Raw genomic sequence first — 288,358 nt, 5'->3', positions numbered from 1 at the left:
AGAGAGAAAGACACAAAACATTTCTTCATTCATTTAGAGACACATTCAGCAATGAAACCCAAGAGTGTCAAACCAGAAACAATACGGAGAGAGAAAAGACAGAAGAGAGGAGGAGACCAAGGGAGCGTCTAGAGGGTGGTCATGTCGTTTAGAGCCAAATCCAGTTCCTCGCTGAGGGCTTTACCCTTCAGCTTCTGAGCATACACCTCATCTGAACATCATCCCAGAAGAACACAGACAACACATGAGATGGACAGAACAAAACAATGAGCAGAAAAGGACAAAAGAACACTATTAGATGGAGGACTTTGACTCGGTATGAAACAAACTACAAAGCAAATTCAACTAGAGAGTCGGTTAGATCACCTCTGTCATGAAACTCCATCCGTTGAAACCTCACGCTCCATGCTCTCACGTGTCCACTACACAAGCACTAAACATCTAAAGTGTCACCTCAGTAAAACATGACATGCGGTTTCACTCCGACACATCGCAGAAGACACACAATCCATCGGCTAAACACACGCACGCCACTAGCACAAACATCTGTTAGTATTATACACAACCGGCTGGATTCATGCTGAGCCATTTCAGCTCTTATTGTTCATTTTGCTTTCCAGGAATGAAAGGATAATAAAATGAGACACGATGAGGAGTGAGACTGCCACACTTGATGTAACTGGACCATTCTCCGTTGTTCTGTCATTAGTACATTATTGACACACAGCATCATAAATAACACACTGAGCGAGTACCTTCTAAATCATCAATGGTCTTCTCAAGCTTTGCCACGGACCGCTCGGCAAACTCGGCACGGGTCTCAGCCTGGACACAAGACACATTCTCATCAATAAATAAACACTCAAGCAATACTACAAGGCCAAGGTCACTGTTGCACACTCACCTCCTTGAGTTTTTCTGTAAGTACTCTGACCTCCTCCTCGTATTTGTCTTCTTTTGTCGAGTACTGGTGAATAAATCATACAAAAAAATATAAAAAATAATAATAATAATTACTGTTTGAACTTTTTGCAAACTTAATGATTATTAAGTGTATATAATGAAAACTTTCAGGGATGCAGACTCATTCATGGCAGATCTGTTAAAAACAGGCTTAGTTTACTAATCATTTCCAAGTTCACATTTCAAGTAATGTTTTCTAACAAAATGTACTTCACAACAAAATCAGTTTTTTTCAGTGTAGTTTGCATCTCTGAAACTACCCAGTAATACTAAAAGAGTAGCAAATATACTACTGGTTGTGAATTGAGTAGAAAAAGATTGCACTGTGTTGAACGAAAGACACGGAATAAGCGTGAGAAAGCTCTTTTTGTTGCATAAGAAAGGAATTCTGTACACATTTTTGATGAATAACTTTATAGTATCATTTGAGTGCTAAAGAACAGCATGTTCCTGTAGTTCCATGTCCCCTATATAGTGGAGAGACACTAAAATGACTGCAATATTTTAATTCTTTTTATTCTGATGTGCCCTGTCTGGTGTTTGGCTATTCAGTGGTGTAGCAGTAGTTTCAGGGTGTCTATAATAAGCACAAACACAGATAAACTGTGAAATCATGTAGTCTGGTTTACACATTTTCTAAAATCCTACAACTTCTCTCCATACCTTCTCTGCCTGTGCCTCCAAGGACTTCAAGTTGTTGGTAACATTTTTCAACTCTTCCTCAAGGTCGCCAGATTTGCTGTATCACAGCATGAGAGGTGAAAATAAAAGAGAAAAGGAGAGAGACAGCACTTTAAGAAGACAGGAAAGAAAACAGCTATAGCTACGGAGACCCCAACATGAACAATGAAAGGAGCTTTTAAATGATCAAGAAAAACTGAATCAGATAAAAGAAGCTGATAAAATAGAACACAATGGCACGTAACACAAGGTGTTAATCTCTCATACTGGTTGTACAGTTTGAATAATTTTTTTTTATTTTTTTTTAAGGTGTTTGCAGTAGTTAAATAGTGGAGTTCCACAAGGCTCTTGTCGAGGTCCCCTTTAACTTTACAGGATGAGTTTCAGGTGTACAGAGACAGAGCTGAGAAAAGAACCAGAGGTCAGAAAACTCAAGAGAGGAAACGAAGCCAGCATTAGTGGCGTGGGCACCAAAACTGGGTAATACCTCATCCTCTACAGCCACCATGGATTTAAAATTCTGGTCCATGAGTTTAAGTTCCTCCTCCAGCTGTCTGACTCGACTGGGTTAGTCCAAAACAGTTCAAGGGGTTAATGGGAGGATACCATAGGAATGACATATTCCAGGGTAAGTACAACGGAAAACAGCGACAGAGAGGACAACCTAAGAGTTCCTCTCTTACTAATTATAGAGCATTTACGGCAGCTACAACATCAACACCTTCAGGTTTGCATCATATAGTTTTATTCATGCAAATGTACTAAAACATCTACTTATTTACTCTTCAAATTTAGTCCAGACATATAAATTAGATGACAGCAAAATGGATAAAGTACACACAACAAATCTGTCATACTTACGCCTCAGCCACCTCAGCTCGCTCCTCAGAGCGCTCCAGTTCACCCTCAAGAATCACCAGCTTACGTGCCACCTGCAGTCAGACGTTACTTCAGCTGTTTAATACTAGCTCGACACTTCAAACTGTTTATATATAAAGATGTGTGACCATGCCCTGACTCCATTAATGAAACATTTGCTACTGCATTAAAAGAGGGGAGCTTTAATCTAAATCTAAATACACCCAAGATGCTGGTCAGTATTGAGAGAACCGGACAAGATTTAAAGAAGAGTTCTAATCGTTTAATAGTGAGAGAATTGAGATCCACACCTCCTCATATTTGCGGTCAGCCTCCTCAGCAATGTGCTTGGCCTCCTTCAGCTGCATCTCCTGGATCTCCATCTTCTCTTCATCTTTGGTTGCTCTGTTCTCAATCACCTTCATTCCTCTGTACAGAACAAACACGTTATCACACTGATGCCAGGAACCCTTCATCTGAGAGCCACAAAACATGCGTCCTGTCTGATACTTTCATATAATGTAATAGTTTGGCCCAAAATAACATTGGCTGGAGGCCTTCTGGTCTAAATCGCTGTGGTAAAATCATATTTCATGTGTTGTTGTGTCTGAAGGTGCGAGTAAAAGTGCAGAGATGATGAAGGTGACCGCTGACCTCTCGCTCTCATCTGCAGCTTTCTCCGCCTCCTCTAGTTTCTGAAGAGCAGTGGCGAGTCTCTCCTGAGCACGATCCAACTCCTCCTCAACCAGCTGAATACGTCTGTTTAGAGACGCCACCTCAGCCTCAGCCTACAATAACACAAAACAAACATCAGTTCATACAAACACACATAAAAAAACACCTCCAACAACCTCATTCTAGAGAATTTTCTGTAGGAGTGATTTCCACAAACATTTCTATGTATGTGTATGCCTCTTCAGTTTCCTTTTACATCCAACAACTTTCTCCAAAAATAGCTCATGTCATGCTATTTGTTATTTTATTGTTTTCTTTATGCTTCGTTTATAATTATTTTCTCAAAGTCATATTTTAGAGATACATGACCTTTTTCCATCTGCAAAAATAAAACGGTAGAAAAAGTCACTTTTTCTAACAGTCAGTTTAAGGAAGCTGATAACTTCATGTCTCAAGTTTCGTTCCAAATCTGTATTTCATTTCTTTGTTCTGATGAACACGGAGAAAGATATTTGGAAGAATGCTTATAACCAGACACATTTTTCACCCCATTGAGGTAGGAAAAATACAATGGTTGTCAAAAGTGCCCCAGAACAGGCTGCTGTCCTACATTGTTCAAAATGTCTTCTTTTGTGTTCAACAGAACATGAAACAGAAAAATGATAAAGGAATCCGTCAAACATTCTGTCAACACTATATCACATAAGTGATTTGCTCTAGTGACTCTTGTGGGTTTCTAAGACATTATATTAAAGTCCCCTTGTTGTCAATGATTTTATTCCTTAAAACTAAACTTTGAGCATCAATATGAAATATTTAAACTTGAAAATTAATTTTCCCGTCTTAAAATATCTTGATAGTAACTCTACCCATCAGCTTCAATAGTATATGCAGATACACGAATATATAAATCAGCCCCGTCTTCACTCAGTGAAGCTGAAACAGAGAGCTGACACAGCAATGCGGCGATCATTTTAGCTTGAATCTATGCATCATCTTTGCATATTTATGCCTCACACTGCTCATCCACAGAGAATAGATGAGTTGATGTGTTTGGTTACAGGTAGACATGTGCACGATTAATCGCGGTTACCGCTAAATCCTGCTGAAACTGAGCTGGCTGCGATAATGCAAGGTTTTTGATTATTTATTAATGTGTAAGCTTGTCCTCTGGGATCAGTAGGATATGCTGCTCGATCTAAAAGCAGTGCGAGTTTGAATCGCTTATAAAAAGCATTGTGATGTGTTTTATCTTTGTTTTTCGGTTTGCTCCTGTAAAGCTGCTTTGGAACAATGCACATTGTGAAAGCGCTTTATAAATAAACTTGAATTGAATTTAAAAAAGCAACACCCATCAAACATGATCATTATAAATATACTTCATTATCATGAAAATTCCTGAGGCGGCTTGAGGAACAGTGATAAAAACATGTCCTTTGGCATTTCCTAGAACTACGTGTGTTATGGTCGTCTTCTGCAGTGCGTATTTGGAGTTTCTGCACGCGAGCGCCCTCTGGCTTTCGGATGCAGCAGCATTTTTCCGTACTTCACTGACAAGTCGTGCATAAATCACGATATGTATTTTCGGTTAATCGGGCAGAGGTCTAGTTACAGGTTTATGATGTCATTAAACGCAATCAAACTGCAGTTTTATGAAGAAAATACTCACCGATGGTTTAGAATGATAAATTAGATTTGTCTTTAAGCACAATAAAACACCACATAAACAAATAAGCAACATTAAAAAGTTGATTTTCACCACAGGGGTTCTTTAATATTCCAGACAAAGAGATTAGAAAATACAAATAATACAAATAGACTTATTAAACGTTTATTCCCATATCACTGAATGTAAGCTTATCAGTGCTGTCCAGAACAAAGTACACTGAAATCCAGTTGTTTGTTTGAGTTGTGGAATGTAACCTTCCTTCATGCCAAATCTGCTGAATAGGACTTAGATGAATGTGCTTGTTCTCCACTTAACACTTCTGAGTAAACATCTAAAGAATCACCGTCATGCTGTTCAGTGTAAAGCGCAGTCCCAGAAAAACAAATGACTACTGATCCACAACCAAATAAATCCTTGCAACCTGATTCACATTCTGTTATCTTCAGAATGGAGGTAGCTGTGGAATGCGGCTGGCATTCAAACCATTCACAATACTTTAACTTAAAGTTAAACGTTAATGCATTCGTCGTTCAGTGTTATTTATGATTCGTTGACGTATGGCAGCACAAATAACTTGAACAAATGTATTTCCATTAGAACAACAACCACATCAGAACCAAGATCAAAAGAAATATTACAGAATCAAATTGATCTTGTATGCAAGCAAACCACAAACATAAGTAAATACAAAAACCAGATGAAATCTGAACATTCAACTTTAAATGCAGGTGGTATTTGACTGACAGCGGACAGATCTTACAGTAAACAGACAGCGAATGATTAACCTGTTCTGGGCTCAGAGCCAGACTGACTCAAGGTCCACCTTCATCCAGACTAAACCTGACTAATCCCGGTCTTCACCTGACCATTCCTTTACATTCACGATCCACCACACAGAAATATATCTGATGGTCAACTTCATAAGAGAGACAATTCAGCAGCCAGCTACTAACCACATTCATATCAAATGTTTTCACTGTCAGATTTGGTTGATCTGACTTATGTCTTGAAAACATTTCTGTGAAGTCAACTTGACAGTAGGATGACACTACAAAAGAGGAATCGCTACAAAACTAGTTAACGTTACACGAGACACATTCATTCGTGTAAAACGTCACAGTTGTTTACACACAGTGAGCCCAAAGTAAATGTGCTTTATTCTTTCTTTTATTCATGAACAAAAGGCTGTCTGGTTGTCTGGAATTACGCAAAAATGCAAGACCTCTCTTGGCGCTGCGCAGATCCTTTGCCGCATGACATTAGAGTATCGCGAGAGCGATACGAAACCTGAGCTCTCGCGATAACTCAATGTCAAAAGACGATCGGTCTGCACAGCGCCGTATTTAGTCAAACATACCAACCGTCTATAAAAACCTTTATATCAAGCTGGCTTTACTATAATAAAACATCATTTAATTCAGATAAAGTTTTTTGTTTTTGTTTACTAAACGCCTCTTACCAACAACATTACCCCATTTCCCACAAACACGTCCTAAATGTGACTCACTCTCTCTCTGGCTTGTCTCTCAGAGTCGAGCTCTCTCTGCAGGATTTCTGCTCGATCTTCGGCATCATCCGCCTGCTGCTGGAGGTTCTGGATCTTCCTCTTCACCGCATCAATGGATGTCATTCCCGACATTCCCAGTTAATCTAACGTCACGCGACGACAGAACAAGTATCGCTTTATCGCGGTGAATAACAGCCGATGTAAACCCGTGAGATGCGCGACTCCAGCGCTTCTCTTCATAACATTCCGTCCGGATTCCAGCAGTCTCGAGGAATTCCTCGTTTTTTTCACTAAAGTTCAGAGCAACTAGGGTTTCTGTGGCCACGCCCCCTCTCCTGGCGTTCCTTTGATGACGCCGTGGGTTACAGGACACGCCCTCTCCGGTGAGGAGCGTTTGGTGTCGGCATGATCTCCCTTTGGAAAGTGAACCCTAGTTGCTTTATGAAGTGTAGTATTTGTGTAATTACTAAAGTTAAACTATGTTTACCCTACCCACATGAACTAATACTGCAGTATACTATATTATTACATAGTCAAATTCCAAGATGTGTGTTTGAACATACACCACTGCCTGAAGCGTTTATAGTCGCTTTATCAATGTGGTTTGAAATTTTATTGGGAAAAATCTTTAACCTTGTTAAACTCGACCTACAGATTCAGTCCTTTATAACCTTTATAACAATTATAAACGCAGGTCATTGACCAACAATCACAGCCCACTGAACTACAGGTCTCCATCACCTAATCCTGTTCATAACATCTGGAGAATCAGAGAGATCAATGCAGCACTGTCCACTGTACAAAAATGTGTCTTTTTCAATCCTAAATGAAACTGCAGGTGAATGCAAGCATTGTTCAGTCTTATACGTCTTATTCTGAGACAAACTGTTGAACTGAGCAAAGTGGAATCAATTGAGACGCATTCATTTACTGATGTAAGCTAACTGGAAAACATGACCGCGCTTCCCTGTAAACAAATGACTGCATTCTTCTGATGTTTTCCCTTCTTTGGTCATGTGTAAATTATACACAGTGTCTCTACCACCACACAGTTTAAGATACACAAAACACTTCAGAAATTACACTTCTCTCATGAAATTACATTCAGTGTGTATATATATTTGATCACATCTGTTGAAATCGAGTGTTTTCTTCTAGACATATCTTCACTGGAGTTACAGTGACTTTCTTGGCTTGTCACGTGCACCATAATACAAGTTTTTACAGGTTGAAAAGTAATTCATAATACTAACTAAAAATCTTCAGAATGTAAGTAGATTCGTGTTTTTCTAAATCTTAAAAATCAACAAAACATTGTTCACAGAAGTGTTTTGAGAACTGATATTGTGTGATATGTGTTAAATATAAAGTGTTACTGCTGGTAAAGAGACCATACTGAGGTCATCTCATCTTAATGTCACTTTACAACCCGAAATATTTCATTTACTATTGTGAGTTTCTATGAAACACATACACACACACACACACACACACGCCACACACACACACACACACACACACACACACACACACACACACACACATACACAAGAGCACCCATCACTGACAGTGATCCAGTCACACACAGACGAACTGGCCACTGTGAGGTGTTGACAGTATTTATGAAGTGTTTACAGAATGTGATATAAGGGGTCAACAGTTGTCAGCATACCGCCATCAGGCTCAGTTACAGCTGACGCACGCACGCACGCTTCAGATGCTGTACTGACTTTAGCCACACGAGGTCGCGACTTACCACCTACAGCTCAAAAAATAAACACACTCACATTTAATGTAAAAGATTTCTAAGATTGAAAATGTCCAAAATGAATAGAAAAAATAAACGTATTTTTGCGTAAAGAAAGTTTATTTTTGATAAAATCCATTAAGATGTTTTGCATTGTTGCACCCCTTTTCAGCCTAGTGTAATAAACATTCAGTGTCATGTATAGAACCTGTATATTGAGTGTGTTATGTGTAGAGGTTCATGTGAGATATGTTGTGTTACTCACATCTGTGGCCTTCTTCTCAGCCTGCTCGAGTTTCTCCTGAGCGTCCTTCAGTGACTCAGAGTATTTATCCAACTCGTCCTCGACACCCTTCAGTTTCTTCTGCAGGCCAAGGAGCTCCTCTTCCAGCTACACACATTATATATATTTGAATTAAAATCAAATCAAATAGAGGTCTACATATTATGTGCAAAAACTAAACAACAACAATGTATCAACTGAAATAAGTCAGAAATTAAAACTAAACTAAAGCTTGACTAAAATATAAAAAAAGGATATATAGCAATTAAAATAATTACATAATTATAAAAAGACAAAAGGTCATAACAACATTTAAAAAAATAACAAAATGAGATACTAAAAGTTATAAAAATATAAAATATAAAAATATAAAATATTAAGCTAATTGAACATTTTAGCAAAACTACATTTTAAACTTATAGATTTAAAAAGAAGCATTGTTTATATGTTTAACCCATGAATACATCTGTTCTCTTATTGGTCTATTCAAGGGTGGCTATAGTAGGAATTAATATAGATAATATAAATAAATATTTGTCTTGTAAAGTATATGTTGTATTTCAACAAACACTTAAGAGGACCCTTCTGTTTTGTCATCATTTCTTTGTATCAATATTAGTTTTTGCTTAGTCTAATGTAACTTCATTACTTTGAGTTTGATGAACTTGAACCATTTAAGGCAATCGGTTTCCTCAAACCATTTAAGTAATCTTACAGTTGTTAAGACTTATTTAGATTTATTAACTGAATTCAAACTGACTGATTACTCTAATGATTTTCTAAACCAATACTTAAACATGTATGTCGATTTCAAATCAAAGTAATTATTAGTTTTAAAACTCAAATTTTTAAGGCAATTGGTTTTCTCAAACGGTTTGAGTTACCGTAATTTGTCAGATTTCACAGTGTGTGCTTCTACTCGTCTGTTACACGATGACATGTTAATCTAGTCAAATAAATGTGTGTGCATCAGGGATATGTTGAGGTCATGATGACATTATTATATTAGGCGATGGATCTGCCCGGCTTCAGCTGCCGGGAGTCACTCTCCTATTTTAACAGGCATCAAATAAACCCCCATAACAGCACACATAACTCTGTGTCTCTATTTATTGCGTTCTTTGTGCCCTGGAGACAGGCGGCTTCTGTATATGGAAGTGCACGCCATCATATCGTCTGTGAAAATAGACTACAAGGCTTTGTATAAGGAGACTCGACAGAACAAATGAGCAGCCTGGAAGCAATGCGCTCATGCTGGATGCCTGTCTGACGGAGCGGGTGGGACAGGCTTCAGTTATGGGTGGCATTGCGGCCTGGACCTTTTACTGGCTCCAAATGATACAAAGCCTTGACCCTATTGTGCGGAACAATTCCATGAAGGTAGAGTGGACAAAAAAAGATCCCAGGCACCATTTGAGCCTGTTAAAACAAAGACCTTGGAACGAAAATAGATCAAGTTGTCCTATCAGAACAAACAAGTCCCAGTTTTCGTTTAGTGAGACGCATGTCACAGTGATGATTCTGAAGCAGATCAATGAAGTAAAGATGATGTGAGGAAACTATATCATATTACAGGGCTACACCATCATGTCAAGCATGTTCAAGGTGCGTGTTTCTCTCATACAGAGACAGCTGGATGTCTGTTATGGAGAACACAGGCGCTCACGAAAAAGTGTTCCTTGTCTGTTCAACCTCCGCAGGAGTGAAGGCATCGCTAAGAAGAACCCTGTTAAGCATCTTTCCTTTGAAAACCATTACAGTCAGCATGTGTATAAATGCAAGTCTACATTTAAAATGATCACCCTCTGTTCTACTTCCCATTGAATGGAAGGAGAGAAAATGTGGAGCCTGTAAATCACGGGAGAGGAGTTGTAACGAGGATACTTTCTTGAATATACAAACATATTTACACCTCTATATTTGTCCGGAGTTATGCGGGATTGGCAGGCCTTTAGGAATAAGACTAAATAGATCTAATAATAGAGACGCTGCTTAAGACACATGAGAGATGCTGGAAGTCAAGTTCACCAACCTGATATTTAAGAAATGCTTTGGAAAACTTTAATAAGCCATTTTATATGAAGTAACATGAATTCTTTTCATACTTCAACGTAAAAGTTCACAAACTTTTTCTTCCTATTTGCATCAGACAGTTCTATGAACACATTAGAAACACAGAAAGTTTTATCACGTCGCACAATCTTACCAGTTTGCATTTGTCCTCTGCCCCTTTCTTGTCGATCTCCGACTGTTCTGCACGATCGATGGCGTTCTCCTTGTCCAGTTTCAGCATCTGCATTTTCTTCTTGATGGCCTCCATGGTTGATTTCTTTGGTTTGTGAAGACAGTCGAGCAGAAACAGGCACAGACGGCGAGGCTGACCGGACGGACAGAGAGACAGTTGGAATCCTCTCTAGAAGAACTCTGGTCTTTTTTGGAAACCTCTCTAAAGTCTGTGGGATAGTGACGTCCCCTTGCTGCGATTCGTCCGGCTGAATTGGCTCAGGGTTTGAGCCTGAGCTCATGTCCATGTTTGGGAGGCTGTGATTCCTCCTCATACTCCTGTCAGACATCACAGCATTGCTTCTCAAGCCCTCTCGTGTAGATCCTCAGCACATTTTGTATGTTTCTTTTAACACAAAGGTCAGTAAATCAGGTGTGTTAGAGATAGTTCATCTAATAATAAAAGTTCTGTCACTGTTTATGCACACTCATCCGGTTGACTGTATGTCTGCACTTCATTCAGTGGAACGCAAAAAAAGCCATTTTGAGTAATTTCTCAGAGGTTTGTGTTCGTACTATGAAAGTTACTGGAGGTCATTGTTGTTTGGTTTCTCAAAATATGTTCTTTTGTGTTTTGGAGAGGAAAGGAAATCATACAGGTTTGAAATGACATGAGGCGAGTAAATAACGAAATTTTTCATTTTTAGGTGAACGGTCTCTTTAAGGAGCAGTGCATTAGAGCTTTATGATTCAAAGACATCCACCTAAACAAGCTTGCAGTGTACAACATCAACAGTTTTGTTACAAAGGTGTAGTATACAATAGATCTTGAGCAATTTTAATCATATTACATATGCAATAAGGTACAAGAGGCTGTGCTTTATCGTGAATAAGTCACAGACATGGTTAGGCCAGCAACAATAGGTTTTGTTCACGTTGCTAAGGGTGCTAAACTAAAGCTAGTTTACTAAAAGAAAAAACTTTTCTGTTCATTGAAATTAAATAAGATATTGACCTTTAAATAAATAAACAAATAATTTATAAAATGACAAATGCATAAACTAACAATGCAAACTTTAAAATAAACTTAACGTTAAAGTAAAATTAACATACTATAAATCTAAAAACAAAAGCTAATTTTAAATATTAATAAAACTAAGATCAAAAATATAATAACTATGTAAGGGTGCTGTGCAGCGCTACACATAATTGTTAGGTGAAGCAGCCAATTGACCAATCACAATCAAGGACTGAAACTTACATAAAGTTTAATTTGGGTCCTAAATGTGTTTTTACTTTTCTGTTTACTTTATAAATATTATTCTCACAAAACATTCAAGTTTTAAAATCTTCTACTTGATCAAATTCAACCCCCACAGTACACTTAGTTTTGAATGCAGACATTTGAACTGCTACAGGCATCAGAAAAAGCTTTTACCTACCACGGGTCGAACAAAACGTCTTTTGAGACAAGTCCAATGCATGACACAAGGTCTTAAATGGATGGAAGGGCTAAACTGACCTTTAGGAAAGAGAATCTTACACAAATCATCAGTAGCTGAGCAAAGCAACAAGCAGTACAGACGAACTGGGAAATACTAAATACACACAAACGTTGTGATTTACACAATGACAGTCTGGTGACAGCACAAAGAGTCTACAGGGAAAATTAGAAAACTGCCAACGATTAACTTAACAATACTGTGTAAATACTGTTGCACAAGAATGCAGACAGTCCCAGAAAAAAAAACAATTATATGGGGACTTTCCATAGACGTTGTCATTTTTTTACTGTACAAACAATATGTTTGATATCCCTGAACACTTATGATGGGTAGGATGCATTTACTCATGAAAAAAGACCAGAATTCTTGCATTTTAGTCATTATGTCATACCGGTGTGGTGGAAAATATTATCATATCATGCAGACATTGTTTCGCAATGCACATTCTGTCAACTGTAAAGATAGTTGCCATTTTTATTTGCATTTATGACCTGTGTTCATTTGGATGGTCAAAGACAGGTAACTGAAATGATATACTGTAAAATGAGAAATATGATTTCTAAACACCTTCAAATTCAATCCAGCATAATGAGCACTATTGTCTTTTGTCAGAAAATGTCTTCATAGAATAACTTGCACACAAAATCTTTGGAAAACAGTGAATTTATGAGATTTGTTAAACATACCACAAAGTGTGCTTGCAAATTTAAGGTGAAAAAAAGTTTACAGTTAAATACACAACCATAAAATATAAAGGGACATTTTTAATAAAACCTCAAACTTGTTTCCGTTATAATCTCTAGAATCACTCAGATAATTCTTTAACAACTGTTTTCTTACTTACCAATTCTTCTGGTACAAATATCTTTGCTGATATCTAATATTGTCTACTTTTTAAAAGGTAATTTTGTTAACAATATAAAAAAAAAAGAAAAACAATATATTGAAATATGGCTTTTATGTTTTATAAAAGATACAACTTTGACAGAAATGCCAGTAGACCCAAATACTGTAATAACACATGGCACATGAAATACCATTTGTAACAATTCATAGCTTTAATATTCCTTTCTTTAAAAAATGATATGTTTTCTCTCAATGAATTGCTTCAACGCCAAAGTGAATTGTTGCACCGCTGGTCCAGAAACTGAATGTCTGTCAGAAGAGCAGAGCGATGGCCTTTAATCCTCACAACCATACAAAAATGCTTTGGAAAGCTTATCATTCATCAAAAACACTGTTTGGCCCCGGCTGTGAGCTTTCAAAATACATACGGCTTATCTAATCTAGTACAGAAAATACTAAGCATCTATCATAAGCGAGTCGCGTGTGCGGCATAAAGCTCAGTTAAAAGGTGGCAAGGCTACTAAAAGTGACAGAAATCAACAAAACACGTTTAAAATAGACATCCTGATAGAACTTTTTACTCATTGCATATCTTTGATTATTTCGCTCAAGCTAATCGTGTTGTCCATCGAGCATGTGTGAATGCGAGCAGATTTGATGGATTAGTCTGTGTCGCGTGTCACTGCTCCTGTCCGTCCTCTCGCAGCTCTGACGGCATGAATTTGTACTGCTGCTGTCGGATCATGGCCAGCCTCTTCCTGGCCTCCTCCAGCTCCTTCTCCTTCCTGAGCATCTCCTCCTGAGCCGCAATGATCTGAAAGCGCACAAAAATGTCAACGCGTAGGAGGATTTGATGTAGAAAACGATCACAAAAAATGACTTTGCATTTGTGTTAATGGGGAACGACGGATGTTGGTTGTTTACCTGAGCGATGCCGCCCACCATCTTGCTCTTCACAATCACGGCCTGATCGTCCTGAGCCTCAAACGCAGCCTTCTGTGCCGCCTTAACCAGGTTATCTGACGCCCTCTTGACGGCATTACCAGCAGCCTGCGGGACAAACAAACCAATGAGAAAACACCTTCTGCATAACAGCTCCATTTAGAGGAAGTGAAAAGACAGGAAGTTATACTGGTTTGGAATAACACGAGTGTGCTTTTTGGAAGAACTGCCCCTTTAAAAGTGATTATCTGGGCTTTCACTTGTAATCTAATGCCAGTTCTGGAAAACAACATCCTCAATATAACTGAAATCATAGGCTGAATGCTCCAAAACACCCTCATCTCATCGAGAGATGGATCGTGGCCACCGTGTGTGAATCACTGAAATCTCTAGGCAAGCGTTCGACTGTCATTGGCTGGAGAAAAGACAGCACTTGTGTCTGGATTCTGTGGATGTCTTTAAAAGGAAATGCAGCTGTGGAAGACAAACACATCCCCGGAGCTCCTCTGGCAGACGTTCCAGGAATATTTGCTCTTTTTATGCCTTTTGAGGCATTGGGCCTGGCTGAAGGTGTGATTTAGAGTGGAGTGCGTGACTTAATCTACTGCCCACACATTACGAAAGGGCTTCTGCACTGCTGCTGAAGAAGAAACCTAACACCTGCCGTGTGCTAAATGAACGTTTTGAACAAGAAGTGTCTGAAAACACTTCAATTTAAATTGTAACAAGATAACAGTCCTGAATGGCTGACCATTACAAGTTGGATGATTAAGAATAAAATAATCTGTAATAAAGCTGTGACCAAATTGTGCAAGAATCGACCATAAGGTGGTGCTATAAAAAGCAAATTTTGTCTTTCTGTCTTTTTCTTTTCAAATTTTCAAAAATGTCTTTCTTTGTGTGCAAGATGATTTTTATCATCTATCGATAAAATATAGAAATAATTTAACCCAGTAACAGAGCTAAATATTACCTGGGCCTATGTAGTCTGTATATTGTGATCAAGATTCGGAGTAAATATGGCCAATGTGATGGGCTTTTGAAACGATATACAGTACAAACACCCCAAACGTTCTTTATCTATTTGCAGACAATATTGATATTATCATAAGGGTCTGTTTGAACAAATTTGGCAATTTCGGTCATTTTCGCCGCTGCTTGAACCTGCTTTTTATGTGTAAAAACAGACCTGGAGTCTCTTCATGGTCTGCGAGTCCTGGTCAGCCTTGACCTTACAGGCCACCAGCAGCTGCGCGGTGGACGCCGCCACCTGTTTGGCGGAGGAAATGAGCTTCTCCTCGCTGGCGTGACCCTGAACAGCAGAGTTAGCGGCCTCACACAGGTTACTCGTCGCTGCAGCCACCATACGAGCCTGGAGCACAGCAGACATACAGTAAACTACTGTCCAATCACATTCACCACATCAGAAATCAGATCGACTGAGCTCCAGGTATCCATGGGCTTCAAAACTTCCTACAACGACGTAAAAGAGACTCACGGCTGAAATGAGACCCTGAGACCACTGTCCGTCATCCACCGCATTGGCTGGAATCGCCCCCACCTGACACAAAGAGAGAGAAAACCAAACAAGATGCTTTTTGCTATAAACTGGCCTTGGCAGTATTCCTTCATTTTCACAAAACAACAACCAGCAGTGCAAGTTTTGATGTTTAGATACCTTGCCCTGAGCCACGAGTTCTCTCTGAGCAGCAGATGCTGCTTTCACCAGAGCGCTGGTGGCGGCAGCGATGGATTTGGCCGCTTCCAGAATCTGTTCCTCAAAGTTGAGACTCTCATCTGCTTCCTGTGAAACACACAGAACACACACGTATTGTCATGTGTGAGTGAACAGTACTACTGTGTGTGTGTGTGTGTGTGTGTGTGTGTGTGAATGTTCATCTTCTGCATGCGGATGAGCACATGACTATGGTTTGTGATATAAGTGGAGATGATGATGATGGTCAGGTCAACAACTATCACTTGTTACCTTCAATCCAAATCCAAACTGAGCAATGCAAAAAAAGTCAGAAAAAAATCATTTAATGATGAGTATGAATCATTCGAATATTATATCGAATGCCAATGTCTTAAATGAGCTTGATCTTTCCCTGTGAATCACCCTTGATCACAAGTCCCTGTGAAATGAAAAATCACAATGTCTATTTTTCATGAATATTGTAAGTAGCTTATCATTGTGGGTCATTCTCTTTTTAAAAATTTTGCACTCTTGTTATCTTCTGGATAAAATCTGAAAATCCACCTAACTCTTTGCCCGCCAGCCTTTTAAAAAAAAGTTGACAGCCTACGCCAGCGGTTTTTAACATTTTCACCCAACTTTAATGGCTCACAGTACATTTTCTGTAAGGAATATATGGACAAACAATATGTCGAATGAAAGAACAGAGTCTCGAACAAAAGAAACCAAATTCTTCTATCGTCATTTGTTCGTTTTTTATCACTCCTTAGATGTGGGTAGGATTCTTCAATAATGCGTATTCAATAAACGTTTTTTTTCAAAGATTCCGCCCAGACTACATTCAGATCAATCTTTAAAAACCGCTAAAACATATACATTCTAGGCTCTGGGATTCTGTACTTTTTCCCAGTGGTGTCTAATAGCGGCACCTGCTGTAAAACAGTACAAACACTGATTGCCGTAATAACTCGTCTTTGGCGGGGAACCGTTTTTTTTTTAATGACGAGAACTCGTCAATGGCGGTGAAAGAGTTAAAGGGATAGTTCACCCAAAAAAAAAAATTCTGTCACCATTTATTCACCCTCAGGTTCTTCCAAACCTGTGTGATTTTCTTCATTCTACTAAACACAAAGGAAGATATTTGGAAGAATGTCAGTAATCAATCAGATCTCATCCCCCATTGACTGCCATAACAGGGAAAATAAATATCAATGGGGGTGAGATCTGTCTGGTTACTGAAATTCTTACAAATATCTTCATTTGTGTTCAAACCACCAAATACTGAAAAAGGTGTGGAACAAACAGAGGGTGAATAAATGCTGACAGAATTGTCCTTTTTAGATTAACTATCCCTTTAAATAAAGTATGTTAGACGACTTGGGCGGCACATCCGCTATCTCCTCCCCTTCAACTGTCAGTCAGCTGCCAATTCCATTTCAAAATGCAACGGCTGTTTTTGTACACCCAATTAAGGCTGGGTAAATGTCTCCTCACCTTAGGTTTGGCTCTGGGTTTGAGCTGCTCTAGTTTCTTGGCGGCAGCTTCAATGGCGGCTGCGGCTCCCAGCAGCTCATTCTCAGCGATGACAGTCGGGTCCTCAGGGTCCACCCACTCCGTACCTACACACACACAACAGAGTTATGACTGACAAAACTTACTGTTAAAGTTCTGCTTAACTGTACGGGTCAGAGAGATGGATGTTTTTGGTGGATAAAAAAAATGATACAAAAATGAAGAATATGCTCCTGAATTCAACCTGACTGTCTTTAAGATATTTGTGTTTACTACATATTTTGCAGGAAATGTTTTCTTTTCATTTTCTAAACATGCAGTAGCACATGTGCCACCCATCACATTTCTTTAAGATTCTCTCTCGGTCCGATTCCTCCTCAAGTGTCTCTCATCGTGTGTTAAATCAGGATCTGGGTATTATCACCCTCGACTTTCAGATCACTTTCAGTAATGGACGGCACTGATTATTCCACATAAATCCAGCTGGGAGCCAGGGTTCGCCTTGCAGGTCCAGACACAGACACCTGAGCTGAACCGATGGACAGATGAAGAGGTCAAGCAATATGAGAGAAGCCCTGGATCTACATATAAGAATCCTCAGAGGACTGGAGTGCATGTGACATCAGAGATGCTTTGGGTTGGAATCTTTTATAAAAACAGTCAGAGGTTTGAGATCACGGTGTAGAAAGAATATAAAATCTTTGTGTGTACCTTTCATGGCCTCAGCGGCCTGTATGAGCTCCGTCACCGAGCCGGCCACACGTTTGGAGTAGTTTGACAGCTGCTGTTTGAGGTCATGACTGGGTTTTTGAATGGTCTGTGGACAGAGATAACATGCGCACGTCACACACAGGCTTCTGAAAACGATCAAAACACAAATAAGAATGCAAGATCCAGAAAATGATCTGATCCGATTTGAGATGCTCGTTCAGAGAGAAGCTGCTGATCTGACAGAAGACACCGATCTATGGTGATTCTGAGCTATGACCTCGCAGTGTCCTTCACGCTAATGCCCCACACCTGTTCCACACAGTCATTGCTTTAGAATAGACGGCTAAGAAAAGACTCGGCCTGAGCAGGAATGCTGGGAATGACACACACACATGCTATCTGTGTATACAGTCTTGAAAGACGCAAACTGTTATGTGTATTCTATATGACAGGTTTTTATATCCCTCCTGGAGCACATACACCCCTATAGCCATACACTCATCGCCATGACAACATGGTCAACAGTACACATGTTAAATGTTTCTGCAAACCACAGAATATCAATCCATGCGGATCAGACACACACTGGGCCTTTAGTAAATGAACCTCAAATATAGCGTTTATTCAGACCCAAAACATGAGTGTTTGATTTTAGCGCGCAGAACAGTTCCACGAATGTAAACACACCCTCGCAAGACTGCAATTATGCTCCGCGAGCGTGCAGGAACAGTATCCGTGCACGGAAACGAATCCTTTCATTTAATACGCTAAATATTAGGTAAAACAGGTAGTAAAACAGGTAATCTGTAGGTGACTGCATGTAGGTGAATGCATGTTAAAAGTGATAAATCAAAGAAGTCTGCCATTGTTCCACCTCCAAAGTCTCAGAAGTCAACTCGACGAGCAAGTGTTGAACAGTTGCGTGAGCATAGAGAGAATACCGCTCACGCTTGTCAAAGCCTTTGCTCGCAGACTCCATTTTTGCATGCAGAGTTTTGGGTCTGAATAAACGGCACTCAAACAGAACATTCAGATTCATTCTCAGGTGTTAACGGCATGACAATGTCAGGATGTTTCTAATAAAAGAGATGTCACTCAACGCCAGTAACTGTCAGACACAAAACAGCACTTCAGTAAGATGCATTTTCACATGCGCAAGGATGTTTTACTCACCGGCTGTCACAGTAAACACACACAGACCATGAAGGATAAAAACAGAGATTAATTTCTCTCATGAGCGTGAACAAAATCTATCATGTGTTCTCTTACAGCCTTTTTCTGTCGGAATATATAAATATATTATCAACCAAATGAGACGTTCTAACCTACTGTTCTCACACATTGCTCTCTCAAGACACAGCAGAGACGTTCCTGAGGATTTAAAACCAAGGCGGAGTAGGACATTTTACTTTGGAATGATGCATTTGGAGCATTTGTGTGTGAAAAGCGACACATGAGCTTTAGATAAGTGTATGTGTGTTTACTATTGTAAACTCACCACTAACACATGCTCCAGCAGACCCAGGTAACCCGTGGCACACTCGGAGCCGAAGCGCAGAGCTCGATTCCGAACATCACGGTTCACCTCAGGGTGGAACGCCGCTTGCTGCGTGAGACATCAGAAAAATGTTACGCATCTTTTCATGTTTATCATCTTTGAACTATTAGCTAAACTGTAAAAGCAGAAATGAAATAGTATACGTCCGGTCTCACTTCGGGTACGTCAACGTGATCATCTCACCTTACAGGAGTGAAGCATATCCGCCACCGCTCGTCTGCTCAGGTTCGCCGTGGCGATCACGTCCTCCTGACGGCAGGAGTTCCCAGCAGCCACTGCTTTGGCTGTGGCCTGCGTGATGCCTTTGGTCGTGCGGATGAACTCCTCTGGAGTGGCCGTCTTTGCGGGAGGATCGGGACTGCTGAACACCTGACGGACAACACAAAACTCATAGATCACAAAAACGCTCTATTCATAACTTTCCTGCGCTGTGTTCAGTTCTCTTACAGTCAGTTCCTGTTTGATGTGCTCTATGGTGGCCTCCAGAGCTCGCGTTCCCTTAGTAGCCTCGTCCTCCACAGCCTTCACCGTCTTCAGCAGGGACGTCACGTTTGTCACCATCACCTGAAGAAACAATCAGCCGTAAAGCAGCATTTAAAATGAGTGTGTGAGTATGTGTTTGTGTGTCAGGGAGGCCAAGTGTTTCTGGACCTTAGCAGAGTTCTTGAGTTGTAACATGGCTGGATCATCGTGAGGTTTACCAGCGGCTGCTTTAGTGGCACTGATCAGATCACCCAGAGCCTTCGCCACATCCTTCACAGCGTTGATCAGAACCACCTGACAGAGACGACACACAACACAACACGGATAAAGCAACAGCAAGGCACCATCAAAACGAGACCCTTTTTTAGTCTGAAGATTACGTAGCTTCTTTTACATCCCTTTAACACTCGAGCCTGTGGAATATGAGATGAATTAATGAGTGTTGCCATAGAAACAGCTGAATGCAGAGGATTTGGTTGCCTTACACAAATATAAGCAGGACTGTGTGTTTTAAATGGCTGTACCTGCGTCTCAGGGTCTTCAGAACCCAGACTTGCTGCTCCCAGTTTGACCACATCAGCCAGTTTAGTGATGGTGTTGACAGAGGACTGAGCCGCTTGAGCCAGCTTCTCTTGACTCGCTCCCGCTCCAGACACTAAAAGCTTTGTGTCCTCCACCAGAACTTTAGCCGTCTTCAAGATGTGCTCCCTAAGACAACACAAAACACAGAAAACTATCAATGCATGTTCATTTTATTAAATAAACAATTTTTTGAAGGGGTCCAATACTTTGGTCCCATTTAAAGAAACCGTATGGTACATTGACATCTAGCGCTTGAGCTTGGAATCGCAGTATTAATTTAGCCAATTAATGCTTCTTTTGACTGTTATCAAAAATACTGATGATAACTAAAGTAATGAATAGGCTTCACCAAAAAACATGGTTACTACATGGAATTTCAGGCCAGGCTTTGTCAAGCCAACATACAGTTTGTCCTCAAACTTGACCAGTTTTATTATGGCCATTATAATGTCCACTAGACAATCTGAATGTTATAAATGAACTGAGGACAGGTATAGTCCAGCACCTGTGGTCTGCAAACGTCTCGGCGTTCTCTCGGTTGAGAGTTCCTGCCGTGGCGAACATGATGGTGGTGTCCAGATCGGCGATGATGCCTGACACGGCGCTGGCAGCAGTGATGCAGGCCTGAGTACCGCGATTACCCGCCTGAAGAGCGGCCAACACGTGAGACACCTGTGAGACAAGAACACAGACGTAAGATTAAAGTACAGCTACGTCTGCTGTTGAAGGAGAGATTTACGAACAGGATGTTGCATGTCACCTTCTCAGAGACTTTGCGTGCGCTGTCGATGAGCTCTTTCTTGGTGTAGGAGTCGTTGGGACTGCACTGCAGAGCACCAGCTTTACTCACCAGACCAGTACAGCTGTAGCCCAACTCTGTTACCTGCTTCCTGATGTGAGAGCCGATCTGGACAAATAAATAACACATTAGTAGTGATTTGACATACTAGAAGGGGTCATGATCAACTCATGTTTCTGACGGAAGAGAGGAATCTGTATGGTTACCTCATCACTCTCTGCAGTCATGGCAGCACATCTGGCCTCTGACGCCAGGTCACCAAACTCTGTGGTCAGCTGATTGGCCAGACCGCCCAGCTCATCAGGGTTGTTGTTGGATTTGGTCACCTGGTAACAGCAAATGTATATTGTAATATGACAAATCAACACAACAGTTTTCAAAAAACGAACATACTACAATTTAATCTCTTGTTTAAAATGACCTCCATAACAAAATAAGTGACACATTGATTCGTCATGTTAACAAATTCAATTTCAGAATAACCTAATGTTACTCTTTGACTCAAGGACACAGGTCAGCCAGATTAACAAAAAATAATGAAGCTCTACAGTGAAATCATCCTAAATCAACTTTTCCTATTTACAGCCCTGTAATTGAACAGTAATTTTGCCGTCTTTACCATTTCCTGAACAGTGACAGCGATGGCTTTGGCCGTCTTGACCATAGTGGTCTGATAATCCACAAACGTCCCTTCAGGTTCGAAAGCCGGACCGTCTTCCATTTTGTTAATGGCTTGAGTGATGGAGTTGACCATGCCACCCACGGCTCCTGCAGCGCTGGCCTCCTCCGCCAGAGTCGCGGCCAGATCATCCACAGCCTCCTTCATCATCTGAACAGACTCCTCCAGAGCCTCCTGTGTGTGGGCCGCCTGCAGACACAACACACACACACACCGTCCTCTGAGTTTTGAAGTCATCATGTGTGAGAACTGATGTAATTAACATCACATCCTGATCCATCTCAAAAACATCTTGATGTGGTCTCACCTTGGGGTTTCCTCCGGCCTCTTTGGCGGTATAGAGCATCTGTAGGGCGGACTCAGCCAAGGTCTTCGTCTGATCCAGGACGTTCATCTGCTGCTGGCTGTTCACAATCTTAGACGCTGTACCGATGGCAGCAATGATCAATGGCTCGAAGTAGCTGACCATCTGAGACACCTGTGAGAGAACAACACACGTTCATCCTCCGCTAGAGAAACCCTGCGAGATCTCTCAACTGAAGAGTGAGGGCTGCGCGGTGTTACCTTATGACCCAGCTGAGAGGCGTCTGCGTGGGCTGCAATGGCTACCGGTTCAATCAGGTTACTGATCTCATGCACGGATGCCGCCATCTGCTCATGCAGAGCCTACAATAACACAACATTAACAACAATTCACATTTAAGAGTTTTGTCATTTGTTATATTTGCAGATTTTAGGCTATTAAAGTTTCAACTTCGGGTCAACTCCGCCGCTGTACTCCTATTGGTAGTTGTTCCTGAAACTAGCACATGTTTTGCATAAGGTTGAGAAAATCACAACTAGACATGCCCACTTCCTGTTGCCTACAATCGCTGTTGCTCGTGTGAAATGAATGACATCGCGTCACTTGGTAGCTGGCGGTCTGAACGTGGCTGAAAATGTAAAGCGAGTAAAACGAGCGACTGTGACCGTTGGCGACAGGAAGTGGGCGTGTCTACCGTATCTACGAGGGTTGTGCTTTTCTCAACCTTATGCAAATGATGAGCAACTTTCAGGAGCGACAACCAATAGGAGTACAGCAGCTGAGCTCACGTCAGCCGTCTCTCGTCTGACACACAGCGACAGTCACAGTCACTGGCGGTCTGAACACATCTTAAGACGGTGGAAGTATTCTGATGATGCCGAACATCTATGCAGCAGCTTGTGAGTGTTGTGAAGCCTCACCTCATGCGAGATGTCATCTCTAGGCGTGAGCTGTTGGCTGATGGCTGCAAGCGAGGCCTTGTCCACCTCACGCATGCAGTTATTAAGAACCTCGATGGCGTCGTCACACTCCCTCTGTCCTGGAGCCTTTTCCCTGAGAACAGCACACATTTAAATTACATACATTTACGTTTAGGCATTTGGCAGACGCTTTTATCCAAAGCGACTTACATTGGTTTATCCTATACATTTTACATAGGTATTTGCAATCCCCTGGGATCGAACCCACAACCTTGCGTTGTTAACGCAGTGCTCTTACCACTGAGCTACAGGAAAGCTGGAAATCACACTTGATCACAAACTCAAATGTAAAACACCTCTGAAAACGTATATGTCTAACCGTGTGGAGCTAGTGCGTGATACCTCATGTTGGTGATAAGTTTCTTTATGGAGTCGGACACCGTTCTGGAGTGTCCGGCTAGCACAGACCATTTGGGCGGATCTTTGGGGTTGACTGCTAGCGAGCGGGCCGTCTGGATCAAACCTGTAGAACTCTCCAGCATGGTCTTAGCAGCTGCAACGATGGGCTCCATCGCTGCCAGACCCTACAATCACAGATCGCACAACTTTGTTAATAAGCTAAAAGTTAATCAGCACTGCTTAGCATCGAGTTGTGAGTGACGCACATCTGGGCTGATTTGAGCAGGCACGCTGGCAAACTCCGGGTTGGAAGCGAAGGCGGTTAGGTTATCCACGGCCTCGATGAGCGGCCCAGTGGCTTCCTTACACTTCAGTCTGTTCTCCTGGTTAAATGCTCCATCGAGCGCCTGACACCACAGCACAAACACATGGTTATATTCTCGCAAATCCACTAGACCAGAAACAGATGCTAGTTTTTCAACCCACTTTGATGGACTTGACGAGGTTGGCGGTGCTGTTTGCCACCTCTTTGGCACTCTGGACGAACTGTCTCTTAGCAACAGGGTTTGATGTTTTGGAGGAGGCCAGTCTGCAGGCATTGCACAGAGCCGAAGTGTGTTTGGCAACAATCGTGGCGGCAGAGAGGACCTTGGGAAATAAAGACGAATGAGAGTTGGTGAAGTTCTATTTGGATTTAAATGACTGGAAATTGTGATCTTGAAGGCAAGACTCTTTTACCTGGGACTGAGTGCACGCTGGATCCACGAGGTTCTGACAGGCCATCTGGATGGACTGTTTGGCTCTGGCGAACTGAGAAGGGTCCACAAGACCCTTCTGCCCAGCGTGACTGTTCGGGTCAGAAACAGCCACCAGATACGCCCCCTATTAGTGACAGATCCATTAGTCAGTCAACATGACAAATAAAGCGCATTTATATGATTCACTTTCAAACTCAATAAGAGTTTCTGCTTTATGCAGCCAAAGCTAAAAATAAAAGATGGAAAGAGTGTCTCGGTCTCTTTGTGTTGCTATGGTGTTAATAACTTTATAAAGACAAAACCTTAGAGAGTTTTCACCTGAGCGGCCGCCTCAGTGAGGCCACATAACGCTTTAGATGCTGAACTGACGGAGTCTCCAAACTCTGGTAAGTTACTATTCTTGGCATTATGGGAAATCCCAGCCATGGCTTCACCCAAAATCTGCACACAAACACACATAAACGTTAACACACAAGTCAAGTTTGTTTCTTGGCAGGAAGAATGAATGAATGCCGGTGGCACCTTTGAGTTCTCCATAACGCTGTCAATACAGTCAAAGTACCCCAGATCATTGACTGCTTCTGTTGGGTTCTCAAGCATTCCTCCAACCGTCTGCACACACAAAACGGATTGCGTTAAACCAGTTACAGAAGTTCACTACTCCAGAACAAATCTAAAAACAATGCCCTGCAGACACTGTCGCTGAAGCCCCTGTACTACCGTTGACATTCATAACAACACATAAATACAACAATATTGCCCAAATGATTCATATTCAAAGATGAACGAAAACATCCTCATAACGGAATAACTGAATAACTGATGAAATGAGAAAGTAAGAGAAGAACCTCGAGCTCGCGCAGAGCGTTGTCACACTCCTTCTGTCCCGGTGCCTGCTGGGTACACATGCTGATCAGCTGATTAATGCTGTCTGTCACCGCGCTACGGAGAAAGAGACATCATAGAGACATCAGAGAGAGAAACACATCCAAGAGATATGAAACATTGTACAAGAGAGATAGAGCTGTGAGTAATATCCCACCCACATGTGTTACCACGCACTGACACACACACACACGCACACAGATACGCTCTCTCTCTCTCTCTTCACCGCTTGGATGCTGTAAGGAATGAGAGTTTTCATAGTGTGAGCTGTGAAAAGCCATTAACAGCTGGGATTTCTCTCTCTCTCTCACACACACACACACACACACACACACACACACACACACACACAGCTGTGCTTCTATAGTTACCCATTACATAATTGTGCTCATTCTAACACAGATGTGTATAAAAGTGCTTATGTAACAAACATGAGTGTAGTGATGCATTAACCTGCCATCCCACTACCTGCCTGCCCACACAGCATCTCATGACAAACTCTTAGAACAAACACAGCTCACCACAGCAGCCAAGGTACTGATGGTACTCTGGCTTAGCCCTGTGGCTAAAGATCTTATAACAAGAACATTCATTTGAACTGGTTACGTTTCTATAAGTAAATGTTGCTGATATTAGAATAAATGTGTTTGGAAACTTATGAAGAAAGTGTGCAATAAAAGGAAACACAGGAGACAGATTTTCTAACCGAGCAGCAGCAGCGAGCTGGTTTTTCATGTTGGGTGAGTTGGGGTCGGTGGACAGAGCTTTAGCAGCCAGCAGGAGTTTACTGGAGGACATGGAGATGGTCTTGAGGTTGGTGACCACTTGACTCTGGTCCTCTTTAGACTACACCAAAGAACAAGAGAAGAAATCGCTCCACTGTCTATTTAAACATTCAATTGATTCCCAACACCAGTTTATATTAAATCAAAAAACATTCTTTGTCCATACCTGGGACTGTCCAGCCATGTCCGTTCCAGCCTGCAGGAAGTGATTGAAGTCCTGACCGAACTTTCCGGAGGCTTTGGCCAGGTCCTGGGTGGTGCCGCGCGATGCCTGCACAACCTCATTGGCTGACTGGTTCAGTCCGGCTGCCGCCTCGTTCAGATTGGCCTGAGCTTCCTGGAAGTTCTTCCCACTCGCCAGAAACTGAAAACACATCCGATGTGTGAATATAATCCAAAATCAAATGAAGATGTTTTTAAAATCTATTTGAATATTTTCCAACGACAATTGGTTGATGTTCACTAAATAATGTGTCAATTCGCAGCGCCTGACCCAAAAAAGACAAGGACACTGTCAATCTGAATGTCTAAATTGACTCACTTTATCAGATAGTAGTTTCTTGCTGGCTTCTCCTACAGTTCTGATGGCGTTATCCACGTCTCTCTGACCGGGCAGACAGTTGACAGAACGGTTCAGAGCCTGAGACACAGCTTTGGCGACCTGAGAAAACAAGCAAGCACCCATCATCAAGCAAAATTCCATTGATCCCTTTCATAAACACACAGCAGGCCATTATCTTCTCACTATAATGAACCGAATCTCCCATCCGTAATTACCAGGGAGGTTTCGTTACTGAATTTAGCTTTCATTATGAAGTACTGAAGTCGAGCTGAACCTGGGCCAGTCTCTGCTGACTGTCTGGGTCTCCCGGCTTGGCGACGGCTCTCTTGGTCTCCTCGATGAGGCTGGCAGACTTGTCCATGACATCTCCGGCGCAGTCCAGTATGGCGTTACGAGCTTGAGGGTCTTCTGTATTGGCGGCGACTCCGCGGGCAGCGGACGCCAGGGAACGCAGCGCTTGAGCCACGTCACGAGCAGCCATGCCTGCAAAACACACCCGACACATGCCGATCATCCGCAGCACGACGTGTCTGTTAGTTTTCACTGGATGGATAGAGTTACCTGTGTAGTTCTCATTGCCTTGTGTAGCTTCGCTGATCAGCTGAGCGATAGCCGAGCTTACAGCTTTAGTGCAGGAGCCCAAATCCTGCGAGCATTTCTCCAACTAAACACAGAAAACACACGTCAGGACCCTCTCATATGACGTAGCCCCTGTTTGTGTGCACAAATAATGTGCAACAATCTGCATGAAACTCACGGTTTCTCCGGGAAGAGGCTTGAGTTTGCCCTGGGCGGCTGAAGCTTTAGCCTCCTGCATGTCTTTCTCCAGCCCGCGGACCACTGTCAGAGCATTATCAATCTCCAGAGGACCGCACGTGTCCTGAGCCTGACGACACATTTTGAACTCGTTCAATGAAACAACGACTGGAAGAATTTGATGAGCACAATGACATTAAGATCTTTGGTTATAACATGCTGCCACAGTACCTTCTGGGCAGCGGTGCGGAGTTCAGCCAGAGCACTGGCCAGGTTTTTGGCACACTGACTGAGCTGCATGGCAGACGCCTGGTCGCTGATGGTGGGAACTGTGGCTTTGGTTGCGGTCACCATCTTGGCTCCGGGCTGTCAGTGAACACAACAGACGTGAGCACAAACCAAACACATTGGCTCGTCATTACAGGAAGTGAAGGTATAAAGAGAACCTGGAGGAAGTTCTGACTGGCTCCGATCAGAGCGAGCTGAGCGCTGGGGCTGTCGGGCTGAGCCTGACTGCCTCTCACACCCTGAACAAGCTGAGGGATCTGATCCGCCACCGCCTGTCCATCAAACCAACAAGACACATTTCAATTTTTCTTAATGCAAAATCATTATTCCAAAGAAAACGAAATGATGATAAATCATGATGTATTATTGTTATTAAATAACAAATTATTTGAATCAACCCTAGTAAATAAAGGATTTAAAAGTGGGTATGTTGTTATTGCAATGTAACCACATCAGATACAACTGCTCATGTGAACTTGATTTGATCCTACTGAAACAGGAAGTGGGCATCACTCACCTTGCAGCTCTGTACGAGCTGTTGCTGGGCTGCAGGGTTCTTATTGGAGGAAGCGGCATTCTGGGCTGCGGCTATAGTCTGAGTGGCGGCCGCGGCAGCTTGTTTCGCAGCATTCTGACAAAAACAAACAACACAAATATGTCAAAGCTCCATCTTTGAACGCACACTCCATGTGATTGGATACAGCATCACAATAGCAAGTGTGATATCTCCTCACCTCCAGTTTGTTGACCAGTCTCTTTTTAATGGCGTTCTGCGCGGCTGCATTGGTGGCCATGCGCAGACCCTCTGCAGCCTCACGCAGTTTCTGCTGCTGTTCCTCACTGTCTGGGTTCGCAGCGGCGCCCTGACGTCACACACACAACGGCAATCGTTAACACTCCACATTCAGACCCAGTCACGCTAACACACACTGATGGTTTCGCATCTTACCTTGGCAGCCTCCACCATTTTGGCGGTGGCGTCGGCGAGCAGTTTGGCTGCAGAGAGGAGTTTGCGCGAGTTCTCGAGGTCGGACTCGCCCTCCGCATCCGCCTTGATGGCGTTAACCAAATCAGAGGTGGCTTGAGCAAGTATCCGTGCCTGACGCACCATCTCACCTACAAAGTCAAAGTGTAATCAAAATGGTTTAATCAACATTTCTGTGTGCATTGTTTATCTGTACATGTTACTGTAAAGAAAATATGTGAACGTCGATACGGCCCCCAGCAACCTTCAAGTTATCAGTCCCTACATCAGCTCATGCACCGCCTCCCGTCATACCTGCATCTCCCATTGAGCTGAAGATGTTATCCGTCACATCCAGGATGCGGTCGGTAGCCTCACCGTGCCGTCCGATTGGCTGTCCTCCGCTGGCGTACTGTCTGATGTGCTGCAGGAGCTCATTGAGAGCATGGGTAACACCAGTGGCGGCCACGCCCACCTGTCTGAGCAGCTGCTCGTCATTGGTCGCCCCCTGTGACGCCTCAACGCAGCCCTCCACGGACTTCGCCACCAGCTTTCCAGCCTCGATGAGCTGTTCCTGACAGACAGGTGAGTTGATGGTGGGCGCCACCACCTGCACAACACAAAAACAAGCATCGGGTCAACTTGGAGTAACTCACACAAATATTTGTTAACTGCCGAAACATATTTAATTATTTTTTTGTTCATAGAACAAATGTGGTTCCTTCCAAAAACTGGAATTTACAGGTCTCATTATCCGTGTGGAGAGCAGAAATATGAAGAAATGCATTCATTTACTTACTCGAAGTAAAAAACACTACACAAACTGTCCTCAAATCGTAACTTTCAGTCCAGTTCTAAGGGCCAGTGAGAAATGAGTGTGGCGTCTCACCCGTGTGCAGGCCACTAGCTGTGATGTTGAGAGGGCACACTGGGTGGCAGCAGCGATCACTCGGTTCTGTTGGGTTGAGTCTTCAGTTTTCTGAGCAACGTTCTTAGCCTTTAACACCAGAGCGGCGGCCGCATTCGCCACGGCCTTCGCCAACTGCATCAACATATCCTACAAACAAACACCATCAACCTTTAGACTTACTCAACAATACACACTCACAAACTATATCAATACATCACTATTACGGCAATTAAACCTAGATTAAACATCAAATTACTTGTATATCTTCAATTAAAATGATGACATGTTGTGTCATCTTGTGTTTTTAATTAGTAGAATGATTGTTGAGTCTATCCACCAGTACTGTATTTTAGTTTATATATAGTAATGCTCATACTGTTCTTTATACAGACATATATATAAAACACATGGCGGTTACACATGTTTCCATTAAACTTCAACTGTGGTCACAAATGTGCTTTTTTTGATAAGCGTCTGGTCCATATGAGGCCATTAAATGTGCCCTTGAGCGTATCGCATCCCTTCCCCTTCCCCACATAGACTGTGTTAAGAGTGATAAGAGATAAAACTAGTGGTTCTGTTTAGAACAATGTGACTGGTGAAATTCTTGGGATTAACTTTCAGAATCCTTTTACTTGCTATTAGTACTTAGCTGACAAACAATGTAACAAGTCTGAAGATGAGTTTCTGAATCCAGTGTCTGGAGTCTGTCCACACGATAATTTCACCATTATGAGAGCAAATATGGATTCGATTGTGAAACATCTCTAAGGCAGGACTCCCATGCAGAGAAAAAATTGAATAAAATGATTGATTTTCAATGGAATAATGGAATGCGAGTACAGAACACTCCGCAGTAAGAGTCTAGTGACCCATCACCCTGTTATTCCTCATGTGTCATGCAGATATCCATTACAATCTCCATTAAAGTGTAATTATCAAATAATTCATTAAATAAAAATGACTATGATTGATTCCAGTCGCATGATTGGTTGTTGGAATATCAATTTCTTGTTCTATGTTTGTTACCAGTATATGACTATAAAGGAGTGTCCGTCTGGATTGTATGAATGCTGCTGTACCTACAGACTGATGAGAACACGCAGGTTAATGAATTACACTCATAGTATCAGTGTGTGTGTGTGTGTGTGTGTGCGCGAGTGTGAGACCTGGAAGTGCTGATCAGCATCGGACTCTCCAATATGCTGCAGGAGTTCACCGCTGGCCTGACCCACATTTCCTGCCGCCTGCAGGAGGTTCTGACGTGGCTGAAAACACACACACTCGCATCAACAAATGGATATTATAGTAAATATTACTAGTAGAATATTTGCTATCTCTTTGTTAAATTAAAATGCTTTTTAACACTGCGCTGACACCTAGTGCCCACCTATGGCACTGTGACTCATATTAACCAGAGTGCATTAATTCTACAAAACCGATTACAGCGATGTTCAGAGAGTCATTCCCCACAGGATTTTAGATTTTTTGTGATTTCTGCAGACAAAAAACATCTTGATTTAGGAGCGGCTTTGATTCTCGGATAAAGCAAAAAAAATCTAATTGAATTGGAAAGCAGGGCTCTTATTAAAGAGCAAATTCATAATGATGGTCTGGAAACCTTGGCCGCTTTAATTCTTCAATGCTCGCCCAACAGACCAATCTGACTGACAGGTCAAGCAACCAATCCCGTTTCATTTAAAGGCACGGTGTCCGATTTCTCTTAGTCGTTAGTGATGTGCAAATCCCCCAAAACTAACCCCATCTTTCGCTTTCGTCAGCGCTCGGCTAATGTCCGTTCTGTGCACTGTTCACCTAACTGCTGATTGGCTACAAGGGTTTTAGTACTCGGCCCGACTCAGTTGTCTTAAGCCTATTTCGGAAATCAGGTTACCCGTCTTTAATGCAGCTTCATGCTTATGGTTGTGGAAAAGTTTAAAACAATGTTGCTAAGTTTATGCCATGAACCTTTTAGGTATGCATAGCTTTGAGAAATCAACTTAGTGGATTGTGATGAATGTTCATTGTCACATTATAAACATGCTTTGGGTTGTTTCCAGGGGAAATGTTTAAGAACGTGACACACACGTCGGTAAGAGGGACTAGATGGAAAGCCTGCAACCTTTAGCCAAAAAAGCGTAGGAAAGTAGACCAGAGGCTAGTTTTATAATGGACGTCATGCGGAAAACCTGCTACAATCTCAAAATTGTGTTGCCGCAGATTTTGCGGGGTTTGTTTGATTATGTGTTCAATTCTGCCATCGCAAAATCCTGCAGGGTCAGAAGTCTTACAGAAATTAATAGCACCTCTGATTCATGGGTGTGGCTAAAGAATTTGGCAACTTCGTTACAAGAATAATCCTACAGTAATACCTCAGTATTTGTGGGCTGAGCAGGTCTTAAGCATATCGGACACAGCACACGCTAGGTTCTTAGCAGCTCCCAGCAGCTGTTGTCCGTTTCCTCCCTCGTCCTCCATCAGCGCCGCCAGAAGTCTGACACCCTTAGACATCTCCGTCAGGTTGGAGGAGATGGTGGTGACGGCACAGCCCACAGCCGTGTAATCAGTCTCCGCGGGGTCACCTGAGGAAGAAACTTATGTGAATGTGAACCGAGGACAAACAGCTGCTGCCTGTGGAGAGTTTGTGAGTCGTCACCTGCAGTCAAGTTGACCATAGAGGCCGTTCCTGCAGTGATGGCGTCCACCTGAGAGTGGATTTCATGTTTAGACTCATCCATTTTGTTCTTCCTCCAAGCTTGAGATGCCTAGATGACAGAAAGACAGCAAGATGTTAAGTGGTGTGGCATGCCATCGCAAAATATAACTCCTTTTTCATTTGCTACTTTTTCATCCCATTTGTGTTTTTTCTGCATTTGAACAAAATAATAATGTCTCTTACAGCATCAGTGCCCAGAGGGGGAAGCGAGTCTAACTCATCGAGGGAAGCCTGGACCGCCCGTACGGCCTGCATACTGGAGTTAATGGTGCCAGTTAAAGCCTGCTGAGCTGACGTCTGAAACACACACACACACATCACAGGACAGCCAAAGTGATTGTCTCGTTGTGTACTTTAAGGTTTCAGGTATAAGAGAAGTGTTTTGTATATGGCTGTAAATATATATCTGACCAGAGGGGGCATGTGTCCTCTGTGCATCTGGCCGCTGGTGACATGTTGTTTGGCCTGAGGCATAGAGCCCATGTGAAAGCTCTCTGGACCTCCTGCACCCGAGCGGATGATGGCTGGTAGAGCCACGGAGCCTGTTTCCACCTTCCCAACTTTATTAAACTGCTGCTGGAGTACGGTTGATCTGAAACACCATCACTCATGAAATCCCCAGCTGAGTCTTTGTGAGATGTCACAGTGAACAACACCACACTAGACTTCGTCACATCAGAACATTAAGGACTGTAAAAATGAGGCTCACTTTTTGGGAGAGACAGAGTCTTCCAACATGGTGGATTCCTCATCCCCCTCCAGGCCGAAGTGATCTTTGCTTTTTTTCTGCAGATAAAAGTGAGTTCAGTGAGACACTCGAGACAAGCATCTGGACTTTACTGGAAAGCAGATTGTATCGTTTTCTAGCAAAATCAGGCATCAAAGTTTGTTGAAAAATGAATATCCAACGATTTCAAATGTATTTGTTACATTGAAAATAAAACTAGTCCCTTTGCTTGATGGATCATCAGGAAGTGTTGCACATTACAAGACACGCAATAAAAATCCCTCCTACAAAAGATCAAGTCTCGTCTAGTCATAACCAGATTCTTGACTGTCTTACTTGCAAATATTCAAAGTGACAAAGCCAGCCAATCAGAGTGGAGTTATCAACATTATCCTAGTGATGGATTGTTTAGATTGGTGTGAATGCGCATGGCACATTGTAGTGATTTGTTTATGGCACTTTACCTTTTTGAGAATAATGTCAATGTAGCCGGCAATAAGTTGTGCGATCTGTTCTCCTTCAGTAGTCTGAACTGAATAATAACCATCCTGATAGTCTCCAAAGTCCTGAAACATCAGAATTTAAATGAATATTTGTAATGTTTCTTATTTCCTTCAAGATCTGTTCCCTCAAAAAATGTGTAAAAATGCTGTTGGTAGAACACAGAGGTGAGATGTGCATTTCACACAAGAAAAGACGTCTGGGTGTTTTTTTTTAAATTAAGGAACTGCAAATGTGCTATCTAGTGGCCAAATGTAGATGTATTCCTCATTTTGTCTGATATACTGTTTACCATTAGTATTTACTGCCACAGTTCAAACATACAGTAACAGGCATTCTAGTTGACTACCTATTGTGATGTTGACGTACCAGATATACACAAGGCAAAACGGAAACTCATGACAACTTGACCATGATACTAACCAAACAGGGAAATTTTGAGGGTTGAAAACTTTAACAATATCCACAGTGTTCATTCGTATAAAATAAATGTATTTTCTTAATGTAAATGTGAAACAACACAGCATACGTAACAATAATGAGTAAGTTTCGTTTAGTACCAGAGTGAAGCTCTTAGGGGAGGCCGCCCAGCGCTTGATGTTGGTCAGACTCCATTCCTGAATCACCTCTTTGGTTTTCTCATCCACTCTCATCGTACTCTCTTTAGTGATGCCCAACAAACGCGGCACAAGCTTGTTTTTGCCTTTCATTTTTTCCTGAAAGATATATTAACATTACTTTTATAGACGATTTCAAAGTGACAAACATAATCAAATGTTATTGTGCCTGTGGATTATTTCTGATAACAAGCAAAAGAAACTGAAAAGAAGCGTTACTTGGCTAAAATTGTCTCTCCAATATTTTCAATTTAGACTGCGATACCAAGCTCAACCGCTTGGTTGTACCATACGGTTTCTTTAAATGCGACCAAACTACAGGACACATTCAACAAATTGTTTATTTAATAAAATGAACATACAACAAAATACAACATATTGTTTATTTAATACAATTATTATACAGTAAAATAATAATACAAATTAATATTAACATAAATTAAATATAAATAGTTATATTATTAGACACTAGCCAAACACAAACTGGAAGTTCACTGTGGGTCAGACACAAGCATTCGATGAAACGGTCAATACCACAGTGCTGTTTCCTGATAACAGAGCTCATTTGTGACATGTTGACATTTACCTTGACTAAGAAGAAGGACACTCCGTAAGTCTTTAAAGACCTGGCGAGTTTGACGTAGCTGACTTTAGCCTCGATCTCAGTCATGTTTTGGCAGTTTTTATGTGCCTTAAAGGGACAAAAAGAAACGTGTTTAAAGCAATGTTTGTGAAGCATGGCTGTACTCATATTTCTCAAACATTCTGCAAAGAGAAGACATCTCTGTAGAACACTGTGCAATAAAAAAAAAATACAGACACAAAAGTATGTGAAAACTTCAGCCCCAGCATATTTTTCCCCCAGCTCATATTATTTACACACTAACAGAAATGTTATAGACCATTAAAGGCATAGTTCATCCAAAAAAGAGAAAATACTGTCATAAATGACTCGCTCTCTAGTTGTTCCAAATCCATATACATTTCTTAAAAATATTTGGACGAATGCTTTTAACCAAATGGTTTCTTGGACCCCATTGACTACCCTAGTAGGAAAAATGACAACGGTAGTCAAAAGTGTTTGCTAACAGAACAAAATGTTAAAGTAATTTTTATTACTATGGGAGTAAATGAGCGCTTTTCCACCATCGCGCCAAACTGTTCTAAGCACAGTCTGAAACGGTTACAGTTATGTTTCGACGTGAGCCTGGTTCGACACCACATGATTACAAACTGTTCTCGGCTCGGAATTTTCAGAACAGTTCTATAACCGTGCTGAATCGTGCTAATGAATGCGCGCAGAGCCGTTATAGCTCAGTCTCTTGTATAACCGAGGCAGCAAGTGTCGCGTTTGTGTTTACATTCTCAAAAATTCCGTTAACAGCCCTACGGTGGAAAATGAAACCATTTACGTACTGGGTGGCATAGACCGGCACGGAGTGGAACGATTAACTCTTTACCCGCCAGCCTTTAAAAAATGTGGCCAGCCAGCGTCAGCGTTTTTTAACATTTTCACTAAATTTTGATGGCTCACAGTACATTTTCTTTAATTAATTTATGGACAAACAATATATCAAATGAAAGAACAGAGTCTCTGCTTACAAAATAAAGAAACTGTATTCTTCTATCTTAATTTGTACCTTTTTTACCCGTTTCTTCAAAAATGCATTACTTTGATTAAACAGCTGAGATAATAAAAAATTTTGGTCAAAGACTCCACCCAGATTACACTCAGAACAATCATTAAAAACAAATCAAATATATACGTTCTAGGTTCAGAGATTCTATACTTCTTCCAAAGGTGTGTAATAGCGCCACCTACTGTACAACAGTAGAAACACTGATTGCTGTAATAACTCTTTGGCAGGGAAAGTTTTTTTTAAATGACGAAATAACCAGTCAATGGTGGGGAAAGAGTGAAGCAAGGAGAACGATTTGGCGCAATGAGATTTATGTATATTTGGAACAACTGGAAAGTGAGTAAATGACAACAGAATTTTTGTGGGAACTATCCCTTTAAAATAACACTAGGAGGAAAAAACAGTAAATGCTCAAAAAGCTTCATCTGTTTTTATAAATGGCTCTTCCTCCTGGATGCATCCTCTCAGTATGCTTGAACATCTCACCTGGAAGATTTTCCTCTCGCCCTTGTTCTTGATGTACTCCTTAGGCAGAAACTCTTTTAAACTGCATGAGACACAGCAAGCAGGAATAAACATTTCAAGCCATTTAAACTCATTTATATATTCGTGCTGGTAAGTGATGAACAAAGAAGTTTTGTAAGAGATTTAATAATGACGAGAGCTCACTCTAAAAATCCTGGTTTGTGTTTGGTCTCGTTGTGGTCTCCAAACTGGATCTGACACTGGTATCCAGCAAACTCACAGGCTTTATCAAAGGAAACGGGGTGAGAGCCGTTCAGAATGTCATCACGGGCCTGCAAGAACAATAACATTAGTACCATGCAACAACCCAAAGTGAATACAACCAACTGTCCAAGTATCCAAGCTGGGCCTGATGGTTAAAGCCACACTTCAAATGCCCATCCGGCATCACAAAATCACATCCAATAACACTTTTATGTTCATTATATGCCTTTGACGATGCCATAATGATCTTTACCTGCACATAAAGCAGATTGAGCTGAACAGGATCTCTAGAATCCACGTTCTGGTCGGAGTAGAAGAACTTTCTCCTGAGAAGAAGCATCTCAAACTCCTCCACGCCCTGCTCTCGCAGAGTCCGCCCGTGATCCAACCAATTCACTACCAATACACACAGTGAGTCAACTACACTAGATTCCAACAATTCATTTAAATCTTTGGCTGACTGTATGGTGTTTCATCAAACTTCCTAACACGTTGAGAAAGTACATAAAGAAAACGTAGCATACGCTCATCATCTGTATGAAGCTTCTGTTTGAGTTTCTCCATTTTTTTGTCGTCCCTCATGAGCGTCTTGTCTCTCTTCAGGGTTCCTGTGGTCTCTTCCTTCTTCTCCTCACCCACGTCACGCACCAGCGAGTACTCATCATAATTTGTGATGCCTGAGAAACACAATAGATAAAAATCCTCTGCTTACTTTGTGTTGGTTCAATGAAACATCGGAAGACGTGCTAAATATTCCAAATACACCAGATGTGGCGTATGCCAGATATTTACATATTCAAATGCTCTTGATAGTTTTTCTAAACCTCCAATAATGATCTGGGCCCGTATTCATGAAAAATCTTAGCGCAAAAAATTGCTCCTTGTGACAAAATTCTTAGAAAATTCTTAGAAACGCAGCCGTTTCCCCTTAGAATTACTGAAATGATCCTAGTAAAGAAAAGGTAATCCATAAAGCATCTTAACCCTTAAAAGAGCTCTTAAGTTCAAGCACTTAAGGAGTAGCGAGGAGGACTTTTAAGAGAGATGAGAGTTTCTTTAGCAGCAGAGAAAGATGGACGAATCACGAAAACTTGCAAAGCATGACAATTTAGATATATTTTTAAGGTTTATCATATTTTTTATTTTTATTGTTTTTTGTGTGCGTTCAACTTTAGATTTTTTTTGGTTTTGGTTTTCTTGTTCAGCTGCTTTGATGCGATGCCAAATGTTAAAGTGCTATGTTAAATTAACTTGAATGACAGTGAGTAAATATACCACAACACATTACATCGTGCAGGGTTCATGTTTGTGACCGATCCTATTAGAGACACGCTAACATCTCAAAGACAGCGCAGAAATGCCATAGCGTCAGAAATCATATTGGGCAACTGGAGAAATACTATGTACTATGCAGAAGAGATGATTTGGTTCACAACAGTCACAATCTGATCACAGAAACAATTTCAGAACTTACAGAAACCTACTGTGTCACTGTTCTTTTTCTATCAACTACTGTATGTTGATATTAACAGCATGAAAAAATATAAGTATATACATGGTAAAACTGAAAAAAGTTAGTTAAGCAATTTCAAACTAACGACCCCATACTTACCAGTGTTATGTCCTTAAACGTATTTTTAAACTTTGTTTCTCTCTTTTCGACTCTCCTACTCTCGCTCTTGCTCACAGGAGGCTCTGCCCTATTTGGAAGATTGTAGCGTGGCTCTGGATTGGCTGATGGGGATCTGGCATCTTTTCAAATTCGCCGGTTGCTGCAGAGTCTCAGGGGGGCAGATTGCATGCTGTTGTATTGTGTGCGTGTTGAGATATGCTGTGGGGTGATACGAATTTGTGTATACTTTTGTTTGATGGTTCTTATTCAGTTGTGATATCTAATGCTGTTATGTTTCTACCTTCCCTGTTAAGTTTTATAATTTAATGTTTTGATGTTTTTCCCCCACAGTGAATGTTTGATTGTTCTTCTATCTTACTCCAATGTTGACCAGAAGCGGTAGAGATTAAAGTTTAGGGCAGTAGTTTGTCTTTTGTTTTTTTTATGGTTATTCTGTAACCATGGGTTTAGTTAGCTGCCCCTCTTTGTTTATTATTTTGGCACTAACTAATCTCTCGAAGAGATAATTCTTTAAAAAAGGAGAGTAAGAGAAATAAATTTGTGCAAATGTATGTTTTTCCTCTGACCCAAGACCATAGGCATAACACCAGTAACATTTTTTCCTTCTTGGCCAATCAACCAATCACAGTCTTTAAAAGACTGTGTCACACATAGCAACGGGGTCAGCTCCGCCTCCTCACTGAGCTCCTTGCTTAAAGTTGCTCTCAAATAGGTCCAAAGTAATACGGGCCCTGATGTCTTCACATACAGTCTTTGAGATGTCACTCACCTATCCTGGCGCAGATGGTCATTAGCATATCACTGACGATTTTGGAGTCATCGACCATTACGGTTTTAACAGTGCCGTCCAACATCCGGATCTTCAGCGGTCTTTGTTTCTTCTTATACTCCAGAGTATCCTAATAAACATGTACAGAAGTTTTTATTGACTTTCTAACAAGCCCAAAATAGAATACATTTGGGAAATACTTTTTTGAGTAATAATGCAAATAAACTGACCCCGTTTCTAAGCATGTAGTAATCCAGGGCTTTGCCAGCCTCCAGCCAAATGCCTTTCTTCGGGTCCTCATCTGACAGGAACAGACCGTAGTCATTGGCTACAGAAGGACAGAGGAGTTAGACCAGGAGGGTAAAAGCATCTGATCCAGAGATAGCATTGACTGAAATGCTCTTACCAGAATTGAAAATCACTGAACAACCATTTGACACCTTCTATTACTTTGCCATAAAAAAAACGTAATTCATAACTAGTATATTAAGACATAGATGAAAAAATTATAATCCCAACCTCTATGCGATTTGCGATCTAAAGCCACGCCTCCTCCAAACACATGAACGTATTTCGTAAATCCACGTAACAATGTAAATCCATTAAATTAATAAAAAAGTTTTATTGTTCCAACTTGTCTGCCATTCTGCCTACATTGACACAGTGGACGTGAACGTGCTGCGGCGCTGATGATGTATGATCTCTAGGTAAACAGGGTGCGCAGTAGTATGTAAAATACGTTGGCTGAAAATGTACACATGACCAGTCACAGCGTTCGGCCAGAATGTTTTGATTGGGCGAACGTTTTTTGGTCCTACGCCTTTCACAGATGACATACAATTATAAAAATGTTATTTGACCACTATACTACAAGATTGATCAGGATGTAAAGAGATTTCCAAACAACATGACAAAAAAATGTTTCTGGACAGGATCACCCACCCTGCCTTTAAATTAGAGACATAAAAAACTGGCCAAAGTTTTATATTTAGCGCCATGTAGCTTAAAAACAGACTCGAATGCATGAAAAGATACAGTACATGACACTATGATAACTGTGGACAGTTTAACATTGCGGAAATTACTAAGCCATTTCATACAATGTTGGTATCTCATGAACATCACACGACTGAGCTTTTATTTCGGGCTACACAGGCGTTGTATTCAGAAGACGAGGAGCATCTAGTTTAAATGTTACCAAAAATAACACGCATAGCTAGTCATTTCTGTAAGAAGAAATATTCTCAGTTTTGCTTGAATGTTTAATGTTAAATGTTCACCCAAAATAAAAAAATTCTGTCATATTTTACATATTTTAGATTTTTTGCAGGGTTGCGAAGGAGGACATTTGTCAAACAAAAAAGAACATTATTTAAACATTATTTCCCTTGAAACTAACTAGTAACATGCCGTTTTTGAGCTTCTCAGACAGACTTTCTTAAACTTTGATTGTATGTGTATTGATCACAGAATGACTCAAAAGAATTCTATCAACCACATAGCAGGAATATTAGGCAGCTGTCACTAATTTATTGACATCCGTTTTCTTTCTCAACAAAAAAAAAGACAATGTTTCTGACTTAACTCTGTGGGATAGGTGATATAAGGTGTGAAAAAGTTTTATAAAGACGCTTTATAAATCGATCCTTGATATCTCAGTGTGTGTGACGCACAGAAGTGGAGGTCTGATCAGATGATTTGCCGAAACAACACAAAGTTATCAATCTTTATGTCACAGTCTCCAATTTGTGCGTGTCATATTTGTCATAATGGACTTAAAAGCTGCCCCCCGCTTAGACTTTATAAAGTTACTCTCAATCCTGCAGACTGTACTCTTGCTAACATACTCTCCAACGTGACATCTTTACTCCAGCAACCAAGACCCGCCCCATTTTAATTCTGATAGGTCAATAATGTTTGTTTGGTTGAGAATGATAGCTGTGTTCCTCTCATACCATTGGAAGCCGAACTTATAAACTTGAACTGAAATCAATACGCTTTTTTAATGTAATATTTTACTTATTTTATAAGTAAATATTTTTTTCCGCACTCAAACACCGCAAGCCGGAGATCTGAAACGGTGCCAGAAAACTTAAGGCCCTTTGTATAACGTTCTTTCTTGCGCAGGACACTAAATAAGATATTTTGAAGAATGTTGTTAACTGGACCCCATTCACTTGCATTGGTTTCGTGTCCATACAATATACGGTTTCGGTTACCAACATTCTTCAAACTATCTGCTTTTGTGTTCTGCGAAAGAAAGAAAGAAAGAAAGAAAGTCATACAGGTTTGAAATGATAACATTTTTGGGTGAACTATCACTTTTCCCCCACGGCAGCAAACACTTACTTGGGTTTAGGCTATTTGATGTACGTTTCAAATGAGATTATCATAGAGAGAAAGATTATCACTGAGCAAAAAATGCATTCAAAGTATTCGGGAATTGAACACACAACCTTTGTGCTCATCCAACGCTCTGCAACTGAGCTACAGGAAGACTATTCCTATCCAAACTTATGTCTGTCAATACATAAAGTGATTTTGAAAACAATGCTTGGGTTGATGGAATTTAATAGGTATATTAAGAGTCATTGACTCAAATTTGACCCAAAACCTGTCTCCGTTAACATCCACCTCATATCACAACAATCCACTGCACATGATTTTTCGTTCCTGGCTTCGTCTCTCAGGGGTTAGATAGAGGAAACATGCCAGCACTGACAGGCAAGCTGTAAGAGACTGCTGCACATTCCACATGAGCTGTTGGGTTTGGACGAGAGCATCGGTCAATGAGACGAATGACTCACAGGTTCGGACAAGTATGCAGAGGAGTCTGTCCAGCAGCGCTGTGATTACATAACATCTGGGGCTCAGCCGCACCCTCATACACACCCATTATAGTGCAGCAGCACAAACTAAACTTACACCGGACTGCTGGAGTATTTTGGCCTGACAGGTATTTATTTTTCTTCACTTTTTGGAGGGAAATGTTACAATGAGAAGCCAAAAACTGAGACATTAGGCTAGGATTATAGTTGCTGCCAGTGACATCAGAGTGTTTGTAAAACACTACAAATAGCATTTCATAACAGACGAGGCATATTATGAGGGAATATGACATCATATGCTTTTCTATTTGCGCTTCGAATCATAAACTATGCTTACACATGATTAGAAAACTGCAAAATCTGAGACTGTATATAATCTAAGCTTTCATGAATGGCAATAAAACCTGTCCAACTGTGGACTGGAGAGGTTACACTCGTAGGCCAATTTCAGACTTGACCTCTTTTTTGAAGCTTCTAGCATCTTGAGAGCATTTTTAAACGCCAGCACCTTTTTCTGCAGCTAAGAAGGTCTTTTGAGGTTGAAAAAAGTTCAACTTTTCAGCAATAAACGCCCGTGTCAAGTTCCTTTTTCAGAGCTAACCAATGACAGAGACCTGTCGTTTCCATAACAACATGCACAAAACATGATTGGTCGAGGAGGCTCAAGCTCAATATAATAAGATGACCGAAACGCCTGTTGGAGCAGAGTATGATTTCATTTTCATCAACTTCTGATTACATTTCTAGCGAGTATTGAAGTTTTTAAATATGCGATTAGTTATTGCAAAGACTGTTTCTCTGGGCTTCCTTCATGCACAGACGCTGCCTATGAAGTCATGCCGTTCTGCTGCTATTTGTAACCAAACGTAGCTTTCCTGTGGCTCAGTGGTTAGAGCAAGACGCTAGCTACGATCCCAAGGGATTGAACATAGTCAGAAACAAATGTACAGTACAATGCAATGCAAGTCGCTTTGGATAAAAGTGTCTGCCAAAGGGAGAAATGTAAATGTTCAGCATCTGAGTCAACTTTTTCGTGTCAAAAGTCAAGTCTGAACACGGCCATAGACTGTATAAAATATGCCGTGACGTCACCGGTAGATTTGTGAAGAGCAATTCTGATGCTGAAAGTGGGCGGAGCCGGCCATCGTCACTCCCGGTTTATTGAAAATTGGCCCTTACTCATGCAGAATTTTAAGGCTTAAAATAATTTGAACGGATGAGGTTTTAAAAATTCTCTGTTATGTTCTTCTCTGATATAAAGTTGGACATTTTAACTTGGGCTTCTTTTGAAACCTGTCTCTAGCGGCCAGACAATCAATTTAAGTCACTTCCGTGTTGATTTCACGAGATAGACCGGAAGGTTGCCTCTCAGTTACACTAGACTTACTGAGCTTCTTCAGATGTGGTAAGGAACAGGATATGACATCACACTCTAGGATTTCTGTTTTACATCAAACAAACAATGAAATAAAATCAAAAGAGTGACTCACGCTGGCCGAGCTGTGCCTCTGGTACTCTCTCCCTGATGATGCGACAGGCGTCATACACCATCGTGGAGGGCTCAAACTGCATCGTCTTCACCACATTCCCCACCCCGATCTTCAGCGACAGCGCCACCATGACTGACACTATGTGACTGTGCCGCTGCTACTCCTGCAAAACAAATATGACACAAAAACCATAAACATAAAGACAGAAATGGTAAATGTTTCCATGAGTTGTACATGAGCACCCACTGATTCAGCACATTCACATGTACTCCAGTATTGTTGTAATAGGGTACGTTTATAAAGCTACTAAAACATCCTTTGACCAATTTAACCAATGCCTACTCATGTCTTAATTTAACAGATGTCTGTGAAACCAGGTGTTATAGACAGTATAAAGACTGCTGTCTGTTATTTTTGTATTTCCATTGAATTTCCGTGTACGTTACAATGACAGTATAGAAATTCAAAGTTCTAACGTACAACATTCATTTTTGTTTAAAAAGTGCTGTGCAATTGTGGTTTTGGTAACAGTGGGGCTGAATCAGTGGTGATGTTCGTGTGTGTTCAGTTTGAGTCTTCAGACAGGCTGAATTGGGGGTTTCAGTCTGAGCTTTATTGGGAAACAAGGAACCAGGACAGAAGAAGTTCCTTTTTTCCTCCACTGTTATTTAAGATTGCTGAAGTAACAGCCATGTGCTGCTAGTGATAGAAATCACTTTCAAACACTAAAAACATGAAAAACATTGTCCCACTGACAAAAACACAATCCTAAGAAAAACCTCTCTGCTATGGGAAACACAAGAGCAGAGAATGCTGGGAAAAGAGAATACAGACTATACAGAACGAGATCTTTAATCAAAGGGTTTGAAATAGAGATAGGTTAGAAAATTATTTTAACCGAAAAAAGGTCATAGCACAATAGGCTACGAACAGTTAAGCAACAAGCATGTGATGTAACGTGAAGTGTGATTCTGTTCCTTTAAGGAATTTGATAATTTGGGTGAAAATATTTCAGACGCTTCTAACAGTAAACTCTTTCCACGAAACTAATAGGATACATGTCCTGTATGTGATTTGTCATGTGATCTCTTTGTACCGTACTTTTAAACACAGTTATTACATTTACCCTCATGAATGTATAAGATGCTTGAATCCACAGGGACCTCTAGTGCATTCAGGGAACACAGCAATCCTACATGTAAACATAGCTTTGTACACTACACTTATTGATAACCCTTCAGACAAAATGTTAAATGCTTTCTCATTTGTTAGATGATTTCGATAAAACCATCTGCGAAATACATGGATCCAAATGTAAAAACTTGGGATGCGCCGATACCACTTATTCCTTTGCCCATCCAATTCCAATGAATTCTGAGTATCGGCCAATACCGTTCCTGATCCGATACTAACACTGTTTTTCTTGATAAACGCAGAACTGCATATATCTTTTATTGCCAGAGGTGGATAGTACTTAAGCATTTTTACTTCCAAGTACATTTGAAAATACATATGAAAATATCATATATGAGAGTTTTTACTTCGGACAAAAAATACTTCCCTACATAATAAAGCACATCATACTTTTTACTCCATTACATTTCATAAATAAATGTTGTTTTTAACCTTTTGATCCTTGAGTACATTAAAATCTGCCACTTTCTTTTACTGAAGTATTTTTACTTTTAGCAGTAGACAGGTAGGATTTTTTAATGTAACTATGTACTGTATTAAAGGTAAAAAACATATTTATAAATTGTACTGGACTATGATATAATGCTTTACAATGTAGTCTCAAAATACAGGGCCCGTATTCACAAAATATCTTAAGGCTAAAAGTACTCTTATTATTAAATATTCATTAAAACTCTTAAGAATAATGGGCGTGTCGTCCTAATTTTAGGACTCCTACATTTTTGTGCTAAGAGTATTTCACAAAGCGTTTTAGCGCTAAAACTAGCTCCTAAACCTGTGAGACATTAGTAGTAGTGAAGAGGACTAAGACCAACTCACAACAATCCTAAAATGGCTGTAACACCGGCAGTCTAACATAAACATTTTAAAAAGATTTCATGACAATGAGCTTAACCATGAAGACTATGTGCTAACTGCGTTTATGAGACTGGCAAAATGCTTACAATTAGCTGAACATATACTTTACATATATGAACAGTTTTTTTATAGCACGTTTATTGTGTTATCATGTGTTTAATGTGTTTTATTGTATTTGTTAACTGAATTTAAGTTATTGTTACTTAAAAAAAAACTGTTTGATTTATGTTAATAAAACACTAATTTTGTAAATGAACGCTTCACTTGATTAATTAGTAACTTACTAATATTTACTTACTAACCAACTGTATATCTTATAATTTAAATTTGAGTATGGCAACAATTCAATTAAAAAATATTTTAATTGAATACAAGTACATTTTTATTTTTAGATCTTAATTTAAATATGTCACATGATACCTCATTCTATAATATTCCTATGAATAAATGAATGACAGAGACCCATCCTCTACCAGCCAATCACTGTGGTCATTGTCAACAAGCTTGCTGACATCATCCATATCAACGAGCTCAATGCCACCCTTTCTCTTAGCTTAAGATTCTTAGTGCTTCTTAGTCAAAGTTGCTCTCAGCAGCGTTGTGAATTGGTTTTAAGCGGAAACTCTTAGCTAAAAACTTTTTCAGCTGTATAGAAGAGTTCTTAGTGGTAAGATAAAATGTTTTGTGAATACAGGATACTTACAAAATGTACTTGAGTAAGATACTACTATCTCTGTTTATTGCACAAAACTATCACCGTATAAAAGTCTCCAATGCAGTGGAACAGACTCGCTCATGCGCATCCTGGACACAGAATAATGCGCTTAATGGATGCGCTTCTACGTTATTTACAGTCATTGCACATTGCGGATGCTGAATGATGCGCTTAATTAGGGATGCACCGATCCGATACTCTGGATCGGAGTTGGGGCCGATATGGGTCTTTTTTGCTGGATCGGGTGGATATTACTCTAAAGCTTCAAAAAGTACTAACTATCAGGAAATTACCATAAAAGTTGTCATACACTGTATTCGATGTCATGTATTTAGATAGCTTTATGCGAGGAATAAACCAATATCGTATAATTAAAAAACTCTGACCACCTCATCTAGTCAATCTTCATCCAGCATGCGTTTTCCGGGAACAGTCAGGATGTTACTCGTTCCAAAGTTTTCAATATTCTTCATAATCACTAGATAATAGACTGTGGTTTTGTTAAAAACACATTTTGTCGGAGACGGTACTCGCTGAGTGTAACGTTATTAGATTCAAGCACTGGAAGCGGTCTATGTTATGCGTCATTCATACACAATAACTCATTTTTTTTTAACTTTAGGATGGATGCAATGTACTATGATTTAAACACATAACATATCTCTTCTCTGTGTGTTATAACTGTTTTGAACTATCCGTTATGCTCAGGAGTGAACCGGGTGTGTTAAGCGCATCATTATGCGTCCAATGCGCATGACTTTAAATAACGTAGTAGCGAATGTATTAAGCGCATCATTTTGTGTCCAGGATGTGCATGAGCGAGTTTGGAGACATTTATACTGTGACAGTTTTGTGTAATAAACAGAGATTTATTTGTTAAACAGTAGATCTGTGCAAGTATCTGTGCTTTAAGAGACCACATTTTTGTTTTGTATGTTTTTTTATAGTTTAATACAGCACTTAATTAGATTTAAAAAAATCATACTTTTCTACTTTTAAAAGTAAAAATACTTAAGTAAAGGAAAGTGGTAGATTTAAATGTAGTCGTGGATTAAAAGTTTAAAAACAACATTTATTTATGGACTGTAGTGGAGTAAGTATGATGTGCTTCATTCTGTAGGGAAGTATTTTTTGTTCAAAGTACTCTGATAAAGTACAGATATTTTAAAATGTACGTAAAAGTAAACATGCTTAAGAACTATCCACCTCTGGCCATAAAAGTTAAAATATACAACTCTACTTAATCAATAAAAACAGTGCTAGTATCGAATCGGATCAGGATCGGCCGATACGCAGAATTCGATGTTATAACACAAAGATAAGATATACGTTATGCGTTTAACACATTGCATCCATCCAACAGTAAGATAGAGCTATTGTGTATGAATGACGCACAACACAGACCGCTTCCAGTGATTTAATCTAATACACTCCGTGAGCAATGTCTCTGGCAAAATGCATTTTAAACAAAACTATAGACTATTATCTAGTGATTATGAAGAATAATGAAAACATTGGAACGAGTAACGTCCTGATTATTACTGGACACACGCATACTGGAAGGAGATAGAAAGATGACAGCACCAGAGGAGGTCAAAGTTTCTTAATTATGCTAAATTGGATCATTCCTAGCATAAAGCTATCTAAATACATGACGTGGAACACAGTGCATGGTTTCCTGATAGTTAGTCCTTTATGAAGCTTAAGTGTAACATCCACAGTCAACATAACGGATGGGATGTGAATGGAACCCGTCAGTCAGATACCCGATCCAGCAAAAAAAAGACCCGTATCTGCCCCTTATCAGAGTATCGGATCGGTGCATCCCTAGTATAAAGTCTGCTAGAATGACTTCAGAAGATTAAAGATAAAAATTCAACAACAGACAATCTGTTACAATTTGATAAAATACAAGTTTATCAACTACTAAGGGGTCAATTAGATCTCACAAGCGTTTACATTAATTGGAGTAAATTCATGCGATTAAAAGACTTGCTGTGTGAAAAACGACCAACCAGATCCATTTCAGGAACAATGTCTGTGTCTGGACTAAAGGAAACGAAAGATCTGCAGATCTATAAATGAACAGAGTCTTTGTGAACTGTGTGTGTCTATTGTTCAGTCACAGCAATTGAGATTAATGAGTATTGAACTGTGTGCTCAGAACAAAGGCAGACGGTATAACTAAATTATATATGTCAAAACACATACTTAACTGAGGGACACAGACTTCTGAAGAACACATTAACTGCTCTGTTTACATGTTTCTACAGTGCCAAAAAAGAAAAGGTTAACTTTTGCATTAGCTCACAAAACCAAAACAAGGTGTAAAAACACAAGTCACTGCACTTCTGGCAGCATCCTGCAACCAAACCCTGCCTGTAAAAAGCTGAACTGAGTTGCAAGACTGAGTGCTGTACAGCTCTGGTATAAATAGTCTCTTTAATGGTTTTATGTGGGCCAGGAAAGAATCCCGATCCCAGGTCAGTGACCCTGATCCGGCATCAAGACCGCTACTGTCCCACACTCGCAACACCCACAAGAAAACAAGAGTAATAAACTGAGAACTAAAAGCTCTTTATGAGGCTTTCTAAAGACATTTCATACGTGTGTCAACATGCACATTTGTGGCTTGAGATGTGTGAAACGGCACACAACATAAAACACTGTAAGAGGAATGCAGGATATGTTAAAATGCAACAAAATAGCAGACAAACGTACAAGCTATGTGGCATTCTTATCAGACAAGGAACAAAATGCATTTTCTTTTTGCAAACATTGCATAAATTACAGCTGATCTGAAGGCAGTGTAAAGCCAAATCCAGAAAACCATCTCTTTTAATAGAATGCGAAGTACATGTCTAAAAAAACTGTTTCATGTGCACGAGTCTATATGCGACATTACATATGATTATTTTTTCTCATAGCAAATGAGAGTTGTGGTGATCCAGTAAAGCGTACAAAGAGTTCAGCAAATAACTTTGGCATCAGTTGTTTTTTAGCTCAGACAACACACTCAAAACTTTTCGCTGTAAGGCCCCTTTGTATAGAATGCAGCGCTTTGCAGCCCCTCCAAGTAAAGATTTTTAATCTTAAACTTGGAGTTTTAATTAAACCAAACCAATAATGAATTATAGATTGCCGGAACATCAATACGTTTGGTTGGCGGTCTTATTTTTCTAATGTTTGATTGCATAAAATCTATGACAAATTTCTAACAGTGCACATGCACACATAAACCAGAAGAACAGCGAGAGGAAACGCTGGTATTCAATATGCTTCGTTTAGCTGTAAGGGTGTGTTTGTTTGTACACTGCATCGGTGACGAATGTTACATAAAAGGTGGATATAATGTTGGATTTGCAGGTGGTTTGAAACTGATAGATGAAAAGAAAGATATATACTTTAAGACATAATTTAATCAATACAAACTTATAGTGAATCAATATTTATGCAGGGATAATTCAATGATGTATTGTGTGCTAGTGCTTAAGTTCCGCCTACTGCATGGCACCCCTCCAGGAGCTCGTCTGTTTTCGGAAATAATCATACAGCTGTATCCACTTTTTTTAAAATGTGATCAAACTAAAGGCTCTTCAGAGATATAAAGTATGCAATAAAACTCTATAGTTACTAAGATTAATATGAGATTGGCAGAAACTGTGTGTTATCTCCGCTTTAAATAATGCGAGCACACACTTTACAAAAATAAAGATCCGCCAAAATATAAGTCTGTAGTGCCCAAACAAATTTCACTATAATGAAATAATTATTACATACTATAGTTAACTACAGTTTTTTATGGACAAATGTATTTACTATTGTAAATGGGAAAAAACTAGTCTTGGGAAGAACTAAAAATGATATGGCCCTAATTTATTCATCTGTATGTTTCATTATTTTGTCATTTACCTGCCTATTTATGATGAACTGCACTTTTTATACTTGTGTTACAGCTACAACTATTTGGCCTGTGCTTCAAAACTTGACTCCTCTGTAGCACAGGTGCTATGTGCAAAAAATCTTAACGCACAGCCCTGATTGGTCATTTTCTAAGAATTAAAAATAAAAATACAGAGCTTGCACCTACCTCCACAATGCACATCCACGTCTTCCATATAATGCAATCACATTGGAAAGGCTACATGAAATGTGGATTTCAAAAGATTTAACTTCCCTGATATGCACACGACCTGACCATTTTTAGACAATAATCTTGCACAAAGACAAATAACGAGTCATTCAGCATCCAAGAACTTTTGAACGGTTTTCTTTCTCCACACTCGTAAGCACTGAGTCGGAAAAGTACAGAACAATAAGCTCACATAGAGGGACAAAAAAGTCTAATAAATCAGAGTCACCCAGTGAGCATACAGAAACACCTGAGTCAGCATATGTTTACAGTGGTAATATTGTCCCACACGCCACAGCACAACCCAATGCAATTAGTTATAACTGTGAACATGTGCATTCAATGCATTTACAGCAAACAAAGCGAAATTTAAAATTGACAGAAATTATTATGGATTGAATATTCGACTAGCCATTGTGCACACACCTACTGTTAACAAGAACCAGATGCTGGATTTGTGCCCACGACAGACCTTACACATAACAGGCACACGTTTCTTAAAGTTGAAGTTTATCAAAATGACATTTCCGCACTCTCTTGTCATTTCAAACCTGTATGTCTTTCTTCCGCATGACTCAAAAGAGGATATTTCGAAAAATGTTGTTAACAGGCCCCCCCCGAATCACTTGCATTGGTTACAATAGAGGTGAATGGGGGGCTGTGCTTTTCCATTACAAATATTTTTTCAAGACACATGGCTCACTTTTTGACAAAATATTCTTGTGACTCATCCTAGGTGATGATGTCTATCACCAGGCACAAAGAGATCTTTCAGTTGAATTTTTTTTAACAGTACGCATACCTATAGTGTACTTACCCAAGAAAGTAATGGGCAATTTAAAATAACTACATTGGATAAGGTTAGGTTTAGATTTAGTACATAGTTATTATTACCCAATTATAATATCTCCTATAATAAGTACACAGTATGTACATGGGAAACAGGACTGTAAAATAAAGTGCTACCGATCTTTCAATACTCATACCAGCTCTAGATTAACCAACAACGGAGCCAAAAAGCCATATAAAGGGAGTGAGGTTGAGGGAGTGATGTTGAGTCAAACCAATGATAAAGGCCACAGAGACTCAACATCCTAAACAGGAAATGTGTATTTCAGAAGGATGTGATACTCTTCCAGACAGTTTCGAAATAAAACCAAATATCCAATGCAAACAAAACGTTAAAGGGGTCTTGCAACAATGCAGTCTGACTTCTTTACAATGTTAAACGTGCTGTCGTCTCATGCTTAACTTGTCAAAAAATGTATTATTAGTATTTCTGTGCTCAATACACTCCCCCAGCGATTTTTTTTTGAACATATAAAACTGTTTTGTAACAATTTTTCTTAGTGCAGGAGACGGAGCATGCGCCGAGAGTTCAGGTGTTTGTTGTTCACTGCATTTGGGTGATGAACATTAAAAAACTGTGGATTTAACGCTGGATTTGGAGATCATTTGAAACTTATATATGGAGCCGTCCCAGCGCTAAAAGATGTCGGACATGAACCGCATGCGGTGAGTGAAACTGATGTCTCCGTTTTGTTGACAATGTGCTTCAGCCTACCAACAAATTTTTGACAACACTAATTCAAAGTACAAAGTAAACCATTTTTGTTTGTGGTGGTGTGTGGATTCATTTACAGCCGAATACATTTTCACGGGAATTTCCCACATTCTAGGAATAGTGATAAAAACTGTTTGCAACACCCAAGACAAATTTCAGGACTTGATAACAATCACTTCCGGTCCCAACTTCAAGTTTTAAGACAGGAAGATGTTAAGAAAGCAAAGAAAACTGCACTCATCAAGCCCTTTCATGAGGTCGCGGAGACGTTTGGTTATTAAAAAAAAAACTTTATTTGAGCGCGGAGCGAAGTAAACACACTCGGTCTCTCTCGCGCACTGATGCTAGCAGAGTTCGGCGCCTCATATACAGGGCGGAGCAAAAATAAAAAAAACGAGCGGAGGAAAGATACATGACGGAGGCAGAGAAATCAGCGCGACCCAAGTCATCATAGGTGCGGGAGCGTTTCACACTAAATAAACAGAAAAACTGTGTTAACTACAAAATATGCAAACGCGACATGGCGGGAGCAACGCGGCAATGATCCAGCACCTGAAACTCAAACATGTTGGAGTCTGTGATGAGGAGGAAGGGAGTTCAACAGCAGGTTAAGTCACTACAGAATCCTACTTTTGTTCCGTTTCGAAGTGAAGAACTAATGTCCCTGGTGCGGATGTTTACTCGTTATCCAGATTGACAAGCATCACAAGTTAGCATTAGCTCGTTAATAACAGTATAATCAGGGGTGGTGTAGTTACTTTGCGCTTTGCATTGTAAGACTAAAGACACGTTTTTATTCACTCGCCTTTTTTGGACCATTCATTTATAAATCTGTTGTCATGTATAGCTACACTGCAAAACTTCCTTAGTAATTTTGTCTAATTTCCAGTCCAAATATCTAAAAAATCTTAAATCAAGATTACTAGACAAGAAAATTAATTGATGCTTAAAACTTCTGTTTGAAATTATATCTCATTAAGATTATTTTTGTACCCCATTGGCAGATAATTTTTCTTGCTTTAAGCAAACAATCACTTAATTTGAGGTGTTTTTTCAGAAAACAAGACATAATTTCTTATGCTTTTTCATGTGTCTAGTACATGTTTCTTGATATAAGATTTTTTTTTTTAATTTGGACTGACAACAGGACAAAACTACTAAATTAGAAAAGCAATTTTTGCAGTGTATATTCTGTGCTTTCTTCCATATAGGTTATTATTGACAAATATATTTGTGTGTGTTGTACTTTTTTATTTAATTTTAAAGTTCTTTTATAGCTCTTGGTCATTTTAAGCTTTGTTAAAATGTGGTGTATAAATGAAGCTTGCACTTACTACAATGATGGTAGTAATTGAATGAATAAGCTTCAAGTGAATTTGAGAGAGAGTGTGTGTGTGTGTCACTGTTTGTCAGTGTGTGCGTCTGCAAAAGTGTGTGCGTCTGCGAGTGTGTGCATCTGCGAGTGTCTGTCTGCAGTGTAGTGTAGAGAACAAGTTCTTACATTCAAACAAATCCTGTTAAGTTTTCTGATTTGTATTGTTCTTTAGTTTTTATAAATTATTTATTGTTCTGGCAGCTCAGGTGGCACTTTTATTTAAAAAAAGTCTATATATTTGGCAGATGTAAAGCATACATGTGTATGTTTTTTGTGTTAGTCCATTTTTATTTGATTTTATTATTTTTATAACAGCTCAGGGCTGTTCAAGGAGCAACATGCTTGTGCACTTTCTAAAGATTTTAGTTCTGTTTTTGAATAAAGGGTTGGAAATGAATGCTTTTCTTGGTTTCTGTTTTTATCCGATTCATCGATTAATCGAAAAAATTATTTACAGATTAATCGATTATTAAAATAATCGTTAGTTGCAGCCCTAGAGGTCTTTACTATGATTCATTTGTAACATCTCACTTTATAAGCACAACAGAGCCGGACTGTGAGGAGCCCCATCCTCTGCTGACGTCTGGAACACAAAACACACACAAAACCCTCCTGAAGAATGACAAACATGCAGTGCTGTTGCATCCTGCCCTACCCCGACCACAGCTTCTGTAACCGCTCTCTACTCTCTCACACGTTTACTTGAGGCACCTTTCACAATTTACAACAGATCTCAATCAGATCACGATCTGGAGGCCTTTTAGAGAAGTTTGACAAACGTTTTTCTGTCCCACCGTGTGTGAAGCACAGGAGTAACAGCTCCCGCTCTGACTCGGCATGCAGTGATGTCATTTCCTGTTTGAAAAGCCCTTCACTGCCATAAAAGGGAATTTCAGCTATCTGCAGACGCAGAGGAGCACATGCTCGCTCAAACACACACACCCACACATGCACATACACATGAACACACACACTTTCTGGGAGTGTTGCATCCTGTGCAATTACAGCTGAGCTCGGGAAGGGAGGGATTGTTTAGCTCATGGAAGAGCAGAAGCAAATGGTTGAATTTTTTGACACACTGTGACAAAGAGAAAACAAATGTATGGATCAAGAAATCTTTAAATTTTAAACCCGAAATCAAAGTTTCTGAATTCATGTTTTTAAGCTTTAAGAACTTCTTTGTGGCAAGCTCTTTAATTCATTCAAACTCCAACTACAGGAGTTCCACAGAGGCCGAAGATACTTCTTTAATTAAATTCAAATGTTCTTATAATGTCCTTTCCTGTAACTATTCGGACTGGCCTTGATGAGGAAGTTCGAGACCACAGCTAAAATGATGACTTCTCTTCCGCTGCCCGGCAACTAAGACACAAAACACACACTGAAGACATAAATTTAACATTCTGAATAACATTCTTCATTTCGAAGAAAGCAAATAATTCCCAGAAATAGTGCTCCAGTAATCCAGCACATTTACTAGGCCGGGTATTCCGATTCACAAGCTCCAATTCGATTCGAGCCAATGATTATAGATTTAATACAAATCCTATAGATAACTTTAAAAAAGATCAGTAAACATCAGATTACAATGGTGAAGAAAAAAATGAAACGAAGAGCCACAAACCTCTATATTAAACTTTAAAAACACTTGAGTATATTGAACCAGAACAGGTTATTTTAGATTTAAGAAACAGTATAACAAGTATAACAAACAAAATGTCACAAAATTACATTCCCAGTTTTAAAATCCCCCCGTTGTAAAATGAAAAGTGACGTCTAGTTGATAGTTGTAGCAATTACATTAGCGTCAATGAATGTTAATGAATTTAATCACAGCTTCTGAGAATCGATATCGAATCGACCGCATTTAAAAAAAGTTTAATAGATTTTTCTGGCCAGCCCTAACATTTACAGCAGTTTATAGCCTAAATTCTGACTTTGATCAACTAAACACACTGCCACCTGTCTGACCACAAGAGCAGACCATCGAGAAGCCTGGCATAAATCAGATTAAACTGCTAGAAGGAGATCTTTTATAATCCCTGTAGAAACTGTTGATAGTCAAAAAAAAAGTGTCTTTAAGAGCTTTTGTTCCATATTAAAGTAATGCAAACATTTGTTTAATATATTGTACATGTGTCGCACAAGAGCGACTGGGGTAAATTTATTTTGCAAACTAGATTTTTTTTATCACAAGCAACATCACAAGTTACAAAACCATGACATGGTACATGAAGACCCTGAAACACAACTAAACACATGAAGACTGACTGATTCATGGGCGATTCCCATTTCTCAATGTCATGTGTTTTTCTTGTCAGAAACATTTCTTCACTATTACTTCCACACCCAGAATGGAGCATGATCAATGATGTCATAGACAAATGGATTCTGTTCTGATGTTCTATTTCCAGACATGAGGCCTCATGATCTGATGTTTATTAGCACTCAGTGATTTCATGTCATCAGATCATTGCATCAGTATTGTTATTAGGGCTGGGCCGATGGCGGATAGACATCAAGATGGTGAGCTGGCATTGTGATTCCAACAAATGTTTCACGTTTGTCACGTGACGCACGCTACTCTGTGCATCAGATCGCGTTGTAAACAAATATGAACGAAGCTAATGGGCATAAAACCTCAAACTGTACAGATTAGACTAGCCTCACTTTTGAACTGTGGAGCTCTCACTGTATGAAGAGGACGCGCAGTTTGCGAAGAATTAGCAGAATAAAGGAACTGGATTGTAACAACTGTGGTGTTTTATTTCCCTTATTGCAAGTCTACATGAACTGATCACACATTAGCAGCTGAAAGAAACGCTAAATTGAGAAAACAGCTCTATGCACTCTTGACCGCTGTCGTGCGAGTCATTTCCTGAGCTAGATATCTTTCGTTAAGGCTCCTGTACATACACATATGACATATCTTATTCACATAGTCATCCTGAATGACATGTGTATATATCACAGGACAGAGTTAGTGTCATGATAACTTCATGTATTAATATCTGTGGAGGTCAGAGACATGCAGGCACATTCGGCCGGATTAGATAGTGTCATACAGCGGTCACACAAATTCTGTGAAATCTGCTTGTATTTACACAGCACACAAACCTGGCGTCCACAATCGGTTTGGATTGTAACAACATACTGTAAAATGAAATGCCGGAGATATTTGCTGGTATTTTGTTTAAATGTAGTGATCACATGGACAAACCACAAGGGTTCATCAACTAGATCATCTGGCCGTGTCTGACCTCACAAGAAAAACTCCTGCAACAGGGATTGACAATTAAGCATTTCCCAATCAGTATTCTAAACCTGTTAAATAATTAAAATCTATTACTCACCATACTTAAATCCGTCTTATTCTCACATGTACATCAAATACAGTTTTACTTTTATATTATAGGAGTAATTTGCTATTTCTTCTTGTACACAGAAAAGTCTTAATAAAATTGCATTTCCAGTGCGTTACGTGTCTGACTTTATAAACTGATTATCAAGTCAAAATTGGAACCCCTAGAGGCACAAAATCAGTATAAGCAGTCACAAAAAAGACAAAAACTACTAGCAGTTATCAGTGTTATGGGCAGTGAAGAGCACAGCAGTCTCTCAGGATCCCATACAGTAACCTGCAGCAGAGTCAAACTGTGAACTCCAGCAGTGACGTGTGAGGTCTGGAGATCTAATGACGTTCACACGAGCACCACCACATCTGCAGCACAGAAAATCCTCATCCAACACCATCACACACTAGGGATGTCAAAATTCACAGTTACATCGAATGATTCCGTTGCGTGTTTAAAAGCCATACACATTGCTTTCTATAAGTGAACAGACAAATGTTTCACAGTGACATTTTAAGTTCTTCTTTTAAGTTTCCACAGATCCCTGAGCTCTCACTTAAAAATTATCGGTACTTAATAATGCCTTTATCTGCAGTTCGCGTCTTTCATTCTGGAGGATTTCCATTGAAAATTAAATTAAATAAGGAAGAGTGATCTGTGCTGGTCTGTGCAGCCAACAACAGAACAGTTAGCATGCTTTGCTCTGCTTTGGTTACTTTTGCCATAGTGTCGGAACTGATTCACGCATGTCGCTTACGTAAACAAAAAAATGGCAGCAGCACCATGGATAGACACGTTGAGATAAAGGGACGGTAATATTATAACAAGAACCCCTACCTGTATCAGAAGTGGAGCAAACTAATCAGATCGGCTCATTTTTTTTACAGACTAGCAGAGATAGGCAAACATAAACAAAGTCATTTTTTTCATGTTTTCTGAGTTGGCGATGCACCAGAGACCTGATTATAGCACATAAACATGATAAACAGTGTTTCTCCTAAAATTACCCCTTTAAGCTGGTTATCGCTGTGATATCTCAAGTTTAATTATTTGAGGAGTTAAGCAGTGAAGCAGTTCACAAAGATAAGCTTCTAATTTAAGCATAAAATGTTTACTTGAAATGTTACTCATGTTGGTACAGAATCAAATTCACAAAAATAAATATTAGCATCAGTACAAGGAATATCAACAGCAGGGTCATTTTTCTATAAAACAGCAAGTGAAGAAATTAAATAAAATCTACAATGTAGGTCATGAATATTATGTTTTGAAGCAATATGCACCAGATATCTAGCAAAACTTACAATTCTAGTGATCTACATTCACAGACTTGTATGTAGTGATGGGACTCATCTTGGAGAAGAGGAAAATATTCACAGTGACATGAAACCACATTCCTTTAGCTACGATCCCAAACAAACAGGAAGTGTTTGGTCACTCTTCCGTCACATGGTTGTCGTCCATGAAGCTATCAAAGTTATGCAGCTGTTATATCTTTCTAACCAAAAACATCTGCTTGCAGACAGACAGCCATGTTACAAAAGTGTCTCATTCCCACAGAGACATTGGGAACCACAATAAATAAGATGTACCGATGCAATTTACTTTTTAATATTTGTTGTTGCAAAATTACAAGTGTAGTGTTGCTTTATCTGGGGATAAAAGCAGGGTTTATGAAGAAAGATCTTACACATCTTATTTAGAGATGCACCGATTGCAATTTTCTTTGCCGATTCCGATTTCCGATTTTATTATAATTGAAACCTGCCGATTCTGATTTTATACCCACAAACTATAATTGACAGTATATAAAACAAACATTCACTTTTCTTCAATACACATTTTTTCATATTTTTTTATTATCATTACATAAATTATTGAACATTACAATTTCCCTAAATATAGTTCTACAACCTGCATTAAATTACAGAATCTTCTCTTGGCCAAATAACTCTTTGAATTGAAGAACTCTGTGACTTAAATAAGTATAAATAATAAAATATAACTAAATTCAATCACTTAATCGACCTTTTTCATTTTTGTACTCTCACAAAAGTCTAAGATAACAATAAAATACTTTAACTTTAATCTTGTCCGTTTCAGTTTATGAAACTATCATTGGTTTATCTATTTTTTCTGAAATGTAAAGTAACTTGTCTTTATTTTGGGTCTGTAGTACTAAAAGAAGTGGGTTGATTTTAGCTGCCACTTCAATAAAAAGTTAAAACTCTTATGACTGAATTCTACTCCAAATATGTATTTGCCCTTTTTTGTGTAACTAAAGAACTCAATCAGATATATATCACACATATTGGTTGATTTATTCAATTTTTATAGTTTGGATTTTTTTCAAGACGTGTTGAATGTCATTTTAACTCAGTGAAATAGTTTTAACGTAAGACAATTAATCGTGTTGAATGGAATTTACATTTTTTTTACACATAGTGAACGACTTCAACATAAGTTTAGCATGTGTTAGAGTTTAGCATCACAGTTGTACATACCTGAAGTAGACGGTGCAACGAAGGTGAACTACTGGACAGTAAAAAAATTGTAGTGCGCCCATGCGCACAGTTCGGTGGAACCACGCAGTCACAAGCATAAATAAGCCGTGAAGGACAGCCGTCTTGGATGGACGTTTACTTGCGTATTTGACTTTATTGCCCGCGTCGCTGGGAACATACGATCGGCCTCGAATCAGCATGACGTGAGACTGACCGGCCGGTCACGGCCGATCATGCGAAAACTGTCCGATTCCGGATTCTGACCGTTCAATCGGTGCACCTCTAATCTTATTACACGGCTCGTTGGAATGCTTGTTTCTGATTGGCCAGTCATGACATTTGCAGTATCGTTATTCCCAGATACAAACCTCTAAAACTAATGAGACAAGATAACCCGGATGCAGCCAATCATTTTGACAGGATTTTTTGACAAATTAAATATAAAACGTCTTTTAATAACATAAATGACATTATATTTACAAATGATTAAACCAAATTACTTGTTCATAAAATTGCCTGTTCTTCCCTTAAAACCGAAAGTAAACAACTTTTCCTTGCAAAAGGTCAGCTTTCTGTAACGTTGAGCCAATAGTATATTTCAAAATCACATTTTATGTCCAGTTCTATTCTCATGTGGCAAGGAGCTGTGTAATAAGCAGGATAATGTACAATTAATGTACACTTTACTATCAAGAATGTTTCTTATCTATAGCGGAGTATTGATGACATTTTAACTCAATTATCTATAAATGCATTAACACTATGGACCATATAACCATATGGACAGTACTTTACTACAACCAGCCTCCTTGCTGACAATAACTACTGACTCCTCTGATAGCGTAATAATTTAAAAAGACTATGACTGTTTTGGTGACTGAGGCAATAGGCCTCAGAATAATTTCTTATGCCTTGGGAATAGTGCTTTGACCAAATATGGCTGCTTCCAAATACTGGCAAGAGACCTGTGCTCGTAGAAACAAACCATCAGTCTAGAGCTCCTAAACTGGAGAAGACTGTAAACCACTACACATACATTCATGACATAAATCCAGCAACAGTCACCAGTTCACTTCACATGGCCAAATATACAACAGCATACTGGAGCAAAATGGAAGAATGATAAGCTGGCATTATTGATAAGAGCAAAAAAAGGATATGACTGTTTAAAAAAAGGTACAGCTGTACTGCTGCATATATGAATCACTACATGAGGAATCACTTCGTTTTGGACAATGAGCGAAACATTATCAAAGAGTATATAGTTTTTGCAGCTAGAAGGTCTATGCAGTCAGGGTTTTCCTGCATAGAGAAATCGGAGGCAGTCGCCTCTGTCAAATGTCGTGCCGCCTCAGACTTTTGCCAAAATTATGTCAGGTGTTTCCACAAGAAATGTCATTTGTAACTGCAGTTGCAACATAACGCCACAGTAGAGGCGCAGTTTCGTTATCAGCATGCTGAGGTGATAAAAAGAGTTGCAGAACAAGACCTTGCTTTGTTTCAAGGCTGTTTGTTTTATATCCAAGAACGTTTAATTCCTTGAAATTTCTTAAATTAACTTGACGTATATTATTATAATGTCTTTAGCAGTACAGTTGGATCTTTGGATCAGCGTATACTGAACACAGCGAGTTCGCCAGTATGAATACATTGAGACTTTTCAGTCACTAGCGGCAGGGGCACCGCCGGGAATTTTGGGCCCCATGACAAAAAATCAAATTGGGCCCCCTGCGCAGATGTTGTCACTACATCTCTAGGACCTAACTGTCTCGTCAAAAGCTTTACATTACTCTTATTAAAGGCTTGCTCCTGTCTTGCTTCTTGTAGTTCAATACTAGTACTTGAACAATATTTACTGATGGTGATTTGTACATGCATGCAAGTCTAGTATGCGGTTCACTATTTGATGCAAGATTAAAAGCAACCATAAAAAAATTGCTGAAGGCTATCTTTTACAGTCTCAATGTATTTTTATTGTAAATTTGACAAAATGGAAAATTCTCTGAACATAATAATTATTAATTATTATTATAATAATTATTAATGAAAGATAAAAAAAAGAAAAAATAACAAACTTAAAAATGTACATCATCCTCTCAAAACAATTAAAACGGCAGATTTTTTTACTTGGCCGCACATTTGTGCCAACAAGAAAATAAAGTGGACATGTAAATTGGAATTTCCATACCAGGGTTATTATAGTGCTAAACTTTTCCCTGCACGGATTAATTTGTGTTAATAAATGTAGGCTAACACTAGTCTGTTGCTAGCTAACTTATTTCACAATGGACATTAAGCTAACAGGTTAATACCGCTCACAGACTACAGGCCAGTGGTTCTCAACTCTGGCCTGCGAGATCCATTTTCCTGAAGAGTTCATCCCCAACTCTGATATCAAACACCTGAACAAGCTAATCAGCGTCTTTAGAATAGATTGACATTTAAGTACCACAAAAGAGATTCAAGTGTAGCTTGCGCGGTACGCTTTGAGTGGATGCAATATGTTAATGCAATATGCCAAACAATCTGCGCAGCCCAACAGTAAGTTGAACGCGTCTGTTCCTGAAGTCACTGACGCCTCGTCAGGTGTTTTATCAGAGTTGGTGCTAAACTCAGCAGGAAAGTGGATCTTGCGGGCCAGAGTTGAGAACCACTGCTATAGGCTACCCACCTTTCTTGGTGAAAAACTGGGTTACTGGGTTACCCCTTGTCCCGCACGTTGCATATTGAGAAAATGTCCCGCATTCATCTGTCTGTTGGTTTTTATTAAATTCAATTCAATTCAAGTTTATTTATATAGCGCTTTTTACAATGTGTATTGTCTCAATGCAGCTTTACAGGGGCAAACAGGAAAAACAGATAAGTTAGAACACAGCACAGTGCATGGTGTTTATACAACGAGTAAGATCATTCTAATAAATAATATCTAATTTATAAATAAATAAATGAATGAATGCAGTCTCCCGGTGAGCAGGCCAACACTGCCCTGCTGTGGCGAGGAACCCAAACTCCAATGATTGATTAATGGAGAAAAAAAACCTAGGGAGAAACCAGGCTCAACCGGGAGGGCCAGATCCCCTCTGACGTGTCATAGCTGCACTCAAACTGGTGACATATGATTTTAGTTTAGAATTTAAAACCAAATATTGTAACTTCAGCATTAATAAGACAAATAATCCGTCTTTGCTCTTGGTTGGGGATGTAGTGGTTTTTAGTTGTCACATTAAGAAACACGTTCTTTAACCCGAAACCCGTATGACACTCTTGTTTGCAGCATTGATTATTTAACAGCGCTGTGTCAAACCCAGTGACACTTCCCCCCCACATCCGAGGGTTGTCCCCTCCTCAAATCAATTGAACTTGTATTCTCTATTGTCATATACAGTTGTGTTCAAAATTATTCAACCCCCACTGAAATTGATTGTTTTGGTCGGTTTGACATTGATTATGATCATTCAGTCATCCTGCTTACAATTAAATCAAAGAGGCACGTGTTGGTCAGACAAATATAACATAACATTTATAATGAAATAACCACAAAAATGTCTTTTCTGAGCTCACATCATTATCAGTTTTATTCAACCCACAAGTGACATTCAATCTTAGTACTTAGTACAACATCCTTTTACAGTTATAAAAGCTTTTAAACGTGAAGCATAGCTTGACACAAGTGTCTTGCAGCGATCTATGGGTATCTTCGCACATTCATCATGGGCAAAAGCCTCCAGTTCATGTTCTTAGGCTTGCGCACTGCAACTGCTTTCTTTAAGTCCCACCAGAGGTTCTCAATCGGATTTAAGTCTGGTGACTGCGATGGCCACTTCAAAATGTTCCAGCCTTTAATCTGCAACCATGCTCTAGTGGACTTGGAGGTATGCTTGGGATCATTTTCCTGTTGAAAGGTCCAACGTCTTCCAAGCCTCAGGTTTGTGACGGACTGCATCACATTGTCATCCAATATCTCCTGGTACTGAAGAGAATTCATGGTACCTTGCACACGCTGAAGCTTCCCAGTACCTGCAGAAGCAAAACAGCCCCAAAGCATGATTGACCCCCCGCCATGCTTCACAGTAGGCAAGGTGTTCTTTTCTTCATAGGCCTTGTTCTTCCTCCTCCAAACATAGCGTTGATCCATGGGCCCAAACATTTCTAATTTTGTTTCATCAGTCCACAGAACACTATCCCAAAACTTCTGTGGTTTGTCCACATGACTTTTGGCATACTGCAGTCGACTCTTCTTATTCTTTGGGGACAGCAAGGGGGTGCGCCTGGGAGTTCTGGTATGGAGGCCTTCATTACGCAGGGTGCGCCGTATTGTCTGAGCAGAAACTTCAGTACCCACATCTGACAAATCTTTTCTCAGTTCCTCAGCAGTCACACAGGGACTTTTCTCCACTCTACGCTTCAGGTAGCGCACAGCAGTCGAAGTCAGCATCTTCTTTCTGCCACGACCAGGTAGCGTTTCAACAGTGCCCTTTGCCTTGAATTTGCTAATGATGCTTCCTATGGTGTCTCTTGGTATGTTTAACATCTTTGCAATCTTCTTATAGCCATTGCTCTTCCTGTGAAGAGTAATCACCTGTTCTCTTGTCTTCCTGGACCATTCTCTTGACCTGACCATGTTTGTTACCACACCAGTAAATGTCTAGAAGGAGCTGAGTATCACAGTCATTTTAAAGCTGCCTAATTGGTGCTTATTAGGCTTTATTGCTGCTCCCTGATATCCACAGGTGTTTTCAATACCTGATTGAAAACACTTCATTGAACCTCTGTTCTTCAGAGCGGTAGTCTTTAAGGGGTTGAATAATTATGTCAATGAAGAATTCACAAAAGAAACATTTACTACTGTATTACAAAACTAATTGATGTCATTTTAGTTGCATATGGTTCTTTAAGAAGTCCTTGTAGGATTTCATTCTGAATACAATTACAAATGTACACTAAATTCCCTAAAACCATTTACAGCATTGGGGGTTGAATAATTTTGAACACAACTGTATATGTTTATGCTTACCTAAACTAATTGTGCACTGCCTGATCTCAGCATTCATCTCACCTGCGCATTGAGCAACATATTTAGGTAAGGTATGCCATCACCTCTAGTAAGAAGTCTATTTTATTCACCTTAAATGAAGTGATTCTCTTTAATGTTGTTGATGCTGATTCATAAATAAATTAGTTGTTGCAAAAAGTGCTGATAACCGATGTATTTTACATGAATCTGCTAAGTAAGCGATTAAAACGTTACTTAGCTAGTAAACGTTAGCGAGTTAACGTTAGCTTGATACAAAGGACGTCACACACTGCAAATAACACGCCGAAGAAGTTTCCCATGCATTGTTTTATTTTTGGCGACCTGGCATGAAGTGAACATTAACGGCCACAATTAGCCACCGATCCTGCCATTCAGGTCCCGTGTCACACACAGCCGCGAACATAACTGCTACAGTTTTGTGACGTTGGCACTTTATCTAGCGTCCACAAAAGGTGCACAGCTTTCATTCAGTTGGAAAAGGTTGTTTTCTCAGCATCTATTTTGTGCAGTATTTGCACTTGTCACTTGTCACTTGAGCATTTGTCACTGTTACTGACTGTTTATTTGGGTACACGAACATGAACAAAGTTTGTTGGAGGAGGCAGTGCACTACATAACAACCACTCATTAATGTGGATGTACGGTGACTTTATCAGACGATGTTGCAGTATAAATCAGGATAACATGTGTTTAAAAAGTGACTAATTGTTAACATGTAGTATCATGGGTATAGCGATTTTATATTTGTTTCCTGTCTTCATAACAGAGACATAAAATATAAATGGTATGAAGCTTTTTTGTTCAATTGTATTACAGTATGTGAAAGTTAAGTTCAGTTATAATATGACTGCAAGTCTGCACGATAAATCTATGAACCTAATGCATATTGTCGCTTTGTGTCGTAGTTTGTACAATTTTGACTGTATTATTTGTGTCCCCTTCAAAAATTGCTCTTGAGAATTTTTATGTGTATTGTCCCCCCACTACAGATAAATGAGATTTACGCCCATGCGCAGAGGGTAATACCACAAATGCTTAAGCCCAGACTTCAAATTAGAGCAGGTAAAATTACAGTTTCAGTTAATACTGCCTGTATCTTTTGACAAACATGTGAACTAGTAAAATTGAAATTCGAGACGCCAATGCATCGTGATATCGAATTGAACCGAATCGATGACATGATAATCGTAATCGAACCGTGACACCAGTGTAGGTTCACACCTGTCCCACATTTGGTTTGTTTGGTGGTGGTATCCCTAGCTGAAATGTTAGTTGAAAATTATAAAAAAAGCTTTATTTTATTTAAAAAAAAAAAACATTTCTGCTTGGTCGAATAAAAGTCATGTTTTATATAACATAATAATAGTCATTTTCATCCAATTTTAAATTAGAACATTTGATATGTCAAAGTCACTTCGGTTAAGCCACTTTAGGGTACGGTAGGCCTTCGGGTGTGTGTGTATAAGATCAGGATGGCACCACCTCCGCCTTATTTTGAACCAGGAAAAACCCTGACAGTGAAACGTTGTGACGGACGATGACAAGCTGTTATGTTATAAAGCGAGATGCATCTAGGCGCGAGCTGGGCTGAGCAGTTATAAACAGACCTTCAAACTTGGAATAGGTAAAATAGTTGACACGTAAATATCAATCCCTGTCGTGGGTCTGGGGGCATCCCTCCCCCATAAGAACATTTGTGTGATTTTTACTTTTAATGTATGCATTCTGGTGCACCCTGACAAGAAAAAATACTTTATTTGCTTCAACTAAAAACAACTTTGTCACACCAGCCACAATTTGCTGGTCAAAATGCGTCGGCCTGCACCAGATTTTCAAGTGCACCAACATCATGACATCTACTGTAGCAGCAACTAATCCAATAATGTATGACAAAAGTGAAGCTCAAACGCATATAGTTAACACCCAGTAGTTATTTCGTGACTAAAGAAAAAAACGCTTTTCTACTATTGTATATCTAGCACACAACAATGATAATGTTAACAGGCAAGCATGATCAGCACAATCATTCCTTAAAACACAGTGGTCGTTTTATTATGCGCAGCATCATGTCTAGGACAACTCTGCTATGAATGTGGTAGAATCGAGAAGTATTTTCTATTAATGCGCTGTTTTTCTGTTATTCCCAAACAGATAATTACATCTTGCAGTTTATGGTGAAGTAAGTGTGTACATTAAAGATGATTTCATTCAAAGAACATTGACGAATGCAGTTGCTGCAGGACTCAGAACAGCATCCTGAGTTGTAGCATAGCGCCGCAGACAGGTGTGTGTACACTCATAGAAAAGAACATGTTCATTTTTACAAACAATAGAACTAGGCTGCGCAGCTCGGAGTGCAACTACCTTTAGTCACCAAGTCATTGAAAGTTGAGTGTCACGATACTGCAATTTCTGACTTCGATTCAATACCTAAAAAAATACTGATATTCGATACCATTTCCAATACCATGGGGAAAAACTGCCATAATAATAAGGCCCTACATTTTTTACTTTTATTTAAAGTTAAATTGAACAAGACTAGACAATGATGCATATATTTACATTATTTACCAATTGTTAATCAAATGTAAATTTTACTGATACATTTACTATTTAAAGTTGAATTTGTCAGTGTGAATGGACCGGAATTTACATAAATCGTTAAGGGATTAATAAAGAGATTAAGGGATTAATAAATACTTGAACAAATGTATTGCTCATTCATCGCTAATTAATGTTAAACGTATTGAATTTTTTGATAACACTAAGGCTTAGAATAGTGATGTCTGTCAGCCATCAGCGATGGCATTGTCTATTAGGGCTGGGTATCCATTCTGATGTTCCGATTAGATTAGATTCCGATTCAATTAGCTCTAAAGAGGGGCTGTAATAATACGAACCGCTGCCTTTTATGTGAAGGTGATATATTATTGTATACGATATGATATTGTACGATTCCTATGCTCTCAGTTTCTAAATGACTTACAGTTAAATGCCGCCATATCCTTAAGCCAGAGGGCGCTCTTATGCAGAAACTCAGAATATGGGAAACAGAAGAACAACAATTAGTTCCAGGAAATGCCTGTGGTCATATTCTATTGCTGTTCTTTAAACGTTTTCAAGTTTTTTCATGATAAAACAGTGGATGTATGGTAATGATGATGGATGACTGTTGCTTTTTCAAATACACGTTATAAACGACTTAATCTCGTTTTGATTTTAGATAGAGCAGTACTTTCTACTGTTCAAACTGTTGTAGTTCAGGGAAGAGCTGTCCATAAAACATCAAATCAATTTCAGAACCAATTTAGACCCCCAACCCTACAGTTAGGCCTACGTTAGAACAGAGTGCCGTGCGCATCTCATGACTCACTGGTTTTCCATGCGTAGATCGATTGCCATATATCACTAGAGTTTTACTCGACAGTACTGCTTACAAAGCACTCTCGTCTTACTTTGATATCATACTCCGATCGGCATGCACAGCCCCACAAGAAGTCAAACTAACATGATTATTAAATGCGGAAACTGAGGATAACCCTTTGAACAGGGGCTCACATTTGTTAACGAATATTTTCTTCAGATTCAATCATTGTTGAAAACCCGCACAAAGCTAAATATATATCACTGTCCCTCATGGGTTTTGGATCTTTTGATGCAAATATCTTACACAGTGTCACTTAAATAAAGGTGTGCAGTAATTTGAGCCATAAACAACCTTCAAAGTTTCTACCTAATCGGGTTAAGATATAAATATGAACGAGTTCTGATATGATGTCTCACACTGTAGGCTGATAAGAGTTCGCTGGAGGAACAGGCCATCATCCACTCCTAACTTCTTCTAGACCCTGAAAACAAAGGAACTATTCATGTTTCTGAAGCCCACCGCTATACTTCACCGTATGCCATCAATGGAAAGCTTGTTATATGGATGGGTAGGGTGCAGTGAGGCCTGCTGCTGACTGCACTGAAGAAGTCTGCACATTGACCTGCTGCGGGCAGTATAATTCACATTTACTCAACTGACGGGATTGTGTGTGAACATGCTGAACCTTAATAAAGCCCATAAATGTCCCATAAAACCCCAAATTAACATGTCTTAAAATATTTTGTATAATAACAAAAAACTAAATAACAAACAGATCCTTCTCTAAAAGAGTTCACTTTTTCAGACAAAATGTCCAATCAAATACAGACCGGTAATATTCAATCTAAATATCCACTGGTGTTGTCTAAAATATTGATATTTCGATACGTATTGATACTGTAAATATGAAACGGTTCCAATACGCATGCCCCACAGTATTGATACCAGCTGCTCGTTCTCGCTCTCTCTTTTTTCGGACAGTTATTGACACAGTGCACATGAACGAAGTGACAAAAGATACCCGCCTCCTATCCCAGACTTGACTCATTTGTAGTAGTTAAATAGTGTTCATGTAAAAAATATATCAGTAACACTGGCGCTTGGTCCATGCTCTTTTGTGCTTCCCATGTTTACCATACCGCTCTATGCATGTGCGCAGATCCACTTGATCCATTCACTTCGGTTAAATGCTCTGGCCATCTTTCTAAGAATGCTTTCACACCGGACTCATTTAGTACAGCTGAATCGCACCAGAGTTCGTTTTTCTTCTTGGTGCGGTTTATTTGGGCAGGTGTGAATGCAGCAATCGCATTCGAGTGCGCACCAAAAGGAGACCAAATAAGCATACAGAGACCTCCTTGAAGAGGTCTCAAACATTAACACTTTAACGCTTTCAAACATTTACATTTATTCATTTGGCAGATGAACACTTTTGGCCAACAAACCCTGGAGCAGTTCGTTTGTGGTGAAAACGTGATCCTACCTCGAACAGACTCAAGTGCAAAAGGTACTGCACTTTTTTGGACCAAACCAGCGTATTATGGAATGATGACAAGTGTTTGTTGACAGTTTGCACTAGCATGGCAGCTTGCGGACAAACTTGGGAGTTGTGAGGCGGTGCGGAGCCTCATAGAAATTTGGTCTGATGTAGAGGTCGACCGATATGCGTTTTTCAGGGCTGCTGTCAATATCGATTATTACAGGTCATGTAGGACGATAACCAATATTTTGAACCAATATATATGTCAGGTGTAAAAATGAAAAATATGTTCAAAATTAAGAATAACAAGAGCTCTGACAAAAACTTTGCCCAAAAACCATCAAAAGTGAATTTGATGTAAATGAAGAGTTTATTTACAAAAACTTTTTTTAATATATTTTTTTAATCATGTTTTTATCATGTTATCGTGTTTTATTGTGTTTGTTCGCTGTTTTTTATTATTATTATTATTATTATTATATAATCAATGCACAATAAAAAAACATTATGTTTGAGTTATCCATCCATCCATCCATCCATTTTCTACCGCTTATCCGAACTACCTCGGGTCACGGGGAGCCTGCGCCTATCTCAGGAGTCATCGGGCATCAAGGCAGGATACACCCTGGATGGAGTGCCAACCCATCGCAGGGCACACACACTCACTCATTCACTCACGCACTCACACCCTACGGACAATTTTTGTTTGAGTTATCCGTTTTGCAAATTAAGTCTTTAAAGTTTGCCTTTAAAATTCCTACAAATGAATCTTGTGTTATTTAAAGCGCTCCTTAAACAATCTTGTTATATTCCTAAACACATGATTCTGATAAAAATACTGTTCATTAATGATCTGTATGGACTGCTCTCATAGTCACCAATAAAAAATCATCAAAATAGCAATAATAGAAATAAGCATTTAGGAATGCATAAGGCACCCAGTTATTCCTTTAACCTAGTTAGCCCTTCACAAATGAATGAACTGCCTGAAATAAACTAACCTCCGAGATATTATTGAACTGAATGCAATGTCAAGAGCCTACCACATCAGCTCAAAGCAGCAGTTATAGACTCAACACCTCACATCACAGAGATACTACTCTCAATGTGGGTCATATTTCACAAGGTATGTCCAGACAATTGGGTTTAATAGTGAATCTACGGGATTAACTGAGTAACAACAGAATCTGATTCATTTGTTTCTAGCAGGTTTGCATATCACCACACCCGATATGAGCTCAGTTATTTTATCCCTGAGGGCGCATATTCCTCCAGCACAACGTCCCCCATGAAAACATACCTCGGATCTGATACTGACACGTCCTTCATGAAAACATGATGTCAACATTTAAGCACTAAAGGCATATATGTAAAGCAGTCATACCTTAAAACAGTGAATTATTAAAGATTACTGCCCAGCCACACATCGATTTCAGACGTTTAGATAATTCAATAAAACTGATTTGATATAGTCACACCTGATGTTTTTGGGCGTGTTTACAGATCATCAATACTTAAATATTTTGACCGGAATAATAAACTTTCTAAATCAAGGCGATTGTAGCGCAGAAGTGAGTGTAGGCCGCGTTTTACTCAAGTAACGTTACAGTATCTCAGACTGACGTGTAACGTTACGCGTTACATATCAAAGTTTAATAAACTGTACATACGATAAAGATTCGCTTAATAATAAATGAACGATAAAAACGATGTGCCCTAACTGGCCCGTGTAACGGGTAAAATGTCTCTCATCGTTTCTTCCGTTATAAACTGTACGTTACATTCTTGTCTGCGTCTCTAGAAGAAAAATATAAACTTTTTGGTGCACGAGTCACTTGACTTAATACTTTACCGTGTCCTTACCTCTCTACCTATCGAATAACGTCAAATTAGGGAGTTCTCTTTACATGTAAATGTGAAAGTTCATTTCAGCAAAGCTACGTCTTTAAAAGTTTCGCCTCAGAAGGAAACTTTCCCACCCGAGAAAAAGTTCAGCAGCTTTACTGAAATAAAACGTAGAGAGCGGAAGTAAGCGTTTCGCTCTTACCTCAGATTTCTTCGTTCTACAGTTGTCCACCTTCGGACACTTTTCGATATATTAACACTATTAGTCCCCCAGCAGAAAGTTCCTGTCGTGTTAACGCTGGTATGTAACGTCAGATGTGATTTCTGCCCCGTTGCTTTGAAGCGGTGTGTTAAACTCCACCCTGAGCTCGAGCAAACACGCGCGCGCTCGCGCAGCTGCCTCCCACATCATAACTTCTCCCAGAATTATTTCAGCCTTTTTTAAATAGTTTTATAGAGGTATGCTTACGTCGAAATAAACAATCCCGTTGTACACTATAGATTAGAGGCTTAAACATTTGATTATATCAGATAAGTACAGCTTTATTTCGCTTGTTAGATGTTGAGTGGAACAAATGTGGATTGCATGAGAATACAGCACCATCTGGTGTTCGGTGTATGTACACGTCACAGTTGTGCTAACTCCAAGTTGTCAAACAAGGAAAGTATTTACTATGACACCTGAGGCCTCTACTAGCCACAGTGAGTGCCACGTGGTGTTCTTGAAGAAGGGCTCATTGAAGGGCTGTCATGTCTTTGGGCTGATGAGCACATGTTATTTGCGTGTTTACGTTATCTGGAAAACACAAGCTTTGTTTAAATTCAGTAACCTGTCCCTGTGCTTTGCTATGATTGTGTGCTTAGCTTTCCAGTGTGTAAAAAGTGTCTGTCATTTCCCTGGATTCGTCAGCTTTTCTCCTCACCCTGTCTGATGCTCACATGCAGACCGCCACTGGCTCCCTGTTCAGCTGTGATGGTGTGTCTTTTTTTGTGTTTCCCGTTTCCTTTATCTCTCAACTTCCTCTTTCTCTTTGTCTATTATTGGACCTTTTATTCCCCTTTTGGTTTGTATTTGTTTCTTTTCCTTTTTCAAAAAAGTCCTTCTCTGTACTGCATTTGGTCAAAACACCTTCTAGTACCAACAATCACAAAGCGTCATCTCTCAGCCCGTGGATCATTCATCTCTCCACCAGAGAGAGACATCACCATATCTAGACTAACTTCCTGCTGTCGAAAACATTTCTTTTCACTTGCTCTGTGTCAAAAATTGCAAGTTTACTTACCTTTTTTACCATAGTCCAGTCCTATCAAGTTTTATGAAAAGTTTGGAGTTATGAGCCACTCACATTTGTAGCCACCTAATTCTCTATATGTTTTTCTTTTTACCTATTGTTTTTGATTCACCAACACAAGTAGAAATTATAAAGATAAGTAAATCTGAAAAAGTATATTTCAGGACTAGAAATGTTTTAAAATAAGACCTGGCTCAAAACACACGAACAGCAGTGCTGAATGTACATTCTGTAGGATTGCTTAACTTTCCCTGAGCGTGTATGTCAGGTTGTATGTGTAAAACTTTACTGAAATGTATTTTTCTTATTCTGCATCAATACCAACGTAGCACTAATTTGGCTATATTCAAGGGATTATATTAACCCTTTAAATCTCTATGACTTTATTTTTTTATAACATCCTTATTGAATATTATTTGTCTTTTATTTTAAATACTTATATTCAATCAATCAAAGGAGGGCACGGTGGCTTAGTGGTTAGCACGTTCGCCTCACACCTCCAGGGTTGGGGGTTTGATTCCCGCTTCCTACTTGTGTGTGTGGAGTTTGCATGTTCTCCCCGTGCCTCGGGGGTTTCCTCCAGGTACTCCGGTTTCCTCCCCTGGTCCAAAGACATGCATGGTAGGTTGATTGGCATCTCTGGAAAAATTGTCCGTAGGGTGTGAGTGCGTGAGTGAATGAATGAGTGTGTGTGCCCTGCGATGGGTTGGCACTCCATCCAGGGTGTATCCTGCCTTGATGCCCGATGACTCCTGAGATAGGCGCAGGCTCCCCGTGACCCGAGGTAGTTCGGATAAGCGGTAGAAAATGGAATGGAATATTCAATCAATAATTTCAACCAGTAAAAACATAAATATTAAAATGTAAACAACATCAACAAAAGCCATATTTAAACTGCCGCAGCATGACATGGTTTATTTATACCAATATTACATAATGATGTAAGATTAATGTCATTTTGAAAGCATAAGTGTATACATTAAATATAAATATAAAAAACAAAATAAAAGGCAGATGTCTTTGAGTTAACTCAGTTGATTCGGTTGAAACAAACCCCTTAAAAAACATTACTGTGCGTTCACACCGCCAGCGACACCTAGCGACAACGTGACTTGATGTCATTAATTTTAATGGAGAGCCGGCGACTTCCAGCGACATGAGCAACAGTGACAGTTGGCATCAGGAAGTGGGCGTGTCTAGTAACGTGTCTAATGTGCAGATGTGGCTAATCTCCTCTGTCTGCTTCTTCACCGTCGAGAACTGCTGAGCGAAGTCCTCGACGATGTCACCAAACAGCCCACCCTGCAAGATGGGTGCATCGAGAAAGCGGACTTTCTCGGTGTCACTCATCTACGCATGGTTCAGCCAGAGGTGTCTCTCCTGGACCACTAGCGTGGACATCGTCCGACCCAGGGCCTGCGCTGTCACCTTGGTCGCCTGTAGAGCGAGTTCAGTGGCGGCACGGAGATCCTGCATTATAACCGGGTCGGCCTTACCCTCGTCGAGCTCTCTTACTCCTTGGCCTGGTGGACCTGCAGGATGGCCATGGAGTGAAGAGAGGAAGTAGCTTGGCCCACAGCAACGTAAGCCTTTGACACCAGTGATGCCGAAGTCTCAAACACTTTCGACCGTAGGCGTGTCCGATTCCTCAAGGTGGCAGCCGTCTGCAGGCACAGGTGCACCGCCACCGCACGTTCCACCTGGGGGATATCGACGTAGCCTTTGGCTGCCCCACCATCGAGGGAAGTAAGGGAGCTAGAGCGTGTTTGACTTGAGCGAGCAGTGAGTGGAGCGCTCCAAGTCTTAAACAGCTCTTCATGCACTTCCGTGAAGAATGGCACCTGGGGTGGGTGCGGTTTAGCACCACGCTCCGACCCCAGGAACCACGTATCCAGCCGCGAGCGTTGGGGAGGAGGCAGTGGTGTGCACTGCAACCCATAACTCGCGGCTGCCCGGGTAAGCATGGCTGACATCTCCACGTCTGCTTCCTCCTGAACTCGAGCCCCCTTTGGGGGGAGCTCGGAGTCTTCAGCGTCGGATGCCAGCTTGCAGAAGTCCCCATATCACTAACGCTGCTAGCACTGGCGGACACCGGGGGTTTAGCTATCGATGTCACAGCCCGGGTAGCAGATGAAATGGTGGCTGGATGACCATCCAGCCCGCAGTGCGGGCAACTTCTGGATGACCGTCTGCCCACAGTGCGGTCAAGATGTGTCAACGAAAGTCGCTTCAGTGTGCTGGATGCCCAGACACTTGATGCAGCTATTGTGTCCGTCCCCCTCCTCTATGAGGGTGAAGCACCCTAGAGAACAGTGGGACATGCCGCGCTGGAGAATGCTCAGTCCTAAAAATGAGGTTTTTTTATTTATTTCTCTAACACCGCTGGAACTGTCGAGACGCCCAGGGGAAGGTCGCTGCAGGTAGGGACTATCTGCTGCTCTACATCGTAGATCCAGCAACGTAGTTGAAGAATTATTTGAATTCATGTTGTTCGTAGTCATGAGCGATGGCTCTGAAGAACAAAAGGTAAATGAATGCTGGACGCCGTCTTCCTTTTATACCGGATATCCGGGGGCAGAGACCGGCATGCAAATTTCATTAGCCAAATTTCATTGGCCTCTTCTATAGTAGTCAGAGTTTATAGGTTCTCAAGGGCGAACCCCATCTCAAGGCTCGACACAACGTCAAGAGACCAACAGAAAGGGAGCGGTTCAACTCCAGACAAAGTTGCCAGGAGAGTTAACCCCGTCACCAATCGTCTACACTTGCCTAGATCTTTCAAAATGAACCCCACTTTTCACGTGTCTTTGTTAAGACCGTTGTTTTTTCTCATCTTGTCCCGGCAGGAAGATCTCCCCCTCCACCCCGTGTCATCCAGCTTATACCGTCCACCGGATACTCGACTCCCGCCAATCAGCGGTCCTGGTGGTATCTGATTCGTCAGATCAGGGTCCTCGATTCCGAGAAAACTGGTGGGAACGTCAGGAACCGTTCCTAGATGGGGGATTCTGTCAACATTTGACTGGAGTTGTTCCGGTTGTTGGACATTAGGGGTCACTATTGCAATCTTTGTCTGTCCTTTGTTTTAGTTATTGTTTTCACCTGTGCCTCATTTGCCTTGTGTGTATTTAAACCCCCAGTTCTCTTTATTTCTTTGCTCTGTGTTTGAAGGTTAGTGCTCTATCATTGATAGTTGTAATATTTTGTGGTTGCGCTGATATTTATCTTTTGACGCCATTTTTGTTTGCACATTTGAGCTTGTTGTATATTTTGAGTCTTTTGTTGGATCCAGATTTTCCTGTGGATTTACCCTTTTTTTGGACTTTGTGGATTTACCCTTTTTGCTGTGTGGAATTATCTTAATTTCTTGGGATTATTTTGTCATTGTGGATTATAGTTTTTGTCTGGAGTATTTTTGCCTTTTATTATTTATCTCTGGTATTACGGTGTCTGCCTCATCTTCTGTTTTCTACCAACCCCTTGTGGCTCATTCAGTTAAGCAACGGTACCTCACACCGGTGACCCGAGTTCATAACTGGGTCCTGACACACTCACACAGCAGATGCTGTACATTGCGGTACACTGCACTGGTATAGAGAAGTGATATATAAATAAAGAATGCTAAATTTAACTTTAAATGGCAGTATGTATTGTGATCTCAGATCCGTACACAGGATTTACATCTACCGAGGTCCAAAATTTTATTTTCCTGGGGGGGTCGGGTACTGGGTATGCCCCAAAACCATTTCAGTGTGCTCGAAGTAATTATTTGATAAGCAATTTATAAAACATTAGAAACAAATTAAATGTGAAGAAAGATTCAGAATAGAAATAAAAATACAAATGAGTATAATTTGTTTATTGTTAACAAAACACAATCCACTCCAAACAGAAATGTTTCAATGATTATTCTCAGAGATGTTCTCAGAGAAGTGAATGAGTGAGTGTGTGTGCCCTGCGATGGGTTGGCACTCCATCCAGGGTGTATCCTGCCTTGATGCCCGATGACTCCTGAGATAGGCGCAGGCTTCCCGTGACCCGAGGTAGTTCGGATAAGCGGTAGAAAATGGAATGGAATGGAATGGAATGTTCTCAGAGAGTCTTCTGTGTCCAGAGGCATTACAGCGCCCGTGGACTTTTTCTGTCTCCACTGCTCTTTCTCTCTACCTCTCTTTCTGTATCGCTCCACTCTTCAGAACCTTCTCCTTCTCTCAAATCTCGTATTGACTCTTCAACATAACATTCTCTCTGTTCATTGCTCTTTTCATTTACATCTTCTCTTTGTTCTCTCTCTCCTTCTTTATTTACTGCCTGATCCTTTCTTTCTGACTCATCACTTGACTCACCGGCCAAAGTGTATGCAAATATGTATTGTGTTTGTATTATTGATACATACAGCCAAAGACCACACACACACCTTTGACACACACAACACCATTTTTTTTTTTAATTATCTTGGGGGATTTCAAACATTCTCATTTGTTTACGTAATAAAGATCTCACACTTGGACCAATCTGTTGTTGAGATCAGATGTATATTTATTTGGAGTGCACACAAGCTAAATTTCATAAGAGATATCTTGGTGTTGATATTTACATCATCTGAAAAACCAGCAGCCTTTATTTAATTTGACTTTACACTACAATATAGTAACATGTACAACAAAACAGGCAACTTCAAAATAATTTCGAGAACAGTTTTACAAAGACTGTGTCCAAATAGCGATTAACCACAGTCATACAGAACCAGAAAACAAGTAACAAGACTATGAAAAATAGAGTGATTTAATTTCGAATAAATGTTGACAAGCAAGTCGAACCGAACACACGGTAACATAACACACACACCCACATTGATGAATGATATCAGTTATGCTCAAACTGTAATACTTGTTGGAAGCAAAACTAATTTAGTGAGACTTATTAGTTAAATTCTTTTTTGTGTGTGTTTTATTTGATTCTCAATATTAATTATTCTTTATTTGTCCTCTCTTCCTCATTACATTGGTGATGATGATGGTTTGATGTGAATTGGGTCTTATACATGCCAATACAAAACTCATCCTTCTGCCTCTCATGTGTGAAAAGTGTTTAACTTTATTCTTTATAGTTGATGAGTGTTTAATTTTTCTTTTAATGCTGTAAATTCATGATTGGTGGTAATTTTGAGATATCCTAGGAAGTTAATTTAAAACATTGACAGGCTTTAACCTGTCTGGCACCTAAACTAATATTGAAATATTTTTACTAGTCTAAGGTGTACCACCGTCACAGTGCACATGAAATGCAGATGGAAGATTTTATTTCAAGCTGATTTTCAACTGAACTGTAAATCTCTGATAATATCATCTCTGGCACTTTTAATCTCATCTAGAGTCACCTGAAACTGATCAGCTGTTTTTTTAATTTCATTAATAAATTTTAAAGTTTCTGATTTGATTTCATCTACTTTTCTCTCTTTTTCGGGTTGATTTAATTCAGAGATCTCTACCGAATCACAATAAATACTGTAAACATCAAGAGCGAGAAAGAGAGTTGAGATTGTGCCGGTTATTTTCCCAACCACTTTAAGACTTCTGACAGCTTTTGCAGCTGTTCTCCCAAGTGTAGCAGTTAGTACAGTTAAAAATTTTCCGATGCTGGAAAAGGTTTTCACTGATCTCACACTGGTCATTATTGTTTTATTAAGCACAGAATACTTCTGCCCCTCCTGCTGAAGCTCTTCTATTTTGTTAGTAATTGTATTCAGATGCTGAATCATTGGATTGATTGTTTTCTGGAAATCTTTAATGATATTCTCAATAGTCTCACGTAGTTTTTTCTGTTTAAAGATGTTAATGATGTTACATGTTGCACCTGTAACTCCTCCAGCCATTCCAACAGCACCACCAATAGCAGAAACAGCTAAAGAAGCACCAAATGTGAAAAATGATAAACCCAGACCCACTAGTGCTATGGCTCCTCCAGTCACTCCAATTGATGATCCGACCAAACTGCCCACTGTAGTACTTTTGTGCATGTCTTCAAGTTTCTTGGAGACGTCTTTCAGCTCCTTTATTTTCCTCTTGAGAGTGTCATGGTTTTTGTTGAATTCTGAGTTCAGTCCCTTGATGCCTTGTTGAAGTTCATCATTAATCTCTTCCAGTTTCCTGAAACATCAAAATTTATTTTAGAAATAGACAGCACTGGTAATTTGGTGTTGTCTGTTTCATGATTTTACCATCCCTAACAAAAAGAACCCATTACCATTATACAATTTATAACGGTCATGTTTTACTTTTGCAATGACAACAATTTTCTCTGTTAACGTAAGTGAATGTTAACGGTGCTGCAGTTATTCTCTCACTAACTTCCCTCCCTTCCATTGACTCAAATTTACATCAAGTATGTTTGTATTTGTACATTTTATATAAATATATACTGAATATATTTTACATTTATTGTACAAACAAAATATTTATATATTTGCCGACAGTGTGATCAGCACCCGACCCAAAGTATTTTATCACAACAGTCGGCTGCTTATACATTATCCAACTTACTACACCGCTATGTGCCACATGAGAAAAAAACTGAACTTAAATGTGAATTCTTAATATTTTATTAGCTCATTTTTACAGAATGCCGATCTTCTGAAAGGAAAAGCCATAAACTTTCAGTTTTAAAGTTAGAAACAATGTTCAAACGTCACGAACAGGCAAATTGGTTCAAACATTTGTAAATATTATATCATATATGTTATTATAAGACATATTTATAAGTAATGTTTGTGTCATATTAAACTGCCCCTCTCAAAATGATTTGCAGCATCCGGGTTACAGGGTTTAGTTTTAGAGGTTTTTATTTGAATTTAATACCCTTGGAATCTTGCGACTGGCCAAACAGAATCAAGCATTCAAATGAGACGTGTAATAACTAATGATAACCAAAAGAAACATGGTAAATTTATTACTGTTACTAGTCCATTCATTTCCAAGTCAAAGCTTTGAACAAATGAATACTTACTGCAGCGACATCTCGTCTGGCTGATTCACTTCACCTGTGAACATGAAGCATTTTCAAAGTTTACTTTAATCATAATTTAATATACAGTGCTTCATTTAATATACAGTACAGTACATTATGACAGACATTTTACGCATGTCATTTGTAAAGTATTTTTCAAAACAAAACACATCAATTAAAACCTGCTTACACCTGCTTTTATTCATCAATAATACAATTTTAACAAATGTGTACAGTAAATCTCATCAATGTTGGAAAAGTATTAAAATGTTGTGATGTCCATTTGCCGTGTCTTGTGTTTTCTCTGTCTTTTTCTGTTTTACAAAAGCAATAACCCATAAGAGGCTGTGCTTTATCACAAATAAATCTGAGCTCAAGGGTGTTGTTAGGCTCGACCTATTCAGTCTGTTTTTTTCATGTAAAAACATCTCCCGGATTCCAAAAATTTGAGTTTTTAGTCATGTTTTATCTTTAACAAAAAGTTTGGAGTCCTCATACAGTATGCGTTTTGTAAATAATTAAAATGAAACTCACCTGAAATCTTTAAAAGCTGCTGGGCTGAATGTTTTAATCTCGCAAAAATATCTACACTTCCCTGCCTAAAAAAATTATTAAATTACTGTTTTGTCCAGAATAATCGGTAAAACAATGTAATATTTTTCTAAGAAAGAAAATATATAATATACAATCATTTGTATGTAGATATTATGGGATATTTTGTTTTCAGATCAACTGGATACACAAAATGAATAGAAATAAAATAATAATGTTCTTACCTAGAGCGAGTGAAGAGAAATAAATTCTCACTAAAATACTGCTCTATTTATATGTTGTATACTTAATCTCAGTATAAAGATGTGAGGCACTTTCCCATCGATATTGCAACAGTTTCAGAATCATCTGTTTAGGGAAGTTGTTTGGTTTCTCTTTCACTCAATGTAATATTTCCCAGAAAACGCTGCTTTTCCAGTTCATTCAGTGTACTAAAATATATGGGTGTTATCTCTCATTGCATTGATGCATTTCAGTGTGTCAGATCGGAAAGCCAAGCTTTTAATAATGCATTGTTAATGAACAGCAGCTACGTTAATTATTCTCTTTCTGCCTCTCCCTCGGGATGCCCATCCAGGTGAACGTCAATAGCCCATCCCCAATTAGAGATTACGCCAGCTATATTTGCAAATCCCGTGCCATCCTCCTGCCAGAGCCTGCGGAATGACAGACCATCCAAGCTCCATCTCAGACAATCAATCACCACCAAAGAGAAAGGTGACCATCTGACCATCTGACCATCCCAGCTCAGACAATTCCATCCCCAACCAAGAGCAAAGACGGACTATACTTGGTATTTAATGATAAATTTACATCACATGACAGAAGTTTGAAGTTATAGCTACATTCAGTGGCCCTGATTGTTCGTGGGGAGTGGGGGAGATTGTTGGTTGTGGTTGGGGGGATTTTCTTGTTGGGGCTGTGTGGGTCTGGTTTGGTATTGTTTTGTGGTCGATGTCGGACAGCAGAGGATTATAGCTTCATTATGCCATTACTATTTTTCCCTGGTTGTTCCTCTGTTTTCTGGTGTCGATCGTGGAGGGGGACTGGGTTGGACCTACACGGTTTCAACAAGTGGGACTTCCTGGGTTGCAAGTGGTGGGCTCTCCCTCTTCTTCGTGGATGTTTGCTCGGTGGCTTTTGGCAGCTATGACACGTCAGAGGGGATCCGGCCCTCCTAGAATTTGGGGTCTTTGCCACAGCTGGGCAGTGTTGGCATGCTCAGCAGACGACTGCATTTATTTTCAGCAATATTATTTATTAGAATGATCTTGCTTGTTCTATGAACATCATACACTGTGCTGTGTTTTACCTTACTGTGTTTTTTTTCGTGTTTGCTCGTGTAAAGCTGCTTTGGAACAATGCACTCTGTGAAAAGAACTATATAAATAAACTTGAATTGAATTTTGTTGCTTTCTCAAATCTTTTTTTCCAACTTTCCAGTTTATTTCTTTGACAAAAGGACTGACGCCAAACAATTGAATTCTCATCATTGTAATTTAATACAGTTTTACACAAGTTTTACACCCCATTTCACGCAGTAATCCTGGTAAATGACCATCAATACCTGTCACGTGTTGGCATGGCAAGAACCCAATTGCAGGCAGAGACAGATGGTAGGGGTAAACAAGGGTGTTTATTATAACAAAAAGGACAAAACAAAACCCACAAGGGGAAAAACAAGAAAGGATAACTTTAACAGAAATCAAAGACACGGACTCACTAAACTAAGAAAATAAACACTAGTACAAACACTGAGCTGACTTACTGACACGGGGTACAGGAACAAGGAGAGAGAAGGTCATAAAACATAGAGCAACTGGACACAAGACGGACACAGGAACAGCTACAATTTCACTTTCAACTGAACGCTTTCAAACTTAAAATCAACCCACTTCTTTTAGTAATACAGACCCAAGATAAAGACAAGTTCTTTTACATTTCAGAAACAAATAATATGCAATGATAGTTTCATAAACAAAAACAGATAAAAAAATTAAGTTGAATTATTTTATTGTTATTTTAGACTTTTGTGAGAGTACAAAAATGAAAAAGGTTGATTAAGTGATTAAGTTTAGTTATATTTTATAATTTATACTTATTTTCAGTAACAGAGTTCTTCAATTTAAGAGTTATTTGGGCAAGAGAAGATTCTGTAATTTAATGCAGGTTTTAGAACTGTATTTAAGGAAATTGTAATGTTCAATAATTTATGAAATTATTATAAAAATATGAAAAAATGTGTATTGAAGAAAAGTGAATATTTTTTATATCCTGTCAATTATTGTTTGTCAATTATAGTTATTATAGGTTGTAGATGTATAATCGGAATCTGCAAAAATCGGAATCGGAAGGTTTCACTTATAATAAAATCGGAAATCGGAATCGGCAAAGAAAATTGCAATCGATGTATCTCTACCGATAACCGATATTTTGAACCAATATATACACTCACCTAAAGGATTATTAGGAACACCAAACTAATACTGTGTTTGACCCCCTTTCGCCTTCAGAACTGCCTTAATTCTACGTGGCATTGATTCAACAAGGTACTGAAAGCATTCTTTAGAAATGTTGGTCCATATTGATAGGATAGCATCTTGCAGTTGATGGAGATTTGTGGGATGCACGAAGCTCCCGTTCCACCACATCCCAAAGATGCTCTATTGGGTTGAGATCTGGTGACTTTTGGGGCCATTTTAGTACAGTGAACTCATTGTCAAGTTTCTAGAAACCAATTTGAAATGATTCGAGCTTTGTGACATGGTGCATTATCCTGCTGGAAGTAGCCATCAGAGGATGGGTACATGATGGTCATAAAGGGATGGACATGGTCAGAAACAATGCTCAGGTAGGCCGTGTCATTTAAACGATGCCCAATTGGCACTAAGGGGCCTAAAGTGTGCCAAGAAAACATCCCCCACACCATTACACCACCACCATAACTGCATTAATGAGAACAGTTGTTCCTAATAATCCTTTAGGTGAGTGTATGTCATGTGTAAAAATGAAAAATATGTTCAAAATTAAGAATAACAAGGGCTCTGACAAGAACTTTGCCCAAAAACCATGGTTAATACACGTTTACTATAGTAACACCATGGTCAACAATTAATTTGATGTAAATGAAGAGTTTATTTACAAAAACAGTTTTTTTATATATATTTTTATAATCATTTTTTATCATCTTATTGTGTTCTGTTGTGTTAGTTCGCTGTATTTTTTATTATTATTATATAATCAATGCACAATAAAGAAAACATTATGTTTGAGTTCCGTTTCTGTAAATGAAGTCTTTAAAGTTTGCCTTTAAAATTCCTACAAATGAATCTTGTGTTATTTAAAGCGCTCCTTAATACATCTGTTATATACCTAAACACAGGATTCTGATAAAAAATACTGTTCATTGATGTTTTGTATGGACTTCTCTTATAGTCACTAAAAAAATAATCATCAAAATAATTGGTTGCAAAAAGGTACTTAAGTAATAATTAGCATTTTTTCAATTTGAGATATTTAAAGGGATAGTTTACCCCAAAATGAAAATTCTGTTGTCATTCATTCACCCTCTTGTCATTTCAAACCTGCATGAGGAATTCTTTTTTTCTTCAGATCACAAAATAATGGGATGTAGGTGACCAGATGGAGGAAAAGCAAAATATCCATGTTCTTAATGATGTCTCTGTGATCGCACAGGGACACATTAAATAAAAGGGTTCATAGAAAAACATGTCAGAGATTGTTGACATATCAAACAAGTTTAATTCCATTTATATTAAGTATTTTCCTTCCAAAGTGTTTGTGTTTTAGCTGCAAGCAAACTGATTTGTCGTCTACAACATCACTGAACGTCATTAAAAAAGTTACTTTAGAAAACCAATAGGGGCAACGCCAACTTGTATCTCAACCGCAGCCACTGGAAACAAGCAGCAAAACCGTCTAAATGGGGCTTTATGCCACCAGCGATTCGCAGCGAAAGAGCGACATCACATTTATTTAAATGGTAGCTTAGAGAAGTTGGCGACAGGAAAGGGTGTGTCTAGTGATGCAACAAGGTTGAGAATTGCTCAACTTTATGCAAATGATGATCGACTTTATGGAGCGACTAGCAATCGAAGTAGTTCACGTCAGCCGTCACTTGTCAGTTACTGCAGTGTTTGTTTATAACTACTAGAGCAACCAAAGTTAGGACACCTTCTAATCCACTTTAACAAGAGAAAGAACTCAAACAGATAATGCATTTGTTTGTTTTGCAAGTGTTTGGTTTCCCAAACCGTACTGTACTGTGCATCAGTGTCGGGTAAATTACTCTGAAAAAAGTATTTAATTACTTATTACTAATTACTTTCTATGTCATATGTCAACCTTGATTAGTTAAGTGGTTTGGTTTAACATTTATATTTAGATGTTTTATTTAATCTTAAACCTAAATATTATTAAGTCTAGTTTAAACTGTTCTCTGAGACAAACATTAGGCCTATTGGTGAAATTGTATTTCATAGTTTTTAGATGTTCACTGTTAAATGATTATTTTTAATAGTTGTATTCTTCTATACCTTAAGTGGTTTGCTTTCAGTATTAGGAGTCTTGCTACAACACAGCAGCCACAAATCACTACACAGATGGCTCAACAGATTATGGGATTTTCCAGATCAACAGTCGCTACTGGTTTGATGATGGCCTTAAACCTGGACGTACCAGCAATGGCTGTAAATTCAACTGCTCTCGTAAGAAATCCATTGACAATAAAATATTTAATATATATTTATATTTTTCCCAATTCTGATATCAAGTCAATTAGACTTAGTTTTTTCTGTGCTTAAATACTCTCACCTTACAGAGCTGCTAAACAATGACATTTATTTGTCTGTTAATTGTGCCAAGATCATAGCGAGACAGCAAGGGATTACCACATGGTAAGTTGGATGTAGTTATGAAATAACTGTTTGTGTGTTTATATCAATGAAAAATATACATTAAATCAGAAGAAATAAATCAATTTTTAGCTAAATGAAATTCACCTTTTTGTTTAGGTATGGCTGGCTTCTCCATGGTCCATACCTTTGCGTGGTGGGGGAGCTTGAGTATCTCAGTGACCCAGAGAGCTATGAAGGCTGGAGCTTATGCTCCTAGGTCCGCCCATGCTGGATAGGTCAAAGGATAGAGAACAAACCAAATTGGACCACCTAAATAGGCTAAATAGGTTGGCTCTATGGCTAACAAGCCCATCCTTAAAAAAATCCTGTTACAGAAACATTGACAACAATTTATCATATTCCGCTCCTGGAAGAGAAAGGGCTCTTGTCTCAAGAACGTATGACGCGTTGTGGTATAAGCTGAAAGGAAGCCACAATGCCGATCACTCTTCTATCAACCATCTAAAACTTCACCATTGGGTCATGGAACATCAGGACGATGTACTAGAAAGGAAAAGCAGCACAAGTAGCAGACAAGATGGACAGTTACAATTCTCAGAGAGACCAAATTGCTTCAAGCAGGAAAAAGAGACTGGCAACAGGGGAACTGGTGCTGTTTCCTGTTTAGGACATGAAGAAGACAATTCTGCACATACAGAAGGCGTTAGACAGCACTGTCCAGAGAGGCACAGAGGGCACTAATGGGCAGGGAAGCCCATGGACCAAGGATGATGATTGTTTAAAACCACAAAGAAAAAAACAAGCTTAGCGTTATCCAGAGCTACGCACCAACAAATGAAAGCAGCGTGGACAAGGAAGAACACTTCTAAGGTAGACTTCAAGCGGTATTGGTCAAAAGTAAGGTCAAGTATGTGAACATCTTGATGGGGGACTTTAATGCCCAAATAGGAGCAGACTAGACAGGCTATGAGGAAGTTATGGGCTCACATGTGTTTGGTGAAATGAACGAAAATGGAGAGAAGTTTGAGGACATCTGTGCACTGAACAACATGTTCGCACACAAAGGGATCCACATAGCCACATGGATGTCTCCGGACCACACCACAGAAAACCATATAGACCACCTGTGTATCTTGAAAAGGTTCAGAAGATCACCCCCAGATGTCTGCGTGAAGAGGGGTAAAGATGCAGTAACCAATCACCAATTATTAGTTGAACAACTAAAAATGAAGCTAAAAAAGAACTTCACAGACACACAAGACAAAAGACAGAAATTCAATTTTGGTCACCGGAAAGATCCAAAGATCCAAGTTCAAAGTTCTGCAAGAGCTGCATGATGAGAAAACAGACCTCAACACCATTTGGACAGGAGTGAAAAATGCCCTAACCTTAACCTGCCAGGCAGTAATAGGACCAAAGAAGCCTAAACGGAAAGATTGTATGACAGCAGGCACCATGTGCAAGATAAAGTGAGAAAACAGAAGAAAGAAACCCTCAACATTAGACACACAAGACCAACAAAGGTAACAGCACAAGCTACATACACAGAAGCCCACAAAGAGGTTAAGAAGAGTGTGAGGATCGATAAACAGTGTTATATTGACAGCCTAGCAGAGGTTGCAGAGCAAGCTTCAGCAACAGGCAACATGAAGAACTATACGACACTACCAGGAAACAAATAGGTAAATACAGCAGATAAGAAAGACCAGTGGAGGTTAAGGAGGGACAGTCCAACGTGGGGACAGAGCAGCAACTGAACAGGTGGACAGAACATTTTGAAGAGCTGCCGAACAGACCAGCACCGGCGAGCTCCCCCGATTCGCAGGCAACTGATGTTGACCCATCAATAAACTGAAGTAAACCAAACAGGGATGAAATCATGAAAGCCATATTGCGAACAAAGAGTGGTAAGGCTACGGGCCCTGATGAAATCCCGGCAAGAGCACGGAAGTCAGACAACAAAACGTCTTGGTTACGTATGTAACCTCAGTTCCCTGATGGAGGGAACGAGACGTTGTGTCGAGAACGACAGATGGGGTTCGCCCTTGAGAACCAATCAACTCTGACTACTATAGAAAAGGCCAATGAAATTTGGCGAATGCAATTTGCATGCCGGGCTCCGCCCCCGGAAATCCGGTATAAAAGGAGGCCGGCGTGCAGCATTCACTTACCTTTGTTCTGAAGAGCCTGAGACCTCTCAAACTGCAGCAGAATACTATACGTGTTCGTGGCATAAGGGACACAACGTCTCGTTCCCTCCATCAGGGAACTGAGGTTACATACGTAACCAAGACGTTCCCTTTCTGTCGGTCTCTCGACGTTGTGTCGAGAACGACAGATGGGGTTGCCTATGGAAAACGCCACAACGCTGTATCGCGTCACAATCTCTAGCGAAGCGACGGTAACAAGCCTGGGCGTGTCATCTCGAAGCTTTCGTGAGACTGTAACCTTCCAGTGTGGTGGTCGGGGGGTTCCAGAGCTTTCTTGGAGAAAGATGGGTACAGCCCTGACCGGTAACTTTCACGGACGGGGCCTTAGCTCTCTATAGGCGAGAGGCCGTCCAGATCAGTTTACACCGGGTAAGCGCGACTCTTAATCAGAGAAGCGCTACAGAGGCCACCTCCTACCCGTGGGGAGGAATATGGTGGATATAGGTATGGTCTCGTCCTTGGAGGAGAACGCATGGAACGTGCGGACTGAGTAGTTAACCGCGAGGTGGAGGCCCACCTGGGGAAGCTCATGGGTTACCAGGAGTGGGAACCATTCTCATGAGGATACATCAGACGGAACAGCCCACGGAGGGGGTGTTACAGACGTCCGGTAGCACTAGGTCCGGTTAGAGCTATCTGTGATAGCTCACATGGTATCCCGGCCTAAGGGGGAAGGCTGCTCTGCCCAGCCAGCCCCCAGGGGGTGCTTGTTTGGTGATGGATGGAATGCCTATTCTTAACCAGTGTCTGGGTAAGAAGGGAGGCTGGTGAGGTACCAGTTTCTTAGCGATGTGTTCGGGTAAGAAGAAAAGGTAAATAGCACACTGACCCAACCTGTTAGAGGGTGGAAAGGTGCTTTCGCAGGCATACGCCCCCCCGGATGCCAGTCCTACATGTCGCCACGCAGGACGTGGGCTGACACCGGGTTTACGCGAAGGTTGTTAACCCTTGCGAAGGTGTTTGGGCATAGCCCAACCCGCAGCTCTACAGATGTCTGCTAGAGAGGCGCTTCTGCCAGTGTCCAGGAGGTGGCTAAACTCCGTGTGGAGTGAGCCCTCACTGCCAATGGGCATGGGAGATTCTGAGATCGGAATGCCGTCGTAACGGCGTCCACGACCCAGTGCGCCAGCCTCTGTTTGGAGACAGCCTTCCCCTTCTGCTGTCCTCCAACAGACACGGAGCTGGTCAGAGCTTCAGAGCTCTGCGTGCGGTCCAGTACGTACTGGACACAACACTAATCGGGTTGGGTCTTCCTCCCCTATGGGGAGCGCCTGCAAGTTCACCACTTGGCCCCGGAGGGAGTAGTGGGAACTTCTTGGGCACGCATCCGGGCCTGGGTCTCAAGATAACGTGAGAGTTTCCAGGGCCGAGTTTAAGGCAATCCAGGGACACGGAGGATGCTTGGTGGTCCCCTACCCTCTTGAAGGAAGTGAGCGCCGTCAGGAGGGCCGTCTTACTCTATGAGGAAGATCGGAACCTCCGAGGGGCTCTTTGGGGGGCCCTGAGGCTCCCCAGGACCACTTAGGGTCCCAAGAGGGTATGGAGCGGAGATGAGGCGGATTCCGCCCTCTCGCTGCTTAGGAACCTGGTGACCAGGTCGTGTTGCCCTAGAAACTTTCCACCGACTGAGTCGTGATGAGTGGCAATAGCGACTACATACACTTTCAGTGTGGAAGGGAGATGTTAGTCTCCAGTCTCGTGAGGAGGGGAACACAATCCTGATCAAGCACCTCAGTGGGTCTTTCTCGTTGAGAAAGACACCAGGACGAGAAGAGGCACCGTCTAGAGGCGTGTAACCGCCTAGTAGATGGGGCCCTAGCCTGGGTGATGGTCTCAGCCGTATAGGGGGAGTAACCATCTTAGGATCTTCTCGTCCCGTCTAGAGACCAGACATGGGTGTTCCAGAGGTCTGATCTGGGATGCCAGAACGTGTCCTTCCCCTGAGAGAGCAGGTCCTCTGTCAGGGGAATGGTTCAGGGGGAGTCGCTGTCCAGAGCATCGGCTCTGAGGCCAAGTGCGGTTAGACCGGTGTGGTGTAACCAATAACACTTGGTGCTCCTGCTCCCTGACCTTGCACAGAGTCTGTACAAGAAGGCTCCTGGGGGGGGGAAGGTGTGCTTCGGCCCATCCCGCGGCCAGCTGTGCGCAAGGATATCCGTGCCGAGGGCAGGGACTATCAAGCGGGCAAATGGTGGTGTTACGGGAGGTGAACAGGTTTTACCTGGGCCTACCCGGACAGCCTCCAAATGAGCTGGACTGCACGGGGGTGGAGTCGCCACTCTCCACGAGGCATAAACTGGCGAGAAAGCACGTCGGCTGTCTAGTTCAGTTTGCCCGGGGTGTGTGGCCTGCAGGGAACGAGTCACCTGTTGACTCCACCGGAGGAGGCGTCGAGCAAGTTGTGTTTAGCTGCTGTGTGCGAACGCCACCCTGACGATCTGTATTCGCTACAGCTATAGTGCTGTCCTCGGAACAGCACGTGCATGTCTCGCACGAGAGGCCGTAGCCTGCTCAGTGCAAGTAGCATAGCCCACAACTCTTGGCAATTGATATGCCAGCGCAGGCGGGGGTTCGTCCAACACCCCACCTGCGTGCCCGTTGCACACTACACCGCACCCCTGCAGGGAGACTTCAGTCGTCACCACGACCTGCCTCATAACCTGCTCAGAGGGACCTGAGTCCGTCGAAAAAGTCATAAAGACTAGGGGTTATGGTGCGTCGGCAGCAGGGCGGCATCACCATGCGCCTGCTGCCGGTGTGCCACGCTCTCCTCGGAACTCGACTCTGAAACCAGTGTTGGAGCGGTGTCATGTGCATCAACTCGAGGGGTATTAACCCGCGAGGACGCCATGTGTCCCAGGAGCCTCTGAATTGTTTCAGGGGGACCGCTGTCTGCCTAAAATGTTCATTTCAGACAGTTCAACACTGGTTGGGCACAACTGCGGACAGGTGTGCCGACATGGTGACAGAGCTGAGTTCCATACCGAGAAAGAGGATGCTCTGCACTGGGGAGAGCTTGCCCCTCTCTTGGTTGACCTGGAGTCCCAATCGACCTAGGTGCCGGAGCACCAGGTCCCTTTGTGTACATAACAGATCTCGCGAGTGTGCCAAGATAGGCCAGTCGCTGAGATAGTTTAGTACCCGCTCGCCTTCCTCCTCTCAGGGAGAAAGGGCGGTCAGGGACAGACCGAAAGGGAGGACTCTGTACTGATATGCCCGCCTCTCGCACGCGAACCGTGGGAACGGCCGGTGTCGAGGAGGATCGAGACATGAAAGTAAGCGTCCTTCAGGTCGATTGCCACGAACCAATCCTGACACCTCATAGATGTCAGGACGCGCCTCTGTGTGAGCACCCTGAATGGCAGCTTGTGAAGGTGCTCTGTTCAGGGTACGCAGCCTTTGGGGGCAACCCGCCGTCTTTCTTGGGAACGATGAAGTGCGGGTGGTGACCCACTGAACATCTTGGTTTTGAGGGACGAACTCGATGCCTGTTTTGCCAGAAGGGTGGTGACCTCTACCCGAAGTACGGAGGCGTCCCTGCCTCTGACAGAGGGAGAGATGATGCCCCGAAACTTGGGTGAGTCTCTGGCGAACTGGATCGAGTAACCAAGACGGACCGCCCTCATTAGCCAGCGAGACAGTGTGGGCAGCTCTCGAGCTCCCAGGGACTGTGACAGGGTGACCAAGGGGACGGTCTGCTTCATCATTCCCACGGGGGGTGGTTCGTCGGCTGGCGGAGCTAACCATGTCGCGGGGAGTCCCCGGAGGGAAGGTTTTTGCTCCGCCTGCTTACCTGCCTGGCGGGACAACGGCCTCACTGTCGGTTTGAGAGTGGTGACGGCTGTCGTATGTGTACGACCTCACGCCTCGCCAGGGTGTGAGGTCGGTTCGCCGAGCACAGTCCAGTGGAGTGTGCGATCGGCTGCAAGTAAACCCGGGGAGAACAGAAAACTCAGTGAGTAAGTGGGCGCCAAGCCCTAACAAGGGCCCGGCTTTGGTGACGAGGCAGGAGTCGTCCCGTACCGACCGATCAGAGCCGTGGCTGTGAAGGTTCGGGCCCGATGTTGTTCTCCCTGGGGTCTTCCCGTCAGTGTCCCTTCTCGCGAGGAGGTTGCTGACGGGGTGGAGGTTTCCCCCTCGACCTCTGCTTCCGGGGTGCCGCCTGTGGGGGCACAGGAACCGGAGCCGATGTCGAAAGGGTCCTGGGTTGCAGGGAAGCAGACGTCACGTGAGATCTCGGAGGCCTGTAGGCGGCCGAGTCGCGGCGTGAAAAAAATGTGGTTAATTGCCACTGTCTGCTTCGCCATCAAAAAACTGCTGAGCGCAGTCCTCGACGGTGTTACCAACAACCCACCCTGCGAGATGAGTGCATCAAGAAAGCGGACTTCCTTGCTGTCACTCTTCTGCACAAGGTATAGCCGGGGGTGTCTCTCCTGGACCACTACCGTGGACATCGTCCGACCCAGGGCCCGTGCCGCCGCCTTAGTCGCCCGTAGAGCGCTGTCAGCGGTGGCACGGAGATCCTGCATTATACCCGGGTCGGCCTTACCCTCGTGGTGCCCTCTCAACGCCCTGGCCTGGCGGACCTGCAGGATGGCCAAGGCATAGAGAGAGGAGGCAGCCTGGCCCGCAACATCGCAAGCTTTCGACACCAGTGATGCCGAAGTCTTACGTGCTTTGGACGGTAGGAGTGGTCGATCCCCCCCCAGGTGGTAGCCGTCCGCGGCACAGGTGCACCGCAGGCGGACGTTCCACCCGGGGGATCTCGACGCAGTCCTTGGCTGCCTCACCATCGAGGGAAGTAAGGGAGCCGGAGCTGGTTTCACTGGAACGGTCCGTGAGTGGAGCGTTCCAAGTTTTACACAGCTCCTCATGCACCTCCGGGAAAAACATGGCACCCGGGGTGGGCGCGGTTTGCACCGCGCACCGACCTCGGGAACCACGTATCCCCGGGTTAGCACGGATGACATCACTTCTGCTTCCTCCTGAACTCGACCGCTGGGGGTGGAGTCTGGATTCGGCAGAGTCGGATGCCAGTCTCCCTCCGATGCTGCGAGCGACATCTCATCTACGTCACACATCGTTTCCGAGTGTGTGCGTGAGGATCCGGACGGTATGCCACCGCCGGTTGGGGAACGTTCAGAAGAGCGAATCGGGGTGCGATCGGCCCGTGAGCACTTGGCTGGCGGGTTTACGTTCGCAGAGTTCCCCGTATCACTAACGCTGCTAACGTGGGTGGTCATCGGGGCCGTAGCCACAGATGTCACAGCCCGGGTAGCAGACGAAATGGTGGCTGGTTCCCGTAGGAAGACAGCCACCCGTGACCGCAACTTCTGAATGACAATCTGCCCGCAGTGCAGGCAGATGTGTCAACGAACGCTGCTTCAGTGTGCTGGACGCCCAGACACCTAATGCAGCGATCGTGTCCATCCCCCTCCTCGATGAGGGTGCCGCACCCAAGAGAACAGCGGGACATGCCGCGCTGGAGAATGCTCAGTCAGTCCTGAAAAGGACTTTTAGAAAAAAAAATCTCTAACACCTCCGGAACCGCCGAGACGCCCAGGGGAAGGTCGCTGCAGGAAGGGACGATCCGCTGTAACACGTCGTAGCACCAGCGTGTAGTTGTAGAGGATTGAATCCTGAGTTGTACTCATGAGCGATGGCTCTGAAGAACAAAAGGTAAGTGAATGCTGCACGCCGGCCTCCTTTTATACCGGATTTCCGGGGGCGGAGCCCGGCATGCAAATTGCATTCGCCAAATTTCATTGGCCTTTTCTATAGTAGTCAGAGTTGATTGGTTCTCAAGGGCGAACCCCATCTGTCGTTCTCGACACAACGTCGAGAGACCGACAGAAAGGGAACTACTGTGGATATGCTGTTCCCTTTATTTGAAAAGACATGGGAGGAGGAGGACGTACGAGCAGATTTGAAAGAGGACTACCTCATTCAAATCTCAAAGAAGGGTGACTTGAGCAACTGTGCAAACTACAGAGGAATAACACTACAATCAGTCCCTGGCAAAATCTTCTCACGAGACACGAGGAAGCACATGGCAAGCCAATATACAAACCCCTATATACAAATCCCCAAGTCTATGCCATGACTCCGCTGCAAGACCAAGAATAAACATGACATGATAGCGGAATCATCACACTACCAGCACACAACTTTACAGAACTAGTAAAGCTTAGAGGAAAACCCCTAGAAGAAGTTGAGTCATTCACATACCTAGGGAGCATCTTCGACAAACAAGCAAGCACAACGCAGATGTCAAGGCAAGAATCGGGAAGGCGAGAGCAGCATTCCTCATTATGAAAAATGTGTGAAACTCTTGCCATCTTAGAACACACACCAAAATTCACCTCTGGCAATTAATTGTCAAGTCAGTTCTTTTTATGGAGCAGAAACCTGGAGATAAATTAAAACAACCATCAGGAAAGTCCAGACCTTTATCAATAGATCTCTACGCAGAATACTTCAGATCAGCTGGCCAGACATCATCAGAAATTGCTATTTATGGCGGAGGACAAACCAGATTCCTGTAGAACAAGAAATCAGGAAGAGAAAGTGGAGATGGATAGGGCACACTTTCCGAAAACCAAATAGAAGCATCACCAGTCATGTCCTAACGTGGAATCCACAAGACAAGAGAAAAAGTGGGAGACCTAAAAACACCTGGAGAAGAGACTTGGAGGCAGATACCAAAGGGATGGGGCACACCTGGAAAAAGGTGGAAGAAATGGCCCAGGACTGGAGAAAGGCGTTGTCGATAGCCTATGTTCTGAGAGGAGCGAAAAGGATTAAGAAGAAGTCGGCTGGCTTAATCACTGCAAGAACCAAAATGTGACTGAATATATTGCAGGATGTGAAGTTCAAAAACATGTCTACTGTCCAAATAATGTCAATAATGTACGTGTTTCATGTGATTCCCAAAAGATATTATTACTTAAGCATGCAATGTAATAAATAAAGCAGAAAAATACATTGCCCTGGTGTTTGGTTATTTCTTGTTTCTGAGTTTGGTGTGTTTTGTTGACTGTATCCTGGGGCAATGCACCAGATAGTTTAGCTATGCTATGTTTAGTATCATTCCTGGTTGAAAAGTCACCACTGCTTTTTAAAAAACATTCTATCATTTCATTCTACTTTACAAAGGTGACTCCTCATTATATCAGATTAAAGTAAACTCCAACATTAATGCACTAAAACAAGATCACATGATTGTTTCATCCAAGCGGTGTAAACTGCATTGTGCAATCTTTTGTTCTTGATTTTCTTTTATGATTACCAAAGATAATACTGTACATTTGACGCTACTATTGCTAAACACTTTAAAGTCAGTCCAGATTGTACTTCAGAGAACAAATTAAGAGAGTTTAAAGGGTCAACTTTTCGAGATTAAGATTTATACATCCTCTGACAGCAAAATAAATAAGAACAAACCACAACTAAAAGCCAGGCCTGGTCCTCTCTCATTGATGGTCCGGTCGCTCGTCCTCTTATGCTCTCCAAATCTCCTCCGTGATACGAGACCGGTGCGCATACATCTGACACTCATTATCACTCACTCACCGGCCTCGACTCACAATCTCGTCCCGCCTACTTCATTACAGTTCTTTATTGACTTTATTGAATTACCGTTTTTGCCTGGTTTGTTTTTGTTCCCCTTGCGGGAAGTATTTCAGTTTGAAGTCTTATATTATGTATCGTGCTTTTCCCCCCATCGAGGTTGTTTGTTTTTGTGTTTTATAATAAAGTATTTTGGTTAAACCTTCACATGCCTTGCATTTGGGCTCGGTCCACCTTTTCCTGAGAGTTACTTTTTGTTAGTAGAATTGATTCCAGTAATTTCAAGTAATTCTTGTGGCCTGTCTTACACCCTGTCTTAAACTTTTCAATTGTGTCGCTTCTCATAAGTGTGTCTGTGACGATCAAGGTGGGATGAGAGCCGTGAGGGAATGACGCAGGGCCGGAGACGCCATTGATAATGAGTGTCAGTTGTGCGTTGCAACGGCTCGGTAACTCACATGGTGGAGATCGGAAGCATAAAAAATATTCAATATGTTTATGTAGTACCTTCACCAGCCCCCAGGGGTCTTCTGACATTTCTGTTTCTCCCTTAATGTCTGTGCCCTCCTATTTTAAAAGTCCGTCAGAGGATCAAACAATAAAATACACAAATACATTTGCCATTTTTCCAGTCTCACATAAATATATAAATGCTTTTAAAGGTCAACTAAATATTACGTCTTATAAAAATATATTTTGTTAGAAATTATAAACATAATTGCTAAAAAAGGTCAAGGCAGGGAAAAGGGAAGGAAGGAGACGGGAACCGGAAGACATTTAAATAAAGTTTTGATGAAAAGAATAACAGCCAGCAGCCCCTCACGGCCGACCAAATTTTTTAGTAAAAATTACTAAAGTAAAATGTCGACAAGAACTTACAAAGGAACATACATACAAACATAAAACATGTTCGGGCCCGTTTCTCTCTCATCGATGGTCCGGTTCCGTTCTCTTATGCTCCCGATCTCCACCGTGATAAGAGGCCGCTGCGCGTACAGCTGGCGCTCATTAACACTCACTTAGCCGTCTCGAATCACGGTCTCGTCCCGCCTACTTCACTATAATAATCTAATAATTTATATTTCAAATAAATAAAAGCAAATTTTATCTAAGTTCAGTTGTGGCGAGAGATGCACGAGACGTACACAGATTTAAAGGCAACCACAGCCCCGGAGAGTGTTTTTTTTTAAGCAACAAACGTGAGTAAGGTGTAATCTCTCGTGGGGTGAATATCCAGACTTCCAGGTTCTGCTCTTCTGTGTACTCCCGTGGTGACAGTGGCGGAGCTAGAGTTTTTCACATGGGGTGTCCTGGGGGTGGCCAAGGCAACTTAGGGGGTCCATAGACCATGATAGAAAGTCAGTGTGTAAAAGTGATGCGCGGATTGCGGTTAAATCCATATACAATATTAACACAATTTCTCAAAAAATACGAATTTGTTATAATTGCATTTTAAAGCAGGCGCAAATTTGCAGTAATTTAAAATAAATGGTGGACGGTCTATTTCTTAAAGCAGATATGGGGGCAAAACAGATCCGAGACATTTAAAAAGGGAGAATTAAAAACAATACAAAAGGTAGGAAAGAAAAGTACAGTGTGGGAGCGCTTTAGCGAAGTGTTAACAAGTAGTTTTAGCGAAGTTAACAAGGATGAATCAAGTACTGGGTATGTAATATGCAACGGTTGTGAGGCACTGTGTGTATATGAAAGCCATAAGACTGGTTCCTCTTATATGGTACATCATGTGTGTGCTCAATCGAAAGATTAGATTTAAACATTTATGGACAAAGACAGTGCTAGAAAATTTACTGAGTAATTAAAGTGACGATCAGATTCGGGTCGGGTGCGGATATCTATATTAGAGAAAATTATACGTGCGGGCAGGTGGCGGGTGTTTAATTTATTTGAAACAGCGGATGCGGGTGACATTTTAGCTTATCTGCGCATCTCTAGGTGTAACCCTAACCTGGCATCAAAAGAGAAATAATAATTTACTTAACCTGGTGTTTGTAACGTGATTTGGCTTAAAAGAAAATATTCACATACCATGAATTGTCAGAGTCTCTATCTCGTAACACACAACTAGATTCGTTACAAGGTTGGCCGTACTATGGAGTGACTTAGCTGTATTTTATTAGCCCTTTATGATATGTAAACAGGCTATTTGCAATTGAGGTAATCTTTTGAGTATCACGACCAGATAAATAGCTTAAGAATTTCAAAGTTAGCTTAACATTTAAACACTGGTGGTGGCTGTAGCTGACGTTAGCCTACATTAAGTAAACAGGCAAATAGTGTAATGTATTGGCACTGCACTGTTTATGTGTATATAACTAGCACAAATGTAACGTTAAACACAATGTTTAGGCTAAACCGGGAACCGATCGCTCTTATCTGATTAACCCGTCTAGCGCCAAAACATACATGTTTACTCGTACAGCGACTTCACTTTCAAAATGATTTCTCAACTCAACTTTATTAATATAGCGCCTTTTACAATTTTCATTGTTACAAAGCAGCTGTACATGAGGCACATTGAATACAAGTAAAACAACTAAAGGCGTATACCTGTAAAAACAAGAAAAAGGTGAAAACAACAAAGACAGAAATACAAATGCTCCGCACACACAATATGCATACATACTTACACACATTGACATAGACACACACAAACACACTCGCGCACACACACAGTGAAAGCACACATTTGAGATTTGATTCCAAATTCTAAAGCAGCCCCCCCGGCCAGGCAAATAGTGCAAAACAATATGCAACGGTTGCGAGGAACCCAAAGCTCCAATCGAGAAAAAAAAACCTCTCTCGCTCAACAGTGCTTGCCATCAAGGCTAAATAAAAAATAAATAAACTTAATAAGGTAAATTATAGATTTAAGATTGTCATTAACAACTAATGATTTGAAATGTTGTAGGAAAATCGTGTCAAGTTGTCGCGTCCTTTATCCAGCTCTATAATCTCAGCTCTTGTCAGGTCACCGCTTCCCATTCTCAGCTCTGCCATCAGGTCTGGGCATGAACTGCATCCTGCGGTAACCTTGGAACAAAGAGACAAGACTGGCTGAGAGTAGAGTACTCTTCTGCACTCTTTGATGCAACAAGTACATCATTTGTTGTTGGATGTGTTCCTGGTTCAGGTTGATCTAAATAAGGCAGCCTAAACCCTCAGAGGATTTCTGCAAACAAAATCCTGATGCCTAGTCTTAAAACTAACCCTATATGCGAAATTTCATTATTCCTCTGTTACTCGCATCACTTTTGTCCGTGATTAATTTGAAAGCTGCGCGCGGCACCGGACGCTTTTTCAGCAAGTGGTGAAATGAGATGTCAATCATCATTTAACTACCCAATATACTTTGAGGTGGCACTCGGGGTGGCCAATCATGTCTGAGGGGTCCAGAGCCACCCAGGACACCCCTCTGGCTCCGCCTCAGCAAAGTGAGTGAGGTGTCCGTGGCGTGTGGTAACGGTGGACTGCCGGTCGTCAGGCGCTTGTGTCTGTGTGGTAGAGAAAACAGGGAACATTAGACTTCCTTTCTAAGAGACTGTCTCCTGATAGCTTCTCGCCTCAGCCTCTTGTAGCGAGTCTCATTATTGGCTGACGACCGGCAGGTGTGGGATCTCCTCTGTTCCCCGGGCGACGCTGATTGTGCCAGGGGCGACTCGCCACACAGTCTACAAACAGTATGATACGAGATCATGTGATCTGGTGTAAAGGATGAAAATAATAACTTTTCTTATGAAAACAACCAGATTTTAGTAGGATCTTATGATCTCACAAAAAGGAATTTCAGGTCTGAACAGCTATAAAATATTGACAGCTAGCACATTAAGGAAGCATAATCAATTTTCAATAACTACCTGAACCACTGCAACATCAATCTGTCCAGATTTTATGAGTAAAACTTTTAACACCTAAACATGAATTTGATTGAATAAGAACTTGTAATACATGCAAGTACAGAAATTCTAAATATGGCTATATCTCAGCTTTGCACTTTGCCATTACACTTAAGTTTCGTTACAATAAAATGATATATGGAAACTTTTGCCCACAGAGACCAAAGCAGCTCTAAAGTGTATTCTATTTTCAGAGCTAAAGGTTGACCGCAGCCTCAACGCTGTGCATCAAATTCATTGTGTTAAATGTGAATGTGCTCGGTAGCTGCACCTTGGAAAAGCATGTGTGCAAGTGCACATCTAAACAGCTTTTACAGTTATGCATTGAGAGAGATGAAACAACACGCTTTCAAAGGCCAAGAAGAAAGAGTGTTAAAATGAGATCTACTGTATGTGTCAGCGTTGCGCAATAATGAATTATTCATTGTGCTGCAGGAGAAATATTGTCACTCTGCCTTCTTTCTCAGTCTACTTTTTATTTTACTACATCTATGCATTTCGCAGACGCTTTTTATCCAAAGTGACTTAAATGGCATTATTCTATACATTTATACTTAGGTATGTGCAATCCCATGGGATTGAACCCACAACCTTGGGTAGTTAATACAATGCTGTTACCGTTGAGCTACAGGAAAGCTATATTATTTATGCTTATGTTTCACAACAGTTATGAGAAAGAAGACCTTAAGATATTTTATTATGGGTGTAGAGGGCAGGGATACAAACTTAATTTATTTATTTTTCTGTAAAATTATTATTTAAAATGTTGCATAGTAGGATTAGTTCTTAAAAATGTTTTGAACCAAAATTTGAAAAAATCATCTGTGGCATTTCTTTCTTTCTTTTGGCAGTCCCACAACAGCTTGACTGTTTTATTTAAGAATATTTCTGAATTTTATGAGCCTATTGAAATTTAACTTAATTCAGAATTAAATCCTCTATGCTGTTTTCATCAAGGGGATTTTGGTTGTGGTTATGGAAACACATTTATTGTAAATGATGTTTATGTGGTTTAGCTGCAGTGATAGGTGTGAATAATGTGCTGGGGCATGGGGGTGGTCAGTCTGATGTGTGGAAAACAGCTAGTGCGTGCAACAATTTAGGTTTACATTTTTATTTGCTCTACTGATGGTCACTTTTGTAGAATTTTCTCTACACTGAACAACTTTTTATTCTCATGTGTCATTTACAGTCTTTGAGTTACTCCAAGTTACTGTCTCATGATGGAGAAACTGAATTTGACATACTTTTAATTTGTGCAGTTTTATTTAAATCAAACATATTAAGCATCGGACCCATATATTTAAAAATATTCAAATCAATAATAATTATTTAATTCTAATACTTGCTCATAAACATAAAAATCTGTTGGTTTTAACCATCAATCATCTATTTGCAGAATACACAAAGCATCTATGTTTGAATGGGGTTCCTGCAAAGAATTATAGGTCCCTTTAAAAACAGATCCTTTTCAACAGGATGAGAATAAAACACTTACATTTGAATTACATGATGAAAATACATCTTGCCTCAAAATATTAAATTACTAAAAAAAAAAAAAAAAAAAAACATTGGGAAGTGCCGTTTACGATGAAACATACTGATCAAAGAATATTATGCGTGTGTGTCGGTAAGAGTTAATTCATGTGAATTGGTGGTGTTAATTTAGATGACGTTAGATTTAAATATAACAGTCTGATGTTTAAAAATTAGTGTGTTTGTATGTTAATTTTGGAGAGAATTGTAAATGCACACTGAAACTGTTTGGAATTAAATTGAATAGGTTGTTATTTCAATATTTTACTTTATTCAGTAATTCCATTGCTGAGTAACAATGTATTGTAAACCATGTAAATGATCACAACCAAAAGAATCAGTTAAAATGAGAAAGCATATTTAACCCCATCACTTCTTCTGTGGCTTTGGTTTGTATGAAACATTCAATTGTAAGTAAAAATGATATGATTCACAATTTAAACAATTTAGTTACATACACATAGTTAAAGTATTGAATATTGTAACAAATAAAATGATTCGTTAATTTGGCCTGTATAGGTATAGGTTTGACAGCTGGGGCAAGATGCCCTCGGCATATCCTTTATGAATACATGTCTTTAAAACAAGACAAACACAATATGGCTAACTTTTCTATTAAGATTTATCAATATACATTTGTTCTTATGGTAGTATCAGAATAATCAAAAGAGTTTCAAAAAAATAAACAAGTATAGCAAGATCTTGAATACGTGAGTTATGCTTCATGTGGCATGAGTATACACAAGAAATGGATCAGTATGTTCTTCTGCTGACTTGGATTTCTTTTTGGAGAAGTGTACAGCAGAATATTCTACTGACTCGAACTCCTGCTCCTATAAAAACAGAAATGTTCAAATATGTTGATATTTTAATCAGGACTTTTTTTCTGAGGCATTCGTGACCCTGCCTGTTAAACCCCAGCTGAACTCATAAATCAACAGTCATTTAGTGTTTCCTACATGATCAATGTTAAGAACATTCTGTGAAAATATAACATTAATATCTTTAATATTGACGGAGTTATGCAATGTCAATGATTGAAATCAAAGTGAAATTAATGGTGGAAATCACATTTGGATGCTTTATTTTCACACGCAGGGGCACATTTTTCAGAGACTAGAAAGTAGTGAATGCACATGTTTGCTAACTCAAAAGATGATATAAGGTAAAGTAAAAAATTTGAACAAAATGCTAGCATTTTTTAACATTTTAGTAATAGACAATTAGCTTATTTTTAAAAACATGTAAATATTTGAATACAGAATACATGTTTTTTTACGACATCAAAACAATTGAAAAATGTGGTTGCCATGTTTTGTTAGTTTTAGTGTTGAAGTGCAATTTAAACAAGAAAATCCCTTTAATCGCATAATGTCCTTTAATCGGCAAAAGAAACATATGCAACATGTCTCTTTATAGAAAAAGGATAAACTCCTAAAAATTGCAAGCACCCATCATTTTGGATCGACAAACAAGGCTCTGCCTTTCCCATGTAAAAATTGAGATGCAATTGTTTTAAATTTTTCATGTTTATTTATTTGTTTGTTTAGTTTGGTAAATAGACTAAATCTATGTCGTAGTTTACCTCATAATTATGTTGATGTGCTTGGCATTCTGCACCTGGTACGAAGCCGAGAAGGAGATAAGAAAATGTATTTATTCTTTATTTGAAGGGATTTATTCTACATTTGAAATTAGCTTAAGCTTGTGGAAAGAATTTACCTTGTCTCTGTTGTTTGTGATGTCTGATAATAGCTAAAATGAGCAGAATACTTAAGGTACAAATAATAATTCCACCAAATAGGAGAGTCAGGCTGAAAAAGATGCTTCCAAAAACGTTCTCACTAGGCGTAGGACATTCCATCTGATCTATGAAATGTAAATATAATATTACTCATACATAAAAGTCAGAAGTTTTACATAATTATATTGCATATAGGAATATATATTCTGTTAAATATTTGACCTGTGGTTCTCTCTCCATTATCCTAAATGTGTGTTTTCACTATGCGTGTGTGCGAGTTTGTTTGTGTGTGTGTGCGTCTATGTGAATGTGTGTAAGTATGTATGCATATTGTGTGTGTTGAGCATTTCTATGTCTGTCTTTTGTTGTTTTCACCTTTTTCTTGTTTTTACAGGTATATGTCTTTAGTTGTTTTACTTGTAGTCAATGTGTCTCATGTACAGCTGCTTTGTAACAATGAAAATTGTAGAAAGCGCTATATAAATAAAGTGGAGTTAAGTAGAGAATAAAAGATGAAATTATACTGTATATATTTATCTTATTATTATAATTTGAGAGTCATTAACATTAACATCTATACACTCAGTTTAGAAAGTAAAATATCATACATACCCATTTTCAAGTTCTCTGTTGCATTTTTTCTTGACATATCATGATTTTCTGAATGGGTAAAAAGTTTTACTGTCATGAGTTATATGTTATATTGACGGTTGTTTTGTCAGAGATACAGGCTGACTTTGAATTATAGACGAATAAGAGAAAATAATATATATTATGTTGCTATGACAACATGAATTATTGCTTGAAATTACCTTTTACTTCAAGCCTGATTCCATTGAAAAATTGTATGTTATATTCCATAGCTCCACAAAAGTAGAAGCCAGAATCAGAAATATTCAAATCCATTATTGTTAAAGTAGTCTTTTTTCCACACATTTGCATGATCAGATGATTCTTTGTGAAATTGTTTGAATATCGCGGCTCTACACTTTGAAGACTTTCCGTGTATAGCATGCAGACAACCAGAATGGGCACAGCATCAGATGTCTGCTTAAACCAGCACAGATTTCCAGTTACATGAATAGTATGTTCACACCAAATAGTAACTTTATTATTTCCAGTGGAAACCTTCATAGTGACTGCTGGACACATAACAGTGAGTACACCTGAAACACATTCAAGAAGAAAAATAAAACTGACCATACATAAAAAAATCTAATTTGTGCAATATAAAAGCATGCAAAGTCCAATATATCTAACATTTGATGAAATGCATCTCATCATAGAACTCAAAGTTACAATAAGTATTATTTGTCTTACCTGTACCAAAAAGCAAAAAAGTTGTACTTGATATGTGTAGCATTTCTTCTCTTGGTCAAACTACAGCTGAAGAGGACATTAGGTAGGTGATATGTTCTTTATATAAAAGAAGGAGTGGCTTTTGTTGATGTGGCACTTCCAATGACAAGGCCAGAGCCCAGAGACCACCAGCAGCACAGAACAATTGACAAAATATGTACTGCATCTGTTTCTTCTAAAGGAAGAAAGATTTTACTCATAAGGCCAGTAGAAAGCCTTTATTAGATAAAAATAAAACAACTATTTTGACTCAAATTTAAATATTTGTCAGACATATGTGAAGAGTTTGGTTCCAAAATGAGACAACTCTGCTAAGAAAAAAATAAAATAATCATGTTTTTTATGATGTTATCATGTTTTCATTGTGTTTTATTGTGTTAGTAAGCTTTACTTTTTGAGATATTATGTGTTAAATTAAAACAAAAGATCTGCAGTTTGATTGGTATTAATCAAATTTTTGTTTATAAATATATATATGTTTATTTATGAATATAATATTTTCTTTAACAAAACCTGAGAAGACTGTTTCAATAGGTTGAGAAGCAGTAGTGGTAGCATGTTATACATAAACCGTTTCAAGAACTTAATGTGGTCCATGCACATGACTTGTGAATCGCATGGAACTGATTTGCATCGGGATTAGAGGCGAAAACAACAACACTTTTTATTTTTACACTCCTTCAGAGTGTCACCAATCTCTGCTGTGTTATTGTTTTGCGGCCTCTAGTGTTGAAAATTCCACATTACATAGAAACCTTTTTACTCATATAAACCTAAACTTTTCAGAAGTTTTCAAAACCTTTCAAACGTTTTAAAACATGTGTATTCAGCTGATCTTTGACACGACCTCGGACAGCAGCTCAACATTTATTGGACGCTAGTATGATCTAATATTTGAAGTTTTTTAAATGTTGTAGATTTAAGCAGGTAAATGAGAATCGCTAAAATGTCTCAATATATTTCGAGATAAAGGTCATGTTAATGATTTTCAGGTCTGCAAGTTAATTTAAGCACCACTTTTTCAATAACAGAGGAATATGTGAAAGAATGGTACTTGGGGTAAAAAGCACCCCTGCTGATGGGGATAGAGGAGCACTAAATTAACATGATAATAAACATCTGGCGAACCTATCCATTTGTTGACATGACATGGTTAGATTAAAATAATGCAGTTGGGTGTCCCCCTAAGAGATAATAACCAAATTTATAATGAAACAATTACATAAAAATATTGAATTAATCATATAATATCATACAATCTAAATTATTGTTCTTACTTTAAATCAATATTAAATTATTATGATATCTACACAATAATGTCTGCTTTATATATATTGTGATATAATTTTTTTGCTAAAGTTATTGTTATGAACAAGTATTTACTTAAACCATTACTATTTTAGTATTAGTATCAAAACTGTGTACCCCTGCCGGTGAGCTTTTTACCACAAATATGGGGTGAAAGTCCCCCCCTGCTACCTCATACATTTATGGGTTTTTTAAACAAAATTAACCACTTATGATTTAGTTTTACAAAAAATCTGTTTGTTTAATACAAATATATATATTGGGTGTAGCGAAAAGCATATTTTTTCTTGAGGTGTGCATTTAGCCCCTTTGTACATTTACAGATACACTTACAACTTTAATGCTGTTGCTACAGTACTGCTATTGTCTATTAGAAGACTGATTTATCAAGAATTTGCAAATAAACAAGTTTCAACTTTAAATGGCATTCACCTCAACAAATTTGAATCCCAACACAAAGCAATAACAGAGCTCTTAAAAAGCCACATTTGTTTACATCCTGCATGTGGCTCTGATATGCATGTGTAATGTGATAGAAATGACTCAAATATTTTGAATGATGTTTAAATACTGCATTCTATATACGTTTTTGCTTATCTTCCATTGTTATGCAACAAATGTCATTTGTAAACCATCAATAATTTTGTGTGTTTTTAGTTTCCAGTAAGGATCAGATGACAGGAGAGATCAGCAACAGTGGTGGAGCCAGAGGGGGTCCAAGGTGACCCTGAAAACCCCTGACATCCAATTGGCCAACCTGGGTGCCATCCCAAAATTTGTTTCACTACGTATGTTGACTAACATCTGATTTCACCTCTCGTTGATGCTTTTATTTTGACGTTCGGCGGCAGTGCTTGATTTGAAGTCATGTTTTAAATAAGTTTCAATCTTTAGCCTTGGTTTAAGGATTCCTCAACAACTTTTCATTGTCTAAGTTAATGTTATGCTCAATTAACAGATAGAATCGGTTCCAAACATTCATTGTTTACATCATGGTCGAAAATGAACAGAGTTTTTGGAAAAAAAATGACAACAGATGAACAAAACCGCACTCCAAATTCAAGATTAAAGAGGAAAATCTGTCCGTGCATAATAAAAAACCAGCTACGACAATCTAAAAATCTAGCAATCTAAAAAAGATTTGGTGAAAATGAACGAATGAGGATGAAAGCATTTTTACAGTGCTCCTACAGCTTTGAGCATTACAGCCAATCAAGTTCATGGTATGAAGATACTGGCCTATCAGAGACATTCACCGTTGAAGAAGAGCTGAAGTGCTCCATGCTCAAAAAGTTGATCATTAACAGAATAAAGAATAGATACGATGTATGAAAGAGATTTATAAGAGTAGTCAGACTCTCTACTCTATAACCTGAGTGTTTTAGTGATGTTGGGTGATCTTAGTTTGTTTCTATACATTTCCCGTTTAAATAACTGATTTTATGTTCCTTAGAGAATCAAAACCACAATAAAATAGTTAATAAACGCATTTAAGCTTGTTTTGTAGAAAGTAATAATCAAGATGACAACATCAAGGGCAATAATCAGCATAATGATTATTTTTATCTTGCAGTCCTATGGAATGAGTATATGTTTTATCACACCAGTTTAAAGACACCTCTGGTGCTGCTTTGATTCTGTTTAAATTTATCAGGGTTAAATTATGTTCCCCTTCAGTCGGTCTCTCGACGTTGTGTTGAGAGACGACTGGGGTTTGATCTTGAGAACCTATCATCTCCGAGAGGAATTTCTAAACGCCAATAGGATTGGCGAATGGCCCGCCCACGCCAGTCTCCGCCCCGTACATACGGGTATAAAAGGAAGATGGTGGCGGTCATTCATTCACCTTTTGTTCTTCGGAACTGTTTTGCACTATATGTCTCAAATGTATTTTTTCTTCGAGAGAGTCTTTCTTCTCCTGCCGGCGCGACGTGGAAGCAGCGGATCCCCTGGTGTGACGACGGTCTTCCCTTCGACTTCCCGGCAAATTCCCACAGAGCCTTAATTCTAAAAGAGCAAATTTCCCAGCTGCTGAGCATGTCTCGCAGCTGTGTCCTTGGGTGCGGCAGACTCATTCCCGAGTCAGGCGGCCATGAAACCTGCGTCACATGTTTGGGCGTAAAGCATGCTGAAGCAGGTTTCAGTGATACGACATGTCCTGTCTGCGAGGACATGGCTATCAAGGTGTTGCGGTCACGGCTGGCGACGTTCTTCGGAACTGTTGCCGCCAACCCGCTCGCTTCTCAGGCGAGTTCGGCTGCCGCTTCGGCGAAGTCGACCGCCTCGACGAGCAGCGGGGGTGATATGGGGACTGCTATGGATGTCGCTTCGCCAGCTCCGGCTCGGCGAACCGCCCATACCCCAGTTCGCTCACCTGGTGCGTCCCCGATGGACGGCGGTAGACCGTTCCATAGCGGGCAGACTCGCAAGAGGGATGATGACGAAATCTCTGTCGCGGCATCGGACAGCTGCCTACTGGCATCAGACGGGGACGATCTCTCCGAGCTCCTGTCCACGGGCGGTAGAGCTCGTGATGGGACCGACCCGGAGATGTCGGCAATGCTTGCCCGGGCAGCCGTGAGCATCGGGTTGCAGTGCGTTAATCCGCCCTCCCCGAAACACTCGCGGCTTGATGAATGGTACCTGGGTACGGGTCGCGGCCAAAAACCGCGAACCACCCCGGTGCCGTTCTTCCCGGAAGTGCATGAGGAGCTCACGAGGTCGTGGAATGCACCTTTCTCGGCGTGTTCTACACTCGTGGGCTCGGCGGCTGTGACTTCCCTGGATGGCGGGGCGGCCCGAGGCTACGTCGACATCCCCCAGGTGGAGCGTGCTGTAGCGGTGCACCTCTGCCCGCAGACGGCTGCCACCTGGAGGGGTCGACCTAGACTCCCGTCTAGGGCGTGTAAGCTCTCTTCGACCCTGGTGTCGAAAGCTTACAACGCAGCTGGACAGGCCGCCTCTGCCCTCCACGCCATGGCGATTCTCCAGGTCTTTCAGGCTAAAGTCCTGAAGGATTTGGATGAAGGGAAGCCCGACCCCACTCGCATGAGTGAGTTGCGTACTGCCACCGACCTCGTGCTGCGAGCGACGAAGGCCACGGCAGGCGCATTAGGTCGGTCGATGTCCTCTATGGGGGCCCAAGAGAGGCATCTGTGGTTGAACCTTGTGCAGATGGGTGAGGCACAGAAGGCCCGCCTTCTGGATGCCCCCATCTCGCAAGCAGGGCTGTTCGGTGACACCGTGGAGAACGTGGCACAACAGTTCTCCGCGGTACAGAAGCAGACGGAGGCAATTCAACAGATTTTGCCCCGCCGCGGCATGACCACCCATCGGTCGTCACGTCCCCGAGCGCAGCCTGCTTCCCAACAGCCCCGCCCCTCTGCTGTGGCCCCTCCGGTTCCGGTGCCCTCCCCCAGGACGGCCCACCCGAGACGCAGACCCACGCGGAGGAGAGCGAAACCCCGCCAGCGACCCGCAAAGGACTCCCAGCGGCCCTGACGGGATGAACCCAGGGGAAACATCGGGCCCGACGTCGGCCATACCATCGCCGAGTCGGTACGAGGCGCTGCCTGACGCGTCTCCACACTGCCTCGTTAAGAGAGTTGTTCTCCCTGGGTTTTTCTCTCCCACAGCACCCTTCGCCGCGCAGTGGCGAGGGTGGACGGCGCGGACGACTTCAACCTCCACGCGACGTTGCGTCGACCAGCGCCATCAGACAGGTAAGTCCGCAGAGCCATCAACCTCCCAGGGATCCGTCCCGGTGCGAGGTGACCGCTCTGCCACCCACCGAACCACCTCTTCCAGGGACGGTGAAGGAGATCGTTCCTCTAACACCGTTGGCAAGGTCGTTGGCTGCGTGGCAAACGCATACCAGCCCTTCACGGTGGTTGGACCGAATGATCCGTCTCGGTTATGCGATCCAGTTCGCCAAGTGCCCCCCGAATTTCCGGGGCATTCTGTTCTCCTCAGTACGAGGAGAGAATGCCCCCGTGCCTCGGAGAGAGGTCGCCGCCCTGCTGGCGAAACGCGCGATCGAGCCCGTCCCCATAACCGAGATGTCCTCTGGGTTCTACAGCCCGTACTTCATCGTCCCCAAAAAAGGAGGAGGGCTGCGCCGTATTCTGGATCTACGCGTCCTGAACAGGTACCTGCACAAGCTACCGTTCCGGATGCTGACTCAGAAGCGCATCTTGGAGTCAGTTCGACACCAAGATTGGTTCGTGGCAATCGACCTGAAGGACGCGTACTTTCACGTCTCCATTCTTCCTCGACACCGACCGTTTCTACGGTTCGCGTTCGAGGGGAAGGTGTATCAGTACAGGGTCCTGCCCTTCGGTCTGGCCCTGTCTCCGCGGGTTTTTTCGAAACTCGCCGAGGCCGCCCTAGCTCCCCTCAGGGAACAGGGCGTGCGTATACTCAACTATCTCGACGACTGGCTTATTTTGGCACACTCGCGAGATGTGTTGAGTACGCAAAGGGATCTTGTGGTCAGGCACCTAGACCGTTTGGGCCTCCAGGTCAACCGAGAGAAGAGCAAGCTCTCCCCAGCGCAGAGCATCTCGTATCTCGGGATGGAACTTGACTCTGTCCGCATGTCGGCGCAGCTCACTACCGAGCGTGCACAGTCGGTGCTACGCTGCCTGACACAGGTCAGGCAGGCCACAGCGGTCCCACTGAAACTATTTCAGAGGCTCCTGGGGCACATGGCATCCTCAGCCGGGGTAATCCCGCTTGGGTTGATGCACATGCGACCGCTACAGCACTGGCTTCAGAGTCGGGTTCCGAGGACGGCGTGGCACCGCGGCACCAGGCGGATTACGATCATGCCCCAGTGCCGTCGTACCCTCATCCCTTGGGCAAAGTTGTCCTTCTTGCGAGCGGGGGTTCCGCTCGGACAGGTTTCGAGGCGCGTCGTAGTTACGACAGACACTTCCTTGCAGGGATGGGGGGCAGTGTGCAACGGGCACGCAGTAGCAGGGCGGTGGACGGGCCCCCGACTGCGATGGCACATAAATTGCCTAGAGTTGCTGGCAGTTCATCTAGCACTGAGGAGGCTACGGCCCCTAGTGCAAGACAGACACGTGCTAGTCCGGTCGGACAGCACGTCTGCCGTGGCGTACATCAACCATCAGGGCGGCATACGCTCACGGCAGATGTCGCAACTAGCCCGACGCCTTCTCCAATGGAGTCAGCAGGTGACCAAATCCCTGCGAGCCACGTACATCCCGGGGAACCTGAATCAGACAGCCGATGCGCTCTCTCGTCAGGGGACTCCCCGTGGAGAATGGCGACTCCATCCCCGCGTAGTCCAGCTCTTATGGGAGCGGTTCGGGCAGGCTCAGGTAGACCTGTTTGCCTCCCCGGACTCCACCCATTGCCCGCTTTGGTTCTCCCTGAACGAGGGCACCCTCGGCACGGACGCCTTAGCGCTGGCCGCGAGACAAGAGGAAGTACGCCTTGGTAGGGTAGAGGAGCACCAAGTCCTGTTAGTTGCGCCGTACTGGCCCAACCAGCCTTGGTTCCCAGACCTCATATCTCTGATGATAGCTCGCCCCTGGCCGATTCCCCTCTCGAAGGACCTTCTTTCGCAGGGGAAGGGCACGGTTTGGCACCCCATTCCGGGCCTCAGGAATCTCAATGCCTGGTCCCTGGACGGGACGAGGAGAGTTTAAGTGGCTTGCCTCTGGCAGTCCAAGAGACGGTCATGCAGGCTAGAGCCCCCGCCACGCGGCGTTTGTACGCCTACAAGTGGCGTCTCTTCTCGTCTTGGTGTTCCTTCCTTGGAGAGAACCCGCGGAATTGCCCGGGGTCAGTGCTGGCCTTTTTACAGCAGAGGCTAGAGAGTAACCTCTCCCCATCCACCTTGAAAGTGTATGTAGCCGCTATTGCCGCTCATCACGATCTCGTGGAGGGTAAGTCTCTTGGTCGGCACGACCTGATCATCAGGTTCCTTAAGGGTGCGAGGAGGGTGAATCCACCTCGACCGCGCCCTGTACCCTCTTGGGATCTTAATGTGGTCCTACAGGGCCTGGCTATGGCCCCGTTTGAGCCCCTCGGAGATGCCTCTCTTCCTCATCTTACGATGAAGACAGCACTCCTGACAGCGCTCGCATCTATCAAGAGGGTCGGGGACCTACAGGGCCTTTCCGTGTCCCCGGGATGCCTAGAATTTGGAACTGGTAACTCTCACGTTGTCCTGAGACCCAGACCAGGTTACGTGCCCAAGGTCCCCACCACTCCCTTCCGTGATCAGGTGGTGACCTTGCAGGCGCTCCCCTCTGGGGAGGAAGACCCAACCTCTCATGTGTTGTGTCCTGTACGCGCTCTGCGCCTCTACATTGACCGCACACAGAACTTTAGGAGTTCTGAGCAGCTCTTTGTCTGTTTTGGAAGGCAGCTTCATGGGAGAGCTGTCTCCAAACAGCGGCTGGCACACTGGATTGTGGATGCCATCTCCTTGGCGTACCAGTCCATGGGCCAACCATGCCCGCTTGCAGTGAGAGCTCACTCCACTCCGAGTATGGCCTCCTCGTGGGCGTTGGCCCAGGGTGCCACCCTGGCAGACATCTGTAGGGCTGCGGGTTGGGCTACGTCCAGTACCTTCCAGAGGTTCTACGACCTCCGAGTGGAACAGGTGTCAGCCCGTGTCCTGCTGGGAAAGGGGCCCGGCATCTGGCCTGGACGTACGCCTGCGAAAGCGCCTTCTCCCCTCTTCAGGTGAGTAACGTGCGCTAACTGCCTCCCTGCAATTCCCCCATTAGGGTGAAGCATAGGCATTCCATCCATCACTAAGCACAGCATTGGTAATAGATCGGGCGGAGCGATCTGTTGGAACCAGGTCCAGTACTGGTAGAGTTACCCCTATTCAGGTGAACCCCTATACTTGGACTAGTGCCCCATACGTAGTGACTCCCTTATAGGTAGTCCCGTATGAAGATTTTCACGTATTCACCTCTGGCGAATTGGTGACCTCCCCACCGGTGGCTCTCCACCGAGTTTACTGTCCCCAGAATCGGGTTGACACTTCCGGCATGCGCTCTCCCTGTGGGTAGACCATGCCTTATACCTCCACATGTACCTCCCCACGTGGCAGGATGTGGGCTCCGCAACACACTCTTCAAGAGAAGAGTAGTGTTTTTTCCCAGTGCGGCCCGGAAGGGACCTCGTTACAGGGGTAACGCCACCTTCCGTGATGACCGTCAGTAGAAGCTTCTTCGTATGTCTGATACTGAATCCACTGGAAGATTACATCTCGCGGTAGCACTCAGTCTTGACTCGCAGGGCCAGTCACTGTCGCCCCGCTAGAGGTCGTAATGAACCTAGATGGCGGTCGTAATGAACCTAGATGACCAAGATGGCGGCGCGTGAACATCGCGAGGCTCAGCGTCTCTCCAGTTTTAGCAATTATATAGTGTTTTTCTTGCTCATCTCGGGCCTGTTCGTTCAGAACAGTTGTGCATTCACAACGTACACCCGGCATGAGCTTTTGGATATCGGTTTGCGCATTCCCGGAAGTTATATCAGCAACATTCAACTCGTCCCTGAGATCGTCAAAACCTCCGATGCTACGCACCCGACACGGCCGGGCGGAAGTGCTCGCCGGCGGCGTCGAGATCGTAAACAGAGGCGGGGAAAACGCGGAGGGCTAAGAGCTAAGCTAACGCTAACACCACACCGGCTCTCTTTACCCAGCATTTTCCTTGCTAATGTACGATCATTAGTGAACAAAATGGATGAGATTCGACTCCGCATCATCAACAACAAAAGACTTTTGAACTGCAATGTCATAATCTTCACGGAAACATGGCTACACAGCGGCATATCGGACAACGCTATTGAGTTAGCGGGCTACAACACACACCGCGCGGATAGAACGGCAGAGGAATCCGGTAAGACAAGAGGAGGTGGACTGTGCATTTATGTCAATAAAGCTTGGTGCACGAACTCTGTTATTGTCGGGAGACACTGTTCGGCTAACCTTGAGTTTCTCATGGTTAAATGTAGACCGTTTTATCTGCCACGGGAATTCACTTCCACCATTATAACGGCAGCTTATATTCCACCGGATGCTGATGCCAAGCTTGCTATGAAAGAACTTCATGCAGCCATCAGTAAACAACAGACTGCTCACCCGGAGGCTGTATTTATTGTTGCGGGAGATTTTAATCACTCTAACTTAAAGACAGTGCTCCCTAAATTTCATCAGCATGTTTCCTGCCACACAAGAGGAAACAAAACTTTAGACCATGTCTATACAAACATGGCTGAAGCTTACACCGCAACCCCCCTCCCCCACCTTGGTCAATCTGATCACCTTTCTTTGTTGCTCACCCCCAAGTATTCACCTCTCATTAATCGTGTGAAGCCATCAGTGAAGACCATCAAGGTGTGGCCTGCGGGGGCAGACTTAACACTCCAGGAAAGGTTTCTACACACAGACTGGAGTATGTTTGCTTCTCAGGCCACCAGTGGCTCTCACACGGACATTGACAGCTACACCTCCTCTGTATTGGACTACATCAATACCACCATTGATAGTGTCACAACTCAAAAGCAGATCACCATATACCCTAATCAGAAGCCATGGATGAACAAGGAAGTGCGCCTCCTGTTGAAAGCACGCAACACCGCCTTCAGATCAGGTGATGCACAGGCCTATAGTACTTCCAGGGCAAATCTGAAGAGGGGCATCAAAAAGGCCAAGCACTGCTACAAGTTGAAGCTAGAGGAGCATTTTACCAATTCTGACCCTCGACGCATGTGGCAGGGCATCCAGGCCATTAGTGACTACAAACCCAACCACTCCATCCCCATAACCACAGATGCTGCCTTTCTGAACGAGCTTAATGACTTTTATGCACGCTTTGAGAGAGACAATAAGGAACCCGCCACCAGGCTCACACCTTCCACTGACCACCCAATCATCACAGTAAATTCCACAGATGTTTTCACTGCACTAAGCCGGATAAACGCGCGCAAGGCTGCTGGCCCTGATGGCATCCCTGGTCGCGTACTCAGGGCATGTGCGGAGCAGCTCGCTGGGGTCTTCACGGACATCTTCAACCTGTCCCTCGCCCAAGCAGTGGTTCCAGCATGTTTCAAATCCACCTCCATTGTGCCCATTCCAAAACATTCCAGCCCGACATGCCTGAACGACTACCGCCCTGTAGCACTCACACCCATTGTTATGAAGTGCTTTGAGCGGCTGGTCCTGTCACAACTAAAAGACTCTTTACCATCCACACTGGACCCATACCAATTTGCCTACCGTAGCAATAGGAGCACAGATGATGCAGTGTCCATGGCGCTGCACTCCGTGCTCACACATCTAGACAAGAAGGACACTTATGCACGCATGCTGTTTGTAGACTTCAGCTCTGCATTCAATACCGTAATCCCTTCCAAGCTAATCATCAAACTTGGAAACCTAGGCATTAACAATTCAACCTGCAACTGGATTATGGATTTCCTGACGAACAGGCCTCAGCTTGTTAGGTTAGGCAACATCTGCTCCACCACAACCACCCTCAACACTGGTGTACCACAGGGCTGCGTACTGAGCCCCTTTCTCTACTCCCTTTTCACACTCGACTGCAGGCCTGTGAATGGATCTAACTCCCTCATCAAGTTTGCAGACGATACAACAGTGATTGGTCTCATCAGCAACAACGATGAGACTGCTTACAGGGAGGAGGTACGGCACCTGGCCACATGGTGCTCAAACAACAACCTGCTCCTTAACACTTCAAAGACAAAGGAGATCATCGTGGACTTCAGGAAGGCGAAAGGAGGCACACACGACCCCATCCAGATTAACGGGACGGCTGTTGAACGTGTTTCCGGTTTTAAGTTCCTGGGGACCCACATTTCGGAGGACCTGTCCTGGACCACCAACACCTCATGCCTGGTCAAGAAGGCTCACCAGCGTCTCTTCTTTCTGAGGACACTGAAGAAGAACCAACTGTCTTCAACTATCCTGGTGAACTTCTATCGCTGCACGATAGAGAGCATCCTGACCAACTGTGTCACAGTCTGGTACGGGAACTGTTCTGTTGCTGAGCGCAAGGCACTGCAGCGGGTGGTGAAAACAGCCCAGCGCATCACAGGAACTACACTCCCTTCCATTGAGGACATCCAGAAGAAACGCTGTCAGCGTCGAGCTCGCAGCATTCTCAAGGACTCCTCTCACCCCGCTCATAGACTGTTTACTCTCCTGCCTTCCGGTAGGCGCTTCAGGTGCCTCCGGGCAAGAACCAGCAGACTAGGAAACAGCTTTTTTCCCAGAGCTGTTTCATTATTGAACTCTGCTCCCCACTGATTCCACTACCTCTCATAACTTTAACTTATTGCTGCTATTATAATGTTTACATTGCACTACAGGGCTGCCATACATGACGGAACTGTACACACCAGTACTTCATGTATCTGCTCTACCGGACTGTTTACACGCATCATTTGCACTCTATACTGCTCACTTCCACACCAGGAACATTACACTGAATGCTCATTTGCACTAATGGACTACTTTCATAACTGCATTAACTCATCTACTGCACTGTAACTTTAATAACTGCACTAACTCACCTACTGCACTGAAACTCATCTATTGCATTATTGCATCTATCGCATAACTAACTGCATCTACTCATCTATTGCACTATAACTTCAATAACTGCATTAACTCATCTACTGCACTGTGACTGTATATCTGCATCTACTCATGTATTGCACCGTACCTTTAATAACCACATTAACTCATCTGCTGCACTGTAACTTTAATAACTGCATTAACTCATCTACTGCACTGTAAATGTATAACTGCATCTACTCATGTATTGCACTATAACTTCAATAACTCATGTACTGCACTGTACCTTTAATAACCGCATCAACTCATCTACTGCACTGTAACTTTAATAGCTAATGTCTGTAACTAATGCACACTCAAGTCACTTGCACTATTGCACTATTGTATAGTCTATATTGTTATCTGTTCATAACCTCCTGTACATTAATGTTCACAGTATATAGCCTTCTGTATATATTGTTCATAGTACATACCGATTGTCATATTTTCATAGTACATGCCCATCGTAAATTATTTTCCTAATATTGTATTCTGTATTTATTCACACTGTATATCTGCACTTGCTAATTGCACTTCTGGTTAGACCTAAACTACATTTCGTTACACTGTACTTGTATATGTGTAATGACAATAAAGTTGAATCTAATCTAATCTAATCTAATGCGGCGTAGTGCCGTGGCGTGTGTAGATACTTCCCCAGTCGTCTCTCAACACAACGTCGAGAGACCGACTGAAGGGGAACGTCTCGGTTACGTATGTAACCTCGGTTCCCTGATGGAGGGAACGAGACGTTGTGTCTTCATGCCACACCACTGCGCCGACCCGCTGCAGTGACGAGAGACACTCTCTCAGGTTCCTCAGCACAAAGGTGAATGAATGACCGCCGCCATCTTCCTTTTACACCCGTATGTACGGGGCGGAGACTGGCGTGGGCGGGCCATTCGCCAATCCTATTGGCGTTTAGAAATTCCTCTCGGAGATGATAGGTTCTCAAGATCAAACCCCAGTCGTCTCTCAACACAACGTCTCGTTCCCTCCATCAGGGAACCGAGGTTACATACGTAACCGAGACCTTTTCCACATTTTGATTATTTATATTTTATCATTTATTTCATCTTCATACATTTAGAAGTAAATTATCACTTGTACCTCTTATTAGCAATGCTAAGATTTATTTATTTATATTTCGATTCAAGGTTACACAGATCTGTTCTGGTCTGTGGACCCCCTGAGGTAGCCTTAACACCCTGGCTTCGCCGCTGATCAGCAAGAGAACGACTGGTTTCAGAATTATGATGGAATCAGAGAAGCCACAAAGTTTAAGATCAGGGAACACCAAAACATAGCTGTGACCTTAAGTTTGAATTCATGTTTACATTTTATATACTAGTTTTACAGGGATCAAGATCACATGCATGGTGAAGCTGTACTGTAAATAGCAAGAATGTTCATACATAGTCTTTGTTGTAAAATATAAAAACGGAGGACAGCTAGGCATATAGAGAGGGGGTTACCACTGTTGCCAGACGAGGAAGGACAGGAAACACAGTGACAACCTCCATGCAGCTGCCTTTCAGTCTGGGACCACCTGAGATGGGACCACCAGGGCTCAGAACATGTGTTGATATCTTTTTCCCCTTCTTGTAAAGATAATTGATCAAGATAACCTACTCCAAGTGTCTATACTGCTCAGATTTACATTGATGTATTTTGCTTAAGTTTATTACCTTTAATATTACCTTTAATGTATAGTATATGTTGCAATATAACATTAGAAGGACATATATAATGAAACAATCACTATGGAAACAGTGTCTTTTTTTGTTAAATTGTCTGAGACTGTTTTTGACTACACCCCTACATTTTTAGAAAGAGAGTGTCCCTTCTTCTCATAGTTACATAGTGACAATATAGGTCCCATCACTTTGAAGTAAATGTGTTCAGAATCTGTAAATCTGTGTGTAATGTTAAAGAACGCCATTGCCAACTACATTCATTATTTTAGATCCTTTGGGGGATGTGGCTAGGTGTTTTATCAGACATTAACTGTCAGATGTATATATTGTGGTCACTACCAAAACATTACTGTAACTTCAAAAAATGTGCAGTCACCACCGAACCATGGGATTTTATTTCAAAAGTATATTGAATTAAACTTTTCCCCTTATGGGTATCTGCTAGTTTGAGATTTTTCATGTCACATTGAGCCGGAAGCCTTGACAAGCATTGTCTACTGCCTTCAATAAAAATCAGGTCACAATTATGATTACAGCAAACTTTTGTTCACCATGTATGCATGTGGTCTGGAAAATTTACTTCGAACTGAAAAGGTCAAGTTACCACATTGCAAGCTAAAAAAACCACAACCAGCCCATGGCCGTAATGTTTGCCAGGCTTTATTTTAAAATGACTTTGGTCTAAACATAGTTCTTTTTACTTCATTAATGTAAGCAAAGATGTGTGATATAGAGTCATCCATCATTGTGGCTTTCAGCCCAACTGTAAGTCACTGACATTTTTAACTTTATGGGACAAACTTTATGGTACAATCATCTTAAAAGGAAACTGATATTGGAAAGCGGAAACAAATCAGGTGCACACCTTTTTGTTAAAGACATCAACAAACAGATTCTATCGTCTGTTCCCATTGTTCATTCTGTTGTCTGCTCTCATTGGGCACTGGTGTTTATTTTTATACTTTCTTCATTTTACTTGATAAATCAATCTGGAGATGTTATACTTTGGAATTTACTTTATTTGGAGAATTTTGCTTCTCTTTCCAGTCAGTGAGTTGAAGTCTTCTTTTCATTATATTGAATGAGTATTGTTCCAAAATGAGAAACTCCTTTTACATTTTTTTTTCAAAATTATGTTTTTTTATTGTGCATTCCAATTAATATCAATCAAACTGCAGTTGTTTTTTTAGCCATAATAGTTTATAGCAAAATAATGTATTGATTTAAGCCATAATAACAAAAAACACAGTTAATTAACACAATAAAACACAACAAAAACATGATAAACATAATTTTTTATCTCATTTTGGAACCCAACTCTTCATTTACTACTAATCATTTTGGTTCCAAAATGAGATAAAAAATTCTAAAATTATTGTGTTTATTGTGTTAACAGGTTTTATTGTATTTTTTTTGTTCTTATGGGTGAAATAAAAACAAATCAACTGCAGTTTGATTGATATTAATTGGAATGAACAAAAAAAACATGATTTTTATATTTATCTAATTTTGAAACCAAACTCTTTTTTCCAAACGTTTTTCCCTTAACATTTTCTTGTGAAATGTTTTACATTACTTTTGTTCTGTTTGTAGGCCTGACTGCAATGAACCTAAGTAACACAACTGTGTTTGCTAAATTGGGAGAATCAATTCACATGCCTTGCGTTTACTACAGCCAAATGGCCATGCACTTCTCCTGGTACAAGCATGAACTTGGGTTAAATCCCAGGCTTATTGCTACTACTTACAAGTATGATAAAAAAGCTACTTTTTACCATGATTTTAAGGATACTTCACGCTTTTCTGTGCTGAATGATAAAGGTGTGAATCAGTTGGTGATAAAGAACCTTCAGTTCTCAGACTCAGCAACATACTTCTGTGGAAGTGCATATTCCAACGTATTGGAATTTATCCAGGGGACAGAGTTGATAGTTCAAGGTATGATTTCAAATTTGCATTTTGTGTAGCCAATGTTCATCTATTGTGTTGTTTATGCATTTGTAAGCCTAATTTCAGCACTGTTTCTTTTTGCAATATAAGACTTTTGACTTCACTTTATAGTACTGCATTACATGAGCAAACCATCTTTAAACTGAGAGGGGTAACTTTATTAAGAGACAACAATCATTGTTTTTACACAGGTTTACAAAATCCTTTACATCCATTTCAGCCGGGAGAGTCAGTGAATGTGCGGTGTACTGTTCTCAATCAGACCTGTGTGGGAAATCATAGTGTCTACTGGCTCATCCACACATCTCAACCATCTATTCCAAGAATCATTAAAGTTCACGGGATGAGTAACACTGGATGTGAGTGGAGCTCTGATGCTGGTCACAGAGAACGTAAATGTGTCTACAGCGTCTCGAAAAAAGTCCTCACCATTTCTCTAGCTGAGACTCACTACTGTGCTGTTGTTGCGTGTGGGGACATGTTATTTGGTAATGAAACCAGACTGTAGATAACAGGAAAAAAAAATCTGATTGTGAATTTATTGTAAATATAGTACTATTTTGTGAAATATGCTGACCCATTTTTTTCATGTTTCAGGTGATGATTCCACAGAACAGATTTTTACAATTGTTCTTTTTTCCATTGTAAGAACATTACTTTTTTTAATCATTATCGCCACAATTACATTTTGGTACTGCATACGTTCCAGAAGAATGGAAAGGACTGATTTTTCCCCACCTGGCCAGACGTTTTAGAAAGTGACCTGAAAGATTAGAAATGTTTGCCTAAAACGACACATTTTATTAGACAATCCTTGTCTTACTTTATTACTATTACTTTCATGGAGAAGAAAGAAAGTGGGCTTATGTCTTTAAAGTAGAATATCATTGGAAGAGAGTACATTTAGATTGACAGTTCTTTAAATATTATTGGAGAAACTATATACAAGGCCATGTTTGCAAATCTCCCCATGTCATGTTCAATCGGAGCTCTTATATAATGGAAATATAACAACTGTGAAATTGACTAAAACAAGCACTGTAAAATATGTGTATTTCTTACTTATGTCTTGTCTTCCATTACAAATTTCTAAACATTCTTAAATCAATATACAGTGTTTATTAAAGGGATACTTCACCCAAAAAGAAAATGCTGTCATCATTTACTCACCTTCGAGTTGTTCCAAATCCGTCTTGTCACGGTTTCAAATGGTTCAAATGCCGCAGCCAGATTTTTAACAAGGTTTGTAAACGAGAACACGTTAATCCGATTTTAATGTCTCTGAACTGGTTGCCAGTGCAATATAGAGTTTAATTTATTTTTTTCTGTTTGTTTTTAATTCAATAAAAGGTCTGTCACCTTTCTATTTGTCTGAGCTTGTAAATGTGAACAGGGAGGCTAGATGTCTGCAATCCTCAGATAGTATTACTTTGTCATATCCAAGATCAAGATTGAAGTTGAAAGGTGACCATGTGGAACCATATTTCTCTATCTGTGAGATCCACATCCTGTCATGATTCCGCTATCATGTCATGTTTATTCTTATTCTTGCAGCGGAGTCATGACTAAGTCTAGGGTTTTGTGTGAGAAGGACATGGCATGGCTTAGATTTTGGCTGTCATGCGCCTTCTCGTGTCTCGTCTATGGCCCCGCCCCTCTCGTCTCCTCGTTAGCTTCCCTTGAGTGTTTCATTACCCACACCTGCCTATTGTTAATTATCCTTTGTTCGTCTCCCTGTTTAATGCCCTTGTATTCTCTGTCCTGTGCTCGTTTGTTCTTGTACATACTTGTAAACTTTGATGTCCGTTTGCCTGTCTGAACTCTTGTTCCAAGGAGTTATCCATACGCTGTGTCCCAGCGTTCATTTCCAGTGCTCTGTTCCTGTTTTTGGATCCTTTTGATTTTTGTTACAGTTCGTTACCCTACGTGAGTTTTTTCGTTCCTGTTTGGCTGTCTTTGTTTATCCACTGTATTTTACCCCATTGTGGGTTTTTGTTTTGTGTTTATTAAAATCTTTTGTTACCCCGTACCGCTGCCTGCATTTGGGTTCTATCACCACACGTTCCGTGACAGAACAAACGAGCCATTACTGAACCCAGCAAGCAGCCATGAACACTGGCCGTTGTGGTGTTGCCCGTCGCCTCTGCAGCCTTCGCCAGGGGAGGGAGACGGTGCATGAGTTTGGGGAGAGGTTCCTCGACATCGCCGGGCAAGGCGTCTTCGGGGAGGAGGAGCTGGCGGTGCGGTTCAACACCGGTCTCAGAGACCCACTCTCCCGATCAGAGATGAGAGCGATGAGGCCGTTGGACTTCGAAGCCGTGTGGCTAGCCGCCGCGGCTCGTGCGGAGTCCACGAACACATCCCTGTCAGACTCCTCCTGCACGGAGCTAGCCGTGCCTCCCACCGCCTCTCTTCTGTCGACCGCAGTCCCTGTGGGCCGCTCCCGGAAGAGGAAGCCCAAGAGGGGAGATCGTTTCAGTACTGCCCAGCATCCGGTGTTCCCGAGGCTGGCTTTCAAGCCGGTCCAGCAGCCGGCACCAAGCGCTGCCCAGCCACCGGAGAGCGCTGCCCAGCCGCCATTCCAGCCGGTCCCGTCCGGCACTCCCGGGCCTCTCCAGCCGGTCCCGTCCGGCACTCCCGGGCCTCTCCAGCCGGTCCCGTCCGGCACTCCCGGGCCTCTCCAGCCGGTCCCGTCCGGCACTCCCGGGCCTCTCCAGCCGGTCCCGTCCGGCACTCCCGGGCCTCTCCAGCCGGTCCCGTCCGGCACTCCCGGGCCTCTCCAGCCGGTCCCGTCCGGCACTCCCGGGCCTCTCCAGCCGGTCCCGTCCGGCACTCCCGGGCCTCTCCAGCCGGTCCCGTCCGGCACTCCCGGGCCTCTCCAGCCGGTCCCGTCCGGCACTCCCGGGCCTCTCCAGCCGGTCCCGTCCGGCACTCCCGGGCCTCTCCAGCCGGTCCCGTCCGGCACTCCCGGGCCTCTCCAGCCGGTCCCGTCCGGCACTCCCGGGCCTCTCCAGCCGGTCCCGTCCGGCACTCCCGGGCCTCTCCAGCCGGTCCCGTCCGGCACTCCCGGGCCTCTCCAGCCGGTCCCGTCCGGCACTCCCGGGCCTCTCCAGCCGGTCCCGTCCGGCACTCCCGGGCCTCTCCAGCCGGTCCCGTCCGGCACTCCCGTCAATCCCCCTGGGGCTTCACGCTCCAGAGCGCCACCCCGGACCGTGACTCCCCCTAAGACTGTCCCAGGCTACCCATACCCTGTTGGACTGCCCCCTGGGAACTCTTGTTTTGCCCCACCACCCCTCCCATGTCTGTTATTTTTATTATGCCATCCTAACCCAAGTGTCATATTTGCCTGTCTGCCCTTAATCATGTTTACAATGTTCTGTTGGTTTTTGTCTGTTACCCAGTCTGTCTTGTCTTGTTAGTTACCCGTTGGTGAACACCTGGAGGTGTTCATTTGAGGGGGGGCTTATGTCATGATTCTGCTATCATGTCATGTTTATTCTTATTCTTGCAGCGGAGTCATGACTAAGTCTAGGGTTTTGTGTGAGAAGGACATGGCATGGCTTAGATTTTGGCTGTCATGCGCCTTCTCGTGTCTCGTCTATGGCCCCGCCCCTCTCGTCTCCTCGTTAGCTTCCCTTGAGTGTTTCATTACCCACACCTGCCTATTGTTAATTATCCTTTGTTCGTCTCCCTATTTAATGCCCTTGTATTCTCTGTCCTGTGCTCGTTTGTTCTTGTACATACTTGTAAACTTTGTCCGTTTGCCTGTCTGAACTCTTGTTCCAAGGAGTTATCCATACGCTGTGTCCCAGCGTTCATTTCCAGTGCTCTGTTCCTGTTTTTTGGATCCTTTTGATTTTTGTTACAGTTCGTTACCCTACGTGAGTTTTTCGTTCCTGTTTGGCTGTCTTTGTTTATCCACTGTATTTTACCCCATTGTGGGTTTTTGTATTGTTTATTAAAATCTTTTGTTACCCCGTACCGCTGCCTGCATTTGGGTTCTATCACCACACGTTTCGTGACACATCTTCTGTATATGATTTTAAATCTAAGTTACAGTCACATCGACTTATCATGCATAAAATTCATTATAATTCTAGGTCTTATTTTAACTTTGCTGTAGTGTATTTATTTTGTATAATGCTTATTATATAATTTTTTTAAATTACTTTTTAATTCATGTTCTGCATTTGGATACAGATTTCTAAATTATCACATTTTGGAGAAAAAAATTAAGTCAATGCAAAACGAAATTATGTTTGTGCAGATTAGAGAGTACATGTGTTCACAGGTGGCAGTTACAGTATCTTTTATTGGTTGACCAAAAGTATTGTTTGAAATTTCTCAGTTTTTTTCTTGCACTGTGAGTTTATTGTCAGTTAATGTATTTTGAACTTAAGTTCTTTTCTCAATGTGATTCAAAATTGTTTTACACGAATCATCTGAAGGACTGTAAACATGTACAGTACAGTATGATTGAATGCAAGGGCAAAACAAACTACCTGAAAAATGACAACCAAGATGGCATGTTATCATTGATTTTACCCAAAAAATTCGTGGCCGCTTGCTTTTTCCTTTAAAGTTAATATTCCACAGCAAATAACGCAAGCTTAAAAAAGAGGTCACCAAACAACAACGTTCCATCCTGGTTCTTAAAGAACATGACATTTTCATCTGACCCCATTACAAGACAAAAGAACAAACAAGAAGTACAGTACCAGAACTGTTGTCGTATTTTTTTCAATTCAATTCAAAAGCAGCATTGTTGTGTGGTGATGCGATCAACCAGGTTAGTTATTGGAGAGGATATGGTACATTCCATGGGCATAAAAGATGGAAGTGACATCTAACTAAGCGCATCACACGCGCCTTGGAAGTGATGTGATGTCAGTGTGGCTGAGGAGTAAATGCAGACAAGTTGAAAGACTGTTTACATTTGTGGGACTTTAACTTATACACATCGAGCATGTTGGGTGGTGTGAGTCATTAACCGCAGTGACTCGGAAGGGGACGGGGGGTGTTGCAGCAGGCTTTAAAGGCGCTATTTGGGTGCTTGATCTCTCCTTTGAGCAATATAAGCTGCTATTACCTGCATGTGATAATAGATGACTGAACCGGAGTGCTTCTGGACGGGTCGGATGCTTTTGTTTATTTTCACGATGATCTGTTCCACCACTCTTCTGCCGTATACTAGATGGCATATTTGTTCCAGCTTCGTGTGTAACACCAATGGTCAATTGACCATTTCATTTCAGTGAACAAGGACCCTCTTGATGATCGGAACAGTAGCTTGTTTCCGCCCGATGGTGACCCATTTAACACTAGTGTCGGACGTCTGTTGAACTGAGGACTTGAAGTAGGGTAATTACCATGTCAAAGAGATATACGTTTATCACTGCTACTGTATGTTATCCTACCTGTTTTTGTTATTTAGTTTTATTTTGTATACATTTTTTTGAACAGGTTGAATTTATTAGACTCCTTGATTCTCCCTGAAAGGGTGATTCGGTTATGTCAATAGTCTATGGGCACCGCCTAGTGCGGGTTGCCATCAAGGGACGATAAATTATCTTCCACCACAATTGGAAAGCTGCTTTATAGAAATTATTTTGCCATAGAGGAATCTGGAAAAAGGAACAAGAACAAGAAAACAGAAAAGTAAATAAAAAGCATTAAAATGCAAAAAATATATAAATATCTTCCTGTCAAAGAAATTATGTTATTTTCGTGGTCAGAAGGGTAACGGTCGTCCACAAACAGCCGTTTTTTAGGACCACAAAGATGCGACGTGAACTACAGCCCATGCGCAAGAAAAGTGCACTAGTCCATTGGGGTCAATGCACACACAAAAAGTGTGCAGTGTGCCGTTGTCGAAGAAGAATGATACATAACCAACAAGCTGAAATGAAGAAAAGTAAGCTAAGAAGCATATCCTTTTCTATAATGTTTGGTTGTTGTTTTGCGGTTTGCTCGCGATTGTTTGCAACTGCGAATTACTTCCTCTATCATTAATTTGCAGTGGGTCTGTGAATGATGCGACTCAGCGCTGCCTTCTGACGGTCTGGTAGAGCACTCACACTCATTTGAATTGTGCATGTGTTGAACTCGGATGCTGAAAACAAATCTAGAAATTCCATGACATCGGCTTACAGTTCAGCCTCGTAAAAGTTCTCGTCCAATCAAGTCCGCCCCCTTCACTATGAGAGCCACCTGTTCTACATTTATTATGTCCTACATGGTTAATGACGCATAGTGCACTAGATGGGAGATAGGGGATGATCCTGAGGATGATACCACTATGGCTTTCACACTTTTAAAAGCAGCTGTGCCAGACTGACTGTTCCATAAACGAATACTATTGGTTATTTTAAAAAAGAGACCCAACCACGCTGCCCGAGCCAGCAGAGCTCGCTTCCAAGGCCCCAGAGCCTTCTTCCAAGTCGTCAGATCCTTCTTCCAAGTCGTCAGATCCTGGTTTTGAAGCCCCCAAAAACTGCTTCCGAATCCCCAGAGACTGCTTCCAATTCCCCGCATGTCCCGTTCGGACCTTCCAAGTTCCCGCCGGTCCCGTCCAATCCCCGGTGCCGGGACAAACCTCACCTTCCAGTCATCAGGCCTATCATCAGAACTGTATATATTCACTGTGTTCCCTGTATCTTTGTCTAGTCTTAAATGTTAAGTTTAATGTCCACCTCTTTATATAGTTATATTCACCCGGTCTTGTTTCCCTTGTTAAAGTGTTTTTTGTTACATACACACTTTTGTCAATATTTCCTGGACATTCATGACACCATCTCCAATCTAGTGGAAAATTAAACACAAATTTGGCTATGTACCCTAATTTAGCTGTCACTATCATGACCACATTCAAATGAAGGTGTTACCTACTATGCTTGCAGAGGCTTCACAGGATTTACCTGGAAAAAAGATTTTCTAATTTTATTGGTCTGTTCGCCAGCGCCATCCTGAGGGATCCCCCTTGGTCTGTTCTGTTTGTGATTGCGGACTAGTTTATTGTGACAGGACTGTTTTGTGTTTGGAAGCACATGGCCATTGCCTGTTTCTTTGTGCCACGTGCCATGACACCCCAGTTTCCTTGTTAATCTTCCCACAATTGTTTCATACCCTGTCAGGGATCTGACCATGCCCTCAGCACCAGACCTCACCTGACAGTTCACCCGCACTCAACTTTAGTCCTCAGAATCCTTCAAACCTGATCACCATTACCCCATATATACTGTCCTCTTCTATTTGTTCATTGTCAGGTCTAGTTGTTATACCAACCACTGCATGAACCTTGTTTGACATACTTAGATGTTGTTTACCTACCTGTGTTTTGAAAGAGTTACCTATTATGTAACTCTTGCCTGTATATGGAATACTTACCTGTTTCTCTATTAATTTCATGAAATAGTTTCCCTCCTTGAGTGCCTCGTCGTGGGTATTTTATGTTAGAAATAAAGTTTTGAGTTAAAAGTGCTATCTGCAATGGGTTCTGTTATTGAGAAGCCCTGGCAGGTCCGATGGTGCCACAGGTGCTGAGAAACGATTAAATTCAAAAGTTGATCAAATAAAAATTGCGGACAACTTGGTGGCTGCCTGTTTTCCAAATGCACAGTGAGTACCCATAAAATAATTTCTCATGACTAAATACGCCAGCATACAGTTTGTTTTTAATACGTCATAGGTCAAAGAGTATACTGGTCAATAAGTCATGGCAGAAAAAGTTTGTCCAAAATGTTTTCATTCTACTCCCACTCATACTATATAAAACATGCTGTTTGCTGAAAGCTAAAATATATTAAATAAATTGTAAAATATAAATTAATGTATGTCATATATTACATTGTTCAATATACAGGAGAATGGTCTAACTAACTTCACAAAACTAAACTAAATAATAAGTTTTATACTTAGAATTTATTGTCACTGAAACAAAGTTCCAAAAAAAGTCACATATATACATTCAACCCTTCATACACATAATATATAAATACATACACATTAAAAGGTAAAAGTAAGTGTGGCAAGGGGGCGTGGTCTACAGGAGTATAGAGAGAGAGAGACAGGAAATCGTCGGGAAATAAGTCGGTCAAAGACCGATTGTAAACACATATCTGTAATTACAGTGATTGGCGAGAAGAGGATAAAAGCCAGCCCGAGTCGAGAATCGAGACAGAGAGTTTGGCTGCGTACGAGACGGCGTCTAATGGAGAAGGACCGAAACGAGGAAACTATGCATGTGTCAGGAGGACACACTTAACTATTATGTACTTTTGCTTTATGTTTTGCACTTTATCAAATAAAGAAACGTACCACCCACGCAGACCCTGGGTGCTTCTCAATATCCATCCTTGTCTCCTCGCTCCTCTATCCTCCATCCTATGACCCGGAAACCGATCGAGCTCAGCCATATTGAAGGACATCTCAATTCTCTGATTGCACCGGGAGGAGTCGAGGATCGATGAGGGAGGAGTCTTCCTGAGGAGTCATGAGCGAGCATACACAGGTGTATCCTATGCGGAAGTAGTTTATTGCCTAAACGTGTCGCACGTATAAATTCTCCTCCCACTACACATCTGCTCCAAGTGCTTACCATGGCAGAACATTCAAACACACATAAATGTGAGTATTAAGCATAAAGTTATTGTAAATGTGTGTTCTTTTTTTGACGGTGCCTTTAATTTCGATGTATAAAGTGTACTTTTCAGCACAGTTTTAATGATTTTTATTGCTATTAAATGTGATAAATAGGGAATAGAGAATGATCTTGACTTAGGCCTGTAGTTAATTTGCTTTAATGTGTTGATAACACTGTATATTTGTTTATGCCGGTTAATATGCAACACATTATTATTTCGAACTGCTTCACTGTGGTGTAAAATTCTTTCTTACAGGGACTGATGAGGAGACTGAACTGTTAATTAAATTGAGGATGGAGCTGGATTCCGACTTCACTGGGAAGAGGAACAGTGCCAAAAAAGCCTGGATTTGAGTTCTGTTCCACCAGACTGCATGGAAAAACATTTTGTTTTCACTTTGTTTGATTAACGCAGTGAGGTTTTAGATAATATTTATCATAATATTGTTACACTATCTTTGTCTTTGTTTGAGTAAAGAATTTTTTGTTTTTTATTGTGTAGTAAAGTTCTTCAGAGGATTGGTTCGGATGGAATTATAACACCAAACCTAATTTTCTTAAAAAATGGGACAATTTAAAAAGAAAATATAAGGTACAAACTAAATGCATGTATTTATTTCATTTTGTGTGAATTTTATAACTGCTAGTTTAATAAACAATATATTTATTTTATTTTAGGAGATCCGCTGTCCTCCTACGGGAACGGGAACAGATAGTGGGGAGGCCACAGCAGCCACATGGCCGTGGTTTTCTGCGAAGCATGAGGCTATTGGGAGGAGGCCGTCTATTGAGCCTCCCATTCTGATAGACTCATGCGACGCAGAAGTCACTGGCAGTTCTGCTGTGTCCAATGAGCCTGGCTTGTCACCATCTGCATCTGTGGAGGAAAGAGAGGAGGACTCCACAACCTCTGCACCGTCTGGCACAGGCAACTTTAACAAGGAAAGACCCTGTACTTCTTCGGGTCCCCCGCCACCCAAAAAGAAAAGAACCAACAGAGTGCTAGATTTTCTAGAAACGGAGACAGAAAAAGAGGAGGAACGTTTTCAAGCCACGCACGAATTAATCTACTTCAAATAGGCTCCTTGACCTTTTTGAACAATTGATTAAAAAAAGTTGAACACAATCTCTGTTTGTTTGTTTGTTTGTTTGTTTGTTTGTTTGTTTTTGCTTTGATCATTTGTGTTCCATTATGTGCCTTAATAGACAATTTATGGTAAACACAGTTGCCACATGAGTAAAAAAAACAAAATTACTGGTGTAATTGGTAAACATGTTTATTTACATTAAACTATTGTATCTATTGGTGATGTGCGTATTGCAAAAAATGTAATGCATGAGGCTAGAGACACAGGGATTTTTTTTCCTCCATACACAATCTGAACCTTAACCTTGTGTGGAGCAAAATTTGTCTTTATGTGTCTACAAACAATCATGTTCATTTAACTCTACCGGATGCACCTGAGGAGCTGAGAGTTTTGCTGCCAGATTATCACGCCAGACATTCCCACTACAGACCCCTCTCACTGGACAGGGTGGAGGTAAACCAACATCATCCACCACTTCAGGGGCTTCAATCATGTCTCCTGTTGTCAGACAAATGTTATGCAGAACTGCACACGCCATGATAACTGTTGGGGTAAAGGTGTTGTCCACCTCAAGAGACTTGAAAAGCAGGGACCTCCAGCGTGTTTTCATCATTCCAAACACCCGCTCAATTATGGAGCGAGCCATGGCATGGTAGTGATTGAAGCGGGCCTACACTCTCCCTTGCACTGGCTCCCGGTATGGAGTAATAATGGCCACAGGACGAATGATGCAGGGGTAGCCTCCATCCCCCAAAAGGAAGTATCCTTGTGGAGGATACAATGCATCTTTATACATCTTGCTGTTTCACAGGACTCTAGTGTCGTGGACAGAACCAGGATATCCCACAAAAACATTAAGGAACCGGCCCTTCCCATCACAAACTGCCTGCATCTGAATGGATGGGAAGAGTTTTCTATTGATGTAGTCCTGGCCAGTGGGTCCAGCGAGGGTTTTTATGCGGACATGACATCCATCTATAGCACCCACACACTTGGAGAAGATAGGGCTGTTAGCCAAATTTTCAAAACCAAGGACAACCTCATCAAGGTCTTGTGCATCTGGGAACTGAATGACCTGCTGGCGCAAGGCTGCAATCTTTATGGTTCCTGTGTGAACCAGCCTACAAACAGACGATACCGGCACCTGAAAGGCCCGGGACACCACACTGTATGACAGACCATGTGCTAGCCAGTACAGAGTTATAAGTGTGGTTATGAGATGTCCCCATCCATGTGCTCATCAATGCTTCCATAGAGTCCCGGTTGAGTCGAAAGTCCACCTTGAGGTTCTTCCTACCATCCAAGTATAATTTTAGCTGTGGGACGGTGGCATTTATTTCAGTATAAATCGGAGTAGCTGTTATTTTAACCAGTAATTAAGAACAACGTAGAATGCTGTGAATCTGAATTAAAAAAATAAAACCAAAACATACAGTATGAGCTCATAGTATTTTTAACAATACCTTAGCTAGGAGTAGGACACAATGACGGAATCGTGCTTTCCATCTGCTCGAACGACGCTGTCCATTTTGTGCAATTTGATGAAGAATGTGGTGTAATGATAGGGCACAGGATATACCTACTATCGTTTTCATCGTAATTGTAGATGGAAATGTTTAACCCAAATTGATTTATATACAGAATACACACCTGACTCTTATTAAAGTCCAATGATGATGTAATGGAATTAACAAGAATCACTAGGATAACAAGTAGCGTTGTAAACAATTTATCCATGTATGTTTGCAGAAGCATAAATTTTTTTAAAGTAGGCTATGAATTGTGCATTAATTAATAATTAAATAACCCAAACTTTTGCCAACTTTTTTGGGTATTTTGCTTTAGTAAAACTGGTGTTCTTCCCCCTGTTTATTAATTATTATTAGTATAATCATTATCATAATTGTTTACATGTACAAAACACAATGTATGTGAAATCACAACAACAATAATCCATTCATAATAACTGGTAAAAAAATAAGAACAAATGTGGTATTTTGTGGAGGTTGAAACGGTTACAATATAAATAATTATATCTTATGTTCAAGAATCCCGATGTTCAAGCTAAATCCAGCGGTGTAGAGTCATCATTAGTTGACGACGCGTTGAAGTGACGCTAAAGAGCGAGGATATATCAATTTACTTGCTTCGATTTCTCCGTCCTTGCGTCTTTTCCTTGCTTCCTTCTCTCGCATCCTGAAGAGGTGGAGCTAAGACACGAGGAAAGGAAGCGAGGAAAGGAAACGAGGACGCAAAAATAAGAAATGAGAAGCCCCCCCTGTCTCCTTCCTTCCGTGACAAAGAACCCCGTTACAGTAAGTTATTCATTAAGACTAACCAACCAATCAATCAATAAAAATGTAACCCTTACTATATACACTACAATTTTTAATAGAAGATAATTTACTGGAGAACTCACGAGAAAATTATATTTCTCCAGGACTTGGGAGGACGGGGGCCCCTAGGCTTGATTTGTTTTCGGGGTCCCCTACTTTTTAAAATCATGTGTTTGTAAGCATTAGTAAATGTTTTGACTAATAATGACACTTGTTCATTGGTTTACACGTTTATAATGCTTGTTTTGACAGTGGAAGCCATAATTGGTGCATTTCTACTGTCTAGGAAGTTTCAAACATCCTGAAATTTAAAATACAATCAACATTAATAATCAACATTACAATTTCAAGCGGACTAATATAGTTTTTTGACACAATCATACCATTATGTATTTTAGGATAACAGTTTAACTTATTGATTCATAATGAGAAAACTACTAAAAAGGAACAAATGTGTGTTTTCTCTATTTCTGGAGGATCTTGAGAGATTATACATCTCGGATCTAAATTTGGGAACCACTGCATTAACATAAAACCAACAATGAGCTATACAGTTGTCAGCATTTATTAATCTTGTTTATTGTTGGTAAATGCCAAATACAATTGTTCATGTTAGTTTGAGGTTTATATTCAATGTTTAAAAAAATATAAATTAATGCTGAAAATGAAGATTAACAAATGCAGACATGTAATCCAATGCTTAACTAATGGTAACAAATGCAAAGGTGTAAAGTGGAATTGCAATTCCATCAGTAAATCATATGAGTTTCAAATGCACTTTAAAATTATATTTAAAATCTTATGCCTTAAAAAGTTTCGGAATAATGAGATGGGTCCATAGTTTTGTAAGGTCTAGTTAACTGAGGTTGTGCAGGGCAAATAGAGCACCCCTCTGTTATACATCGTTTGAATTACTTTATACCTTTACTTTATACCTACTGCCAAATGCATAAATGTAAATTTAATAACTAACATAACAATTTTATGTCAAATTCTTAAATGTAAATCTAAGAGACTGTTAAATGTAGCTCACAATCCATGAATGGTATATAAAGTATGTTAATTTAGCAGTGGAGTCACAGTTTCCAGCACTAGAAGCTACTGCTCTTGGAAAGAAACTATTTCTCGACCTCTTTGTATGAGTTTGTAATGTAATGTATCGTGTCCTGGATGGAAGGAGTTCAAACAGGAGGTGATCTGGATGGGTTGAATCAGTAGCAAAATTTCTCGTTCTCCTTTGTAATCGACTAGCAAACCTAAAAAAGTCAAATTTGGAAGCTAAACAATAATGATTCTTTGTGCTGTCTTAACCACTCATTGAAGTTTTTAAGTCAGAGACAATGCAGCTGGCATACTGTCATGCAATAGGAGAATAAACTACATTTTTTAAACTACAAAACCCTGCTTTTCTCCCCTCATAACAGAGGCTGTTTCATTCACATGAATGTTAATTTGAAAGGGAACAACAACCACAACTTTTAATACCGACTTAAAACTTTTGTTCATGATCCGAGTCCTTGGACACATGTGAAGGTGTTTTCCAAACAGTCACTCACTTGCAAATTCTTCATGTGGTTTCAGCCTAAAGAGGAAGAATTAGGATAGATACTGTAACTTAAGGAAGTTGCCAATGGTGAAATATTACTTCTTGTAATGAAAATAACATTGGTGTTAAGTAAAGCAATGTGTGTGTCACGGGTTTGTGCAGGGAACACTCCAAACCAGCAGATTACAAAACAGGTTTTCTTTACAGTTTTTGCCCATTGCTTACACACTTTTTGCAGAAATTGTCTCATTATGTCAAAACTCTACACCCAATCAAATTAGACATAGCACATCGAGATTAACAACTCACATCTATGCCAAAATAAAACACTGCAATCAAAACTTAACACTCCTTTCTGAAAATTATATTCTTGAAAAAAAAAACATACACAAGAACCATTTGAATTTTTCTTTCATATCACCAGCAACACACTGATGGGCTTTATTTAAACACAGTCTTTGGGTCTCTAATATTTAATTTTCAGATGTTTTAACAAAAACCAAACATTCTTACAAAAAAATAATCAAAAATGTAATTTAGTAACAAAACCAAAGTAAAAAACAAAAAAACAGAATAAATTGCTATTGGGGAAAAAGCAACTAATTTGTATGTTTTGGATCCCGCCTTCTGTTCGGCTCTGGCCACAAGACCTCATCCACATCACAGGCAATGTCCTCACGTGCTAGGCATTGTTGAACCACTCTTGGACCAGAGCAGCCCTGTGGAAACTTACATTATCCCAGATGATAACAAACCTAGGCTGCTGTGGTCTATCCTGCACAACTACATGTAGTGCATATAGAAATTCAAGGATCTGTCCTGTATTGTAGGGACCTACAGTGGCATGATGATGCAAGACTCCTTGGACACTTATTGCGGCACACAAAGTGATATTTCCCCCACGCTGCCAAGGGACATTTACAATTGCCCTTTGTCCAATTACGTAACGGCCCCGACGCCTGGTTTTGGCCAGATTGAAGCCTGCCTCAGCCATGTAGATGAACTCACGCCCAGTTCAGCGCCATCAAAATCCCTAATTGTCTGTAACAGAAAAAGATTGAATAGTGTTCAGAAAACACATACAGTAACTACAATGGCTATATTGTCACAGGCCGGGTATGTAGGGGTTGGATTGGGTCAGTATAGACAAAAACTACAAGCTATAGGCAGGTCAGGTGGCAACATAAATCCTTATTCCCAAATCACAAAATATAGTATGTAAAGTAAAGTGAAACACCTGCACATAATCACGACGAATATCCTTGACCCTGTCACTGTTTCTCTCAAATGGGACTCTGTACAGCTGCTTCATTCTGAAGTTATGTTTCTGTAGGATGCGACTTAGTGTAGAAATGCTGACCCTGTTGATATTGTTGAATACTTCTCCATTTGCAATTATGCATTGTTGCAACTCACAAAGTCGTATTGCATAATTTTCTTGCACCATTTCAATGATTGCAAAATCTTGTTGTTCAGTGAAGAGCCGTGCCCTTCCACCTTGAGGAGGTCGTCCAACCATTCTGTAGAAAATGCCACCACAATGCATTTTTAACAGAGTGTTTTCCCAATGAAAACAGTTGATTTCGTTTTTGAACAAAGTGTCTAATCTAAGAAACCGTGTGAAGTGTTCCGCAGTAAGTGTGTTACAGAATTGCAATGACAATGTGTTTAAGCTATGGTTACACTGTGTTTAAGTTATGCTACAAGAAGTTAGGGTTTTGAGGCTTTGGTGTAAGCATTTGGTTTTAGTGTGTAAGCAATGGGAAAAAACAGTGGGCAAAAAATCCAATAAGGTAAAGCTGGAAACACACGATACCGAACATTCACAATACTGGCCAAGGAATACAATCAAGGGGAGAACTTAAATACATCAGATTAAATACAATAAATAAAGTTGAGAGATTACGAGGGCTAAACAGATGCAAGGGATGAACTAAATGAGACACAGGTGAAAACAGGCAAGCTACAAATTAACTAATAAGAACATCAGAAACAGAAGACAAAAACAAAACAGAGAAGAAACGTGACAGTGTGATTGCACAGGTGAGGACTTGGTGTGAGGCACTGATTAATTAATGTGGCATTTGATTGGTTGTGTTTGAAAAAGGAAATCAATATACTTCCTGTAAGATTTGTGTGTGTTACATAGAGAATTGTGTGTTGTGTTTTGCAAAAAGGGTTTTATGACACTGAAAACTGAGTCAAAGGTTGAGAATAAGTGTATGGTTTTGCCGATTTGGTGTGTGGTTCTGGTGTTTGAGTGTCAGGTTTCAGAAAACGTGTGACAAGTAAACATTTTGTGTTTCAGCAGTTGAAAAAACTGTAATGCCCAATGGACAAAAAAGCTTAGATGATGTTCAAAATTCTTAAAGGGGTGCTGCAACGATATGTCATACATTCTGACTTCTTCACAATGTTAAACGGGCTGTCTTTTTATTGCTAACATGGTCAAATTATCAAAGAAAAGAGTTGGGCGTATTACGTAGTATTTCTGTGCTCCATACACTCCCCCGGCGATCGTACAGTTTTTGGAAAGTTTTTTCAAACATGTAAAACTGTTTTGTACCAATTTTCCTTGAGCCTCATTGGACAATTCTCCAGGAAAAACCTGCGGCAGCAAGGAGAGCAGGAGAAGGGGCATGCGTATGGAACCCACCTAACACCGTATGACAACTCACCAGTAGTCAGGATCAGACCACAGTCATAAAGAGAAAATCGCATTAGGCCAAATCAGAAGTCTAAATTCTCAACTTTGCAGCAAGATGAGGTAAATAAACACTCAAGGCAAGATCGTAAATGGAAATGAAGTGCACTTTATGTTCAGCTATGATAGCTTGACATGGAAAATGAATGGTAACAATACACAACAAAATAAACAAAATAAAATAATGAATTTCAGGTACATTCACAATTATACCCAATGTATCCTCCTGAATTAACTAGTCAGGCAATGAAATAACGTTTCACAGTCAGTGTCCGTGTGAGTGAATGCGTTGTAGGAAATGCAGCCGCACTCCTAAGATTCTGAAATAAGCCGTCTCTGCCCTACCACTTCGTTGTTTTGTAGACAGTGCTCGATCAATTTGTAAAACCAAGGTGGCTCGCCAGTTTCACCAATAAAATTAACTCCTCAGAGGCGAAACAATTCGATTCTGGAACCTCCGTATGGAAAAGAAACTCCTTACTCCTTCAGAACAGGAACCATTCGCAGGAGGCGATGGGAGAACAGGAAAACCCACCGGAGACAACCGGAAAGAGACAAAAGGGAAATCCAAGGACAAAAAAAAACCCAACCAAGAAAATTAAAACAACAATTGAAACAGTTCTTTAGCAAAGAAATACGGTTCTATGATACTAAAGAGATTTATTAGCCTTTCCGACCTGCGTCAGCAAACAAATGGCAAACTAACCATCTATTAACTAATCGAAAAAACGTTCCGTACTGCTATCACTACAACAACTTTTAATTTCTGATTCAAATTTCGTTCTCTTTGCTTACTATTCTAGCGATTAAACACTGATGCTCTGTAAATCCGTCACTTAGTTCCACACACTACACGTGAGATTCTTCTCTAACACGTGCGAGAAATGACGCAAAAAAAAATAGGCGGAGCTAATAATACACACCATATACTCTTTACGCTACCTGCTTACTCAATTTGCGGACTAGGGACCTGGGTTACACCCTCCCCTCTTAAAATAAATGCACGTCCCTGGGCATTTACAAATGGATTATAGGAGATGGGACTGATCTCTCTAAAGAAGTAGTGAAAGCTGAATTTAACCCTTGCAACAAAGACTGTACAACTAAAGTAAGTGGGTTCCCTAACTGAGGGTATTCAAACTTCTTGGGGGGGTGTCGCTCCCTCTGTGAGCGTCTAGGTACCACATCATCTTTAAGCTTATCAGAGCCCTCTCCTTCCTCGTTTCCTGATGCAGAAGTATTTGGCATTATATCTGTTGATTGAGTAGGTAACTCAATAGATTGACCAGGCTCCGTCATTTGCTCTACTGGCTCAGAACAATCCAATGCAAGTTCCTCACTACAGGTTTCCACCACTATAGATGTATCCAGTCTCTTCTTCCTCTGTAGTCCACTCAGGCATATGTTGCTCTGCCAATCCGCCTCGATCACACCCTACAGACTCACGAGAGGGCAAATCCTCTTCAGGGAAACTGGAGATTGGTAAAGCAGATTCAGCTTCCCTGACACACGTAAGGTCGACAAGCCCTGTAATAATTTGGGTTTCAAGATCAAATGTTCCTGGAGGTATACGGAGGGAAATTTGCTCATCCTCAGCCTCCGAGCTTTCTGTACCAGACTTGGGCTCCTGTACATCATTTGAGAGAAAGGCTCTAGTCCTTGGCCTTCAACAGCTTCCGGTTTTGGTCGTTCAGACTTGCCCGACTGCAGAAACCCACAAGGCAACAGTAGATCACGATGCAGAGTCCTAAGAGAACCATTTTTCCCTTCCAGCTTAACTGCATACACTGGCAAGTTGCGAATCCTTTTGACAACTGTGTACACATCTTGTTCCAACTTGTCAGCTAACTTGTGCTTTCCTCTCAACCGCACATTCCTCACTAGAACTCGATCACCTTCTTCCAACGCTGAAGCAACCACCCTATAGTCATATCTCCTTTTATTACGATCGGCAACCTTCCTAGCGCTTCTTCCAGCTAATTCATAGCTTTCCTTCAACCGAGTTTTGAGGTTCTCCACCTATTGAGAGTGAGACGTGAAAGCAACATCTACTGGTAATCCAAAAGCCAAATCGACCGGGAGACGGGGCTGCCTCCCAAACATGAGCTCATAGGGAGTATATCCAGTGGTGTCGTTGCGGGTACAGTTGTAGGCATGCACCAAGGGCTTCACAAAATCTTTCCACCGGGACTTCTTTTCATCTTCCAGTGTTCCTAACATCTGAAGCAGCGTAGGGTTAAACCGCTCCACCGGGTTACCCCTTGGGTGATACGGAGTAGTTCTCACCTTCCGGATTCCTGCCACCTTACACAACTCCTTAACTGTGCGTGACTCGAAGTCTGCCCCTTGGTCAATGAGCAACCTCTCTGGAAAACCATAGTGCATCAGGAAGTTGTCCCACAGACTTTTAGCAACAGTTTGAGCAGTTTGGTTCCGGGTAGGTATTGCCATGGCATACTTCGTGAAATGGTCTGTGATGACTAATATGTTCTTGACATTACTTCTGTCCGGTTCCAAGGACAGAAAGTCGATACACACCAACTCTAAAGGTCTGCTGGTTTGGATGTTCACCAATGGGGCTGCTCGTTCAGGGAGCGCTTTCCGACGTACACATCGCTCACATGTTTTGACCCTTTTCTCCACTGCCTGGGACATCTTCGGCCAAAAGAATCTGGTCCTGACAAGATCTGTAGTTCTCTCTATACCAAGATGACCCATATCATCGTGAAGGCTCTGGAACACAGTGTTTCTTAAGGAATTAGGCAATGCCAGCTGGTAAGAGATATTCCCGCGGTCTTCTCTCCTCCTATACAGCACTGTGCCTTTCAGCTCGAGTCGATTCCATTCCTTTAACCACAATCCTATAGCCGGTGACAAGCCCTTAAGATTGCAGGGTTTCACTCCACTTTCTACTCTTTCGACAATTACACGTAGTTCTGGGTCCTTCCTCTGTAATTCGGCAATGGCAGCTTCGGAGAGATGCGGAAGGTCAGGAAGACCGTGGTATTCCTCACGTTGAAACTCCTCTGGTAGAGCATCCTCGGAGTGAGTAAGGGATTCCATCAAAGCAATTGAAGGGAGTTCATGATCGGAGGATGAGGATCCTACCACTTGATGCCTTTCACAGATAGCCTCTATCACATCCGGTGTGAGAGTGGATGATTCATCTTCTGGCCCCACGAGATGGTACAGTGTGAATTGCTCAATCCTTTCCCTTTCCTTTCTTGATACTAAATCATCCAAAAACTCACCATGCGGCCGTCGTGAGAGTCCATCAGCATCTTGGTTTTGGCTACCTGATCTGTACTGCAATCTAAAATTGTATGTGGATAAGCTGGATAGCCAACGGTAGCTGGTGGCATCAAGTTTGGCTGATGAAAGAATGTACGTCAAGGGATTGCTATCCGTTACAACAGTGAACTCCGTGCCATACAGATAGTCACTAAATTTCGAAGTGACTGCCCATTTTAGCGCCAGAAACTCAAATTTATGCGCAGGATAACAAGCTTCACTCTTGGTCAAACCCCTGCTGGCAAAGGCTATAACTCGCATTTGTCCCTCTTGTTCCTGGTATAGCGCTGCGCCAAGCCCTGTAGTGCTGGCGTCAGTGTGAAGTACATAGGGAAGCTTGGGGTTAGCAAAACCTAAGACAGGAGCAGAATTAAGCATGTCAATTATGGAATCGAAAGCATTCTGGCAATCCGTTGTCCATCGTTCGCCAAATTCCACTTTGGGATTATGGTATTCGCCAGTCTTACTTTGTTTGTTACGGCCCTTTTGTAGTGGAGGATACCCGGCTGTAAGGTTTGAGAGGGGTTTGATGATTTTAGAGAAATCGCGCACGAACCTTCTGTAATATCCAGCAAACCCTAAGAAGGACTTCAGTTCCTTTAGATTGGTCGGCTCCGGCCAGCTTTTTAAGGCTTCACACTTGGCTGGATCGGTTCTCACTCCATCTCGGGAAACTATATGGCCGAGGTATTTAACTGATGTCTGGAAGAACCGGCACTTTTCTGGTGATAACTTTAGGCCATACTCCTTGAGACGACCAAGGACCTGCAGCAACATCGACTCATGTTCCTCCAGGGTCTTTGAAAAGACAATAAGGTCATCGATGAAAACGAGCACCTGTTTCCTGTTCAAATCTCCCATGCACCTCTCCATTAACCGTTGAAATGTACTCGGGGCATTGGTAATGCCTTGAGGCATCCGATTGAATTCCCAGAATCCAAGTGGGTAGACAAATGCTGTCTTACTCTTGTCAGCCTCTTCCATCTCGATCTGGTAAAACCCAGACTTCAGGTCAAGAACAGAGAACCATTCAGAGCCTGTTAGCGTCGAGAAGACTTCTTCCAGATTTGGTAAGGCGTATGCATCCTTTATCGTCTGAGCGTTGAGTTTCCGAAAGTCAATACACAACCTCACAGTATTGTCCTTCTTCCGGACCACAACGATAGGGGATGCGAAGGAAGATTCGGACTCACGAATGACACCTGCTGTAAGTAGCTCCTGAATGTGTTTCCTTACAGCATCAATGTCCTGGGGATGGATGGGCCGAGCCCTTTGCTTAAATGGCGTCTCATCTTTCAACTTGATGTGATGCTTGACTCTTGCAGCATGTCCATAATCAAGATCATGAAGGGAAAACGCATCAGGCATTGAGTTTAACAACTTCACTATCCTTTCTTTCCATTCTGCAGATAGGGGGGAGTTGCCAAAGTCGAAGGTAAGATTAGCACACCTGGAAGTTGCCACGTTGTTTCCATCATACGAACACTGGGCAGGCTGATCCATGACCCTCTGGACTGCATGGATTTCTGCCAGCACAGCTTTTCGTGGAAGCACAATGTCAGCTTGAGTTTCATTCCGAAGTAGAACTGAGAGTTTAGACGAACATTTACGAGGTAGGTTGTGCAAACAGTTAGCAATTAATAGACCACTGGGCAAGGGCAGAGATGGTGGTTCCAGCGTAACCCACTTTTCTGTGTGGGGACCGCGTAAGTGAACATATCCATCCAAGACTGCTATTCCTCCCGCAGGCACGACTTCAAGAGAGTTACCTCTCAATTTCACATTTCCCAGGGTTCCGTTGCTGGCTTGTCTCCACCTTGCTTCCAGTACCTTAAGTACTGCTCTATAACCATGGAAGTTTGACTGCAGATTAGTTGCACTCCCTCCGACAAATTCGCTATAAAGCACATCAAGAGAGTTGGTTCCTACCAGGATTTGGCATGAATTTGTCAGATCAGGGACCACCAAAGCTAATGTGGAAATTTCGACCTCAAAACCCAGGAACGCTTTAGGGAACTTCAAGGTAGTTTCGACATAGCCCAGGTATGGCACAGCTTGTCCGTTGGCTCCTTCTACTGCTAGTAAGCCTTCCAAGGGTTCCAAAGGACACTCAGGCAAATTCGCATCATAGAACGACTGAGGTATTGTATTAACTTGAGACCCTGTGTCAAGGAGACAATTCACTTCCTTCTGTCCAATCACGATCTGAGTTGTACATTTTGTCCCTACAAGCCCCTTGGGTAAGTGTTTCACAGGCGTTGCGCTGTTCTTGTGCACATCTGAAATTTGCTTGTAGCATTTAGGGCGATGATCTGAGCAGCTGGTCTCCATATGCCCTGCTATGGAGGCCTTTCTTAGTTTAAAGACTGGTCGGGCCTCCCGTGCAGAGAGTCCCACTGGCTTCGATGCTCTCTCAATTCCTGTCGCTTTTCTTCTACTCTGGAAGGGTTGGCAGCATTTTCGCACTTTATAGCTAGATGTCCATCTTCCCCGCACCTAAAGCAGTAGCCAGGCCGCGGCCTGTTAACTCTCACTTGACCCCTGGTTTCTGAATCCTGTGGTCTTCTCTGATGAGCTTGGTTCATCCTCCGAGATGTTTGAGACTGTAGCTCGGTGACTTGTCGTTGCAGCCTAGCAATTTCGGATTCCTCAGAACTGCTCCGTCTTAGTCCCTGGCTAACTGATGCTTTTACAGCAGCTACTTGGGTGCACAACTCTTCCACCATCCCTTTCAAAGCAGCCAGCTCGTTTTTTTCAGAAGGGGTTTCCGGCCTTTTCTGATCAGGGGGGCGCTTGAGGGCAATTACTTGGGCTCGGATTTCAGCCATTTGCTTCCTTAAGTGGCTGGTGGCAGAGTCGTCAGGGGCAGATACTTCACATGAACAAGCTGATGTTTGATTGAGGACTGCCCGTGTCTTTGGGAGAGCATTGAAAGATTTCGCTACACCAAGATGCTTCCGCATTCGTTCCTCTTTAGAGGAATGTTTGTCTTCCTGAGTTCGGATTAGTATCGCTAGCTCCGCAAAGGTAGGAGGTTGAACTTCAGTCTTTTCGAGCTGGAGGTCAGCTATTAGCCGATTGTTCCAACATCCTCTGCAAAATTGCTTCAACAGGTAGCGGTTGCGTTCGTGTTCGGCTATTCCCCCTCGTCTGATCGCTGCACTCAGCATAACTTGCAGGCGGTGCAGGTAATCCGATGGCTTCTCATTCTGGTTTTGAAAAGTGCTCATAAGCTTAGCCAACAACTCGTCTCCGTCCTCAACAGAACCGTACACAGACTCAAGCAGCTGAAGGTACACAGCAGGGAGAGCTGGGGGACGTACGTGTTTTACGAGGTCAGCTGCTGGAGGTAAGAGACTGTCCAGGACTCTACGCGTCCTATGCAGGTCAGAGATGGAGGGGTCGTTTAGTAAGAAATCAACACTCGCTCTCCAGGTATCGAAATCAGGTTCGTTTGGGGGGCGCAGACTCCTCCCAGAGAAGACCCTACGGCGAATGGATGCCTGCTGCGACAGTGAGGTTTCGCTTGCTTTCACTATGTGTTCAACCACCATTCTCTGGACATTGGGTGGGTCCACCACGATTGAGGGGAAAACCGGAGGCGTGGTCACATGAACATCATCTGTGGTAGTCTCTGGGGAAGGAGGAGATAACAAAGCATTTCTATTCTTGGTCAGGTTTTTTTTTGGGTGTGCTTACTCACGTCTACATCCACTTGAAATGGTTGGGGGGTTAGAGAGCTGTCCAGTGGCTGTGACGCTGCAGCCTCTGGTTCAGGGGAATCTCCTCCTTGAACATGACGTGTTCCAGTTTGGAATTCAGCTCGTGGTTGAGCCACCGTATGAGATCCTTTGAGCTTCTCTAGCTCCTCTTGAAGCACGACTTGGAAAGACCTTCCACTGTCTTTAGCTATGGCCTTTAACTCCTGCAGGTACCCCTCAGTAGCAGTCTGGACATATACCGTGGGTAAAGCACGTACCCTATAAGTAACACTGGGGTCAGAGGAACTCTCTAGGGTTAAGGGTAATACTGGGCGTATGTGCTCTATTGCTGACCCGTGACAATACTCTATTATAGCACACCCGTGGAGGACTGAACCTGGTTCATCAATTGTTATGTTACGGCTAATTGACCCGAACTCCTGCAAGTGCACTTCAAGTTCGTTGTCCGTTTCAGTCAACGTAAGACCCTCAACTAAGAGCGCGTTTGCTACGTTGACGTTTTCGCGTTTTATAACTTCCATCAGAACGATTCGGGGTTTCAAAAATTTAACAAATATTATTTCCCTTCTCTGTTTTGTTAACAGTTACTCTTGCTGCAATACAACTGGCTCCTGGCTGGCTCGCCAAGTTTTCTGTAACCCACCTAACACCGTATGACAACTCACCAGTAGTCAGGATCAGACCACAGTCATAAAGAGAAAATCGCATTAGGCCAAATCAGAAGTCTAAATTCTCTCGGGAGCCAACTTTGCAGCAAGATGAGGTAAATAAACACTCAAGGCAAGATCGTAAATGGAAATGAAGTGCACTTTATGTTCAGCTATGATAGCTTGACATGGAAAATGAATGGTAACAATACACAACAAAATAAACAAAATAAAATAATGAATTTCAGGTACATTCACAATTATACCCAATGTATCCTCCTGAATTAACTAGTCAGGCAATGAAATAAAGTTTCACAGTCAGTGTCCGTGTGAGTGAATGCGTTGTAGGAAATGCAGCCGCACTCCTAAGATTCTGAAATAAGCCGTCTCTGCCCTACCACTTCGTTGTTTTGTAGACAGTGCTCGATCAATTTGTAAAACCAAGGTGGCTCGCCAGTTTCACCAATAAAATTAACTCCTCAGAGGCGAAACAATTCGATTCTGGAACCTCCGTATGGAAAAGAAACTCCTTACTCCTTCAGAACAGGAACCATTCGCAGGAGGCGATGGGAGAACAGGAAAACCCACCGGAGACAACCGGAAAGAGACAAAAGGGAAATCCAAGGACAAAAAAAAACCCAACCAAGAAAATTAAAACAACAATTGAAACAGTTCTTTAGCAAAGAAATCCGGTTCTATGATACTAAAGAGATTTATTAGCCTTTCCGACCTGCGTCAGCAAACAAACGGCAAACTAACCATCTATTAACTAATCGAAAAAAAACGTTCCGTACTGCTATCACTACAACAACTTTTAATTTCTGATTCAAATTTCTTTCTCTTTGCTTACTATTCTAGCGATTAAACACTGATGCTCTATAAATCCGTCACTTAGTTCCACACACTACACGTGAGATTCTTCTCTAACACGTGCGAGCAATGACGCAAAAAAAAATAGGCGGAGCTAATAATACGCACCATATACGCTTTACGCTACCTGCTTACTCAATTTGCGGACTAGGGACCTTGGTTACACGTAGAAGTCACTTTCACTTATGTTCAGGGGAGAGAGAGAGCATTCGTTTGGGAAGTTCAGGTTTTTTTTTTGTTCACTGCATTTTGGTGATGAATGTTATATAAACGGTGTATTTAACGCTGGATTTGGAGATCATTTGAAACTGATATATGGAGCCGCCCCAGCGCTTAAAGATGCCGGACATGAACCACATGCGGTGAGTGAAACTGATGTCTGTGTTTTGTTAACAATGTGCTTAAATTCAGCCTACCCCTCCCCCCCGTATCCGCCATATGATTCCGGAAATAATCGTAAAGCAATGTGAGATTGGCAGAAACCCTGAATGTTAAGGCCGCTTTAAATATTCTTACTAAAGTTTTGCATCACTAATCACGACAGATTTTCTTTTCTGTAGCATTTTCTAAAAATGTGCAACATAGCAAGTCAGATTTTTACAAATAGCATTTTTTTAATATATATTTTTCATTGGGACAATTTAAGACGACTGGGGAAGAAAATAAAAATTATGTTTTTGAATATTCACTTTGGCAAAAATTCATTTCTCTGCATGTCTCCATTTAAACGGCACACTTAGAATGTCAAGAAATCAGGTTTTCTATCATGTAATTTAAATCACCTAATGCCAATATATAACCTTAAAATGTACACAATGATGCCCAACCCAAAGCATACTAAAATTACATACTTGAATGACTGGCGCCCTGTAGCTTTAACACCTATCTCAGCAAGTGTTTTGAGAAGCTGATCAGAGACTTCATCTGCTCTGTGCTGCCTGCCTCATTAGACCCTCTACAGTTGGCATATAGCAGCAACTGCTCTACCGATGATGCCATCGCCTTCAGAGAGTCGGCCTACAGAGAGGAGGTACGCAGACTGAAACACTGGTGCGAGGAAAACCATCTCTTGCTCAACACCAACGAATCCACGAGCTGCTGATGGATTTCAGGAGGCAGGACAATGAACACAGCCACATCACCATCGACGGGACACCTGTGGAGCGGGAAAACAGCTTCAAGTTCTGTGGGGTTAACATCACTGACGATCTCACATGGACTGTCACTCTGATGCAATGCTAAAGAAGGCACACCAGCTCCTCTTTTGCTGAAGGACCGCTTTTTTCCTCAGGCTATTAGACCGCTCAATATAAAAAACTGATACACTCCACAAGCTCACAATCCTTTTTACCATGGACTACAGTTTGTTTGTCATACAGCTGTCTGTCCAACTGCATTCTACTTTGTAGGGTTGTCACCGTACCATAAACATGTCTTACGATACTATACCAGCTGAAGTATCTCGATACCAGGTAGTATCACAATGCTGTGCCATTTACATTATTGAAATCTATACAAAAAACACAAATTTAGACAAAACATTTTGTATTTACTATAGTAAACTGTATTATACTTTGCACTATAATAAATTGTTGTATTAACTGTAGTAATTGGATGAATTGTACCAAATACTGTAGGCCTTGTATACTTAAATATTTCCTATGGCAGGCTCAAAACACTAGTGTCTATGAGATTTAGTAGTTTACTGTAGTATTTTGAAGCTTTAGCATTGCGATGCTACCGTAGCACCGGTACGTCTCGGGTTACTTCTCAACTCAACTCCACTTTATTTATATAGCGCTTTTTACAATTTTCATTGTTACAAAGAAGCTGTACATGAGACACATTGAATTCAAGTGAAACAACTAAAGGCATATACCTGTAAAAACAAGAAAAAGGTGAAAACAACAAAAGACAGACATACAAATGCTCCACACACGCAATATGCATGTATACTTACACACATTGACATAGACGCACACACGCACAATGAAAGCACACATTTGAGATAAAGGAGAGAGAACCACAGGTCAAATATTAAACAGACTATAAATTCTTAAATGCAATATTAATTATGTCTAACTTCTGAATTCTAAAGCAGCCCCCCCGGCGAGGCAAATAGTGCAAAATAATATGCAACGGTGGCGGGGAACCCAAATCTCCAATCGAGAAAAATATCTCAAGAGATCCCAGGCCCAACCAGGGGATTCCAGTTCCCCTCTGGCAAAAGCTGCTGCCTCTGCACAAGCTCAACAGTGCTTGCACACAAGGCTAACTAAAAAATAAATAAACTTAATAAAGTAGATTATAGATTTAAGATTATCATTAACAATCTAATAGCATTTGAAATGTTGTAGGAAAATCGTGTCAAGTTGCCGCGTACTTTATACAGCTCTATCATCTAAGCTCTTGTCAGGTCACCACTTCCCATTCTCAGCTCTGCCATCAGGTCTGGGCATGAACTGCATCCTGCGGTAACCTTGGAACAAAGAGACAAGACTGGCTGAGAGTAGAGTACTGTTCTGCACTCTTTGATACAACAAGTACATCATTTGTTGTTGGATGTGTTCCTGGTTCCGGTTGATCTAAATTATTCAGCCTAGATCCTCTGAGGATTAATATTATGGAGGTATAGTGTATGCGAGATTAAAAAGATGCGTCTTTAGTCTAGATTTAAACTGACAGAGTGTGTCTGCATCCCGGACAGTGCAGGGAAGAATATTCCAAAGTTTTGGCGCTAGATAAGAAAAGGATCTACCACCTGCACTTGATTTTGAAATTACCAACTGACAGGACGCCTGAGAGGGTAATGCACTTGGAGGACTGTAATACAATAGAAGTTCATTCAAATACTGCGGCGCTAGACCATGTAGGGCTGACGACTATTGCGGTTTTTGGTCCAGTAAGTAACACTTCTGTTTTGTCCGAGGTCAGTAGTAAAAAATTGTTACTCATCCAGTTTTTTAAATCGACAATGCATTCCTTTATTCGATGGAACTGCTGGGTTTCATGAGGCTTCGAGGAAATATAAAGTTGAGTATCATCAGCATAACAGTGAAAGCTAATTCTGTGTCGCTTTATTATATCTCCTAGAGGTAGCATGTATAATGCAAAGAGCAGAGGCCCCAAGACTGAGCCCTGTGGTACACCATACTGGACTTGCGATTTGCGGGACACCTCATTGTTTATTGCTACAAATTGAAAACGTTCAGATAAATAAGACTTAAACCATTTCAATGCTATTCCGTTAATGCCGACGTAATGTAGAGTCTATGTAGGAGTATGCTGTGGTCAATGGTGTCAAGGTCTAGGAGCACTAATAACGAAATACAACCTAGGTCAGACGCTAAGAGCAGATCATTTGTAACTCTGATCAAAGCAGTCTCTGTACTGTGACATGCTCGAAATCCAGACTGGAATTCATCATTAATGTCATTCCTTTGGAGGAAGGAGCATAGTTGAGTTGAAACTACTTTCTCAAGAACTTTAGATATAAAAGGTATATTAGATATAGGCCTGTAATTCCCTAGTTCTCTTGGGTCGAGTTTTTTTTTTTTTGACAAGGGGCATTATAACAGCTACCTTTAATGCTTTAGGCACATGTCCTAATGTCAGAGATGAGTTTATAATACTAAGAAGAGGACCTATAATTTCTGGGAGCATTTCTTTCAGTAGTTTTGTAGGTATAGGGTCTAGCAGACATGCTGATTTAGATGATTCTAATGATTTTAGACAGTTCATCTACTGTAGAAAATAATTAGGGGTGCTAAGACTATTAATTTGTTTTTGCTGACTCAAATTTCCACCTTGGAATCCGTTTACGATGTGGCTCATTCGTTTGAATTCCTTTTCCGAAGATATCATCAGCATGTTTTGACTTTTCCCCTGTGACGTTATGTCTAAAAAGGTAAATATCTACCAAGTGGAAAAATAATCAGTTTACCTTTTAATCTTCAAGGTTTTGAATCATTTCTTCAACAATGTTACGCTTCAATAAGAAGTCTCTCAGTCGAGCATCCATGTCACGTGACTCCTAAAATAAGGGGCAAATAACGACCAGTTGCATCACCTCAATACAATGCGTCTGGAATATTGTGTTTCTGTGTATATGTTTTACATCTAGGTTTACTTTAGGAAGAGATTTAGAATTATGTTATACAAATTACAAACCCACGAATACACTAATCTGTATTCACATATGCATATAATCTGTATTACATATATGTATGAATGTAATATGTGTTATACTTTGTGTTATAAAGATACTGATTCTCAAAATTATATTGCGTAATCTGATAAGAATGTTTATTTTTATTAATTTACAAATCGTGATCATGCAGTTATGGCAGGGCTGTTACAAAGAAAAGGAAACACATGGGTAATTCAACGTGACCATGATTAACGTAAAGCGAGGGAACGAATTAATAAAACGTAGACACGATTTATCTTAATCGAGGTAATGAATAAGAAAAACGTTCACACGTATTAATAATTTGTGGGAACGAAATCTTAATTTGTGGCCACGATATAAAAAAAATGTTGTGTGACAGGTTACAGGCTCCGTATGTTTTGAATCCTCCTGGGATATAGATTTTCTGTGCCTCCCCTTTAACCGCCCACATCTATGATTGACACCTGCTGCCGAAAAAAAATTCAGACAGCTTTTTTAAGCATATTAATTGTTTTTCTGTCAGAACCAGAGGTGTAGGCCTATATATAATCTACCTTTTATATCTAAAGTTCTGGAGAAAGTAGTTTCAACTCAATTATGCTCCTTCCTCCAAAGGAATGACATCGATGAAGAACTCCAGTCTGGATTAAGAGCATGTCACAGTACAGAGACTGCTTCGATCAGAGTTACAAATGATCTACTTTTTGCGTCTGACCGAGGTTGTATTTGGTGCTGCTAGACCTTAGTGCTGCATTCAACACCATCAACCACAGCACGCTCCTGTTTTTGGCGAAACCCATGCTATACTGACAGACCACCGGGTTCCGGAGTTTAGATTTTTTCAATCTTTCTGGCTATAAGGACATTTTTGTCGCTGACTAGTGGCCAATTCTGCTCTTGCCTAAAAATGGCTGATAGCGTGTCTCTGGCTGAAGTTGGAACTATCAAACTATGAAGTCTGTGAACTGTCATGGGCGGGTGTAAATCAATGTGTCATCAGATTGTTAGGGGATCGCCAACAGCCTGTTTTGAGTCACTGTTGTGGATTAAAGGAGATTACAAAAAGAAGAATGGATGGATTTGTATAATTAGAGGGTGTTTCTGCACACACACTGGCGACTTAATTTCTGGCAGATAAACATTTAAAAGTGCTTTTCCTGGGATTGCGCCCCTTTAAAGCAAAAATATGTCAAATAATTGTAAAATACAATTTAATTAATGTCATATTTTACATTTGCAATATACAGGAGAATGGTAAACTTCACAAAACTAGACAGCTAAATAATACGTTTTAAACGTTTTTGTCATTGTAACAAAGTTACAATGTTTGTCTAACACAATGGGAGTCAAGCTTTAATGCAACAGCCACAAATCATAACACAGATGGCTCAACAGACTACATGATTTTCCAGATCAACAGTCGCTACTGGTGTCATGATGATCACACACCCGGCCGTACCAGCAATGGCTGTGACATCAACTGTTATTCTGTTTTGTGATGGGCATATTGTAAGATATTATTTTATAATGATGCTTTCAAAATGATGTGTCCGCTCATCTGCCTGCCTGTTACACTCTTAAAAAAAGAATGTGTTAATTATCACACAGTATTTGTGTTATGTTATATAACACATATTTCCCCTGTTTCACAGACAAGGCTTCAGACTAATTTGAGGCTAAAATTAATTTTGAGGCGTCTGAACTGAAAATCACTTACCATTACACATCTTAAATTATGTCAGTGCCAATGATTTGTCTCAAAATGCACACCAGGCATTGAAATGTGTAACCTCTTCCTCTTCCAGAGCTGCTGAGCAAAGACATTTCTTTGTCTGTTAACTGTGCCAAGATCATAGCGAGACAGGAAGGCATTTCTGCATGGTAAGTTAGATTGACTTTAAGCATTTGTTTTTGTCTGCGGGTCTTTAAAATCTCCATTAAAACTTTTTTAAACCAAATAAATCACCTTTTGTGTTTAGGTACGGCTGGAAGAACCACTGCAGGAACCAAGATGTGAGCCGATATATCGCAGGATGTGGACTTTGAAGATTTTTTCCAATATCCACTAACCAAATAGAGCAAAAATATTATTTTCCTTCAAAGACACACGATTAATGTGATTCCCCAAAGATTGTATTTTCTGAGCATGAATATATAGTAACTTTACTTACAGTACATAATATTGAAGAAAAATACTATTATGTATGTATATTGTATACGCAGTATAAAGAATTGTCTCATTTTTGTGATCTTTGGCAGATGCTTTTATTGTAAAAATTGATCCAAATCACTTTATTACATGCATACCCTGGTAATAAAACTCTCCACACCACCTTTGCAATAATTATACTCAACGAATTGAGCAATTATCTACAGTAGTTACACAGGTACAATGTACAATAAAAATCATGTTATTTGTTGAAATAGATATTTTCTGAAGAGTACAAAATGATGAGAATTGTTTGGAATGTGTCCACTAATGGAGTTTGATTATCACATATGTTTAGTCTTTATATTAACTTGGTAAAGAGGCTTAAACTGTAAGAATGTTTTATTGCCCAGAAGGGTATCCAAAGTCAAATGTGAAAAAAGCTGCTATTCAAAATTTCTAAATATTCTCACTGAATAAATACAAAAATCTGTAGCATTTTCTTGAAATATGCAACATAAAAAATCTTATTTTTAAATTACGTTTGTAAAGCAGTGGAGTTTGTAGCTGGCTTGCCTTTTCTTGCTAATGCAGTTGTTACTACAGTCAAGGTTTGCAGTGGGTGGGGAATGACGTCATCCAGTGGCGAATGTTGAGAGTTGACGTGGCTAAAGGAAAGTGTCAAGTGAGTGTAAAAACAGAGCGAAGGCAGTAGAGCAACAAAGAAACATCATGAAGGTTATTGTGTTTCTTCTGGTCATTTTGGCTGCAGATGCAAAGAAATATGAGAGATGTGAACTAGCTAAAGCTCTAAATGCTCGTGGCATGAGTGGCTATGCGGATGGTAGTCTGGGAGATTGTAAGTCATTCACAATTTTTACTTCACTAGCCTAATAGTTTTTAACTTTTAGGGATTTGTGTACAGACAATACACTGTTAGTAAAATTGTAATTTGTAGTTTTATACGGATGTTCAGAATATTCTTCAAAATGTTTCTATTTTATTATATACTTCTTCTTCTATACCTTAAGGGGTTTGCTTAATACGCTCGGAGTCAAGCTACAACACTGCAGCCAAAAACCATAACAAGAATGGCTCAAAAGACTACGGGATTTTCCAGATCAACAGTAACTACTGGTGTCATGATGATGATAAACCCGGTAGAAGCAATGACTGTAACATCAACTGCTCACGTAAGAAAGGTCAAATATTATGTTTAGCATGCATTGAAATGGTGGAAGCTGTTTCGAGATTGCGATGTAAGAGAAGCCAAGAGGCAGCTAGTCTAATGGGGAGGGAAAACAAACAAAACTAAGCAGCAAAACCATACTGGCAAGACAAGACGCCTGGGTGTGACAGCTATGTAATACACTCACCATTGTAGTTCATCTCTGCTGAAATGAATCATCTCTTACTCTTCCAGAGCTCCTGAACGATGACATTTCTTTGTCTGTTAAATGTGCCAAGATCATAGCGAAAAGGCATGGCCTAAATGCATGGTACGTAACAGCAGCACTATCATTTTTATGTGTTGGTCTCTAAAAACATATATTCGAATAGAGAAGGAACATCAACTGTTATTTTTTACATAAATAATCCACCATTTATTGGTTTAGGTACGGCTGGAAGAACCACTGCAAGGACAAAGATGTGAGGCAATATATCAAAGGATGTGGACTTTAACTTTCACACTTTACTTCTTTGGGTCAAATAATGTTACTTTAGGTGTGATTCACCATATTTTCTATTTCTTCACCATGCATCATTTCAATTTACTACGCTAACCTATAATAAACTTTACTAGCTTGAAATGATCCAATTAAAAAAAAACTTACTATTATTAGTATTATCTATTATGAACAATTACATTTCATCTTAGATTATGTTTAATATAGATAGTATTATGATCTGCTAAAGACCAGATTACGTATCATGATCTAACACTTAAAACCTTTCAAAGAATCAAACAGCGTAGAAATCAAAAACTGTACTTTCTTTTTCACAGAACTATAAATTTACTTAAAATGCACAATAAAACTGTATAAAAAAATTCCAATCCCATGTTATATGTTCGAGTTGTCTTGTTTTACTTTAATATTATTTCAAACCTGTTTAAATGTTTCAGAATTAATCAAAATTACAAGTAGACCATGTTTGGTACTGGGTATGAATCAGGTAGTACTCTGAGAACTAGGCAGACATTTTTATCTGTTTGCATTTGCACTGATGAGAAGCCTGATGTGTCATTCAAACACATGAACACCTGTGTTTTATTGTTGTGTATTTTGTAATAACAGAGATAGAAAATATATTTTATATAATGTTTGATTATAAAAGTACAGGTTACTTCACAGCTTATAAATCACTATTACCATTTTACCATTTTTATTCTTCTAAAAGATAAAATAAATGTATAGCCTGCATGTATTCCAGATGGCCTTCTCTTCAGTTTAAATTGAAGTCATCCTCAAATATTTAATAATAAAAGGCTGATGGAGGCTTTAGGATAATGCCTGTTGTTTATTTGAATGATACCCTAATGAAATACAGTAGCTTGTTGAATCAGTCAGTGTACCTATAGGCACTATGTGTGTATGTGTGATACAAAGTACGACTGAGAAACAGTGACTTCAGCTAAAATTATTTGAGCTTTTTACCCTAAAAACTTAAATTAAATTGGATAACAGCTTCGTTTACATGATCACACATTAATATTCCTTAATGTTTGTGAAACAATATTTTTCCGTCTAGTATGACTGGAATATATTTTAAACATTGTATAAAGACAAGAGAGATACAGTATAGCTTGATTTCACATTCACATCATGTTAAAACAGTGAATATTTAATGCTGTGAGGATTAATGATAAATAGTGTTTCAGAAGTGTAATATCACATTTAACAGTAGTTCAACAGATTCATAGCAAATCTCATTAAAATCAAAACCATGACATCAGCAAAAACATTTAGACAATCTAATACAATAAAGTTAATTCGGCTTAATAACACATTAAAAGGTAAAACATATTGTTAGAAGTGAAATTGTTATGATTACAGATATACATACAGTGAACTTTTTAGAAAATTCTAAATCAAACTTTAAAGGTAGCAAACAAAACAGAAATAAAACGTAATGGTAGTAGTACATAAAAAACATAGCATTTTGGGTCAATCTGAGAGGAATCTGAAAAGAATCCTTAAAGGTAAATAAAACAGATCTGCCATACTTATAAAAGTCTTAAGAAAGAAAGTAATATGGATCCAGACAGTATTATTTTAATGTTTGGAATTGAAGTTCCATGATGATGAAGAGATAAAATTAAAAACATGATGAAAATCACATAAACCAAAGATGTAAATGATTGTCTGCTGTTCAAATATTACATTATCTATCAAGTTATTTAATGTATATTATTCAGTGTACAAACCTTGACTTAAAATGATTCTCTACTGTAATATATAGAGTAAAGACAATGTTAGTGCGAATGAGTCCTGAACACTACTTATTGCTTGTCTCAGAAAAACTTCATCATTACACTCAATCTATCCCCTCGCTTTTTGTTCACAGGTTGCAAAAACACTGGCCACCCTGTGCTGTTGTGTTAGGGTTAAGAGTGTTTTGGGACTACAAACAAAATGAAAGATCTTTGTTTTATGGAGACTATCTCTAATAAAAAAAATAATGCCCTTAATAGCTCAGCTAGACTGCTGGCCTTCTACAACCATATAGTTTGAATTGATGTGAAGGATTTGGTATCCTGAGACAGTAGTTTTAATGGGGGAGCAGGGAGTGCTGGAGCAGCGGGGCTTGTCGGCCTCAGGTTTTAAGGTGGTTTTGATCTCAGCAGCAGGTAGAAATTATGTTTTATTAACAAAGTTCGGGAGGAGCATGTGCAAATAATTACGCAGCTGCACGGCATCAGAGATCACGCAGCCGCCTGGCTGCACGGCTTAAGAAATCACGCAGCTGTCCGGCATTAGCAATCACACCACCTATCCTACAAAACCAGAGCGAGCTCTATAAATTGTGAAACCGCCTTACCTCCTCCACTCAACATTTTCGCAGCATATAGCAACATGTCTGAGAACGATTCTTACGAAATGGACAACGACGACTCCTCTGCCGCACAGGATCCCTCAGAAAACCTGGCCGCTAAACAAAGCACCAGTGCCAAGAAGCCGTCACGACTAAGATGGCAGAGACTCCAAGAGGCCGCCAGCCCTCCCGCACCGTCCGTCGCACCCCAAAACGACGAAGCAATGTGACGTCATCTCCTCCACCATCCAGGGTTTCGGCGACTTCCTCTGCTTCCTCCTACACCTCAGCTCAACGCTCGATCCCAGATTTAAAAAAATGGAGATGTCCTAGCCTTAAGGCTGGCCTTAGACAACGGCAACGTCCCTTTTTCCAGGAAGGCAACAAAAGCGGAGTTGTATAATTTGTATACTTCCAGCCAGCTCGGAGTTCCAATAACCGCTCCCACCACGAAGCCTAAAGCTGCCGATAAGACCCGCAGCACCCCAGTTCCACAACCTAAGGAAACGACCATCCCAACCACTGCGAGGTAGAGGCGTCGTTCACAAAGTCAGAGAAGACGGCCCTTGGCCAGTCTAGGCCGCGCCCCGGACCATGCGGACCATGCAGGCATCCAGCCGTCTTTAGGATCACCAGAGTCCAACACCTCTGCCGGCTCCACGCCGGTCCATCACCGCCATGGCAGCGCGAGCCCGCCAGCGGTAACACTGCCTACCCTATCCTCTGACTATCAACTTCCTCACTTTCCCTCCGGTTATTGGCCTGCAGCCCCACTGCCAACTGATAATGAACGGCTGCCTCCGTTACAGGCACAGGCGCAGGCCCAAGTTTTTTCCCAATTTCCTATTGCCACAGGGTCACAGAAGCAGCCGCCCCTTTCTTCCCACACACCCTATCCAGCTCCCGTGCCGCTTTCACCCTTCACTCTGCAAAACCAATGGCCATTCCCCCAATCGCTCTAGCCCTGGAACCTCCTCCAGTAGCCAGCAACATCAGGGATCAGATCCTAGCAGCTGCGGTTCACCCTCCTGTCCCCCATCCCTCCGCCCCCCACCGACTGCCAAATTAATTGCGGCGACTTCTCCGTCACCTTAAAAAACACCACACAGAACCACTCACGTCTATTATCATTCACCGAGTTCACAATCGCATTCACACAATATACAGATATAATATGCACTGCTTTCCCACATAGGAGACGCGAACTTAGCGACTACCTTGCAATAGTCGCTGAGCTCGCGTTGTCATATGGAGACACCCACTTTTACACATACCACAAACTATTTTCAGCCAAATGCGCAATCAGGGTCGCCCAATGTAACCAATGCCCCTACTGGGGGGCCCTAGACAGAGAACTCCACAACAGAATTTTCCTCGGATGCTACAACAACTCCTGCGTCGTCTAAAGATCCCTTACCAATTCAACCACAGCATGCCCCACAATTAACCCCTCCATTCCTCCCTGTCCAGAACCGCAGCAGGAAAAATCCACCAGCTACGTCCCTCGCACGAGCACCCATTCCGCACCTCAAGCCAACTACCACACCGCACCAGGAATCAAGTTTGCCTGAATTTCAACCACAGCACGTGCACCAGGCATCGTTGCAAATTCATGCACATTTGCGACTTTTGCGGCGGCGCTCACGCCCGCTTCATATGCCCTGTAAAAAAGTCTTCAAATAAAAATTGTAGAAATTACCCTTTGAGTCCAGTGAACGTTTCTTACCTGTCTCTAGAATTGTCACAACACCCCGACACTAACTTCACAGAGTTCCTACTGTCCGGCCTCAAACACGGCTTTAACCCCGGCGTTGAAAGTCAATGAATCAACAAAAGCCGTTCCCATTCCCCCGCACTAACGCCTTTGATAAGAAGACTAATTTGGATGTCAGCGTGCGACCAGTTTATTTTAACCGCAAAACACAATCCCGGGTCAAAAAACCAAATAGCTGATTTTCTCTCCCGCTTTGCTTTTCAGAAGTTCAGGCAGCTGGCACCAGAAGCGGATCAACACCCCACCCCAGTACCTCCCTTTTCGGAACTAATATTCCCCTAGACCACCCATTGAAGCCCCTCCTCGACGCCCCTCTCAGCCACATCATCCTCTCAGTCTCCCCCAGGTCCCTACAATCCTACCTCACAGCTTGGAAGTGCTTCAAATCGTTCCACGCAAGATACATCCTAACATTCCCAGACTTCTCATTGCTAGCCATCACTTCATTCATCTCCCACCTAAACACCTCAAAAAACCTCCAAGCCAGTTCCATCAAAGGATACTTAAGCGGATTACAATTTTTTCACAAACACCTATTCGGATCACCTTTACCCCAAATAGCCAGCTCTCAGACTTCAATGCTAATCAAAGGAATCCAAAGAGCCCACCCCTGACCCCAGAAAACCCCTAACACTAAAAATACTAACTAAGTGCCTAAACACTCTCCGCAAAGGCTATCACTCCACCTACACCACCCGCACACTAGACGCCATGTTCATATTAGCCTTTTTCGGTTTCCTCAGATGCTCAGAACTCACTACCACTTCCAAATTCAATCCAGATATCCACCCCACCATCTCAGATCTCTCCGTAATGGACCAAGACACAATATCCTACTTCATCAAACAGAGTAAGACAGACCAAACAAAGAGAGGCCATCTAATATACATCTTTAATCTACCATCTGCTCTCCAACCATACCAAACCCTCCAATCCTACCTCCAGCTCAGAAGCACACAAACCCTAATCCCCTCAGACCCTCTCTTCGTTGACGACTCCAACCACCCCATCACGCGTTTCTGGTTCCAGAAACACCTCAAGATAGTCCTGATCCAATCAGGACTATATCCCAGCCGATAACTTTTCCAGCCACTTGTTCAGAATCGGAGCAGCCACAACAACGGCCCAAAAAGGACTCTCCCAGCACCAAATACAAACACTCGGCCGCTGGTCCTCAGAAGGCTTCACAAGCTACATTCATTCCGATCGTTCACACATTAAAGAAGCACACTGAACCCTCATCAACCAAAACCGTTAATTCCAGCCCGCTCCCAATCCCCCACACAAATCAGCAGCTCACAGCCGCAGCAGCTTCAACCCAGCAGAGGCCTTTACCCATATTTTCCACTACCGCAGCAGCGCCACCCCAGCAGGGGCCTTTTCCCATATTTTACAGTAACACAGCAGTACCACCCCAGCAGGGGCCTTTATTCCGTATTGCACATTGCAGCAGCAGGGCTACCCCAGCAGGGGCCTTTATCTGTATTGCACACCGCAGCAGCAGTGCCGCCCCAGCAGGGGCCTTTACCACTGCAGGAGCAGTGCCGCTCCAGCAGGGGCCTTTATCTGTATTTCACACTGCAGCAGCAGTGCCACCCCAGCAGGGGCCTTTATCCGTATTGCACACTGCAGCAGCGGTGCCACCCCAGCAGGGGCCTTTATTTTTATTCCACACTGCAGCAGCAGTGCCACCCCAGCAGGGGCCTTTATCTGTATTTCACACTGCAGCAGCATTGCTGCCCCTGCAGGGGCCTTTATCTGTATTTCACACTGCACCAGCAGTGCCAACTCAGCAGGGGCCTTTATCTGTATTCCACACTACTGCAGCAGCGCCGCCCCAGCAGGGGCCTTCATCCGTATTTCAAATAGCTGTAGCTGTACCACCTCAGCAAGAGCCTTCATCTGAATTCCAACAGCAGCAGATTTTTAAACCGCCGCAGCAGCATCTCGTGAACAGGGGCCTCCATCCGCATTTCCCACGACCACACCAGTATCCATACCGCACAGAAGCCTACAGGACCCCTTACACTGTAAGATAAGGAAGACATACAAAATGTGCAGTACTTGAGGTCCTTCAGGAGAGTTCCAGGAAGTTTTGCAATATGTTAGACACTGGACTCCCACGGTGACACACAGTTTTGCCGGATCACGCACCTGGTCAGATGCATCTTGAGGCTCCGGGGTGATGACAGGGTCAGTCACAAGCTGGCGTTTGTGTCGCGACAGGCTGAGGTTCTACGTCTGCGGTGGGCTGTTGCAGACACCCTGTGTACCGGGTGATGAATGACTGGCCTCTGGTTTGGGAGTGGGGCTGGCGATGTCCTCGTGGGAAGACTGTGAATGGTGAGACGTTATTTACCAGCACCTACTCCATGAAAGCGCCGAAATTCTCTTGATGACTGTCCGTTAGTAGGTGTGGCTCACACCATTCGCTCAGGCAGACGAATTAAAAAACACAGAGCGACTGGTGGGGGTAGTGCGTGAGGCTATTGCTTGGCTCTATATCGGTTAGGGTGTATTTTTGTACTGATATGAAATCTTAATATACCGCATTACCGGTGTATGTTGCGTAAACAACGTGTGGAACGCGACGCAGTGCGACACTGTTTCAGTGGGGTCTCTTTTCACTGTTGCACTTTGACCGGCCATTCACACAGAATGCGTCTTTCTATGCCGCGGCACTACATAATTTTTCGATATAAACATGCGCTATACTGAGGCGCGGTAACATACATACTTCTTTCCCGTCGCAATGGGAGTTCACACCTCGCGGCCGAACAGCTGCACAAGTATAGTAATGGCAAGTTACGTTATAGCAAACATACTCACGAACAAACATTTTCAAAAAACAATTGTGTTCCCCTTATATCTGCTCAATATAACTATATAATATGATGTGTTTTTAGTGTGAACTTTTCTCTATATGCTATGATGAGAAATTCAAACCGAACCCTGATATTAAATTGTAATGGCTATGGCACTTTTTTACTCAAAATGCCCCTGAAGATGAATAATTATCTATTTTAGTCAATCAATGTGATGTCAAAATCTCTACTGATTAATAAACTGACCAACGGAGAACACTCTAAAACAGTAACAACCCTGGCAACACTGCTATTTACCTAGTACTGTTGTGTGCCAAATTTCTTCTTGATTGCTTTACATTGGGTCACTGTGCACTTAAATTTTGGGGTTTAAATAATATCCATGACCCACATGGAGCTTTTTGAATTCACTGCGGAGATCTGGATAACTGTGATAGCCTACTGGCAACTTAAAAAAACATCCGCATGTGTGTGTTTGTGGTCGGCGAAGAAAATCACTGGTTTTAATGAATGCTATTGTTTTAGACATTTCATCATCCATCTGAGAGCACTCAATATCAGTTGTATAGAGTGAAAGTTTGTTTTGTTTCTATGAATAACCATTTGGGAAAAAAAGACTTTCAGCTTCATTTTTCAAATCTTTCACTGTTTTGTTTTTGTCAACACAGAGTTGTCTTGTTCCTCCACCATTTACTGCCTTCAATTGTTTGTACCGCTAATCTTTCTCCATCCGCTAATCCATCCATCCTAGCTCAATGCGTCTCTGTTTCTTTTAAGCACTTGAGTTTCCTAAACATGAAGCACTCCTCTTCGCAGGAATACTGTCATCCCCACAAGACAGTCTATGTCACAATCTAGAAAGTATTGAATCTTTCCTGGACGACTGTGCCTGATGTGATGTACTAGTTTGTCTGCAGAAAGCCACGGTAGAGATTCTATCTCCAGCTCTGGGGATGTACTTTGTCAGGTCACTGTCCGTCATCATGAGGATCACAGATCCATCAATCTATATTTATATTTATATTAATATATTTATATTTATATATTTAGTGATCATGAGGATCACAGTTTCATCAATCTAAAGAAAAAAATATAAACTACAGAAATTACAAAGTTATCATCTTTAATATTGTTAAGGTCAGTAAGTACACTGGTTAAGTACACTCCTTTGCTATAATGCACTGTTCCTGATAGCATCTACTTTAAACCTTGATCACTGTAAAATCCATGAATTAGTATGTTAGACCATATTAATCTTTAAAATAGTAAACTACACTACCTATTTGTATTTTAAAGTGGCACATTTTTTTACCTCCATTTCTTAATGATAAAATATGACGAAGGAATGAAAATGTGGCAGATTTATTAATCATTTTTAGCTGGCTGGCAGGAGTTGGCAGCAATTAGTATAGTGACTGATTTACCAGTTTGGAAGTGATATTCTTCCACATGTGGACATTAAATTCTGTTTCTGTAACCAACTTTTAAAAAGTGTACTTTGAATGAATCAAGTTTTTACACGTTTTTATTATAGTGATAAAGCTCCTCTCTTTTAATTTTTTCTTTAATGAACTACATTTGTTTTCATGGAAATAGGATGAATTCTTATGCTTGATGAACTTTTTGTGCAGATCTGCAACTCAAAATAATGGCAGGTGCCTGTGTATAGGCAGCTACACACAAGCATTCACGTGCCTTTCTTGACACACCCCTAGTCCATGTATAAAGAAATTATGACCATTTTGTATACTACTTGTGTTTATATGATGTCTTATTATGCATTGGAAAAAATTGGTCAATTTTTTTTTGTGTAAAGGGCTGGCACCCTTGGTAAAAATGAGCAAAGAAGGCTGTGAAAAGGGATCAGCATTGTTTCTCCTCTTGATCTTTTACTCAAATAATATACAAAAGTGGTTTCGGTTCATTATAAAGAATTCTCTAATAACTGGATACGGTCACAATTATTGGTACCCCTATAAATTCTTATGACTAAAATATTTTTCCAGTATATTAGCACTGTTTTTAGTCACACCAAGGTGACTAACAAGACGTTGTCCAGTCATAACTTCTTGTTGCACAGGAGAATAAATATTAAGTAACATATAGCCCAAATCCCCATAATCATTCATCACAATAGGTTATGCCAAAGAATATTGTTCTGATGTGCAGCAAGATATTGTTATGCTACTCAAAATAGAAAGTGGCTTTGAGGGATTAGTTAAAACAATAAAAATTCAAATTTCCAACATCATAGCAATAATTCAAAAGTTTGAATCGACTGAAGATGTTGCAAATCAGCTTGAAACAGGATTTGTGTCTATATTGTCTTAATGCACAGCAAGGAGAATCATTTAAAGGACCATAGACTCCAGTTTAATGTCAGTGTCAGAAAAAATAAAGGAAATTTGCACCTCCATTACCACAACTGTTTGGGACACTGTTCAAGAGAAAATCTTCTATCCATCCATCCATTTTCTACCGCTTATCCGAACAACCTCGGGTCACGGGGAGCCTGCGCCTATCTCAGGAGTCATCGGGCATCAAGGCAGGATACACCCTGGATGGAGTGCCAACCCATCGCAGGGCACACACACACACTCACTCACGCACTCACACCCTACGGACAATTTTTCCAGAGATGCCAATCAACCTACCATGCATGTCTTTGGACCAGGGGAGGAAACCGGAGTACCCGGAGGAAACCCCCGAGGCACGGGGAGAACATGCAAACTCCACACACACAAGTCGGAAGCGGGAATCGAACCCCCAACCCTGGAGGTGTGAGGCGAACGTGCTAACCACTAAGCCACCGTGCCCCCCGAGAAAATCTTCTATTCTCATGCAAATACAAACTCCACCATATTCATTTGCCATACTGGAACTTCAACCAGGACTGGGTTTTATGGCCATGTGAAATGAAAAATATTTATATTTGACCCACAAGATGGGTTTGGTGCACACGGGGATAAAAAGTTCCCCATGTCAAAACATTTGTTTCACAATGTGATTGTTCCTCTTCTAATTGTTTCAATTATGAAATGTTGGAAGTTCATAGATTTTTTAAATGAAAGATCAAAATGAGAAACAATGCAGATATATTTTCACAGCCTTCTTTGCTCATTTGTCCACGTTTGTATATAAATGGAATTTGGAAATATAGAAAAAAAACAAAGAATTATAAAAAGAGTTTTACATGTTTTCTGAGATACTTAATATTTCAACACAGTCTCATGGGAATTCGGAAAATTGTCACAAACTATAATCTATTAATTCGTGTTTGCTGACAAGAATTTCCACCTTTGAATCCATTTACGATGTGGCTCATTCGTTTGAATTCCTATTTCCTAAGATCTCATCAGTATGTTTTGACTTTTCCCCTGTGACGTTTTTATCTAAAAAGGTAAATTTCTACCAAGTGAAAAAATAATCAGTTTACCTTTTAATGTTCAAGGATTTGAATCATTTCTTCAGCAATGTCACGCTTCAATAAGAAGTCTCTCAGTCGAGCATCCATGTCACGTGACTCCTAAAATAAGGGGCAAATAACCACCAGTTGCATCACCTCAATACAATGCGTCTGGAATATTGTGTTTCTGTGTATATGTTTTACATCTAGGTTTACTTTAGGAAGAGATTTAGAATTATGTTATACAAATTACAAACCCACGAATTCACTAAACTGTATTCACATATGCACTTTGAATATAATATGTGTTATACTTCGTGTTATAAAGATATTGCTTCTCAAAATTATATTGCGTAAACTGATAAGAATGTTTATTTTATTAATTTACAAATCGTGATCATGCAGTTAAGGCTGGGCTGTAACGAACAACCTGTCCACAGACAGGGAAACAAAAGGAAACACGTGGGTAATTCAACGTGAGCATGACTAACGTAAATTTTTGTGTGTGTCTCTTTAAATGCAACTGAGCTTCTGCTCCCTCCTCCCCATGTGCTAAATATGACGTAGAGCGCTTACACATGTGCTTTGGATGAAAACAAAAAAAGAAATGTGGCGGAAAGCGCAATTACGTCTGTAATGCCCTATCCAACCAAAACGATACACTAACTGCATTAAAAATCACCTTAACACCTTGTTCATAAATACGAATTAAATGGAGAAGACAAAAACATAGATAGAACAACATATGCTGAATGAAATGTTGGCCATTGATGATTTATCATGTGCATGCACATTTCTAACAGACATAAATACGGACATAAGCAGAAACATGCATTCAGAGAACTTGTATATGAGCAACCAGGTTGTCTTACAAATGTGAACTCTTTTTCTATTCGCTCTAAGTATTGTCGCACTTAGGACTGCAGAACAGTACTCTACTCTCAGCCAGTCTTGTCTCTTTGTTCCAAGGTTACCGCAGGATGCAGTTCATGCCCAGACCTGATGGCAGAGCTGAGAATGGGAAGCGGTGACCTGACAAGAGCTGAGATGATAGAGCTGTATAAAGGACGCGGCAACTTGAAAAGATTTTTCTACAACACTTCAAATGCTATTAGATTGTTAATGATAATCTTAAATCTATAATTTACCTTATTAGTAAGTTTATTTATTTTTTATTTAGCCTTGTTGTGCAAGCACTGTTGAGCTTGTGCAGAGGCAGCAGCTTTTGCCAGAGGGGAACTGGAATCCCCTGGTTGGGCCTGGGTTCTCCTGAGTTTTCTTTCTAGATTGGAGTTTTGGGTTCCTCGCCACCGTTTGCATATTGTTTTGCACTATTTGCCTCGCCGGGGGGGCTGCTTTAGAATTTAGAAGTTAGACATAATTAATATTGCATATAAGAATTTATAGTCTGTTTAATATTTGACCTGTGGTTCTCTCTCCTTTATCTCAAATGTGTGCTTTCATTGTGCGTGTGTGCGTCTATGTCAATGTGTGTAAGTATATATGCATATTGCGTGTGTGGAGCATTTGTATGTCTGTCTTCTGTTGTTTTCACCTTTTTCTTGTTTTTACAGGTATATGCCTTTAGTTGTTTTACTTGAATTCAATGTGTCTCATGTACAGCTTCTTTGTAACAATGAAAATTGTAAAAAGCACTATATAAATAAAGTGGAGTTGAGGAAATACGAGAAAACACCGAGAAAGACACTGCTATAACTTTCTTTCGTTGTACAAGCTTTACAGAAATGATGTCGGTCACAAGTCTTCTGAACCGATGGGAGTGATGCGTTTTACCACTAACACTACAACATAAGACCTGTTTTTGGACCAATGTAAAGTCTCAGGTTCAACCGCGAACATGTAAACACCAGGAGCTCTAGATCCCGACCTAGGGGTTGCATAAACTTTTAAATGCCCCGGCAGAGACATTTCCAACGAGTCCTGGCTCGTTTTCTTTCCGGACCGGAAATACGGACCTGTGAATGTTGGTTTGTCGATCCGAAAAATGTAAATACTTCCCGAAGTAAAGTCATCATCGTCCTGCCCGGGACTTTGGATGGTTATATCTCAGGCCCGCGAGGTCGCAGCGGGACAATCCCCGGGGTCGTCGGAAAGTTCTCCTCCCGGCCTACGTTTATGTTCCCTTTTACCTTCAAATTCAGCACGTATTTGTTGTTCCTTAGACATTTTTGATACACACATAAAAAGGTAAATGTGAGTTATTCATTAAAACGTATCAATAAAAGTCACTTAAGTCCATAGTTTATACTGTATAATTACAATAGAAGATGATTTACTGGGGAACTTAAGATAGAATTATATATTTCCATCAGTGGAGACCCAGTTTCCAGCACTAGAAGGCTGGACCGCTCATGGAAAGAAACTATTTCCCAACCTCTTTGTATGAGTTTGTAATGTAAGTTCAGAGGCTTCTGAGCACAAGTGTCATGTGGATCCCCCCCTTCACAAACATGCGCACTATAAAGTTTTAAATTAGCCTATAGGGTACTAAGTGTATGAATACAGGATACAGTAATACTGTACAGGATTACATTGGCAAGTTAAAAACTATGATCACAACCTGACAATACCAACACCTGTGCACATGTTCAATCATACAGGATTTACACCACACAATTGCAACAATTTCCTGGAAAAGCAGTAACACTATTAAAACATCTCCCAGCATACTGTAACAGTAACTCATGCAAGCAGCACACACTACTACACCTCTGTCAATTCAGTTCTATCAGATTCTTCTAATATTCTCACACAAACACGTTGGATTCACAAAACTGTTCTTTATAGAATATATAAGAACTTTCTGAAGATAAATTACAGAAAGTCCTTAAGAATATTCTTAAGTACAATTTCAATCAAATATTTTCATCTCAATTTTTCTAAAAATAAACAGGCAGCCATTGTCAATGACTATACTACAAGAGTAATTTGTCCATTTGTTAAACTTTAATTGTGTAACAAGCACCTCGCGACTCCCGTTCTTATGTAACGTGTAATGTTTTAGAGTAAACGCCATTAACAAATAGGCTTCTATGTGTAAGTATACTTTTTTAGCCTATATATTACGACATCATCTTATTTGTGTGTACGTAAACATTTTGCAATGTAGGCTGTGCACTGTGGAGTGACGTCAAGAGAAGGGATGCCTGCGCCGGGAAAGAGAGACCTCACGCTCGAGGGGCAGAACTGCCGACATTTCCCACTGACTGAAAGCTAAAGTTTATCCAAGAAGTCTCTAGATGTGTCGCTATGTGCTTCTTCTGAACAAAAGCCGCTAGAGGGCTAGTAAAAGTGACTTAATCAAAAGACAGACTCACTTAATTAGAAACAATGTTTTGTGTGCGCACCTCCACACTCTCAGAAAAAAAAGTACAAAACGGTACCTTTAAGGAACAAAAGCTTGTCACTGGGGTGGTACCCTCAAAGGTACATTATTGTACCTTGAGTCAGGGGAGCAAATTTGTACCTTACTTGTTTGTACCTTCTAAGGGCCAATACTGTACCTTTGAGGATCAATAATGTACCCTAGACAAAGGTACAATAAAGTACCTCTGGAAAAAGGTACAATTTTGTCCCATTAAGGTACCGCCCCAGTGACAAAGCCATTTTGTACCTTTAGGTGGCAAAAAAGTTCATTTTTATTCCTTAAGGAGTGAAAGAAAATGTAGGCAAACAACAACTAACTGAATTTTAGACATTTATTTTAGTCCATATATGGAAAACAGTTTAATTCACAGATTCAATAATAATTCATCTCACAACCATACAATGTAACATCCCAAAATAAAATGCCACAATGTTTAGGATGTCATGTCTGATATAAAAAAAACATTTAAAAAAAATTAAATACATTTTTAAGAAGCATTTCATTGACCAACTGACAACTTCATACTGCCACTCCAAAAACAAAACAGCGATATAAGAGAATAGATACAGGGAATAAAATAACCATTTCCTTCTTTGTCCTTTAAGAAAGGGTATTTCAAAATCAGGGCCTTACACACTTTCACGTAGTCATCATTGGTCAGAAACCTGAAACAGCGATGCAAAAGAAGGTGAGGAATGTAACAACAGACAAAGTATTAATAACTAAAATGCCGTGATCCAGTTAGGTTGCAAAACTTACATTTTGATCAGGGCCATGGTTTCATATAATGTTCTTATGATTTTGTTGTGATCGGATCTCTCCATTTTGCATGGCGGTTTTTGGTCCAACTTTGTCTGAACATCTCTGGGAAATTTAGGAATGATGAAAGCTGCTGGGAAGGCTGATGATGGGATTGCATGACTATGATGAAATAAAACAATTTCATCTTAAAATGTTGGCAAATTAACCACACAGTAACAATACAAGTTAAAGTCCTGCAGAGTAAACGTTACTTCATTAAAAGTGTGCAAGTATCATCAGGAAAATGTAGTTAAACATTAAACTACCAGAGTAGGGTGAATTCAGATCCAGATAAAAAACTTATTTAGTGGTAACCTTAAAGCTATATTATATTGCTATGATATATAGAGTTATTTTCCATGGTTCTACTTAGGCCTAACGTTATAACAATGACATAACATTACTGTTACCGGTACCTTGATTCCGGTGTAGCCTTCTCTGAATGTACCGGGACAGGCTCGAGGGTTAGTGTCACGGTTTCTTTCCACTGCTGAACAAATCGGTTGAATTTTGCTTGCTTCTTAAACGATCCTTCAAAGAGGTATGAAACCATTCTCTCAGTCAATCCATAGTCCACTGCTTCTCCATCAACTGCATTATCTAGACAATAGAGAAAAGAAAAACAGCAATGTTAACAACCATAGTGGTAACAGCATACAACAATTTAAAAAGGCACATTATGTCATAATGTAACGTTAATGTAAGTCAATGGGGGAAAAAATAGTTTTGATCGTTTGATTCATTGGGTATTTTCCCTAATTTCTAGAGGTACGGGCTTGCCGTTTGGTCCGGACTTTGAGAAGCCCTAATATCCATATAAAAACACATTGAAAGTATTTAGGCGTAGCTAACGTTACCTCATTAGAGACGATAGAAATGCGTCTCTCTCTCACACACACAGCCCTGAATATTAATATAATGTAACGTTAGGCCTATCTTATTATTTTTTCCAGGACAGCGGGGAAAGTATTGAAATAAGTTAAACCCATTAATGATAGTAATCGGTTTATTTTAATAACAGCAGCTAACGTGAGTAATGTTAACGTTATTGCTACTCGAAAGGGAGGTTAACCGTTGGTCGGTTCTGTCAGTTAACCTGATGTTGTAATTTAACGTTAGTCTTACATGGTTTTACGAAGATGGTCTAAAGACAGTTTGTCGAGAAAATAAAGAATTTCAGAACAAAACTGTTGGGCGGCAAAAACGTTTTTTTAATCCATCGTTCTCCTCTGACGCAGTCCAGCTAGCTAACGTTAAGTCAGAACTAAATACTTTTCGGCGGCAAAAACGCTTCACATCCAACTCTGACGCGGTCGTATTATAGCTAACGTTGACGTTAGCTCGATGGTGAACTGTAGCTAAGATAGTACTTATAATAATAGTATGTGGAATGGCAATATGAGACATAATACTGCTAATGTTTTAACTAACTAGTTAACGTTAATAATGGCAATCGTCAATGTCGAGTCTAGCAAGCTAATGTTGACAGAGTATGAACTTGGGTAGCGTTAACATTAACAGTAAAAGTTAACTTCCAACTTTGAATTAAACCCAACAAACACTTATTATAAATTCAAATACTTTACCTTTGAATTTACTTCTCTCCTCTTCAGTGACCTCTATCCCAAAATGAAATAATTACTCCGTGATTAAATCCTCCGTGGATAAATGTCGCAGCGCCATCCTCCCGAATTTGTTCGACACTGACAGAGACTGACAGTTGGAATCACTGTCGATTCACTCATGTATCCTTCCGCGCTGCTATATTTATGCTTCCGCCGAGTCGAGCTCTGGCCTATAGCTAGATCCTTTCAATAGAACAATTATTTGTCTGTTTCATTCTAATATAAATAGGGTAAAGGGTTTGAAAATCAAATTCTTCAATACTGTTTGTGAATATAAATAATTACATAATCCTCATTAACATGATTAAAAATGATTCAAAGGGACACTACACACACACACACACACACACATACACAAAAGAAAAAAACATTCTGATTTATTTTGCCCATATCTCAAAACTTTTGGTTTAACAATTATTGAGTTATTGAGTTTGATAGTATAGGTAAACTTGTGTTTCTATATTGAGAGATGACATTTTCAGCATCCACTAATTCCTGCCATTTTACATTTAAAAATTAAGGTACAAATATGTAAGGGACAAATATGTACCTTACACCACGGAAAGCACACAATGTACAATGGAAGGTGCACAATTGTACCTTAAAGGTGCACAATTGTACCTTAAAGATACATTTTTGTACCTTTAAGGGTACATATGCAAAGTTTGTACCTTAGGGAACAAAAATGGACCTGTATTGTACCTCTTTTTCTAACAGTGCAGCGTTTGTTACACTAATCTGATTTTCATCCAACATTTTCTGTAAAATAGGCTGCCTCCAGATATCAAACTGTGACTTAAATCATCTGATTCTAATGCTAAGTCTGAAAAGCAACTTGATATCTCTGCAACTGTGAATTGATTGCACATTACATCAACATGAAAGTGCAGTGTACATGTTAGCTATGCAAATTTACTCTGTAAATGGATAAATGGATTGTGTGAAGCACATACACATCTACATTTAAAGGGATATTTCATCCCAAAATGAAAATTCTGTCATAACTTACTCACCCTTTTGTCATTTAAATACTGTATAACTTTCTTTCTTCTGCAGAACACAAAAGAAGATCATTTGAAGGATAGACTTGTTTGGGTTCTCATATGGCATGTGCATTTACACTCCAAACTACAAGTAAGTATCTGTTTCTGCTTACGGGTTAAACTAGAAAATGTTTTTTATTTGAACTGAGCCTTTTAGGTTAAACAACTCAACAGAGGCTAATTTATAACCCGATATCTGTGTTTATCTATTTTGGACCCAGCGCTGGGTCTGGGCCTTGCACTTTACTAATACTCAAACCAGGCTTCCAACTTCCAACAAAACAATCAACCCCCCCCAAAAAGATTCAAGCAAAACCTCACTTTTTTCCTCATTACAGAAGCTGTTTCAGTCCGATGTATGTTAATATATGTTAACCGCAACTTTTTAAGCATAATTCAAAACTTTTGTTCATGATCCAAGTCCTTGGACAGTTCATGTGAAGGTGTTTTCCTAACAGTCACTCACTTGCAAAATCTGGCATGTGGTTTCAGCCTAAAGAGGAAGAATTAGGATAGATACTGTATTTTAAGGAAGTTGTCAACGTGTTAAATATTACTTCTTGTAATGAGAAAACATTTCCCAAAAACTATATTGCAGTGAAAATAGGCAGAAGACAGAAATCCACCGTCAGCATGAAGGTTTTTTTGTTTCTTCTGGTCATTTTGGCCGCACATGCCAAGGTATTTGAGAGATGTGAACTAGCGAGAGCTCTAAATGCTCGTGGCATGAGTGGCTATGTTGCCAGTCTGGGTGATTGTAAGTAATCCTTTTTAGTGAACAGACAAATGAACTCTTGAAACATGTGGAATATGAATGCATTTGTATAATTTTGTCATATGTATTGCTGTATTCATCTCAAATTTTACATTTCTTTAGACAAGTAGGCTTGTATTTTATCATTTTATTTCGAATTTTATGAATAAATATGTTTTTCTTTACCTTAAGGGGTTTGTCTAACACGATGGGAGTCAAGCTACAATACTGCAGCCACAAATCATAACACAGATGGCTCAACAGACTACGGGATTTTCCAGATCAACAGTCGCTACTGGTGTCATGATGATCACACCCCTGGCCGTACCAGCAATGGCTGTGACATCAACTGCTCACGTAAGAAATTCATTGACAAAAGTAAAAGACAACGATTTTGTGATTTTATATTGTTTTATATTCTCATCTGCCTGCCTGTTACACTCTTAAAAAAAGAATGTGTTAATTATCACACAGTATTTGTGTTATGTTATATAACACATATTTCCCCTGTTTCACAGACAAGGCTTAAGACTAATTTGAGGCTAAAATTAATTTTGAGGCGTCTGAACTTACCAGTAATCTTTTTATTTCTAAGGTATTTTAATAAAAGCGACCTTAATAGCCTGAATTAACTAAGGCATAGTCCTGGTTTAGGCATAGTCCTGGTTTAGGCATACTCCTGGTTTAGGCTAAGCCTTGTCCATGAAACCAGGCCTTTGTGTTATTTTTGTTGATTTTGTTTGAAATAATTAAAATGGGCATAACAAGTTGTGCAAAAGAAGAAATTCTAAAGCCTTTGATAGGCTTGTTTAAGTGTGTTTCAGATCAATTCTGCAGGACACTGGACACCTCAGGAGATAATCTGAGTAGCTCTTTTGTAGTCTGCTCCATTCCGGTTGTTTATTTACTTGCGTTTTTCCCAGTTCTCGTTTTGGTTTAGTTAGACTCTCTTCTTTCTCTTACTCTTCCTCTTCCTCTTCATTAAACAATCCCTGATTATGACCTGTACCTCCTTCTGGTTGTGACAGCCTTTGTGTCATGTATTTACCATTGTTGTTCTTCTTTGCTATAATGTGTAACCTCACCTCTTCCTCTTCCAGAGCTGCTGAGCAATGACATTTCTTTGTCTATTAACTGTGCCAAGATCATAGCGAGACAGCAAGGCATTTCTGCATGGTAAGTTAGATTGACTTTAAGCATTTGTTTTTGTCTGCGGGTCTTTTAAAATATCCATTGAAACTTTTTTAAACCAAATAAATCACCTTTTGTGTTTAGGTACGGCTGGAAGAACCACTGCAAGAACCAAGATGTGAGCCGATATATCGCAGGATGTGGACTTTAACTTTCACACTTTACTTCTTTGGGTCAAATAATGTTACTTTATTTGCAAAGGTGTGATTCACCATATTTTCTATTTCTTCACCATGCATCATTTCAATTTACTACGCTAACCTATAATAAACTTTACTAGCTTGAAATGATACAGTAAAAAAACTTACTATTATTAGTATTATCTATTATGAACAATTACATTTCATCTTAGATTATGTTTAATATAGATAGTATTATGGTCTTACATTTAAAACCTTTCAAAGAATCAAACAGTGTAGAAATCAAAAACTGTACTTTCCTCTTCACAGAACTGTATATTTACTTTAAATGCACAATAAAACTGTATAAACAAATCTCCAATCCCATGTTATATGTTCGAGTTGTCTTGTCTGGTTTTAGTTTTATATTATTTCAAACCTGTTTAAATGTTTCAGAATTAATCAAAATTACAAGTAGACCATGTTTGGTACTGGGTATGAATCAGGTAGTACTCTGAGAACTAGGCAGACATTTTTATCTGTTTGCATTTGCACTGGTCAGAAGCTAGATGTGTCATTCAAACACATGAACACCTGTGTTTTATCGTTGTGTAATTTGTAATAACAGAGATAGAACATATAGTATATTATGTTTGAATATAAAAGTACAGGTTACTTCACAGCTTATAAATCATTATTACCGTCTCACCATTTTTATTTTTCTAAAAGATAAAATAAATGTATAGCCTGCATGTATTCCAGATGGCCTTCTCTGAGTCATCCTCAAATATTTAATAATAAAAGGCTGATGGAGGCTTTAGGATAATGCCTGTTGTTTATTTGAATGATACCCTAATGCAATACAGTAGCTTGTTGAATCAGTCAGTGTACCTATAGGCACTATGTGTGTATGTGTGATACAAAGTACGACTGAGAAACAGTGACTTCAGCTAAAATTATTTGAGCTTTTTTCCCTAAAAACTTAAAAATATATGAAAAAATTGGATAACAGCTTCGTTTACACGATCACACATTAATATTCCTTAATGTTTGTGAAACAATATTTTTCTGTCTAGTATGACTGGAATATTTTCTAAACATTGTATAAAGACAAGAGAGATACAGTATAGCTTGATTTCACATTCACATCATGTTAAAACAGTGAATATTTAATGCTGTGAGGATTAATGATAAATAGTGTTTCAGAAGTGTAATATCACATTTAACAGTAGTTCAACAGATTCATAGCAAATCTCATTAAAATCAAAACCATGACATCAGCAAAAACATTTAGACAATCTAATACAATAAAGTTAATTCGGCTTAATAACACATTAAAAGGTAAAACATATTGTTAGAACTGAAATTGTTATGATTACAGATATACATAGAGTGAACATCATTAAACCACGGTGCTTTTTAGAAAATTCTAAATCAAACTTTAAAGGTAGCAAACAAAACAGAAATAAAACGTAATGGTAGTATTACATAAAAAACATAGCATTTTGGGTCAATCTGAGAGGAATCTGAAAAGAATCCTTAAAAGTAAATAAAACAGATCTGCCATACTTATAAAAGTCTTAAGAAAGAAAGTAATCTGGATCCAGACAGTATTATTGTAATGTTTGGAATTAAACGTCCATGATGATGAAGAGATAAAATTAAAAACATGATGAAAATCACATAAAACAAAGCTGTAAATGATTGTCTGCTGTTCAAATATTACATTATCTATCAAGTTTCCCCCAGGACACAAAAAGACTTTGGATTTTATAGCAATCTTACCTACTATATGCACCATGGGTGGGTAGTTATATACTGAACACAATATACAAATATATAAAACAAAACAGAAACCATGTAAAACAATAAATATATAAATGAAAAAGTATTTTTCCACAAAATGTATATTATTCAGTGTACAAACCTTGACTTAAAATGATTCTCTACTGTAGAGTATTAAGTAAAGACAATGTTAGTGCCGACGAGTCCTGAACAAATCCAATCAGAGTGTGTTTAATAAAAAACATCAAGACTCTGTAACAGTCTGTGTTTTAGGTAAATAAAGATCCTCATCTGACAGTTAACTTGCCTACCTCGACAAGTATAAAGGTGCTGAGAGGATAATCCACATAACTAATATCAGCAGAATAACTGCTATGAAGTCTGTGCTGATGGTGAGGATTGAAATTGTTTTGAATTGTATGACCAAACGTAGACATGTTTGCAGTATTTCCATGTTTTACAGAAAATATCCAAAGATTTTAGTTCTCTGCACCCGCAGGCAGACACAAACAGCAGCAATCCTCCACACTACTTATTGCTAGTCTCAGAAAAACTTCATCACGACACTCAATGTACCCCCTAGCTTTTTGTTCACGGGTTAAAAAAACACTGCCACCTGCATTCTGTTTCAAATCTGTGTGCTGTTGTGTTGGGCATAAGAGTGTTTTTTGGATTAACAAACAAAATGAATGATCTATGTTCTATGGAGTCTGTCTCTAATCAAACTGGATAATTAAGGCCCTAAATTCATAGCCGGACTGCAGGCCTTCCCGCCAAGTGTTTTGAAGGAACAATCCAATCGTTCATGTCTTATTGCGAGTGAACATGCGCTCGCCCCTCAGGGTGAGATGCTGAAGCTGGTACTGCAGCACCTCCGTGTCCGCTGGCTCCCTGAGACTCATCTTGTCCAGGTTGAGGTAGTCCAGAGACTTTGAATGCATCCGCTTGCTCTTCAAAAGGCAGACTGGAAGGGGACCACGTAAAGCATTGCTGGACTCCCCTGCCACCATGGATTTCAAGCAACTTTCACCCGAACTCGGCATGCGTCGTCTCCTGCGCCCGTTGATTGCTGGGATGTCATACGGTTGGTAGTAGCGGCTTTTGGTTTTGTAAATCCGAGAGGTCCTGTGGAGACCTAAATCCACAGGCTTTTTCACGGGGCTGGACGAGTCCTCTGTGTGGCTTTTCTCTGGACTGGACCACTTGTTGGCTAATTTAAGAAGCTCCTCACCAGTAGTGAAACCCACCATATAATTTGAATTGATGTGAAGGATTTGGTATCCTGAGACAGTACTTTTAATGGGGGAGCAGGGAGTGCTGGAGCAGCGGGGCTTGTCGGCCTCAGGTTTTAAGGTGGTTTTGACGTCAGCAGCAGGTAGAATGGATACGGGTGTCCTGGACACTCCACTGACATCCATCTCCATCTTTAATGACATGACCTGGCTGAAACAATGAGAAAGCGGGACAGGATAAAAATAACTGTATATGTTATATTTGCTAACTTGCTAACCATGCTCAAATGTGTCCTGGTTGGAGGACCCCTTACACTGTAAGGGAGACATTAATAATGTGTAGTACTTGGGGTCCTACAGGACAGGTCCAGGAGTCAAGGACATACTGCAATATGTGATACAATTCTTAAATGTTGCAATATAATGTCACGAGATGTGACGAGATTTCCAGTTTGGGTTTGTGAATCCTGTGTGCAGATATTCTGTGTTTACAGTAAAGCTAGTGATTAACTATGTTTACAGCCAACCAAAATAAACTGAAAATATGAATAGCTTTTCTTACTCAATCTACTCGATTTTGGTTTTGTGGTTCTGTATTGTAAATGATAGTCTCGCTAAATGGTATAAATTAAACTTTAAGATCCTATTTAGATTATGATCATTTTTGTCATTATTCTGTCTCACATTGGATTGAAATGTTGGCAAGTACTTTTTTACTGTTGCTTTTTATTACATGAATGAAATGAGATTGACATTTTGTTTGGGGTGAGAAAGAATGTCAACCGTTGGCCCACCTAAGATACACATCGACACAAAATGTACTGATGTTAAAATGTATAAGGCCGCATGTTTACACGATGCTTTACTCGCATGACCGTTTTTATAAATAGGGGGAAATCAAGAAATATCCACCTGTATTCTTTCATTAACATCTGTCGTTTTATTTGTACAGTACATAACAGTGGCACTTTAACACAGTGAAGAGCTTTACTTTGCCGACGCAAAATGAATGTCGATTCGTACCAGAGGGTTTAGTAGGACCTCTGTGAAGGATGAGCAGGTTTGATCCTCTTTCTCCTCCTGCGGATGATGCTCAACGCGAGAGACTCAAACACTGCGCTTTACGCAAATAAAGATGCTTCAACAGACAGCATCAATCGTCATGTATAAAGTAAAAGAAACAACACCATCATTTGGATACACAACCATCATTCTGTCCACTATCATCTTTCTTTGGGTCTGTGTCAGATCCACTGCCACCATTTCGCGATTTACAGCAACACGGAATTTAAACATCACAACCCCGCCGTAAACACACTCGCGCGCTCTATTCACTGATTCTGCGGGTATGTGAATGATCTGACGGTGAATGAAATGAAGCAAATCGTGTAAATTCAAACCTGTTCATCAAAAGCTCACACCTGGGCTTGACTGAACCACACCAGAGATTCCTGACAGCGCTCAGCGTCAATGGCGTCACCGATCACGTGCCACGAACTGCTTGACGCTAGTCACGTGATTTGCGCCGCATGAAAGTGATTTTGTTATTACTGATTTAATTTTATATCATTTTTTTATGACAACTAATAATACAAATGTATGGTCTAATACTTATTATGCTTAAATACACATTATATATTAATAATAGGTGTACATCACTGTAAAAAAATGGCCTCAATTTAAAGGGCCGGTGTCCCAGACAGGGATTAGGTTAAACCAGAGCTGTGTCTGAAATCGCTCCCTATCTCCTGTATAGTAGTGTTGTCCGAAACCTGAGTGAACTACTTCATTCCCTAAATTCGTTCCCTACATTTTTTATGTACACTCGCTCATTCACTGCCTGTGGCCGAAATAGCCCTCTACACCCTAGTGCACTATTTGAGGGCACATCTATTTTTATTGGTGTCCGAATTCATAGTGGACATTATTAAGGGCACTAATTCAATCCCACAATGCATCATAACAACGAGTGTACAACCGATTTACACTCACGGCTATCTTGCCATATGTGATAATCGTGCTGATATCTGGAATGGGAATTTGGACTATTCAAAACTAACTTATAACTAGTGCCGTGAGGTTTTTTATACTTAAACGGCTTGCTGCCATAACTCTCGTCTTCCTTTCAGCCGAGGCAAAACGCATCTCAAACAAGCCCAAAGTTAATGAGAACGTGACGTATTTTGACACGAGCGTGACACTTTGACGTCACACTCGGATGTGGGCGGGGTAGATTTCCACCGCACGCTGCTGCGCTGTTTCTCAAACAGGAAGACGCTCCAGAAAAATGTGAATATGTTGTTTATGACAAGACTGCAATGAATATGTTATACATTAACTGGAATAAATTCTGTTTCTTATCATTTGTTGTTGCACTCGCCGCTGTCCTTTATAATCTGGAACATTCAGATACAGACGAAGTCTTCCCAAGGTAACAAAATAGGTTTAAGTTTCTTCTACTGACAATATTGCTGTAAATCTTTGTTTGTAACCGGCTGAGGCTCGTCTGGCTCTTGATCACATGCAGGACATGCTGGTAGAAATTGCGTAGAGCTACTGCTGGTGTATCTAACATCTGCATCGATCCTTTAAGAACAGTTACAGCTGTTTAAAACTGCAGTGTCATGCTGACTCTCGTTTGACATCTCTCTCCTTTAACAGAATGGATCTGAATGCGAAGGCAGAGATTTACCGTCAGAAAAACAAAACGTGTTTTATTCTCGGCGCTTCTGGGGAAAGTGGAAAGGTGCTACTGAACGAAATCAAGAAGAGCAACATATTCTCCAAGATCACTCTCATTGGACGAAGGGAGTTACAATTTGACAACGACACCTATGAAAATCTGGTAATGTCTCAAGTCTTTGTTAAGTTAACCTATATGACCCTCTTAAACTATTCAGCCAGAAGCCACACTTAAAAAAAATAGTAGTATTTACAAACATGCCTTACAATAAAACGTTACTTGTGTCCATTTTGCGACAAAATAAAGATTTTTTTTTAAAGATATGTCACTTATAAGTGTTTTCAGTTAAGCTCTTACATTTATTTGAGTCTAGGACCAGTCTTAAGCCCTAAACGGGAAACCATCCCATAACAGTTTTTTAGATAATTTCATTGTTGTAGAAAATAAGTGGTTGTGCAAAGAAACTAACATCATTGAGTCACACTTGATTCAGATAAATAAAACATAATCTCCCCATCATGTTTTTTTTCTGTAACTCTGGCTACATGAGCAGAAAAAATGGAGAAACAATATTTCAAAATCTTTAATATTGCCAAAGAAGCAGGTAACAGCAGTGACAAACATTGTGCATGTGTTCTTTAAATAAATGCAAAAAAAAAGATGAAAATATATTAAATCATGTATGTGTATTTATAAAGTCAATGGGTAACCTAATAACGTGGTCGAAGTGTAAATGACACGAAAAAAAGAAATACATATAAAGATGTCCGACCATAACATAAGTGGACATTTCTGTTGAATGAGTGCAGTGCAAAGAAAGAGAGAGAGAGAGAAAATCACTTTTAAAAATGTTCCATTTCCGAGTCCTTTAATCAGCATCCTTATTTGCTGTAGTTTTTAGAGAGGCGCTAATTTTTATAGACTGAAAATATACACCGTAGACTCAATTATCCTCCAATTCATTTATTTACAATATTTACTATACTGTATAAGCACAACTCTCTAAAATGTGTTAAAATGAAAATCTTTCGTCTGTTCATTTGCTTTATGTTCTTTAGGTGCAGAAAGTAGTTGATTTTGAAAAGCTGGATGAGTATGCTGAAGCGTTTCAGGACCATGATGTTGGATACTGCTGTCTAGGAACAACCAAAGCCAAAGCAGGAGCTGTATGTTTACATGGCATGCTTAAATGAATAATTAACCCAAATAATACTTTTAATCACTTTGATGTCATTCAAAAGATAAATAAACATTTCAGTTACAATGCAAGTTAATAAATTCTTAAACTTTGTTGAGTATGTTAAAAGAAATCCTATAAAGTTGTACACAAATCTGATACCCTTTTTAAAACCCTAACAACCTAATTTCCTTTCAATGATAAAAGCGAGTGAATTTTTGCTACAGGAAGGGTTTGTGCGTGTGGATCATGACTACGTACTCAAAGCAGCTGAACTTGCTAAAGCAGGAGGTTGCTCTCACTTTCATCTAGAATCCTCCAAAGGAGCAGACAAAACCAGCAGCTTTCTCTACCTGAAAACTAAGGTACAACAGAGGCTTCCATATTGTAGAAATATCACTGGATATTTGATGGAGCTTTGTATGACGGAACCTGCTGTTTTCAGGGACAGGTTGAAGCAGACATTGAGGTTGTAGGTTTTGAGTGTCTCTCCATCTATCGACCAGCGTGAGTTACTCAACTTCTTTTTTCCTGAAATGACTGCAACAAATTTCCCATGTAGCTCTGAAACTGAGTTTATACATTTTGTATGTTTTGCATGTGCGTTTGTAGTTTTTAAAATCATCAAATACCCTGTCATTACTTTTTTATGTCTATTTAGGGTGTTATTGGTGGACAGACAGGAGAGCAGGCCTGCTGAGTGGATGGCCAGGAAATTTCTTGGTCCTCTTTCCTCTTTATTTCCTACTGCACTGTCAATCCCCATCACGTCATTGGCAAGAGCTATGGTAGTCAACACACTAAAAGAGGGAGAACAGAAAGTAGAAATTCTTGAAAACAAGGCCATATACGATCTTGGGAAAACCTAAAGGAAGAATATTTTTTTTCTAAAGTGCAATTCTACCGTGGTGTAATTTAGAATAACAAGCCATAGATTGTTTAAAGCTGTTTTAAATGGAATTTGAAACATTTTAACATAAAAAAGAAAGATACATACTGTTTTTGTACTACACATGGGTTTATGTTTTGTTTTTATGTCTTCTACTCGGATGCGTTGTTATATAAATGCACAATTATACAATTAATATAGCTGTAAACAGTGATTATGGGTTCAAGGCAAATAAGGGCACAAGGGGAAATACTACATATGTGGACATCCCTTTTGATAATCTTTCGAAAAGCAGTTTCCAAAGCAGGCAAAAGTACTTGAATAATAATAAAATTATTTATGCATGTCTAATTGGGATGATTACTGTTGTATTTATTGATGCGGCATAGAGGAATGATTTGGTCAACTAACACAAAAAAATTCTGTTACATCATTCATTACACATAGATATAGCCAAACATCACTTGACACTTGGATTATAGAAGTTCTACCTTAATCCTTTTTACATTTGCAGATACTGATGATAACGTTCACTCATTAGCATGTAAATTACAAACCCAAAAGCATTAACAGAGTTAGTTGTAACACAGACTGCAAAAAGATGGATGGCGTGACGCCGCTTCCTTCCATTGTAATGAAATGAGTGTAAAACACAGAAGAAATCGTCAGTGGAGCTAGGAGGCGGAGCTGCGGTATCAAACTTCTGCCCAAAACTCTCACACGCCCAATCAACCACGCCCCCTCAACTTCTCATTTGTCTGCCCGAAGCTTGCTTCAAAAAGATAAATACAACAACTAACGACTTAATCGTTAGAATTAAATAAAGCAAAGGTTGGTTATATCTTCAATCTCCTCTCAAACCACCAACAGTCGCTCAGAGAAGCTGTCAATTACAACTGTCAATCATAATAACACGCCCCGTTTTTATAGCATCAAGCTACTAGCTAAAATCAAACTTATCATAAAATTAACAATTTAACATAAATCAGCGTGATGATAACTACCTTAAATGATCAAAACCATCTTTCAGAAAAATTTCCTTTGTCCCATTTGTTTAAAAGGAGAGGGCTGACATCAGTGCTTATACAGACCGTTTAAAGACTTGTCTGCTCTTTCAGCTCATTCTTCATTCCACTGGCTGCCGTTACCGTGTCTCCCAAAGTAAGATCACACATTATCTGATGCATGGACTTTAACTTGGCAACTCTGATGTTCCTTTCAACTATAGTGATGTGGCAGTTTTCCTAAAATCTCCCGATCCCAGACTGCAACATTTTCTTTGGTTTTTACGAAGACATAATTGGGGCCAATCCCATTTCTACCCATTCGTTATGCAAGTTCACGTGAAGAAGTTTGTGTAACCGATTCTGTTTTAGTTGCAGGGGTAGGGCCAGATAGTCTTCAAACCAAGATTTTTCAGGGCCTCGCTTCAAACAAAGGTTTGAAGTGATTGGTCAACACTAGACATTTAACATAATCAATGCCAACTGTACTGCCATAGCGAGGAAATACATGTATGGAGTAATTTTGATCCAAATTGAGATGTATGTTTGGTCATGAGGTCTGATCACATCGCCGTAGATACTGTGAGTCACAGTCATAGCAATACGACCAGAAGAATAAAAAGTATTCTCAATATACAGAAAGTTTTTGTGAAAATACAGTACGTGTGAAAGTGAGTTTTTCTTCATTTTGTACACATGGTTACTGAAATGACTTCAGTGACAGTGAAGGGAAAGTGCAAATTCTGTTTAATGGGGCCCCAGAAAATGCTGCAGTTATTCAATATTCAGAAAAGCATTCAAATTAATGTCATGATCATTCCAGATTAATCCACTTTTAAATGTAACAATCTTCAGTCAGATTAAGTGGAATGGAAATTCTAAATGTAAAATTAGATTGTAATAAAAATATAAATATTTTTGGTGTCTCCTGTTTTTTAAAAGATGATCCTTTTAATATTGAAGGAGATTGTAGATGATTGTTTTCAGTTAAAGCAATGACAACATAGTTTAAAACATATGAAACTACATTATGTCATTAAGTAAAACCCAATAATTGTGGTTCATTGGTTCTTTATTAATATATATATTTATATACATACATATAGGAATTGTCCATGACCTTGGGAATGTTGAGCAGAACTTAACAAGTCATGTGTTTGTTAGCCTCTTCTTTCGGTGTCCGCTTACTTTTCAATCCGCTTTGTTGGGTGAAGGTTTGTAGATGTTACCGTTCTGAGATGGTGTGGTCTTATTTTCCACAGTAAGGGGTTGATATGCCGGTGGATTGTGGTTGTTTTTTTATAGTGCAGTCGTAACATTCAGCTGCTGAAGGAATGGAGAAGCCAACAGCAGTTTTGGGCTGCTCATTCTCATAGTCTTGATGTACATTTTTGCTGTCGCTTTTATTACGGTCTGAAACTTCTTTCAGTTTTCTAGCTGGACAAGAATCTTGAACTGAAGATAAAAACACAATAAACATTTTAGTTTTGTAGGATTGACTGGATTCCCACATTTTTTTGACCAATTACTTTTTAAGTCTACTGATGCGTTTATTGTTAGATCCACTTGTTCTACATGTTTTTTCCACATATGAACATACCTGAAGCACTCTTCTCCGGTGAGGATGTTGGTGTCCTCTTGCCAAGAGACTGGGTGAATGGACAGGGCAAAACCTTTGCTGGAGTATATGTGTTCAAAGGAACTTTCTTTGTTTGTACAGCTGGATGTTACATGAATGAATAAAATCAGTTTCATATATAATACTATTGTATTTAATAAGTTGAATACATTGTGAGGCAGTTGGTGAGCATTTGTGTCATCAGTACCTGGAGAGGATGCAGATATGTCCAGTACTTGATCATGAAACATGGCGATGGAGGATAGGAAGTCATCCACTTGTTTGAGAGACAGGGAATTATGGAGGGTCTCCAATGGGCAGATTGAAGGAACCATGGAGTACAGCTCGAAGCCTTTAATAAAACAGACAGCGTGAGCAGAGAAAAATAAATCATCTGGCCTTGAATAATAATTTGGGTCCATCTGATGGACGGAATCATGACAAATATATAAGTGTCTGCTGACTAAGAAAATTACACCAAGAAATTGCAAATTCTGTACGCTATCAAACATGAGTCTGAGGTCTAGAGGCAGACAAGTCATTAAAACCTTGAAGTAAAATGATAATCTGTCTGTTTTTTACAAATTTGACTCATCGACTTGTTAGTGTTTCCTTGCAGCACATGAAAGACAAAGCTTGATGAATTATTCTAATTAATAACAAGAATAATAATAAAACTGTATTAGTTTAACTGTAATCTCACGTAGCCAGACCTTCAAACAGAAGATCTGGAACTTATCGCCTCTTTCTTTGGCCAGGGTGCGCCCAATAGGCCATATGACTGACAGGTAAAAGCAACCAATCACGTTTCGTCTTGAGCCATGTTAATGTTTAGAGGCATGGAAATGTCCCGCAGTAACAGACAGGTGTAAATTCACGAACATGTCAAAACTTAACGGCAACAAATTATTATAAGTTCATGCCGTGAATGATTGTCGATGAATTCTTTTAGCAACCGTTGTAAACACGACCGCTTACTTCTAGATCAGAAGTGTTGTGTTTTTCCAAGGGCTTGTTAAAGAACGCAAAACTCATGTCTACTGGAAAGTAGATTAGTGAAATTCAACTAATCAGATGACGACTTCGAACGTGCTGAAGTGTTTCCAGAAAAGTGTGCCATATGCATCAGACGTTCAGCCAACGGATCGTGGGCGTGACGTCCGAGACTAGTATAACTGTAGACTCTTAGTTGCTGACACAATGTTAAAATGTACTGCATTATCACAGATGTGTGAAATATCACATGATAACAATAACAATGCAAAATCAAGGTCTGTTTTTTTATTTGTTTAATGAATATTTTTGGAAACTAGTATGTAATGCAAAATAATTGTTTGCAACTGTAAGTAATAAAATGCCTTATTGCTCTTTATTACTACAAGTAGAGAACCATGTGGAACTAAAACGAGGCAAAAGCCTAAAGACTCAATACAAATTTGATCTGGAATCTACACAAGTGTTGGGGCCGAGGCCAAAATGAAATCAACAGTAATAGAAAAATATATTGTGTAAATTATGTGCACTTACCACTGAACATATTCACTGACCCGTTTAGAAAAGCGTTTTAAAAGAAAAAAAGAAACAATAAAAATGATCCGGCAAAAGTTTACACTTGACACGCCAATTATAATTTAAATGAGAAGACAGAAACAGTACAATGGCACTATAACACAATACTTTTTAAAGTATGTAGTCTTGCTGCTTTTAAAGCATTCTATGTTTTTCATAACATATACATGAATTAACCAGCAGATGTCCTCAGTCTGCAATGTTTCATTTTACAATTTGATTCAAAGTTTGAAAACTGCTGTTTTCTTATACTCTCTATCACTAAATCACTTAAGATGCACAATTTTGCAACTTGAGTAAAGTCAAAAACCAGCACATGAATAACCACAGTCACTGTGTACATCTGAGATTTTTGACTTCTTATTTGAATAATATAGCTAGAATTGATAAATCTAGTATAATAATGACATACTTTGAACAATATTTATGTTGTGTATTTTATTTAATGTTTTTTTAGTGTTTTCAACTCATACAGTGTGTAGTTATTTGTGTTTAACAAAATACTGGAAATCTGTTACAGTTCTGAGCAGAGGTTGAGCAAATATTGTTATAATATTCCTATTGATGAATTCACAACATTCAGTAACTTCCAAAAAGTAGCCGCTACTAAAACAATCAATACTATGATTTCTAGAAGATTTCACAAGGGAAGCTTGACAACACTAATGTGACCAAACACAAGGGTATGCACTGACATCACTTTCCCACATGAACACGCCCCCTTGAGTGGCAAAGCACTCAACAAAATGGCTGCTTTCAATAGGAGAAAGAAATAAATCGTCACTAAAACACACAATTATTTGCTGAAAATAAAAGCAGTTGGACTTGATGGTGATTCTTGTATAGGGATCAAGTATCCATGTTCACTGAAATGTTTTTCCGGAATTGCGCTTAATGATATTTATTATGCAACCGATTTCAAAGCAATGCCTGAAGTAAAAATGTTCTACTCGAGCAAAACACGTTAAGTGGTTTAATAAACCGAAACTTACACAATTTAAATAGCCCTTCTAAATGTTTATCTTAAGTTTGTATGAAATGATCTGCTTAGAATGCTAAAAGAAATACATTTAAGCAACATAAAAAGGTGGATGGAGTAGATAGGTAACACTTTTAAGGTATGGTTCAACAAAAACAACTTACATGACCTGCGTCTGATATAAAATGGCTAGCAAACATCCACGCTTCAGTATTCCATTTGTTTTAGCAAATTGCAGCAATACATTTGCTATTTTTCTACCCTTCGACGTCTTAAGGATAACATGCCGTTTCATCCATTCTGACATCTTTACAGTCTTAAATGTGCTGGCTTCTCAAGCTTAACATTTTGTTTTGTTGTCAATCGGCATGAACTTGCATAATGTGAACAACACAAAGGGATTAATGTGATGATGTGTTGTGTGCTCTGGCTGTAGTTCCAGCCCCCCTGCACGCCTCCAGGCGCTCGTCTTTTTCCGGAAATATATATATATATTCCTTTTATATATTTATCTCTTCGAAGCGTATTTGGTTTGATCAAAGTATGCAATACTACTGTATAGGTGCTCAAGATAAAGTGCAAGTGTGAGGGTACAAACTAGCCGCCGGTAGCTACTGTTCATCAACATGCCAGTAAAATAAGCTTCTTATTGACATGGATTCTGAAACTGTATTTTATTGTGTGACCGCCTTATTCCTGTGTACTGAGGGGAGGGAGGGGGGCGTGGGGACTAGATCCAAACAAAACCCTAAAAAATCATATAAATAATGAATGTGAGTGCAAAACCTGCAATGGGAATTGAACAAAAGCAAACATACCATTGGTTGGGTGGCGCGCAAATGAGATAGAAAATCTTTTTACAGCAGAACCACGTGTAGCCTCTGAGAAAAAGAAAAACAGGCATCTGAAATGGCTAACAGAGAGGAAATAAAGAAGGGCAAACAAGAAAGCAGGTGTTCGTGCTCATGCAGGAGAGATGTTTAGGAAAAAAACAGAAGACAGCTTGTGGTTAGTGGGTTAAAGTGTTGACGGCTACAGAAGAGATCGATGAGAAACCTTTCTGCTCGTGAAAACAAACCAACTGATATCAGGTGTTCTAGTAACTTTCTAGCACGTTGACGTATAATGCCATTTCAACTGCCACACCACAAGAAAACATATAAAAAGGAAACACATTCTACCCTAAATATAAGAGCCAGATGCACCTAAACATTTTCATATCTATGATCAAACACAAAGACACCACAAACTAACACTGCACTGAAGATTCAGAGGTTTTGATCCAAAGAGACAAGAACAAACAAAGAAAAGATTCAATTACAGCCACTAGTGTCTATTCATTTAAATACAGTACAGTACACCCTGAATGGTAAAAAGGCTCAAGCAGACCTGCCAACCTCAGAAAACCTTTAGGAAGCGTTTGAGCACCTGTGTGAAGCATCTGACTTCAGTTGAGATGTCATTTGTTCCATCATTCATCACTTCTTCTTGCAGTGGCACTTAATCTTGACTGATTTGCCTCATAGCTTGCCGACTTGGCCTTTCTGAGCTCAACTTCACTATAGTTTCATCTGATAGAGTATTTTATAACAAATCGAACCAAAAGTAAGACAAAACCAGTGTTTCCCCACAGGATTTTGCGAGACTATGGCGCTGGATGATGTCATATCCTAATTAACATAAGGCACAATATCATTGGTATTTTGCCTTCATACTTGTGTCAGCACTTCAGATCTGTAAACTGTCACCGTAATACAACTAAATACCCAATAAAAACATATTTTCTGTTTGTCACAGCGTGTTACATATCTTAACACGACCCATTCGTACGTACAAAGACAGAGCACAAAGCCTCTGTCTGTGAGTAACAAACCACGTGCATATTAACACACAAACTGTGTTCATTCATGTTCAAATATCCAAACAGTCAGCTGCGGTATGGTCAACAGAATGTGCCGCTCCTTTCTATTATGGGCACAGAACAGATACGATCCTGGGCTCCTGGGAGAAAGTGAGACATTGTGGTTGCGGGGCAGTTGTGGTGACATTTTCCTACTAAATGAACGCTCATGTTTCTCCAAAAACTTGGTAGATTTGATGCAGAAGGGGTCGCTAAATTGGCAACGCTGGATTAAGATGACTCAATTCAATGTTACAACTTTCCATGTCCACCCAGCTTCACACTAATTGTACACAATGACAAAGAAAAACCTTTTTTGACTAAATGGATCCATAAAGAACCTTGAGCATCTGTAGAACCTTTCAGCTTCAAAAAGGGTTCTTTGGTTTGAAGGGGGATCAAGCGCCCCTTTCAGATTTTGTGTTACTGTTCAGACTCTTTTAGTAATAGGCCTTACCCACTTGTCGATCATCCTCGCTTGCTATTGGTGAATGAACCCAGCTCTATGATTTGTCAATCTCTGCTTTGCTGTTGCTTGATTTGACTATTGCGCATTCACAGGAACATCTTCAGGTTTTTGCGTACTGAAAATGACGAATCAGCGTACTTTGAGGTCAAAATACGTACCCGCTACGCAAAAGCGTTCAGGATTACAGGTCTGCTAAAGTTTGTTTTCATAACAAATCTCAACAATCCGCAGACACTGACATCTAAGCATGTCACAAGGACAAACACACATTTCATTTGCTTTTACATTTCTCAACTATCAGTAAAATAAAAAAAACTCACAACTGTACTGTGTTGAATTATTATAATACACTTACACATGTCAATCAAATCCATTATTCACCCAACACAGATTTCCTTCTTTTACTGAAAAATATAAAAAGTGGGACAAAATGTTGGCAAAATGATATCATTGCACTGGTCTTAGTGGACAAAGGCATTTTATCTCAGTTTTCTCTAAATTGAACATGACTGTAGCTAAATAAAAGCTGAAGTGATCTCGCCACTCTAGTCTTCATCTACAAGCTTAAATCACAATCAAAAATCTGTTGTTTACATTGCAGGTGTCCGAGAAACAGGATGACATGTGTTATTTATTTAGCACGAGCTGTCAAAATACTGAATTCGGATTGGCTCGAAGGTGTGCACCAAAACACTAAATGCACAGATAGTTCAGTCAATTTGATCATCGTTCTAAATGAATGCACAAGGCCTATAAACCAAAACATGTTGTCAACGTTGCCCCTCAAATGTCATCCAACAAAAGTGAAAATGTGCAGTAACGTTTCTTTATGTTGTTGAGATGAAACCATCTATAAATTCTAATTTCAATAATTAATTTCTATAAATCTAATGTACGAAATTTTAAAATATATTTTTTTATAAATGATCTGTAATCTGCAAAAAAACCTGTAATACGGAGAGGCTTCTGTATATCTGTAATACTAGGTCCTCAAGATTATTCCCATGCCAAAAAGGTCACGTGTCTGAAACCCATGAATAAAGAGGCACCTCTTCTCCATTTGTTGGGTATAATTGATTTAGGTTTGTGAATTTTAATTCACAGAAATCCTACAAAGGTTGTCGTCACCCAAAAACAATGTTCCAATTTTTGTCACATCCATAATGCAGTTTTACCTTCCTTTTTTAAGATAGAACATTTGTTCATAGACAATTCATGACATTTTCTGATGTTAAGAGTCAAGTAAAATATTGGTTCAATATTTTCGTCACAATTTCATTTTCTGAGCATTTTAAAGTCACATCCATAACACTGGAATCGCCCGAATGTGAAAATTTAACCAACTATTGATTTATAATTATTTCATGTTTTTATCCATTTCACAGAGTCATCCCCATATGAATCAGCAAAATTAAAGTTAAAATTAAAGTAAAATCTTTTGCTGAAGCAGTTCTTTAGAAATCCCGTACTGACTAGAACTAGTAAGATCGGACTGCCATAGTAATATTAGGTTCTATTTTTGAAATGAATCAGTCCACAGAAGGCCATGTGTACAGTCCACCACTTAATAAATGAAACCATAACATAACAAGAATGAACAACTTGATCCAAGTCATTTCAGCACAAGCACGATGAAGATGACACAAACTCCGGCAGTTTTCGAACTGAATGAAAGCGAAACTGAAAGCAATGATGGGGTTCACCTTCAGAAGGTGTGCGTGCGTGTCTGCACATACCCTCCAAGAAGCCAGCCGAGGTCAGCTTTTTACGGTGCGCGCGAGCGTAATCTTGTAGGTTAGGTGCACTGGAGGAGCAGCCCAGCACCATGGTGCTAAACAGTCCAGCACAATGAGATCCTGATGAGAGTTAGAGAAGACACATACAGCAATCGTGCCTTCAGCGCACACATACAGCGCACTGCATGCAGCATGCATTTCTACAAGATTCTTGCCACAGAGTCGTGCAGCCTTACTCACACATCCCATAGTGACAGTAATGTCTCTTGCCATGGCAAATGGTAATGCCATGTTTTAAAAAAATAGGTAACAAGATTTGTAGTCACACAACGTGTGAATCTTCACCACAATTGGACTGAGTATTGCAAATATGTGCTTTTTTATTTTGGAAAATCAACAAACTCTTGATTTATTTATTTAAGAAATTATAGCCAGTTATAGGTCTGAGACAGTATTCCGTACTTCAAGCTAGTCCCCTATAAGACAGGTGACACAAATAACATGATGGCCACAAAACACTGCTTTATGCTTTATATTGTGCCGTATTTCTGAATCAAGTAAGGATTTAGATTTTCAAGGTTATTATTAATTGATTATTATTACAATTATCAATCTGATCGAATTTATAATCAACAAGCTTCAATCAATTCAACTATGAGAACTGACATATCGATCATCAATCAATCATGCCAACGCATCACAATAAAGTCCTAATTTTCACATTTCAGAGGTGGATTGCATTTTGCATGAAAGGAAATTAACATGTTTCTGTATTGTAAGAAATGTGATTTTTCACCCAAAGGACCCAAAATGTTTTTCTTCTTGTTCGTTTTTTTTACACACTTAATGACAATTATTAACATAGAGAAAGCAGTGTGTAAATCTTTGAAGCAAATTTATCCAACAAAAACCTTTGTGGCTTTATCGCTCAGTGTGAGCAGTACAATGTGAAAACTATCTCACGGTCAGTAATGTTTCACATCTCAAAGTAAAAACTAAGAAGATTTTTTCCTACAAACACACTTGCTGCTATACTACACTTCAGAATCCAGGTGTTTACTTATCTTTCATTTCTGTAACTACATTAATCAATTGTACAAAAGAAAAAAAACAGCTGTGTGTAACAAATCAGATGATTAAAAAGATTAAATAACTGATATTTATCAATATGACAAATATGCATTTCTTCATATTTATATCACAAATTTTAAATCAGGATTAAGATTTTAGTGTCCGGTACACATAATCTATCAATTAATATGAGTTCAAGATGTGTGTATAATACTTGTCGAATAATTTAAGACATTTGAATGGACAGTTTGCCTCAAAATGAAAATTTGAATATTACTCAGCCTCAGTTCTATTATTTACTCACCTGTATACATTTCTCTGTTCTGCTAAACACAAAGGAAGATATTTGAAAGAATGTCAGTAACCAAACAGATCGCATCCCCCATTTACCCCATAGCAGGGAAAATAAATACTTTTGAAGTCAATGGGGGATGAGATCTGTTTTGTCACAAACATACTTTTAATAACTCCCTTCATGTTTATTAGACAAAGACATTTATACAGGTTTGGAATAATCTGAGAATTTTCATTTTTGGGTGAATTATCTCTTTAAGAGACATACACTGTCACTCCCACAGATGTATTCCTACACACTGAACATATGCTTCACAACATGAACGTTTGTGAGTACACAACATACAGATACACAAAGGACATGACAAGCATATATGAGAGACCAAGTCAGTACTGTATAAATTGGCTGTGTGGCAAAAATCTTCAGAGTACAGTGTGTTTACAGTGAGTACAGCGCATCGAGCGGATTACACTCAAACCAATCCATCATTAGACCACACACATCAGAGCGAGAACAGCCAATCATCTTTCAGACATTATAAACCAGGACGAGTACTGTATGTCAGACAGTAATGACCTGATCTGGAATCCAAATATTCAGGATGTTCTGTCAAAGAGGAACTTACCCATTGCAGAAGAGAGCTTGTGTTCAGCATGTAGTCTGCTGGGTCTGGTGTGACTGTTGTTCTCCGACAGAACCTAAAAGAACCAAGCAAGCCATAGAACTTCTTAAAAAAAACGTTTATCCAGTTATAAAATGTGTTAAAGAAAACCGGTCTTTTTCAGAAAGACGGATGTTAATAAGCAGCACAGAAAATATGTGAGTTCACCGAAAAAAAATGGATCATGCATGGACCCACTGCCACACAGACTTCATTCCATGTCAAACAGAAAATGAGATCGGGGATGAGGAGGGATATGAGAACAAACATGGCAACAGCTGCAGAGAATAAACTGACAAAAGAAGGACCATCTGAAATGAATATACATGTGCACCCACATCATGTTAAAACCATAAACACAGCATAAAAGGAAAGGCAAAGATCGCAGCCCTTGATCTTCTCAGTTAACACATTCATTTCGTGCAAATACCCAAACAAACCTAGAAATGAAGGAATCTTTTGTTCTCTGGGGAAAGGGAGGAGAGACTTGACATACGAGGGGAGCGGAGCAAGTACTAAACAAGGATTAGAAACAGGAGAGATCCCTTTGGCCACCCTCACTACACAGGCTTTACCTGAGGACTGCAGACATCTAGACATCTCATCCTAATACTAATAAACTTAAAGACTGTAGTTTCTCAGACCTTTCATTTAAATACAGAGTGAATGCTTTAGAAGTCCTTAAAGGAGTAGTTCACCTTCAAAATGAATAATCTGTCATCCTTTACTCACCCTCTTGTCATGACTTCCTTTCTTCTGCAGAACACAAAAGAAGTTATTTTGAAAAATGATGTTAACAGAACAGCACTGGACCCCATTCACTTCTATTATAACCAATGCACGTAAATGGGGGACTGTTAACAACATTCTTCAAAATATCTTCTTCTGTGTTCTGCAGAAGAAAGAAAGTCATGCAGGTTTGAAATGAGTAATTGATGACAGAATATTCATTTTGAAGGTGAACTACTCCTTTAAATATTAAGTATTTTCAATAGAAACTGTAATAATAAGTGACACCGAAGTATTTGACAACTTAGGCACATTTTAATATGCGTAAACGTCTCATTATATATTATTATGCATTATACAATAACATGTTAAACCTTATGGTGTAGAAATATAGCAAACAAATATCTCAAGCAGAATATTTCACATTGAGGTTTGTTAGCTTGATAAAATATATCTGGACTTCAAACATAATTAATATTCCGAATGACACACCAGAGTGACCAAATGGTGTGTTTTATGGAAGTAGGAGAAATGCTCCAGCATGAATGTTTGCAGATGAAATTTAAGCATCTGTGAGTGTCAGAATACTTTTGGAGCCACTTTGGTTAAGTAGACCACTGAGGTTCAAACTTTGACATAATGTTAAAATAAAAACTGTTATTACTCAGTATTACTAACGACTCATAAACATGAACAAAAAACATGAATGTAATTATAACACTTGGGTTATAATTATGCGACAACATTTGCGATTTTAAAAACCACAAACACCCGTAAGGCTGGAATGTGAATCCAATGGAATTACAACTGAAAAAAATATGATGTTAAATTATTGGTGAACAACAAAACAAATCCACTCTGGTTGATGTAAACACTTTCTGCTAAGGAACTGTAAATGATCAAGATTTGATCTGATCTGACGGTGACCAATGAGTGTGACAAGCTGTCAAAGCAGAGATGATCCTTACTTCTGGAAGAGGCAAGTTCCAGCCAACATCTACCCAAACCAAACATCTGAAGTGAATGCCACGTGTTTGGAGGGCAATTGATTATTGGACCCTGAAATGGAGCATGTTGCAAAGGACAGCTAATGGAGGTCAGCGGATGAATGAAAAGAGATGAGAGTTCTCAGAACAAGTATGAATAATGACGTCGATTAGTGAAGAGTGAAACACAACAAATCATCTCAGGGACTAAATTAAACCGTTATCATATAAGATCTTACATTGATGGCTGAAAGCAGTTAAAACCTTTCTCGCAAACATAAGGCACATTACAAACCCAATTTTCCCCATAAATAGTGCAACATAAAGTTAGATTTTAGTTTTAAGCGCATTGTAAAAGAGCTGCTTAGATTATTACAGAATAACACTACTCGTGAATTTCAAAGTAATATAAAACAGACTTTACAACCATTTCAACTGAAATGAGATTTATCAAGAAAGAAAATGACTATGTGAGTTTATTTATTGGGAATTGAATCATGAAAACCATGCATACTATAGCTAAATGAAACCTAAATAATAGGGATGTAACGAGCCGGTTGAAAATTGAAATATGTGACGATTCAACTCGGTTGATATGTTAAAGGACTCGCAATACATGTTTTGAACAGCAGGGGCTGCTGTGTTTACTGCAAACTTGGTACATTTGGATATGCTTATATTTCTTTGAATAAAAAATTCAAGAACGGAAAAGCGCAGACAAACTCTTAGTTTGTTTATATGAAAGAGACTTTGCTTATTTATTTGGAATTTGTTTTAAACTTGCAGTTTAGTTTTGTAATCTGACATAAAATATATTTTTATTAGAGAAAGAATAGCATTTGAGAAATAATAAAAAGGGCAGTTGCTCATTTCTATTGTCTCGACTTATTTTGTTAAAAATTACAAATCGTGAAAAATCGTATCGTGAGATCAGAATTGTGACTGCATCGCGAGCTGAATGAATTGTTACATCCCCACTAACTAGTGTGCTACAGAGGACTAGTCTATTGTCCTCTCATAAAAAAAATAGATACGTCAGGTTAATGTAAACCTAAAAAGGAGAGGGAAAAAATACATACAGCGAGTTTGAATGTTAATTGACTAGACAAAACAAAACCCGTTCTCTCTTCACATCTTAATATGGGTGCATGAAATGGTAACAGAAAGGCTACGGTGAATAGAGTAAAGACACTCTCTTTTGATTCATCTGCTCATTAGATGTCCTTGCTGGCTGCCGCCAAGTTCTTGAGTGTGTATTGACAAGAAGTTAGCGGGTTGGTGTGAAGAATGAATTAAATTGGTAAAAACCTGTTGCCATGAGCCAAATATACTGGATGTGAAAGCCAGTGATTTGGGTGAGACTGGGGAGGAAGTTATTTGGTCCCCTGATCTGCGTCTTCGACGCCCAGTACCAACACCACAGGTGTAATGTATCCAGGTACCTATAGAGTCAGGGCTAGACACACTCAGGGGGCTGTCTTCCTGGAAGTGAGATAGGGGGCAGAAACAGCACAAGCATGCAACAACGTTAACAACAGTCCAGCTACTGTATGTGTCCATCAACATTCAGTACGACACCTTTGCTCAACAGGTAATGTGTGCTCATACTTTGCCAGCAGGGGTCTTGAAAAAGTTTTGCAGCAATGGCGACTAAAAAAAAGAAAAATACAAGACGGTGCCGATATAAGGACAATTTGAAGAATAATGTACATTTTCTGGTTAGTAAGGCTTTGATTGAACAATTTCATTGTTGTGAGTTGTTATCAATTATCGGTGCACTTAATAAAACAACACTTCAAACACTCAAAAACATTTGTGTCATGTGGAGGGCAATGTCTGTATTAAAGGGGTCATATGGCGCGAACACATGTTATGTGTCTTTGGTGTGTTATAAGTTATAAGCACATGCAGGTATTAGACATGTCAAATTGCTAAAATTAAAGTGTCGAAACAAAAGATGCATTCTATCTAAAAGCAAATGCTCATCTAGACCTGTCTGACACGTCTCCTGTAACCACACCCCCACAAATGACTAAGCCCGCCCAAATGTATATGCAAGTAAGGTTGGCGTACCTGTCAGCACAACTGCTTTGGAACCTGATGTTTGAAATACGTTAAGCAGCGTTACATTTCTGTAACACACTTGCAGTATTCAACCAAACACAACACACTAGTGAACTGTCCAATCATAGCACACCTTGCTTTTCAGAGCGATGAGTTTTGTAAAAAATGTGCATGTTTCAGAGAGGCAATACAAACATGCACGGTGTGTGCAAAATAAAAGTTTTTTTTAACCTTGAATCGTGTATACACATCGCATTCCATCTAAAACCAACCATTATATTAATTTTAGCCGTGTCATATGACCCCTTTAATGTTTGAAACAATATTATGCTGAGGCAGTAGTCGAGTACTGTAAATAACAACAATCTTAACCAGACCGCCACAGAATATCACTAATAATCACACAACATACATCTTTTGGAAAAACTATTTAGCCTCCAACGCTGTTTGCACATTTATCAGGTCAGTTTCATAATTCAGAATATATTAACCAATGATTTGTTCCCAAGTTAGCACTTGGAATCATGATAATATGCATAAAAGTCCTATAAACTTTTAAAACATTTGAAAACACTTAAGAGCTATAAACACAACATTCATACTCTTGGAAATAATACCTAACATAACAGCAATCAAAACAACACATAACTGTGAAGTAACACAAACAAGCTGGAGAAGAACATGAGTTGATTTCAAATACAGTAAACATACCTGAGAGCTCAGTGCAGTCCATCATACAGAAGAGACACTACATCCTGTCCTCCTAAACTTTATCTCATCAACACACGTCAACTCCTTCCCAACATTTACATTACACATGACTGTCTCTGGATCATTGTTTGTTCTTTCTGAGCTGTTATTTCTGGACCTACTCTCTCTTTCAGCCACATTGATCAAACAATATTTGTCATTTCTTTATTTAATGGTCATTCTACAGGGACTGAATGTGACGCTTTACAACTCTGTGACAAACTGACTTTTCTTGATATTTCATAACAGTCAAAATGTAAAATCTTATCTTCTTTATTCCCTTACACACACGCATGGGCTGCAGTATTTAACTGTTTAGTGTATTATTGTGATATGAGATGGACATTTGAAAGGTAAAATGTAGGTTTAGAAAGAAAAAAAAATCTAATAAGACAAAAGTATTTTTTTTTACAACTTATTCAATAAAAACTGCGATTTCTATACCTCTGATAAGTTCAATAATCTGCAGAGTCAGAAATTGGATTTCTTTCATCGCCGGACTATTATCAGTGAAATATCATCTTCTAGCAAACATTACACATACAACTCCGAGATTCACCTGACTATTCTCAAACAGCACAAAAATGTTTAGACTCTTCCTGAAAACAGAAAGATGTGTCAGTAATGAAAACTCACAAACACTTACTTCCACAGAGCCAATCTTTTTGGAGCGTGGAAGAGGAGACTTCCTGTGGATGTAGATGGGATCTGATACCATAGGGCGAAACATCATGAGGGTCCGATCCGGCTCGTCCCGTTTAGCTCCGCCAGACTCCTCATCACTGTCGTTCTGGGACTTTTTCTTGGAGTCCTCATTTTGAGACACAGTCAACATTAAACACATCAAACTATCAATCTACAAAAGTTCAGTTAAAATCAAAGAGTTCTCTTTAACCTCTCTGGATGCTGGTCTATAACCAAATCCAGACGGCAGGTTTTTATCCTCCTCACAGCCTTTAGCTCCTGGACTGAAGTGAAGTTCCACATGGAAACGTTCCTCAGATGAAGGATCCTGCGATTCAAAACGCAAGAAGAACACAGAATCTTCAATATATTCAATAAAACCTTATGGTACGCCTAATTATTTATGCGGTTATCTAACCAATCGTGTGACAGCAGCACTTTGAATAGAACTGAAGTCATGAGCTGTATTTTTTGTCAGATAGCTGATGGCATTAACAGAAGATAAACAAAAGCTGTTTCCTAGATGAACTTCGAAACTTTGCGTTTACAGGTTTCTAAAAGGCTATTTTCAAGTTTCTGAAAACACTCCCATTATTGTCTCAGTGTAAATGATCTAAATACAAATTTGTGCACACTGTGATGTCAAACTAATGCGCATTATGCCGCGGTCAGACTTGACTTTGTTCGGAAGGTGGTATGAAAATGGGCGGGAGCGATTCCTCCATTTTTTACATTTCTGTACTGAAAGGTTACGCTGTGAGGTTTTGACCTTCTATTGGTCTCACGCACTCACATGACGCGATTTTTTAGGTCAGAGTTCACCAAACTTGAACTTTGCAACGCAGCGAAATATCTTCGAATAGGCTTGCATTTCAAGTCTATCACTTTCGCATGCGTATGAATGGAAGTCAATGGAGTGAAAAGTCAAGTGTGACCGCAGCCTTACATTTTAAGTCTACAGGCATGTATGAGTACTTGGACTGCACACAATTTTGGGGGCCTTTACATAAAACATTTTAAAAATGCAGTCGAAACGGATCCGTTTTTAGTACATTAAACCATGTACCTGGTTTGGGTCTTCATAGAGCATAATGACGATCTGGGTCATGTAGTTTAGCTCACTGACTATTTTGAGGTAGTCCATGGCTCTCTTCCACTGCTCATCTTGGGCTTCCTGGAATACAGTGAACCATATGAATGACTCATTTCTGCTGGCCATGGCAACACACTACGAGAGCGACAAGATGCTTTTTACACTCACATCACAGAGAGCTCCATAACGCAAGATTGACAGAAGCGAGTGTACGTGACTCTCACTGGTGAAGTAAAGTCTGGTCCTCACATGTCGTTCTGGAGACATAACCCCACTGGAATATCTGTGGACCAAAAAATCTACATAAGCTTATCAAAGCCATTGAGTAAAGTAAAGCTGCATACATTCAACAGTGTGTATCAAGGTTCTTTTAGTTTACTAAAATTTTAACTTTGAAAACATTCCTGTTTATTGAAATAAAATAAAATATTGAGCAAAAATTATTGGAAAAATTGAAATGTTGCCTCAAAAATAAAGCAGTTAAATTATAATAATAAAGAAAACCTAAACTAAAATAAAAATAAATGTATCTTATATAGAAACATTAAAAATAAACCAATACATTATAAAATGACAAATGCATACACCAAAATTGCAAAAACTTTAACTAAAATTAAAACAAAAACAAAAGTTAATTTAAAGGTGTCATGAACTGGCCTTTTTTATTATTTTATTCAGTTGTATGAGGTCTACTGTTGTGGTTTTTAATTTCAAAAACATCATAAAGAATAAGTAATTGGCTATTTTCTGCCCGTGTTTTGAGGCGGACTCGCCAAAACGCCGGGTTTATCGGCAATACAAAATAGTCCCATCCCATCACTGAACTAGATTATATAGAATTTTAGCTAGTCGTCATGTAAACGTTAGATTTTGGCGGCCGCAGTACATTAGGAAAGTAGCCCAAAACCTGCTTATGCCTTACACTACTGCGTTACTACAAAAAGTAATATGTTACTGTAATATATTACTTGTAAAGCTTTACTCCCAACACTGTATGTTTTACACACATTAGAATGCTGAGCAATTCCAATCGGATCCAATATTGACTGAACAGCACTGCTTTTTAATTTAAGTCTTTCCGCAAAACCATCGTAGACCTGTGCCTTGTTCACAAAGGAATCCGCGGTGAAATGAATCAAATTCTCAAAGTTTTACCCACGTGAGATGGAACGTCTTTAAAAAATAAACTTCAACCACGCATTACTAATGTCGGAATCCGAAGGTAGGTTATGCAGCGACAGGCTGGCACTGCTCTATATTTAGCTATCTAAAAGGCATGTTTGTATAATGCTTGCTCATACTATCTGCTTCCGCTCAACTTGTGCGAAAAACCAGTTGGCGGGGCTAGAGAAGTAGTCGTTGATATTCTTCTGTGGAGGTGGTGTTCAACCTATCAATGACATCACAGATAGGTGCATTCTAGAACCTGGCGTTCGCTGGGCCTGGTGTCAATAACAGATGTCATCTCAGTAACCAGGGAATTTTCAGTTCTGACCCTTACAGGATTTTTGCTTGAATACGAATCCTCTTATATAGCAAAAGCTTGGGTTAAAATTGATGTCTTAATTCATTACACCTTTAAATGATTAATAATAGGAAATAAAACTCAAATCAAAACTAAACTATAACTCTGGGGTCTACTGGTCAGTGACACACATATATCGTTTAGTTTGAGTCTAAAGCTCTGGAGTAGATTGTCTCACAGAGGGTGAAGTTTATTAACTGTGTCGTCATCTTGCGTCCTCTGGAGATCAGAGCGAATCTTGCGAATCAGAGGGGTGCAGTATCCTTTTGCAATGTCCAGTTTCTCAGCCTGAGAGATACCATATTCCTGACAAAAGAAAATAAAAACTATAACTTCTGTCAGAGTGGTTCATTCTACAACATCCTAAAGCTTGCGTTTAGTGCAAGGAAATCTAAAAAACAGCTGCATTAAATCAACACACACTCCGAAGTGTTACAATAATACATCTGAACTGAATCACAGGCAAATATTGGCATACCAATCAAAATTTTGGAGTAATTCACTTATATTTTGCATACAGGGCTTGAACGGTGATGGGAGATTTTTTCAAATCTCTCAGTTCTGGTTGAACAGAATAAAAAGAGAACATATCAAATATTGTTCAAAAGCAGCACCTGTGGTATGACAATGTCCGCCAGTGCTTTGGACAGCCGGTAGATTTCCATGGTGTCGTCGAGTTTCAATGAGCTGTTGTGCTGCACATCATATTTGATGCAGTCATAGATGTCAGGAATCTTGCTGATGTTGTACCGGCCGTTCTTCATCTTGAAATCTTTCTCCAGTTTAGACCATCGCCGCAACATCAGGTCCAGAATCTCACTGTGGTACAGCTGGATATCTGCGAGAGACAGAGCACACATGAAAGTGCCTGAAGATAAACAGTTTCTAAAATACTCATTTTACGATTTAAGTGCAATTTAAAGCGCAAGAAAGTCTTATGATTTTTTATTTTTAAATGTTAAAGTACTTCACCTTCAAAATGAAAATTTGGTCATCATACTTCAAACCTGTATGTCTTTCTTCTGCAGAACACAAAAGAAGATATTTTGAAGAATGTTGTTAACAGACCCCCATTTGGTTGCAATAGAAGTGAATTTGGGGGCTGTGCTGTTCTGTAACCAACATTTTTCAAAATATCTGCTTTTGTGTTCTACAGAAGAAAGAAAGTCATGCAGGTTTGAAATGACAAGAGGATGAATAAATGATGGCAGAATACTCATTTTGAAGGTGAACTACTAGTTTCTTGGAAAAGGATTCCAAAGATCAATCATTTATCATTTACAAGTGTTACATTCATCTTACATACCTGTAACTAGCATTCATATATGTACTGTATGTATGTATGTACAGTACAGCCAAGGAAATCATTAAAACCGTTTCACTTTTGTTTCATTCTGTGAACTTCTAACAATATTTGGATTGAGTTTAAAATTAAAAAGGTATATATTTTATGCATTTATTTGCAGAAAGTGAATACTGGAGAAACAGGTGAAAATAACAGAAAAGAAGCTCTGTATTTCAGTTCAGATTAATTTAAATCAATACAATACATTTTTAGGAAAAGTTCAAAACTATTTGTTTTATGTGATAGCATACATTTTTGGGGGGTTTAATGTGTCTTGCTTTGCTGTCGGCCTTTCACATTGCTGTTGGATGACTTTATGTCACCCCTGAAGTTTGATTTTGTTGAAATTCAAAAGACACTGGACTGGAATGTCCACAATACATCTAGAAATTTTGTAATGGTCTCTTAATTATTTAAGCGGTTGCATTGACACATATAAATAACAAACAGTATATACTGCAAATAACTGCAGTGAATTTCATTCTGTTACCTGCATACTTGGGATCTTCCATCCTCTGGCGGATCTGCAGCGTGAGGTTTTGAATGAGGGAGTAAACCTTGTCACACGTCTGCACAGGGTTTTTGATCATCTGCATGGACTTCACTAAAGATGTGCTGGAGGTGGGTGCCAGCTGCCATAAACCAACATAAAGACGAGATAGCGCAGAAAGGTTCATAGAAAGAAATTTCATGGTTATATCATGATTAGAGCAACAGATAACATACTCAGAGCGGTTGTTTGTTTTTGGAGGATCAGTCATATATACGAGGGGAGGCACACCAGACAAGACTTGGCAATAAAACAGCCGACCATACTGAAACTAGCAAAATATGACAATTTGTCATATAAATATTGTGTAGCTGTACACTTTCTTATTGAGACTGTTGTTTAATTTTAAAAGACTTGATTTAGCTGAACATGATAAAATAATCAAAAACTGGCAAATCTTAATTTTTTATCAACTTTTTATTGTGAGATTTTTTCCCCTCATGTTGATGCTTGTTGTTAGGTAAAATGTGTGCAAGTATCTGAGTTTTTTTGGTGGGGACCAAAATTGAGATCCCCACGGGCACAAAAGCTTATTATTGAACTGAACTATCATTTTAGAAAATCTAAAAATGCAAAAAGTTTTCACAGGCCAATGTTGTGTTGCAGTAAATTTCCACTGTCTTTGCTTAATATAATACCAACACCTGCTCACACTATATGAAGTCAGGCCGAGCACCGCCACACAACTTAGAGTATTTCATCAACTCTTCTCATTGTTTTCGGTCATCACTTCATCTTCTGCCTGCCGTTCCTCCCCACCATCTCTATATCTCACCCTTTACATTATACGGTTGAAATCATTATACGGAGGATAAATGTTAAGATGAACATGCAGAGACCTTCTCAAAGTCGTCTGGAAGGAAGTCTCTGTCTTTCTGAAGAATCTCGTGAAGTCGTGCTTTGACTTTCTGCTGGCAGCTGCTTAAGGAGTCGCTGTCACTGTCCAGCAGGCCGTTCATATTCGCACTCTTCACCATCTGTACGAGGATTGGCGTCAGCTCTCCCTCCAATGCCAACAGACCCTGAGGACACCAGGCGTCTCGTAAATATAAATAATCTGACCCACCGTTCTACTTAGCACAATTGTGAAACAGAATGGTAAAAATAAACGGTTGTGCTACTTTTGCGAAGGCCGCAGCCGTCATCTGTACACGGCCTTCATCAGAGGCATATATCTTCAGATCGTGTCTGTACGTGCTGTGCAGACGCAGAAGACCACAACCAGGAAAACCAGCATAATCGCCTACGACAGACAACATCAAAATGTCATGAACTCATTTTTCACTGCGTGCAGCCCTGACTACATATTAATAAAATGATGCATTTTCAAAATAATTATTTAACATGTTGTTTTATATATAATACATTAATACATATAAAGTATAAAACTCTTGAAAGTAAGAATGTGTTATAGTGTAAGAGGAAAGAAATAGTAATTGTACCTTGTCCTCCAGGGTACATGCACCTGAAGGCCCGCCCGAGTTCTTCGGCCTGTACCCTGCCAGCTGGTGTCAACTCTCCACCCCACTTCAAAACCAGCAATAGAGACGGGTCATTCCTTTGCACATCTAAAAACAAACACAGGGGTCATCAAGAACACATTTAAAATACACTCGGCCTCACATCCTCCAGATAAAAGAGCAAGAGCGGTCGAAATGCTCCTAGGAAGAAAGTTAGTGAAAGCTTTTCATTCTCTTAACTGTGTATATACACCGAAGAAACAGTTTGCCAAGTACTGTAAATGACATGAACACTTTACAGCAAGAATCTGCTTGTTAATATTGGTTAACTACATCATTAAATGTGAGCTGACAATACATAACTCTCCTTCAACATTTATAAAAATTTATTAAAATCAAAAAATGGTTATTTGCTAAAGATGGTTATTTGTTTTTTGCTGGTCTCATAACAATAGTCACAAGACACGTGAGAACCAGAGATGTTCAAAGTCATTGAATTAAAATAAACAACATTTGTGCATCCTATAAAAGGCTTTAGAATCAGGGTGGAAACACCAGCGTCTCTAAAACAAGCCAAAAACATTTTTGCAAAAGCCATTGGTCAAAATGATTTATAACATGCTCTGTTTAAATACTCGATTCTAATTGGCTGGAAGGTGTGCTTTAAAATCGTTTAATCCACAGGTAGTTCAAGTCAGTTTGATCAATGTTTGGTATAAACTGACGGAAATAAATGGAATTTTCACCTCTCGGATCAAAAAGTGGAACTGTAAACATCAATAACAGCTTTAATTTGCCATGTGGACCATGGTAAACGCGGGATAATTTACAAAAAACATTAATTATCTCTAGCTGTTATAATCAAAGTGATGCAGTTTTGAAGAAACCCACATCTACGGAGTGATAAAAAACGAACAAATGTAGATAGAAGAATACAGTTTCTTTTGTTTGATAGCTTTCATTTGACATATTGTTTGTCCATATATTCTTTACAGAAAATTTACTGTGAGCCATTAAAGTTGGGTGAAAATGTTAAAAAACGCTGGAGTAGGCTGGGAACAACAAGAGGCTGGCGGCGAATGAGTTAAAGGGCCACAATCCCAGAAAATGCAATTTTAAAAGATTATCCACCAGAAATTGATTGTGTGCAAAAACACCCTGTAATTATACAAATCTATACAAATTATTATACAAATTATACAAATCCATCTATTCTTCTTTTTGTTGGATGTGAAATTGACCATAAAAGTAGGCCGGGAGGAGAACATTCGGACAAGCCCGGGTTTATCCCGCTGTGACCTCGCTGGCCTGAAATATAACAATCGAAAAGTCCCGGGCAGGAAGATGATGACTTAGCGTTCGGGGAGAATTTATTTTTTTGGATCGACAAAGAAACATTCACCGGTCCGTGTCTCTGGTCTGAAAAAACTAAAGAGAAACGAGCCAGGACTCGTTGGAAATGTCTCCGGTGGTGCATTCAACCACGAGTCGATGCGACCCCTACGTCGTGAGCTAGAGCTCCCCGTAGCTGGAAAGTTTGAAAAATCAAAGCTTCGGGACCCTGTGGTCTGTGAGTATATCATGGATTTAGCCCAAACAATTGATTCTCAAGCGTGGATCAGTACAAGCTGATCGTGATCAAGCTTCATCTCCGGAAGAAGTAAGTTTTACACATATATTTTAAATCAACTTTTTTTTATGTACACTGTAGCGAGGAAGGCGTGGCGAGAGCCGTCAGACAAAGGGGCGGGGCCGGTGTGCGCACATCTGATAGCCATTATCACTCACGCCACCGGCCCCGCCCCTTTGTCTGACGGCTCTCGCCACGCCTTCCTCGCTACATACACATAGTCGCGGCTTAACCTGAGACATGGTCCAAAGACAGGTGTTTAGTGGCAACGTTAGGGGTAAAACGCATTGCGTTTCAGAAGACTTGTGACAAACACAAATTCTGTAAAGCTTATTCATTACAACGAAAGAAAGTTATAGCAGTGTCTTTCTCGGTTAGTTCAGTGTTTTCTTTTATGTCATAAGCGCGACAATAATTAAAGCGAATAGAAACAGTTCACATTTGTAAGACAATGAGGTTACGCAGAAATTGCTACTCACAACATAATATCACCTGGTTGCTGATCTTTACATAACTGTCTGTCATATACAAGTACTCTGAATGCATGTTTATGCCTATATCTGTGTTTATGTCTGATAGTAATATGAATGCACATGATTAATCATCAATGGCCAATATTTCATACAGCGAATGGTCAGCATATGTTGTTCTATGTTTTTCTCTTTTACATTTGATTCGTATTCATGAACAAGGCATTAATGTGATTTTTATTGCAGTTAGTGTATCGTTTTGGTTGAGGAAGGCATACCAGACGTTATTGCACTTTCCGCTATATTGCTTGTCTTGATCGTGATCTTCGTCATATTTTGCATATGGGGAGGGGGGAGCAGAAGCTCATTTGTATTTAAAGAGACACACACAAAAAAGGCGCCTCTTCCATTGCAGCCACAAATGGCCATGTTCAACATATTCAACATCTTGTAATGAAAGATATGTGGTGTATTTTGAGCTGAAACTTTACAGAGACATTCTGGGGATAACACTGACTATTTTTACATTACAGAAAACCTCTGGATTTGTGGCCCTTTAATGAGAGATATTATGACATTTGACTTTATACAAGAAGAGTGTCTTAGTCCCACAACCTGTTTTTTGTAGTTTTCTATTTTAAATGATTTTGATGCACTTCGCTTTGCGTCGGGTGGTTCTTGCATTAAAATCCTTATTATCCCTGACTTAACATACGGGACCTTCCGTCAGCATTACAGTTCAATAATGCAACTGATCTTAAGAACAAATGTTTGCTTGAAAACCATAGCAAAAGTTGAATAACATAAAAGGTAAAAATAACTAAATAGAAAATAATAATAATGATAAAATAATAAAAAAATGTAAAGGGACAAAAACATTTTTTCTGATGATTAACGTAGGCTTGACTTATGACAGAATTTTCTTTTTTTCGGCAGCACATTTTTACCTTCTTCTTCGCTGGAAGTTTTAGGGCAGCCGTGGGGCAGATATGTTAACTGGACCTTACGGTTAATGCCAGAGAAGTGACCATACCTAAACAAACACGAGAAACGATAAGAGAATAAAACTCTTTAAGAGAAAAAACCAGGGGCCGGATTCACGAAACATTTTTAAGAAAATTCTTCTTAACTGCCATATTTTTTCTTAAATTTGAATTTAGAAAAGTGTAAAGAATGTTCTGCATTTCAGAAAGAACTTCTTAATCTAACATTTTTTCTCAAGATTGATTTACAAAGTACGACGGCGTTTTAGTGCCACGTTAAAAATAAAAAAAATAACTTTATTCTCGTAACATTTCGACTTTATTCTCGTAACATTTCGACTTTATTCTCGTAACATTTCGACTTTATTCTCGTAACATTTCGACTTTATTCTCGAAGTCTTTTTTTTTTTTACGTGGCACTAAAACGCCGTCGTCACAAAGCATATGCAGTTTTATTTCAATGAAGAATTTTTTTTTTTGAGAACTTCTTAAGAAGGGACCTTCTTATGAACTTCCTTTAATTGATCCTAAGAACCTTCTTATAATTTTTCTTTAGAGTAGTTTCGTGACTCTGGCCTCAGTAGTGGATAATAGGAAACACTCACATTTCAAGGACAGTTTTTAGTTGTTCAAGCTTTGCTTTACTCTCCTCGATCTCGGAATCATTATTTTGCTCAACCAACAGCTGCCTCGCAATGTCCAACACTTCCTGTCACGTGCAACAAACATCATAAACAATTCATTTCACCTCATTGAAAATTCCTCAGATTATATTTGGCTGTGTATAGTTGTTTTTCAACATAAGATTGGTCCTCTGGGCATCTCTGTCGATGGGATTTTTATGAACTTTTTTACGCCAGACACAGTAGATCATGAAAAACATTATTACTGAAATACAAGTGTAAATGTTCTTACTTGGAGTTGCTTTGGTTTTTTCAGTTTCAGTTTTCCAGTTTTGTAACCTTCAAATTTTTCAAAGAGATCAAAAAATCTGAAAGAGATGACAGGAGAAATAAGAAAAAGAGGAATCGCATGAACTTGAGAATTTCATATTATATTCATATTATTTCAGAGACAGTTTTTTTTTAAGTCTGTACCTTTGGTGTCGAACTTCCATTTTCATCTTCTGTTTTGGTGTTCTGTCACCATGTCGAATAACAGCAATTACACACCTCAACTCCATCCTACAAGTCACAAGACAGCACTTAAAATCACATTTAATCTCAGTTTCTATAGAATTTATTACCAATATATACAGTATATAAAAACGTCTTGGTTACGTATGTAACCTCAGTTCCCTGATGGAGGGAACGAGACGTTGTGTCGAGAACGACAGATGGGGTTCGCCCTTGAGAACCAATCAACTCTGACTACTATAGAAAAGGCCAATGAAATTTGGCGAATGCAATTTGCATGCCGGGCTCCGCCCCCGGAAATCCGGTATAAAAGGAGGCCGGCGTGCAGCATTCACTTACCTTTGTTCTGAAGAGCCTGAGACCTCTCAAACTGCAGCAGAATACGATACGTGTTCGTGGCATAAGGGACACAACGTCTCGTTCCCTCCATCAGGGAACTGAGGTTACATACGTAACCAAGACGTTCCCTTTCTGTCGGTCTCTCGACGTTGTGTCGAGAACGACAGATGGGGTTGCCTATGGAAAACGCCACAACGCTGTATCGCGTCACAATCTCTAACGAAGCGACGGTAACAAGCCTGGGCGTGTCATCTCGAAGCTTTCGTGAGACTGTAACCTTCCAGTGTGGTGGTCGGGGGGTTCCAGAGCTTTCTTGGAGAAAGATGGGTACAGCCCTGACCGGTAACTTTCACGGACGGGGCCTTAGCTCTCTATAGGCGAGAGGCCGTCCAGATCAGTTTACACCGGGTAAGCGCGATTCTTAATCAGGGAAGCGCTACAGAGGCCACCTCCTACCCGTGGGGAGGAATATGGTGGATATAGGTATGGTCTCGTCCTTGGAGGAGAACGCATGGAACGTGCGGACTGAGTAGTTAACCGCGAGGTGGAGGCCCACCTGGGGAAGCTCATGGGTTACCAGGAGTGGGAACCATTCTCATGAGGATACATCAGACGGAACAGCCCACGGAGGGGGTGTTACAGACGTCCGGTAGCACTAGGTCCGGTTAGAGCTATCTGTGATAGCTCACATGGTATCCCGGCCTAAGGGGGAAGGCTGCTCTGCCCAGCCAGCCCCCAGGGGGTGCTTGTTTGGTGATGGATGGAATGCCTATTCTTAACCAGTGTCTGGGTAAGAAGGGAGGATGGTGAGGTACCAGTTTCTTAGCGATGTGTTCGGGTAAGAAGAAAAGGTAAATAGCACACTGACCCAACCTGTTAGAGGGTGGAAAGGTGCTTTCGCAGGCATACGCCCCCCCGGATGCCAGTCCTACATGTCGCCACGCAGGACGTGGGCTGACACCAGGTTTACGCGAAGGTTGTTAACCCTTGCGAAGGTGTTTGGGCATAGCCCAACCCGCGGCTCTACAGATGTCTGCTAGAGAGGCGCTTCTACCAGTGTCCAGGAGGTGGCTAAACTCCGTGTGGAGTGAGCCCTCACTGCCAATGGGCATGGGAGATTCTGAGATCGGAATGCCGTCGTAACGGCGTCCACGACCCAGTGCGCCAGCCTCTGTTTGGAGACAGCCTTCCCCTTCTGCTGTCCTCCAACAGACACGGAGCTGGTCAGAGCTTCAGAGCTCTGCGTGCGGTCCAGTACGTACTGGACACAACACTAGTCGGGTTGGGTCTTCCTCCCCTATGGGGAGCGCCTGCAAGTTCACCACTTGGCCCCGGAGGGAGTAGTGGGAACTTCTTGGGCACGCATCCGGGCCTGGGTCTCAAGATAACGTGAGAGTTTCCAGGGCCGAGTTTAAGGCAATCCAGGGACACGGAGGATGCTCGGTGGTCCCCTACCCTCTTGAAGGAAGTGAGCGCCGTCAGGAGGGCCGTCTTACTCTATGAGGAAGATCGGAACCTCCGAGGGGCTCTTTGGGGGGCCCTGAGGCTCCCCAGAACCACTTAGGGTCCCAAGAGGGTATGGAGCGGAGATGAGGCGGATTCCGCCCTCTCGCTGCTTAGGAACCTGGTGACCAGGTCGTGTTGCCCTAGAAACTTTCCACCGACTGAGTCGTGATGAGTGGCAATAGCGACTACATACACTTTCAGTGTGGAAGGGAGATGTTAGTCTCCAGTCTCGTGAGAAGGGGAACACAATCCTGATCAAGCACCTCAGTGGGTCTTTCTCGTTGAGAAAGACACCAGGACGAGAAGAGGCACCGTCTAGAGGCGTGTAACTGCCTAGTAGATGGGGCCCTAGCCTGGGTGATGGTCTCAGCCGCATAGGGGGAGTAGCCATCTTAGGATCTTCTCGTCCCGTCTAGAGACCAGACATGGGTGTTCCAGAGGTCTGATCTGGGATGCCAGAACGTGTCCTTCCCCTGAGAGAGCAGGTCCTCTGTCAGGGGAATGGTTCAGGGGGAGTCGCTGTCCAGAGCATCGGCTCTGAGGCCAAGTGCGGTTAGACCGGTGTGGTGTAACCAATAACACTTGGTGCTCCTGCTCCCTGACCTTGCACAGAGTCTGTACAAGAAGGCTCCTGGGGGGGGGAAGGTGTGCTTCCGCCCATCCCGCGGCCAGCTGTGCGCAAGGATATCCGTGCCGAGGGCAGGGACTATCAAGCAGGCAAATGGTGGTGTTACGGGAGGTGAACAGGTTTTACCTGGGCCTACCCGAACAGCCTCCAAATGAGCTGGACTGCACGGGGGTGGAGTCGCCACTATCCACGAGGCATAACTGGCGAGAAAGCACGTCGGCTGTCTAGTTCAGTTTGCCCGGGGTGTGTGGCCTGCAGGGAACGAGTCACCTGTTGACTCCACCGGAGGAGGCGTCGAGCAAGTTGTGTTTAGCTGCTGTGTGCGAACGCCACCCTGACGATCTGTATTCGCTACAGCTATACTGCTGTCCTCGGAACAGCACGTGCATGTCTCGCACGAGAGGCCGTAGCCTGCTCAGTGCAAGTAACATAGCCCACAACTCTTGGCAATTGATATGCCAGCGCAGGCGGGGGTTCGTCCAACACCCCACCTGCGTGCCCGTTGCACACTACACCGCACCCCTGCAGGGAGACTTCAGTCGTCACCACGACCTGCCTCATAACCTGCTCAGAGGGACCTGAGTCCGTCGAAAAAGTCATAAAGACTAGGGGTTATGGTGCGTCGGCAGCAGGGCGGCATCACCATGCGCCTGCTGCCGGTGTGCCACGCTCTCCTCGGAACTCGACTCTGAAACCAGTGTTGGAGCGGTGTCATGTGCATCAACTCGAGGGGTATTAACCCGCGAGGACGCTATGTGTCCCAGGAGCCTCTGAATTGTTTCAGGGGGACCGCTGTCTGCCTAAAATGTTCATTTCAGACAGTTCAACACTGGTTGGGCACAACTGCGGACAGGTGTGCCGACATGGTGACAGAGTTGAGTTCCATACCGAGAAAGAGGATGCTCTGCACTGGGGAGAGCTTGCCCCTCTCTTGGTTGACCTGGAGTCCCAATCGACCTAGGTGCCGGAGCACCAGGTCCCTTTGTGTACATAACAGATCTCGCGAGTGTGCCAAGATAGGCCAGTCGCTGAGATAGTTTAGTACCCGCTCGCCTTCCTCCTCTCAGGGAGAAAGGGCAGTCAGGGACAGACCGAAAGGGAGGACTCTGTACTGATATGCCCGCCTCTCGGACGCGAACCGTGGGAACGGCCGGTGTCGAGGAGGATCGAGACATGAAAGTAAGCGTCCTTCAGGTCGATTGCCACGAACCAATCCTGACACCTCATAGATGTCAGGACGCGCCTCTGTGTGAGCACCCTGAATGGCAGCTTGTGAAGGTGCTCTGTTCAGGGTACGCAGCCTTTGGGGGCAACCCGCCGTCTTTCTTGGGAACGATGAAGTGCGGGTGGTGACCCACTGAACATCTTGGTTTTGAGGGACGAACTCGATGCCTGTTTTGCCAGAAGGGTGGTGACCTCTACCCGAAGTACGGATGCGTCCCTGCCTCTGACAGAGGGAGAGATGATGTCCCGAAACTTGGGTGAGTCTCTGGCGAACTGGATCGAGTAACCAAGACGGACCTCCCTCATTAGCCAGCGAGACAGTGTGGGCAGCTCTCGAGCTCCCAGGGACTGTGACAGGGTGACCAAGGGGACGGTCTGCTTCATCATTCCCACGGGGGGTGGTTCGTCGGCTGGCGGAGCTAACCATGTCGTGGGGAGTCCCCGGAGGGAAGGTTTGCTCCGCCTACTTACCTGCCTGGCGGGACAACGGCACGCACTGTCGGTTTGAGAGTGGTGACGGCTGTCGTATGTGTACGACCTCATGCCTCGCCAGGGTGTGAGGTCGGTTCGCCGAGCACAGTCCAGTGGAGTGTGCGATCGGCTGCAAGTAAACCCGGGGAGAACAGAAAACTCAGTGAGTAAGTGGGCGCCAAGCCCTAACAAGGGCCCGGCTTTGGTGACGAGGCAGGAGTCGTCCCGTACCGACCGATCAGAGCCGTGGCTGTGAAGGTTCGGGCCCGATGTTGTTCTCCCTGGGGTCTTCCCGTCAGTGTCCCTTCTCGCGAGGAGGTTGCTGACGGGGTGGAGGTTTCCCCCTCGACCTCTGCTTCCGGGGTGCCGCCTGTGGGGGCACAGGAACCGGAGCCGATGTCGAAAGGGTCCTGGGTTGCAGGGAAGCAGACGTCACGTGAGATCTCGGAGGCCTGTAGGCGGCCGAGTCGCGGCGTGAAAAAAAATGTGGTTAATTGCCACTGTCTGCTTCGCCGTCAAAAAACTGCTGAGCGCAGTCCTCGACGGTGTTACCAACAACCCACCCTGCGAGATGAGTGCATCAAGAAAGCGGACTTCCTTGCTGTCACTCTTCTGCACAAGGTATAGCCGGGGGTGTCTCTCCTGGACCACTACCGTGGACATCGTCCGACCCAGGGCCCGTGCCGCCGCCTTAGTCGCCCGTAGAGCGCTGTCAGCCGTGGCACGGAGATCCTGCATTATACCCGGGTCGGCCTTACCCTCGTGGAGCCCTCTCAACGCCCTGGCCTGGCGGACCTGCAGGATGGCCAAGGCATAGAGAGAGGAGGCAGCCTGGCCCGCAACATCGCAAGCTTTCGACACCAGTGATGCCGAAGTCTTACGTGCTTTGGACGGTAGGAGTGGTCGATCCCCCCCCAGGCGGTAGCCGTCCGCGGCACAGGTGCACCGCGGGCGGACGTTCCACCCGGGGATCTCGACGCAGTCCTTGGCTGCCTCACCATCGAGGGAAGTAAGGGAGCCAGAGCTGGTTTCACTGGAACGGTCCGTGAGTGGAGCGTTCCAAGTTTTACACAGCTCCTCATGCACCTCCGGGAAAAACATGGCACCCGGGGTGGGCGCGGTTTGCACCGCGCACCGACCTCGGGAACCACGTATCCCCGGGTTAGCACGGATGACATCACTTCTGCTTCCTCCTGAACTCGACCGCTGGGGGTGGAGTTTGGATTCGGCAGAGTCGGATGCCAGTCTCCCTCCGATGCTGCGAGCGACATCTCATCTACGTCACACATCGTTTCCGAGTGTGTGTGTGAGGATCCGGACGGTATGCCACCGCCGGTTGGGGAACGTTCAGAAGAGCGAATCGGGGTGCGATCGGCCCGTGAGCACTTGGCTGGCGGGTTTACGTTCGCAGAGTTCCCCATATCACTAACGCTGCTAACGTGGGTGGTCATCGGGGCCGTAGCCACAGATGTCACAGCCCGGGTAGCAGACGAAATGGTGGCTGGTTCCCGTAGGAAGACAGCCACCCGTGACCGCAACTTCTGAATGACAATCTGCCCGCAGTGCAGGCAGATGTGTCAACGAACGCTGCTTCAGTGTGCTGGACGCCCAGACACCTAATGCAGCGATCGTGTCCATCCCCCTCCTCGATGAGGGTGCCGCACCCAAGAGAACAGCGGGACATGCCGCGCTGGAGAATGCTCAGTCAGTCCTGAAAAGGACTTTTAGAAAAAATCTCTAACACCTCCGGAACCGCCGAGACGCCCAGGGGAAGGTCGCTGCAGGAAGGGACGATCCGCTGTAACACGTCGTAGCACCAGCGTGTAGTTGTAGAGGATTGAATCCTGAGTTGTACTCATGAGCGATGGCTCTGAAGAACAAAAGGTAAGTGAATGCTGCACGCTGGCCTCCTTTTATACCGGATTTCCGGGGGCGGAGCCCGGCATGCAAATTGCATTCGCCAAATTTCATTGGCCTTTTCTATAGTAGTCAGAGTTGATTGGTTCTCAAGGGCGAACCCCATCTGTCGTTCTCGACACAACGTCGAGAGACCGACAGAAAGGGAACTATATGTTAGTTAACAAACAAACGTTGGACAACTTCTGTATCATGTAAAATGATCAAAGATAAATAATACTGTGTAAATATACTGCTTCATGCATTCCTCTGGTGCACAATACTGAATTAAATGTTTTTACACAAACAACTCAATGCTATTTAAAATGTTCAATGTCGCAACAAATGAAGAAGGTTTTTTCCTTGTTATTAAAGGAATAGTTCATCCAAAAATGAAAAATATGTCATCATTTAATTGTGTTTACTGTTTCAAACTAGGGATGTGCGAGACTAATCGTCTACTCGATTAAACAGTAAACTCCTACTAGTTGACATTGTAATTGACTGTTGTTTTCACAAACAAATTACACAAAATGTTATAATTTAAATGATTTTCATTTTAATGTTTTGTTTAAAAACCCTTTAAATCACATACTTAACAATATGTTGGATTTTTTTTATTAAAAGTCTCCGTTTGTACCAATTGTACAAGGAACAAAATGTTTTAAATTTAGGTCAGATCTAGCATGCGATTCCTTTTTGCCAATTGCAGCATGCTCAGAAATGACCACGCAGATTCCTCAGACGGAATTATTGTTTACAAACATTGAGCTGACTTTCATCCAAGCATAATGCTTGAATTGTACATTAATATTTACATCATAATCACATGCGGACTCAAGTGTTTAGCCTATGTTCAATAAATGAGCTAATATGGGCAGTCTGCTTTATTAGCGGCTTTTCATTCGCTCTGTAGTTTGTTCTGTTCATTTCCGTTTCTTTTGCTTTTTTCTTAACACACATTGCTTTGCTTTATAAATTATAAAAACATGATATATGTAGCTATCTTGTTTGTTGACCGGCTATTGGACTACAGTAAGTATAACTTGGAGGCTACTGAAATTGCCACAATTTAGAAAATGCATTTTTTACATTCAACATCATTTAAATTAGTAAACAATTAAACATTTCTTTTAAAGCTTTGAATTAATTGTTAAATAATCCAAGTTTCATGATTTCAGTGTATTAGACACACTTTTAATAAAATTGTATTTAATTTGATTACTTTTTAGTAATAACTTTTAGTTTAACTTTTAGAGTCCGAAATAAAAGACATAAAGGAGAAAATTTAATGGACTTTGTATGGGCTACATATTTAAGGCCCAAGCACAGACCAGCCAAAGCAAACAAATGCTCATTGATTCACTTCTTGCAGCCGCTATAATGATCCAGTCATGGTTGATGCATCAGCAAAGGCAGAAATATTTATGATCATAACGTAAGGAAAGTGAAACACATATGTCTGATTTAGCTACATTAAATATTGAATTTAAAATGTCTTACATAGGCCGCACAGTACACCTAGTTTTTGGACCGCAATTCTTAGTTTTAAACTAGTGGACTGCATGGTTACAAAACTTTTGTTTAATCAAATTAGTCGTAACGCACATCCCTATTTCAAACCTGTACCACTTTCTTTGTTACAAATGAACACAGAGAAAGATATTTGGAAGAATGTCAGCAATTTTCAATTGAGGGACATCATCCACTATCTTTGCAGGAAAAAAAATATTTTTTGTTCTGTTGAACACATAATGAGATCTGAAGAAATTAGGAAAACAAAGAGTTCATCGGGCACTTTTGACTACCACTAACATTCTTCCAAATATCTTTCTTTGTGTTCATCGGAATCATTTATACAGGTATGAAATAACCTGAGTTCAAGTAAATGTTTATCGAGTAAATCAATTTTTGGATGAACAATCCATTTAAGTTTTTGTCCACACCAGCTGTTGCATCACATCTGGCTGTGGACACAAAGTTCTGGGTGAACATTCTAAACACGTACAACTTTGGTTACCATTTTTTTACTTATTTATATCAATCAGTTTTTAACCAGATTGCATAAAATCATCATTAAAATTGTTTAGCTTTATGCCAATGGTGTGCTTGGACCCCGATGACCCTAAACCTCGTCTGTGAAAGCAGGCAGTGATGTGTGTTTCAGTTGTTAAGGACATACATGGTTCCTGAGGTTGTGGGAACTATGGGAATGTCTTCAGCTTCCAAAGGTATAGACCATGGGATCTGAAACTGTGGGGCCAATTCTCTCATGATGATATTCCTGTTGAACAAAAGACAAAATCATGTTGATTTTAGCTTAAACAAATGTGTGTTGCATATCATGATTTTCATGTTTAATTTAATCCAATAAAGAAACTGATGATCATAAATATTAGTTAGCAAGCCTCATGTGTAAAATGAAATCAAATAAAGGGATGAAATACAAAAAAAAACTAACAGAGATGTTTTTTTCCACTAACCCCAGGATTTTTGCGCAGTCGTCGTAGTATTTCATGGAGTTCTTTACAAAACTGAAGCCATTGACGTCACAGACGTATGACTGACCGTTGGCACGGAGCAGGTCGAACCCACACACTGTTTGCTGTCAACAGAAATGCTAACACCTCAGTTTGTGAATATTGCATAATGAATGAAACAACTATAGAGAAACTTATTTGATTCATAACTTGTAGCCCCATCAATAACTGTCACAAACATATTAGAACACATGTGTGTATGTTGATATTAAAAAAGCTTCAGGCATAGCTCAATCATATATAACAGTGGTTCATTATGTGTGTGGTTAGTCTGAGGTGAGTGAAGCTGTTCACACCTTTATTGAGGATTTACCTTAAAAGCCAAACAGACTTTCCAGGCGATGAGTTTCTCCCTGGCATTAAGGATGACTGGATAACGGACCTCCTTCCCCTCACTGTCTCGCTCCACCTTCCCATCCAGAGCGGGAGATTTACGGGCCTCAGCGTGAGCATAGTCAGGACCAACAGTATACACCTGACGGAGACATAAAGATCCAAAAAAGACTTTTTTGTTTATTTTACCTTAATATAGCAACCTTGTTAAAAGCAAGCTGGTCACATGCTTAAAGGAACAGTATTCAGTCATTAAATACAGCCAGGCTGAAAACTGCCCCTGACATAGTACTAAAGCTGTATGATCTTCTTTTTAAAAAAACTTTTTAAAAATCAAACCTTTATAGTTCATGTTGTTGAAATGTTATTGTTATTAGTCACGTAAGACCTCAATATTTTTTTTATAAAGCATTAGAGTAAAAATACCTTCACATCAGTCCCATCTGTAGGCATGAATTCCTCGTAGATGTATGATCCAGTCTTTCTGACATTACTTTCAGGGGAATAAACACTACTTCTGCTTCCAATCTAAAGGAGATACGGTGATCAAAAGTAAATCAAAAGACATACAAAACTTTGCACACCATATATATGTACATCTTTGTGAACCTTTCAATACAGACTTAAGACATTGGCAGTGTTATTTCCACTTGATTTAAAGGGATACTTCACCCAAAAATGTACATTCTGTCATCATTTACTCACCTTCAAATTGTTCCAAATCTGTATCAATTTCTTTCTTCTGATGAACACAGAGAAAGATATTTGGAAGAATGCTTGTACAGTTCTGGGACCCCATTGACTCCCATAGTAGGAAAAAATACTTTTTTGTATATACTGAAAAATACTGAAAAATGTAGGACAGCAAACAGTTCTCGGGCACTTTTGACTACCATGGTCAAGTATCCTAGTATGGTGGTCAATGGAGTGCAAGAACTGTTGGGTTATATGCATCCGCCCAAAATATCTTTCTCTGTGTTCATCAGAACAAAGAAATTGATACAGATTTGGAACAACTAGAGAGGGAGTAGCTGATGACAAAATGTTCATTTTTGGGTGAAGTATCCCTTAAAAAAAGGCTTAATAACAACAATCTTCAAAGTGAATTGAACTAATCGGTCAAGATCAAATTGAAATACACTTAAGCATGGTTGTTTGTGTGGGCCAAACCTTGCGGAATAGCCGCTGACTGCCCCCTCCTGCTGATGTTGGGTAGTAGATGTAGACGTTGTGGTCTTCAGCGCTCACTGGCTTCTCAACGAAAGGCTTTTGAAAAATCTCTCCATTTACCTCCACATGGTCCTCTCCTTCCACCAGATTACATTCTACAAACACAATACACAAGCTAATTTGAAAGACCACAACACAAATTTGGTTTAAGATAACATAGCGAAACTGAAAATTGTAACATACAGTATATAGAATATATATTTTTTCAAATCTGATTTATGGATACATTTCTGCCTCTGAACATGAAACATAATAAATGACCATCCCAGAAGAGTTTGAACACATTATCTGTCTCTTTCATAAGTACTCCAAACTAGGTCACTGTGAGCTTAATACCTTCTGGACTGTCAGGGTCTCGATTCAGAACCGCATAGCGTGGGAGCTGTATGCCTTCTGCCTTCAGGATCCCATACACCTCTCTCCTAAATACGCAACACAAAAAAGTCATAACAATACAGACGTAAAGAGTTGCTGTTTTAATCTGTTACCATCTGGGTTATGTGACTGATGATGTCACTTAAAAGAGGAGATTCTGAACACAATATCATTACATCATCATGTTTATGGAGTCTCCCCCTCACAGAACACGGGCCTTCAAAGTGAGTTTTAATGCCATCACACAGCCGCAGTGCAGGCAGAATTAAATTACAAATGAAGTTCATGATGTGAAATGCATTAAAAACTGGAACACTAAAGAGTAAATGGCTGGAGTGCTGGAGTCAAGTAACAAACAATTCTTTTATACACAACTTCCTGCATGCCTCAGTTTTTGAGCTCACCTGTCCTGAATCCTGTACTGCATGTCCAGATTATTGATGACAAACGGATTCCTCAGCTTCTCATAAGCCACGGCTTTATCCAGTGGGAATCCTGTAAGAGCAAACAGTATGGAATAAACATGCGTGAACGTCAAATAAAATTAAAGGGATTGTTAGCCAAAAAGGAAAATTCTGGCATCATTTACTCAACTTGCTCTGTTGAACACAAAATAAGATATTTTGAAGAATGTAGGGAAGTGAGCTGTTCTTGGGCACTTTTGACTACTGTAGTGGAGTAGGCGGGGCGAGACCGTGGTTCGAGACCGGTGAGTAATTGTTAATGAGCGTCAATTTGGGCGCACCAGTCTCGTATCACGTAGAAGATCGGGAGCATATGAGAGAACGAGCGACCGGACCGCCGATGAGAGAGGACCGGGCCGGAACATGTGTATGTTTGTATTTATGTTTTATTCACTGGCAGTCATTCGTGAGGGGCTGCCGGCTGTCTTTTTACTCTGTTATTATTTTGATTAAATGTTTAAATGTTTGCAGGTTCCCGTCTCCTTCCTTCCTTTTATTGAACCTTGCTACAACTACCATTGTCTTTTTCACTAATATGGGAGTCAATGGGGTCCAAGAACTGTTTGGTTACAAGCATTCTTTCAGATATCTTTCTCTGTGTTCAACCAAACCATGAAATGAATACAGATTTGGAACAACTAATTCATCACAGAATCTTTTTTAATAAAGCCATGACCAGACTTTACAGAGGCGTGGTGAGAATAAATCGGTTTGAACAGCTTCTACAGTACATGTGCTTGTTCACAGAAACACAATGAGTCAGTCCATAAATAATGCTCAAAATGAGGAATCTGAAATGCAACTTCCCCACAAGGTGACCTGCACCCACACCATAAATCAGTCACATGTTTACATTTCATCTCGGTGTTTACTGTCCATGAACACGTCTCCTGTGAGGTTCCTGTGGTGCGGGCATGTGTTGAAATAACATAAGGTCACAAAGCATTTGAACGAGTCACTTCATTCAATCCTTGTGAGAACACGGCCCATTCAGCACACACTTTTTCAGTATTATAGTCATTTCATAAACATCTGAGCTCCAAACCAAGCAGCACACACATAACCCACGACATTATAAAACTTTAAATGGGTGATTCTCACAAAACCATCATGGCAGTAAAGATTTGAATCATAAAACATACAATTCGGGAACACAAAAAATTATCATAATAAAGATCATTGTGTTCTCTACCTTTGACAAAACATAATTTTGTCACCGGAATGAATTATTTACTTTATTGCTATTTTTGCTGAAATTCTCATAACACGTGTAACACGTGTCGATTTCGAATGATCAAATTACATTAAATGACAAAAAAATTATTGACAGAATATTCATGTATAATAAAAATGAAGAACTAGGGGAAGGACGAAGTGTCCAGGACTGCTATTCTCATCCTCTGTAAACGTAAACATGTCATATCTTGTTTTATAAAATGGTCAATTCTGGTTCTATATTCTGATTGGCTGAGCCAAGTTCTAAACTGTTATAAAATAGCCTAAACATCATTTTATTTACTTTATTTTATGAAACCTTTTTTAACCTAACCCTGTCAAGCAGTGGTTTACAGTCCATATTATAACAGCTAATGGGGTTTTAGGGACAACGCGAACGGGGGTGGGCGGGGCTTTGTGTAGCGTGCCGTACAAAGAACTTCTAGAGTGTGATTGTAGCCGCTATGAGGCTGCTCAGGTAGCAGCGGCAGTAGAATTCTTCGGGTTAATAGTTGTTCTACCATCAAAATCATTTTCAAGATATTATTTTAAGTGTGAAAAACTACTTTAAGTACTACTGCTATAAAACCAAGATTTTCGGAGAATAACCCCAATAGACATGAAACCCAACTGGTGCTGTCAATTTAAAGAACGATTGAAATGACAAGTTACACAAATCCCTATAATTCTAAAACAATATACATTATAGAAATGATATATATTATGGCAAGCATGCCACTAACCTTTGGAGTGGAAAGAAATGAGACAATCACAGAGCGGCCAGTTGCCCACAGGTTCATTGAGAATGACTTCCTCCTCAAGCGTGACCACTGTGATGTATTTGAACAGACACAGTCGCTCCAGAATCTCCTTCATAGGTTTAGACTTAGACTTCTTAGACATGGCACAGATACCCACCACGATCTGTCTCTCTGGAGGCTGAAGGGACCACAATACAGGCAGCTCAAATATTTTATTTCTGGATATACTCATCTGATTAAAATTTACCTTTCCTTAATATTCTTAAAGGAAGTGTAAACTAAAAAATAAACATTCACTTTTGTGTCTGTTCACGTCGGTTTTATTGAATATAAAAGATTCTAAATCTTTCCTATAAAAACAGTTAAAATGCTGTTGGAAGTTTAACACATACGGGATGACAAATAACAAATTTCTATTTCTGGAATTTTTATTTAAGAGAGGAGAGAGAGAGAGAGAGAGAGAGAGAGAGAGAGTCGAGAGAGAGAGAGAGTCGAGAGAGAGAGAGAGTCGAGAGAGAGAGAGAGTCGAGAGAGAGAGAGAGTCGAGAGAGAGAGAGTCGAGAGAGAGAGAGAGAGAGTCGATCGAGAGAGATGAAAAGCAAAAACATAACTATATTATTATCATCAGATTAAACAAGATGCTGCTGCGGATCTCCATCTAACGACATACCGAATCATATTCTTCATCATCCTCGTCCTCTTCTTCTACGTTCTCATAGAGGCAGTCATAGCCAAGCACTCTGCCCGGGTCAAGAAGTTCATCCGCCTCTCCATCCTCACCGCCCACAAAGAAGCGTGGATGGTCGGTGTCTTCATTCACAGACATGTTCATTAATGTCAATCGCTCAGCGAGTCCCAGCAGAGGTCAGAACTGAAGGTTAGAGCTGGTATGATCCAGCTTTAAACCCGTCCTCCTGCTCCTCACAACCATTCATCTTTAATGCTTCCCTATAAAACAAACCACACCAACATAACGCATCATATTAGTATTTCTCAATAGGGGGTCTCAATTATTAAAGGAATCATCAGATGAAAATCCAAAATTTCGTGTTAAGTGCTACAATCGGGTTCCCGGTGAATCAAGCAACCCAGTTTACGTGAAGAACAAGATGCCAGTAAGTTTGTTTTGATCAGCATTTCCCTGCAAGCATGTGAGAAATCGAGCTCTTCAGATTTCGCTCCATTTGTGAAAGCAGGATCTTATTATAATATTACCGCCCCTTAGTCCTCACAATTCCACCCATGGCGCTGCCGCCATTCTTGTTTTCACAAGTGTACGTGACGCCATGGCTAAAGTTGATGGGCAACATGCAATGTAGTCGCTGCACAGAGTCCTAACCTTGGAAGAGACAGGGGTGGATTTATTTTATGTTTAGTTGAAATCCCTCAGAAACCATAAGTAAAAACCTGCTTGTTTGCGCAAATCACTTTAAGCTGGAGTGCTTTATCAACCTGGGACAATTCAAGCAGGATTAGTTTAAAAATTCTTCAAAGGGGCCGAGACCAACTGAACGAGAAAAAGGCTGTCGATGTTAGTAATATTTATCAACAGTCTGAATTGACGTAAATGTACCATATATATATGAGGATAACGTCAGCATATGATGGTGAAGGGAGCTAAGACAGCCACGGGCTAAATAGAACATCCAAAGCCAGTGTTAAAGAGTAAGTAGCATTAGATCATGAAAATTACATTTCATCCAGTGTGTTATGTTGCCGAGTTTGAAAAGTAAGCAGTCTGCCAAGTTGTAAGCCCGAAGGTGAATAAATAACAAAGTTATTGGCTTGAAAAAAAGGGAGTCGACTCTGAATCATGCAAACGAGACGTGAACTAGTACCGTCGTGTATCTACGTCACTAGACATAGTCCCCGCATACTTTTTGCTGGGACAGCCGCGAAAACTTCACTCTCCTCCCCCAAAACACTGTTGCTTGGTCATGATGCGTGTGCAGTCTAAAACCTGTGTTCTACGTTGTGAAACTAAGTGCGTCTTATTTAAACTACCAGAGGAAGAACTTCTGAGGAAACAATGGTTACAATTCATTTTCAAATGACACCAAAGGAGTATAAACCCCAGGGTTTAACTGTGCCCGCGTCATTTCACTGAAGAATCCTTCAATAATCTTGGCACGTTCACTGAAGGATATGTTAAAAGACTATCCTTGAAAGGGGGGGAAATATCAACCTTATTTGGACCTGTTAGCTCGACCAAAGCCCAACCTGTAGGTGTGAATATTTATTTTGTCTGAACTTCCAGAAATATTTGTGTACCTTGTGTCTGTGTTTAGCTAATGCATTTAATGCTTACGTTAACATGTACCGTTATTTCTAGGGTATTACAGTTTGTTTATCTAGCTATGAACTCTGCTAATTTAAGTGTTCAATCTATTATCATCTATCTATTACCTACTATTGTCTTTGGATGTTTCTTCGTCAGACTAGGGCGCAAACTGGTAAGGTTAAATCCCGACATCCCTATCTATACACTGTATATAATATATAACCTGAAAACCGTAATCCAGCAATGATGGTAGGCGTTCCATTTGCAACACATGATGAACGCTGTGACAAGTTCAATGGGAATGGGAAGAAGGAGGCGGTCACCGGTGATTGTCAACAACTTTTAATAAAAAATAAACAAACCACAAAACGAAAAGTAAAATGCCGATAGCTACTGCACGGTTGACTGCCGGCCACACAAAAATAATAAACCATAACATAAAATCTAGGCCTGCTCCTCTCTCGTCGTACACTCCGGTCGCTCATCCTCTTGTGCTTTCGATATCCTCCAAAGAGATGTGATGCCCGTGCAACACAGCTGACGTATTATCATCACTCGCATCATTCCCTCATGGCTCTCGTCCCACCTTGCTTGCTACAAACGCGTTTGACCACAGCAGACTACATCATCTGACTAATCACATGACACTAGGCTAGTGGATAGGAGGGGATTAGACGGATGAATCGCAGAATGAATCATTTGAGAGTCAGTCAAGAAGAAAAGTTAGAATAATTACCTATTATTATGACATAATAGTGCTTTTACACCTTCTATGAACATAAACTTGTTGTTGGACACTCCATAAACCAAAGTAGGACCCTAAAAATCATGTGCTACTTACTCTTTAAACTTTCTCTATATTTATATGTTATTTGGCAAATTGGCACTTGGAGTTTAGCTGTATGTACGTTAATACATTATTTGTGTAATTAGTTCAGCTGCAGCAAACTATTTGTTTTGCTAATGAACAGGGGCGAACACTTTTGTTTTAAACGTCTCGATTCATTCGTCCTGTGCTGTGCCTTTTGTTCTCCACACATAGCGTTGTGTGTTCTTTCCAAACAACTCAATTTTGGTTTCATCTGTCCACAGAATGTTTTTCCAGTAGTGCTGTGGAACATCCAGGTGCTCTTTTGCAAACTTCAAACGAGCTGCAATGTTTTTTTTGGACAGCAGTGGCTTCCTCCGTGGTGTCCTCCCATGAAGTCCATTCTTGTTTAATGTTTTCCTTATTGTAGATTTGTCAACAAAAATGTTAGCATGTGTCAGAGATTTCTGTAAGTGTTTAGCTGACACTCTAGGATTCTTCTTCACCTCATTGAGCATTCTGCGCTGTGCTCTTGCAGTCATCTTTACAGGAAGACCACGCCTAGGGAGTGTAGCAACAGTGGTGAACTTTCTCCATTTGTAGACAATCTGTCTTACCGTGGACACATGGACATCAAGGCTTTTAGATATACTTTTGTAGCCCTTTCCAGCTTTATGCAAGTCAACAATTCTTGATCGTAGGTCTTCTGAGAGCTCTTTTGTGCGAGGCATGGTTCACATCAGACAATGCTTCTTCAGAACAGCAAACTCAAAACTGGTGTGTGTTTTTTATTGGACAGGCCAGCTTTAATCAACACATCCAATCTCATCACATTGATTGGACCCCAGGTTGGCTGACTCCTGGCTCCAATTAGCTCTTGGAGAAGTCATTAGCCTAGGGTTTCACATACTTTTTCCACCCTGCACTATGAATGTTTACATGTTGTGTTCAATAAAAACATGAAAACGTATAATGTTTGTGCGGTATTAGTTTAAGCAGACTGTGTTTCTCTATGTTGTGACTTAGATGAAGATCAGAACACATTTTATGACCAATTTAAGAAGAAATCCAAGTAAGCCCAAAGGGTTCACATACTTTTTCTTTCAACTGTAAATAATAACAAAATGAGGCGAAGCCTATTTAGTTAATAAGTTAGTTAATTTAGTTAGAATAATATTCTAGGCTTTCCTTGTGTTTTTTCTCTTCCTTGGTTTTCTTTCTTTATCTTTTCTCTGCACCAGAAGAATAAGTTCTTTTTTTGTGACAATATTGAGTTGAAATTCTTACATCAACTTCAATAACGCTAATCAGTAATACTCTAGCTTTGCATGTATCCTGCTGCAGCAGCCCGTTAATATATTACGGTGTTGTTTTTTTCATTGAATAATGCAATTTAAATTAAATTAAAAAATGTATTTGAATCCTATCACAAAGGAAAAATACCTAAGTTTTGTGTTGTTTTTTTATTGATTAAAACATGAATACAAAAGGTGTATTTGTGTAGCAAAAGTTGATGTTCTTGAAGGGGGAAAATGCAAGTACTGACTGAGAAATGAAGGAAAACATTTGTAACCTGAATCTGCGGTTCGAATGAGACGAGCCAGATGACTTTCTAAAATCCTTACCAAGCTTTAAAGGGGTCATTTCATGAAAACAGACTTTTTCACCTGTTTAAATGCTGACATCGGGTCTCTATTGCACCTGCAAACTCAGAAAACGTGAAAAAAGACAAATCATTAACTTTTTTTATGTGAGCCTATCTCTGCAAGCCTTTGAGAAAACGAGCGCTTCAGAAATCGCTTTCTTAATGACGTAAGTAGTCGTTCTTATTATAATATTTCCGCCCCTTGTTCTGAATGTGTCCACCCATGATTTCCGTGCAATAGACACACTTTTACCAAAGAAAAATTAATTTGATTACTAACATTTAGTTTAACTTTTAGAGTCCGAAAAAACAGACTGAAGGGAGAAAATCTACTGGATTTTGTATGGGCTACATATTTTAAACCCAGACACAGACCAGCCAAAGCAAACAAATGCTCATCGCTTCACTTCTTCCAGCTGCTAAAACGATTCACTCCGGGTTGGCGCATCAGCAAAGGCAGAACTATTTATGATCATAACGTAAGGAAAGTGGAACACATATGCCTGTTTTAGCAACATTAAATATTGGATATGAAAAGTTTGATTAATAAATTACAGTCTTTAGTCTGTAAAATGTCTTGCATACACAAATTCTTTGGACCGCCTTCTGGGCCATTCTTAGTTTTAGACTAGTCGACTACACTGTAATTTAACGACTGTCAATTTAGTTGTAGCGCACATCCCTAGTTAACATGAATATCTAAACAATTTCATAAAAATGCAGGCTTTAAGCAAACTGTTTAATTAAAACTGTTCAAGAGTTTAAAATATGACCTTTTCATGACATAGTTCTTTGATATACATTTATCTCTGTGACTGTGTGTCAGAAAAAAAGGGTTACAACAACCAGTGCAAAAACAGAAGTTCTTGAAAGCAAGCAACTCAACTATGTGATGTCAGACACATCGATACAGAAACCACTGCCTTAAAAGCAACATATCCTCATGACCACTTTAACATGCATGCGTACACACTTGGGTTAAATAGACATAAGATTATATCTAACTCATAATGTTCATCTGGATTGCTTTATTACTCTGACTATTTCCATGTAAATAAGGTTTGTTTTGTTTGTATCTTGCTAGCCCACAAAGCATTTTCACAGATGTTTACAGAACATATCCAAAATACACACAAATTACTACATTTACAAAACAATCCAGTAGCATGTTTTTGCATCTCTTTGCATAGCTACGCTGATAAAACTCGAGTTTACATCAGGAATCTTCTCATCTTTAAAGGTTCAGTAATTTAAATGCAAGTTGCAGAGTATTTTCCACCTGAAAAATCCCAGCACATGCCATCTGTTTAAGCAAGTTAATTCCTTAAGAATAGATTCATTAAATGAAGTTGTCCTCAATGTCTTAGCAACCCAAAGCACTGTACGGTTTGTATCTCTCTCTTTTCACAGTTCAGTTCATGGATCCCTTCTCTGATGATTTCAATCCGGAAGAACTTCAAGGGTGCAACTGCAACATATGCCATTTTTACTTTAAAATTGTATTTAAATTTGAATAATGAAAAGTTCAAAATGAATGAACACAACACAAAGTCACACTGTTGTTGGCAGTGTAATGATTGATGTATTCAGGAATCTGCTGACTTTGGTGTATCATTGATATTTCATGCACTGTTGTGTGTAAACAAGCCGTTGTGCTGTTTGTGGCTGTAGAACTGATTTGGGATTCGTCTCTATCTTAAACATAAAGGGCTGTATTCTTGTTCTAAATGTTGATATTATTTCCAATGAAAATGTGTAAGCCAATCATAACTGTGGGTGTTTACACTGAGGTCGCAAAGGACACGCAGCTGCTGAACCGAGTATTCAGACGGTCAGAAAGAATTTGGAAATATCTTTAATGTGTTTTTCTTCAGAAAACTTTGCTTCATTATACATTACATAAAATAATGGCATCAGAAAGTAGCATATATTGTATATACGCCACGGCACCCCTTAAGCTTAAACATTAGCTTAGCTTAGGGTTCTGTACATTCAGAAAACATTGCTTTTATTCGTCCCCCTGCATTTTTAACAACTTGAACATTTCAAACCTTTTCAGTATTTGCTGCTTAGACACATTTAATGCTTTTAATGCAAATTCTCTTTGCGTGTTAGTTCTTATATAATTCTCTCTCCTGCCTAAGGGCAATTTCCATGTAAGCTGTCGGTAATAAAATATACCTGTTATTTATTTTATCCCCTGACTCCACTGTCGTCTCAGGAAAAAGCTTCACATTTTTTGCAATGATACCATGTATTTTTCTCTGTATGCATTATCTCTCTCGCTCTCTCCATTCTATATATATAAATATAAATATATATATATATTATATATATATATATATATTTTTCATATTGGTATGTATGCATGTATGTACATGTACATGTACATAATACATATGATAGATAGATAGATAGATAGATAGATAGATAGATAGATAGATAGATAGATAGATAGATAGATAGATAGATAGGTTGACATTAAGTTTTTGTCATATGCTAAACATGTATTTTACGTGTTTTGAAGTTGACACCACTTGTCCAACACAACACCATGTGAACATCGCATAACAAAACACAACTGAAACAAGCATTGCTACAACCATTAGTGTAAATTTTCACAAAATTCACATCGATACAGCATATTCCGACTTTAAACGCTGACACTGTAACAGAAGCAAGGCTGTTGCTTACTATTATTAATTGCGAAAGCTGCTGAAAATGGCATGTTTCAATATGTTAATTTACACATCATTTAAAGCACAACCCTAGTGTCAATCATTACCAGCAACTATTTGTGAAAAAACTTTTAAGCAATGAATTACCGGTTAATACTGCGGAAGAAGTAAATGCAGAAGGTCGATGATATGATGTCTAGTGTCGCTCTTTTGGCAATAAATGACACTTCCTGCACAATATTTGCGGGCAGACACGTGCTTGAGGTCAGAGGTGTTTTACGACATTCACATAAAAAACTTGATGTTCTTACCTGCTGCAGGTCAGATCGCGTGCGTTTCGGCTGAAGTTAATGTTTGTTTGAAGTCTGGGAGCTGTTGTCTTTGCTCTTCACCCTCAGTCACTGTGTGAAATGAGTTAGCTTTAGCACAAGGGCTAAAAGCAGTCAAAACATCAGCAGCATCCTCCCTCAGCTAACGGACTTTCACACATCATCTCATTCTTATATTCTGCACGATTATTTTAATGCTCATGTCGCTGACAGACTGCTGCACATGAATAATATACTCGTGTGTGCATGTGATTTCTGCTCGACTTTTGCACAGCTTAAGCTTTAAAATAAAAACAACAGATGAAGGGGCGTGGCGTCTCGGATTACGTAATTGGGAAAGTGGACCAATGACGAACACCAAGCAGACGTTCAGCATCATGTTTCCTTGAGTGGGTCTGTTGTCTATTCACGTTGTCTTTAATATTTTTAATGAAATATTTTATCAACATGTAAAAATATTAGGATAAATTGAACCTTTTAAGCCTAAAGTGTGTCAGGAATTCTGCTTAATTGTTATTCTCTTTATTTATAGTTATTGGCTCAAATATTTGTAGGATGTCCTCTGGGTTTTTACCCTCAGTTCTCAGTCCTTGTTTTTACTGTTGTAATGATCTCATTGATTAATGATCTGTCATTATTCAGATCATACATAAAAAGAGCTGAATAATTTACTTCAAAACACTAAAGGTGACGTTTATTTAAACATTAAAAAATAGATAAACAGCGGCCTCTATTGTAAACTATTCGAAATCTTTTCAGCCGTATTTTGCTAAATTGAAAAAAATGAAGAAATAATTATGTAAAAACACCTTTCCATATCTTCATATGCTTATGGTTCCTATATTACGTTTTGTAAAGGGATTTACTGGCTGCATTAAAAAAAGTTCGCCCAGAAATGAAAATTCTGTGATCATTTACTCACCCTTATATAATTTCACACCTGTATAAATTACTTTGTTCTGATGTACACAGAGAAAGATATTTTAAAGAATGTTGGCTATTTTTAGTTCTCGGACATCATTGACTACCATATTAGGATAATTAAATGGTAGTCAAATGCCCTCCAGAACTGTTTGTTTTTCTAAATTCTTCAAAGTATCAGATTTTGAGTTCAACACTCTCCAGTGTTTTCCCTTTTGTGTGTTTAATTCAAAATTCTTTAATCTTAAAAAATAGTGAGATGCTTGTTACATGTCCATTTATTCCATAACAATAAAATAAACTGCAAAATTTAATCAAAATAACATATTTGTAGATTTATTTGTCTTTTTGATGTTTTACAGTTCACAAATAGTAAATTATATTGTTTTGGCTTTGGCAAGCACCAATTTATTCTGGGCCTCAATGAAGCCTGTTGATTTAAAATGATTAAAAAAAAATGAACTGATTAAAGTAAGCTAAAACAGCCAAAAAATCTAAATTGCAAACAAATTCTTAGTGTTTGTTTATTTTTATAGCACACTTACATCTTTCTAGTTCTGCCAAACTATTTTATTGGGTAGAAATTCTGAGTGGGGGGGAGGCTGTACATATAGAAGTCAAAAAGGTAAAGATTCACTAGACTAGATTCTGAGATTAGAATTGATGTTTCCCAAATCTATAGACCGACTGATAATCGGTTTAAACAATTTGCATGACTGAAATTGGAGAGCCTTGAATGAATGCATGTTGTGTAACAGTGAGATGTGTGTCATTTGCTGCAGATGTACAGTCATGCGCTCTTTCAGCAGGTGTTCCATTTCTCAGCTATTGTAATCTATTAGACTGGCAAACACATCATTCTGATTACGTCTCTTTAAGTGGACTTTGTAAGTGACATTTCTATTTTTTCAGCGGAACCAGAGAGCTGGTCTAATATTTCAACCCAAAATGTATATTTTCCATTAGTTTATTTATTTCCTAAGTTCACAGTTTATGTAATTCACAAGATACTGTGACGTAAAATGATAAAATAACAGTACTGTTTGATTTTGAGGACCCCACCAGCAGATGGAGACATCACCTGAATATTTGCGAATTTCCTGTGTTTCACATGTCATTTCCTGTCAACAGTATATATAAGCACACAGTATGTTCATTGTTCACCATTTACAATGTGCAAAGTAAGTAATGCTAGTCTCTCTGCAAACCATTGCGGAGATGAATAATTTCCTACTTATTTTTCATTTAAAACAGCATTTTTTATAGATTTGATATTGTTTATGATACAAACGACTACCAGCCCTGTGGAGAAGCAATATATTCTGATCAAAACGGAATACACTAACTAATGTAATGTATATAATTACAGTAAAGAATACAGTATAAGAGAGGTAAAGTTGTTCATCAGGTTTACTATGATATCCAGTACTCAGAAACAACTGGACGAATGAAGTGATGCTTTGCAAACACTTTATTACACAAATAACATTGTTACTGAAAATAGTTATCTTGCAATAAAACCTCAGTATGTCACAACAAATATCAGACACCTCACATTAGCTCTGAAAACGTAGTAAATACAGCCTTAAATAAGTCGTCTTTTTCTCTTTTTAATCGAATGCAGCGAAACAGAACTTAAATCACAGGTGACAATAGCAGCTCGTAAATATGTGGCACATTTGTAGTAATATATAGGTGCTGCGGAAGGCGAAATACATAGTCCAAAAAGGCACAACCGTACAGAAAAACGAACTGTTATGAAACAAATGCCTGAATCGGTTATACACCGTAATGCTGTTATTATGCTGAACGATCTGATAAGATCAACTAACCGTTCATTATTAAAATAAAATAAATAATCTACCTTTAACGCTCTATTAAAAATGAACGTCTTTATACTCAAAATGACCAGTGCTTCGCGTTTCTACATGGTGTCTAAAAAAATCATAAATTAAAGTGGCAGTCGTAGGGCTCAGGGGACATTTTCGCACAATGAAATGTATCGGCAGCTGATACAAACTATTACATAAAGGATTAAAGTACAACCTGACAGCCCCAGCGGGGACACCTGTCAGCTTTCACTGAAAGATGCTTGTTAGGGCAGCGACACGGGTGGAGGCGGAGCCGAGTACTCTTCGTTCTCAGAGTCCGTAGCATCCTCGTCGTCTTTCTCCAGGTCGCTACCTTCGGTGCTGAGCCTGTCGAAGCCGTGTCTAGTGTAGCCTTTGTGGGTGGCGAAGAAGTTGCCCAGATTCAAGGTACCTGCCGCCTTACCTGTGTGAGAGAGACAGCTTACAGAAAAACCCTACATCAAGCAAACTCTCAGCATTGTTACAAGAAAAAAAATCATTGAGAGTAAGAATCTGTTTAGCAGTAGTTTTCTCCTTCAAATCATACATTTTCATGGCTGGTTACTGGGATGTTTCATGTAGTTGGTAGCCGTTGTCAGCTTCTGTAATCTGTTTGCCATGTGGTGCTGAGGTGTTCTAGCGGGTTAATAGAGGGTTTTATCAAGTTTCTAGGTGTTGTTGGTTTATAGGGTGCTCTATCTGGGTGCTACTCCCTTGTTACGTTCTACAACCTGTCAGGTGTTGCTGAGATCTTCTAGCTGTTTACTAGGCTGTTTTAAAGTTTTTACTGGTTACTAGTTGTTGTTCTATATGGTTACTTTGCTGCTCTAGCTGGTTTCAAGGTGTAGTTAGGATTCATAATCTGTTAAGAATAGCCCAACATAAAAAAATATTTATCTTTTTTAAGGTTATTTTGATATTTTTACTTGAAATCATGTCAAAAATACAGATGAAGAAAAAACATACCTCTTAGTTTGCCCAAGATTCCTCCCGTTGATCCTGACGGTTCCAACTTCACATCACAATCATCTTAACAAAAAGAAAGAAATCAATCAGAGCAATCCCACTATACAACAGTACACTCCACCATACAAAACATGAACTGTTACCTCTGTACATGTGGCTCTTTCTCCAGCGGATAAAGACGGCAACAGCGATAACAGCAGCCAATGGGACGAGCAGTAGAGTGGTGATGACAGCGGGGGACATGCCCTGAGCACCCTGTTTGGTCAGCGTCTGCGGTTTCTCCTCCTCTTTGGGAGATTCCAGTGACTGGTGATGCTGTTTAGGTGGCACCTCCTGGATTTTCTGGACATTTACCTCTGAAGACTGCACAGGAGACTTCCGTAATGGCTTGATATTGGCCTGCACAAATGTTTCGGTTTCTAAAATAAAAGAAGGGGGGAGAATAATCTGAGAAACTCTGAGAAACGTGAACGTACCTAAACAACAACCAGGGAAGCCCACGTTTCTGTCAAGTCTTGTCATAAACTCTAACTGCTGTTAAAAGAGTCCTTATTAAATGAAAAAAAGTTAAAAATCAGGCGTTGCGCATTTCTTCCCCATAGAAGTCCATTATAAGGAAACAGCTTTACATTGCTTACCGAACAACGACCATGTAAAAACTAATTTCTATTAAATTCAAATGAAAACCACGTGATTGAAAACAATCTTTCAGCGATCTTTTTTTAGAGTGTGCACGTGATGCACACATCGACCTGCTCGGTCCTAGTACTTCTCCGTGGCGATGACGGTGTACGGTTAAAAAAAATCATTACAAACATATTTGAAAGTGAGTGGGGCACTAACAGGATTTTGAAAAGTGGGGGGAACATGTCTTCCTTGTCCCCAGTGGAAATTATGCCCCTGTGTGTGGGTAAAAATGAAGACAATCCAATGAGCTTACCTTCAATTTCCTGGACCTCAATTCCACCTTTTTTAACAGAGCGGTGTTCTGATTCTGAAATCAAACATAAATTCTCTCATTACATTTTCATATTAAACTTCAAATAAACTATTAGTTAACTATTAATTAAACTATTCAAATAAAACACCCTTCATGTAAAATAGAACTATCTTAAAGGGGTCATATGGCGCTAACACGTGTTTTTCTGTGTCTTTGGTGTGTTATAAGTTGACCATGCATGTATTAGACACGTACAACTAAAAAAAGATGTATTCTATCTAAAAGCGAATGCTCACCCACACCCTCACAAATCCACGTCAGTTGGCGGTCTGATTTGACCAAGTCCGCCCAAATCTATATGCAAGTAAGGTTGGCGTACCTATCAGTACAATTATTTTGGAACACCAATCACTACACACTGGTTAACTGTCCAATCATAACACACCTTGCTTTTCAGAGCGATGAGCTTTTTAAAACGTTTTTTCACGTTTCAGAGAGGAGGGGCAAAGACGAGATACAAACATGCACAGTGTGTGGAAAATACAGCGTTTCTGAACCTTAAATCATGTATACACTATACATACATCTAAAACAAACCATAATATTCGTTTTAGCCGTGTCATATGACCTCTTTAAATTATAGCAGATGTTAAATACTGTAGGTCGAGGATTCAAGAATGTATTTTATGCAGATGATTAACATCAGAATAAAAAGCATTGTGCAAATCTGAGAAGTGACATACAAGCCACATTTGGTGTTTGGTATTTATTGGCTGAAGTTTAATACATTAATGGATTTCTTTACAATTCCCAATGAATATTATGGAGTGAAAACCTTCTAATACAACAATTACTTTATAAGACTAACAGCAAACAGATATAGGTTTTGTTTTTGCACTTTGTGACCACTGTATTTTGTTATATTAACTTTATTTAAAATGGATTTGAATGACAGTTATATCATGTTTATATCAACAACACTTGAAAAGACATCCATCTTTACTGAAATGGGACACAAGCTTGATGTTGCTTTTTATATTTATATAAAAAAACTAATTTCAAAAACAAAGTAATAAAAAGAACATATTACCAAAATCAGTATTAATCTTTTTTTTTTACGTAAGATCCTTCTTGGCAAATATGTCCAAATTGTTGGACCCTTAAATGACCCTTAAAAAGTCTGTGCAAAACTGTTAAACTAATGTCATGTTTTGACACTTTTGACATTTACTGTACTTCTGAATTAAACCTCAACTTACTCTCAGACTGAACAAACTTCATCACAGAATCAGAGCCTGCATCCCCAACGAAGCAACTCCCATCCGATGTCACAACAATATCATGCGGTAATTTAAATTCCTAAGGGAGATCAGAAAAAAACATATTTTCTATTATGGTCTATTTACAACTATCACAGTGTCTGCTGAATATTACTGTTGTTTGAATTGTTACGATTCACCTTTGCTCCATAAGTGTTCAATGCTGACACATACAAATAGTGTTTTGATGGACTGGGTGAGTGTGTAAATATTTGTGCAAGTTATAATAAGTACCTGTGTGTCTGGACTGAATGAATCCAGGATTTCCTTAGTTGAATAACTGATCACAAAGCCTCGGAGGGGAGCAGCCTGTCCATATGGAGTCTCTCCGTTCACCGCGTAGATGAGACCACCTAAAACAACAGATTAGCATTAATACTGCAGTCCACATTAATATTGATTTGCGTTTTGCATCAGTCATCAAGGGGTCCGTATGCTTTTGAACATCTCTTCTCAACCAAGATCAAAGGTCTTGTTTGAATCAGAGTTATTCATTACACCAGGAGGTTCATCATATGAATTTAATGGATCAGGTTAAAGGAATAGCTCATCCAAAAATTCCTGTGTTTTCTGTTTGAGCATTAATCTAAGAACAGATCAAGTCCTTTCATGCCAACCTTGCAAAGGCGAGTATGCGATGGCAAACACTTCTCCTCCAAACTCGTCTTTTTTGATCTCCTTCACAAACTCGCCGGTCTCTGCCATGAAGCACTGAATCCGTCCATTGTCCCGGTCGGCCACACACAGCTCCCTTTTATCCGGCAGGAAAGTCAGGCTGTGTGGGATCCAGAATGGCACGCGGCGTCTTCTATCGGAGAAGCCTTGGACATCAGAAAAAAAAAAAAAAAGAACTTTAACGTTCTGCTTTACTTATATCAGCGGTATGATGTGATATTGTATTACTATGACTGTAGGGGTCTGAATGAGAAAGCATTGTTCACCTGCCCCCCAGTGTGTAATATATCTGCCCTCAGGTGAGAATTTGAGGATCCTGGAATTGCAGTAGCCATCTGAGATGAAAATGTTTCCAGTTTCGGGGTCCACGGCCACGTCTGTAGGTTGGCAGAAATGGCTTTTGTCACTTCCCGGTTTGAAAGCTTCCCCGAGGACCACAAGCTGTTGATCTTTTCCATCACTGCTGAGCTTGAAAACCTGAACATGGACAAAGATCACATCATTCACATTTGACTATAAATATACTCACCACCGGTTAATTTAGATTTTTAGATTCTGAGTCTTTTGACTTAGAAGTTTCGTTCGATACATCTAATGACTTTTCAGTCGCTTGGGATTACTGAACCATGTTCTCAGAGGTCTCCATTTTTATGGCCATGGAATTAAGTTTAACAACTCTTTTGCACAAATGTTATAAAACAAAAACACGTAAACAGTGAGTATCATGATCATGTACCATAAAACTTAAAATAGAGAGAGTTCATTTTGATCAAATAAAACATCTATGACACATCACCGTTTCATTTTATTTGAAGGTACAGACAAATAAATCAAAGATTTGAGATTATAATTTGGATGTTTTTACCTGATGCAGCGCTACATCCGTCACCCAGTAATTATCATCCTTGTCTGTAGTTATTCCGTGTGGCATATAAAACCTGTTCAAACAAACACATCAATGAATAAAAGGAAAAAAAAGTGTGCAACACAACACGCCTAAGCAGCGCACTGCACATTTGAACAAAACACAGAGGATGTGGTGTGAAGTCTTACGTGTTTCTTCCTGAAGCTCTGAGCACTCGTCCTTTTACTGGATCCAACAACACGATAGTGGACTGTTGTATGGGGCCCAGAGACTTCTGCTGGTAGATGCCTTTACTGTCGAAAGAACTGACGGGCGAAATTATTTTTGATTTTAGAGTCAGACCTATAATTCTTTGTTTAGAAATGACTGTAAAAATGTTGTGTTGAGTCATACATCATGAAATCCCACACAATCATGATTTAATGTAAACAAAAATGTTATAGTGTGATTCTATACTGTGATTCTGACTTCAGAAAAAATGGAAAAGGATTTAGCTTAATGCGCATGTTGCACAAAATGGCGGCGGTGAGCTTTCACAACGCCATAGTCCGCAGACTCAGTTCAGTCCGTATAACACTATCGAGTTGTTCTGGCCAAACAAAGTGCTCAGCAATGTAAAGAGGATGTGTCATATCACTTCTTTATTTTTTTGTCTAAAAGCACCCATATTTGCAGGCCGTAAATCCTCCCTTTCTCACACAGTTGCTGCGTCCGAAATCACCTACTTCAATTCTATATAGTAGGCGAAAAGGAATATGAATAGTATGTCCGAAACCTCCGTATGCAAAAAACAGTAGTTGAGAAATATATGTCTACTACTTCGTGAGGTTCGTGAGTGTGGATCGGATAGACACTTTTCTATCCCATGATGCCACAGGAGCTGAGCAAAGGTCAAATTTCAAAAGTAAATCAAATAAATATAGTGGAAAATGTTTTTAATGTAAGTGCCAATATTTCTCATGACTAAAATATGTTGAATTGATGCTCCCAGGACCAAACGCCACTTGGTGGTTACTGCAAGAAATGGAATGTATCTATTTACTGTAAATATTAGTAACAAAATCCAACTATTAAACCTCAACGAAGCAGTTTTATAAGATACAATCACCCAATCTATTTTCTTCACAGAAATGTTTAATAGACTGCTAAATTAGAGTTTGGAGAGAAAACTGCAATGACTAGGTTGGTGTTCACTATGTTGAATAGGATATAATTCACAAACTTGTAAGAGCAGTTTATGGATGTATTGAGTGGATTTGCAGAACATACTTGATTCCCCATGTGTGATCTCCTCTGTGGAAGATGACCAGGTTCTCATCAGAGTTCAGAGCCAAACCAGCCACCTGCCCCAACTGCAGCTCCTCCTCAGGCCAGTCTGCCTCCTCCACCAGATGACTCTCTGCACCTGTACGCACACACACACATAAACACTGACAGGTCAATAGATACGGTAACGGACCGGCTGATAAAATGTGACATAACACAATAAAAGTGACGGGTCATTCACAATTCATCCAGTATCTCTCTGGAGTCTGGCTCTGCATCAGGATGGTGAATAAAGAGGAGAATAATACAGGCATCAGGTGAGGAATGAAGGCCTGTTACTGGAGAGGTTAACTTTGGTGCATACAAAGCTGCACAAATCATTGTTATATATTTAAAGGACTAAAAGGGAGAATAATTCGCCAGCCATTTGAACGACAGAAATCGATCTCTCTTACCAACAACAAAATCACTGTTTTATAAGGTAACGCGTATGAATCTCATTTCACACCAATTTATACAAAATACAATCATTAAAAATCCTGAGTCATCCCGTTTGATCACACTAACTCAGGTTACTTTCAGCTGTTTTCAGTAAGCTCATATGACAATGTTGGCTAACAAAATGAATAATGTACAAAATACTGCATTACCACAAGCATTACATTTACAGTAACAGATAAACAAAAAATATATTTTTCATCAAGTCAAAATAATAGAAAAGATGCTCTGTATTTTTTCAGACAAAGTACATGTTCACTTTTAAGCAATACAACAGTTATATTTTTGCTTTTGCTTTCGTCAGCGCTTGCCTTGACTAATGTCTGTCCTGTGCACCTTACTGCTGATTGGCTACAAGGTTGTTTTTGTACTCAGCCTGACTTTGTCTAAACAAGTATAATTCAGAAATCTGACACCCCGCATTTAAAGAGTAACTATTACAATGTCCATTTCATGCAGTGTGTAAGGTTGCTGTGTTAATGTATGAGGTCTGCCAAGTTGTAAAACCGAAAGTCAACAAATAACAAACTCATTAGCTTGGGAAAAAAGGAGTCGACTTGTCTTCGTCTTCCGTTCTGATTTCAGTTCCGGGACGGATTTGCGTTACTCGAAGTTCCATTTGCGACACTGCACTCGGTAGACCAATCACAGCAGACTAGACCATCTGACAAATCAGATCAGAGTAGGCTGACGCAAAGGAGGGGATCAGAGAGATGAATCGCCAAACGAATCATTTGAGAGTCAGTCGATAACTACCTATTATTAGAAAAGTGTTTTTACACCCTGTATGTACGTAAACTTGTTGGACACTCCATAAACCAAAGCAGGACTGTAAAAATCACAAAATATTTACTCTTTAAAAATATTCTATTGAGCCAATTTAGAATGCTACAGCCTTTCTATGCAATATCTTTTCAAACCCATTTTTTACTTATATTTAATACAATTTGCCGAAACCAAATGTAGCTTTTTGCCCAAACGTGAACTGACAAAAAGATGAATGCGATGACAAAATGATCCAGACAACTCCACAAAGTCTTCTTCTGGTAACTCTATATACTGGAATATAAAAAAACATATATATATATATCTTTTTGCAGCCTTACATGTCAACATTTGAGTCAACCAATGACAAGGGTTTAGAGCGGGATGATCTTTTTTGTAAACCAATAACCACCCCCCGGTGTGATCAGAATCTAAAACAAGTTCTTAAAATTGTTTTTCCTACTATACCCTCATATATTATTAAATTTTAAAACACAAAATGAGGCTCCAGACAATAGACTTATCCAACAAAAAAACAATCTTCCAATCAACGAATTTCACTCAAAGATTCAATCCATTCTATAACACTTCTCAATGTCCAGATACTAATGTCCCTATACACTTGTGTCTGACACTGTGGTCCGTATGTATAGTATTGAGCAATGAGATGAAAAGGCAAATTAATTTTTTGTTGGGGTAATAAAAGGAGGCCCAAACCCACCTTGTTTCTCCCCCCGTGCCGCACCTGTCCCGCTCTTGGAGGGGGGTACAGTGGACTCTAACTGGTGAAACTTGTGCACTCTGTCCCTCACCAGAACTGCATCCTCTCTTGCTTTGGAGCCTAACCATGGCCAGCCCATGTCTTTCTTTTGCATTATGCTATCAATCTCTGCCAGAAGACGTGCCTGGGCTCGGGCAGCATTCACAGGGTTATACTTATGCACCGGGACAATGTCATCTCTCTCCCCCAGCACTTTAGAGAGAACCGAAAAGAAGTCACCTGCACAGGAGGAAAGAGAGGTGGAAAAGTGGAAAGACAGAATAGGATGGGTTGTGTGAATGGGAAAAAGAGAGATTGAAGTCATTGAAAGTGGAGGAAGAGAAGTGGTGCTGGTGCTATTTTATATATTGCATTAAGCAGGGGCTTACATAATATATATCTTATGTTAAAGTAATGGTTCACCTCACAATGAAACCTCTTATTATTTAATAACCGTCCGTAATGCCATCTCGAGTGCATGTGAATTTTATACGTTTGTAAATCCCCCGGACTGTCTCCAATTTTTCCTAGCGTCAAAAAGCTCCATATGATGCCAGTAGGTTAAAGGGATCATTCAATTTAAATACATTTTTTTACAATAATTCACTCACAACATGTCATTTCTGTAGAAAACAAATTGAGTTTTACAAGGAAAAGCTTTCCAGGGTTCTTCTCCATATAGTGGACTTGAACCTGGGGCTATTGGTTAAGGTCCAAATTTCCATTTCATTGCTGCTTCAAAAGGATCTACACGACACCAGCCGAAGAATTAGGGTGTTGTCTAGCAAAACGATAATTCATTTTCCAAAAAACTAAAACTTCTACACTTTTGAAACATAAATATATGGCTTGCTCTGCCTCGGAGTGCCTCCATGTAGCGCATACATGGATTGACGCACTCTGTTATCACTTTGAAAATGGCACTCGTGACGTGACGCAAGCGGAAGTTCGACCCATTGTTTAGGAGTTTGGAGACAGAAGACCGTTCAAATGTTCTTGGATGTTGGTCAGTTCGTGTCCATATCAGGGATGTTGAAATTGTTGAAATCTACGTCTCACGTAATCTTTCCAACTTGATTGCGTAATAAAAAAGTCATCGACATGCATAGTGTAGGAAGCTTATTTGTTTCAAAATTATATCATTTTTGTTTCCTTGGAAAATGACTTTGGAGCTTTTGGAAGATTAAAAAAATTGAAGACCATCCCATGGCATAACAAAGGCAAGGAGAGAAGACACATTCATTTAAATAAGTCAGACTGTGTTCAGGTCATATTCAACTGAACGACAAAAAGAAGATTTTTATTTTGGGGAGAACTAATCTTTTAAAAGTGGGGATGTCAATTCAAGATATTGTTTTGACCATCCGGGCAACTTTTAATGATGCCTTATAGTGACCAGTTGTCGGGAATCACAATGAGTAATGCCAGTGGCAAAGTGCAGAGACAAGACACCACAAAATAAACCACTGCCAAAGGACACACGGTGTTCAAAAACAGCTAGACGCAACATAATGAACAATTCTAAGGTCGATACAAAGTTATGAATTTGAGAGAACAAAATTGTAGGTCATCTGACGTTTCATACAGTTAATTAAAGAACAACATGATGCAGGGCAAAAACAATACCTGATAGCATGTTCTTAGAATGTCCCTACAATCTGAGATGGCAAAAATGGCCCTGTTTGAGGTTTTGCCTCATTTTTAAATCGTATAATATGAAATAGTATAGTTAAGCTGTATCCCACTAGTAATGAGCGCAATATCCCGAGTGCCATTTTTGTTCCAAATATGACGAGTGCAAATTTGATGTTGTTTTTTTACAACAGCCCAATAAATAAACTTAAAACTGTGGTATTTTAGACACAACAATGTCTGTATTTCCTCAATTTAGCCAGAGCCATAAATCCAAAGCAAAAAAGTTTGTCTCCGAGCAACACAGTGACATTTCTTTTGTGAACATTTCACTTTGAAGGAATCTGGCGAACTATTTACATCACTTCTGAATGAATCAGCTGTTTGAACAAATCAAATGAATCAATAACATAATCATAACTACATTCACACCATCTACTGCCAGTTTTAGCTCTGGCGGTGTTTCATTGGCTATAGCAGGAGTCTCATAGATGGCGTCCTTGGCACGCAACTCACGGGCAGTTTGATGCAGTGAATAACAGGACCACCGGAGCCATAATCACTGAACTAGATACCTCCTGCATTAGCAAGACAGGTAGCTGTGTGGTCGCCTCCCCATTAAATTATGAATGACAGTGAGGCTTTCTGAAAAAGCACCTCTATGATCCTAACATGCGGCACAATGAATCCTCTTTATCAATATTTAGAAACGTATCAGTATTTTTTCATTCATCAGAGTCTTCACACATACCACAGTAACTGAGAGTGATAGACTGTCAGTAAATAATTATTCTGTCTCCATACATTTCCACGGATATCCCAACAAATGCAGGTTTAGAAAGTCAATCTTATCAGTGATATTAAGTATTTTGAATATATATGAGAACAAGGAAAGAAGAACATGTCGGAAGTTCACCATTTAAAACCATTGTCACAACACAATTGGCTGTTGCTCAGCACATCTGACAGTTGCTTTCTGACGTTTTGTATTACAAGTTGGTAATGCACATTTATTGTGTTGCCTACAAAAAAAGATGTGCATTCAGGTGGTTTCTGTTGGATCTGATGTATTATCTTATTTCAGAAGAGATGTGATTCAGAACTCTCTTTCTATTATGTCTATGATTCGAAATAATGTAAAACTCCACATACCCTGATCTAAAACCTCATCTTCTCTCATGGGCTGCTGCAGCTGCAAATCTTTCACAACATCTGTGGAAATAAAGAAAGACATTGTGAGAAAACGTAAGCTGAACGCTAATGTAAGCTATTGTAGCTGAAACCAAAAAAGCCATGGAGATGGTGGTTGGTTTTTGTATGTGTGTGCACTCGCGTGCGCGGGTGTACCTCTAAAAAAATTTAATTTGAGAGCAGCAACCCACAGTGCGCACTTTGGCATATCATACCAAATAAAAATATCAGAACTTGCAACATTAATATACAATTCATCAAATGTGCAGTCAAATGTGCTTTGGTGACTTTCAATGCGTCACATCCATTTAACTGTTTTAAAAGTTTGAACTGCTTTAAGAGTTTAGTCAAATTTTTTGTTTGAAACGTAACATGATTAGTCGCGACTGATCGAATGCAAAATAAACGTTTTTGTTTACTTAATGTGTGTGCGTCCTGTGTACTATAATTATGTACTTACAAATACACAAACATAAATGTATATATTTTAGGGCTGTCAACAGATTACAATTTTGAACCGCAATTAATCGCACACATATAGTGAAATTATACATACAGTATTGATTTTGTTTAACATGTTTATTTTAGTGCTGTCAATCAATTAAACAAATTAACTAATTAATCACACACTGCTTTTATGTTTTTAAATATGCTTCTACATTCTAATAATTTCACATTTTATCTCCAAATTAATGTAGAAACAACACATTTCTTTAACAGCATCATTTTATGAAAAAAAATCTAATATTGTTTGCTTTGCAACTGATGTCTTTATTAAAATGTGTTTTTTTTTCTACTAATCAAACACATTACAATAAGTTTGCCCTTCTACCTCTCTAACAGGTAGGAAATATACAGAAAATAAATAAAGTTCTCAAACACTTTACAGTTTTCACTGCTTAATACATGAAATACATAAGAATCCTCATTAAAGCTACAAAATCTAATTAATTTCTTCTTTTCTCTTTCTTTGATTGACATTAGTGACAGGAATAATAGCAGTCTTAAAAAAAGCAGGTCTAATGCGTTAAGCGTCTAAAAACTCTTTGCATTTATTAAGACATTCTTTGACTTGTTGAAGACAGTGGGTGCTAAAATACTAGACAAAATGTGCTTTCTGGCATAATCATGTGTGTTTTTGTTCATTCAAGTTAATACTGGTGCGCTGTCTGACTGATTCGGACTCAGCCTTTAGCCCGTGTGTGTACACCAGATGGGAAACTGCTGTCGCGTTGAGCCGTGTTCCACAGCCAGAAGCTGTCTATCTATACTGGACGTGTCAATACAACCATTTCAAATCATGCCTAAATAGTTTAAAGGGCGAATGATGTCAATGATGACAGAAAAACGGATGTAACCTTAATTGGGTTAAATATTTATTTTTGAATAATCTGAAAAAAGTTATATAATTGCATGTGTAAACGCATTGACGTTGACAGCAAAAATATATTTAAGACAAGTTTACATATAATAAATACTAGTGGTGGGCCAGTGAGACTCTTATCGCGCGATAAAAAAAATGTCGCCGTTAATCTATTTTCAAAGTTGAGTTGGCAGCTCGGTCTATACTACGCAAGCTATGATGACTTTCACCTTGATATTTTAGCGCGGTTGTATACCAGCTTAACTGCACTGTACGGGGCGAGAACGAGATTTTTCAACTCGCGTGATTCGCGTCATTCGCGGAAGCAGAAGCCGCCTCATCATCTCATAACCAGGGCTTCATTCGTGCGATTCGCGCAGCAAGTAGGTCTATTGGCTCTTTGCATTAACATATAAATCACTCACGCTTGACACGCCATTCGCGTTTGGTCTGAACAAAACATAACGTTACTGTGAAATTACCGCATCAAACGTGACGTGCTAACATGGATGCAGCTATGAAGCCGCCGGGTTTGCTTCAGGGAATATTAATTTTTAAGAAGCTTCCCGATAGAAACATCGACAAGACTAAGGTTGTTTGCACCTTGTGCAATGCGGAATTGGTTTAAAAAAACACTTTCTCTCAACAGGTAGTGGTCTAGCTTTAGTTGAAACCAGTAACTTTGTATTGAGATCTAATGTATTATGGCTCCTGTATGACATATCGCTTGTTGCTCCCTCACTCTTTGTAAGTCGCTTTGGATAAAAGCGTCTGCTAAATGACTAAATGTAAATGTACTGTAGGAGCTCTTCCAGTCTCAAGTACCCCCTTAACGAAAAACATCCCTTAGCTAATGCGGAAGTAAACACAAGTTCATTTTATTGAACATAATTAAATTTTCATCACCAATTATCATAGTAGAACAGCTTTCTCAAGCAGTTTGTGATGCATTTTGGAAACAGGAGATGAGCCCCTGGTCTAATGCGCCACCTAGCTTAAGAAACCCGTTCTCAAAGACTTACTTTTAGTCATTATTTGGGTAGCACACATATTCTGAATGCCTTCGGCAGAATTCAAATGAGCCATTTTAATCTAGATTAATCTAGATTAATTTTGGAATTAATCTAGATTAAAAAAAAAAATCTATGCCCACCACTAATAATTACACATTTTTTATGTATAAATATACTTTTCTAGGGCTTTCAAACAATTGGCCGCTATTAATCACATCCATAGTAAAAGTTTGTGTTTACATAATGTATGTCTGTGTACTGTGCATAATAATATTAATGTATTATTAAACACAAAAACATACACATGCAAGTATATACATTGAGGAAATGTTCAGAAATGTTTATTTATATTTACCAATAATTCAAATTATATTAACATATACATTTTATATTTTTCATAAATGTATGCATGTATGTAACATATAAGTAGTATATTATGTAAGCATAAACTTTTATTATGGATGCGATTAATTGCTTCTTAAAATTATACATGAATGTGTGTGTATTTATAAATACATAATTCTTATAAACAGCACACACATATACATTTTGTAAACACAAACTTTTATAATGCATATGATTAGTCATGATTAATAAAAAAATGACTTAAATGGTGAACAACCAAATGTGGTTGCATCACATAGGGTGTATGCAGAAAAATGTCTGTTTTTGGAAGGTACCTTCATGAGGAACTGACTTGTGCATCATAGACATCATGTGGTCTGGATTGACAGGAATAGGAATGCTGGCTTCAGGAGGAATATTCTGGAATAGCTCACTACTGCCGTGGTCCATGCAGTCCATGTAAGGCGCAGCATGTGTGTTGTCCATGTAGTACATGATGTAAAAGTTACACATCTCGTCATTGGAGGTGCCGCTGTAAGAGAAGACAACCAACATTAACAACCAACAAACATCATCTTGGCGCACCGACAGACCACCACTAACCGCAGGTGATGTGTGCTGTACTCTAACACCGTCCCTGTAGATTTCAATGTTAGTCCCATTGGTTTATTATATTGTTTTGTATTAGTTTTGTTCAGTTTACAACTTATTGAGGCAATGAGGAGTAGGGGTGCACACACATACACAAAAGATTATTAAACATAAATACAACCAACCCAAAACTGAAGACCAGACTAAAAATAGTGCAACAAATAGGACAAAGTTACAGTAAAGATTCACAGTTTTTAACATGAACATGAACATGAACATGATAAGCCTTTATGTCTAAAACCAACCACCATCTCTACGGCTACTTTAGTTTTAGCTTAACACCAGGTGACAAAGTTATATAATAAGACGACATCGTGTTGATGTGAGCTTGTAAACATTGAGGACTTTCTTTCAAAGCCATGTTTTTTTTTTCATGATTTTCATGATCACATTCATATCTAGTGGACCAGTGTGTGTGCGTGTGTGTGTGCGGGGGTGGTCCCTTTCTGGAAGATGCGTCAATGCATACAATATGATGTACTCTCCCTATCACCATGGTAACAGGAATAATGAACTGCTAGTAGACACCCACCCACAGTCACGGTCAAATATGAAGAAACGCAGAGACAATGGAAAGCAGGCCTATGCTGTGTGTTTAGCCAGACTTTAAACATCAAAGAAATGAAAAGAGCTCTGAAGTCCACGCTTTGTGGATATGCATTTCAAAATGGCAAATCATGCAGAGAGAGAAGAAAAGATGCTGCAAAAGTCAAGAGCACGCATACACTAGCATCAGTCAGTCAACACACTTACTGCCTCAGTAACTCTACATGAGGATGAATGAAACAAAAACAAAAGGTCAAATCTCTCTTAGCTAGACATGCACTAATATTGGAATCACAGTTATACATTTTAAAACGCATATAATGCATTTTAAGCTGCATCATAAATGTGAAAGTCCAAGTACAGTACCAAAATATTATCATCAACAAAAACAAAGACTTACCCTATTCGTGTCTTTGTGGTTCGTCCTTCTCCTGTAAAGACACAACGGGCAGCAAGTGTGTCTCCAGCTTTAACATCAATGGCATTGGCCGCTGGATAAAAAGCCTGAAAACAAGTAAACCTAGTTGTATTTCTTTCGCATTACCTTTCAAAGCATACAAAACACAAGATCTGACCCACACAGAATCTGTCTGGAGCTTTACAACATCTATCTCATTCACACATGCTGGCACTTGCATTTCTTGGGCCCTAAAAAGATTTACAAAAAATGAATCGGTTTTATTTGACTAAGTAATACATAATGCAGTATAAAAGACATACAAGTGTACTATTGAACTAAATTTGCGTCGTTATATTTTCACGGAAGGATTTTTTTTGACAATAAGGTTCAATATTGTAACACTGAAGTAGCAGGTATTGCATTCATGATCAATGTTAATTTGTATTTATACATTGAATAATAATTTATCCTGAAAATCCATAACAAAAATGAATCCAATCCAGATATGTGGGGAAAATAAATAACCGACAAGTGGCCTTTGGGGTACAAGAATTTTGTTGACTCAAATTCTGTATTGCAATTCTTCATTGTTTTAAAAATATATGCGGCATGGATCCACACTAATCCCCTTAGTTGTACTTAACCTTCTTCTAACCTTCTATCAAAACACAATACATTTATTAATGATGTACCTGAGGCAGAAGTGGAGACTGTCGTCCAATCTGTGTCCACTGTCCATTTCGTACTCTGTACCCACTGACAACCTTTCCTGAAAAACAAAACTCACGACATGAATCATGCTATGATAAAAGGAATTTGCCAAGACTGAAAATGAAAATTTATTCACCCCTTTCTATACAGTGAACATCTGTGAACGACTCGTTACGATATAGTATTAACAAAACTCTCTCTAGTCAAAATGATGTTTGCTGTTCACTACTTTTGTAAAGAAGGATATTTTTATTTTAAGGAAAGAGATTGTACTGTTTTAGAACAACACCAGTCTGAGTAAATAATAACTTCAATTATAATTGTTGGTGAACCTCCCTTTAAAACAATGAAGTAAATGAAGTGACTCACCAAGGCTGTGTGTGTGTGTCCTGAAGGCAAATGGATACATTGGGAACGATGAGTATGTGCAAGCAATGTCTGCATTAATAACTGAAAAAAAACATGACATGGTTTATGAACATTTATGTATTTAGAGTGTCAGTATGAAATATCAATATAATATTTCAAACACATGTGAAACAATGTTAGGCTACTGACTTTAACGCAACTGGCAATTTCAAGAAAATGTAATGCTGATGCCATCCCTAGGTTTTATTTATCCATTAACTCCTATTAACTCCCATCAACATTAATAGCGCTCTCAATATGGAAATTTCTCTTTATCAAACATGTCGATTTGCTTCAGAAGACCTTTGTTTAGAGAACCGAACTAGAAATATGAATGCACCCTAACTGGGATACAAGCTTGCATTAAAATCATCTGGCAAATACCACCTGGCCAATTGTTCTCCCAATCAAACCCAACTGAGGTGTTTATATGCCATTCATATGCACCCAAAACAAGGAGGAACTGAAGATGGCAGAGCATGTTTAAAATGCATCTAGAAACCAAAATGTCTGATATTTGTGATTGATTAAAAACACTAGAACTGTTGAGCATTGAAGAAAATCAAGGATATTCTGCTCCAAACATTTGGAGGGGCGTCAGTATCAGTGTGTTGACAGACATTCATACCTTTCTTTCCTGGAGGGATAACAGTGTCCACAGACATCATCAGATACATGCCAGCAATAAAGGGCTGTCTGCAGAGACGACACAACATTCATCTCAGTATCCGGTTCTGACAATATGTCTTACATAATGGGAGTTTCTTTTAATATTTCACTGTAAACCCAAATGTTCAAAATAATCAAAGAAATATAATATTAAGTAATGTAAACTTAATATTATAAAAAAGTTCTACTTACTTAAATATTTGATGCTCCTGAAACACTTTTTTTACTTTTGAGTAAAGTATAATGATTATTTTTGATTAACTTGAAGTTTTAAATAAAACTCAAAAAATTGATTTGCTCCATGTTCAATTTACTTAATTTAAACATGTAAATTCAAAACAACTGGTCAAGGAGGATTTCCAATTCCCATCATGCTTTGCGTCAGACTGCATTAGGAGGGTAAATAAAATTATTTTTACTTTTGAGTAAAGTATAATGATTAGTTTTGATTAACTTGAAGTTTTGACTAAAACTCAAAAAATTGATTTGCTCCATGTTCAATTTACTTAATTTAAACATGTAAATTCAAAACAACTGGTCAAGAAGGATTTCCAATTCCCATCATGCTTTGCGTCAGACTGCATTAGGAGGGTAAATAAAGAAATATTTTTATTTTATATGTTTTAGTAAAGTTAAAGACTTGTTAGTGTTCAATGTTCACTCCTCTTAGATATTTAGAAGAGTTTGACATATTTTTCAGTTTTGTGGTTACCATTGTTTACAAGAGTGGTGCATATGTCCAGTGTCTGCGAAGCTACATTTCACCTGGAACATGTGTTATGTTACCACCAGTGAGCAGTAACTGTGCTTGTGCCAGTTCTGAGAACAGTCTCTTCTTGCTCATTTTAGATTGCATATGTCAAGGTGTACTTATTTGTTTAAATTCTGTCTTCTTAATTCCATAAAAAGGATAAATTAAATATTTAAGTCGCACTAACTAAGATTTGGTAAGACCTTTAACTTAACAGTTACCAAAATGTGAAGGTTCTGCTTACTTAAACTAAGAACCTCTCAAACTCAAAAATGTTAATATTTGAGTATTACCAACTTCCGGGGTTTACAGTAACAATGTCAGATCTGGTTGAAGAAACTTACGGTTTGGAAGTCATTTTTAATGTAAGTCCTGAGCAGTCTCTATGATGATCTACAATAATACAAGACAAGACACATCAGGTACAAATAAAACACTATGTAAAACACATAGTTAAAAACACTTCAGTCAGGAATAATTAAAGTAATAAGATCTGTATAATTTCATTTATTTCATCAATTCAATAACACCCCTAAACAGTCACCAAAGCAATTCTAAGAGACTTAGTAAGCAGATGCAGGTCTTAACAGGTGCTCACCTCTAAAACTACTGACATCACCATAGTGAATTTGCAGCACAAAGTAGGTTATCCTGGAATCGGCTCCAACTTTAAATCCAACATCTGGAATAAAAAGAGTGCCTTTATTGTTTCTACTCTTTTCAACTGACGATCAGTTACAATAAAACAGGTTGAAATCATAACGTAAAATAATCTGATAGCCTAAATGTGAAGAGTTTTCTAAGAGACATGAACAAACAGAAAAAAGAGATGATGAAGAGGAAGCACCTTTGGGTAGTTTGGTTGGAGGGGCGTTTCTGGCCCAAGCATACATGATGTTTGGCTGATCCTGACACGTCCCCAGCTCTTTCCCACAATCCCTGAGTGATTGAACACACAACAGTCATTACAAACACTGATGGATTTATGTGCATTTGACCATCAAAATACAGCAAAAGCATGAACAACTATGCATTACTGTTTCTCAACTGGGGGGTACCAAGACCGTTCTAAGTGAACAGCCTAAGAAACAACATCAACTACAAATAAACGCAATTCTAAATGTTTTTCTGAGGTGAGACTTTTATTTTGAAAGACTTGTGTGAAAGCGGAGAGCGAGTGAGCGCTTCCTTTTTTCTTAAATTCAATATCTGCGTTTGGGTGATATGTTGTCAGGCTGATGTCAGTGTCATTATTCTGTTGATGTCGTTTGTAACTTGTTACGAAATAAAAAGTAGTTTACCTTAGAAAAACAAACTATCTTGTCCTGTCAGACGTTACACAGTGCTATTACGTTACTCACGCAAATGCACTGGCGGGCCATGTCTTCACTAAAGCGCAATAAAAAAACTACGAGCATGGCATGCAACATGTGAAATTAAAGTAAAGTACCTTAAAATCACATAACGGCTAATTGATGTGTTAGCTGGGAAGGATTTACATGATATTCATCAGTTCATGTCAGTGGCATAACTTTTATAAAGTGGTGGGGACAGAGATGACAAAAAAGTACTTTGTTAAAATGTTTCTGTAATAACTCATTGGGAATATTTATCATATGTTTATAGTGGGCGGTCCGTCCATTGGCTACTCTGCTTTCGTTCAGCCCGCAGACAAAACGCTGTAAAACATTTTTTAAATTTAAACGGAAACAGTGGCATGTTGAAAACTCTGTTCTGATGACGCAAGAATTGCAACTTTAGCAGCTGACTGAGAAGGTTATTCTTTGTGTTGTTTTTTCACTATCTGGCGGAACAACAACTGTTTACAAACCTGGAATCTGAGGGTGCCAAAAAAGTTAAATATTGAGAAAAATGCAAATTATGCCTATGGTTCATGTTAGTATTGTGTATTCACCATGGTAACTCTTGTTTCCATAACCCCAAAATGGCATGCTATTTTTGCCTTTTTAATATTTTTAATATTACAGTATTACATAATTTCAATTATAAAACTAGTAAGGGACTACTATTTAAAAGCCTTCACCCTTAATTTATAGGCTGTTTATTCATCAGTATTAATCAAATAAGTAAAAAAATGTTGTTAGTATTTTAGTATTAGTCACTTGTGAACTACACATAACCACTGAGATTTACATTTACATTTAGATGCTTTTATCCAAAGCGACTGCGTTGCATTAAACTATACATTTGATTCTAAGCTTTACTGTAACTCAGTGGTAAGAGCATGGTGTTAGCAACGGCAAGGTCATTGGTTCAACCGCAGGGATTGTACATTCTTAGAAATAAATGTTTAGTATAATGCAATGTAAGACACTTTGGATAAAAGCATCTATCAAATGCATGGATAAAAAATCCTAAATGGGTGGCGGCTTTCGCATAATTTATGATTTAGGGTGTGCCCAGGCTTGAAGGTATAAAAAATATTCTTTAACATTCACTATATTAGAATATAAGGATAAACTTTGTGTATGAGGTGTTCTTTGGTGTTATTTCTTCATGATTTGCGAATTCAACACATCATTTTAGTTTAAAGGGATCATATGGCGCGGATACGTGTTTTTCAGTGTCTTTGGTGTGTTATAAGTTGCCCATGCATGTATTAGACATGTAAAAGTGTTGAAACAAAAGATGCATTCTATCTTCTACCAGACCTGCCTGAAACGCCTCGTGTAACCACACCCCAATGAATGTACGTCATTTTGTGGAATCACTTGACTAAGACCCCCAAATGTAAATGCAAGTTAGGTGGGCGTACTTGTAAATCTCATTGTATTGTCGCTGCCGCAGCCATGTCGTAGAGACTCTGTGTGTTTCGTTGCGAAAAGAAAGACTCTTTGTTTGCCCTTATAAAAGATGAGACAACTAAAAATTGGTGGTTCCATTTTATTTACAACACTGTTCCAGAAAATTACAATCCGAATATTTAAGTTTGTGCAGCGCATTTCACCCAAGATTGCTTCACGAACCTAGAAGATATCAAGAACGGCAATGCATTAAAACTATGGTTTAAAAGCGGGGCCATTCCAACCATTACAACTTTGCTAACGCTTCAGGTTGGCAGCATTTAAGTATACTGTCATTGTAAAAGACTTTGCTGCGGACTAATGCGGGTTGAGTTTGTCGTGTGTTTGTGATTTGCAAATGCAGACACACGCACAACTAAAAAAGACAACATAAGACTTAATAATCAGTTATAATGTTCCAACTACAGGCAACAAATGTCATGTTTAACACGGGTTGATCAAGAAGGGTAAAAGCGCTCGTGTTATTTATTATGTTACCATTCCCTGCTGTAATGCGAACTTGTTTCTATCTCACACAAACTCTGTATGATGTATATGGTCTTTATAACATTGTATATAAAAGGTAAAACAGTAAGATATAGTTTTTAACTATTTAACATTTTTTATAAAACCTTACCAATCCTTTACATCCTGCTCAAGTTGCGCTGGCAAAGTTGATGTATCGGCTTGATCATCTTAATTTTCCGTATCAGATTCGAGCTCGAATTGATATAAGGATGTACAGATGACATTTTATCAGCTGTCAGTACAATTGCTTTGGAACCTGATGTTCCGAATATGGTTGGAGACGTTACATTTCTGTGAAACGTTCTAGTATTCGACCAATCATTACGTTAAAATCAGCGCGTTTCAGAAAGGCGGGGCAAAGAGGAGATAAAAACATGCACAGTATGTGGAAAATTCAGCGTTTTTTAACCTTAAAACGTCTATACACATTACATTACATCTTAAACAAATGATAATATTCGTTTTAGCTGTGTCATTTGACCCCTTTAAGGTTACTTCAAAAATAAATATGGTTAAATGATTCATAGCATCTAAAAATTCATCAGAGCCAGAGCTAAAAATTGTATTGTTAAGTCACGACTTAATGCTTCATTCTAATTCCTAGAGGCTAAAGCCGAGGCTGCACCTTTTATTGGATTTGGGTTTGAAATGTCTGGCCTACTTTCACACCCCCTGCTGATCCCCAGAGCCCCAGAAACCTCACAGCTCTCACACTACAAATGTCTAATGACATCTGCGCTGGAGATGCCTGCAGTGTAGGGATGATGAATTATTGATAAGACCAGAGAACTGAAAAATAAAGAGGCAGGAATGCAGCGTGAAGCGAGTCCGCAGTAAAATAAACACAGTGTCCCTATAAAAATTCAAGATTCATTTGATGTAATACCATGGTGCCTATGGAAGAAGAAGAATAAATGAGAAACCCCCATCTTCCCTTTTGTCAGTGCGGATGCTGTAGTCAAGGCATGAATCGTTGCCATAGTAACAGGCAGGTTTATTAACATTTCTCTTTCTCTTTTAGGGAATTCTATGCTTGTTTTTGGAAACACTGCAGCAGTGTCACAGTTAAGTCCAACCTGACCTTTACACAGAACACTAAAACACATTCCCTCAATTTGTATTCACTCCACCCTGCTAAAAAATAAGAAAAACAGCACTTCTACTGGTTTAGCAAATTGAAACAGAACTGAGTTTTAATAGACATTATTAGGGTCTCTTGGGTTTTGAAAACAGTAGCACGGTATTAATTCCTGTTTCGACACATTCAAAATTTTGTAAATCTAAGAATGGATAACACAATGCTTCTTTTCCAAGACACAATGCTCAACCAAATATCAATGTTTTGATTTTACGTTTTCTGGGAAAATGAAGCGACAAATGAAGCTGGGATAGCAGAAAGTACTTTAACATCAAATGTGACTCACCAGTAGCCTTTGGTGGCATAAGGTTTTTTGCACCCATATAACAGCATGTGGTGGGCAGTGTCCATACTGGCATGCGGCACAAAGTCCACTGAAAAGAGAAAGAAAGTCTCAAGTAATATCTTTAGTCAGTGACAATATCCAGATTTGGTTGAGAATGAAGTACTACCACACTTTATTACTGCACATGTAACAGTCCCAAACAACCAAAAAGGTCTACAGACGCTTACATCACCTGCTTCATTTTGATCACTACAGCTTTGATGCACAAACAGGAATAGAAACATTACATTAAGCAAATGTAATTTCCTAGTATTTAAGAACAAACCTAAAAATCCTAATTTAACCAAGGCCTCGTCCTGTCTTAAACGAATCCCTGTCCAGGAAACCGCCCATAAATGTATTATCAACAAGCATTATGAGATTGGAATAATACCACACAAATCAAACTTGTATAGGGATACTTTTTTATATTTAATATGGAAAACATAGTAGTATTTCTGACCACAAAGGCATCTGTTTATTAATTAAAGTTTCATCAAAATGATGGCACAATTGAGGTCAAATAACCGTGTGATTATTTAACATTTTTAACATTCTGATTTTCAGATTACATTACTTCTTCCAATACTAATCCTGTTTCTCACAAAAAAAGGTTCTCACAAAGACTGACAGAAAACACAGAGCCGCTGAACTGGCAGATCTCTGACATTGTGTTCAATACGACTGATTAACATGCTTTTTTGAGTGTTGGGAGAGGACTGTGGGCGGTCGGAGAGTAAATATCACTTTGTTTGAGCTTGACAAACATTCTGTCCATGAGCCGTGACAAGGCTATGTTTCAATATCAAGGCTGGGATGAGTGTGTTTAAGCACACAAAGGCCTGTGACATTAAACAGAAACTCAAAATGAGCATTAGATCTGAGAAATATACTAGGAGCTTGAATAGAATAATCACTTTCTTTTATGAATTTCAAAGACTGCATATTTATTGGGACCATGATATACAATACAATTTTATTTTCTCTACTCACCTATATAGGCATCCCGTGATGTGGGGACAGGAACAGCCATACAGAAATAGCTGTCAGACTGTCAGAAAAACAAAACATGTATTAGAAAGTTTCTGTCACAGATAAGCATCTCATTCAGATGATTTACAAAACAGCAAAATAGTATGTTTGATTATTGTTTATTAGTTATAAAACATCACATATTCCATTATTAGGGGTTTTAGTGTGAAGTGTGAGATAAGATATTTTTGTTATTAGGGCAAAGCTGTACTTTTTGCTCATAGGACTGGTGCATCAGAGGTGTTTAAAGTGTTTTAGCACATAGTATAAAACATCTATTACCATCTCTAAAAACAGACAGTGCAGTTCACTATTTACACAGGCAAAAGACAAACAGAAGACACACAAAAATAAGACAAGAAACGCATTTTAATAGGTCAAATGCATTGTTCAATTTTTAATGACGACATGAAACGGAAGTTGTGGTTCTGTTTTTTTCAAATTATGAAATATGTCTTATCTTATTTTATTTTATATTATGGAATAAGAAAAATGTAGGACGGGTTTAATTTCATTCTTTTGGATTTTATTGGATTGTTGGAAACATTCAACAGTATGAAGGAACATGAATTAAAAAAATGACATGCACAGACAAATCATTTATAATAAACACAGCAATAATATGGAGGAAAACATTTAGGAAACCCAACTGGTAATTCCTGTTTTGCTGAATTAGACCTTATTTGAATAAGGAGCTAATTTTGTCCCCCCAAAAGATGTTCCAGAACTACGCAAACATTTCTCGGGTGCAAGAGCCCTAATGGAGTCGTAAACAATGGATCAGCAGTTGCTCCAGAGGAAAACACTATGAATGCATCCTTGGTTCATGCAGCTTCTGAAAAAACTACAGAAAGTGGACAATGGTTTTGTTTTAGTGCCTTTAAAAAGGAAACAATCCAAGAACAAAGTGCTCTCATCGAGCTTGAAAGGAAACAACCCATGCTTCATTGAATGAGCCCCATGTACTCAAAACTGTGATAATGCACTGCCATCCCTTACAAATAACCATTTGTGTGCCGCACACATGTCAGAAATTTCAAGTTATTGTCTGATCAATGATGCAAGTCTGGATTTCTTCGGTGAGGTATCATACATCAGCATTCCCTACGGCAAAGATGAATCACATGGCTATGACTCACAGACCTGAGCTGAGAACAAGAATAGAAACACCCTCCCCCTCACACACAAATGCTGGAGGAATGGCCCTTTCTCTGTTATTGTTATAAACATCTTCATTAGGCTGGACAGCTTCTCTTTTTCTCCAGGGTGACAGGGGTCAGTGATCTCCAGAGACCAGCGTCAGTCATGTGACCAATAAGCTTCCATCTGTAACAGCGTGTGTGGTGCTAATGCATTACAGAAGATCAATAGAGAAGAGATGCAGTCCACATCTCAGCCCGGCAGAATCCCCACATCAATACCATGACATCAAAAATGACAACTTTAAACACCACAAATACACATTATAAATAAAAGATCATGGGTTCAGAGATGATACTGAAGTACTAAATACCCAAAGAAATATAAAAAGCTCTAACCTCAGTTGGAGTCACCCCTGGTAGGCGAATATCCAGGGAAAAATTGTAAGGATTGGAGAGGACCAATGGCTGTCTGACATTGGAGCAGTCATTTGGGTCTGACCAGGCATTATCCTGAAACCTATTAACAGAAACCAAAATCTTTTGGTGGGTTCCGCATGGAGCCTTTGGTGCCTTTTTTAAAATGGCATTTCAAAACAAGTTTTAACCATTAGCATTACACCAGAAATAGTTGCCCTTCAAACATGGGGCAACATGTCTTGAGATGAGATTTTAAATGAACATGAAACAGAATGCAGAAAGCAACATAACAAGTCTGTTTTCTTAACAGAACTCTGAAAACTAATACTTATAATTCAAGTATGAAACTGTACTAAAACTGTAAAGTCTCCAAAGACGTATTTAACTAAACTTTACATATCTGTCAAAATTGTGTCACCTCTTCACCCTGAAGTTTTCGATATTGTGTCCATGGCTATGACAGAAAAGCGCCCACACAAGCAAGCTGCACCCTAGCACAGCCATCCCTGTCTGGATGTTTCCGTACAGAGCGATCAACACAGGAAATGAGATGAAACAATCACTGCATCAGTTGCTGTCCTGCCAATCCTCAGCAAATCTGGCATCTGGTTCTCCTGCTCCTCGGATTCTCTTCTTCTTCCCTTTTTTTCTCCTCTGTCCTTTCAACCTTGTACTCTCTTGTTCAGTTCAAAAGTACCACTGAAACAGCCCGCGTCACTTTTGTTTGTGTGCCGAACGACACAAGGGCGGTCCAGATGTAGCGTAACACTGCAGAGACAGAGTGAGAGTGGTGGATAGAGAGAAGGCTCTTCGCTTCCCTCAGGATGGCCAGAGCATGTCACCAATGCAGCATCAGACTTCCATTACAACCTGCTGAAACACCAACAACAAAAAATGAGAATAAGCACATGAAAATGTCCTAAATGTTCAACTTCCTGAATGACCATGAACGACATCAAATTCTTATAACACTTCCCAACATTCATGCAATGGATACACAGAGTCTGTAAAGAGGATGAGACTTTGCAGAAGCACGGTAATCCAATCAAAGCGGATTCCCATCACAACACCGTCTGTTTGCCTCCTCTCAGAAACACGAGGTGGATGGCGATGAGCGGTGCATCATGAAAGAAAAGCAGCCTGAACTAGATGTTTCAGATATTCTCTGTCAGATATCAGGTCATTTGGATGTGAATAGTAGGGGTGAGCAACAGTAAATTATGGGATTGTTAAGAACATTTCAATGTGTTTATCTTGATGGGGAACCATCACAACACATCACAACACATCTACAAACAGCAACATCAGCTGAGACAAAACATCAATAAAATCAATGAGATGCAAAAACAGACGTGGCCATGTCTTATGTCGAATCGTATAGAAGTACGCATTCTGTAAAGATAGGTGTTTCAGTATGTACATAATGTTGCCCATTTCAATGGAGAGAAAAACAATGGAAGTAAACCAGACAAGGAGCAATTGGAAGGTTTAACAACTTTCAGTATGAACAAGCACTGAACATGGCCTGTTCAAATGGGTTTGTCGCGTCGCACAACGCCGCATCCAATTTAAAATTATAATGAGTTCTAATGCATTCTATTGTCGCTTCGCATGTAAACACGGTGAGAGAAAAAAAAAAGAGTAAACATAAAATACTCAACATTTGTAATTAGTGTTCATATCACAAACATAGGAAAGTGTTTTCAATATCCAGTCCAGAACTGCTTCCCTGTTTCCACATTACACATCAGTGTATTCCAACTAAGACTCATTTAACACAGGACGGAAGTGCATTTTCAGATTTTAACTAAAGCTTATGAGGGCACCGCAATATACACGCTGCAATATTTCATGAAGAAATAAGCATAGTAATTTTTTATTTCACTGGGACTTTAAAGGTCATTCTGTAACTCACTGTCATCCTATTTTTAAATTCATACGACTTCCCGTTGAGCATGTTTTCAAGGCCATTGTGCCTTCTTTTAAAATGGCATTTCAAAACAAGTTTTAACCTGTGGCATTACTAAAGAACTATGTGGCAACATGTCTTGAGATGAGATTTTAAATGAACATGAAAAAGTATGCAGAAAGCAACATAACAAGTCTGTTTTCTTAACAGAACTCGGAAAACTAATAATTATAATTCAAGTATGAAACTGTACTAAAACTGTAAAGTATCTAAAGACACGTTTAACTAAACTTTACATATCTGTCAAAATTGTGTCACCTCTTCACCCTGAAGTTTTCGATATTTATACATTTATCATGTATAGTTTTCTATGCAAACGTTCAAAAAGTCTGCAAGTGATTTATATATCATATTTATATATGATATCGTTTTTTTTTTAATCTGCTCCGATTTTCAAAGTCTTGTAGTGTATTCCAGTCTTAAGATTCCCCTTTTTTCACAGAACTCCTCTGTCAATAGATTGCATGAGCAACATATAGTGATATTAAAGCCATAAATTGAAAAAAACGTTCTGAGAACATCAGGTATGAGAACAGGAGGACACACATTTAACCGTATGATAAATGCGAGAACATAGGACTCGGCCGACAAACGATATCATATCGAATCGCGTTAGAATTTAAGTCAATAACGATGATAGGCTATTGCCATTTTGACTCGATATGTATTCATCTTACAGTCTAACAGAAAGCAGAAATATACGGTCAGAACAGTCAGTCAGTCAATATTTTATCATGCGTGTCAAAGTACAAAGTCCATTTCATATTACATTTGGCAAAGAAAACTCGACATGAGGAGGAAAACATAACTGGAAGCGGAAACAAAGGTGAAACTAACCTTGAGTTTTCCTCACGCGGTTTACAAAGTGTCTTATTTTCCTTCGCAATCGGCAGTTGCGACAAAACAAACTTGAGGCGCAATTGCATGCAAGTTACTTTGAAACTCAAGCACAAACGTTTTTATATCCACCATTAACATATCTGCCAACAACGCTGCCCTGTACAGATTAGAGATGTAAAGAGTTTGTGTTCACATTGAAATATTGAACCTTGTATGTAAAATATTTGCATGATTAAAGAAATGTACTACAGTTTCTGAGAGACGTCTTTTTGAAAGACTAAGGTTCACTGACTGCATTGAATGAATCCCACTACTCGAGCAAGACATTATTGCAGCAGTATGTATGTGAGCAGGTGATGAGCCAATAGCGTTCAAATGTACGCAGTAACAGAGCCCTTTCATTAGTTGAATGTTCTGAATGAACACTCCCCGAGTCAATTGAGTCAAAATGAGACTGAAAGAACTGGTACAACATGTTTATGGACAATTGTAATTTACAGAACAATTTGGTTAAGGAAACTTCTAATCTCAATTTTACAGTTCCCTCACAAACCATTGTTTTGGAAACCTTGTTCTAATTCATAGAACACACAAAAATGTCTATGAGATAAAGAAAAAAATCACTTTGAATCGCTATTGCACGCGTCACAATAATTATAATGAATCCTGATGTCTAATCCCTCTTTCCCTCAGTCCTTTCATCGATAAAAGACAATGCACCCTTTTAATCCCAAATGAGACACCTGATGTGGACATTGGGCCAGTGAAGTCCATGAGACCATATCATGTCACGATTGTCAGACTTTACCTCCTTTTCTCACAATGTTCTGTGAAGCATACACTGAGCCTTTCACAGTAACAAAAGGTGTAAAGACTAAAATTTTAAATAAAATAAAATGATTGAGTAAGATAACATCTGTAAATCGCTTTTAAAACTGCGTAGGATAATAACAGTATGTTATTACAGTAACAGTCTTTTGTATGGTCTTTAGGGGAATGTATCATTATGGGCTGTATTCATTTATGGCCATTATGAATAAAAGAAAAGCTAATCATCTACCTTTCCAGCATTACATTTTGAGGAAATCCGTTCCAAACATCTGCACTCTTCAGATTTTTAAACTCACCATTTTACAAGACCACTCAGAGCATCACAACAGCCATATCTATTGATCCCTACATGCTTTCAAATACAAACACCATCGATCATCCTGCAAATATCAATCAGCAACACAATACACTCGCTCAAAACATATTTGCACGGATCCACTCAAGTGAGGGAATCACTTTCTAAACCCGAGACGATTTCCAGGATGCGGTTCATTTGGTTAAAATATAAAACAACAACGACACAAATAATAACAGAACGCTATATTTACCATATTAAACTGAGAAAAAAAATCCACAACAGAGGATGACAGCAGGTGAAAAGACTAATTAGCTGAACCAGAGAACACAGACATATAGAACAAGCTGCCTACCAAAGATGCTGGTTGCATTGATATCTGAAGCGCAGAATAAAACAGACGATCAGCGTGAGACGACAGGCGAACTGCTTCCTCTCTGCAGCCTGTGACTCACTCAGAGGAGGAGAGAAAGGGGCGGTCCAGCAAGCTGTTTGACATCATCATCATCACACACAGGACCCGGTGAGAAGGTAACTATGGTAATGGTTGCACACACCCACAGGCAGTCACCATTGGTTACCATGGTTACCGTCCCCACCAGTCTCTCTCTTCACATTGATGTATCGTCGTGTTTAACCAGTCGTGGGCTTTAATTCGTGGCAATACACCCTGAAGCATAACTACTATGACCATATAAGAATGGCAATTGTATTAAAAGGTGCGACTCCTTTTATACAAGTTTCTCTTGCTCATATAACAGCATTCCACTAGATGGAATATTTTAAAGTGCATTTATTACAAAAAAGATAAACAAGTACAGTGCGCTGCAGTTCTGGGAGGTCACACAACGGTTATGATCACAAACAAAGTGTGGTCTTTTAATTTATCGAAAACTACTAATAACATTAAAGCATATTGTCAAATTTCTTACAAAATCACTTAGACGATGATGATGTTTTTGATAGCTAAAACAATTGCAACCAATGGCTCATCAATAAAGAATGAGATTTGTTCAAATAATATGCCAAAATACTGCATTCCCAGATCACAGGCTACTTCATATGACTCTATCACACAGCTTAGATCTTCATCTCATACAACAAAAGACAGTATATGATGATTGTGAATTCAACATCAGCTCTTTTCTCCCCCACGTATCTTCCTCTCAGCTCACAGCAGCCTAAACACTGTGCAAAACAACACTATCTGGAGAACAACTCTGAAAACTCATGTCTGGTATCATTTCAAATGTATCAGTTTCTCTGATAAATCCGCCTGTTTAATGTAAATGATGTCTATATGTGGAGGAAGTGTATTCTGGTCTGGATGTTTAAAATATCTGCCAAGACATTTAAAAAGTTGCAGCAGGCAGATGAACCTTATAGTGCTGTGTGTTTCTCTTACACGCACTACATATACATCACATTTAATATATGTATTTGGGCTGATGCTAAGGGTTAATTGACACTGATTTAACAAACAACTGACATTCTTTATAATGAATGAGTTTGATGCCATTTGTTAGATCAGTGTGGATTGGCAACATTAACATTTTAACACAAACTACTAGACTGGACATGTGCATTGCAGTAACTAATTTGTGATTACGCACCCAGAAGCACGTAGCAACAATCCTTCATTATGTCATAGGTCACTCGTAACGAAAGTCGATTGGAAAACTAAACTAGACCCTAACTTATACAGCTTCAGAGGGGGATAAACATTACATAAGCCAGAATTTTATAGAAATAATTTCCCTTTCCAAATTTTTCTTATTATTAAAGTGAGCCCGAAAAAGAAAATCAAAAGATGAATAATTCTAAATCGGTCCATCGTAAACTATAACAGTAACAATCCGTTATAAAAAGGACAATAACAATAATAAACATTGATGGTATTTGTTTCTTAGTAGACCGATTGCAGATGTGTTGACTAAAGACAACCCTAGATTTAAAATATTGTAATAGTTATCCAAAGCATGAAATTTGATACTAAATACATTTTATAACACAACAACAAAGCATTATCTAAAAACCGTTGAGTTAGGTCTGTGGCTTTAAATATTATTCAACTTCATGCTTTATAATACAACTAAGCCTTTGTAATTTTCTACATTAAATAAGTCAATTGTAACTAACGGTCTAAACAGTTACATGTTTATGCTCAATATTATGTATAAAGTTTTAGAAAATTAGTTTCGTGATTAGCCTTCTGTGCTAACTGATGACGTCGTGTGAAGTTCAGTGAACGTCACTGGTTGAATTTAAACCGATAATGTTTATTCTTAAACACTGTTACACTCAAACAATAAGCTAATTGTAAACGTATTTCCTATTTAAGATAACATGAAATCCCCATACAATCTGTCCAGAGAGAGAATTGTTATTTACCTTAATTCGCTTGTTGTGTTCTTCCGGTTTGGTGTATTCAGACCAGTACAATCGATCTCATGGGTAAAACTACAAAGTGACGTATACTCTGGTGATTGGCATGTTATGTGCATATCGCCATCTAGTGGTTGTTGTCTGGTCGATACTTAACATCAAATTCAGTCTTTTTGTGAAAACCGTAAAATAGAATTATTATCTTTACCTTGAATAGCATACTTTACCATTAAAGGAAAATCATTTGGCCTCCGGATTTAATTCTGTCTATTCTCTTTAATGATGCATAAAATTATCTTAGCACGTTTGTATCATTAAGGCAAAGCTTATTCAAAGTAATAGAAAATCTGTCACAGTTTAAAAACGATTTTTCTGTGGACCAAAAAATTATGAGAAATGTTTTAGTGGTTTGAGTGCATATAATGGTAGTTAATGGATGCAGTGTTTGCTTTCGGATACTTCAAAATATCTGCAGAAAAAAAAGAAAGTGTTTCGTTTGGATTGACATGAGGGTGAGGAAAACATTTAATACATTTTGATTTTTGGTCAAATCTAATTTTAGCAACGTTGCTTTTTTAACCACGTATATGGACATTCTACTCACTTTGCATACTGATTTTCGCATACAATGTATATAGTATGGATAGACCATTTTGGACACAGGGCTGGATGAACTGGTTGAGTTGTGTTTGATGGATCTAATCTTCATAATTATAATTATATTTTCCTTTTTGTATAGCTCGCCTTCACCTCCTAAATATGCAAGCCCCTGTTGATATTACCCAGCAAATGGAAAAGGACTCAGAACAGAGAATAGTTTTTTATTCATGTACTCATATATGAGGACCTCCTTTACCTGACCATTATGAAAGCAGCACTATGAAAAATCATGCTTCAAATAATGCTTTTAAAACTTTTGGAGAGACCTCACATGCCACATATTGATATCAGGTATTTTATGTAGGTATAAGTATTGTGAAAAACTTTGGCATTTTTTTCAGATCAATGCTTGCATGAAATTGATAATGACATTTCCATGAAATTGAAAATGAAACAATCCCTCATTGCATTCGGCGTCAAAACATCTGCAGTTTAACTGTTTATTTACTCCTAAGCAAGAGTTTTGGCCAATTGATTAAAATGACTACACATATGGTTTCATTATAGTTATGAGACAATAGTTCATTTGTTGTTATAAAGTTTTTAGTCAACATTTTTTGCAAGGTGTTTAGATCAGTCTCAAAACACACTGTTGTTGTTCAGGATGCTGCTGCGCCTGCATTTCGATTGGCACGCTTTGTGAACTAATTTACATATGAGAGAATTTATTGGCTGCTGCGTTTGTCACTTACAGCTGGGGGTGTGCAGCTGTGTAACATGCTGCTCGTAGCGCTCTTTTCTTTTGGCACGTCTACTGTGTGCGATGGGAGAGCATAAGATTCAAGACATTATTTAAGATCTTCGTAAGATTCGTTCACGAAATGCGACTGACACGCAAACTGTGGACTATCTGCGCCATAAGTGTTTTGCTGATATTCTACAAGACGACAGAAATCGGCAGGAGTGAACGCGAGGAAGCTGTACTGAAAGGGTAAGATGTTTAACTGTTGTTGTTAAAACAGCCAATAAAAGAGTCAATTACTGTTCATCTCATGTGCATCGCAGTCTAATGTGAGGCTCTATCAACTAAAATGAATGTTTATATGTTGTTTATTTCTTTTTATTACAAGCCTCTTAAATATATGATCCACATTGTTCCGTTTGGAATTGGCCGTGTTAACGTTAATTGAATTAGGATGGATTCATTTTCGCTTTGTTTGAGCTGAATTGGTTATTTTACCCCACTACTGCCACTCCTTTTCTTATTCCTTTAAAAAAGTGTACAAAGTTATTGTAAAAACTAAGAATTTTAGCCGTAGTCTGATCCCGAAAAGATCTTCATGAAATATATTTGAACATTTGTTTGTCTAAATGTGCTTGTATATGATTTAGTCAGTTCTAGTCTGAACATTAGACACAAACTGAAACCTGTCTGTCAAGAAGGAAAGTCATAAAGAAAGCCCGTTATTATATGATCTCAATTTTCTGTTTTAAATGAGGTAGAGGTTAAAAAATATCAAATTTAGTTTCGAAACACAAGTGCATTTAGTTTTTTCATGCCAGACCTCACGTTTTCGTCCAGGAACTAAAAATGTGGTCAAGTTTATACTTGTTCATATTTTGATATACTTTATAGAGGTAATGAAGAGATCTGTTTCACAACTGATTTTACGATATGTTCTCACTGAGTTATTCGGGGCTAAAAGAATTAGGGCAAACATAAGGCTGTATTTGGGGTTTCGTTTTTTTGTCCATGTAGGTGCAGCAGTGCGTGTTTGCATGCGTGTGTGTCAGTGAGAGGACAGCAGACAGTTTTGCTAATGTGAATGTGGTTTCCTTTTTTCTAGTGCAGACTCATTGTGCATGCTTAAAAACAGAAGCGGAAAGCTCTCGGTAAATGTCAGTTGTGCATCTTTTGCTTGTCCTATTTGCTATAGACTTTCAAATTGGTTAATATTCTTTGTCGTTTAGAGAAACTGAAGGAAACTAATTTCACATAATGAAACAAAATTTTTTATGGAAATATAGAGAATTGTACTCTATCTAGCTCAAATTGCTTTTGTGACAATTCATCGCAAGATAAAAAAGGTTTCTGTAATATAAAATAAAAATCTGGAAATGAAAAAGAATAGGTGCCAATACAAAGTTATTGGTTTCAACAAAAGCTAGACCACTACCTGTTGAGAGAAAGACAGAGGGTTAGTGTTTTTTTTCTTCTTTTTCTTCTCATTTGTCAGTCAAGTATTCACAGAAGAGATGGGTAAAGTAGTTTTTTGAATGTTGTGAGAGATGTGGTTGACCGGACCAAGTTAGAAAGAATGTTCCACCAGGAAGGAGTTGTGATACCAGCTAGAGTGGTTTGATAGCCTTTGCAGGAAGACCATCAAGGAGAGCATTGCAGTAGTCCAACCTTGAGATTACCAGGGCCTGGACAAGAAGTTGTGCCGCATGCTCAGTGAGATATGGTCTAACCTTTCTAATGTTGAATAAGGCATGACCGCAATGTCTTTGCAATGTGATCATTGAAGGACAGTTGTTCATCAAATATGACTCCAAGGTTCCTGGCTGTTTTGGAAGGAGTGATTGTGGTATTGACAAGTTGGATGGTGAGATCCCGTTGCACCGTGGGTTGTGCCGGAAACACAAGTAGTTCTGTCTTGGCAGGGTTCAGCTCGAGGCGATGCTCTTTCATCCAAGCTGAGATGTCTTCTGGGCAGGCTGTAATGTGAGCTGCTACAGTGGTATCGTCTAGGTGAAACTAGATGTAGATCTGTGTGTCGTCAGCATAACAGTTAGACGAGATGCCATATGCCCGTTTGATGGGTCCCAAGGATGTCGTGTAGATGGAAAAAGCAGCGGTCCAAGCACCAATCCCTGAGGGACCCCAGTGATCATGTGATGAGCAGTGGACACCGAGCCCTTCCATGACACCCTGAAGGATCTGCCGGAGAAGTAGGATTTGAACCAGCGGAGAGAAGAGCCTGAGATTCCTAGAGATGACAGGGTTGCTAGCAGTATCTGGTGTATCAGTGTCAAACGCTGCAGATAGGTCTAGCAAAATCAGGACAGAGGATTTAGATTCTGCCTTGGCTAGCCGCAGTGCTTCTTTGACTGATATGTGTACAGTCTCAGTAGAGTGGATTGTTTTGAAACCAGACTGCTTGTCATCCAGTATGTATATGGATTGATCAGGAAAATTAGACAAAGGGGTGACCGCTAGTACTGGGCCGTTTGACCAAAAACCGGTATCACGGTTTTTTATGGATTCTGCCGGTTTCACGGTTCATCAACACTTTCCCCTGCCCTGACTGTTTAACATGCAAATCAAATATAAAGTATTAAGTTGTACTCATTAGGGATGTGCTCTGAGGGCAGCAGTTTGAAGTTATAGCTGCGCTCTGACTCTGATTGGAGGTTGCTGAGTGGGTGTATGTGGGGTGTGGGGGGCTTGTTGGTTGTGGTTTGGGGGGGGTTCATTTGTTGGGGCTGTGTGGGGCTGGTTTGGCCTTGTTTTGTGGTCGATGTCGGACAACATAGGAATAAAGTTACATTATGCCATTACTTTTTTCCCTGGTTGTTCCTCTGTTGTCTGGTGTCGATTGCGGAATGGGCCCAGGTTGGAACTGAACGGTTTCGGTGGGTGGGGCTTCCTTTGTCGCAACTGTTGGGCTCTACCTGTTCTTCGTGGACATTTGCCAGGTGGCTTTTTGTCGGGGTCACTGAGTGCAGTCTGGCCCTCCGACTGAGCCTGGTTTCTCCCAAGGTTTTATTTTCTCCATTTATTCATCATTGAAGTTTGGGTTCCTCGCCACAGCAGGACAGTGTTGGCTTGCTCACCGGGAGACTGCATTTATTTATTTATTAAATATTATTTATTAGAATGATCTTGCATGGTCTATATACACCATGCACTGTGTTGTGTTTTACCTTTCTGTGTTTTTTAGTTTTTCTTATTTGCTCCTGTAAAGCTACTTTAGAGCAATGCACATTGTGAAAAGCACTACATAACTAAATTGAAATGAGGAAATTTACCACCATTTTTATCTAAAAGTTTTATTATCATTATTCCTTATTAAGAAATGGAATATCATAATATTTATGTACCCACTCACACATGTAAATCAAAACATCTGGATTTCCCTTTACTTTAAAACAAATGGTAAGTTTGGGTTTCATTATTATTTTTATGAAAACGTTCTAAAAATAAATATTGTTGCTTACATTAAACATAAACTAATATTAACAAACGTTCTCTTGCTCTTCCCATCGTCTTGTCAATCATTGGGTTGTTTCACTGTTGTCACATGTCTTGCTGAACTGTGCTAAGGGATGCAAATCATGTGGTAAACAGTTACAGACGGGGAAAATAAGAATTTGACACATCAGCATTTTTATCAGTAAGAGGAATTCTGAGTGGGCTATTGACACAACATTTCCACCAGATGTAGCCATCAAGCCAAATATTCAATTCATACAAAGAAATCAGAACATTTAAGTATATAAGTTCAGTCATAATAAATAAAGTGAAATGACACAGGGAATAAGTATTGAACACACTTTATTTAATACTTTGTAGAAAAGCCTTTGTTGGTGATTACAGCTTCTAGACGCCTCTTGTTTGTCGTCTGCATTGCTCAGGAGTGATTCTGGCCCATTCTTCCACACAAATGGTCTTTAAATCTTGAAGATTCCTTGGGCCTCTTTTATGAACTTAAATCTTCAGTTCTCTCCATAGATTTTCTATGGGATTTAGGTCAGGTGATTGACTGGGCCATTCAAGCAGCTTGATTTTCTTTCTTTGAAACCACTTCATTGCGTCCTTGGCCTTGTGTTTGGGATCAATGTCTTGCTGAAATGTCCACCCTCTTTTCATTTTCAGCTTTCTGGTAGATGGCAGCAGATTTTTATCCAGAGTGTCCCGGTACATTTCTCCATTCATCCTGCCTTCAAAAATATGAAGTCTGCCAGTACCCCTTGCTGAAAAGCAGCCCCAAACCATGATGCTTCCACCCCAAACTTAACTGTTGGTATGGTGTTCTTGGGGTGGTGGGCAGTGCCATTTCTTCTCCAAACATGGTGTGTAGAATGACGGCCAAAAAGTTAAATTTTGTTTTCATCTGACCATACTATAGTCTCCCAATAATCCACAAGCTTCTCCAAATGCTCTTTCGTAAACTTTAACCGAGCCTCAACATGCTTTTTGTTCAGCAATGGATTCTTTTGTGGTGAGCGTGCATGGATGCCATGGCGGTTCAGTGCATTGCTTAGTTTGCTTTGAAACAACAGTACCTGCGGATGCAAGGTCTTCCTGAAGTTCTGCCTGAGTGGTTCTTGTCTCTTGGAGAACTCTCCTGATTATTCTCTGGACTCCTCGGACAGGGATTTTACGTGGAGCTCCTGATCACGGCCGGTTTATGGTGAACTAATGCTCTTTTCATTTCCGGATAATAGCCCCCACAGTGCTCACCGGAACATTCAGCATTCTGGAAATGCGCCTATAACCATTCCCATCAAAATGCTTTTCAACGATAATTGCGAAGATCTACAGCGAGTTCTTTGCTTTCACCCATCATGAAGTCTTTCCTGTGTGCCTCCTAGGTAATGAGAAGCCTTTATAGGTCATCAATTAGGACTAAAGCAGCTGATATCAATTAGTACTGATAGGGGGCAGGGTTTCTCTCTCAATACTGGCAGATGTCAGGTGATCTCCTGGCTTTCTATGCCATTTCGCACCTTGTTACCTTCATGTGTTCAATACTTATTCCCTGTGTCATTTCACTTTATTTATTATGACTGAACTTGTATACTTAAATGTTCTGATTTCTTTGTATGAATTGAATATTTGGCTTGATGGCTACATCTGTTGGAAATTTTGTGTCAATAGCCCACTTAGAAATCCCCTTACTGATAAAAATGCAGATGTGTCAAATACTTATTTTCCCCACTGTATAAGGAGCCAATAGACGGTTTCAAAGTAACAACATAAACAAACATTACTGCACATGCACATTTTTTTTTGGCTCAAACTTAACTTCTGGTACACATCAGCAAAGAACAGAGTTCTTGTAGATTTCTTTGATAACAAGCAAAATAAATAACAAGTAAATTAATTTCGCTAGCAAATTAAAAGTATGTCTAGCCAGTATTGTTTTGAGTTAATAGAAAAAAAGTTACTTGGCTAAACTTGCATGTGACAAAGTTACATGACCCATTTAGCAAATTGTTAAAACACAATTATTTTACAATAAAATATTATTATAAATTGATGTAAATGGAAAGAAAATACAAATATTTATATTATTAGCCACTAGTCTGACAAGACAAGACTTGTCTTATAAGACAAGTCTGATTTTATAGCTGCGCAACCCGCATATGTATAGAGAAGATCACTTGCCTGGCTTTTTATCTGCTCGCACTGTACAGAGCAGATCCGCCTACAGCTCGTACTGTATAAAGACAGCGCACATTACTTTTGTGTTGCTTAAACACTCATACCGGTCTGCTGTTCAATTTCAACCGTGTTCTGTAATTCAGAGTGATCTACTGTTTGAACCGGTACACCGCCCAGCACTAGAGATAGCAGTATTAAACCATCCAGATGAACGATTTAAATGAAAATTGATAAAGGTGACAGCAAATGACATAAAACAATCATAACCAATCAGCTACACAGGCTTACGGGTGAAACAAAGAAACACAAACATATCAAATGCAACATAATAGGACAACATGTTTTGCCAGAGATACATCTGCGTATGTTTAGAATCATTTGTATTATGATCAAACATCATTCGGTATGCCTCGCTTCATTTCTCATTAAGGCATCATCATCTTCTTTTATTGACACAACCGCACACTCATTGTCCATCAGTGCCACCTATCTTACAGGACAGAGATATCTGTTGATAATCAACTGCTTGAACTTACATTTACGCATTTGGTAGAAACTTTTATCCAAAGCGAACTACATTGATTTATCCAATATTTTTGTTTCTAAGTGTGTGGAATCCCCTGGGATCAAACCCACATCTTTGCATTGTTAACATCTTGCTCTTACCACTCAGCTACAGGAAACTTTTGTGCACTTGATGGGAAAGTTCCATTCGGTGCGCTTCTTCGCACTGTGGTCAGTGTGAATGGACCTTTAATCTTCTGCCATTTCCATTTAAAAAGCAAAGGCCTACTTTTCTAGATCCAATCAATTTGCACTGAAAACCTCAAGGCGTGCCCTTTATTTTTCATTTTCTTTTATTTTCACTCAAAATACATCAAAATATTGATGTAAACATTAATGAATTTTTGAGAATACATTTTAAGTTGGTATAGAGAAGATGTATATTTACGAAGTTAAACTTTATATTTTCGTCTCTTAAAATATGTGACCTTCTTTTCTTACAATCGAAGGACAGAAGCTGCAAAGATCTTGATTTCACTTTGTATTTACCCGTTTTAATTTATCTTTGTTTTTGGTTTGTGTTCCTAGTTTTACTGTGATTTTTCTAATAAGGAAAATAACCCTTACCCGGCCTAGAAAAATGCTGCTGACCTTTGAACACATCATCACAGGCTTGTGAAAAATGTCTATTAAGGGATGTTCAACTACATGTGTCCTATGAGTGTATGACATTAAAGTATTGCACGAGTGACTCAAAAGTACTGCTCGAAATGCACTTGTGAAACTTTCAGGTGTGTGTAGCGCCACATCTTTTCTATGGTGGTGAGGGAAGAACTCGAAAATAAGGCAGACATAACGGCATTATAAGGCGACGGATAGGAGATTATACTGTATGTGAAACCACCACAATACATATTTACCACCAGTCCTTTTTCTAATGGTCTGTGCGTCAAAGTTTCTGTATTTTACTCAACGTATCAACAACTCCAGTATTGTTTACGGTTGAAGAAAATGTGTTCACGGTGCAGAATTTATCTTGTAAATAAACATCAATTTCGTCTAAGGAAAGGTGTAAAGATGTTCTACTTTATCACACTCTCTTTTTTTGAATAGGAACTTTGATCTGAGTGCTATTAGGCTGATGGTCATTGGCGATCTGAATGACTCAAGAGCAGGATGGAAAATTAATTTGACTCTTGTGAACAAAATAAGGTGAGTGATTTCCACTGAAATAATGTTTCGTATGATATTCAAAAATGCTTTTTTTATTAGTGTAGTGAGTAAACGTTTTTAGAAAGAGTGAATAGCATACATTAGGTGACACAGTTAAGTTATTTTTAGCCATGTATTAATAGCTATTATCCCTGTTGAACGAGCAAATTCAGTCAGTACGGACTGATGAGCGTCCAGCATCCACAAGTTCTGTTTGGTTAGGTCCAAAAGTTGTTGTTCACGTGCCTATACACAAAGCGAGACTCATAGCTCTGTTGTGTATAAATAAATTATTTATTATTATAATATCTGAATTTAGAAAAGAAGAAAGTGTTAGTATATTTCTTATATTTTTGCATAATTTTGCATTGGTTGCATCAACAAGGATTAGCCTTAAATCTAGATTTAATTAAGGTTTATATAATAATTCTGTTGCACCAAACTGTAAACCTTGTTTAAAAATAATCAGGTTTGTATTTAAAATATCATTTGATCCAGGTTTTAATTTGACAGGAAATCTAGATTAACTTTAATCCTGTTGTTCCATTATTTTTCATCCACTTGTGAACACACAATACAAGTTAATTTTTTTGTGAATTCCCATTTTAAGTCATGCCATCACCGTTAACACCTGTGAATTTTGTTAAATCAACTACCCTATTTAAAATTAAAATTTTTCAAAGTAACACTGCACTTTTGGCATTATGATAGTGTCGCTGTAATTTTTTGTATTATTATTCTATTGTTATTCTTTTTTATTCTGAAGTCCATTCCAGTAGAAACAGTTCTGTACAGGCTGTGTTCAGACAGGTGTTTCTAACTAAAATCAGAAAAAAGTGTTTTCTACTTTCTGCATTGCAATGTGAGCTTCACATTTCCTGTATGGTGACTCATTGCGTAAACAAAGCATGGGCTTTCAAACCCCGTACACACATTGAAAATAACAACGGTGTCAAGATCCAAACTCTATCATATGGCTGTCATTTGTTTCACTTGTCATTTGTTCATCTTGTTGTTGATTTCAGTGCTTTGGGTTTTCTGTCTTATGTCTTGAGGCATTATTTACTGATCTTGATTATTGCCCCATCTGTCCTTGTTGTTTACCCTCATGGTTTCCTTCCTTTACATAGCCCTTGTGTGGTTTGTGGTATGTCGTTCATGAGTTCTGCATCACCTCCCGCCTGACAGTTAGTTGCTTTACTTTCTGATTGATTTCATCAGATTCTGGTTTTTAATCCATTTCCTTTTTTTATTTTTCATTTTATTCTCTTCACTGATTTGGTTTCTATGAATTCTTTTTTATTTCACGCCTAGGGTTCTGTATGAGCTTGACAAACTCCTCTGACAACAGGTGCCATGTTGAGTTAAATGTAAAGAGGCCAGATCAAACACATTTTCATTAATATTATCAGTATCAGTATTTTAATGGATAGTCCACCCAAAAATTTGGATATTTGAAAAATTTCTGGGGCACCCTTGACTACCAGTAGAAATAATTATTGTATTTTATTTATCTGTTATTTTTGTTTTTTTCTAAACATTTGAAGATTCAGGAAAACAAACAGTTCTGGGGCAACTTTAATACAAATAAAATACATCTATACAGGTTTGGAACTTGAGGGTTAGAAAATAGTGACAGAATTTTCATTTTTTGGTACAGTGTCCCTTTAAAAGATGAATATGAAAGTGTAATGACTGACAACAAATTGATATTCAACTTTCCTTATTTTTATTATGTTTACTACTTATTATTTGCTAAAGCAAGATTATGGCAGACGTAGTGGGAGTGGTAGTCTGGCACAAGGGTTCTCAAACTGGGTTCCGGGGACCCCCTGTGGCCTCCAGAATGTTCTAAGAGGTCCCCAGAATTCTTTTGAGAAACAAAAAGACAGCAAAAGTTCTACTGAGGATTGTTACTGTTTCATGTATTTATAATTTCACACTTACTATACCAGTTAAATGCCTCTTTATTCCAAAAATGTATATGTATTTAGAAAGTGGGTTTCTCGTGAGAGGTTAATCATATTTGGGGTTCCTTTGCATGAGTGACAGATGTGCCCTCTAGTGATCATTAAGGGCACTCCAGCTGGTGACTGACAGCTCATTACAGTTCTTCTTGTTTTAATGCTTTGAATGAATTTTATTTAATGCATTAGGTTCTTTTAATATAATTTTTGCATAAGTGAATAATGAAATTTGTCTATTATAATAACATGATTATAAAATACAACATTTCAGTATTAACCTGTAAACGGTCCCTTCCACTTGTTTTATCAAATCGAAAGGAAGGAAATTCTTCGCTTCTTGGATGCAGAGAGAGACGTGTCTATTATCAAGAGCAATTACAAACCAGGCGATACCATCCACTACGTTCTGGAAAGACGGCGAACATTTAATGTGTCTAAAACTCTACACAGTTTACTTCCTGAAGTATCACCTCTGAAGAACAAAAGGTTCAAAACATGTGCCGTGGTGGGAAACTCAGGCATTCTCCTCCAGAGCGGATGTGGAAAAGAAATAGACAACCATGACTTTGTTATCAGGTAGGCTAATATATTTTTTCCTTGGTCTGTTTTTTTGGAACAAGGATTTAAGCGTACAGTAACTTCACATGCCTTTAACAAAAGTTCACCCAGAAATACATGTTAGATAAGCAGTATGGTCTCTACCAAAATGTGGGGTGGGAGTGGATGGGGGAGCGTGCCACATGAGAAAGGAATTCAGTTCCAAGCGGTTGGGTTCCAGTTCTTTATTATATTCAGTATTTGCCGAGAAGAACACTGGAGCTAGCCTCAGTCCCTTTCATTCTGACTCTGATATTTGCTTTCCTTTTTTTTCTCAAACAGATGTAATCTCGCCCCTCTAGAGCCATTTTCTGATGATGTGGGCTTAAAGTCAGACTTCACTACCATGAACCCCTCTGTTGTCCAGCGGGTGTATGGAGGCCTGCACAACAAAACAGCGCAGGAAGCTTTCGTTCAACGTTTACGGCAGCTCAACGACAGTGTGCTCTGGATCCCTGCATTCATGGTGAAGGGCAGCGAGAGGCACGTGAATGGTGTGAACGAGCTCATTCTTAAACACAAGCTGAAAGTGCGCACAGCCTATCCTTCACTTCGACTTATGCATGCTGTACGAGGGTGAGTAATAAAATAAAGTACAAAGGTTACATTAAACATTTTCTTTGCCTGCTATGAGTAGTGTTAGCGTTAGCATTTTCTTTTGACAATTGTTGTCCCAGTACTACAGCATTAGGAGTTGTACTTTAGAATCTGCAACTTACACAATTATTGCACCTCTCAATGTATTTACAGCTGATGGTTATTAAGGTAGCGTTGTGACCGTTTTGTGCGTTTGAGACTGAGTGACAATGGCGAAATCGGTTTATCAGCCTTTGTGGGAAGCCACCAAGAACAAAGCACAATAATGCATTTAAAAAATACAGTTTGAGGAGGTCATAACATAAGTGTGGTGCTGTTGAGTAACATCGCAGTGCTTCTTCACACACAATGTTAGTTTGGGGTAACACACTAAATATACAAACGTATAATGGGTCCCAAGGATTGTTGTATAAAGAATAGGGATGGTCACAGCACTGATCCTTGAGGAACCCCGGTGACTATGTGATGTAATTAAGACTTCTTTCCTATCCTGACAGATCTATGAAATAATGGTCATATTAGTTAACAAAATGTGTATATATACACTTGAGTTCTAAAAGTATAATAACTTTTTTGGACATATAATAGAAAGATAGTGCTTTTGATTTAAAATAATTGTATCAGCTCCACTGAAACGATGCTCAAATATATGTTAATTGACCAATTGAAATCTTAATTGCTGTTGTAACATGGAGTACCAAGTTAATTAAAATGTATGTTTATTTTCTAGATTCTGGCTCACAAACAAAATAAATATCAAAAGACCAAGCACTGGATTATTGATGTACACCATGGCTACACGTTTCTGTGATGAAATTCACCTCTATGGGTTCTGGCCTTTTCCTAAAGACAGTCACGGAAATACTGTTAAATATCATTACTACGACACACTGAAATATCGCTATTTCTCCCGCGCAGGACCTCACCGCATGCCACTGGAGTTCAAGACTCTGAAGTCTTTGCACAACAATGGAGCACTGAAACTGACGATGTCTAAATGCGCACAACCTTGACTCGGTTGTGCCATAACTGTGTATACAACACAGAGAACATAAAACACACTGTCACAGAATCATCTGATAAGATTTACGAGCATTGAAGAATGGGGAAGTAGAATATGAGTGAATAATTGTGATAAAAATTTTGTTTCTGCGTTATGAAACCGTTTTTTTCCGTTAAACTACTGATAATTCTATAGGGAATTTCTGATTTATATGTTTTAAGCATATTTTTTAACTTGAAAGTGCAATATTTTACAAATTCAATCCATGATTGTTTTTGCAGGGATTTTATACATATTTTATAATCTCAGTTTGAGAATGTTTTATACACATGGCCCAAAAATAATGTTTTATGTGTTTTATGAGATTTTTGTTCCTTGTGTGTAGAATTTTAGTATGTAAATTTTTATATATTGTAAATCATTTATACAGTTCACTCTCAGATTGAACATTTTCAAAGTCACTGATATACTTTTCATAGTTGCATGCTCAAAAGGGATGCGTTACGTACTTAATAATTAATCATTTTAACACATTACGAGTCGTTTCGAGTTTTTATGTTAAATAAATAAAAGGGACAGCACAGGGTTGAGTTTAAAGTAACACAGTGTTGTCCTTAACTAGACACAGGGATGTATTCAGTTAAGAACTGACTACTTTAAGAGTGTATGTGATCTCAAGTAAACCTTCATTGTGAATTTCTATGAGTCAGCGTTCATATTTATGTGAGAATGAAATGTGTGAGTAAGAGCGTTTAATTTAAAACTTCCTTAAGCACTGTATGTAAAGAAATATACTAATATTCCTGTGGTGTTTATTTATAGTACGAGTCATTCTGTCTCAAAACAAGTTTTCAGCTTTGTGGTGTTTGTGATAACAGATTTTTATACTATTTTGATATTATTATAATGTCAGCTTTAAAGTTTAATTCTTGATGCCAAATTGCGGTGTCAAACGTTGATTCAAACAAAACTGCTATTGGAATTGTAGAGAATGGAGAACCTATTTGTCTAATTACATGTTCGTTGATTTAAACTCAACTTTGGAATTTGGGTCTTTTTTTACATTTTTCTTATTTGGACCGAGCTTGTCATCAGAAACTTTAAGGAAAATAGAACTCTCTCTTTACCATTACCAAATTCAAGGATTAAAATCACACACTCTTAGGTCAGTAGATATGCTTTGTTAAATCACCAACATGAGTTTATGTGGTTATATTAGGAGCATTACAAGGTAAACTTTGCTAGACAAGGTGTACCAATGGTATTGCAACAACTTTACATTTGAGTTTCGTAATCAAATAAGCCTAATGAATGCATAACAAATGTTCTTTGTAATGACTGTTCGATGTATTCATGTAGGGTTTATATTAAACATTCAAACTTGCTATGCTTATTTTATTGCTCCAACTTCTTAAAGCTTTCTTCAAAAAGAGATGTTTAATAGTCAAGTTTAATCATATAGAGCTTTATTCGATGTTGCGTTGTATTAATACAAAGAGCCGTTGTAAACTAACTGTACTGTTTAAGGAGTTGACAAAATGTTTATATGCTCTCATACTTGTAAGCTGCTTTGGATAAAAGCGTCTGCCAAATGAATAAATGTAATCAGCAGTCTCTCGGTGATCAAGCCAACATGGCAATGGTGGCAAGGAACCCAAACTCCAATGAATAATAATTGAAGACAAAACCTTGGGTGAAACCAGTCTCCGCAGGGAATGCCAGTTCTCCTCTGATGAATTACATACAGCTGCAGTCAATGACTTTGAGTAATAATTACTTCGTAAATGTTGATCCTTTTAAAAGAAAATTCTGTCATCATTCACTCACCCTCTTGTCATTTCATGTTCCGTAGAACACAAAAGAAGATAGTCTGAAGAAAGTTTGTAAGTAAACAGCACTGACCCCCATTCCATTCACTTCTATTGTATGGACACAAAACCAATCCAAGTGAATGCAAGTTCACATCATGCTTTAAAATATCTTCTGTGGAAGAAAGAAAGTCATACAGGTTTGAAAAGACAAGGGTGACTAAATGACAGAATTTTATTTTTGGGTGAAATATCACTTTAAGTTTACATTTGATGAGAACAGTTTAGTTGAGTCAGATCAATGTGACCAATGACGTCCGAAGCTTCATTCCACACACACCCATGTGACTGCTCTGTACTTTGATTCAAAAGCGTGACTCAAGCCACGCCCTCATGGGTTGTTACAGCAAAAGATTTACAATAGTCGTATATAAGTGCATGTGTTTTATTTATGTGAATGCACCTACATTTTTTACTTCCTCTATTCGTGAGTTTGACTTGTTTTCAAACAGGAAAAATGTCCACATCCACAATACAAAATGTCATGTTTATTGTTTTGAGTTATTAGGAGTAGGGCCTATGTAAAACAGATTGTTGTCATGAACTGAATATTACTTCATATTTAATAATTGACTAATCCACCCAAAATTCATTCATTTAATGATTCATTATTGATTATAAAATTAATGGGTTTGTCCACGATGAAACATTTTGAGAGACAACGCTTTCCCACACATTCATCAGCAGAGGTCATGGTCGAACTCTGATTCAAAAAGCTTTGAGTAATGAACCATTTACCAATACAATTTTGTTGAAAGCTATTTATAAAGGGAAGGAAATCAGAACTCAAACAAGAAACAGGAGGGGAGAGAGAAGACAATGAGCAGAACAGATAAAACTCATAAAGCAAATGAGAGAAAGGAGAGGAGAGAGAGAAGACACTGATCAAATCCAGTTGAGAAGAATGAAACAATAGGAAGGTGTACTGACGTAAATTGCCAGTTGTCATTTGAGGTGTTGTAGGGTAGTTTCTGACGCATCCCTGATAGCACACATACATCTGGCTTACGTCTATTTGACGTCTGCCTTTACATCTGAAATACATCTACAATGCATTGTTTGCTCATCTGCAATACGTCTCGGAGATGTCTGCTGTCAGACGTCATATAGACATCTAGAAGGTGTCTGTAAGATGTTTATGATTTAGAATTGATGTAAAGCTGCTCTTTCGTAGATGTTTAGAAGACGTTTTTATGCAGCAGATCTCCAAATCTTTAGCAGACGTATTACAGACGTTTATCAGCAAACTACGTATTGCAGTTGTCTTGCAGATGTAAATGCAGACGTCAAATAAATGTAAACCATATGGATTGTTCTATCTGGGATGAAATCCGAACAATAAAAATCAGCTATATCTGGTTTATTCATCACACAGCTCATACAGGTCAATTTAACTCATAAAATATCACTGAATTCATCCAAACATTAACCACAAGAAGGGGTCAAAAAAATTGTGCTTCCCCCTGATTACACACACCTGTATATTATATATACTATATATTCATTAAGGCATACACTCCATCCAGTCGTAAAAGACAGAATTACAATAGACATAATTGCTCTTAATTTTACATGACAGATAGTAGTTGGCGATGTAGTTTTAGTAGAGTTTAAACTCACGTTTGTAATCATGAGCGAAGGCTTTGAAGAACAAAAGGTAAATGAATGCTGTACGCCGGCTTCCTTTTATACCGGACATCCGGGGGCGGAGACCGGCATGCAAATTTCATTTGCCAAATTTCTTTGGCCTTTTCTATAGTAGTCAGAGTTGATTGGTTCTCAAGGCCGAACCCCATCTGTCGTTCTCGACACAACGTCGAGAGACTGACAGAAAGGGAGCTGAGCACAAGTTCATTACCTTGACCTTGTGTATATTGTAACGGAAAGTGTAAGCAATCTCGATTCTTTCTTCTATTCCGTGCTCAAATGCTTTAATGACGGTTCTATATTGCAGAGGTTTACCATCAACACACAGGACTATCTCTTTGAGGCAGTGTGCTGGATTGTCGTTGTTGAACTGGAGGAGCAGTAATCTCATTTAGTTTTTGCATGATACTACAAATGTTTGAAGTTTATGAAGGGGAACCAGCCAGTGGTGAGGTAGAGGGGGCAAGGTCTGGACTAGGTTACCAGGGCTAAGAAGGACCGGTAGGGGAACCAGCCTGTGGTGAGTCAGAGGGGGCATGGCATGAACTGGGTTGCCAGGAGAGGGCAAAGGACGATGGAGTGGGAGAAGCTGTAGCTGACCCGACAATGGGACTGTAGAAGCTGCAAATGGATCTGTAACCGGCTCGGGGAAGGCTGCGGCTGACTCGGTGGCCAGCCCATACCGGCCTCCTCCCCAACAGACCCTTTTTTCTTCACCTAAATGAATTTTTTAAATAAAAAAGGAACACATTTATTTGCGCTGCAAAAATTATCAGTGGGGCTTAATTTACACCTGTCAATACCCTGAATTTATAGGGGGTGTGATAAATAAATTGCAAACGAATTCAGCCGCCGCATTTATCATTTGTACGATGAGATTGGCGGCAGTTAATTAGATAATAGAGATCGGTTCCTAACACAAATTATGTGATCTGCTACAGCTGTGAGCACAACAATCAATCACAGTTCAGCGTTTGAATATACTGGCCAATAAGAGGCGTTAAATGATACGGTAAAGTATCATTACGGTAAAGTGAGCTTCAGTCACAAAGTTCATTATAATCAACAGCCTGAATAAACGATGTAAGAAAGGGATTCATTGTGCTGAGAAGCAAGACCCTTTCATGTATAACCTTAAAAATAATTTCTTTATATCTCAACCTAGCCTTCTCATTATGTCTTCGGGGGTCAAGTGACGCAACTTTTAAGTTAATTTTATGAAAAAGTATTCTTACTTAAAGGTTCTGTGTGTAAGTTTCAGAGGCCACTATTGGCGGTGTAGGAAATTGCAACCTACAGCTCCGATACCCCACTCTCCCTCCCAGCTACGGTTGCCGTCACAGGACAAAAGGGTTCCGTAAATGATAGCGGCCAATATCGGTGGTGTTGATAATTGCAATCTACGTCTCACAGGCGAACAACAGACTGAAGTTACAGACACAGGACAGAGATGTCGTCGTCTGAGACAGCAGAGAGTAACCTTTGCAAGTCAAGTGACAAGGTTTATTTACAAAGAAAAATAAATAAATAAAATTGACTTCATTCATTATTTACTCAATCGTTATAGTGAATATTTTTGTTACTTGTTTAGCATTGTGTCAGTGATTTATTCGCTTATTTTGCATAGCATTTTTTGGCACGGTAACTTGGTTCGTAACTAACAGCCTATTGAAACGGCTTGCTAATGCTAAAGGCGTGTAATCTAACTGGCGAAAGTTTTAGCAGACGTTTGGCATCACCCCAATTGATCAATTGTATCTTCTCAAATCTTCGTTGACACTGTATTGCTGATAAACTATGCAACTTGGATATTTGGATTTTATCCTATCAACTATTAAATTACACATTTGTATGCACAGAAGCTAAGCAGTATTATAATATAATTTACACCCGATTTATGCAAATTATGATTGCAAAAATTATTTCTAACTTGATTTGCACACGGCCATGCAAAAAGGAATTATAGTACAATAACAAAGTGCTAAAAACAAGGAAAAACTCACTTGATGCTGATGCTCATCTATTAGCTAAAGCTATCAAACAAACAGTTCACTTATGTAGCGGAAATTAGACAAATTTACCGGTCCAGCAGAAAACTGGCAACTTCGGCGTCGCTTAGGAAACCCTTGTCCTGATTCAGTGCCCTCCATTTGGGAAAGCCACGCCGATGTTTATTCTGGTTTTCTGCCGTTTTTTGTCTCGACTTCGCCTTGCTGCATCGTATTTTCTCTTCTTACTGCAACAAAGAACCGTTTATATTTCTAATAAAAAACACGACAAGTAAATGCTGTTATTGTTCTTCCTCTTCTTCTGCTAATCCTTCTATGTAGTCGCTTTGCAAGCTGCCTCAAAACACAGCCGAAGAAGAAGAACATAGTCCCGTGCATCCTTCGTTTTACGAAACCCACTTAGTTTGTCCGTGTAGTGCTACTATAGAAACATGGCTGTGCATATTGATAAATTACATGTAAGGGTGTGCCCGCGGTATATATACATAAAATGGCTCATTGTAAGATAATATAAACATTTCGGTTCATTTTGTAAGGTATTTCTTCACCACTCAAAACATAGTTTTGTATTATATATTACATTTTGGTGAATAAATCCTTCAAAATCCTACACACTGTATGTAATTTTGAGCAAAAGTTAAATAATTATTATTTTTTTTTTACAAAAACTAAAAAAAGAAGAAAAATGTAAGATGTAAATTCAACACAATTGGTGGAGAAGGATTTCCAGTTTCCAGCATGCTTTGCGTAATCAATCAAAACTTTATTAATGACACTCATGGTCCAGAGATGCACACAAACCTACATTCACTTTATCACGTATTTACATATAAACTACAACGCCAATTCTTCCACAACCTAGAAAAGAACCTGACTGAACTAAGTACTGGGTTCGTCAGTGTTGCAATTATACTATTCACAGAGTCCATAAGATTACGCAACATAGCAGAGCAAGTTGGCACATCAACACTGACAAACATATGGCTTGCACTGCTCCATTGTGGCACTCAATATATGCCATCTTTATATGCCATATAAAGTTTTTGAAAACTGCTCCTTCTATCTCGCCGCCACAAATGGGCCGTGTACTAGGGGTACAATATGCCTTAAATAATGTTGTCTTCACAGGACCTGAACACATACATTTTGCAAATCAATATGTTTACTTGCGCATAAATTGTGTGACACTGTCTTTAAATATCCCTATCATCAGACAGATCCTCAGTTATATCATGCCCAAAGTATTTTACCTCTTCACATACTTTAAGAACAGAACCAGAAAGAGATCATCTTACTTTTTTGCATTATATTTTATCCATCCATCCATCCATCCATCTTCTTCCGCTTATCCGGGGCCGGGTCGCGGGGGCAGCAGTCTAAGCAGGGATGCCCAGACTTCCCTCTCCCTAGACACTTCCTCCAGCTCTTCCGGGGGGACACCGAGGCGTTCCCAGGCCAGCCGGGAGACATAGTCCCTCCAGCGTGTCCTAGGTCTTCCCCGGGGTCTTCTCCCGGTGGGACATGCCCGGAACACCTTCCCGGGAAGGCGTCCAGGGGGCATCCGGAAAAGATGCCCGAGCCACCTCAGCTGGCCCCTCTCGATGTGGAGGAGCAGCGGATCTACTCTGAGCTCCTCCCGAGTGACCGAGCTTCTCACCCTATCTCTAAGGGATCGCCCGGCCACCCTGCGGAGAAAGCTCATTTCGGCCGCTTGTATCCGTGATCTTGTCCTTTTGGTCATGACTCACAGCTCATGACCATAGGTGAGAGTAGGAACGTAGATTGACCGGTAAATCGAGAGCTTCGCCTTGCGGCTCAGCTCCTTCTTCACCACAACAGACCGGTACAGCGTCTGCATTACTGCAGAAGCTGCCCCGATCCGTCTGTCAATCTCCCGTTCCATCCTTCCCTCACTCGTGAACAAGACCCCCAGATACTTGAACTCCTCCACTTGAGGCAGGAACTCTCCACCTACCTGAAGTGAGCAAGCCACCCTTTTCCGACTGAGAACCATGGCCTCAGATTTGGAGGTGCTGATTCTCATCCCAGCCGCTTCACACTCGGCTGCAAACCGTCCCAGTGCATGCTGAAGGTCCTGGTCTGATGGGGCCAGCACGATGACATCATCCACAAAGAGCAGAGATGAAATCGTGTGGTCCCCAAACCCGACGCCCTCCGGCCCCTGGCTGCGCCTAGAAATTCTGTCCATAAAAATTATGAACAGAACCGGCGACAAAGGGCAGCCCTGCCGGAGTCCAACATGCACCGGGAACAAGCCTGACTTACTGCCGGCAATGCGAACCAAGCTCCTACTCCGGTCGTACAGGGACCGGATGGCCCTTAGCAAAGGGTCCCGAATCCCATACTCCCGGAGCACCCTCCACAAGATGCCGCGAGGGAGACAGTCGAATGCCTTCTCCAAATCCACAAAACACATGTGGATTGGTTGGGCAAACTCCCATGAACCCTCCAGCACCCTGGAGAGGGTATAGAGCTGGTCCAGTGTTCCACGACCGGGACGGAAACCACACTGTTCCTCCTGAATCTGAGGTTCTACTATCGGCCGGATTCTCCTCTCCAGTACCCTGGCATAGACTTTCCCGGGGAGGCTGAGAAGTGTGATCCCCGATAGTTGGAGCACACCCTCCGGTCCCCCTTCTTATAAAGAGGGACCACCACCCCGGTCTGCCAGTCCAAGGGCACTGTCCCCGACCGCCACGCGATGCTGCAGAGGCGTGTCAGCCAAGACAGCCCCACAACATCCAGAGACTTGAGGTACTAAGGGCGGATCTCATCCACCCCCGGTATATTATATTTTATGTCATAGTCTAATACCATATTGAGAGCACATCTTCAGTAACTGTTTAAGACCACTACTATATGGGCAAAAAATCACTAGATCGTCTGCATACATCAAGTGGTTACTGGTGGTGTTACCCACCCTACAGCCTGTTCCACAATTGTTTAGAACCTTTGATAAATCATCCATATAAATATTGAAAAGAAAGGGTGACAAAATGCTTCCCTGCCTGACGCCATTACATACGTTAAAAGGTTCATATATATGATTACCCCATTTTACATTAACTCATGATCATACCAAATAGCCAGAATTCTTACCAGAGATTTAGCAACCCCTCTATTATATAGCTTGTTAAACAGTTTTTCATGATTTACACGATCAAAAGCTTTGGAAGTCTCAATAAAACCCATACAAATTGTGGAATTATGGCGGTTATATAAATCAAAAATCTTCTTGAAAGCAAAAATATACATTTCTGTGGCATGTCTTGGCTTAAAACTGAATGTTGTGCAGTAAAGCTCAACAGTAAAGCTCATTGTGCTTCAGAAATATAAAAATGGTGTGTACATTACCTACCTACACTCTAACGAATTGCTGTAAAAACTACAGCGTTATTTTACAGAAGCTGACTGTTTTTTAAATAATACAGAATATTTCTGTAAAGTGCAATGCATTCTGGGGTCACGTGACGGATTAACTCATATGTACAGAATATTGCTGTAAATTTCAAATCTACAATGGCGGGATGATCTTCAACAGTCGAGATCAGGGTAAATGCGCAAAATGAGTGATTCACACCTGTGGTAAGTCTTATTTAGTATTTTTTTCCATATTTGGTAACTATCATACTGGTAATGTTATATAGAGGTTTATACATTCGCGTTTCAAATTGGTAACCCGGATTCAACCTCCATCCGCGGGGACCGAAGGAGTCTTGCGCGGGGTTTCAGCAGCGCCGTCGCGGTAAGATTTCAAACATTCTCCGTCGCTATAGCACCTGAGGACAGAAGTTGTTCATGTTATTTACAGTTTTTGTACACACCAGGAGTGAAGGCGGTATGTGACAAACTACAGTTCATTGTATTAGTAAATTGACGGTTGTTTTTTTAATGTTGAACATCGCGCCCGCCGTAGACTCGGTAAAAGTGACAGTTGGGATACCACACTCGGTTGTGATTATTTTGTGGTGTAATTCAAATTTGCAAATGCGGTTATCCGTTAAATCGAGAGACCAAATTAAAACGAGTCACCGAAGCTTGAGGTAAGTCGATGTTCACGGAGGATGTCCCGGTAAAGTGATAAATGTACGTAACCATCTAGATATACAGTATATGTAACGGAGGCCAGATGAGAGCTGTAGAAAAAGACGTTACCGACACCCTCATCGCTAGAGCAGGACTGTCTCCCAAATAGGATCGAGGTTCGAGGGTGGGAGTGAGACGGCCCGTTACAAATACCAGTGTGACAATCTCTTCACCGTGACATCCCTAAAGTTAATGGCTTACATTTCTGTATAAGTACGGTTTTAAGTGTAAGTTACTCTGTGTAATTTGCTTAGAGTTTGTTTGTAGAGTCACTTATACTAAAATGTAGTTTAAATGTAAAAAGCTTAAAGATAAAAGTCTATAGTAACTATTAACTATTGTCACATGTGGTATTGTTTGTTTTAGGACACACTTGCAGGCCACTGGATGCTGACTACTGAAGGTTATGTTGTGTGTGACGGTGTTCAGCACAGCTTCATGTCTGGCCTTCCCACTCTGTTCATAGCGTGTTACATATTCAATCTTGAGTACCAGGATGAGACGGCGTGTATCTTGGAGTCCAATGAAAGGTATTAGTTGAACAACTTCCTTACCTGCATTTTATAGATATGTTAATGTTATATAACTGTTAAGATCTTTAAAACAATATTTCTCAGCGAGAGATGGATTTTTTTTAGTGCAAATTATTTAGAAGTCTCCCCTATTTAACACTAGCAAGCTGATCATTTAATTCATGTGTTTTAATATAATATATTTTGTATATTTAATATATAACATTTAGTTTTTCCTGACTCTTTGTAGATTAATCCAGAGAGTGGAACAAGAAGAAGCGTCATCTAAAATGCCAGGATACAGAAGAAACAGGTTGCAGTGAACCCACATGTTGCCGCTCTTCTAAACACAATGATGAATTTTCAGTGTAATCGATGAAAAGTAAGAAGCACGCACACACACACACACACGCACACACACACAGATCTCATCATTGAATTACATCTACATCTGAATAATATCTAACATTATACTCTTGTTTCTTTTCTATAGTTCTAGCTACTTGTTGTGCTCTGATGGATCAAGATGTGGACCGTTTTATAGACTCACTTTGGCCTTGTTTTGCAATGTTGTTTCACGATGGTAATGTTGGTTAACGTGTTGTTTAAACATGAATGTTTAAAGAGCCATGTTGGATACTATGAAGTTGTAACTGAATAAAATTATTTCATGTACAACAACGTACACAATTCGTCTGTAATGTATTTTTGTATCAATAATTTTTTTTTAACACTGTATATCCACTATGCAAAACGTACTGGATATCCAGTGATTTATGTATTTCTTCTAAATACATTAAATTAAAATCATGCAATTTGCTGTAAAAAATACAGCATTATACTGTTGCTATTCAAAATTACAGTTTTCCTGTATTCTGCAATTACAGTAAATGGCTGTAAATTAAATTACAGTACTATGGCTGTACAATTTACAGTAACTGGCTGGCTACCCTGCTGCCAGTAGTTTAAGGTAACTAAACTCTACTGAAAACTTTACTGGAAAACTTTAAAAATGACTCTCCTAAAGCAACCTTACCTCCATATGTTTGGCTACGTTCGTCATGATGGCACGTGCTAGACGAGGTGCTGCTTGTCCACGAATAAAGTCGGAAATTCTAATTTATAAAGCATCCGATGGTAAAGTGTTTGTGGAGGATGAGCTTTTGAACTTTATTGTAATCAAAATGAGAACATTTTCCCAAAGCGAGATTATTTTGTGAGTCTCTAATAACTTTTCATCGGAGTGGATTGAGGAGTCAAAGCGGCTGCTGTTTGAAATGTGTACGACTACGTTACGCTGTGTTAAGCACAAAGGTCCTCAGAAGGATATCAATGGACAGTCTAAAAGGGCTTAATGAGTGCGGTGATAAGATGTGGATGCCTCGGCGCTATTAAGCAGAATGGAGCAGCTGAGTCAGGAGGTTTTTGCCTTGAGAGACGCTCTGGAGGCTCAGGCAGATATGAATGAAAATCTGACGACTGCTATAGCGGCCATCGGGTCATCGGGTAACGGCGATTGAGAAGCTTTGCGGATCCCCTGGCTGAACACGTGGGACAGGTGTACCGTCGGCGGCAGCGCAAGAGAGCGAGTTGTAGGTTTCGATTGTACCTGCTCGTCAGGCACTGGGAGAGGCTCAGAGTCCTTTGCCACAGACCCCGGCGTGGAGCACTGTTGTGAAGAAAGGAGTACGCAAGCCCTTTAAGCCTCTGAATATATCTGGGCAGCCCAATGCTGGGACTGTGCACCCTCGTTCAAAACGGGAGCAACGAAGGAAGATGGGAATAACTGGTACTTCCTTCTCGATGCACCGGACAATCCTCCCCCTCTACCTCCTGGGACAGGACCGCGCCCACGCCCCTGTCAGAGGCATCAGTCTGCAACGGAGAAGGGAGTGAAAAATCGGGAGAGTGCAATAACGGCCCGCCACACAGAGCAGCCTTCACCCGGGTAAACCCCTGCTGACGCTGCTCCGTCCATTGGATGGTATCTGGTACCCCCTTTTTAGTGAGGTCAGTCAGCGGGCTGGTGAGGTCCGAATAATTGGGCACAAACCGTCTAGAATATCCCGCCAGCCCCAGAAACTGCCACACCTCCTTTTTGGTCTTGGGTCTCGGGGCGGTTGCAATCGCTGCCGTCTCATCAATTTGAGGTCGCACCTCTCCGTGACCCAAGTGGAAGCCTAGATACCTTACCTCTACTCGCCAAACCGCACACTTTTTCGGGTTAGCGGTCAGCCTCCTCACGAACTCAGGACCGCTCTCAAGTGCTGCATATGCCGCTGCCAATCATTACTGTATATAATGATGTCATCGAGATGCGGCAAGCGTCGCGTGAGTTCTGAGAATACGGTCCATGAGACGCTGAAACGTAGCCAGGGGTCCGAATAAGCCGAACGGAAGTGTGACGAATTGGTGCAAACCGAACGGCGTAGTAAAGGCTGTTTTCTCTTTGGATAATGGAGATAGGAGGATCTGGCAATATCCTTTCGTCAGATCCAATGTCGAATAAAAACGAGCCGTGCCTAGCTGGTCAAGTAATTTGTCAATTCAAGGCATTGGATAGGCATCGAACTTCGACACCGCATTCACCTTGCGATAGTCCACACAGAACCGGACCGAGCCGTCGGTCTTCGGTAATAAAACTATCGGGCTCGCCCCCCTTGGAGGCTTGGGGGACCTCGCGGACCGCAAATAACAGAGGTTCCAGCCGCGTATCCAAATTTTTGGCGTCTTCCTGTACGAATTTCCGGATCATGGTTTTTAACATACGATTAAAATGTTCGACCAGCCCGTCTGTTTGTGGGTGATGGACGCTGGTCCGAATTGTCTTAATCCCCAGTAATCCGTACAGTTCGCGGAGTGTCCGTGACATAAACGCTGTGCCTTGATTTGTGAGAATCTCCTTCGGGATTCCCACACGGGTGATTAATAGAATCAGGGCGTCCGCAACACTGGTTGCTGAGATATTGCGCAACGCCACTTCCTCAGGATATCGGGTTGCATAGTCCACAATGACCCATGCAAATCGATGTCCTTGTGCAAATCGCTGTAACGAAGGGGACCTGAGTAAGAGGAAGCGGGCACAATGGTGCCCTTGGAGTGGCCGGTGGGTTTACCAGCTGGCATTCAGGACAAGACGCGCACCACCTGCGCACGTTCTCGTGAATGCCCGGCCAAAAAAAACGGTCGTTGGGTGATTTATAGTTGTGGATTGTCCCAGGTGTCCCGCCATTGGATTACAATGAGCCGCCTGGAAGAGCATTTCCCGACGGCTTTTCGGTATGACCAACTGGGTTGTATCCTGTTTTGACTGAGTGTCCTGGGTCACTCGATGCTAATCCACGCCCCCTTGCCACAACACGTATTTCTGTTTTGGCAGGGTTCAGCTGAAGGTGATGCTCTTTCATCTAAGCTGAGATGTCTTCTAGGCAGGCTGTAAAACAAGCTGTTACAGTGGTATCGTCTGTGTGAAATGAGTTGTAAATATTGGTGTTGTCAGAATAACAGTGGTAGGAGAAGCTGTCTGTCTGTGTGACGGGTCCCAACGATGTGGTGTAGATGGAGAAAATGAGAACTGTAGTTCAAGCTCCGATCCCTGAGGGACTCCAGTAATCATGTGGTGAGCAGTGGACAACGAGCCCCTTCATGACACCCTGAAGGATTTGCTGGAGAGGTAGGACTTGAACCAGCAGAGAGGGGTGCCTGAGGTTCGTAGTGATGACAGTGTTGCTAGCGGGATCTGTTGATTGACAGTGTCAAACGCAGCAGATACTGTATGTCTAGCATACTCAGGACAGAGAATTTGGCAACCCGACCTATCATCTGTGACCTATACCACTGCAGTCTCAGTCAAGTGGTTTGTTTTGAAGTCGGATTGCTTGTTATCCAGTAGTTTATGCCCATCCCGAGGGATGGAGAGATTCCGCCAGGCCCATATGAACATCATATGTCCATACCCAACTAGAGATTACCCCAGCTACAGCTAAATCCCGTGCCATCCTTCTGAGGACGGTCTACTTGTCACATTAACGCTAAAGTTACAAGACTTGGTATTAAATGCTAAACTTACATCACATGACAGCAGTTTGAAGTTATAGCTACATTCAGTGGCTCTGATTGGAGGTTGCTGGGTGGGTGTTGTGGGGGGGCTCGTTGGTTGTGGTGGTATTTCATTTGTTGGGCCTGTGTGAGTCTGGTCTTGTTTTGTGGTCGATGTCGGACAACAGCGGAATAAAGCTACATTATGCCATTACTATTTTTCCCTGGTTGTTCATGTTTTTTCTGGTGTTGATCACGGAGTGGGACAGGGTTGAACCTGCACGGTTTCGGCGAGTGGGACTTCCTGGGTTGCGGGTGGTGGGCTCTCCCTCTTCTTTGTGGATTTTTGCTTTTGGTCGAGGTCACTGTCACAGTTTATTATCAAAGGACTATTGAACTTCCTGCAAGGTGAACTGTTGTTTGTTGAGTAGCTGTTGTTAGAACCTAGCCGTCTAGCTTGAGTTCTTCATCTTCTTATAATTGTTAATGGCAGTTGGCAAACCAAATTTAAAAGGAGCATTCCCGCCACCTACTGGACTGGAGTGTGGAGCACTACATGAGAGGTGACGTAATAATAATAAAAAATTAAATAAAAATACTTAATTCCCAAAAACCTAAATTCTGTTAATCAAATTAGTCTCTTTAAAAAAAAAAATTCATATATGTTATACTGTTTTGGCCCATTACCTAATAGTGTCTGAATAGTTAAATCCTTACCTCCCAAAACATTTAAGGCATGGGATACCTGAAACCTTCCTCCTAAATATGCCTCACACTTTAATAACACATGTTCAATTGTTTCTGCCATACCACACTTGTCACATTTTCCGGTTTCATGTTTCCCAATTCTCAACAGACATTGATTCGGTAGACAATTCCCAAAACGCATCCTTGATATTAACACATCCTTTCTCCTGTTTCCAAATAGTATTCTTTCTAAACCAACTGTTCACCGGACACCATATAAATGTCTAATTTTCCCCCTCCCTTTGCCTTTTCTTTCTTATTTCATATTTAATTAACTTTTTAACTTCTGTTTTACTTTATGCAATTTTAATATTTTTTCCTGAAATTTTTAGAACCTCTCTAGCTTGAGTTTCTTTTCACCTAGTGCTTTTAGTCACTTTGAAGCCTAGAGCTGTTATTTGAGTAGGTGGGCTCAGCTGTGAAGCAATCATTGATGCAGTAAGCAACAGACAAAGTAAAGACCTGCGACTCTACCTGCACTACTCCACAGAGCAGTGACACCGACAGGGCATGCCTGGCTAAGCTATGGTTATTCCCACCCCCTATTTTCTTAGTGTCTATTTTTGCTATTAACATGTGTTTCCGGTACATTCAGACTGTCCCCCGTAGACAAACATGCAAACGTACACAGGGGAGACCACAGCACCATATTCGTTCATATTTCACAAGCCCTCCACAGTCTGCTTTTCTGGCTGTAGGGCCATGGAATTGCCAGTAATCTGTCAACAAGGCAGACTTCATCCCAGCCTTCGCCAGTCAGTCTTATCTCAATGTTCAGGCACTGAATGAAACATAGATCTGTAAAGAGAACACTGCTATGGCCCTCTTCAACTACTTCAACTTATCCCACTGTAATACGTC

The 288,358-nt window shown here is 40.1% G+C and overlaps 13 protein-coding genes and 1 long non-coding RNA gene across 33 annotated transcripts in view; 6 read left to right on the top strand and 8 right to left on the bottom strand.

Moving 5' to 3' along the window:
* Positions 1–10,816, bottom strand: part of tpm2 (tropomyosin 2 (beta)) — a 15,131-nt gene extending 4,315 nt beyond the window's left edge. Inside the window, exons 1-9 of one of the 8 annotated variants that reach the window (XM_056735818.1) lie at positions 10,590–10,816; positions 8,366–8,491; positions 3,157–3,290; positions 2,814–2,931; positions 2,506–2,576; positions 2,132–2,207; positions 905–967; positions 756–825; positions 1–211 (exon numbers count right to left, since the gene is read on the bottom strand). The exon at positions 1–211 is cut by the window's left edge and continues 187 nt beyond it. In XM_056735818.1, the coding sequence (XP_056591796.1) occupies positions 129–211; positions 756–825; positions 905–967; positions 2,132–2,207; positions 2,506–2,576; positions 2,814–2,931; positions 3,157–3,290; positions 8,366–8,491; positions 10,590–10,703 (855 nt within the window). In that variant the 5' untranslated portion in view covers positions 10,704–10,816 and the 3' untranslated portion in view covers positions 1–128. Of the gene's footprint in view, positions 212–755; positions 826–904; positions 968–1,626; positions 1,703–2,131; positions 2,208–2,505; positions 2,577–2,813; positions 2,932–3,156; positions 3,291–6,353; positions 6,676–8,365; positions 8,492–10,589 lie in introns of those variants that run through there. The other 7 variants (XM_056735819.1, XM_056735817.1, XM_056735816.1 and 4 more) reach the window with 7 other exon arrangements.
* A 1,942-nt stretch (positions 10,817–12,758) lies between these two features.
* Positions 12,759–70,905, bottom strand: tln1 (talin 1). Its single transcript, XM_056736012.1, is given in 57 exon segments — positions 12,759–13,771; positions 13,882–14,007; positions 15,089–15,271; positions 15,398–15,460; positions 15,578–15,703; positions 17,090–17,214; positions 17,819–17,924; positions 19,317–19,424; positions 19,560–19,745; positions 19,824–19,940; positions 20,028–20,153; positions 20,384–20,567; positions 20,947–21,113; positions 21,202–21,348; positions 21,447–21,566; positions 21,860–22,108; positions 22,227–22,397; positions 22,484–22,585; positions 23,144–23,276; positions 23,546–23,727; positions 23,809–23,949; positions 24,029–24,190; positions 24,281–24,424; positions 24,619–24,741; positions 24,823–24,912; positions 25,149–25,242; positions 25,892–26,031; positions 26,137–26,334; positions 26,512–26,631; positions 26,807–27,015; positions 27,094–27,196; positions 27,290–27,418; positions 27,520–27,654; positions 27,735–27,848; positions 28,094–28,207; positions 28,311–28,439; positions 28,526–28,692; positions 28,856–29,150; positions 29,430–29,597; positions 30,620–30,718; positions 31,823–31,843; positions 31,845–32,032; positions 32,107–32,215; positions 32,350–32,463; positions 32,578–32,758; positions 32,876–32,952; positions 33,358–33,459; positions 33,955–34,110; positions 34,598–34,702; positions 36,138–36,198; positions 36,321–36,448; positions 36,634–36,776; positions 36,905–37,057; positions 38,783–38,912; positions 39,013–39,110; positions 43,101–43,263; positions 70,725–70,905. Coding segments are annotated over 56 exon segments (7,626 nt in total). The 5' UTR covers positions 43,231–43,263; positions 70,725–70,905; the 3' UTR covers positions 12,759–13,636.
* Positions 70,906–76,330: 5,425 nt separating this feature from the next.
* Positions 76,331–79,691, bottom strand: LOC130411974 (apolipoprotein L2-like). The gene is made up of 4 exons (XM_056737018.1): positions 79,596–79,691; positions 79,354–79,418; positions 78,820–78,853; positions 76,331–77,963 (listed from the first exon to the last, which is right to left on the bottom strand). The coding sequence occupies exons 3-4, from the start codon at positions 78,828–78,830 to the stop codon at positions 77,132–77,134; spliced, it is 843 nt and encodes a 280-aa protein (XP_056592996.1). The 5' UTR covers positions 78,831–78,853; positions 79,354–79,418; positions 79,596–79,691; the 3' UTR covers positions 76,331–77,131.
* A 19,946-nt stretch (positions 79,692–99,637) lies between these two features.
* On the bottom strand, positions 99,638–102,675 carry LOC130412013 (uncharacterized). Its single transcript, XM_056737092.1, has 6 exons — positions 102,542–102,675; positions 102,034–102,387; positions 101,834–101,881; positions 101,200–101,346; positions 101,063–101,097; positions 99,638–100,310 (listed from the first exon to the last, which is right to left on the bottom strand). The coding sequence occupies exons 1-6, from the start codon at positions 102,582–102,584 to the stop codon at positions 100,200–100,202; spliced, it is 738 nt and encodes a 245-aa protein (XP_056593070.1). The 5' UTR covers positions 102,585–102,675; the 3' UTR covers positions 99,638–100,199.
* A 14,453-nt stretch (positions 102,676–117,128) lies between these two features.
* On the top strand, positions 117,129–119,192 carry nitr9 (novel immune-type receptor 9). 2 transcript variants are annotated; one of them, XM_056737475.1, is made up of 4 exons: positions 117,129–117,265; positions 117,809–118,153; positions 118,357–118,524; positions 118,763–119,192. In XM_056737475.1, the coding sequence occupies exons 1-4, from the start codon at positions 117,211–117,213 to the stop codon at positions 118,918–118,920; spliced, it is 726 nt and encodes a 241-aa protein (XP_056593453.1). In that variant the 5' UTR covers positions 117,129–117,210; the 3' UTR covers positions 118,921–119,192. The 2 variants fall into 2 exon arrangements, with proteins under 2 accessions (XP_056593453.1, XP_056593452.1); XM_056737474.1 differs by having other exon boundaries at positions 118,357–118,653.
* A 23,059-nt stretch (positions 119,193–142,251) lies between these two features.
* On the top strand, positions 142,252–149,704 carry LOC130412120 (lysozyme C-like). The gene is made up of 6 exons (XM_056737261.1): positions 142,252–142,256; positions 143,884–144,040; positions 147,995–148,062; positions 148,500–148,671; positions 148,989–149,062; positions 149,161–149,704. The coding sequence occupies exons 1-6, from the start codon at positions 142,252–142,254 to the stop codon at positions 149,225–149,227; spliced, it is 543 nt and encodes a 180-aa protein (XP_056593239.1). The 3' UTR covers positions 149,228–149,704.
* Positions 149,705–150,015: 311 nt separating this feature from the next.
* LOC130411677 (lysozyme C II-like) lies at positions 150,016–151,396 on the top strand. The gene is made up of 4 exons (XM_056736483.1): positions 150,016–150,189; positions 150,362–150,523; positions 150,754–150,829; positions 150,947–151,396. Exons 1-4 carry the CDS (start codon positions 150,063–150,065, stop codon positions 151,011–151,013), a joined length of 432 nt encoding a protein of 143 aa, XP_056592461.1. The 5' UTR covers positions 150,016–150,062; the 3' UTR covers positions 151,014–151,396.
* Positions 151,397–165,075: 13,679 nt separating this feature from the next.
* Positions 165,076–167,285, bottom strand: LOC130411679 (uncharacterized). Its single transcript, XR_008905098.1, has 4 exons — positions 167,146–167,285; positions 165,976–166,159; positions 165,518–165,679; positions 165,076–165,423 (listed from the first exon to the last, which is right to left on the bottom strand). It is a non-coding gene; the product is annotated as an uncharacterized LOC130411679 (long non-coding RNA).
* A 1,505-nt stretch (positions 167,286–168,790) lies between these two features.
* On the top strand, positions 168,791–170,666 carry LOC130411678 (lysozyme C-like). Its single transcript, XM_056736484.1, has 4 exons — positions 168,791–168,984; positions 169,174–169,338; positions 170,082–170,157; positions 170,257–170,666. The coding sequence occupies exons 1-4, from the start codon at positions 168,861–168,863 to the stop codon at positions 170,321–170,323; spliced, it is 432 nt and encodes a 143-aa protein (XP_056592462.1). The 5' UTR covers positions 168,791–168,860; the 3' UTR covers positions 170,324–170,666.
* Positions 170,667–171,439: 773 nt separating this feature from the next.
* On the bottom strand, positions 171,440–174,847 carry macir (macrophage immunometabolism regulator). Of its 3 annotated transcripts, none has more exons than XM_056736541.1 (2): positions 174,730–174,847; positions 171,440–173,519 (listed from the first exon to the last, which is right to left on the bottom strand). In XM_056736541.1, the coding sequence occupies exon 2, from the start codon at positions 173,510–173,512 to the stop codon at positions 172,880–172,882; it is 633 nt and encodes a 210-aa protein (XP_056592519.1). In that variant the 5' UTR covers positions 173,513–173,519; positions 174,730–174,847; the 3' UTR covers positions 171,440–172,879. The 3 variants fall into 3 exon arrangements, with proteins under 3 accessions (XP_056592519.1, XP_056592518.1, XP_056592520.1); XM_056736540.1 differs by having other exon boundaries at positions 174,709–174,786; XM_056736542.1 differs by lacking the exon at positions 174,730–174,847 and adding an exon at positions 174,332–174,695.
* A 657-nt stretch (positions 174,848–175,504) lies between these two features.
* Positions 175,505–178,408, top strand: htatip2 (HIV-1 Tat interactive protein 2). Of its 2 annotated transcripts, XM_056737012.1 has the most exons (7): positions 175,505–175,597; positions 175,718–175,739; positions 175,970–176,153; positions 177,050–177,157; positions 177,396–177,533; positions 177,614–177,675; positions 177,830–178,408. In XM_056737012.1, the coding sequence occupies exons 3-7, from the start codon at positions 175,971–175,973 to the stop codon at positions 178,035–178,037; spliced, it is 699 nt and encodes a 232-aa protein (XP_056592990.1). In that variant the 5' UTR covers positions 175,505–175,597; positions 175,718–175,739; position 175,970; the 3' UTR covers positions 178,038–178,408. The 2 variants fall into 2 exon arrangements, with proteins under 2 accessions (XP_056592990.1, XP_056592989.1); XM_056737011.1 differs by having other exon boundaries at positions 175,520–175,739.
* Positions 178,409–179,791: 1,383 nt separating this feature from the next.
* On the bottom strand, positions 179,792–225,787 carry ppip5k2 (diphosphoinositol pentakisphosphate kinase 2). Of its 4 annotated transcripts, XM_056737007.1 has the most exons (31): positions 225,470–225,787; positions 218,417–218,694; positions 217,729–217,924; positions 215,711–215,801; positions 215,268–215,353; positions 214,872–215,026; positions 214,128–214,229; positions 213,682–213,843; positions 213,312–213,433; positions 213,011–213,112; positions 204,726–204,812; positions 204,544–204,619; positions 204,234–204,337; positions 203,593–203,678; positions 200,528–200,653; positions 200,207–200,328; positions 199,925–200,107; positions 199,026–199,167; positions 197,805–198,028; positions 197,369–197,496; positions 195,834–195,948; positions 195,639–195,746; positions 194,784–194,900; positions 194,535–194,699; positions 192,683–192,724; positions 192,383–192,556; positions 189,324–189,396; positions 187,333–187,452; positions 180,888–181,031; positions 180,662–180,781; positions 179,792–180,516 (listed from the first exon to the last, which is right to left on the bottom strand). In XM_056737007.1, exons 2-31 carry the CDS (start codon positions 218,576–218,578, stop codon positions 180,311–180,313), a joined length of 3,840 nt encoding a protein of 1,279 aa, XP_056592985.1. In that variant the 5' UTR covers positions 218,579–218,694; positions 225,470–225,787; the 3' UTR covers positions 179,792–180,310. The 4 variants fall into 4 exon arrangements, with proteins under 4 accessions (XP_056592985.1, XP_056592986.1, XP_056592988.1 ...); XM_056737008.1 differs by lacking the exon at positions 192,683–192,724 and having other exon boundaries at positions 225,470–225,786; XM_056737010.1 differs by lacking the exons at positions 192,383–192,556; positions 192,683–192,724 and having other exon boundaries at positions 225,470–225,786.
* Positions 225,788–227,861: 2,074 nt separating this feature from the next.
* On the bottom strand, positions 227,862–259,798 carry pam (peptidylglycine alpha-amidating monooxygenase). 6 transcript variants are annotated; one of them, XM_056736122.1, is made up of 26 exons: positions 259,705–259,798; positions 253,797–254,251; positions 253,358–253,478; positions 251,781–251,838; positions 250,749–250,836; positions 246,840–246,931; positions 246,591–246,674; positions 246,337–246,385; positions 245,201–245,268; positions 244,534–244,614; positions 244,146–244,222; positions 243,454–243,557; positions 242,192–242,388; positions 239,097–239,156; positions 236,274–236,552; positions 234,293–234,428; positions 233,212–233,328; positions 233,024–233,096; positions 232,425–232,635; positions 232,101–232,304; positions 231,718–231,836; positions 231,424–231,523; positions 230,165–230,218; positions 229,368–229,643; positions 229,225–229,287; positions 227,862–228,682 (listed from the first exon to the last, which is right to left on the bottom strand). In XM_056736122.1, the coding sequence occupies exons 2-26, from the start codon at positions 253,880–253,882 to the stop codon at positions 228,504–228,506; spliced, it is 2,976 nt and encodes a 991-aa protein (XP_056592100.1). In that variant the 5' UTR covers positions 253,883–254,251; positions 259,705–259,798; the 3' UTR covers positions 227,862–228,503. The 6 variants fall into 6 exon arrangements, with proteins under 6 accessions (XP_056592100.1, XP_056592103.1, XP_056592099.1 ...); XM_056736125.1 differs by having other exon boundaries at positions 253,797–254,248; positions 259,705–259,761; XM_056736121.1 differs by lacking the exon at positions 259,705–259,798 and adding an exon at positions 257,669–257,772.
* A 1,278-nt stretch (positions 259,799–261,076) lies between these two features.
* Positions 261,077–273,953, top strand: st8sia4 (ST8 alpha-N-acetyl-neuraminide alpha-2,8-sialyltransferase 4). The gene is made up of 5 exons (XM_056737534.1): positions 261,077–261,289; positions 268,307–268,405; positions 270,691–270,948; positions 271,252–271,545; positions 272,297–273,953. The coding sequence occupies exons 1-5, from the start codon at positions 261,180–261,182 to the stop codon at positions 272,577–272,579; spliced, it is 1,044 nt and encodes a 347-aa protein (XP_056593512.1). The 5' UTR covers positions 261,077–261,179; the 3' UTR covers positions 272,580–273,953.
* Positions 273,954–288,358: the final 14,405 nt, after the last annotated feature.

This window comes from Triplophysa dalaica, chromosome 22 (genome assembly GCF_015846415.1).
Source record: "Triplophysa dalaica isolate WHDGS20190420 chromosome 22, ASM1584641v1, whole genome shotgun sequence".
NCBI classification, from domain to species: Eukaryota; Metazoa; Chordata; class Actinopteri; order Cypriniformes; family Nemacheilidae; genus Triplophysa; species Triplophysa dalaica.
Note: the sequence above shows the minus strand (reverse complement) of the source record. Positions and strands in the feature narration are given on the sequence as shown.

Coding starts and splice junctions, on each gene's coding strand:
- LOC130412013 (XM_056737092.1), bottom strand. CDS start 102,584: ATGCTACACATATCAAGTACAACTTTTTTGCTTTTTGGTACAG. Junction 102,388..102,541: donor TTTTTTGCTTTTTGGTACAG/GTAAGACAAATA, acceptor AATGTGTTTCAG/GTGTACTCACTGTTATGTGT. Junction 101,347..101,833: donor AACAGAGAACTTGAAAATGG/GTATGTATGATA, acceptor TACATTTCATAG/ATCAGATGGAATGTCCTACG.
- nitr9 (XM_056737474.1), top strand. CDS start 117,211: ATGTTATACTTTGGAATTTACTTTATTTGGAGAATTTTGCTTCTCTTT. Junction 117,266..117,808: donor TTTGCTTCTCTTTCCAGTCA/GTGAGTTGAAGT, acceptor TTCTGTTTGTAG/GCCTGACTGCAATGAACCTA. Junction 118,154..118,356: donor GACAGAGTTGATAGTTCAAG/GTATGATTTCAA, acceptor GTTTTTACACAG/GTTTACAAAATCCTTTACAT.
- LOC130412120 (XM_056737261.1), top strand. Junction 148,063..148,499: donor GACATTTTTGTCGCTGACTA/GTGGCCAATTCT, acceptor ATTGTAACAAAG/TTACAATGTTTGTCTAACAC. Junction 149,063..149,160: donor CAGGAAGGCATTTCTGCATG/GTAAGTTAGATT, acceptor TTTTGTGTTTAG/GTACGGCTGGAAGAACCACT.
- LOC130411677 (XM_056736483.1), top strand. CDS start 150,063: ATGAAGGTTATTGTGTTTCTTCTGGTCATTTTGGCTGCAGATGCAAAG. Junction 150,190..150,361: donor GGATGGTAGTCTGGGAGATT/GTAAGTCATTCA, acceptor CTATACCTTAAG/GGGTTTGCTTAATACGCTCG. Junction 150,830..150,946: donor AGGCATGGCCTAAATGCATG/GTACGTAACAGC, acceptor TTATTGGTTTAG/GTACGGCTGGAAGAACCACT.
- LOC130411678 (XM_056736484.1), top strand. CDS start 168,861: ATGAAGGTTTTTTTGTTTCTTCTGGTCATTTTGGCCGCACATGCCAAG. Junction 168,985..169,173: donor TGTTGCCAGTCTGGGTGATT/GTAAGTAATCCT, acceptor CTTTACCTTAAG/GGGTTTGTCTAACACGATGG. Junction 169,339..170,081: donor CTGTGACATCAACTGCTCAC/GTAAGAAATTCA, acceptor TTCCTCTTCCAG/AGCTGCTGAGCAATGACATT.
- htatip2 (XM_056737011.1), top strand. CDS start 175,627: ATGAATATGTTATACATTAACTGGAATAAATTCTGTTTCTTATCATTT. Junction 175,740..175,969: donor ACAGACGAAGTCTTCCCAAG/GTAACAAAATAG, acceptor CTCCTTTAACAG/AATGGATCTGAATGCGAAGG. Junction 177,676..177,829: donor CTCTCCATCTATCGACCAGC/GTGAGTTACTCA, acceptor ATGTCTATTTAG/GGTGTTATTGGTGGACAGAC.
- ppip5k2 (XM_056737007.1), bottom strand. CDS start 218,578: ATGAACATGTCTGTGAATGAAGACACCGACCATCCACGCTTCTTTGTG. Junction 192,557..192,682: donor TCAAGACCCCTGCTGGCAAA/GTATGAGCACAC, acceptor TCTCACTTCCAG/GAAGACAGCCCCCTGAGTGT. Junction 189,397..192,382: donor TATTTGGCTCATGGCAACAG/GTTTTTACCAAT, acceptor TGGTTCTTTTAG/GTTCTGTCGGAGAACAACAG.
- pam (XM_056736122.1), bottom strand. CDS start 253,882: ATGGCTGTGCTAGGGTGCAGCTTGCTTGTGTGGGCGCTTTTCTGTCAT. Junction 245,269..246,336: donor TTAAAAATGACTTCCAAACC/GTAAGTTTCTTC, acceptor TCGTCTCTGCAG/ACAGCCCTTTATTGCTGGCA. Junction 232,305..232,424: donor TATTACACACTGGGGGGCAG/GTGAACAATGCT, acceptor CTGATGTCCAAG/GCTTCTCCGATAGAAGACGC.
- st8sia4 (XM_056737534.1), top strand. CDS start 261,180: ATGCGACTGACACGCAAACTGTGGACTATCTGCGCCATAAGTGTTTTG. Junction 261,290..268,306: donor GAGGAAGCTGTACTGAAAGG/GTAAGATGTTTA, acceptor TTTTTTGAATAG/GAACTTTGATCTGAGTGCTA. Junction 268,406..270,690: donor ACTCTTGTGAACAAAATAAG/GTGAGTGATTTC, acceptor TCAAATCGAAAG/GAAGGAAATTCTTCGCTTCT.